At 34.1% G+C, this 272,715-nt stretch overlaps 31 protein-coding genes, 1 long non-coding RNA gene, 1 other non-coding gene and 3 pseudogenes across 45 annotated transcripts; 22 read left to right on the forward strand and 14 right to left on the reverse strand.

Moving 5' to 3' along the window:
• The first annotated feature begins 206 nt into the window (after nt 1–206).
• Nucleotides 207–3,372, forward strand: LOC106419146 (protein DETOXIFICATION 37). The gene is made up of 7 exons (XM_013859927.3): nt 207–629; nt 924–1,555; nt 2,147–2,203; nt 2,299–2,537; nt 2,651–2,769; nt 2,876–2,962; nt 3,078–3,372. The coding sequence occupies exons 1-7, from the start codon at nt 324–326 to the stop codon at nt 3,141–3,143; spliced, it is 1,506 nt and encodes a 501-aa protein (XP_013715381.1). The 5' UTR covers nt 207–323; the 3' UTR covers nt 3,144–3,372.
• A 2,309-nt stretch (nt 3,373–5,681) lies between these two features.
• TRNAW-CCA lies at nt 5,682–5,753 on the forward strand. The gene has a single exon. It is a non-coding gene; the product is annotated as a tRNA-Trp (tRNA).
• A 1,344-nt stretch (nt 5,754–7,097) lies between these two features.
• Nucleotides 7,098–13,773, reverse strand: LOC106419305 (phospholipase A I). Of its 2 annotated transcripts, none has more exons than XM_048739800.1 (18): nt 13,011–13,773; nt 12,787–12,934; nt 12,620–12,698; nt 12,377–12,530; nt 12,074–12,283; nt 11,741–11,986; nt 11,503–11,665; nt 11,157–11,417; nt 10,956–11,077; nt 10,564–10,725; nt 10,235–10,430; nt 9,992–10,128; nt 9,623–9,761; nt 9,265–9,471; nt 8,707–9,178; nt 8,393–8,609; nt 8,198–8,287; nt 7,098–7,742 (listed from the first exon to the last, which is right to left on the reverse strand). In XM_048739800.1, the coding sequence occupies exons 1-18, from the start codon at nt 13,557–13,559 to the stop codon at nt 7,263–7,265; spliced, it is 4,032 nt and encodes a 1,343-aa protein (XP_048595757.1). In that variant the 5' UTR covers nt 13,560–13,773; the 3' UTR covers nt 7,098–7,262. The 2 variants fall into 2 exon arrangements, with proteins under 2 accessions (XP_048595757.1, XP_048595756.1); XM_048739799.1 differs by having other exon boundaries at nt 8,707–9,181.
• A 1,701-nt stretch (nt 13,774–15,474) lies between these two features.
• Nucleotides 15,475–16,642, reverse strand: LOC106373061 (CRIB domain-containing protein RIC9). Its single transcript, XM_013813295.3, has 4 exons — nt 16,388–16,642; nt 16,022–16,119; nt 15,883–15,943; nt 15,475–15,798 (listed from the first exon to the last, which is right to left on the reverse strand). The coding sequence occupies exons 1-4, from the start codon at nt 16,446–16,448 to the stop codon at nt 15,635–15,637; spliced, it is 384 nt and encodes a 127-aa protein (XP_013668749.1). The 5' UTR covers nt 16,449–16,642; the 3' UTR covers nt 15,475–15,634.
• Nucleotides 16,643–21,836: 5,194 nt separating this feature from the next.
• On the forward strand, nt 21,837–22,199 carry LOC125578035. Its single transcript, XM_048740307.1, has one exon. It carries the CDS (start codon nt 21,837–21,839, stop codon nt 22,197–22,199), a length of 363 nt encoding a protein of 120 aa, XP_048596264.1.
• A 596-nt stretch (nt 22,200–22,795) lies between these two features.
• Nucleotides 22,796–24,184, forward strand: LOC106419961 (cysteine-rich PDZ-binding protein-like). The gene is made up of 4 exons (XM_013860831.3): nt 22,796–23,021; nt 23,219–23,336; nt 23,776–23,873; nt 23,988–24,184. The coding sequence occupies exons 1-4, from the start codon at nt 23,006–23,008 to the stop codon at nt 24,050–24,052; spliced, it is 297 nt and encodes a 98-aa protein (XP_013716285.1). The 5' UTR covers nt 22,796–23,005; the 3' UTR covers nt 24,053–24,184.
• A 1,577-nt stretch (nt 24,185–25,761) lies between these two features.
• Nucleotides 25,762–26,397, forward strand: LOC106357189 (annotated as a pseudogene).
• Nucleotides 26,398–29,886: 3,489 nt separating this feature from the next.
• On the forward strand, nt 29,887–31,320 carry LOC106357199. The gene has a single exon (XM_013796881.1). It carries the CDS (start codon nt 29,887–29,889, stop codon nt 31,318–31,320), a length of 1,434 nt encoding a protein of 477 aa, XP_013652335.1.
• A 3,141-nt stretch (nt 31,321–34,461) lies between these two features.
• On the forward strand, nt 34,462–38,259 carry LOC106420159 (sulfite exporter TauE/SafE family protein 2). Of its 2 annotated transcripts, none has more exons than XM_048739802.1 (4): nt 34,462–35,373; nt 37,228–37,374; nt 37,463–37,618; nt 37,704–38,259. In XM_048739802.1, the coding sequence occupies exons 1-4, from the start codon at nt 34,522–34,524 to the stop codon at nt 38,010–38,012; spliced, it is 1,464 nt and encodes a 487-aa protein (XP_048595759.1). In that variant the 5' UTR covers nt 34,462–34,521; the 3' UTR covers nt 38,013–38,259. The 2 variants fall into 2 exon arrangements, with proteins under 2 accessions (XP_048595759.1, XP_022548214.1); XM_022692493.2 differs by having other exon boundaries at nt 34,513–35,373; nt 37,681–37,990.
• Nucleotides 38,260–44,095: 5,836 nt separating this feature from the next.
• On the forward strand, nt 44,096–45,379 carry LOC111208974. Its single transcript, XM_048740309.1, has 2 exons — nt 44,096–44,672; nt 44,886–45,379. Exons 1-2 carry the CDS (start codon nt 44,096–44,098, stop codon nt 45,377–45,379), a joined length of 1,071 nt encoding a protein of 356 aa, XP_048596266.1.
• Nucleotides 45,380–45,781: 402 nt separating this feature from the next.
• Nucleotides 45,782–47,197, forward strand: LOC106420244 (probable transcription factor At1g61730). The gene has a single exon (XM_013861138.3). It carries the CDS (start codon nt 45,865–45,867, stop codon nt 47,005–47,007), a length of 1,143 nt encoding a protein of 380 aa, XP_013716592.1. The 5' UTR covers nt 45,782–45,864; the 3' UTR covers nt 47,008–47,197.
• Nucleotides 47,198–70,934: 23,737 nt separating this feature from the next.
• Nucleotides 70,935–73,616, forward strand: LOC125577849 (uncharacterized protein At1g43920, Chloroplastic-like). The gene is made up of 2 exons (XM_048739805.1): nt 70,935–73,195; nt 73,305–73,616. Exons 1-2 carry the CDS (start codon nt 72,941–72,943, stop codon nt 73,590–73,592), a joined length of 543 nt encoding a protein of 180 aa, XP_048595762.1. The 5' UTR covers nt 70,935–72,940; the 3' UTR covers nt 73,593–73,616.
• Nucleotides 73,617–73,763: 147 nt separating this feature from the next.
• LOC106361887 lies at nt 73,764–75,627 on the reverse strand. Of its 2 annotated transcripts, XM_048739804.1 has the most exons (3): nt 75,236–75,626; nt 74,188–75,156; nt 73,764–74,113 (listed from the first exon to the last, which is right to left on the reverse strand). In XM_048739804.1, exons 1-3 carry the CDS (start codon nt 75,560–75,562, stop codon nt 73,907–73,909), a joined length of 1,503 nt encoding a protein of 500 aa, XP_048595761.1. In that variant the 5' UTR covers nt 75,563–75,626; the 3' UTR covers nt 73,764–73,906. The 2 variants fall into 2 exon arrangements, with proteins under 2 accessions (XP_048595761.1, XP_048595760.1); XM_048739803.1 differs by having other exon boundaries at nt 73,820–75,156; nt 75,236–75,627.
• Nucleotides 75,628–90,512: 14,885 nt separating this feature from the next.
• LOC106420440 (transcription factor bHLH112) lies at nt 90,513–100,498 on the forward strand (the record flags this gene model as incomplete). Its single annotated transcript, XM_048740310.1, has 9 exons — nt 90,513–90,573; nt 90,650–90,878; nt 90,999–91,410; nt 91,512–91,619; nt 91,703–91,768; nt 91,896–91,961; nt 92,088–92,141; nt 92,241–92,386; nt 92,736–100,498. Coding segments are annotated over 9 exons (1,146 nt in total), but the record flags the coding sequence as incomplete, so codon positions are not given.
• Nucleotides 100,499–114,401: 13,903 nt separating this feature from the next.
• On the forward strand, nt 114,402–117,708 carry LOC106373071 (protein RALF-like 9). The gene has a single exon (XM_048739806.1). It carries the CDS (start codon nt 114,548–114,550, stop codon nt 114,785–114,787), a length of 240 nt encoding a protein of 79 aa, XP_048595763.1. The 5' UTR covers nt 114,402–114,547; the 3' UTR covers nt 114,788–117,708.
• LOC106373086 (protein RALF-like 9) lies at nt 117,309–117,708 on the forward strand. Its single transcript, XM_013813316.3, has one exon. The coding sequence runs from the start codon at nt 117,309–117,311 to the stop codon at nt 117,546–117,548; it is 240 nt and encodes a 79-aa protein (XP_013668770.2). The 3' UTR covers nt 117,549–117,708.
• An 893-nt stretch (nt 117,709–118,601) lies between these two features.
• Nucleotides 118,602–125,831, forward strand: LOC106420915 (MLO-like protein 6). Its single transcript, XM_013861851.3, has 14 exons — nt 118,602–120,623; nt 121,017–121,074; nt 121,446–121,702; nt 121,788–121,904; nt 122,005–122,065; nt 122,145–122,308; nt 122,396–122,490; nt 122,581–122,630; nt 122,720–122,760; nt 122,848–123,021; nt 123,094–123,129; nt 123,212–123,279; nt 123,377–123,437; nt 125,245–125,831. Exons 1-14 carry the CDS (start codon nt 120,501–120,503, stop codon nt 125,686–125,688), a joined length of 1,749 nt encoding a protein of 582 aa, XP_013717305.2. The 5' UTR covers nt 118,602–120,500; the 3' UTR covers nt 125,689–125,831.
• A 696-nt stretch (nt 125,832–126,527) lies between these two features.
• On the reverse strand, nt 126,528–127,884 carry LOC106421061 (photosystem I chlorophyll a/b-binding protein 3-1, chloroplastic). Its single transcript, XM_013861930.3, has 3 exons — nt 127,555–127,884; nt 127,401–127,462; nt 126,528–127,294 (listed from the first exon to the last, which is right to left on the reverse strand). The coding sequence occupies exons 1-3, from the start codon at nt 127,690–127,692 to the stop codon at nt 126,679–126,681; spliced, it is 816 nt and encodes a 271-aa protein (XP_013717384.1). The 5' UTR covers nt 127,693–127,884; the 3' UTR covers nt 126,528–126,678.
• Nucleotides 127,885–129,011: 1,127 nt separating this feature from the next.
• Nucleotides 129,012–134,260, forward strand: LOC106420617 (G-type lectin S-receptor-like serine/threonine-protein kinase At1g61490). 2 transcript variants are annotated; one of them, XM_048739812.1, is made up of 7 exons: nt 129,012–130,985; nt 131,095–131,249; nt 131,403–131,594; nt 131,663–131,873; nt 131,965–132,202; nt 132,293–132,443; nt 132,527–134,260. In XM_048739812.1, exons 1-7 carry the CDS (start codon nt 129,728–129,730, stop codon nt 132,818–132,820), a joined length of 2,499 nt encoding a protein of 832 aa, XP_048595769.1. In that variant the 5' UTR covers nt 129,012–129,727; the 3' UTR covers nt 132,821–134,260. The 2 variants fall into 2 exon arrangements, with proteins under 2 accessions (XP_048595769.1, XP_048595768.1); XM_048739811.1 differs by having other exon boundaries at nt 131,095–131,205; nt 131,443–131,594.
• On the forward strand, nt 134,252–138,270 carry LOC106420713 (G-type lectin S-receptor-like serine/threonine-protein kinase At1g61480). Of its 2 annotated transcripts, none has more exons than XM_013861582.3 (7): nt 134,252–136,050; nt 136,133–136,243; nt 136,314–136,477; nt 136,554–136,764; nt 136,843–137,080; nt 137,165–137,315; nt 137,400–138,270. In XM_013861582.3, exons 1-7 carry the CDS (start codon nt 134,808–134,810, stop codon nt 137,691–137,693), a joined length of 2,412 nt encoding a protein of 803 aa, XP_013717036.3. In that variant the 5' UTR covers nt 134,252–134,807; the 3' UTR covers nt 137,694–138,270. The 2 variants fall into 2 exon arrangements, with proteins under 2 accessions (XP_013717036.3, XP_048595770.1); XM_048739813.1 differs by having other exon boundaries at nt 136,341–136,477.
• A 4,214-nt stretch (nt 138,271–142,484) lies between these two features.
• LOC106420534 lies at nt 142,485–150,581 on the forward strand (annotated as a pseudogene).
• Nucleotides 150,582–151,401: 820 nt separating this feature from the next.
• Nucleotides 151,402–154,507, forward strand: LOC106421246 (G-type lectin S-receptor-like serine/threonine-protein kinase SD1-29). Its single transcript, XM_013862117.3, has 7 exons — nt 151,402–152,748; nt 152,836–152,946; nt 153,033–153,202; nt 153,295–153,505; nt 153,583–153,820; nt 153,889–154,039; nt 154,118–154,507. The coding sequence occupies exons 1-7, from the start codon at nt 151,482–151,484 to the stop codon at nt 154,421–154,423; spliced, it is 2,454 nt and encodes an 817-aa protein (XP_013717571.2). The 5' UTR covers nt 151,402–151,481; the 3' UTR covers nt 154,424–154,507.
• Nucleotides 154,508–155,603: 1,096 nt separating this feature from the next.
• On the forward strand, nt 155,604–160,081 carry LOC106421151 (G-type lectin S-receptor-like serine/threonine-protein kinase At1g61370). Of its 4 annotated transcripts, none has more exons than XM_048739808.1 (8): nt 155,604–155,720; nt 155,873–157,104; nt 157,187–157,303; nt 157,379–157,539; nt 157,631–157,841; nt 157,923–158,160; nt 158,231–158,381; nt 158,482–158,856. In XM_048739808.1, exons 2-8 carry the CDS (start codon nt 156,276–156,278, stop codon nt 158,773–158,775), a joined length of 2,001 nt encoding a protein of 666 aa, XP_048595765.1. In that variant the 5' UTR covers nt 155,604–155,720; nt 155,873–156,275; the 3' UTR covers nt 158,776–158,856. The 4 variants fall into 4 exon arrangements, with proteins under 4 accessions (XP_048595765.1, XP_013717485.2, XP_048595767.1 ...); XM_048739810.1 differs by lacking the exon at nt 155,604–155,720 and adding an exon at nt 159,482–160,081 and having other exon boundaries at nt 155,724–157,104; nt 158,482–158,719; XM_013862031.3 differs by having other exon boundaries at nt 155,710–157,104.
• Nucleotides 160,082–160,856: 775 nt separating this feature from the next.
• Nucleotides 160,857–162,982, reverse strand: LOC106421451 (vacuolar protein 8). The gene has a single exon (XM_013862327.3). It carries the CDS (start codon nt 162,708–162,710, stop codon nt 160,995–160,997), a length of 1,716 nt encoding a protein of 571 aa, XP_013717781.1. The 5' UTR covers nt 162,711–162,982; the 3' UTR covers nt 160,857–160,994.
• A 22,067-nt stretch (nt 162,983–185,049) lies between these two features.
• LOC106421532 lies at nt 185,050–186,959 on the forward strand. Its single transcript, XM_013862387.3, has 2 exons — nt 185,050–185,804; nt 186,112–186,959. Exons 1-2 carry the CDS (start codon nt 185,120–185,122, stop codon nt 186,492–186,494), a joined length of 1,068 nt encoding a protein of 355 aa, XP_013717841.1. The 5' UTR covers nt 185,050–185,119; the 3' UTR covers nt 186,495–186,959.
• Nucleotides 186,960–189,612: 2,653 nt separating this feature from the next.
• On the forward strand, nt 189,613–190,445 carry LOC106373095 (keratin, type I cytoskeletal 9-like). The gene has a single exon (XM_013813321.3). The coding sequence runs from the start codon at nt 189,804–189,806 to the stop codon at nt 190,269–190,271; it is 468 nt and encodes a 155-aa protein (XP_013668775.2). The 5' UTR covers nt 189,613–189,803; the 3' UTR covers nt 190,272–190,445.
• A 287-nt stretch (nt 190,446–190,732) lies between these two features.
• LOC106421626 (secretory carrier-associated membrane protein 3-like) lies at nt 190,733–193,390 on the reverse strand. The gene is made up of 11 exons (XM_013862488.3): nt 193,071–193,390; nt 192,658–192,780; nt 192,481–192,543; nt 192,199–192,232; nt 191,982–192,104; nt 191,830–191,892; nt 191,623–191,762; nt 191,469–191,536; nt 191,262–191,310; nt 191,106–191,171; nt 190,733–190,994 (listed from the first exon to the last, which is right to left on the reverse strand). The coding sequence occupies exons 1-11, from the start codon at nt 193,128–193,130 to the stop codon at nt 190,908–190,910; spliced, it is 876 nt and encodes a 291-aa protein (XP_013717942.1). The 5' UTR covers nt 193,131–193,390; the 3' UTR covers nt 190,733–190,907.
• A 2,031-nt stretch (nt 193,391–195,421) lies between these two features.
• On the reverse strand, nt 195,422–198,845 carry BNAA09G13830D. 5 transcript variants are annotated; one of them, XM_048739815.1, is made up of 16 exons: nt 198,750–198,845; nt 198,111–198,224; nt 197,935–198,022; nt 197,753–197,854; nt 197,625–197,660; nt 197,433–197,543; nt 197,259–197,342; nt 197,057–197,175; nt 196,885–196,986; nt 196,692–196,808; nt 196,542–196,607; nt 196,396–196,462; nt 196,261–196,314; nt 196,096–196,191; nt 195,858–196,007; nt 195,422–195,779 (listed from the first exon to the last, which is right to left on the reverse strand). In XM_048739815.1, the coding sequence occupies exons 3-16, from the start codon at nt 198,004–198,006 to the stop codon at nt 195,591–195,593; spliced, it is 1,365 nt and encodes a 454-aa protein (XP_048595772.1). In that variant the 5' UTR covers nt 198,007–198,022; nt 198,111–198,224; nt 198,750–198,845; the 3' UTR covers nt 195,422–195,590. The 5 variants fall into 5 exon arrangements, 4 of the variants coding, with proteins under 4 accessions (XP_048595772.1, XP_048595775.1, XP_048595774.1 ...); XM_048739818.1 differs by lacking the exon at nt 198,750–198,845 and having other exon boundaries at nt 195,858–195,893; nt 195,981–196,007; nt 198,111–198,356; XM_048739817.1 differs by lacking the exon at nt 198,750–198,845 and having other exon boundaries at nt 195,858–195,893; nt 195,981–196,007; nt 198,115–198,332.
• Nucleotides 198,846–201,319: 2,474 nt separating this feature from the next.
• LOC106357259 (jacalin-related lectin 14-like) lies at nt 201,320–205,736 on the reverse strand. Its single transcript, XM_013796938.2, has 5 exons — nt 203,887–205,736; nt 203,325–203,759; nt 202,809–203,240; nt 201,905–202,354; nt 201,320–201,830 (listed from the first exon to the last, which is right to left on the reverse strand). The coding sequence occupies exons 1-5, from the start codon at nt 204,082–204,084 to the stop codon at nt 201,579–201,581; spliced, it is 1,767 nt and encodes a 588-aa protein (XP_013652392.1). The 5' UTR covers nt 204,085–205,736; the 3' UTR covers nt 201,320–201,578.
• An 8,251-nt stretch (nt 205,737–213,987) lies between these two features.
• LOC106421809 (probable lipid desaturase ADS3.2, chloroplastic) lies at nt 213,988–217,335 on the reverse strand. Its single transcript, XM_013862665.3, has 5 exons — nt 216,732–217,335; nt 216,507–216,647; nt 215,562–215,702; nt 214,647–214,753; nt 213,988–214,330 (listed from the first exon to the last, which is right to left on the reverse strand). Exons 1-5 carry the CDS (start codon nt 217,209–217,211, stop codon nt 214,135–214,137), a joined length of 1,065 nt encoding a protein of 354 aa, XP_013718119.2. The 5' UTR covers nt 217,212–217,335; the 3' UTR covers nt 213,988–214,134.
• Nucleotides 217,336–221,601: 4,266 nt separating this feature from the next.
• On the reverse strand, nt 221,602–224,552 carry LOC106421886 (annotated as a pseudogene).
• A 144-nt stretch (nt 224,553–224,696) lies between these two features.
• Nucleotides 224,697–225,164, reverse strand: LOC106357268. The gene has a single exon (XM_013796952.1). The coding sequence runs from the start codon at nt 225,162–225,164 to the stop codon at nt 224,697–224,699; it is 468 nt and encodes a 155-aa protein (XP_013652406.1).
• Nucleotides 225,165–226,505: 1,341 nt separating this feature from the next.
• On the reverse strand, nt 226,506–235,341 carry LOC106421978 ((E,E)-geranyllinalool synthase-like). Its single transcript, XM_013862832.3, has 12 exons — nt 234,751–235,341; nt 233,304–233,505; nt 232,990–233,219; nt 232,768–232,891; nt 232,556–232,671; nt 232,251–232,444; nt 232,055–232,170; nt 231,865–231,963; nt 231,505–231,720; nt 231,270–231,399; nt 230,551–230,796; nt 226,506–227,131 (listed from the first exon to the last, which is right to left on the reverse strand). The coding sequence occupies exons 1-12, from the start codon at nt 235,136–235,138 to the stop codon at nt 226,574–226,576; spliced, it is 2,619 nt and encodes an 872-aa protein (XP_013718286.1). The 5' UTR covers nt 235,139–235,341; the 3' UTR covers nt 226,506–226,573.
• Nucleotides 235,342–243,834: 8,493 nt separating this feature from the next.
• Nucleotides 243,835–245,349, reverse strand: LOC125577850. The gene is made up of 2 exons (XR_007316250.1): nt 244,650–245,349; nt 243,835–244,534 (listed from the first exon to the last, which is right to left on the reverse strand). It is a non-coding gene; the product is annotated as an uncharacterized LOC125577850 (long non-coding RNA).
• Nucleotides 245,350–258,166: 12,817 nt separating this feature from the next.
• LOC106376715 (NAC transcription factor 25) lies at nt 258,167–259,887 on the reverse strand. Its single transcript, XM_013816836.3, has 3 exons — nt 259,587–259,887; nt 259,129–259,436; nt 258,167–258,826 (listed from the first exon to the last, which is right to left on the reverse strand). The coding sequence occupies exons 1-3, from the start codon at nt 259,771–259,773 to the stop codon at nt 258,356–258,358; spliced, it is 966 nt and encodes a 321-aa protein (XP_013672290.1). The 5' UTR covers nt 259,774–259,887; the 3' UTR covers nt 258,167–258,355.
• A 6,314-nt stretch (nt 259,888–266,201) lies between these two features.
• Nucleotides 266,202–268,574, forward strand: LOC106361616 (TIR-only protein). Its single transcript, XM_013801395.2, has 2 exons — nt 266,202–267,883; nt 268,460–268,574. The coding sequence occupies exons 1-2, from the start codon at nt 267,402–267,404 to the stop codon at nt 268,572–268,574; spliced, it is 597 nt and encodes a 198-aa protein (XP_013656849.1). The 5' UTR covers nt 266,202–267,401.
• Nucleotides 268,575–272,715: the final 4,141 nt, after the last annotated feature.

The raw sequence follows: 272,715 nt of genomic DNA on the forward strand, positions 1-272,715 counted from the left end.
TACCTTTTTATTTTAAAAACATAAAATAAAATGATAATATTTTGTTTCTTTTTTTAAAAGATATTAAATTTGAAATAGCACAATCCTATTGGTTGGTGAACCTAGAGGTTCACCATAGGGGGTCATAGTCAAATAAAAAGTTAAATATTATTATTTCCGTCAGCATACACGGCAAAACTCGCATTATATAAGGCCTACCGAAGTTGCAGAGAGACACAGACACACACACACACAAGAGATAGAGAGAGAGAGAGAGACTATCATCTTTCCCAAATTTCGATTTATTATTTTCTCGAATATTCCAGCAAAAAAATAAAGAAATAATGAATTCAGAATCGTTAGAAAATCTCCACCGACCACTGATTGAATCATCGAAATCGTTCATCGACTACCGGCTCGAGACTGTCTTAACCGACCGAGAACTGCCGTACCTCCGCCGGATCTACCTGGCGATGATGATAGAGATGAAGTTCCTCTTCCACCTTGCCGCTCCGGCGATCTTCGTCTACGTCATCAACAACGGAATGTCCATTCTCACTCGTATCTTCGCCGGCCACGTAGGCAGCTCCCAACTAGCAGCCGCTTCACTCGGAAACAGTGGTTTCAACATGTTCACTTATGGACTTCTGGTAATAACAGTCTCCTCTGAATCTTAACCGGTTTCTAAACCGATCTGTTGTAACTTAAACTTAATCTAAACCGGTTACTCAACTGATCTACTGCAATTTGCAACGTAAACCGAATCTAACCGGTTCTATTGAAACTTAAACTGAATCTAACCGGTTCTATTGCAACTTAAACGGAATCTAACCGGTTTTGTTGATTTCTGTTAATAACGATTTCATCTCTAAACCGGTTTCTTAACCGATCTATTGCAACTTAATCTGAATCTAACCGGTTTTGTTAATTTTCCGGTTATGTAGCTCGGTATGGGAAGTGCGGTGGAGACGTTATGTGGACAAGCGCATGGAGCTCATCGTTACGAGATGCTCGGCGTTTACCTCCAAAGATCAACGGTGGTTCTCATCATCACCTGTCTCCCGATGTCGCTCCTCTTCATCTTCTCGAAGCCTCTCCTCAACACACTCGGCGAGCCAGAACAAGTCGCGTCAATGGCTTCCGTCTTCGTCTACGGCATGATCCCAGTGATATTCGCCTACGCGGTTAACTTCCCCATCCAGAAGTTCCTCCAAGCGCAGAGCATCGTCACGCCGAGCGCTTACATCTCCGCCGCGACTCTGGTCATTCACCTTGTCCTCTCGTGGATCGCTGTGTATCGACTAGGGTTCGGTCTCTTGGCTTTGTCTTTGATCCATAGCTTGTCGTGGTGGATCATCGTTGCCGCTCAGATTGTGTACATCAAGATGAGTCCGAGATGTCGCCGGACGTGGGAAGGTTTTAGCTGGAAAGCTTTTGAAGGTCTTTGGGACTTTTTCCGGTTATCGGCGGCTTCAGCGGTGATGCTCTGCCTAGAGTCGTGGTACTCTCAGATTCTTGTTTTACTCGCCGGACTTCTCAAGAACCCTGAGCTTGCTTTGGATTCTTTGGCTATATGGTAACTTTTAAAACTCTAAAATCTCATTAGATAATAACATTAATTAAATTGCAAAAAATAACATTAAATTGCAAAACAAGATATTAAATTGAATATCTACGTAATTAGCTGTTTTTTTACATATCTGTTTTCATATATGATATACATTATAAATTAAGTATACAGTATTTAGCAATGAATTTGAACATGGGATTTTGTCGTATTAAGATAGACAAAAGTAATTATTGCAAAAGGTGTGAATTTAAAACAAAATTATTTCCAAGTTCAGAAATTATCAATGAATGTGAAGATAGTTATAAATAATCGCATTAAAGCGAGACAGATGTGGTTATTAACAATTAAATAATTGTAAGTGTTATGATTTCATTTTCAATGAGGAGTCGAAAAAGACAACACGGCTCCTCCTCGTCACGTCATTTTCTTAGTCAGTAGAGACCATAGAAAGCTCCTTGAGCTTCTGTCTTCACTTTTGTCGCTTTCTAAAGAGTTTCAAACTGCATGGCGTTTCCAATGAGTAAAACAGCATGCACTTATGGGCCTCCTTAACACATATTATCAAATTCCTCATCAAATTTTGTTTTTCTTTTCCAGCATGTCAATTTCTGCAATCTCGTTCATGGTCTCCGTTGGATTCAACGCAGCTGCAAGGTTGGTTTATTTTCCCCTCAAAAATATAAATAAATCTTATTCCTTGCTGTTATTAATAATAACGTTTCTTGGTTGGTTTTCAAATTTATGAATAGTGTGAGAGTAAGCAATGAGTTAGGAGCTGGAAACCCAAGAGCGGCTGCGTTTTCAACGTTTGTAACGACAGGAGTATCATTACTGCTAGCGGTTTTTGAAGCCGTTGTGATCATGTCGTGGCGAAATGTCATCAGCTATGCGTTTACTGATAGTCCTGAGGTGGCCGAGGCCGTTGCGGATTTATCTCCCTTTTTAGCCATCACCATTGTCCTCAATGGAGTTCAGCCTGTTTTGTCAGGTAAAAAAGAAACCCACAATTAAATTAAATCAAATCAAATTTTAGTTGATTATACCTTTAATTATTAATTAGTTTTAAGATTTTAAACTAATTTTGTTGATAAAAACTTTTAGGTGTGGCTGTTGGGTGTGGATGGCAAGCATTTGTGGCGTACGTTAACATTGGTTGTTACTACGTTGTGGGAATTCCGATTGGGTTCGTACTTGGTTTCACCTATGACATGGGAGCAAAGGTAAATATACTAATCAGTATTTAATTTTGTTTACGTGAATGTACCTATGAAATAATGATGATAAATGAAAATAGCTAAATGTGTTTGTAATGATTGATTGGTACAGGGAATATGGACAGGGATGATTGGTGGCACATTAATGCAAACCATAATCCTAGTGATTGTTACCTTTAGAACTGATTGGGATAAAGAGGTATATAAAAAAAAAACATTTTCTATGCTTTTATGTGAAGTGTTAGGCATCGATCTTGGTATGCTTTAGTATAGAGATGGACCATATGGTAAAGCTTTTTTTTCAAATCATTTAGGTGGAGAAAGCTTCGAGCCGACTGGACCAATGGGAAGAGAGCCGTGAGCCGCTTCTGAAACAGTAAACAATGGACAATATTTTTGAGAGAGAATCACATGAAAGATGGCAATTTAATTGATAGAAAACATATTTTTTCAATCGAAAAATGTATGTTGTTTTGTTGATTAATGACTCGGAAATTTATTTATTTATTCCTGGAAAAGGTGGGAGAGGACAGAAAATTGTAACCAGTATTTCGGTGTGAGAGTGAATATATGTATTTTTTTCTTAAAGAGAATGACTTTTTTCACCAATTTACGTTAGTTTTGTTATTTTATAATTACGTCAAAAATGTCCTTTTATTGCATTGCATACATCTATTTTCGATGAGTAATCGGAAAAAGTGGGGATCTTCTTCGTCTTTAAGTGGAAGGAAGGAGAATTTACTAATGTGTTTCGAATGGTAAAAACAGTTCAATCGGGACAGATCATGCAGATCAATCGGGACAGATCATGCAGATCAAACAGGACAAATGCAGATCAAACGGGACAAGTGCAGATCAAGCGGATCATGCAAGAAAAAAAGCAAATCAAACCGATTAAATAATTTATTATAACTTATGAATAACAAAATCAATTCAAAATTATAAATCATATATTAAAAAAAATAAAAATAACACCTAGATATCTAAACAAATATCTTAAATGTTATAAGATCGGCCGAAATACCTGTAAATGGTTTATAAAATACTTATACTTTTTTTATTTTCTTTTTAGGTGATCAAGATTTTCTTGAGAGAACCGGTAGGTTACACTAATATTGAACTTTTGATTAAATTTACCACCAAAAAACTCTTTACCAGTGGGTGTAAGATATTTGAAACGGTAATTAGTCATAAAAATTATTTGATCGTACAACTCAATAAATACACGTTCTCGGTTAAGATTTCATTTAAAATTGTCTTCTCTCAATAGATTTACAAAATTTCAATCATTTATCTATATATTAACTATTTTAAAAAATAATAAAAAAAATATTAACTACTTACCCTTGTTGATATTTATGTAGGAAGATTTATATCTTCTTCCTTTGAAAATATTGTGTTTTGTCGGCGATTGAACGTCATGCTTATAATTTTAAAACAAAACAAACATTATTAGTGTAAACTATATAGCTTGAACTAATCATTGTATATTATTTATAAAATCAGATAAATATATTTTAAAGTCAAGTGCTTGTAACAAAATTATTTATTATCAAAAAGAAAAGAAAAAAAAGCAGATCAACCTTTTAGTTTTTTTTTTAACTCATCAACTACTTTCCGGTACACTGTTTTATCAGACACAACCTGATGTTTCAGTCGTAATGGCACTACAAATAGAACCTATGAACATTAGACACAAAATCGAAAGTTTCCTTTGCTATTCTGTCAGCCGTTTTATTTCCTCCTTTTGGATAATAACTGACCTAGAGGCTCTGAATCTGTGACAAAGATTGGCGGATCACCTCTATTGTAGGCTGCAACATTGGCCAAACTTCTTCTACTCAATTTATCATCTTGACTAGGGTCAGAGAGTCAGACTCAAATATAATATTCTTGTAACCAAAGCCTGCTAAAGTTTCTGCAGACCATTCTAGCACTTCTGTTTCTGTAATAATGGTTGAAACCAATCTTGTCACAGTTCTTGCGCCTGTCCATAATACATGACATTTCTCGTCTCTGCAAATCCACCCTAGCCCGCTATTCTCTTTGTTCTTATTCCAGGTTCCACTGCTGTTGCATTTCAACCAATTCTTGGAAGGTGGATTCCAAGAGCAACTCCGGTTTGTAAGAATGGGACTTACTTTTTAGTTTTTTTTTGTTTTTTCTACGATTTGATTTTTTCACGGTTTGATTTTTTACTTAACTGAAAGATAAGTTAAAAGAACATAAAAAATGGAACATTTACGTTAAAAGGTACGTCCAGTCATGTACTAGTAGTATGTTATTATTAGTAGGCTGAACCAATTGAAAATGCTCCAACCTTTCCTGACAAAAGAAATAAAATGGTCCAGTTAATAATTAGCTAAATTTAACGAATCCAACCATCATCATCATCACAATGATTCATGTGCTTTGGTTTTCAATTTTTTTCTTTTCAATTGTTTGTAGTGTAGTCATCGTATTGAACAATAATACCTTTTTACCAACCAGCCATTATTAGTTTTTCGTGATTGGTTGTCTAATTTGGAAAATTAAGTTTATTAACAAGCAATCAAAAAGACAAGATCTAGAAGTAACAACAAAAACAGTCAGTTTGAAGAACGTTGAGAGATATATCATGTAAAATTATTTTCCATCACGTATAACTAATGAAAAATATAAAGCAAATGATGTTAACTAACCATTTTTTGTAGTGAATAACGAAGAAGTTAGAAAAGCTAACGAAGAAAGGTCACTCGCTAGAAAACTGTACCATTGAAACCAGGTCTGCATACCTGATCATGTATTATGTGTTGACACTGATGTTATTATTGCTTAGATTTTTAACGATGCTAATAGTGATTTGGAAAGAAACTAGAGTTTGCTTGAAAACATTACAAACTATTGTTAGATTAATTGCAAGTGGATATTTTATCACCGGATCCGTGGCGCAATGGTAGCGCGTCTGACTCCAGATCAGAAGGTTGCGTGTTCGATTCACGTCGGGTTCAAAACCCCGGTTCTATAGGATCTTTACTTTTTCATATCCATCTCCATTTCGCTGTGCTTTAACTTATGTCATCAAGAATTCGTCCAAACGACCTCAAAACGGATCGTTTCACTGTTCATGCTATTGTTCACTACGCTCATGCGAACATGCTTGACCATGTCAAAAAGTATAATTGAAGTGTTCTGCGAGTAAGGAGGGTTTCTGCTAGTTTGTCTTACTCCATTATTGCAGAGAGGGAGGGGATAAAGCCGACAAGGTTAAGCTTTGGTCTGATGATTGTTGGTAAGCATCAGTGTTTGGAATCATAACATTAGGATTCAGAGTTAGTCTAAGAGGAAGAGATCCGTGAAGCAAAGGCTTTGCTTGATGGGATGCTGTTTAGGATGTCAAATGGGCATGGACGGATCGTACATGGACGGATCGTGTCCAATTAATAATGGACAGTTATGAACATGCTCATTTGATCATGGGTAAATCCAATTTTGTCCGCGAAAAAAATGGTTTTGCTTGATGGGATGTTGTGACAACATTGTTGTCTGCAGGGATGAAACCAAAACTCTGTTAGGTATATTTGATTCATGGGTCTTGTAATGAAGGTGAATTTGATGAGGGGAAGAAATTGTTTAAGCTGATGGTGAAGAGAGGATGTGAGTCTGATAGTGGATGGAGACTTTGAGGTTTTTAAAGAGGTTTTTGGAATCATGCAGTTGCTTGTTAATGGAATAGCTAAGGATTCAAAGGTTGAAGAGGCAAAAGAGCTCATTGCTCAAGTGAAAGAGTTCACCAGAAATGTCGACTTGTGGAATGAAGTCGAAGCAGCATTGCCTCACTGAATGAAAGATATATAATGGCTCTGACCATTACGAGATTGGTATTTTCAGATTACGTTTTTTTTTCTTTTGTCTATCTTCAGGCTTGACAGCAATGAAATGATAACTCATTTGGATTTTTTTTCAGATATAATTGAAGTTCATAAGTATCTTTGGTAGTTTTGTTTTTCTTGTGAGCATTGAAACTGTTTTAGCATGTCTTAATGGTTAACACTCAACCTATAGGCAACATGTGTTTCTATCTATTATGCTGATCATATGTATAAATAAGTTTAATCTTACATGCTTACCACAAGGTATGCTGGTCTCTACCAAATAAATGAACAGAGAAGACAAACCCTAAAAATACAAAAGTCAAATCCTATGGAGGTTGTTGATGACACATGTGATTCTCTTCTTTTGATAAGCTTTGGTAGTATATTCATCCCAAGCAAAAAGTATAATACAATTCTATCAATTATTCAAATCTATAAACAAAAAATGAGTGAGAAGTCAAGGCATAAAGAGATTTTCTCTACCAAAATTTGTAAAAATCTTTATTTCTTGTACCTCTTTAAAGATTTATAAGCAAGAAACTTACTGTTATATGCAGAAACGAACAAATTATTGTATTTTCAGTTTTCTTCTCCCTCCGGTCAAAAAAGTATAAAATTAATAAAAAAGAGATTGTTGTCTCCTCTCTATACATTGGGGAGATGACAAGTGTACCTTAGCTTACGATGAGAGGCAAGAGCTTTCTGAAGAGCAGCATCCACACTTGCATTCTCTCTGAACAACATATCATATAACTGGCAAACAAACTCAGACACTTGCTCTTCTTCGTCTTCCCAAAGACCAGAGCACTTATTGTCGTCTCTGTTCATCTTCTCATGGTCACTATCTTCCCAGTCACTTGTCGCTGTCGGGGTCGGTGGTTCCATCTGTTCCCTTTCGGCTTCCTCTTCTTCTTCGTCTTCTTCTTCTCCAATCTCAAACTTACCGTTTTCTCCAATGTTGTATTCAAATGGGGAACCTTGAGATGTGATTAGAGGTGTCTCTTGCGGTTCGGTTGAAGGACCAATCACAGCTTTGGCACCAGAGTCTAAGAAGGCTTTAACTACAGCTTGTGTTGGTCCAAATGTTCCTGAGTAGAGTATAATCCTGTCTCTCCATGCTCCTACCTGTTTCACAGAATAGGCTTAAAAGCATAAGCGTATGTACGATCTTTTCTTTCATGCTACCTGATAACATCTACGGAGAAATCAACAATAACATAACGGCCTTTGTCTCTTCTCTCCAATCAAGAAACTGTGAATCAAAAACCGAACCAAGAACCAACTACAATTAGGGTTTTGTTAATAGAGTCCTCAAACACTCCCAAAGCCTAAGAGACTCCTAAGTATCCAGTACCGAAGACAACTAAAATGTAACCGAAACTACTTAGTTAACATAATATATTTTAACATGCGACATTCTTCTTATCAAGATTTGTAACCATCAACCAAACATGAGTATGAGTGTACAGACACTTCTTTTGTACAAGTTAGCCTTTTCAGGAATGCAAGAATGAGAATATGCCAGCAGGAAACTAGCAGACAGTTTTTCTTTGGTTGTACAAAGGTCAGAGTGGCATTACCATCCAGCGAATGTCATCTGGAGTTAGGTGGGTCGAAGGGACCGTTCTGCGGAACATAAATGCTGCGATTTCTTGATCATCTTCCATCACCTTCAAATTAAATTAACAAGTAACGTCACAAACAAACAAAAATACTCTGCAAAGCTATCTTACTAACATCACAAAGAAATTGGAAATGAGAGAGCATATTCTTACTTGGGTTTGGCGTCCGATATAACGGTGGATGATATTCCCAACCTGGAAGCATTTCTTGATACGCACCAGATCCGAGATTGAGCAGATGTTGGAAAGAATTGATGCAGCCTTTCGGCGATTGCTTTGCATGACTGATAATATACTGAATTTGACGCTTTGGAGAAACTTATCCGCTAGATCTCCAGGTTCAGCAACCACAAATACATCATTTTGCCAACTAAATTAAACCAGAAAGCAAATGTATCTATTAACTCCAAATCAACACTTTAGACCTGAGGGGCTCTGTGGTGAAAATGGAGAAGTTTGAATGTTACCTTAGAATCGAACCATTAGAATCATTCTGAAGCGCGAGATGTATAATCCCCACTTGGGGTAAATTCTGTAGCTTTTCATGCATTTGACGTAATGGAAGATAGAGTTGTCTTTTTGGTGGAGGAGATGATGGAGGCGACAAAATGGTCTTTCCAGCATGACCTCCGTCCAAGCTAAGTGGTGGAACCATGTCAATCCTGTTAAACTTTTGTGGGCCATGATCAGGAGTGAAGAGAAGGGGGCTCGTAGGCAAGCTTCCGCTTATTAGAGGAGAGTTAAATGGTGTGGGGAATGCAGTTCCTGGAGATGGTTTCGGGCCTCCAGGAGTAGCATGTAGTGAAGATAACTTTATTCCATTACTCGAACAAAATGACTCAAGTGCACGAGCGTGATGCTTAACTCTCCCTGAGTCAGGACTATGCTGAGCCTCCACAAGCAAAACATTGCGTCTCCATCCTAGAGAAGGACTGCTCTCTACTGTCATAAAAATGTTAAGTTACTAACTAAACTAGTAGTTTGAGACGGTTTTTATCAAGCGCATATAATTTGGAAATATATACCTCTTCTGTTTGGTTGCTTTCCATTCATAAACCGTGGTTTCAAATTCTCACACCACTTCTCATCGTTTAGGAAGGGGAGTGTTAATCTCTCACAGACGTTTTTAAGTACTTGGGAATTGCTTTGTATGTATTCATCAATTGCAGCTTCTAATTTTAGCCAAATCGCTGGATCAGTCTCATCCAACTCCATTCCACAACGATCATCAACTGCATAGATAAAACATATGTATTATGTACATGCTTAACTAGATTCAAAAACACTTCCACATTATAATAATTGGCAAGGATTAAAATTTAAATTTTCCTAGGTGTTCAAGAGGATATAATGTTATTGCACGTTGTAAGTGCTGCGCATTACCTGGGTTGAATCGAAAATATTGTATCTCTGGCAACATAGGAAGCAATGTGCTTAGAGCTTCTTCAACCCGTTCCACTGAGCAAGCACTCTCAATCAGTACTTGTCCAGTATCTAAGTAACGCCATCCACCTTTACGTACCTACAAGATAGTTAGATAAACATTGACAAAATTACTTAACATTATAAATATGATCAGCTTTTATTCGCCTTATGTATAAAGACGGCCAGCTTTTACTCGCCCTATGTATTTCAGTGGGTTTTATCTTATAAACAAAGACTTTTAACAATTTGACCATTTGTAATTGTCACTTGCAGCCACAAATCAATCAACTAAATTTCACAATTAAGAGAGAAAAAAACACGACTTACCCTTGTTGGTACAGAGCCAGAGCCAATCGAAACCAAGCAGTCAATCTTTGTGTCAGGCCATAGAAGTTGTGCTTCTCTAATGGCAAATATAGTAGGATTGTTTGCCACTATTGCACCATCTTGCCAGCGGTATGAATCTTAAGCGATTTGAAAAGCAAACAAAGATTATTAAAAATATCAGCGTAAAGTATATTACTTTAATTCTCAAGGATAAAACTAGAAAAGAAAAAGGTAGACTTGTACCGACTGAAAAATCATCAAGATAATATGGAGCAGCTGATGATGCGCGTATTGCTTGCCAAACCTGATGCTTACAACTTCCCATAAACGCACTTTGCTTGTAGTAGCCAGCTTGATCACTGGCAGTTGATGAAGTTAATGTACTGCCGCCTGAATGATCTGAAAATGCATATGACATTTCCGGAGTTCCAACAGAATACTGCAAACAGAAAACAGAGAGCATATGATACACAAGAGAAGTATAGAAAGGAGAATGTAAAGTGGTATACCCTTCCTAGCAAAATAACAGAAAATACGGAAATAACCAAAAATGAAAAAAGTAAGTGTTGTACCTGGTAGTTCCGGAATATAAATGGTTGCGCAGGCATCACACTAACAAGAGTAGATACGACAAAAACTTTCGGAACATTCTTCACAGCTGATTCTATTAGTAAGTCCCCATCCTCATCAGCACACATTTCCTTTAACAGTCTCTCGAACTCGTCTGCGCTATGCTGCAAGACAGTATATTATAGAACCTGATTCCAAGTCATGTAGGAACCAACAAGAGCTATTCGATTTTCTACAAGCATATCTTTTTACAATTTGAAGGAACTCCTACACTAGTCCAAGACGCTAAACAACATAAAAGATGATAAATCCTTATAAACAAAACAATAAAGGACTGCTCTTTAATTTTATGTCGAAGAAGCAATTATGAATAGACCAAAGGATCTGTATATACCTTGGATCCATGGATGACAACTCTGAAACTTTGCGATGAACTTTTATATAGTTGATCCAACTTTTCCCGCCAACTTGCAGCTTCATTGTCCTTTGGGACAGGTTCAGCAAAAACAAGCTTTCCTAAAGAAAAATAACTCAAAGTAAAGTCCAGAACCAGTAAGTCAACGAAGCTGCAAATCTCAAAGGGAATTCTACACACCTAGATTCTTGTAAATTTCTTCGCATTGCTCCAGTGTCATAAGCTTGACACCAAGAGCAATAGCTAGCATTCCTCCTGTTGATGTGCCACATATAAGGTCAAATAGTTCATGTATACGCTTGCCACTTCCCTTCTCAATCTCTTTGAGAATCTGCACCGTTGCAAGACCTTTCATTCCACCTCCATCCATGGTGAGTATACGCAGTCCTTGTTTTGGTACTTGCCTACCTTTTATGGAACGTCGCAGAATATCATTTTCTCCTGTCATCAGAGGAACAATATTTTATGTAATGCCCAGCTCAGAGTGTTAAACAGTTATGGCAATATAGCACATCAAGAAACACACCAAGAATTGCCAAAGCTCGAGCTGCAGCTTTATTGACTCGTGGTTCAGGTGTGACAGTCAACCGCATCAATAACTCCCTCAAACTCTCGGAAGTAATCAGAATACGACGATTTTCCAAACAGAAGGCCAAGTTCCCAACTGCTAATAAGGCTTGTCTTTGAACCTAAGGAAAATGAAAACTCGGTTAAAAAAGCTGCAGGTTTTACTTATAAGGAGAGCCGAAATGCAGCTGTCTTACTTCAGGATTCTTATGAGCACAAAGGGATTTTAAGGATTTCAGCATATCCTTGGTGAGCATCTTCTGAGAAACGGAATCAGATACGAAAGCTAGGGTGACCACGACTTGTAGCACAGATATCACTTCGTCTGGGGCCGCAGATTTCAGAACAGTTTCAGTTGGCTTCATTATATCACACTTCATCAGCTGCATTGCTACGCTAACATCTCGAGCAAGAGACGATAAAGCAACACATGCTTGCTCAACCTATCAAACCTGTAGTTATGGTGATTGTTCCCAAAAGAAAGTATAAATTTATTTTCTAGTAATAGCAGAGAACAAAAACCAACATACCACATGGCGATTGTCACTAGTTATCATACTTATAAGCTGCCTCACTGCATTTTCATCTTTACCAATAACAGAACGGTTTCCTTCATCTTGCATTATCTTCACCAATGTAGATGCTAGAAGAGGATGGTGACAGGACGAAGAACGGAATATAAGGGGAGAGAAGGCACTTAGCTTGTGCCTAGATGCCCCAAAATAGGAAGTGTTTTCTGTCTAGCATCATGCAAACGCACTCTTAGCCTACAAACTTAATCATGTAGAGAGTAAAAAGTGGCAAAGAGATTGTGTGATGGGTTTTCTTCTTACCTCTATCTGTACATTTACTGATCTAAGATTCTCATCAGACACAATTCTGACATTTACAAGAGACAACTGGCGAAGCTGATGCAAAGGTAATATCTCTGGAAGGAACTCAAGGGGATTACCAAAAAGCCGTAGTATTCGTAGCCCAGCCATCGCCCTGCATTTCAATCAAATAAAAAATCAGCCTCCTACCTACTGAATTCAAGAAATGGCAAAATAGAGATATCAGCTATCTGCCAAAATGACCTGAAATCAAGCAGAGGCCGGATGAGTTTATTGTGTTCCAAGGATAATTCGACAAGACCTACGCATTGTCTTAGTTCCGCTGCACAAGAGTTCAAACTAACATCATACATACCAATTCTCTTTTAGTATCAAGATGTGAATAACAAGTATAAGCAAGTAAAGCTCACCTGGAACAGAGATAAGCAAGTTGTTGTCAACTCTAAGAACTTTAAGGTTCTTCAGCTTCCCTAGCTCAGGTGGCAAAACTGACAATTTATTGTTCTCAAGGCAAAGCTTCTCAAGAAGAGGCAACTCAGTCACTTCAACAGGCATTACCTGCCCAATTCAATAAAGCTTAATGCTTTATCACAACACTCTTCATTACAATCAAGAAACGTTAAAAAGACCATACCAACAAACCAACACCAGACAGACTCAACGAGGTCACAGTCTTCCAATGCTCCCCACATGACGAAGCAACATCAATAGCCGGCGCAGGAATCGCCGCAGGCATCATATCAGACCTCATCAGCCTCGTTAACACCCCTACACCATCGTACTGCTGACCAGAGCCAGCAGCTTTCATCAACGTAACTGCACGCAACGGCTCTCTCCGTTTCTCAACTCTCATCACCACCCCAACTTCCTCTCCTTCCCCGTTGAATTCAACCACCACCGTATCGTTCGGCGCAGGCAAAGCCACCATCAGCTGCGACTCGAGCCGCAACGCGACCTGATCCTCGGAATCCCCCGCCGTCCAGTCCAAATCGATCCGGAAACCTAGCTCCGGATCCTCCACCGCGGAGGGAGACGAGCAGGCGGATGACGTGATCGACGTCGGAGATCCGAACGGAGAAGCGGACGGTGATCGGATTGGATCCTCGTTTAGATCGTCCGCGCCGTAAGAGAGACTCAGACGGAAACTCTCCGACGATCTCTTCCACCCTAACCCCCACGACATCTCGATGATCGCCGATCACCACCGCGGGTGGGTGTAACCGCAACCGGAGAGCGTCAGATCAAATCGGCGAGTCGTGGATCGGATTGGATGATTGAGAATTCGAAATTGCAGAAGAGAGATCGATAATGCGGATTCGATCAGAGGGGAGACTACGACGAGTCTTTCATCTGCATTCAACGGAACTCAAATGTTCTTCGTCTCTGATCTTCACCGGAGGAGGTTAGTGATTTTATAAAATGGTACCAAAACGTCGTCGTTGGGTTGAAGATTGTAAGGCCGAGGGAAAAGATGTTATAAAAGCCCATAGTAGTTTTTGAGCCCACCAACTAGGTATCAAATACACTGATGAATGATTCCGAGGATATAGAGAAGAAAACATCACTGAAGAGCACAAGGCAGCATGGACCAGTTGATGATACGGTTATCGAGCCATTACGGGAGGTGCTAGAGAACAATGAGGTGACTCGGTAGAGATAGATTGTGTATTCTTCGAACTACCTGAATGATGTTTTTGGAAGACCCCATGATGGAAAGAAGACTGTTGGATCGATCAAGTTATACGAGATACATAGATTTTACATAAGATCTATAGCTAAAAATCTATCATACTAAAATATATATTATCTTTCAACTTTATGTAAAATATGATATATTAAGCAATTATTTAAGTTTTTTTGACTAAAGCAATTATTTAAGTTTGATCCTCTTTTTTTTTTTGATAAAGTTTGATCCTAGAATTCAAGCATTATAGTGCAGCTTTTCAAAAACTAAACTCATATTATATCTTTTTATACAAAAATATAGTAAAGAAATATGTGATCTTAACAAATTTTCCATGAAGAGCTTATGAATTGAATCCAATTGCAATCCCTATAAATCACAAAGTCAGTGTAAATATTATAAAGCCTTTTATAGAAATAAAAGTGTAGATATTATAACTTCCATTGTTTTATAATAATAATATTAATAACAATAATACAGGTCACAAGATGCAATCCAAATATCAAACCGAGAATTACAAAGATGAAGAAAACATGGGCATATAAAAAGTAGAGAATATAATTTAAAATTGGAAGCTAACACGAAAAGGATTTTCAAACCCAAACTAGGAGAAGGAGATATGGAACTAGTCTTGATTTCCATGTCTTATGATATCAACCATGTTAAATAGATTTGTACTTTCTCTCTCTTTTTTTCTTAACAGAGACTTCGAAATAATAAACAAAATAATCAGATTTTCTTAAAATAAAGCAAACTAAAGTTTTTTTCGAGAAGGTGATTAACACTAAGTGATGAATATACGTAAACGAAAGTCTAGAGATGAATATTATACGAAATATCAATATAAGACCATTTATCTAGGAAGTTTAAAGTGTTCACTCCTACGAAATCTTGTGTAAAGCTACTTTGTACTCACTAACAGAGCTGAGCAAACTTATATTCAGGCTGTAACATTTTATAAAATTAAAAAGACATTCAGAAATAAATTTGATATTAATTAGTACCCTGATTTGCAAAAAGAAATAAAGCAAAGCTAAAGCTCTGAAAATTAAAATCCTAATACAGACCAATAGGTCGTCCAAGAAATTATGCATGCAAGCTCAAGTTTTAAAAAATTAAAGAGAGATATATTTTCAAACTAAAAATTGAGAAAATTGTTATTGAAAATATTCATTTTTAATAATTTTCAAACTTAATTAGTTTACCACCAAAATATTAATGTAATAATTTTTTTTATCCTGTAGAAACAGCTAAAATGATACTTTTTTTTTGGGCAAACAGCTAACACAATTCGAATAGCAAACAGCAAACAGCTAAAATGATACTAAGTTTAGGAAAATGTAAAACTTTGTGTGGTTTTGAAAGCATCATAAAACCTTACTAAAACATCATACCTCAACTTACCAAAAAGAACTTGGTAACACAATTCGAATATCATTGCAAAGACACTCTCAATATTAATATGTACACACTTCTGAAGATAGATATCTCGAATGAAACAACAACATTGATATCTCACTATATTCTCTACATTATTAATTAAACAACGGCAATGAACTATAAAGTTAAAATAATCAAGCAATGACCTTGCTTGATCTTAAGAATCTTGGTGACCATGGATCACACAATTTAGAGGCTTTTGAAGAGAGCTTCTTCTTCAGGTATTGTTTCTTTGATTCTTTCCCCAATTCTTTGCTGCTTTCAACTTCTCCAAATGCTTCCATGGCTGATTTCAAATCTATATAATTTAAAAACAACATAATTATATTATTTTTTCTGAAAAAATAATTATAGTTTATGGTAAAGGAAAAATAAAACTTGCCTGTAAACGGCCACGATGAATTTGGCTCTAAAACGTTGTTGCTCGTCTTGAATTCACGTAGCTGTAAGAAAAATAATAAACCGGTTCAGTCTAAACCAACATCGATTAACGTTGTAATTGCTAAAATAAAATGTTTTACCCAACTCGGTGCACTACTCGATGAACTATCCCAACCGATATGTGACACGTGTCGAACATCTGTAGGATAACCTATATCCATCTCTTCATCCTTCTCATCTACAAAAAAGAATTTCTCATTAATTCATTTTGTTAATCATTAAAATGATCATTTATATGGCCGTTTAGTAAAGCTAAACTAGAAGAAACCACTGATGTCAGAGAACAGAAACACTTGAAGTTCTTCTGATAAACACAAGTAATCATTTATAATCGATTATTATAGTAAAATTAACCGATTATAAACACATGTATTGAGTTCATAATCATTTACATGAATTGGCCAAAGGAAAATTATAAACACATGTAATTATTTATAATCGATTACCCGAAATGTCGGAGAAACACTTGAAGCTCTTCTGATAAATTCCCTTGAATCTTGTTGACATGCTCGAATCCCAGACACTTGGACGATAATGTCAAAATGAACAAAAAAGGTTTGGTTTACGAGAGCAATGAAGGAAAAAGACCAGAAATGATTGGAGATGAAGAAAAAAAGGAACAAAAAGCTCTTTTGTCAAGAATGGAATGATATGTAAGAGTAAGACAAATAAAATATAGGGGAGACATGAAAGAGTAGTGGTGCATTAGATAACTACAAACTATATTCTTTTCAATTATTAGAAAATATAAAATTGTTTATTTTTCAAAGGGAAACAATGTTTTATTTCGAGAATGTTGTCTAAAGTAAACTAGTTAAAGGTTTAGGTGATCAAATTACCCATTCCACGAGTTTTAGTTCAACTACTAGACCCATAGACTCGAATCTTAGCCGTTCGAGGAAATCAGCAAAGTTGCTAAAAAGTAAAAACTAATGTATATGTTAAAAAAAAAAACTGGTTCAACTACATAATTTGCTGCTTTGGTAGGAAATAGTTTTTTAATTTATTTATCAACTAAGACCCGGTTCGTACCCGGGCGAAGCCATTCTCTTTGTCTTTTTCAAAAAAAAAAAAAAACTAAGACAATATAAATGTTCAAAAAATCAACTAAATCAATATATACACAAATGAAAAAACAATTATCTCAAATAGTCTTTTTTAAGTTTTTTTTCACAAAAATAGCCATAAAAAAATGACCAAAATAGTCTTTTTATTTTGAAATTTTTCATAATTATTTTTTATTTTTTAAAATTTGAAACCCTATCACCAAAACCTCATCCCTTAACGCTAAACTCTAAATCTAGATTAATTAACCCTAGGATAAAAATATACTTTTACCCTTTAATAAAACTTCATTTAGTTATTTTTAAAAATGGCTATCATAAAAAAATTCTCCAAATGAAATCAAAGATTTGTTCTAACAACTTCAAAAGTATGTGATGAATGATATACTCACTCAAGTCTCAAGTTTGAACTCCACAAAATTTTCATTGCATATGTTCTTTTTGCTATTTTTACTGAATAACAAATTATTTCCCTTTTGAATCAATACTAGATTCGGATCTCTGCAACCGTGCGGGTTTTGTTTCGATCCTTTTATTTGCAAAAGTTACTATCTTGATTATAAAATGGCTAATAATTTAACATAATTGTAAATAGTTTTTACATTTTATATTACAAATTCATGTTCATACATATGTGTAAGGTTAATTTCAAACAATTATGTCAGGATTTTAATCACACCTAACTGCTTAGATAGATGAAACAATGGTATAAGGTTAATTCTACAAATTATCATGTTTTAAGGAGATAGATGAAAAGCTGTCATTTATCATTATATTAAGTTTAAAGTGTATAACTAATCAACAACGATTAATATATTATACAAAGAGTAAACACAAAAAATATTGTTGTCGAATCAAATGATTAGCCTTAAGCATTTTTTATAGATTTGGAAATCTACACATTTTGAGATATTTGAGTTGTGGCCTTCACGTTTTTAAGTTCCTATATTTATGTATACAAATGTAATGCAATCGTCATTGTCTTTAATTGTAGATTGTGATAACAGACAATGTGACTAGGTGAGACAGCTGTGTTGGTTTTGTTTATATATGTTGAAAATTGTGCTTAGTCACTTTCAAGACACCTCTTGCCTTTGGGTTAAATCTTCTATCCCGTCAGAAAAATGTAACTGATTATAGTATTTATGTGTGGCTTTATTTCGGAAAGAGTAAAAGTCAATTTCTTTAGGAATTATCATAATCCATTTTAGTAAATGTTATATTGCCACTGTATTTCATTTTTGGTTTGCAGTTTAAGTTCGTTTTAATTAAGTAGATAAAAATATTTTATTGCTTTGATTTGGCAATCAATTAGGGCCTAATTTCTTTATAAAAATATAATCCAACCCTGCCAGTCTTAACTAATTTCTGAACCAAACTAATCAAACTAACTAAAACTTTGAAAAGACAGTTGAGCTAACCATAAAATGAATTTAACCGCAACAGAAAACCCTAAGTTTTAACCATAATTAAACTGAAACCAAAAACTTTGGTTAATGTCAGTAAAATTTTCATTAATTGAAATACTCGAATGCCAATGCTGAACCAATTTTTTTTTGTTTAATTCAGCACATTTTTTTTCTAACCGAACAATAAACTGAATAATCCGAATAAGGTGAACCCGTAAGCCTACATCATGCATTGCAAGCATGATGACATAGAAGAGCTAATCGCTTTGTGGAGCCAGAAATTTTATAACTAAAACTAAAAGGCCAATATAACGAAAAGCCCAAAAGGGAGTTGGACAGAGTTGGTAGTTATAAGAAAATATCATCTTACATGAGAATATGAAGCTTTCTTAAGCCGTCCACGTCAGCAAAATTTTTTGTAACCAATCATTTATCCATGTCATCATGGATGTTAAGTTGTTGGGCCACGAATCTGTGCTGCGTAATATACTCTTTAACTTTAATGACTCATTTGTTTTGTCATTTTCTTACTCCAACATAATTTTGTTACGACGTCTATAGAAGACCTTCCAGAACTCACTGTCTTCCTATCTCCTCTGTATAACGCATGCGACAGCTATAATGACGAATTAAAGCTACCTAGCTCCTCCAAATAAATCGGCGTTTAACTCTCCACATCCCTCATCTTACTCAATCATAATGATGCCTTCTTAAGCCAAAAATCCATTGCTCAGATCCTCAAATCCGTTCCTAACTTTATGGCAAATCAAACAGCAGTCACCACCACTCAAGCTCCTTCTCCACTTTTCTTCAGTAAGGTTTCACCAGGACCTCGAGATTCCCAGTTGCTTTTTAAGCAAATCCATTTATGTGAAGCTCGCAATAATTTCAAAGAAGGCATCTTTCTCGGCCTTGAGATGCTGATGATTGATGAAGAGGTACGTGTCCATATTTCAATATTATGCTTCCGATTTCATACACGTCTCTGGTTTTTTCTAATTAACAAGATTTTATCCTGAAACTCAACACCTAAGAATTTTTAATGTTAAGAGATAATTTTTAAGATTAGTTAAATAAGTGACCATCTGTGAATATGTTAATGGTTCTCAATATATTTTTATGTAGTAACTAAATAAAAAATTGTTCATATTGAAATTTACTACATATTTCATATTTTTATAACAAATAATTATTTACAAAATAATAAATACCAAAAAGTTTTATATTGAAAATAAATTATGGCTTCAAAACTTAAAGAATTGCTGAATCATTTTATTGGTTATCAAAATTTACAGATTTAAGTATTCAAAATTATTACACATTTATAAAATTATATATTTATATGAAATAAATGTTATTTACCTATACTTCAAAAAAGAATTCAAAATCAAGCAGACAATATATAAGAAAATATATAATATACATAAGATGATAGAATTTTTATTTTATTTTATTAAATATAGAGTATTTTAAATTTTAAGAAAGATTTAAACATAGTTGCGAAAAGATTAATAGAGACATTTAATATGTTAATATAAATTAATGATATTTCAAACAAAAAATATATCAAAACAAATAAATGATATAATATAAAAAAACAAACTTAATTTTTTTTAAAAAAATCTAAGGTTTAATGTTTATAGAACCGCGCGTAGCGCGGTAAAATCTCTAGTATGGATAAAGTCATAAAACTACTATTGGCTGTAGATTCGTTTGAAAAAATAGCATCACAACAAACACAACAAACAATCAGAGGTATAACCACTTCACTTGTGTTGTTCCAAAAAAAAACACTTCATTTGTGTAATGCATCATGCCATCTCCAACCCAACCGTAAATACCATTATAGTGTAATTTCTATACCAAAATTTATTCAACCCAACTGCAAAAATCTCATCATTTTAGTGCAAAACTACACTTATTTTTATTAATAAAATATTAATTAGATAAATATCAGTGGCAAGATAAAAACATATAAAATGGATAAATAATTATATATAATCAATATATTACAAATATTAGAATAGTTTATTTAGTTTGTTATTTTAATATTATTATATTTTATAATAATAATAATAATTTATTTTAAAACAATTATTTTAGTGTTATACATTTTTGTTCAATATAATTACATAATAATTTTTAATAATAAAATTTATAACTAAATAATATAAAAATCAAAAATACAATTTTGATGTAAACTTTGTGTTGTAGTCGAAAAAGAAAATAAAGTTTGATACTAAAATGATATAGTTCTCACATTAAAATAGTGTTATGGATTGGAAATACTTCATGAGAGGCGTGATTAGCATTTTTCCAGGAATATCATGGTGCCCACGCGCACTAGCCGGTCATGTTGATAGGCTAAAGCTAGCAAAGTTATAAAACGAAACTCAATCTCTATCACAAAAGATTGGATGAAAGAACTCATATATTAAACCGATCTTGACTCAGGTTGATTCTCAAACAGATAACAGGCGATGGTTGTAAATTTTTCCTAGAGATCAAACTGAAAACTCAAAAGAAAAGAGCAAGATCAACAACAAAACAAAAGATCAAACGACACTTTCAAAATAAAGTAGCATTCGATGTAACACAATCTTTTTATGAATATAATTTACATTCATTAAAAAAACTTTGTATCTTAGAGTGATCTCAAGACTCAATATTTCTGTGATCTTAATAATTTGACAATGTGGACAAACGCCAAGAGCAATCCAACCGTGAATCCCTCAGCTCCGAGCTGCACTCCAGATCCTTGGTAGAAGAAAACAAGCTTGTTCGGATCATTATGATCCTGAAGAAACATAGGCATTTCCTAACGATGTTGTGCATTGTTACTGCCACGATGAAGAAATAAATGAAGCTAGCACCTGCCAAAGCCTAAGATCATAGAGAATAGACGACATTTTTACCTATAATTTTAGAATCTTTTTTTCTACAACATATAGTAAACAAATAAAACAGGATGTAGAAAAAAAATAGGTAAGAACAACCAGTGGCGAATCACGACGAATGGGATCACTTGTCACGAGTCACGACTAGTTTAAAAAAAAAAAATTTAGTTCAAAATTATGGTTTTTGAAATAATTAGCTTAAATGTCATAAAACTGTTCCCGGTTCACTCAAAATTCATGTAATGACTCTGGTATCAATTATAACAATCGACAATGTGGTTTCAATATTTTTAAAGGACTTTTAAGAAGTCCCACACATAATGATGACCAAATAAATAAAAAACAAACCTCAAAAACCAATATTAAAATGATGAGAATTTCTTGGTGTACAAGTATAGTTGACCATTCGATTTTCTTGAGTCCCAAACATATTTGATACGCAGTGCTCCCCAAGTACATGTCTCTATATATGTACACATTATTAAACTCAACAATGCATCAACTCTCAAATCAAAATAAGCAAAAATGAAGAGAGAAGGTCGCCAACACGGTGTTGTTCGGACATTGATGATTCTTCCTTCCGAATTAAACCCGCGACCCGCAAAACTGTTTGTGAACCGGTTTGATTCACCACCAGCTTTTGGAGTATTTGCCAAAGTGTCATCAAAACCGACTAACCACTCGAAATTCACAGGAAGATGTGAAAGGTCCAAGTGCAGTGATTGCCATGCCTCACCGGCTAAGAAGTCAGCCAACAAATCTAAAGGTCGCCGTAAGGAACAAGCAATGGCTTCGTGGACTGAGGATAAGCTACATTGTCTCGTCAGATCGGACTTAAGCGGAGAAGATTATGAAGCTCTTGTGTATGATAATGACAATTATTATTAATAATCATCAGTTTGAGATATATATATATATATATATCTGTTTATGTGAAGGTTGTTTTTATACATATGAACATTGAAAAAACAAATATTGTAAGACCTCAATCTCAGCCTTTTCTATTTTCTGTTTTTTTTTTTTTTACTTTCTCGCATACAAAAATATATGAATACGTAACACAATACTACTTCCGTTCCCGAAAGTAAGATGTTTTAAATATTTTTCTTATTCCACAAAAAGAGATTTTTTATATTGTTAAAGTACTTTTTTATACTTTTGAGGAATTAATTGAGAATATTTGAATTGATTAAATTCCATTGGTAGAAAATTATTGTAAAGTGTATAATAAAGTAAAAATAAATTAAATTATAAATATTTATTAAGTTTTTAATAAATGTGTATACTTTAGAAAATCTTACTTTCGGGAACAGAGGGAGTATAAAGTTTTTAGTTTAGATTTTACAATGTTTTCATAATTACTCATAGGTTAAAAATACTCAATATTTAATTTCTTAAAATACTCAAATATTTAATGAATATTTATATTTTTAGTAATTTTTAAGATTTTTCGTGAGATGATCTAAGTAATGATGCCTATGGTTGCTATTTTGCAATTGGTGGGTGACGCTAAAACGAAACGCGATTCCGCCTCTAGTCACGCGTTTTAACCGACAACGGTAACTATACTTTCCAGAAAAGGAAAAATAAAATAATAAAAGTTAATAAATAAAAAAAGGAGTTAGCTTTCTCTCTCGTGTCGAATCGAATTGGGCGATAGGGTTTCTTCATCAATCTCTGGGGAGACGACGAAGATGGTGTGCGATAAGTGTAAGCCCTCCTCTTATTTCATCTCAGATCTTCAATTCCGTATTCGAATCGAATCGAATCGAATCTATCATCAAACCCTAATGATCTCTAGATCTATTTTATTTACCATATGGTTTCTGATTCGGTTTGGTTTCTCAGATCTGTTAAATTAGTGGAAAGCATGAACCTTTTTGTATGAATCTTTGCTGCTTGTGTAGGTGAGAAGAAGTTATCAAAGGTGATAGTTCCAGATAAGTGGAAGGATGGTGCTCGTAATGTTACCGAAGGTGGTGGCCGCAAGATCAACGAGAACAAACTTCTCTCCAAGAAGAACAGGTTCCCTTCCTTCATCTTCCTTAAACTGTGTAGAAACATCTAAATAGCCTTAAAGGTGTAATCTTTGTATTGTCTTTGTTTTAGGCTGAGTATTGGTTTGCTTCTCGTTAGCTCTTTCTAAGATTCATTAGTAGATGTTGAAGTTATAGTGGAAAAGGTGATACATTTGTAGTTTTTAAGGCGAGTTCTGTTCTAGTTTGAGTTGAGTGTTGTTTTGTTTCTTCTAAGAATCATCAGTGCATTAGTTAGTGTAGAAGTTCTCATTGGATGTTTGTATTGTCTTTCTTGAGTTGAGTATTGGTTTTCGTAGAATCAACATTGGTATATGTTTAGGAAGATCAAATGTTTGCAAAAACTACGTGTTCTAGTAGTATAGTGCTCTCGATAAGTGTTGTTGTTGTTTTTTCTTGGCTGATTCTGATGTTTATTTACTTTGTAGATGGACACCTTACGGTACTGCTACCACGAAGTGCACGATCTGCAAGCAGCAAGTGCATCAAGATGGTAAATATTGTCACACATGTGCCTATAGCAAAGGTAAAATTAGTACATAGCCTCTACCTATCTGTTATACTACCTCTAATTAGATAGTCATGTAAGGGTGTAACTCAATAAACTGATGGATTTGGTTCTTCATTCATGGTTGTGCAGGAGTGTGTGCCATGTGCGGGAAGCAAGTGTTGGACACGAAGATGTATAAGCAAAGCAATGTTTAACCAAATCCCTCTAAGCTTCTTCACCCTTTGATGTCTATTTGCATAACCAGGGGACTATCTTTGTTATATCATGTGTTAATTCTCTGTACCTCACTCTTTTGTTTCTAGTAAAAACAAACAAAAGCTTCCCTCTTTTAAGGTGTGATCATGATAGTTCTTAATCTTTCGTATTAATCATGTCGTTTCTCTGTGTTCATTGGGTGAACATGAAATTATGAGCGAGTAAAAACCGGACCATCCCATAATCAGACGTGATCCAACTTGTACATGCACAGTAGTTCTCAAGGTTCTGCTTCTCCCATAGCCTTTCTCTGCACCAGATCTTCTTTCTTGTATTCATCTGACAAGTGACAACCATCACATTATATAAGAGTCAGATCTTTCATGCACGTCTTGGGCTGGTTCGGGTATGAAAAATAGAATAGGTTACCTAGATTTGTCCATAAGTCAAGAGACACTCCAAAGTGATCTTCGGGTTAGGTAGGATGGGTCTTCCCATGTATCCAACTGCTGTACCATACTAGCAGCTGAAAGGCTACAGAGAGTTGAATCAGTACTCTTGATAAATAGAAATTGGAGTCAGAGACCTTTCAAAAAAGGAAACCTTGATGATGATGTCGGGTAGGCGAATGAATCGAACACCAAGGAGTTCCAAGACTGACGGATTTACCTTTCAATCTGCTTTGGACCCTTCTTCTTGCTACACACCACAGGACCGGCCATGGGCCAAAATCCATGAAGCAAGTAAGGGAAAATTAAACCAACATGTCTCTTGTTCTACAACGTCCTCTTTTTTAACATCATTCATACGCTGAAAACAAAAACCAAATATCATCATTTATATACTAAGGGTCTTACTGCTTCAACTGCAGCGGTTGCGGTTGCGGTTGCAGGAGTTTGCGGATGTGGGTGGTTGCGGTTTCTAGCGGTTTTAAGAGATTTGTACGATTGGTTCTGCGGTTAGAAATTGGTGCGTTTGCGGGATACTTATAACTGGTTAACTACCAAATGCAACAGCGGTTAAATAATAAATTAACAATATTTACATTTTATAAAATTATAAAAATATCAAAAATAATAAATATAGAAGTTATATTTAGAAAGTTATACTTTAATTTTTTTTTTAAATTATAGAAAATATTTTTATTTTAAAGTTTTATAATATTAATTAAAATATAATAGATATATTTTAGCATTTTTATAATTCTAATTTAATTTTTTTTATTGAATATTTTTATTTTGTATTTATATTGTTTTGAAAAAAAAGAATTTTTTTTATCCTTCCGCAACCGCCCGCAACCGCAAACGCTAGCTGGAACCAGCTTTTGAATTTATGAGGTTCAGAGCGATTTAGAATGGTTTGGAGCGGTTTGAGCGATTGTTACAAAATGCCAACAACCGCTATTAACCGCAAAAGCTGCGTTTGCGGGTGGAGCGGGAAAACCAGTCATACCCTGTTTTTGACCCAAAAAAAAAATACTTAGTTGTCAATTATGTTCTTCCCAATGTGATATGGGTTGTCAATTATTTTCTTACCAATGTGATATACCCATTATATTATCCAAGGTATCTTTGGCTTTATTCTAGATTAGCACCGAGTATGTAGTTTTAGCTTGACTACATAAACCTCACAAGCCACCACTCGGTTCACATTATTTATTATTACTTCCCATTACCAATTTACCCACCACCATTAACACAAATAAAAAATGCATAACAAAATCGACTCTTTACCGGTAAGATCCGACCGATCAGCTGACCCACATCGTGTCCCCACTCCGAGAGCGAAACTGTTCACAAGGTCAAAGAAAGCCTCACAACAAGAGTCTCTAAACTCATACGTGCCATTTTCTTATAACTTTTGTATGTTTAGGCAATGTTTTTTTTCATCTTATGGATCAGTCTGCGTCCTCACCAACCTCGTTTCCACATCCACGAGTTCTCATATAAGCAAGCTTCAAGATAACGGCTCATAACTCGAACCAAAACGTTGGCGTGTATGACACCATGGAAGTATCCGTTTATTACAGAGAGAAACGGGTCGGGTCAACTAAACTCATTCACTCTTTTACCAGGACCCGAACCCGAAGACACACGAGCTGGATCGAATGAGCCTTACGTGGGCCATCAATGGCAGTGAATAAGGACCGTTGGATGGAGATGGGACGAGACAGGAATCAAGGATAGGTAGTGTTCTGTTTGGAGGTGTTGTCCGTGATACGGTTTAAGGTGTACATGTGGCACAATAAGAGTCATAGGAATATAGGATGCACGCAAACTGTTATATTGAGGTCGGCTGGGACGGCTTGTTGCTGAGTGGGAGCAAAGACAAGATGTCCAATTGATTTTACTTGACTAGATGTGTCACATTTGCATTCGTTCAATATGCCGGCTGTATCTTAATTGATAGATTGTAAAGTAAAAAGGTTTTCAAAATGTTGCCAATTCAACAACATAAATATATATTGATCTAATTTTGAATACTTATTTCCAATAATGAGAATTTATAACCGGTTGGATATTTATGGTTGGATCAGAGTATAAGCACGACCCAGGTGACTTCCCAAGAGCCAAACAGTTGGAGATTACGAAAATGTTATTACGAATAAACGATTACGACGTTTTACCGGAAAGTGCACAACACTTTAAATATCTCATAAAATAAAGTGCATGAAAAGCATTCAATATTTGGTCTAGATAATGTAAAGAACCTGTTTGGTCTAGTTTAATAAGAAAATAGACGTAGAGCTTAAGAGATGTTTTCTCCAGACAATAAGACTTGAGTAATATTTTTTCAATTCGCCACATGGCTTGATATATAAATTTATACAAAGACAAATTGTATATCTGTCCAAACAATAATTGTAACTTGTAAGATTAACTTTCCCAGATTCAGGTTCAGAGGCCTAAACAATCTATATAATATTCAAGCAGTTCGCGTTAATATTTTAATACATTTTGTTAATTGTAGAAGTGTTTTAAATCTTTGTGTATCAGTATAAGACAATATTCATTGGATGCAACGTGATCACGATGGACATTTAGAAAATGTGGGGACCCAAAGTCTTTGTGCTACAGTATTCATTTTAAGATTTTAGAAGTGATTTTAAGAGATAAAAGTGTTTTTCCAAAAGAAAAAGAAACATCAAATTTTGAGACTAGTATAGATATGAGGCTAAATATAAAGCTAAATACTGTAAATTTATTCATTCACATAATTAATATACAAACTTTAAGCGGATATTTACTTCAACCGAAATTTTTTAAATCTTTTTGTTTTCTTCAAAATTAATTTGTGTTTGTTCACAGCGCGTTGTATCTCAACGTCCGTTCAATATGCTAATCAAATGTTACTAAAGATCATTACATATATATATATATATATTGTTCATGATGAAATAGTTTAAATAGTTCCTTCTGATGGTTTTTCTATTACTTGATATCTAGAATTAATTGAGTAACGATTGGGTATTGAGTATGTGTTCGTTTTCTTAGGGGTGAAGTGCGATCTACTATACAGATTAGGGAGATGTTTCTAGGATAGATTATTCTACACAATCGTAAGGACCAGTGAGAGAGAATATATAAGAGATTTACATTTCTAAGATTTTTTATGTCTAAATCATGCATTTTTTTAATGAAGAATTAAAGGACATTTACACCAAAAAGATCATTCAAAGGACTATTTAGATTCTCTCTTTTTGTTAGGCAGCCGTTTAAGAACAAAATAATGTTCGGAAGCGAAAACCAATTCTTTGAACCGAATTTTCACATTATTTTTTTCAATATTTTGTTTGAAGCCCGTATAGACTAATTTATCTAAGTTCTTATGTGGATATATTCTAATAAACAAAACGATTGGTATTGTAAGATGTATAATACCTACATAATTATAAATTGAGTTTTCTTTTCTTTTTGAGAAACTTCTAAATAACTCTAATAATTACAAATAAGTAGATTGGTTCAAAACGAGAAACGATCATAAAATAACAATTCATTGTGTTAAAGGAAAGAAAAGATAAGTAATACGAAATTTTAAGAATACAAAAAGTTCACCGTTAATATAAAGGTTTAAAATTTAGTACCAACTATATAATCGGTTATCCAAAAACCGGAAAACAATTTAACCAGTTACTAGATCAAGTTAGTTCGTGTACACGTGAAGGATTCATTAATATCTGGTTTATGGAGTCGACATGTATATGCAAACAACGAGTTGATCTACATAAAACGAAACATTACACAAAGTATATTTTCTGCCAACTCATGAGTTTAAAGATAAGTATTTACATTAATAAATAAAATTAAGATATATCATATATATAATACTACTATGATTTGACAATTACCTGCTTATATATTTTATATTAGAAAACATTGGACAAATCATGAGAATGTCACATGAGCTTATAAATCACCGTTTGATTAAACAAATAAACATTTTGCTTATAACCAACACAACAAAATAAATTATTTGCATGTGGGGTTTATGGTATAATTTCTTGCATGTGGGGTTGACGTAAGAAAATATAAAAATTTGCATGTGGTCGGAACATGTGAATTTTCAAAAGAAAAATTTACACATATATTTTTTTTGTTAAGTATGTGAATTTCATTAACTTAATAATGAGGCAATAAGATACAATAGGCTTCAAAGAATCTAGTCATAATGAATCTAAATCGCTAAGTTGACAAGACAAATCAGTGGATCATTAGCAAGCCACAAAGAAAAAGGTATAAAAAACTCACCAAAACTAATAAGGTTCAAACACAACCATAAGGATGTGAGTAAAGCTTAACTAACTAAACAGATCCAAAGACAACTTTTTAGCTAACAGTAGACCAAAGCGGAGATTTTGAAGCCGGAACCTGCATTAAAGTCGCTCGGGTCGATAGAGAATCACAACCGGAGAACAGTCCAAAGAAGCACAGACCGTCCCGAAGGCGACTTCAACAGAAGGATAATATAACAAATTTTATATTCTCTTAAGAGTATTTATATATATATATATATATGGAATGCAGCAATTCATGGTTCACTTGGTTAACAATAAGAAAGCAAATCATTGTTAACTAGATGAGTCATTTTTTGTATCTTCTGATATTTTAGGTTCAGACCATTATATATAAATCAAAGCTCTCTTATTTTTTTCTTTGGTTTATTATATTATTTTATATTTGATGAGAAACAAATTAATTCCTTGGTAAATGCATTCCCTTTTGGGTATGAATGGTGACCAAAGAACGACGAGGAACAAATGCATTCTCTAACATTCCTTAAAAAAATCACCATTCATAAGGAATAATTTTTCCTTCTCATTCCCTACCATTCCTTTTTTGTAGAGAAATAAAGAACAAATTAATTTCTTGGTAAATATGGGATGGAACAACCATTCCCTTTTATTCATGTAATTATATTCTTCTACATTCCTTTCCTATTCGTTCCTCTTGTTTCCAGAATGGTCACCAGTCACCCAAAAAATGTAAAAGCAACTTTATTTATATCTCAATAAAATGATACCTAAATAGTATTCTCTAAGAACAATATATATATATATATATATTATTTTCAAAATTTATTATATTTTTTAATTTATTATATTCATGGAAAAAGATTTCATATGAAGTATATTGTATGCAGATGCGTATAATCGCTTCTCTCTCTAGAGTAAATCCTCTCTAGAGCTTTAGACTCTTTTTCTTGGTTCTTCCAACAAGAAAAAGCTTTAATCTCACGCTATCTCTTTTCCTCAATCTTTATCCTCTCTAGATCACTTCTAGTCCTTCATCCATTCCCAATCCTGTTCTTCAACTTGCTTTAAATGTCTTCAGACATGGATAAAGCCCTCTTAGCACTTTCTCTTAAAGATGATGATGATGTGCCCTTCACTCTACCTGATCTTCCTCAGTATTATTTTTCAGAAAGAAACGCATGCAGTCTCATCGGCCGACTACTCAACCCAGAATTTCAGAATATGGCTAATCTGATCCTGGACATGCCTCGGAAATGGCAAAAAGTGAATCGTGTTAGAGGCATCGCTCTTACTAGGGAAATATTTCAGTTCATATTCACACATGCACATGATCTTCAAGATGTTCTAGACAAAGGCATGCAGACCTACAATGACTGGGGACTGGCTTTAGAAAGATGGGTTGAAAGACCGCCGTTTGGTTATCTACAGTTTGTCTCAATCTGGGTAAGAATCAGCAATATCCTAGTCAACCACTACACGGCGCCAGCAATAACGGAACTTGGTGAGTTGATTAGCCATGTAGAACTCGTAGCCTTTGACCCTGAAAAATCGCAGAGACAAGATTATGTTCGTGTGAAGATCCGTATTGATGTCTCCAAACCTCTTAAGAAATCAAGGACTCTGAACCTCCCTGGTGGAGATCAAACAACTATCTTCTATTTTTATGAAAAAGTTCAAAAGAGGTGTACTCACTGTCAAAGGCTTACACATGCAAAGCCTAGATGTCCTTTTCTGGTTAATAATCCAAGCATGCAAGAAGCTTCTGCGAGTAATCATCATCATCCTCAGTCTTCAAAGATTCAGCCGTTCTTATCAGAAGATGATCCTCTCTTTGGAGATTTAAAAGAGGACCAAGTTGGCATCAATCCTTTCTCAGGTCGTCCTCGTATTGATCCTGCAGTTCTTCAAGAAATGCGTAACTATCTACTCGCCTCTAGCAAGGAAGATAGACACGTCAGAGAACAGAGAGTTATTTTCTCTGTTAAAGAAGCAGAACAAAATCCTATCTCTCAGAAGATGACGCTTCAGCTTCTATCTCCTCTAATCTTTACAACAGACATCGACAAAGGAAAAGGAATTGTTTTTGATTTTGGCAAAAATCATTACAATCCCAAAGACTCAGTGTTCAGCCCTCAGACGCCTAAACTAATGGAGTCAGCAATAGCAGCGGGTCACTCTTTGGTTAACTCTACAACCAATGTTTTCTGTAGACTCGAATTGCCATCCAACCAAGCTTCATCAAGTCAGATTCAACTATCTAGTGTTCCTTTTGCTGGTTTCTCGAGCCCGACATTAAAGAAGGAAAAACCTAAGAGAAAACCAGGAAGGTACAAAAAAATTCCCATCTCTCAGAGGAAAACATCGAAGTCAGAGACAAAGAAGCAAGACTCTGTAGCTGTTGATCATGGTCTCAACAAGAAACGCAAAGCGGAAGATGATTTGGCCGGTGCATCCAAGGCTGCTAAGCGCATTGCATCAGAGATGGTCCCAAAGGAGGGACCGTCCAAAGCTTAATGAGCTTCATCAGTTGGAACTGTTGGGGACTGGGACGGTCTCATGAACTGACAGTACATAGACTCACGGAATTACGACGTACGTTCTTCCCTGAGATCCTTTTTCTGATGGAAACTATGAATCCTAAGAATAACTTAGTTGATCTTCAAACCTGGTTAGGTTATGATCGTTTGTACACTGTAGACCCTGTATATATTGGTGGTCGTCTGACCCTTTTTTGGAAAAACAGTGTTGATGTAACCATCTTGTATGCTGACAAGAACCTTTTGGATGTAAATGTTATATATGAAGATAAGGAATTTCACTTGTCGTGTGTGTATGGTAATCCGGATGTCAGTCTTCGACATTTAGTTTGGGAACGTCTCTCCAGATTTGGTGCTAATAGAAAGTCTAGTTGGTGCATATTTGGGGATTTCAATGAAATTTTAAATCATTCAGAGAAGATAGGTGGGCCTAGAAGAAGTGATAATTTTTTCACACTTTTTTCAGATATGCTAGATGGTTGTGGAATGTCTGAACTTCCTAGTTCTGGAGATAGTTTTACATGGGAGGGTCGTAGAAACAATTTATGGATTCAATGTAAATTAGATAGAGCGTTTGGCAACAAGGCCTGGTTCTCGCAATTTTCTGCTGCTAATCAAACCTTCCTAGCTAAGAGAGGCTCTGATCACCGTCCGGTTTTAATAAAGCTTTTATCATCTCAAGACAAGTATAGAGGATCTTTTCGTTTTGACAAGAGGATGCTTCACAAACCTCTGGTTAAAGAAGCCGTTCTTCATGCTTGGAATCAGCCGAACCCATTTGTTCCTTCCACGGTTTATTCTCGTATAAGATATTGCAGGAAAGCTCTTAGTAGATGGAAAAAAGAAAACAAGTCGAACTCAAAAGAAAGAATTTTGTTTTTTCAAGAAAAATTGGAACTTGAAGAATCCTCTCAGAATCCCTCAACTTCTGAGATTTGTTCTCTAAAAAAATCTCTTATATCAGCTTATAGAGATGAAGATAATTTCTGGAAACAAAAAAGTAAAGATGACTGGATTTTACATGGCGATGGCAACACAAAAGTTTTTCATGCGGCAGTAAAACTTTCCAGATCAAGAAACGACATTGTTAAACTTATTGACAATGCTGGAATCACTCATAGATCGGAAGCTTCAAAAGCTCAGGTAGCTATCAAGTATTTTAAAGAGGTTTTTACATCTTCAAACTCTGAAGATTATCAGCTTCTTCTCCGCGATCTACCTGCTAAAGTCTCAGATAGCATGAACCGTCTACTAATCAGAGAAGTTACTCCTGAAGAGATTAAAGATGCGGTCTTCTCTATCAAACCAAACAGCGCTCCTGGAGCAGATGGTATGTCGGGTTTCTTCTTTCAATCTTATTGGGACGTTGTTGGTGAACAACTAACTAAAGAAATCCTAGGTTTCTTTGAGTCGGGTATAATGCCTTCTGAATGGAATTACACTCAACTTTGTCTTATTCCTAAGAAGGTAAATGCTACTTTGATGTCCGATCTCCGACCTATTAGCTTATGCTCGGTAATGTATAAAGCTATTTCTAAGATACTGGCATCAAGACTTAAAGCCATTTTACCAGATGTAGTATCTCCTTCTCAGTCTGCATTTGTCTCAGATAGACTTATATCAGACAATATTATTCTGGCTCATGAATCAATTCATAGCCTCAGAACTCATGATTTTGTCTCAAGAAATTTTATGGCGGCTAAAACTGATATGTCTAAGGCTTTTGACAGAGTCGAATGGAATTATTTAAAGGCGATACTCTCATCTCTTGGCTTTCATAGTAGATGGATAGCTTGGATCATGGAATGTGTGTCCACAGTGAAATACTATGTTCTTCTCAACGGTCATAAGTGGAGCCATTCCAATTGCTGACAACCTTATTGAAAGAGGTATGAAAGTTGATTCACGTTGTCAGATTTGTGGCCTTGAGGGAGAATCTTTAAATCATGTTCTCTTTACCTGCACTGTTGCAAAACAAACTTGGGCTGAAAGTAACTTCACTCACCCGGAATCTGGCTTTGATCCTTCCTCTGTCTATTCCAACATTTTTTATGTTTTAAAGACAAGAAGTAATACCTTAATACCGGAGCAAATAAGAAGATGTGGCCCTTGGATTTTATGGTCGATTTGGAGAAACATGAACTCCTTCTTATTTGAAGGAAAAATAGCCCTGGGTCCATCTTTTATAAAATTTTTTTTGAAGAAGCTGATCATTGGTTTATGATTAAATCTTTGGATGCTCAAGAAAAATCCATTGATCTTGCTAGGAAAAAGAAGATTCTTTTTGGATGGAAGCCTCCTCCCATATCTTGGTTGAAATGTGATATTGCTTCTTCTTGGGATAAAGCCAGACATCAAAGTGGAGCAGCATGGATTCTTCGTAACCGACAAGGCAAAGTTCTTCTTCATGGGAGAAACTCCTTTACGAATATCTATAGTAAGCATGATGCTTCTTTGGAAAATTGGAAATGGGCTATAGATTGTTTGAAAACGCTTCACTTCAATGCCATTGTTTTTGCAAGTGAAGACAATGATTTGATTGGAGCAATTTCGAAACCTTCAGCTTGGCCCTCACTCAGATTCTACTCTTCCAATTTGCTTCCGTTGCTTCAGTGCTTCTTGGATTGGAATGTTAAATTCCATACTCCTAATGATATTAAAGGTGCTAAGCTAATGGCTGATAGTGTGATAAAAGAGAATCGATACCAATCTTACATAGCAGTTGGTATCCCCCATTGGTTTAGCCATTTGTTTTAGTTTTAAGGCTCTGTTTCTTATAATTTGTATGTATGTAATCATCACATTTGACCATTTTTTGGTATTATAATGAAATTCAGTGTGAAAAAAAGAAGAAGTATATTATATGCAAATCTTAAAATTAAAATATCTACATATTATTCTATTATCTTTGTATTTATAGATATTATATTATTTTCTTTATTTACTAATACTTTATACTTTAGGGATAAAGATGCTGACAAGAATGAATAAGATAATGTCCAAAACATCTATGTGGCATGTCTCAGCACTTTCTCACCACTTGCCAAAAGTTGAGTGGTCTCTTTTACGTTCTTCATCTATTTGTAATTTTTTTTTCTTTTTCTTTTCTACTTGACAATGCCATGCATAAACTCTCTCTCTCTTGAATTGCTTCTCCTATATAAACTTCTAAACATAAATGTCACACACACAGAAAAATCTCGACATCTCCAGAAATAGTCCCAAAACTTGTCAAAAATTAAAAACAACCCCAAACATAAAAATGAGAAACAATCTCGTCCCTCTAACTCTCTCCTTCCTCGCCATCACCAGCCTCCTAACTCCATCAATGGCAGAACCAGAACCTTCCTTTATCTTCCCTGTCCATCAACTCCTCAACAAAACCAGCTCATGGCTCGACTTTCCCAACAAATTCAACCAACCAAAGATCGAACTAACCGCATCAACACTCATCGCCGTTGTACTCTCCTTCCTCGCCGCAACTATCTCAAGCGCAGGCGGTATAGGCGGCGGAGGTTTATACGTTCCTATAATGACCATCGTGGCGGGACTCGACCTGAAAACAGCTTCAAGCTTCTCTGCTTTCATGGTAACAGGAGGATCCATAGCAAACGTGGGGTGCAATCTTTTCGTCAGAAACCCTAAAGCTGGAGGCAAGACGATGATCGACTTCGACTTGGCTCTGCTTCTTGAACCGTGTATGCTTCTTGGAGTTAGTGTCGGAGTGATATGCAACCTTGTGTTTCCGAACTGGCTTATAACGAGTCTCTTCGCCGTGTTTCTTGCGTGGTCGACGGTGAAGACGTTTGGAAACGGGCTTTATTACTGGAGGTTGGAGTCAGAGATGGTGAAGGTCAGAGAGGCGAGTATGGTCGGAGAAGAAGATGAGAAGATGGAGAGTGTGAAGTTGCCTCTTTTGGTAGATTATGAGAGACCAAAGAGGTTTCCATGGATGAAGCTTGGAGTTTTGGTGATTATTTGGCTCTCTTACTTTGCAGTTTACCTTCTTCGCGGAAACAAATACGGCGAGGTAATGATAACATTTAGTTTATCAGTATTATAGTATTAATTAATTTTACATTTATTGAACCATCTTTAGTTAATTATGTCTTTTAAGGTAATAAAAAGCAAGAAAAAAAAGCTTTGCAATATTGTAGAAATATCCATATATCAAATTATTTGGTAATCATGATATTGTATTATTTCGCTAATTTGACTGAAGCTTCCTTTTTGGCATCGAGTGAAACTTCATTTGTCACGTCTCACGAGTTATTGTTAGTAATCTTATACTGAATTCATGTTACATTACTACAAGTAAACTAATAATTCAGTCAAGATGGATTATCATTAATAATGATTTGTTACAAATATTCTGTAAGATATGATTCAAATTTTGTTTTAAGTAGGTTTTGACACTAATTTATTATTTTTATTATATATTATGAAAATTATTATACTACGATTTATTTATTGAGAATTTTACGAAAATCTTCTACAAATTAAAAATTCTGATAAACTCCTATAAACTTGTTTCAATGATACCAAATCGCATTTAATATGTTAGATTAATGAATACTAATTAACCACGAGAATTTCTACGGTTTAAGTTAGTAATACTCTCTCTATTTCAAAAAGTTTTAAAATTTTTTTAATAAAGGTTTCAAAAATATACATATATGTTTTAGTTGATTTTTATTAGCTAATAATGATAAATTACAAACTTAAAAAATCGATTGGATTTATTAAAATGCTATTGGTATAAAATTATAGAAAATTTGTATTCACAAAATAATATATTTATTATTAAAATATAATATATTTTTAATGTAAAACACACATTTTCTTATAAACAGAGGGAAGTACTATTTTAATATTATATAGAGAAAGTAATATTTCAAAATACAAATTTCATGTCCTAAATATGGTTATTGTGTCTATAAACTAATGAGGGACATTTTAGCAAAAAAAAAGAAGAAAAAAACTAATGAGGAACGTGTTAATCATAAAGTTGGTATTTAGATTAATAATTATGAATAATTAGGTGAAATTTAAGAGGTTAAATGAGAAATAAATTAATCACGTTTGAATTGTTCTCATCTACCTGCATGCCATTTATTTTTATTGCTGGGGGTGTGGGATCACGCGGTGATGATGCGTTTGAAAAACGTAGGGAACTTTTTTGGTTAATAGCGATGGCGAACTTGTTCACGTGAAGACAGATTATCATCAATGATGTGGCTTCTAGAGTTTGGTCCTTTTTTTTGGTGCAACTCTAGAGTTTGGTCCTATGTGGAAAAATTCGTGTCTTTTTCTTCTTACTATCTTTAATAAGTTTTGAACTTTTTAAGATTCCGTAACCTTTCAGAGATGCTTGGGCTACTATTTTGTTTTATTTTCAGAATTTTTCTTCTTAAGAAAAAGTATATATGTAAGAAAGGTGAATTCTTGGTAAAAAGAATATCTAATTTTTTTTCGGAATTTTGAAAGATTTTTGTTGCTTTTTACTACTATGATTTGGTTATTTTTATTATAACTATGGGTATGGTGGATTCTCTTTTGAAAATCTAGATATTATACAAAATCCACTTGAACTTTTTCCTATCATTTTCGTTTTAGGAATGATTTCATTAATCTATATAAGATTTCTTGTTTTCTCAGTTTTGTTGAACAATCTTTGATGATATGACGAATTTATACTCTAATCAATTTTAAAGACATTATAAAAGATACTTGAACGTACCAACTAATGGACACTCACTGTCCTCTTCAGTAGAATTATGGTGCCATTTGCTGTCTTTTTAACTTTTTACATGTAAATATGACAATGCGTACCAAGTAATTTACATTCAATTAACTTATGAACTTCAATACTTTGCATTTGCAGGGAATCATATCAATCGAGCCATGTGGAATGACTTACTGGCTGCTCTCGTCAACTCAAATACCACTCACTTTGTTCTTCACTCTTTGGATCTGCTTCAGTGACAATGTTCAAGGCAACCAGTGTTCTGAAAACCATGTCTCAGTAAAGGTCCGATTTCACAAAACCAACAAACACTTATTAGTTGCCAAAAAAGAAGATAAAATTGACAAATATCTGAAAACATTTTTTTGTGTAGGATGTAGAAGATTTGACGTCAAATAATGGAGGAAGATCAAACAAGTGCATGTTTCCTATGATGGCTCTATTAGCTGGAGTTTTGGGTGGTGTTTTTGGTATTGGAGGCGGAATGCTCATAAGCCCTCTCCTCCTACAAGTTGGTATCGCTCCTGAGGTAATATATAGGTTCTTGGCTCGATCAAGAAAAGAGTTTATTTCGCTATATCAAGTAAATAGACTCTGTTTTTGTTTTGATGTAGGTAACTGCAGCGACATGTTCTTTCATGGTTTTGTTTTCATCGACAATGTCTGCGATTCAATACTTGTTACTAGGCATGGAACATACTGGAACTGCAAGTCTATTTGCGATTGTATGTTTTGTGGCATCACTCGTTGGACTAATGGTGGTCCAAAAGGTTATAACCCAGTATGGAAGGGCTTCGATAATTGTATTCTCGGTTGGTATCGTCATGGCACTGAGCATTGTGTTGATGACCAGCTATGGAGCTCTTGATATTTGGAATGATTTTATCTCTGGCAGTTACATGGGTTTCAAATTACCTTGTTGAGACCAAACAAAAAGGTTTTGCTTTCTTTGGTTAATAGTTAATAATAGATGTGTATACCCATCATGTTCAGTTCTTGCATGTTTTTGCTCGTTGTTCCATTGTTCATTAGAATTTTTACTTTTTTTGTACGATTTTTAAATCGATATTCAGAATGCACATCTCGTGAATTCTGAATACATGGTCAAAATAAAATACATTGTAAGACCAGAACTCATATTAACATCACACTTGTGCATTTCTTGGATAATTTTATTGCCACGATTATATATAGCTTAAGAATTTACGTAAATACAAAACTATCACATTCCAGCATAACAACACTACCTGAAAGATTCATGTATACATAAGTCACCGGTGTACTAAATCTTACACCTTATACCGAACCGCCTTTTCTTTTAATACGCAGTAGAAGTTAGAAATTTAAGGCTAACAAAAATTTAAGATTCATATTGAACTGGTCATTTTCTTAATTATATTCATTCCCAAAAACCTTTGCTAGGGAATACACAGCAGATTACAGACACTGGAATTAAGCAAAATAGGTACAAACAACAAACCATTCTACTCGGAATCCATAAGACGATATAGCAAGTGGCTAGCCGGATCAAATTTTATCCTCATTTCTTGGCCTGAGTTTAATCTGGGAAAGGACGACAAGCGTCCCACTCTCCTCCAGCGTAAAATCTATGACGAAGTACTAAGTGGGGATGAGTGAATTGAAAGACAAAAAAGCCAAACCTGATGACTCCAGGACCCAGTCTACGCATAAGAGAAAGGACGAGGTGAAATGGTAGCTGCTTTGCCAAGGGAGAAACGGAAACCTGCATTGAGTATCTTCAACCCATAACACTATTTTTATGTCAAAACCATGCTATTTTGGTGTAGTTTCAACACTAAAAAAATATTTTTCTCCAACCACAACATTAAACTTTACACTAAAAATTATTTTATAATATTATATGTATTTAACTTTTTATTTGTCATTTATTTAATTGTAAATTTTATTAATAAAATAAGTGAAAAGTTTTTTAGTGGAGAAAATAGTGTTATAGTGTGGTGAATAGTGTCACACCAAATTTGGTGTGAAATTATAGTGTGACATTAAAATAGTGTGATTTTGCCGTTGGGTTGAAGAACTTTTAGTGCAAAAATTACATTAAAATAGTTTTTACAGTTTGGTTGGAGATGATCTAATAAGAAAAAAAAAAACACATTTTGTCGAGGGAAACAAAGAATCTACATCAACATTGCGATGCCAAAGGAATTCAAAACGCGCTACCACAAAAGTCACCCAAAAACTCCGATGACCAAAAGAGATCTAAAGGACCTGCACATTTCTGCTCCAAAAGACAGATTCCAACGCTGCAAAAGAAGGCAGCAATGACAAACGATGCCAATGCACAAATGACTAGAATCTAAAAATCTATTATTAGAGAGCGTAAATCCAAATCAAAAGACTCTAAGGACGAAACAGTGAGCAGAGGAGGACAAAGGACCGAGAAGCTCACAAGACTTCTCTCGACGTTAAAGCAAAGACCATTCCATGTGCCAGAACAAAAATAAGAAACCGTCCAAAAATCTAACGAACTAGTCATTTTTATTACTCTAATTTTCTTTTAGGTTAATACTTTAATTATAGTGTTAAATTCTACTAATATCATATAATGAGATATCTTGGTAAGTGTTGCTAAAAAAAGAGATATCTTGGTAAGAAATTAGATTAATTCTTATGCGCTAAAAGCTTTATTTTCAATGATTTTCAGTGTACATATCTATTGAACTATTTAAAATATTGAAATGATAAATAAATAATTTCTTAAAAAATTATTTTTAAAAAATATTCTTATCATATGCTTTTATTATTTAAAATTAATTTTATTAATTTATAATAAATGCTATTATTATATTTATCAGATATTGAAGAAGGATCTTACCGTTAATGTTTGAAGAACTTTCCTCTTTGTTTTCCAACACATTCTTCTTTTTCATTCTGACACATTCTTATCGTTTTCAAGTAAATAATCTAATTTTATGGGCTTAGCTTTTATTTCAGTTTCCGATCTCATTCTATTTGGGCTTTGGTCATTTGGGTTATCATAAACCCGGTTATATTTTTTTTCTTGAAATTTTAGAATAAATATAAAAGTTTCCAGAACTATATTCTTAACAATAAAATTGTTAACTTTTTTTTTCCAAAATAAAGTTTCCAGAATAATATCAATTTCTCTTTCCTTTTTTTATCCTCTAAAATAAATAGCTTTATTAATTAATTAAAAATGTATATAAATTAGTAATAGTCACATTTACGCAGCCAAGCACTTAATCCTACTATATAAAAGGGACTAAATTCAAGGCTTTTGAGACTATCCACCTCAGCCAAAATATTCTCATCCAAAAAAAATTAAAAATAAATATCATTTAGAAGATAATTAACTAACATAAAACTTTTGATATTTCTAGAAATTTCAAATTTGTAACTGCTAATTTATTAATAGAATCATATATCTATATTGAATTATGTTCTATTTGTAATCGTTAGACTTTAAGAGTAAATAAATTATTAATTTATAATATATTTAGTTTATAACTTTATATTGTAGTTATAAATAAAGAGAATAACCGGGAAAGGTGAAGAAACTCATATAAAATTATGTAATTAAAATGGTAAAATGGTGAGTATGATGAGGTGAATCTAAGAAAATTTGTTGTACAAATTATGGTGCTTTCTTCGTCCACTATAATGATTTAAAATAATATATATTCATATAAATAAGTCAATATTTGTTGTTTTTTTTTTGGTAAGATGTTAAGATTATCATTTTCTGAAAGGTTACACTGATCCAAAGAGATTAGTTTGTGGAGCTAACCAAACGAGGATTATAGTGTTTACTTTGGAAAAAGTAATAGGTTGAACGATAGATGGCGTACGTGTTTTTTTACATGGAAATCTGCACATATATTAAAATTGTAAGATTTGAATCATAGAGAAAATATAGTGTATATGACTGAAGTTGATCCATTATGAAACTAAAGATGGCTAAAATTCTTCTTTGTCAAAATGCATAGATGTGAATCTTATATGAATAGAGTTCTCAATTGCTTATAGCAGTGTAATAAATTCCGTGTGTAAATGGAAAAAATATTATATAAGTGAAAACAAAAATTATGTTTTTTTTCTTGTGCCTATAGGCTCTTCGCAATTTGAAGAAGAAAGAACATATTGTGTGAAAATCTTTGGCTCGGTCAAATTTTATCGAATTGTTTATAAAACTGTTGTTATCTGATTCATGTAAATTTTCAGTGTTGACTTTTTTCTGTGATTTAAATTTAAAAAAAAAGATAAAACTTTCGATAAGTTTTGTAAACTCAGAACAAGTATTTAACTTTAGAAAGCATTTACATGTTTCAAACTTATAATATATACATATATAATGTTTAAAATTATGTATATAAAACCTGTGTAAAATGTGCCTAAATATGTTTCTCTTCTTTAATGTGTTAATCCTACTATATATAACATTATTTTAAAATTTCAAAAATTTTATGTCACATACAAAAACCATCAATAAAAAATATAATTCTCCATCTACAACCAGAAAAATGAAAAATTATAAACATATAAATTTAAATTAAGAAAAACTAACATTGGAAAAAAAAAATTAATGTAAAAGAAATAAACCGACAAATAATATTATAAAATAAATTTATAAGACACAATCCGCGCGAAGCGCGGAAAAAATCTCTAGTTAAACTAAGAGCAACATTATCAAGACATTTGAACACTTCTTATGGGCGATTCTTACCCAATATTGGCCCAAAAATAAATATAAAGTCCGTTTAAATGAAGGAGACGATTTTTAGGTAAGAAGTTTTTTGACTTCGTTCTTCTGTCACGTGTCATTCTATGATACGTGACGTGAAGCGGTAGAGGGTCGCGTCGTTTTGGTCTGGATCTATTCTCTCCGTCTCCCTCTTCTCTCTCTCTCTCTCTCTCAATCCGTAGACGGCGATTCACATCGATCGATCGTGGAATCTCGCCATCGAATCTGCAGGTTCGTATTACTCTCTCTCTCAGTCTCCCTCTTCTCTGTCTCTCTCTCTCGTATCGATTATGTGTTTCTAATATTTTGCATGCTTTGGGTTTGATCAAGGTCCGCGGAGTTTGGGTTTAGGGTTTCATCGTCTCTTCCTTCGGTCGCTTTGGACGGGTACTTCCGCCGTCGTCGACTCTCTTCTTTCTCCGGTTAGAAACCATCTCCGCCGCCGTCACCAACAGGTTTGTCTTCTTTCTCCGTCCTCCGTTAGCTATATAGAGGAATCATTTAAACAAATAGATTGGTGATTCGCCTTTTGGTTGTATATGATTGTATAGTGATCTGTTGGTTCGTGTTTCTGATGGACTTTTGTTTACCGATGAATATGATTGTATAGTGATCTGTGTTTTTGATTGTAAAGCAGAGGTTTTTGAGTGAATTTTTCGTATACTTGATTGATTAGGGAACTTTAGTTAAAAAAAAATGCTTGATTGATTAGTGAACTTTAGTTAATAAAAAATGCTTCATTGATTAGTGAACTGAATTTTGAGTTATATACTTGATTGATTAGTGAACTGAATTTTGATTGTATAGTTGATGGAGAGCCACGTTATATGTTGTGATCTATACTGAATTTTGATTCTATACTAGTTGTTTTAGATACATTGAAGAGATTGTATCAAGAACAAGCTGCTCGCTCAGTATTTCTGACTATCTGTTGCTGAACTAGTTACTATGTTTGTATTTCATGAAATGTGTTGCTGAATTCGTTGTTTCATAATTGGTACCTTAATGTATTTCTGTTTGGTAGCATTTTCCCTAATGTATGTGTTTGTGACTTCCCATGTGTAGTAAATGTATTTACCTAAATGTTTTTCTGCTTGGTAGTTCTTAAAAAAAATTATTTTCGACATTTGATATACTTGTCTATCATCTTAAGGCTACTATTGACTGACTTTCAATTTTTTTTTTGCAGGTTTAATTCGTAAAAATGGGCCGATATAGTTACAGCCAGCCTTCAGATTCATCACACTATGGTGGGGATCAAGCTGATAGTGGGTACAGCGAGACAGAAGAGCTTATTGGTCGTGACCAAGCTGAGTTGGAGTTGAAGTACCCTGAGCCGTCTCAGTACCCTATGCAGTATCCTCCACAACCTGAGGTGGAGTTTGGATTCCCCCAGGTTTGCTATTGTGGTGATGCACCAATTCTAGTTACATCAAAAAACGATCCGGGGAGGAGGGTATACACCTGCAAGAATGTGGATGATGGCGATTGCCATGTCTGGAAGTTTTGGGACGTCGCGGTGATGGAGGAGATGAGGGTGAGGGATAAACACATTCTGCAGTTGGAGGAAAAGGTAGATAACCTTACCTTAATGAGTAACTTTGAGTCTGAGGAAAAGGTGGTTAGGCTAGAGAACTTAGTTTCTGACTTGGCAAAGAAGTCGTTTACTTTAAAAATTGAGTTTGAAGTTTGTGTTGGTGTCATGCTCTTTGTATTAGTGGTACTTGGTCTGGTGATCGGAGGGAAGTGATGTTGGTGTTAACAGCATTACTAGGTCTGGTTTAGGAAGTTTGTGTTGGTGTCATGCTCTTTGTCTTACTCGTACTAATGCTGTTAACCCTTATGAGACTATGTACTAATGTGTTGTATTGTTATGAACTTTATGAATTACATGTATATTGTTCGATTCAATCACTTGCATAATTAACTTATTGATATCGAATTTGTCACCCAACTGTGCAATGTGACTTTAAAATGTGACTTCGAAACAACAACTACTTGTCTCGTGAACCACTTTAAACAACATAATAATTCAAAGGTACAACATAATAATTCAAAAGTGTAAGAGTCACATGAGTTGTTTTTTACTTCCACAACAAAACAATATACATTCACAAGTTGTATCACGAGAACACAATATACATTCACAAGTTGTATCACGAGAAGAGCTTATTTGCCCCTATAAATATGAAAGATCATTGGCAATTTAAAGACATCTCTCCCCTTTCATCAACTCTTCATTTTAAATGTAAAAAAACTCTAATGGCATCTTCTTCTCATTATCACTACCATAACGATGACGATGATGAAGATTATGTTAATGATTACGTTGAAGATTATGTTAATGATTACGTTCAAAACTTTGATGAAGAACCAAAAAAGCGGAAGCAACGTATTTATATGGAGAGGTTCCGAGAAGACGGCCACCAGAAGCTTTGGAATGATTACTTTAGCGAGACTCCAACTTACAATCCCGAGTTATTCCGCCGACGGTTCCGAATGAACAAATCTTTGTTCCTGCGTATTGTACAACGTCTCGAAACCAACATACCGTATTTTCAACAAGGAACCGATTGTACCGGACGGTCTAGTCTAACACCCCTACAAAAATGTACTGCAGCAATCCGACAGTTGGCTTATGGCGGTGCAGCTGATTCACTTGATGAGTATGTCCGGCTTGCTGAAACGACAGCTCGGAAATCTTTGCACAAATTTACCGCCGGAATAATCAGCTTGTTTGGTGATGAATACCTACGCCAACCGACACAAGAGGATCTGCAAAGACTTCTCTATATTGGAGACCAACGTGGGTTTCCGGGGATGATTGGCAGCATCGACTGTATGCATTGGGAGTGGAAGAATTGCCCCACTGCTTGGAAAGGAATGTATTCCCGAGGAACAGATAAACCAACAATTGTTTTGGAGGCGGTAGCTTCAAGTGACCTCTGGATATGGCACGCGTTTTTTGGAGCTCCAGGTACTATGAACGATCTTAATATTCTTGATCGATCCCCCGTTTTTGATGACATTATTAACGGAATTGCGCCAGAAGTGAACTTCTATGTTAATGGTAATCAATATCATTTGGCATATTATCTCACTGATGGTATTTATCCTAAATGGGCGACTTTTATTCAATCTATCCGACTTCCTCAAAGTGAGAAACATTCGTTATTTGCTAAAACCCAAGAAGCTGTTCGAAAAGATGTCGAGCGTGCCTTCGGAGTTCTGCAAGCTAGATTTGCCGTAGTGAAAAATCCATCCAAGCTATGGGATAAAGACAAAATAGCAAATATTATGAAGGCATGCATCATACTCCATAATATGATTGTCGAGGATGAACGATCATCATACACTCAGTATAACGTGAGAGAATTTCAAGAAAGCGAGGAAGATGATACATTCACCGTTACTCCGAATTCAAATCTCGGCACTGCAATGGATCGTCGAGCGAGCGTCCGTAACAGACAAGCCCATGAACAATTAAAATTCGATTTAATCGAAAATATTTGGGCTAAATTTCGACATTTTCCAAATAACCAATGATTTTAAAGTTTCTATGAATTGAATAAATGTGTGATTTATGAAATTTTTTTTTTATGTATGGAATGTAATAAAATGTTTGTAATTTTAATTAAATTAAATTTTTTCCTCTTTTTAATGTATTGAATATAAATGGATATATCTTAATTACTACTTATTAATAAAAAAATGATTCTATACCTAAGAACCTTCTAAAAGTTCCATTGATAATGTTGTATTTTACTTAAGTATCTTAGAAAACTTCTTAGACTAAAAATACTAATTAAATATTCTAAGAAGTTTGATAAGAGTTGGCATTGATAATGTTGCTCTAATAAACCTTAAATCCAAAATTCCTTAACCCAAATCTAAAAAAAAAAGGAAAAAAGAAAGAAAAAGGAAAACCCCTAAAGTATCTATTGGAAGACAGCGAACACTTCTCTTTATATTCCTTCTCTCTAACTGTACTTGCCGTCTCACAGACAAAAGCCCTAACCACTTCTCTTCCAATGTCGAAGAAACGCAACCCTTTGGAAGATCCACCCGCCGCTTCTTCAAGCGACGAAGAAGAAGTCGAGTCTTCCGCCGAGGAAGAAGAAGAAGAAGACGATAACTCCTCATCCGAAGAAGAAGACGACGATCCCAAACCTCCTCCTCCCTCCTCCTCCGCCGTCACCATCGCCGTCCCAGGCAAACCCACCGCCTCCCTCCCCGCCGCCGATTCAGAATCCGGATCCGAGACCGAGACCGACTCCGAATCTGAACCGGAGCAGCCAACAAACAAGGGATCTGGCAAAGCCATCCTCACCGCCAAGAAGTCCAACGACGCTCCTCCTCCGCCGCCTGTTGCTCTCGCTTTACCGGCGAAATCGGGATCCAAGCGGCCTAGCACTGAAGGTTCGTCCAAGGAGACGAACTCCAAGCGGGTTAAGAAGGATGAAGAGAAGAGAGAAGACTCCAAGAAGCCTGCTGCCTTTCAGAGACTATGGACCGAAGAAGATGAGATCGCTGTCTTGCAAGGTATGATCGATTTCAAGAATGATACAGGGAAGTCTCCTTACGACGACACTAATGTTTACTACGATTACATCAAGAAGTCTATTAGCTTTGAGGTTAGCAAGAACCAGTTTATGGATAAGATTAGGAGTTTAAGGAAGAAGTACATCGGTAAGGAGAAACCGTCTTTCACGAAGCCGCATGATCAGAAGTCTTATCGGCTGTGTCAGTACATCTGGGGACCTGATGGGATGGGTCTTGAATCCGCTGTTAAGTCCAACGGTGCGTCGAAAAAGAGTCAGAAGAAGACTAAGAAGCTTGACTCCGTGAAGCAGGAGCTTTCCTTTGGTGCCTCCCCCAATGGTAAGACGGTTGATGATGATGAGAATGATGTGGAGGTGGCGGTTGCTGCTAAGAAGCATGATTGGTTTGAGAACTCGTTTCTTGTTAAGGGGATTGCGGGGTTCGGTGTTGATGAGCATTATGTGAAACAGAGATGGAGTTTGGTTCCGGTGGAGACCAAGAAGAAGGTTGAAGAGAAGCTCAAGCTGTTGCAGGCCAAGGAAATTGAGTTTGTGTTGCAGAAGACTGAGGTTTTGCATGAAGTGACCACTATGATCGCTGAAGCATCTAAGAATAAGCCATTAGATATATAGATTGAATGCCAATGTCTCTCTTTTGCTTTTTTTTTCTTTTTTTTGAACTTAGGGTTTACCCTTTTGATTCCATGTTATGATCTATCTATGATTATGTAATTTTCTGGTTTATTTTGATGGTTTTCTCTCATACGAAACTCTCTGTTTTGGTTTTGTTGCTTATATATAAAAGTAGGCCTGGGATTTTAAACCGGATTGTCTGAATCGAGTGAGAATTAATCAAAGAAGAGGAAGGTAAACAAGTAAGTTGTTACCAGTGGCTGACCCAGGAATGAAATTAACCTGGGTCATAACTTATCTAGTTAATTGAAAAAAATTCTACAAGGTATTATAATAGCAATTGAACCCGGGTCATGAGGGTTTAAAAGCATCACTCTACCAACTATGCTGCTGATTTTAATATGTTTCTTTAAACAAATCAAATTTTTTGGATATTTAAGGGGTATCACATGACACCCCATTCTCCTGCATAGGCCAGTCTATGGTTGTGACAAAGATCATGTGCTTACTTTCTAAAAAGCCTTTTGATCAACGGTTGCGATGGACCATAAGATCCATTAAAAAAATTAGGGATAAAATTTAATTTAACGTAACAAGCAAATAATGAATATAATTACTGTCTGCGAATAATTTGAAAATGAAAAAATGTTTCTTATTTATCTCTGAAGATGATATAATAATGATGAATAAAAGGTATGCGAATACAAGTGAATTCGAGAGTAAAATGGATATAATTTAGATGTAAGAAGCTTGAATCTCCTTCTCTATTCTCCTTTGTCATCTTTTTATATTCGTCTGGTGGAGGAACGTGACGGCGATGTGATCTATGACATGTATCTGTTTTAAATACCGCCTTTAAGGCTCTGATATCCCTTACGTTTTATGTTAAATCGGCCAGGTCGTCATTGACTATATTCTGAGCTCGGCATTCTTGGGTCGTTAGCCATGCCGGGCATTGATTCTGAATTGGGTGATGAATTGGTGACGGGTGGTTTATGAATTTCAAAATACGGTTCGAGATCCTGGTTCGCCGTATTTGTGGTGATTTAATCTGATGTCTGATTGCTGTGACCAAGATATTATTGTTGGAAAATGAATTGTTTTGGCGTTAATGATTGTTTGAGCTAAAACTCGCATTTTCAAATTTTATATTGGAAGAAAGTATAACCTTCTTTGAGGGTCCAGATTCTTTGCATAACCTCACAAACACGAAAGATGAAATAGCATAGTAGTGTTTTTTATTGATTGCAACACGAACAATTCGACACAGAGTTACACCAAAAAGACAGTCGAACAAAGCCAAAAACATCCAAGTCTAGAATTGGTAGTCTAACCACTTATGTCGTATGTTCTCTAAAACTAACATGAATTTCTCAGCAATTTTGTTTCTGGATCCCTTCCTTGAGTTTTCAAAGTCTTGTTTATATACTCCTCCAAGATCGACTGCATTATCTTCTATTTTCTCCGATCTTCCCTTATTTGTCGAGATCTCTTTTGGAAATTTTCATATATTGAAACTGAGCTATTTTACGTGTTCAGACCATTTTACGAGTTATGCATTTTTATATTTTATAGGAACAATTTTCTTTTTGCTCCGAGTTGCAGGTTTTTGTAGCGTTAGTTTACAAAATAATAAAACATTTTGTTTCGTTGAAATCATATCTGTGTTTAAGTTGTTTCCGACTTGACATTTTTTATATGATCAAATTACATCAAGCAACTCTTTTATTTGATGATCATATCCACAAAGAGTGAGGATCATGCAATAGAGTCATTGGTTTCTAGTTAAGCTAAATCAGAAATATCAAAGCAATAAAAAATAAATAATATAATTATAAATCAGTTTGTAAAATATCAAGGAAAATCGTTAGACTTAAGAGTTTATCAATTAAGAAATTCAAAACACAAATCAATAGATGTCAAGGTGAGAATTAACATATGACAGATATAAAAATATAATAATTTATAATTATTATATGGTGATATATCATATTATTACTTTAGATTGTGGCATATAAAAATATAATAATTTAAAATTAATTTATTTCTCAAAGAAGACAAAGTAGCAGAAATTCCATAAAAATACCCTAGTTAATTTTTAAGTTTTTTTAACATCCAAACTTTTTTGCTACCCAGTTTAATACCCAAACTAATTAATTTTCTCATTTTAATACATTAAGTTTTAAAACTGTGCTCATTTTAATACCAAAAGTATGCTCATTTTAATAGTAAGTTTCAGACAAAACTTAGAAAATCTCTAAAATTTAAAAAAAATCTTTAAATTTTCAAACTTTATTTGAATTTTTAAGAATAAAAGTAAAAAAATTTTTGGATAATCTTTATTTTTTTAATATTAGTTTTTGTTTTAGTTTGAAAATTTATTGTTCTCTGAACTTTCTTTTAAAAAAATATTTATTTTGTTCAGAATTAAGTTTTCTAGAATTTAAATTATTATCCAATTAAAGTTTAAAATAAAATTCCAAAATTTAAAGATTTTTTTGAATTTTAGATATTTTTTAAGTTTTGTTTGAAATTTATTAATATTTTTTTATTAAAATTAGCATAGTCTAAGTATTAAAATGGGTATAATTTTAAAGTATGTGTATTAAAATTAGAAAATAATTAGTTTCTGTATTAAACCGGGTATCAAAAAATTTGGGCATTAGAAAACTTAACAAAATTTTGTTGAGATATTTTTATGGAATTTTATCTTTTTAAAATGGAACTATAAAATAAAATATGTAGATTAAAAGAAGAAATATAAATGATAGAATTGAATAAATAAAATCTATAAATCAACATGAGCATTACACATAAGAAAATTATGAATCACCATATCATAACATGTGTGATTACTACTTTAATTTATGATATGTCTTATTGCACTAAATATAACAAAGTAAATAAATAGAGATCTTTCTATTATTAGTTATTGAGTTCCTAACAATAAAAAAAAAGTTATAAAAAAAAAACAATAATAAAAAATTGTCAATTACAAAGCCAGTTTGAGAAACGGATCAAAGCAGAGAAGGTAAAAGTCTATGAAAAGAAACTAAAGGCTCTTTATTGATTCAACTCTCCTCTTGTTAGATATTTCATATTTTTAACATAGCATAATGTTTCTTTCGTTGATCCAAGTGTCATGCGGAGAGAGCTACATCGCGGGGTCGCCATTCGTAAAGCTGTTCACCGTGCATATGCAATAGCTAGTTGATCATCATATTATCATATGTAAATATATATTATACGATGATATAATAGACTTGACCACTGTTAAAAAAAGGAAACCTTAATATTTCTCGAGTGTTTATTAAATTGGTGAAGTCGTCACAATTAGAGTTTTTCTTGATAACCCATACTTTGGGTATGTTTATTTCACCATCCAGATGAATCATTTAGTTTAGATTTTAAATTGCAACCCATCTAAATGGCTTATCTGGATGAGTTTTAGAAATCTAGATTTAATTTTTAGAATCATCAAATTGAACCAAATTGAACCATCTGGATGGAAATAGTTTTATCAAAGAGACAATGTGTGGAATATCCCCAATTAAGGTCTAAATTTGCTGAATGCCCATAATTATGGATAACCAAAAAATGAGTAATTTTTTGACACCGTGCGGACGAAAATGCCCTTATGCTTTGTCGAAAACAAGTAACTCTAGATCTATCAGCTAAATATTTACATAGCAGGTAACAATCTACATACCAACAACTAACATATCCGCTAATAATTTTAGTATCATCTAACAATCTATGTATCAAACAAATGTATCGACTAACAAATCATATATCAGTTAATGAAACTATTAGCAATTAATTAGTTATCTATTAAATAGCTTCAAATCTATTTGTAACAGCTAACACTTCATGTATCGATTAAGAATCCATTAAAATCTAAATAATAGCAGGTAAGTAATAAAATACCTACTAACATATATATTATCTAAAAGTTGATTGTGATTCGAAATTGGAAACATTGGAATTGGGGTGAGATAATAAGATTAGCATTATGGGTGTCAAAAGAATCAGAATAAAAAAATAAAGATTTGTGTTGAATTAGAAGATGATTTGAAGAATTTGTACGAGAGATAAAGATATTAGAATACATAAAAGGGAGAAGAGAGAGAGATAGATTGAGATAAGGGTATTATAATCACTAAAAATATTAAAAAGAAACAAGGTTATATGGCAAATTACATAGGTTTCTGAGTGCATCTACGCCAATTACTCTTTATCAAAATGGTATAGTGTCTATTATATTCGTGATATAATTAACAAATTACAAACCTAAACCTACTATATTTTGCCAATCAATAAAAATGACAAAACCACAAAAATCATTTCCCACTAAAACCACAAAACATATTTTCTCGTAAAAAATGGAAAAACGTATTTTCTCACTAAAACTACATAATGCATTTTTCCGCCAAAATCGAAAAAACGTATTTTCTGCCAAAATCACAAAAACGCATCTCCTCCCAAAACGCAAAACACACAATTTCCCGTCAAAACAATAAAAGTGCATTTTCTCGCCAGAAACGCAAAAATTCATTTTCCCAACAAAATCACAAAACACATTTTCCGACAAAACCACAAAACACATTTTCCCGCCAAAACACACATTTTCTCGCTAAACACACACAAAAATGCATTTTCTCGCCAAAACGCAAAAACACATTATTCTGCTATAAATGTAAAAATGCATTTTCCTCCCAAAAACGTAAAACGCATTTTTTCGTTAAAAAACACATTTTCTCGCCAAAAACGCAAAAGCACATTTTCTTGCCAAAACCACAAAAGCACATTTTTTCCATAAAAAAACACGAAGTTGGATCTTACCAAAACCGCAAAATTGCACTTTCCCGCCAAAATCACTAAAACACATTTTTATGCCAAAACCGCAAAACATGATTTCACGCTAAAACCACAAAAATATATTTTCTCACCAAAATTGTAAAATTTATTTTCCCAACAAAATCTCAAAAACGCAAAATCACATTTTCCCGCAAAAAAACACATTTTCCGCCAAAATCGCTAAATTTCACTTTCCTGCCAAAATCACAAAAACACATTTTTCCGCCAAAACCGCAAAACATGGTGTGACGTTAAAACTACAAACTGCATTTTCCCGTCAAAACCGTAAAATTCATTTGCCCAACAAACTACAAAATTATTTTTTCTCGTTAAAATCACAAAATCAATTTCTCGCTAAAATTGTGAATATGTACTTTTTTCGCTATGACCGCAAATTATAATTTTTGCTAAAACCATATTTTAAAATAATTATATATTAGATAATAAATAAAAATGAATATAGTGAAACAAAAATAATATATGATTAAATCAAAATAATAATATTTTAGTAATTTGTTTACTAAACTCATCTGGATGGAAATGAAAGTAAGAAAAACAAACATATGTCCATTTAGATGATTTATCTAGATGAACCATCTGGATGGGCAAACAAAAAGTCACATAAAAGCTGAATTGATCATCCGAATGGATCAGTTGGATAGAAATGACAGGTAGTGAAACAAACCGCTCCTTTGTTGATGGAACTACAATGAAGACATACACTTAAGGGTTAATTTGATGAATGAATGTATTGGGAGGAAATATTGAATTTTTAGTAAGATGAGAGAGAGAGATAGGAAGAGAAAAAAAGGAGAGAGAGAGTGATAAGGTTAGCGGTGAAATATAGTTTTTTTTTGTTATTGGATCAAATTTCCCTACACTTAAATATCTTTTAAAAAGATAAATAAGTATCAAAGGTTCTCTTTTGTTTTGCTTGCATCATTCCTCAGAAGCCCATCTTCCTCCGGTAAAATCCCATCATTTGAAAACTTTTTTAAGCCTTTTGTCTTCAATTCAAAACAAAAGCTCCAGGAAAATTGAATTCTTGTTGCGCATTTTGATACCTACAAAGTAAGGGAAACTGAGAAACAAACTAATTAATTGTTTTGAGAACAACAGACGTATATTCGATCGTTCCAAAATATCTAGACCAAGACGATTATTGGTCATTACCCCCGTTTCCATTGGTTTAAGGTGATGTTTTTGCTTTGGTGGTCCTGTGATAAGGCCGAATGTGTTTATAGTGACCAAGAAACGCACATATTGTTCCTTCATATAAAGAAACATTTAATACTATTTGTAGCTTTTATATGCATGGCTGTTAGATTCCCCTCCGGTCATTTTCAGTGTGCATGTGCTCCTCTCATGTATCTCCCGATATAATTGGTAGCCTATGGAAAAAAGTATTTTGTATTATTACAAGGAAACTAGCATTTAAAGGATAAAGAAAAACAAAAGAATTTAACTACTTTGAAGTACATAGTGCAGAGAGAGAGTTAAGAGAGAGAAAAGAGAGAAAAGAGAGATCTTGTTTGGGGTTCGGCGCGCGGCCGGCGCGTGAGCGTCCGTGCCGGCGCCGGAGCCTCTGTTTGTCCTTCGTAGTGTTCCCCCTTCGCTCTTCTTCGCCAACCTGTCAACGACTGCCTTGTCCGAGCTCTGGATTCGACCTCACCGCTTACGGTGGTTTCGGTCTTGGAGTAACGACGCTCTCGTCGGGAGGGTCCTGGTGGAGGAAGTGGCATGCATGTTCAGTGGTGGTGTTTTCCGGGAGGTGGAGGCTTTCGTAGATCCACCGCCGCCGGCTCTAGTTCCCGGGAAGGGAGTCTTCTTTAGATTTGCCTTCGCCGGCTTTAGTTTTGGAGAGCGGAGGCTAGCACAGCTCCGCGCTTCCACTTAGGATCCCGCGGTTCTTTGGGAAAAGTTTTCTAGTTTAGTTTTGTTTCATGGTCGGCGCAGTTGTCGGTAAGTCTTGGGTGGGGTCACTGCGGATGAGATCTTGGTTGAAGACAAGGTTCTCCGGCGAGGTGATGATTCTCAAGGAAAGGAAGAGATGGCTTCTTGAGTCGCGTGTCTTGGGTTTGAAGTATGCTAAAGGCGGAGGAGATCTCGAGGTTCGATTGATCTCTCCGGCGGGATGACACGGCGGTGAAGAATGGCTTTGCGTTTGTTTGGAGGCTTGTCTGGTTTCGAGCTCCGACGAACAAGGTGCTCGAGGGTGTTTGTTCCGGTGGCGTAAAGGCGGAGGTGATCAAGTCGAGGCGGTGACGACGTGTGTCGCGTCAATGGAGCAGATCACTCCACTTGTCGAGCCGCCTCCTTGATGCGCTAGCCAGCTGGCCGGGCGGTTTCTAAAGTTGGGCCGAGGGCCTGTTTAAGTTTTTATTTTGCCCCTGGGGTTGGGCTTGCGTTTGTTTTCTTTGTAATCGGGCTTCGGCCTTGTATGGGCTTGGCCCAATCATCTTATAATATCAAATCTTTGGCGGAAAAAAAAAAAAAGTACATATGTAAGACATGATACATCGATAGCATGTCTTTTGGTTATGGACCAATCCCCTAAGTCCTCCTTCCACCACCCCTTTATGATTTATAGATCTTATATACAGAGAATTGCGTTTTAAACTTCATATCGATTTCATAAAAATCTCAATAATATTCATCATGGCTTTGATAAATTCTAAAATATGTCCACTTTCTTGTTTTGCTTCTACAAATCCAAACAGCCTTCCAAAGTTTCTGGTTTCAAAATTTCACGGCACGGTAGATTCATCTTCGCCTGCAAATACAACTAAAAGATCGAGTCCGAGCAACTTCAACCTTCCGGTTTCAAACTATTTGAGGCGGTTTGATCATAAGATATCCATAGTATGTACCTCTATGTTCTGTTTAATTTTTTACTGGTTTGTAAAAACGTGTCTTTTTATTGTAGGAATATTTACAAGAACTCATTATTAAGAAGGTCTAGAATATACCAATTGCAAACCTAGGTGACATTACAGAGCTTAGATATGATCGATAACATTCAAGGTTTAGGCATCGATTTCCATTTTTTACACGAGATCGATCAAATCCTTCACATCGTTTACAAAGGATTCAACCAAAACAATGGATGCTATGACCGTGATCTCCGTGAGGTTGCACTTTGCTTTCGATTGCTGAGGCAAGAAGGCCATAATGTCCAAGAAAGTACATATAATGCATAAAAATTCTATATTTACTTGCTACGTTTTGCTAGTATGATATATGCGTATTTATGGTTACAATGTTTATAAAACATTTAGGTATTTTCAGAAACATCCTAGACAAGAAGAGTGGATTCAAAACGACCTACAAAATGATGTGAAGGGTCTAATAGAATTGTATGAAGCTTCTGAGCTCGGTGTAGAAGGCGAAGAAATACTCGATAGCTTGAGAGAGTGCACGTTTACGCGTCTTAATGAACTTTGTTCGGGTCGAGATAGTCATGAAGAGCGGGAGATAATGAATTCTTTGGCACAACCTCGCCACAAAACCTTAAGAAGATTAACCTCCAATAAATTCATAAGCATAATCAAAATCGGGGGTGAAGAAGATAATGAATGGTTACAATCTCTACTGCGAGTGGCTGAGTGTGATTCCATCATGCTGAAGTCGTTGATTCGAGAAGAAATACCTCAGGCATTCAAGTAAAATAAGAATGATGCATCCTAAAGATTGATGGTAACTTCATGTAAATAAATGTGAAATTTTCATAAGATTTTTTGGGTTTCTGATTTCTCAGATGGTGGAGAGAGCTTGGTTTAGATAAAGAGCTGAGGAAGGAAAGAAACTAGCCACTGAAATGGCATACATGGTCCCTGGAATTCTTCAAGAACCATGCTTTTCCGAGCAAAGGCTTGACCTTACCAAACCCATATCACTCGTTTACATTATCGACGACATATTCGATGTCTATGGAGAGCTAGATGAACTCACCATCTTCACACAAGTTGTGGAAAGGTCATATATACTCTCACATTCATTGTTTTTGAACTATGTCAATGATAAGTGAAAATATTTTCTAGATAGGACCATGAGGGGCTTGAAAAGCTACCGAGATATATGAAGGTTTGCTTTGAAGCTCTAGATACAATTACAATGGAGATTAGCATGAAGATATGCAATTAATTAAATGAAAATAATTTAACTAAATCTGTTGTTCAAAAGGATAAAAATAAATTAATATGTTAAGTACATTGAAAATGTAGAATAACACTATTTTTGAAAAAAAAAATATAAAACGACATTCTTTTTGTGATCATTAAAAATCATCTTTATATACTTTCTGAATCATGTTTGTTCATTTAATGAATACCCTACTAACCTTGCAATGTCTTTGTTTCTCAGTGGGCTAATTTGTTCAGAGCGTTCTTGGTCGAAGCAAAATGGTTTAATTCGGGTTACTTACCAAATACTGAGGAGTAATGGGTTTGTGAGTTCAGGTGTTCACTTAGTGATGCTCCATTTGCTGGGTGAAGAAATCACAACAGGGAAAGTCGAACTAATAGAGAGCATCCCGAAGATTGTATCCTCTGCAGCTACAATTCTCAGGCTCTGGGATGATCTCGGAAGTGCCAAGGTTATATTGAACTAATGACTAGAGAGACCTGGAACTTTATATCGGATATTAGAGATAGTTTTGAGTGTTATAACAGGATGAGAACCAAGATGGGATTGATGAATCATACATAGAGTGCTACCTGAACGAGCACAAGGGATCAACTGTTTTTTTTTTTTTTTGAATGAATGTTAAATTTTATTCATCAAAAAAGCCTTTTTACATCAAAGTGTAGACCTTGGTAAAGAAAATCCTATATTTAAACTTTGTAACTACTAACCCACCCATGTCTCCAAAATGTTCCCAAACCTCCAGACTTTCGAAACTCAAGTCCTAGTGCTAAACCAATATTGAAGGCCAGTCTCCATGCCCTTAGCTCCTCCTGTTCTCAGTAGACTTAACTTGTTTCTAATACCCTTATCAATAAGCTTCTTCACTGCAGTCACAGGCATTGGGCTTTCTCCATGCTTAATCTTATTCCTTTCACGCCATATCACATAGATGGCGATTTGAAACCCATATCTCAAACAAAAGGATCTCTTCTTATCTCTATCAGACTGTATAAGCAAATCCACAGTTGCATTCCAGTCAGTAGTATATGAACCCCTAAGGATGCCAAGCATAAGATACTCCCATATTTGAGAAGAGTAGGAGCACTCAAAATACAGGTGACTTCGGGACTCTGCAGCATTCTTACAAAGGGCGCAAGTAACATCAACTCCACTATTCCATCTCGCAACCCTGTCCATAGTAGTTAGCCTATCCAGCATGGCTAACCAAGTAATAAAAGCATATTTAGGTGTAATCTGCGAGAACCAGACAGCATGTACCCAATCAATATGATCATAAGAGGTACGAGTTAAAAACCAAGTCTCCTGGGTAGAGAACTTGTCTTTAAAACCCGATCTTCTCCTCCAGAGACTGACATCTTCCACATTAACCCGCAACCTTTCTTTAACAGCAACCATCTCAGATACAATGGCATTTAACAACTCAGTACGATGCCTTCTTCTACGTCTAACACAGAGAACAGCTTCAGCTACTGTAGCTTCATTGCTAATCCCCAAATCAATGACGCCTCTTGGCCCCAAAATCTCAACCAGGACACCCTTAGTAGACCAATTGTCATACCAAAAAGAAGTATTACAGCCATTCCCAACTTCATTTTTATAAAAACCCTTTGCAGTATCTCGAAGTTTAATCATTTTTCTCCACATCCAAGAACCAGCCTGAGTGTCTTCTTTCACTTCCCAAAAACACTTCTTCTTCAGTAGGTTACTTTGTAACCATTGCCCCCATAGTGAAACCCCAGACAGCAACCTCCAAATTATTTTCAACCCATAGACTCTATTCACTTCTTTTAATGGTCTGATCCCCAAACCACCCTCAGACTTTAGCTTGCAGACATCCTTCCAAGCAACCTTAGCTCCTGAGGATTTAAGTGCCGGTCCCGACCAAAGAAACGAGGCACATAGCTGCTCAACCTCCTTAATACACTTACTTGGTAATCTGAAAACAGTAGCCCAAAAGTTAGCTATACTCACCAACACTGCCTTGATCAATTGTAGACGGCCAGCGTAGGAAAGGAATCTACAGGTCCACATATTGATCTTGCAACGAATTTTTTCCACCAGAGGTAAGTAGTCCTGCCTTCTCATAGACTTAGTCATAAGCGGTAAGCCCAAATACCTAACAGGAAGACTTCCTACAGCAAAGGGAAAATCCAACAAAATTCTACTACGCTCATCTGCTGAAACACCTGCCATGTAGAGAGTCGACTTCTCAATGCTGATCTTTAGCCCCGACCACTTGGAAAATTCATCAAAGACTGATAAAGCCCCCTCAATAGAATGCTTAGACCCCTCCACAAAGACCATAAGGTCATCGGCAAAGCAGAGATGAGTTAATGAGATAGACTTACAATGCGGATGAAAATTAAACTTCTTCTCCCGAACTGCTTTGTCTATCTGGAGAGAAAGAACATTCATGCAGAGTACAAACAGATATGGGGATAGGGAGCATCCCTGACGAAGACCTCTTGAACTCTGAAAATAGCCCGCAAGCTCACCATTCACTTGGACTGAGAAAGGAGTAGATATACAGAGCTTAATCCAGTGAACAAACCTCCCAGGAACTCCTATAGCCTCCAAACTTCTCAGCACAAACTCCCATTGAACTGAGTCAAATGCCTTGGATATATCAATTTTCATAACACACCGGGCTGTAATGTCTTCCTTATGATATCCCTTAACCAGCTCCGAGGCCAATAGAACATTTTCCATCAAGAGTCTTCCCTGGATAAAAGCAGATTGATTTGCTGAAACAATCCGAGGCAGAAGAACTTTCAGCCTATTAGCTAGAATCTTCGATACCACCTTGTACAGAACATTACAGCAGGCAATAGGTCTATAGTCACTCATCACCATTGAGTCTAACTTCTTAGGAACCAGAGCGAGAACAGTTGAATTTACCCCTTTAGGCAAGAACCCGAATCTGAAAACCGACTGAACAGCAACCGTAAAGTCATGAGCAAGTACCGGCCAAGTCTTTTTGAAGAATTCACAAGGGAAACCATCCGGGCCAGGAGATTTATTTGAAGGCATCGCAAATAGAACTTTACGTATCTCTTCCTCCGTGACTTCCTCCTCCAGCTTCCTACAATCCTCCATATTACATCGAAAATCAATTAACTGCTCAAGCTCTTCAGTAGTAGCCCAATGGAAATCATCAGGAGACTAGTTAAGAAAATCTGAGAAGAACCTTTCTGCCTCAGCTTTTATCTCCAAATGAGTAGAAGCTATACTTCCATCCTCCCGTCTGATTTCCCTAATAGAGTTCTGAGCTTTCCGAGTTCGTATGGCATTGTGAAACGTTTTGTTATTTTGATCCCCAATCTCCAACCAATGAAGTTTTGCACACTGTTTTAGATGATCTTCCTCTAGCCCTGCAACATGAACCCATCGCTCATAAGCCTCAGATTCCTCTTTAACCAGATCATCACTTGGATTCAACAAAGTTTGCTTCTGCTTTTCACACAAAGTATCGTAAGCCTCCTTAGCCCTTTTAGTCAAATTTTCAAGCTTCTCTCTCCCAAGATCTCTGATTAAAGGCTTCAGATTCTTTAGTTTTTTGGAAAGTCTGAACATCGCCGAGGTTGAATGAAATAACCTTGGAGTAGCGTCCCAGTACTCCTTAACCATTGGTAGAAAATTATCCAGACTCCCAATGGCATTGACGTACTTAAACGGTCTTCTAAGCTTTACATCTGGTGGATAAAACTGAATTTTGCAACGCAAATGATCAGAACAACCACCGGACTCAAAAACTGAATAAGCGCTTGGAAATCGCAGCATGGCCTCATCATTCATTAGAACTCTATCCAGCTTCTTGCAAATCACGCCTTCATCTCGCTTGTTGCACCAAGTAAACAATGGACCCTGATAACCCATATCAGCAAACCTACAATGCAGAGCCATACTCTGAAAATCCCTCATCCCTCCTGAAACTCTCATCTGACTAGATAACCCCGAACTTTCCTCCACATCCAAAATTTCGTTGAAATCACCCATTATCACCCAAGCTTTATTTTTAAACAAAGCACAGTTCTGATGATGACAAAGATCATCCCACAGCTCTTTCCTTCCTTCAACCAAGTTGCTGGCATAGATAAATAAACCATAGAACACCTCTTGATCTCGCAACCCAACTGAACACGTTATTAACTGATCTGATTTGAACACCGGAGTCATACAAACAAAATCCTTCCAAACCACCCAAACTCTCCCACCCAAGCTATATTCATAATTGGTCATATATGACCAATCACCAAACACCTTCTCAATAATTCCTCTCGCCTTATTTTCTTTAACTCTTGTCTCTATAATGCAACCAAACTCCAAACTATTACTTCGAACCCAATTTCTTACAACGGAATGCTTTAAATCTTTATTGAAACCACGGACATTCCAGAAGAAACTCCCCATTGGCTAGTGTTTACGTCGAGAAGACCTTGAGCCCTTACCAGGAGTAGAATCCTGAGCTTTAGTCTTCTGACCACGTTTCCTCCCTTTCTGCATCCCTAACTTACTCCACTCTTTAACCCGTTGATCAATAATAACATCTTCCAGTTGATCACTCTCTGACATCTCTGATCCCCCATTATCCTCTCCCTTGTCATCTTCAATATCCTTCTCCAACTCAACTAAAAATTCACCTTCCTCCTTTTCATCCATTAGAACAGAGTACTTTGATGCAGAAATCACAATCTCCGAACTGTGGTTCTGCAAAACATGCATCTGCGCTTTCCCTCCCTTTACAGGCGATACCTCATTCCACTCATTCTCTTTTTCCTCCATTCTCTCCTTGTCATCAATACCTTGCTCCATAACTACATTCTCCACTCCCTTCATTTCGCTACTGTCTCCTCTTACTTTCCTTACCCCACCTGAACCAGCAACTATCATCTTTCCTACGCTCCCCACTGGGCTTGCCACTCCTGCCTCAGAACTTACTGTATGCTTTTTCCCCTTCCCTTTTAAAGCACAGACCATTTCACCATGGCCCCATTTGTCACAGAAATTACATTGTGCAGGAAGCCAAGGATAATAGTATTTCACAGTAAATTGCTTCCCCCCTTTAGTGAAAGTGATCTCCTTAGGCAAGACTTTTGATGTATCAACCTTTACGAAGACTTTAGCCTCCTTTAGATTGTTACACGCAATCGTTTCCGAATGAAGTTTCACTGGGTATCCAACAGTACTGGTGATGAAACTTAATCCTTCCCACGAGTACATATGGAGAGGAACATTCTCCAAATGAACCCACATTGGTATAGCTTCATCTTCTTGCTTTTCATCCTCCGTTGTTGGTGTCCATCTCGTTGCAATCATTAAAACTCCCGCGATGTTCCACATACCCCGTCTAATAATTTTTTCCCTTGCTTTTGGACTCGAAACCTTGAATCTCATTGTAGTAGCATTAACATCATAAACATCAACCTTCACAGTGTGAGTTTTAATGATTTATGAGATGGTTATGTGTATAGATTAAGGAGATTAAGTTAGAACCATAAGAATAAGAAAGAGAGAGATTGTTGCAAAGTGAGAGAGTAAGAAGGAGGAATCTCTTATTCCCTTACTTGATTAATTTCTCAGACATGTTACATAAATAGATACAACAGTTTCTAATGAGACAATAGGAATTAATAAACAAATGGAGACAGCATGGGATCAAGTCACTCTCAACTGAGCCATGAAAGTGACATCTCCTCTTTCTCTTACATCCTTAGCTTAACATGTGACTTTGGCTTGTCTTTGAGCTCCAACAGATCCATCCACTTGCTCCCACTTGTTTAAACTATTCCAGACCTTATGGAGACTGATGGTGAGACATTTAAAAACGCCCACACCCTTGCTTGCCTTCCAAGACACACTTGTTTCGGATTAGGGCAAACTGTATGGCTTGATTCAAATTGCTGTTTCCCTCTTGTTTCCATAGTTCTGATTCATGCCTTTACTCTTGATCTTTATTGCTTCATCTCAACACTCCCCCTCAAGCTTGACAATAGGAATTGGCCAAGCTTGGAAACCATGAAGCATTCCCTCATTAAAACCTTTAGCTTGGAAAAACCTCATGGGATAAAAACCAAGCCAAGGAAAAAGAGTAGAACACTTCATGGCTAAGAGGATCAGTGTGATGAAAGATCTACGAGTCCTAACTTGGAATGTATGAACTCGCAAACCTTGGTGCTTGCAGCCTTGGTGAAGATGTCAGCTAGTTGATCCTCACTTCTTGTGTAACAAGGTAAGATGATCCTTTGTTCCACTGCTTGCCTAACTTTATGACAGTCCACCTCAATGTGTTTAGTCCTCTCATGGAACACACTGTTGGAAGCTATGTGTATTGCAGCTTGATTATCACAATGCATGGTGATTGGAGTTGATGTCTCTATACCCAAGTCTTGAAGTAGGTTTCTGATCCAGATCAACTCACTAGTGAGCTTCCTCATTGCCCTATATTCAGCTTCAGCAGTTGAGCATGACACTATCTTCTGTTTCTTGCTCTTCCAAGTGACAAGATTGCCTCCAATAAATGTACAATAGCCTGTGGTGGATGTCCTATCCACTCTGTCTCCTGCCCAATCAGCATCACAATACCCAACTATCTCTGTACTTTTGTTGCATCCCATCCACACTCCTTGCCCTGGCGCCTCTCTTAGGTATCTTAGGATCCTTTCAACCATGTTCCAATGGTGTATCTTGGGAGCTTGCATATGCTGGCTTACTTGGTTAACTGCAAAGCATACATCAGGCCTGGTGATGGTGAGGTATATCAGCTTTCCCACCATTCTCCTATAGTGTTTAACATCAGCATAGGGCTTGTCTTCAATCTCCCCCTCACGCAGCACCTTATACCCATCTTCTAGTGGAGTCTTGGCTGCTCTTCCTCCTAGATCACCTGCCTCATTCAGAAGATCAAGTGTGTACTTCCTTTGGGATAAGAATAGCCCATCCTTGGATCGGCACATCTCAATCCCTAGAAAGTACTTTAACTCTCCCAAGTCTTTGATATCAAAAGATGATTTAAGGAAAGCTTTAGTTAGGAGTATACCTTCTTTGTCACTCCCGGTGATGATGATATCATCAACATATACTAAGATCACAACAATCCCTTGCTTGCTGGTGAGTGTAAAGAGAGTATGATCTGCCTCAGATTTCACAAAGCCCCTTCCATTGAGTGTGGTGCTGAGCTTGTGGTACCATGCCCTAGGTGATTGTTTTAGTCCGTAGATAGCCTTCTTGAGTCTAAGAACATTTCCAGGCTTTACTAGGTGTTCTAGGCCAGGAGGTGGCCTCATATAGACTTCATCTTCTAGTTCTCCTTGTAGGAAAGCATTCTTCACATCCATTTGCTATAGATCCCACTCTAAGTTGACAGCCAAAGATAGGATTATCCTTATGGTGTGAAGTTTAGCAACTGGTGCAAAGGTATCTAGGTAATCCTCTCCATATGTTTGAGTGAAGCCCCTTGCTACTAGTCTTGTCTTGCGCCTTTCTACTGTCCCATCAGCATTGTACTTGATGGTGAAGATCCAGCGGCTTGTTACAGCTCTCTTGCCTTTAGGTAGTTCAGCTTCATACCATGTATCATTGATGATCATGGCATTAGTCTCACTGCCCACTGATTCTTTCCATTCGTCATGCTCCATAGCTTCCTCATAAGACCTTGGAATGTATTCCTGATCCAACTCTCCAATAAACACCACATGTTCTTGGGGATAATGAGCTAGAGAGCACACTCCTTGTATAGGATGGGCCACAGCTTGAGCATTGAAGTAGACCCTGTTGTTCTTCCAGTTTAGATCAACCGGCTTTCTGATCCTAGAACTTCTTCTTAGAACCGGCTGCTGTGAACTACTTTCCTCAGTTCCTATTTGATCACTATTAGGCTGAGGCTGGCTTGCAATCACTACTGGCTCTTCTTGAGTAGTGTGATGATCCTGCTCCTCTTCTGTATGATGCTCAGCTTGATCATGACTTGCTGAATCCTCCTGATTATGTTCAGCTTGATTGTCCCCCTCAGGATCAAGGTGAGGAATCTCAATCACATCAGTATCAACTTCAGTAGATGGAGTGGACTGGTGGGGACTCGCCTCAGGTGTACTGGCGCCTTTCTCTTGGTGTATACTGATCCCAAGTCTTTCCATTACTCTCCTTAGATTGTTGGCTCTATCCGAGGCTGATTGGGACAGATTCTCTAACTCTTCCCAACTCTTTCCATCATAGTAGCCTCTGGATTCCACAAATTTCACATCTCTTGAGACTAAGACCCTCCTGGTCTCTGGTACATAACACTTATAGCCTTTCTGGTGAGGAGAGTACCCAATAAATATTGCCTTTGTGCTCTTGGCTGACAGCTTATCTCTTTGTTCTCCTGGTATCAAAACAAAGCAAAGACACCCAAACACACGCATATGTTCTATAGATGATTTGTTTTTGTTAAGTACCTCATAAGGGGATTGATCTTGAAGGACTTTTGTGGGGATCCTATTGATTAGATAGCAAGCTGTTAAAACTGCATCTCCCCAAAATCGCTTGGGCACACTTGTGTGAAACATCATGCTCCTTGCCACCTCCATGAGATGTCTATTCTTTCTCTCAGCTACACCATTTTGTTGTGGAGTATATGGACAGCTAGTTTGGTGGATCATCCCATGTTTGGCTAAGTGTTGTTTGAAAGCATTGCTTGTGTATTCTCCTCCATTATCTGATCTCAAAATCTTAATCTTGGCATTAAAGTGGTTAGATACATGGGTTTGAAAATTTATGAAAGCTTCTAAGACCCTATCTTTAGATTGTAATAATGTGATCCATGTATACTTTGATTTCTCATCTATAAAGGTCACAAAATACTTATGATGTTCTCTAGATATGCATGGAGCAGTCCATACATCAGAGTGGATTAAGTCAAAGCAATGTTCATAAATAGTACTTGATCTAGAGAACACACTCTTGCAATGTTTGCCTAGAATACAAGCCTCACAATCACTTTTAAAGGAAATACTTGGAATCATGATGTTCAAAGCACGAGAATGGGGATGTCCTAATCTAGCATGCCATAATACATCTTTAGGTAAAGTAGAAATAGAATTTAGAGCATAAGATAAATCAGCTGATAGCTTAGTGTCTTCAAGTAAGTACAAGTCTCCCTTGGTTACACCTTTGCCAAGCAACCTACTAGTTTCAATATCCTGAAAGTAGACATCATTAGGAGTGAAAGTAACACTACAATTCAAGTCATTAGTAGCTCTTTTAATTGATAACAAGTTTGAGGTAAAACTAGGCATATAGAAAGCTTTAGAATCTTTATCAAATAGCCTAAGATCACCTACACCTTTGATTGGTACTTTCTCTCCATTAGCTATCATAACATTTCCTAGGGCAGGAACAATGTTTTTAATTAAGCTAAGATCACTAATCATGTGGTGACTTGCCCCTGAATCTATAACTAAAGATTTTGTAATTTTAGGTTCAGTTAAAGCATTCAGCAAGATACCACAAGTGGAGGCATGTAAAGAGGTACCAAGTGTGTTACCAGAGTTATCCTTGAGGAGTTTGATGAGAGCCTCAATGTCAGAACGTCTGATGACTTCATCTTGATTGTTCCTCAAGGTAAGGTTGCCACTGGAAGCTAGAGCCTTGCCTTCACCACCTGCTGGAGCAGAGCGCATGGTAGCTGGAGTAGATGGCTCTCCCATGTCACCAGAGAAGTTGGCTCTTGCATCATTGTAGTTGGTTCTGAACTTTTGTGGCTTGAGGTGAGGATGGAGGATCCAGCACTTGTCCTTTCCATGGCCTTTCTTCTTGCAATGATCACAGATCCACACCTTCTTGTCTTCAGTCTTGTAGGTGCCTTTATTTGCAAGTCCTTCAGCTTGGTTTGCTAGTACCAAGTCTTGCTTGCCTCCAAAGAGCCCCACTGATCCTTGTTCTTTCTGAATCCTAGCACAAACTTCTTCAAGGGATGGGAGTTCCTTGTCTCTTAAGATATGCTTGATTAGATCATTGTATCCAGGGTTGAGATCCTCTTGATTCTTTTTCTTGTCGCCAGCCTCACTAACCACCACTTCTCTACCATCCTCTCCTAGGATTGTTTTCTTTGGGTTCTTGCCTTCTTCAACTATATCCCAGAAGCCTCTGCCTCCAAGAGCTGTCTTAGCAAGCCTTGCCCACAATAGATAGTTAGCTCCCTTAAGAGTAACCGGAATCACAACCATTTTTGAATTTTCTCCAGAATCCATCAAGAACAACTCAAGAACAGTTCAAGAATGATGAGAGAAAATAAAAGGATTTGTGAAAAAGAAATAATCAGAGTGAAACATTTGCGGAAGTAATAGGTTTCAAGAGCTTAAATGCTCTGATACCATGTGAGTTTTAATGATTTATGAGATGGTTATGTGTATAGATTAAGGAGATTAAGTTAGAACCATAAGAATAAGAAAGAGAGAGATTGTTGCAAAGTGAGAGAGTAAGAAGGAGGAATCTCTTATTCCCTTACTTGATTAATTTCTCAGACATGTTACATAAATAGATACAACAGTTTCTAATGAGACAATAGGAATTAATAAACAAATGGAGACAGCATGGGATCAAGTCACTCTCAACTGAGCCATGAAAGTGACATCTCCTCTTTCTCTTACATCCTTAGCTTAACATGTGACTTTGGCTTGTCTTTGAGCTCCAACAGATCCATCCACTTGCTCCCACTTGTTTAAACTATTCCAGACCTTATGGAGACTGATGGTGAGACATTTAAAAACGCCCACACCCTTGCTTGCCTTCCAAGACACACTTGTTTCGGATTAGGGCAAACTGTATGGCTTGATTCAAATTGCTGTTTCCCTCTTGTTTCCATAGTTCTGATTCATGCCTTTACTCTTGATCTTTATTGCTTCATCTCAACACACAGAAGAATCACCATACCTCCAAATCTTGTTGAGAACCATATGGACCTTCGCAATGTGAGGCGCGAGATCCAGAAACTTCCCTACAATAAAATCTTCCCACAGCGGAGTAGAGTTCTCAATGATCTCATCCGGAACCTCCACTGTATTCAATTCATCCTTTTCCAACACCTCAACCTCATGTTTCTTCAACGACTTCTTATCATGAGCAATCTGAACCCAACTCTCCAATTTCTTTTTCTCTCCCTCACGATCAGGAACCCTCAGAACACCATCACCCTCCTGAGACACCGAAACCACCTTCTCACTCCCAGGTGAAGCCGACAAATCCGGCGGAATTGCCAGATCCATCAATCGAAACCGTATCGCTCGTCGCTCTCAGAATCGCCAGAAAAATCGCCTTTCCCAAAACGCAGCGTTTTTTATTTGGTGTTAACAAGGGATCAACTGTTGATGAAGCAAGAACACATGTTTTCCAGAAGATATCTAAAGTATGGAAACTCTTGAACAGGGATTGTCTGAATCCATGTTCATTTTCAAGAGCCTTCACAAAAGCTTGTCTAAACATTGCAAGAACAGTTCCTTTGATGTACAGCTACGATGATGATCAACAACTTCCCCGCCTCAACGAATATCTCAAGCGTCTAACACAAAAATGTTCCTTTTGACGCTTTGTCGTTAAGCAATACACGGACGGATCTAGAAAATAATACAACATGGAGCACAATAAATATAAAAAATATCAACTTTAATTTTGGAATTTGTTAAATATGATTCAAAATTTGATTTTAACTGCAAAAGTATCCTAAACTTGAATCAAATGTAAAATTAATCCAAAATACTAGTGAAATTACAATCAATCCTTTATGATCAAAAAAAAAAAAACAATAGTTCATTTTTACGAATATAACCCGTAAAGTCTTCTGAAATTTTGCAAGTTCTCTAGGTTCTGCAAGTCTTCTAGAAGACTAGTAGATCTTAAAAATAATTTATAAATTTTGTAATAAAATATTTTGATAGAAAAAATTAAAATTATGTAATTATAAACAGTTGTAATTGATATAAATTAAAATATAATAAAATTGAATTTTTTTCAACATAGATGAGTGAAAATAGTGAGTCGTGATATTCTTTGGTTTAGGGTTTGACTACATACGTTGTAGTATTGTATGTATTCTTAGGGTTAGATTTTGAAAGCATACCATTTTTTTGAAAAATTAAATTTTGACATATATATGTTTAGTTTTGTGTATATTAAACACTTTTTAAGTTTAATAAAGTGCTTGTTTCTACTTAATTAGTTATTTGAGTTTATGATTTATATTTAGGGTCTAGACGACTTCCGGGAAGTCTTCTGGTGATTAGTATTTTATCAGTTAGAAGACTTCCTTGAAAGTCTTCTAACTCCCGCTAAAAATATTTTAGTTTCTTGTAAATCTTCTACGAAGTATTTTATTAGAAGACTTACTTGAAAATCTTTTGAATAGAAAAATTTAACTTTATTGGAATTTTTTTCTCTCTTTATAAATAAAATTTACACATATTCTCTCTTCCTCTCAAATGGCTGCAACAAAAATGTAATGTTTCTCATTCTAAAACTCTTCAACCTCTTTTTAATCTCTTTGAATTTAAAAACACCAAATTTTATATCAATTAATAGTTATTTCATGTCTTCTAACTGATTTATTTTGTTTTTGCAGGTTATTTATTACATGGTTCTCATCTTCCACTCCTTAAAGGTAGATCTACAAATCATATTTTCTTATTTGGTAACCTATTGTTGCTTGAAGCTCTTACTTTTTGAAAACTCTTTGGTTGTTTTAAGCTTTTATCTTTTTTTTTTCTGAAGTTTTTCTATGTTTTGAAGCCATTTGAATGTTTTTGGATATGAAGATTTTTCAAATCTGAGACAGACGTGGAAGACTTCCAGAGAATTCTTCTCGGAAGTCTTCTAACATTTAACGTAATAGAATCTGGAAAACTTCTAGCGGAGTTTTCTCCCATGTCTCCTCTTTCATTTCAGATCTGAGTGTTTTGGTAAGTTTATATGTATGATTGTTCTTCACTTGGTAACATGTGGTTGCTTAAAGCTCTTATCTTTTTTACAATTTATCATTTTTTGTAAATACCGAACTTTATATCAATTTTTCATTTTTTTGTCTCATGTCATTCTCACTAATTCATTTTGTTTTGTAGGTTTTTCATTACATGACTCTCATCTTCTATTCCTTTAAAGGTTGATTTATAAATCATATTTTCTTATTTGGTAACTTCTTGTTGCTTAAAATTCTTACTTTTTGAAAAAAAAAATGGTTGTTTTAAGCTCTTACCTTATTTTTGAAGTTTTTCTATGTTTTGAAGTCATTTAAATGCTTTTGGATATGCAAGTTTTTTCAGATCTGAGACAGACTTGGAATCTAAAATTTTAAGTGGAGGCTAAGTTTATCTTTGTGAAGGAATGAGCTATAATTGTTTTGTTTATGGTTTGTTTTGTAATTTGTATGTGTACTCTTTTAGTATTGAATTCTTTTGTAAATCTGAAAAGATATTAATAAAAAAACTTGGTAAATATGTTCATGTCTACAATATTATCTTGCCAAAAGTACTTGACACTATTGAAGTTATTGATACAATTTCAATAGCAAAACACAATAATACAAAAAAGTCATATTTACTACAACTTATGGAGAAAATTTCTCAAGAAAACTTAGTCAAATTCACAAACGATAAAAAATTACATTAGTTCAAAACTATAACAGTTTCACTAGAAGTCTTCTGGAAAGTTTTCCGGAAGACTTCTTCTCAGAAGAATTTTTGGAAGACTTAAACTTTAAGCGGAGAATTTAAATATAAAGGGGATATTTAAGCGGGAAACTCAAACTTTAAGTGAAAATTAAAATTTTAAATTTCATGAAAGTTCAAAAATATCTTATGATCTAAGTTACTGAAAGTTAAAAAATATATTTTTATGTTGAAATTACAAGTTTTACAAAAACTAACGTAGAAACATAAGTCTTCTCTCATTAGCTAGAAATATTAAAAAGCATGAATGATGTTAACCTCATAATTATCACCAATTAAGTCATGAATTTCATCTAAAAGCCACATATTGACTAATATACATGAATTAATAAGAAAATATTAAAAAGTCCTTATAGTTTTTGAGAAAATAAAATTTTATTAAATGTTGACATAGACGACTTACACGGAAGTCTTCTGGTTAATGCATAGGTTAGTTTTGTAGTTGACTTTATGTGCCAGATTTATGACACAATCCAGTCAAATGCAAAACTAACATGTTTATCCTAGACGACTTATCGGGAAGTCTTCTCTAATTTTTTGAAAATAGAAAAAAACAGAAGACTTCCAGAGAAGTTGTCTCTAAAAGAAACACATAAAGTCAATTGCGAAACTAACATATACATTGACTAGAAGACTTACACGAAAGTCTTCTAAGAGAGAGATCTTAAAAAAAATGATTTCATAGCTTTAACTAGTGAGATAACTTGTTTAATTTTCTAACCACACAATACTTCACCACCAAAGCAACCTACTTGTTAATGACCACGAATCAGGAGCTTGAATGGTTCTATGAACCTTAAAATTTTCAAAATCAAAATCTTGGGTTTTTGGATGAATATAGAGAAAAAGTCAAAAGAATGTTTTTTGTTCATAAAAAATAAGATAGAAAGAGTTAAAATCTATTTTTAGATGCATTAAGAATTTCAAATTGGTTGTTCATGGTGGTTGATGTATTAATGTAAATGACATTATTGTAAATACTTGAAGAAGATGATGATGCAGAATAAAAAACTTATTTTCAAAAAAAGAAAGTATTTTTCGTAAATAATCCGAATTTTTGGGGGTGATTAGGACAAATAAAAATTCCAAAAAAAATCATTGGTTAGTTTTGGGTTTGACTTTGAGTTTTGAGTCATATTTGCAAAAAACCCAATTTAATTTAGTATATTAAATCAAATTATATTCTTTTAAAAGACATTCATCATTAAATTTTCAATCTTATTTTAAATGAATTAGAAACCAATTTTCATAATTTTAAAATTTTGAATTTTAAATTATATATTGGACATAATAATTTTACTATGAAAAATAATTCATATTGTTTTTATTTTAATCGGACTACTAAAAATAAACTTAGTAAAATAATTGTTACAGAAAAATTTGACTAAATTATATTCTTTTACAATAACTTTTAAAATCACAACTATTCACATCCGTAAACTCCTGCGTTTACACACATCAAACCCTAAAATTGCAGAAAGACCTGTGTCTTACAAATGGAAGGAAAATATGTTAATTTGTGATTATATTATAATTATTATCATATTTTGGGGGGTGTACTAAATGATTTCTTAGGTTTGTATTTACTCATGCACAAATTTAGTAGAAAAACTTTTACCAAAAAAAATTTAGTAGAAAAACTATTTAAAGTGATTGGCTCCTGCTGTGATTTATGAAAGTTTTCTAAATAAATGGTAGTGATTTACTCCATTTTTCGTTTTCGTTCTTTTTACAAGTTGATCAAATTAACTACAACGCGAAGTAAACATTTTGATCGTTCGAATATTTTTCCATCTTGTGAATTTTCTTAATACCTTTGAATTTCATTGCTACAATCAATACAATAACTTTCATCAAACAAAATACATAGGTAATTTGTTTTCTAAAAGAAAAGAAAACAAACGGACAAAACTACAGTGGAATTGAAGCGTGGGGTGGCGCTTGTCGTCTCCTTGGCACGATATCTAGAGAAGTCATATTGATCTTGAGTTCTACGTTGACCTTGTATATATGTAAGAAAAAAATAATACAAAGAGGATAAATTGCAGTCAACTTTACCTAAAAAAATAAAAGTTATCAGAAGACCCATACTTTTCACTGGTCAACCACGGATCAGTAGCCACATAACCAAAGAAAGATGTTTTGATTGTGCTTTTGTGCATGTAGCGTGTCAATTGATTATATTTTTGGAATTTGTCCATCATTTACCTTTTCTCAAACTAAAGATAATACAAATTTATAAACCCCTTTCTTAACAATCACAATTTTAACATTTTTTAGCCAAATAAAAAACATTGTTAAGAAGCTTATAAGTTTGTGAACCAAAATATACTATTCCATGTTTTGTTTTAGGATTTGCAGTATACTTAACCAAAACAAATGGTTGATAAAGAAGACTATACTATTAAGCACAAAAATTACAACCGTGCAAGCATCATAAATAACAACTATATATAACATGTTTATATCATAACACTACACAAAGGCTATCACACTGCACTTGCGACATCTATCGTAATATTGTGAGAATGGAACTGAACAATAGTAATTGGAATTGATAAAATTGTTCAATATTAAGACATTGGAAACATTGTGTTGAGTTGATCCTTTTTGTTTTGAGAAATCGGCCAAAAAAACACTGAACTTTGCGGGAATTGCCAAAAGAAACCTGGACATATGGGCTAGCCAATAAAATCATGAACTTTTGTTGACTTTTCGGGTTTATTAAGAAACTTACGATTGACTGACCAGATTAACACACCGTTAACCGAGTTAACTGTTAATTAAGCGGACGTTTATTTTGGGTGTTAAAGTATACGACGTCGTTTCATCACTTTGTCTGATTAAAGACAAACGACGTCGTTTATATAGCTGTGTTATTAAAAATATGGGTTTCCTACGGCTCGAACTCGTGTACTCGGGTTTAATGGTAGGGGTTTTTGCCACTGAGCTAGTGGACTTTGCGATAGATTTACGAACACAATTTCTTTTATTCTTCGAATCCGAGTTAAAGACAAATTAATGAAACGACGCGTTTTATATTAACTTTTTATTAAAAAGATGGGGTTCCATCGACTCGAACTCGTGCACTCGGGTTTAATGGTAGGGGTTTTTGCCACTGAGCTAGTGGACTTTGCAATGGATATACGAACACAGTTTCTTTTATTCTCTTTGAATCCGAGTTAAATGAATCAAAAAGAAACGACGGCGTTTTCTCCTCCGATTGGTATAAACCCTAAATGGGCGAAATCATAAATCCAGTTCGCGATTCAAGCTCGATTCTCTTCGATCTCGTCCTTAAGAATCTCGATTCTCATCTCTCCTTCTTCGAGTATCGCATGATGAGTTCGGGTTGTGAGGATTCGTCTGTGAATACGATGGGAATTCGTGGTATCCCGGAGCAATGCGGCTGTGGTCGAAGAACTGGGATATACACATCAAAAACGAAGGTCAATCCAGGAAGAACTTTCTTTAGATGCCCAACGTTTCAAAATGTAAGTGTTTAATTTGATTGTGTTTAAGAAAAGAACATAAGATTCAATGGCTAGGTAGTCAGTGAGAAATTGTTTGAACATAAAGATTGTGTTCATGATTTGTGTCTAGGATCACTTGTATAAATGGGTAGATGAAGCTGTCTACGAAGAGGTTCAAGATGCATTGCCAAAAGTTGAGTGCTTTGCATCAGATGTTATGAAACTTAAAATGGAGATCGAAAGCATGAAAACCGTGGAGGAAGAGTTGAAAGAAGATGTCAGGAAGGCGAGCAATGAACTTAAGAAGCTGAATGTGATCATAAAAGTGGGTTTTTTGGTGGTTTGTTTAGGCGGTGTGATATGTCTTGTGTTGATCATGTTTGACAAAGCATATGGGTTGTCTATGAATAGCTACTAGGAGACTCTGTTTATGTAAGGCTATGTTTATGTAAGACTCATGGTTCATGTAAGGCTATGTTTTAAGACAATGTTTCAGTAATGTTTATGTTTTACTTCTTGATTGTTTATAGAAGGACAAATGAACACACCAATGAACAGACCATCATGATGAAAACACAAAGATAATAACCGACAGTTTCAAATTAAAACAGCAGGAAGAAAAGAAAGAAAAAGGTAGTTCTTGTTCCAAAAGCATTCAGACAGAGACACTATCATAAACAACACACAACGAAAGCATTCAGACAGAGACCATCATAAACAACACACAAGCATCTAAAAAAACCATCTTCCCCACGCTGCTGTCTGTGATGCTTCAGCTTGTGAGGATTGAGGAACTTCCCATCGTGATGATTGAGCTTGTGAGGATTGACCTTCTGAAGATTGAGGAACTTCCCATGCTGATGCTTGAGCTTGTGAGGATTGATTTTGTGAGGTTTGAGCTTCTGAGGATTGAGCTTGTGACTCGCCAAAGTGTAGTCCCTGCAACATATAAATGAATTGTTAGACACATTACCGAGAGCTAAAAACAATGAGATAGAAACTAAGACCCTAACCTGATATTTCCTTGGTCTGCCTCTTGGTTTCTTAGGTGGACTCTCAACAAAAGCCTTCCGACATGTATTCTTGTAGTGCCCTTCTTCTTTGCAATTAGAGCATGTCATTACCCTGTTCGCACGACTCAGCTTGGTAGTAGACACTGTCTCATTGGTTCCCTTCTTTCGATCATGGTTTTTAGGCCTACCAGGCTTGCCATTTCGATTAGGTGGTGGAATCACACCTAATCTATTGGTCCGAGGCCACTCTATCATCCCATTTACAGGTCTGATCCCAAAACTGTAGGTTTCACGCCACTTAGAGGTTGTGTAGAAAGGAGCAACAAATTCAGAGAGTTTTCTTCCCACGCCAAGGATGACCTTAGCAGCATGGATGCATGGAATACCATTCATTTGCCAGCTTCGACATGCACAAGTCTCATTCTCCAAATTCACCACATAAGACTGGTCTCTATCTTCCACCTCAGTCTCTGGCCCAATTGCCCAACGCAGACTACATTCTTTTGACTTCTTCTCAACCCTGTCTAACTCTTTATGTGTCTTTGGGGTGAACCTAGTCTTCCTGTCCTTAGCCATCTTAGACCTATTGTAGTTCCTAGTCATACATTGGCGCCTAATCTCCTCTAACATGTCTAGCAGAGGTTTCTTCCTAGGCTCCCTGATGGTCTTGTTGAAGGACTCACACAAGTTGTTCAGATTATCATTGCAGTAGGAGCCTATCTTGAAGAAAGCTCTAGACCAAGTCTCTGGCTTTGTCTTTATCAGAGATGCATGTGCGCCAGGATCATAGTTCTTAAGCTCGTCCATGTTGTAGTTGAACATACCAGGAGTGTAGCTCCTTGCAATGAACCAGAAGAACCTCTGTAACCTTAGATCTTTTCCACCTTTCCTCCAGTTCTCGTAGATATGGCGACAACACTGTCTATGCTCAGCTTCTGGAAGGAGGGTATGAACTGCCTTCACTAATCCCTACAAGATCAGAAAAAAAAAAAGAAATCAGAAACAAGAATCAAACATTCATTGAGTATCATGAAAGCAAAGTGTTTACCTTTTGTTTGTCAGACATTATAACAAAGCCGTTCCCATTTTCCAATCCCAAATCCAAGGCCAAACGCTTCACAAACCAATCCCAGTTTGTATCATTCTCTATCTCCACTACAGCCCAAGCAATAGGGACAATCCTATTGTCTCCATCTCTTCCAACCGCAGCCAACAACTGTCCCTTGATGTCCCATTTCAAAAAGGCTCCATCTAAGCCAATAACAGGCCTACAAGTCTTCTTCCATGCTTCCTTTTGTGCTTGGAAACACATGTAGAGTCTATAGAACCGCTGCTTGCTTCCAACCGTGGCTCCTGGTATGGTCTCAATTTCCATGGTTGATCCAGGATTGCTCCTCAATATCTCTGCTTGGTAATCCCAGATTTTATCAAAATGCTCTTCATGGGTCTCCTCCTTTCTTTCATCACCTTCGTCTTGGCCTTAATGCATGAGTTTTCTAAAACTTCCATCTTATACTCCCTCAATATCTCAGCCTGTATCTCCTTTGCCGTGAGCTTAGGATTCAGCCTTAACCTCTCAGCAAATAGACTTGCAATTGCTGACCTCTTAAGTATCTTGGAATACCCTGTCCTCTCACACTTATGGTCATTGACGTATGTTTTACCATCAACTTCTGTTTCCTCCTATCATACGAACAGTAGACCATCCAGGGACAAGGAGCCTCATCATCTCTCATCTCAGCGGCACATTTTGCACCCATCTTCAAGCTACTGGATCTGTAGTACTTGATGTTGTATCTGGTTTTCAGGGTATACCTCAGACAAGCATGTTTGAAGTCCTCAGCATCTGAAAATGTCTTGCCTAGCTGAAGGAGCTCCTCTGGATCAGTGTCTTCTCTGTAAGCTTGCGCAGGTCTCATCTCCTCTTCATTCTCATCATCTGATGACACAGGATCAGGGATTTTATCATCATCCCATGCATCATCATCGCCTTCGTCTTCATCAACCTCACAGTCATCATTTTTTGCTTTATCACCAAAATAAAGACTCAAATCTGTACAACCAACTTCCTCAATGCCAGCAATACCGTTCTCATCTTCCCTACCATCATCACCTATATCCCCAAATTCCTCAATCTGGAGAAATTCTTCTCTGTCATCACCATCATCACCTAGACTCCTCTCCGAGTTTACCTTCTGCTTCTTCGATTGTCTAGGAGACACAGGCGACCCGCCATATGAAGTTCCCCGCCTTGTCTTCTTCGCAACTGTTGATGCCAACATCTCAGTCTCTGGCCATTCCTCTCTGTCATCACCAGAAGGAGCCACATTTACCTTCTGCTTCTTCGAAACTCTAGGAGACAGAGTTGAACCACGCCTCGTGGCCTTCACCGGAGATGGCGACCCATATGAAGTTCCCCTCCTCGTGGTCTTCTCCGGAGATGACGCAGGCGACCCATATGAAGTTCCCCGCCTTGTCTTCGACGCCTTCGACACCTCTGTAGATGCCAACATCGATATCCCTTCAACGCTTTTACGAATCCTCGATCTCTCCGGCGATGACAAACTCACAGAAGCATCGCGTTCTCCACCCTTCTTCGACTCTTGAACCGCTTCGTCACTCCCGTAATCGAAATTCCTCATCGCTCCGAAAATCATTACCTCCCTTCCATTCCTTGTGAACTTCGTCTTTACCATCTCCTCACCATTACAAGAGAAATCCCCAAATCGATTTGAGAAATTAGGGTTACGTTCAAACACGGGTTTCATTTTGTTTGATTGAAATCAAACACATCTTTTGATCAATAAAAATAAACATGTGTGATAATCTTCCGAAAAGTCCACTAGCTCAGTGGCAAAACCCCCGTAGGACCACGAGTGCACGGGTTCGAGTCCAGCTAACAACAATTTTAATTAAGCAAAACGACGTCGTCTTGAGATTTTGTGTTTAACAAAACAACTGAATGAAACGACGTAGTTTCACTAAACGGAAGTAATTAACGGTGAGTTAACACTGTCTTAACTGTCGGTTAACGGTGTGTTAATCTGGTTAGTCAACCGTAAGTTTGTGAATTAACTAAAAAAGTCAACAAAAGATCTGGGTTTTATTGGTCAGGCTCGAGTACAGGTTTCTTTTGGCAATTCCCGCAAAGTTCAGTGTTTTTTTGGCCGATTTCTCTTTTTGTTTTAGTCAATTCTTTTGTATTTTTTTTTCAAAGAAGACTGATATTAAGCACAAAAACACTAATAATATAAGAACGGAATAATCAAAGCGCCTTTCTTTTGACCGCCATTGCCCTACTAACTAGCATATTTTTTATGTAAGAAGCCTGTTTCTTTTCTCTGCTAATAATATTCATGGAGGTCACTACCCCACGTGTCTATCACGCCATAATGATTTTTCGATTGTATCATCGTTTTGTAATGGTGCGAAATACATATATAGGTTTTGTAATCTTATGTATTTCATCATTGTGTCAGCATGACATCCTTCATATAACATATCTCACCATTAATAAGAATATTATTAGTACTAGTGATATATATATGTAATATCGAACAAACCAACTTTTCGAACGCAGAACTGACATTTCATGAGAGAACCACACATTGAACTTGTTTAATTTAAATGTTAACCTTTAGTGAGTTCATTCGTTAGCTCTCGTACGTCTGAGAAACAGTTTTATGTATATACGTTAAATTTGATTTGATTCATTATTTGTTTCGATTCGATTCAAAAATTATGGATATCCATAAACTTTCAAAATAAAGCAAATAATCAAAATCAATATCTGCTAAAATCAAAACAAATCACAAATATTAAAATTTTAAAAAGCGGATATCCGCTCTGATCCGACAATATATATATATATATAAGTATATCTTGATTATATTTAAAGTTTTAAATTTATAAATTTATAGAATTATTATTCTAACATATGATTTAACAAATTCTGTTCACACTATTACTTATATAAAAGTATCACATAAAAAGAAGAGAAAAAATTATGACAATTATAACTTCTTTCTTAAATTTTGTGTTATTATAATTGTTAAATAAGTTTGAATTTTTTACAAAATATGTAGTTTCATTACTTCTTTTAATTTTTATTTTATATGTCATGCAAAAAAATATTTTAAAAAACAAATTTGTATAGAATTTTAAGATTATTTATATTAATTAAAATGGATGAGATATCTGGTAGTATTCATAAATTTCAACAAATATCTATTTATTTTTTGAATTTCTGTTTTTCCGGATATCCGTATTTTTTGGAAGAAAAAAATTTGAAAATTAAATATCGGATCCCTGCCCAAACCTATACTTAAGTGTTAAAAGTTGTTTATCATAAACAAAAAAAACTTTTGCTTTTGCAAAGAGAGAAAATAAATAATTGTTGGAAGATTTCTTTACAAATTTGTTAGGGGACTCGAGATGATGATTTGAGGTTTGAAGAAAAGAATGAGTCGCTGACACTCATCCGACTATCTGGGCCAAACAAAGTATCCACTCATATTTGCCGTGTGGGTCCTTCTTTTTGACTATTTGTCGTTTTCCCTCACCTACTTTTAAAATTTCATTCATGTTCATATTGCATCAGCCATATCGGTACGTTTTCCTCATCTATATTGTGTTTTATTTATTTTTGTTGTCGGTATATATATTGTATATGATTGTATTTGTGTATATATCAAAATTACATACGTATTCTCGAGCAATGGTCTATTCATAATCGACTAAGTTTGTTTTATAAAACAAGTGCATAAATCTCAATTTTCATTATCAATCTCTACTCGTATTTCCGAAGAATGTACACTTGCGTTGCATTTGTTGGAGATAAACTTGAAACTAATTGTGTTAATCCTATTTAATATGTGTTTTAGATAAGGATGAATCCTAATGAGATTAGGATAATAAACTCTATATAAGAAGATGGTGAGATGTGCCATGAACTTGTGAGATTTAGAGATTGTTGTGAGAGCTTGAGTTTTGAGGTATTTTCTTAAGCTAATAAAGGAAGTTTGATAATCTTTGAGTCTCATATTGTGAACGATAAACTGATATTTGGTATCAGAGCTTGAAACATCGCATAAGAGATGGGAGATATTGTTCCTGTGACCGTGAAACCTAAAGTAGGAAACTCTACGATAAGTTGCCCTATGCTAGACTCGGCAAACTACACTGTGTGGGCAATCCGTATGAAGCTTCTACTAAAGGTTTACAAAGTATGGGAGATCGTGGAAACAGAATCAGTGGAGAGCGACAAGAACGACATGGCTATCGCTCTTATTTTTCAATCTATTCCTGAATCACTCATCTTACAGGTTGGAGAGTTGACTACGGCAAATAAAGTATGGGTTGCTATCAAATCTCGTCACCTAGGAGCAGACAGGGTGAGAGAAGCTCGTTTGCAAACCCTAACGGCAGAGTTTGATCGCTTAAAGATGAAAGAAACATAAACCATTGATGACTTTGTCGGCAAGCTATCAGAAATAAGTTCAAAATCTGCATCGCTGGGTGAAAACATAGATCAAACAAAGATGGTGAAGAAGTTTCTGTCAAGCCTGCCAAGGAAGAAATTCATACATATGGTGGCGTCGCTAGAACAAGTTCTTAATCTCAATGACACCACGTTTGAGGATTAGTGGGACGACTAAAGGCTTATGAAGAAAGGATAAGTGAAGATGATGGAAGTGGTCAAGAAGAACAGAGCAAGTTGATGTACGCAAGCTCCGAAAACCAGAGCTACCAGTCGAACCGAGAATATAATGGACGAGGTCGTGGAGGAAGATACTATAACAGAGGCCGTGGAAGAGGAAGACAGTATCGCGAAACAGACCTGTCTAAAATTACCTGTTTCAGGTGTGATAAAACCGGACATTTTGCATCGGGATGTCCAGATAGATTGCTGAAACTTCAGGAGGCTTATGAAATCAAGTCTGAGAAAGGTGATGATACTCAAGAGGCAGATAGATTACTAGTTCATGAGGTTGTATTTTTAAATGAAAGGAATGTGAAACCAAAGGAACTTGAAGTGAGCTCAGAGAATGAAAGAGTGTGGTACTTGGATAATGGGGCAAGCAACCACATGACAGGAAGAAAGAAGTATTTTAAAGCCATTGATGAGTCGATAACAGGGAAGGTGCGTTTCGGGGATGACTCGAGGATTGACATCAAAGGCAAAGGCTCTGTACTTTTCATCACTCAGGACGGGTCAAAGAAATTACTAGCTGACGTCTATTACATTCCAGAACTTAAGAGCAACATTTTGAGTCTTGGCCAAGCAACAGAGGCTGGATGTGAAGTTAAAATGAAAGAGGGAGATCTTACCTTAGTTGACAAAGAAGGAAATCTTGTAGTAAAGGCCAAAAGATCTGCTAATCGCCTCTACAAAGTACTTATGGATGTAGTGGATGATAAGTGTTTGCAAGCTGCAACAATGTCTAATTCAGCGATGTGGCATGCGCGTCTGGGGCATATAGGAGCAAGTTCGTTGAAGTCAATGATACGAGATCAACTGGTGCTAGGCTTACCAAAACTGAACGTTGAGACAGACCCATGTTCGTCATGCTTACTTGGCAAGCAAGCCAGACGTCCGTTCCCATCTTTCTCGAGTTATCGTGCTGAGACCGTACTGGAGCTGATACATGGGGACCTCTGCGATCCCATCAACCCGCCCACAGCAGGAAACAACAGATATATTTTTGTTCTCATCGACGACTGCTCTAGGTATATGTGGTCGATACTCTTAAAACAGAAACATGAGGCATTCGAGAAATTCAAGATCTTTAAGTTGATGGTAGAAGCTGAGACAAAGGCGAAAATCAAGACTTTGAGAACTGACAGAGGAGGAGAATTTACCTCCAATGAGTTCAAATCCTTCTGTGAACTTTCAGGGATCAACAGACAGCTCACGGCGCCGTACTCACCCCAACAGAATGGCATAGTAGAGCGCAGAAACCGAACGTTAATGGAAATGACAAGAAGCATTCTCAAACACATGCAAGTGCCAAATTTTCTTTGGGGTGAAGGGGTTAGACACTCAACATACCTTATCAACCGTGTTGGAACCAAAGCCTTGGAGTTATCAACACCGTACGAAGTACTGAAGGGACGGAAGCCAAACATTGAACACCTCAAGGTGTTTGGGTGTGTCGGGTATGCTAAAGTAGATGCACCTCACTTAAAGAAGCTAGATGACAGAAGCAGAGCACTTGTGCACTTGGGCACAGAACCTGGATCAAAAGCATACCGACTATATGATCCAACAAGCCGAAGAATTGTGGTGAGCAGAGATGTGATCTTCGAGGAAAACAAGAGGTGGAGCTGGAGTAGTCAATCACGGGAAGTTGCTGATGAATCTAGTAGCTTCAAGGTGGTATTTGGAGAGTATGGGAATCACGGTTTGAATGAGGAAGATAATATAGATGGTGATAAAGCTGTGGACTCAAACCATGACGAAGAGCATGAATCGTCTCAGAGATCAGAACCGTTGGCCTTACCTGACGCAGAAACAGAGGAGCCACAGGTGGAACTTAGAAGATCAACCCGAATCACTAAGAAACCAAGCTACCTTGAGGATTACGTCTACCTAGCAGAGATTGAAGGTGAAAAACTTTTGCTTATGGTGAATGATGAACCGTATTACTTTGTTGATGCAGCAAAAGAAAAGGTGTGGAAGGATGCATGTGATGACGAGATCGCATCCATAGTTAAAAATAACACTTGGGAGCTTGTTGATCTTCCACCAGGAGCTAAGGCAATTGGATTAAAGTGGATTTTTAAGGTCAAACGTAACTCTGACGGCACCATCAACAAGCATAAGTCTCGCCTGGTAGCAAAGGGATACATCCAACGCCATGGCATAGACTATGAGGAAGTCTTTGCACCCGTAGCACGCATAGAAACAATACGACTTATCATCGCATTGGCTGCGTCAAACGGATGGCAAGTTCATCACCTTGATGTGAAGACAGCATTCCTGTACGGAGAGCTGAAAGAGAATGTCTACGTGAGTCAACCAGAGGGATATGAAGTCGAAGGAAGCAAAGAGAAGGTATACAAACTCAAGAAAGCACTCTATGGCTTAAAGCAGGCTCCAAGAGCATGGAACGAGAAGTTAAACTGTACTCTTGGAGAGTTGAAGTTTGTTAAATGCTCCAAGGAACCATCTCTGTATCGCCTACGAACGGGGAAAGATCTTCTACTTGTAGCCTTGTATGTGGACGATCTATTGATTACTGGGTCTAAAGCAGAGATGATACATGAGTTCAAGCGAAACATGTCGTCTACCTTTGAGATGACTGATCTGGGGTTACTGACATACTACTTAGGCATTGAGGTACTGCAACATGGTGGAGGAATTAGTCTAAAGCAGGAGAGTTACGCAAGAAAGATACTGGAAGAGACGAGCATGAGTGAATGCAATGCTACATTAATCCCGATGGATGCAGGTTTGGTATTGTCAAAAGCTAAAGAAGAGCGAAGCGTAGAAGAAAAGGATTTTCGACGTGTTATAGGGTGTTTACGATACCTACTACACACTCGTCCTGATCTTGCCTATTCAGTTGGAGTGTTGAGCCGGTATATGCATGAACCAAAGGAGACACACTTCGCAGCTTTGAAGCAGGTGTTACGATATGTAAAGGGAACTTCGAGCTACGGATTGGAGTACAAAAGAACTGGAGAGTCGACATTGGTTGGATACAGTGACAGCAGTCACAATGTATGTGTTGATGATGGAAGGAGCACTACTGGTCATATGTTCTATCTCAACAACTGTCTGATAACTTGGTGTTCCAGCAAGCAGGAAACCGTTGCGTTGTCGTCTTGTGAAGCTGAATTTATGGCAGCTACTGAGGCGGCTAAACAAGGAATATGGCTGCAGGAACTACTAGCTGAGGTTGTGGAGAAGCCTTGCGAAAGGGTCATGATCAAAATAGACAACAAATCAGCCATTGCATTGACGAAGAATCCTGTCTTTCATGGACGCAGTAAGCACATCCATAAGAGGTACCATTTCATCAGAGAATGCATCGACAATGATCAGGTTGGGGTGGAGCATATTGCAGGAAGTCTTCAGAAAGCTGATGTGCTGACCAAAGCACTTGGTAAAACAAAGTTTGGTGAAATGAGAGAGCTGATTGGAGTGAGAGATCTGGTGAGTGAAGTCTTCAAGTTTAGGAGGGTGAATGTTGGAGATAAACTTGAAACTACTTGTGTTAATCCTATTTAATATGTGTTTTAGATAAGGATGAATCCTAATGAGATTAGGATAATAAACTCTATATAAGAAGATGGTGAGATGTGCCATGAACTTGTGAGATTTAGAGATTGTTGTTAGAGCTTGAGTTTTGAGGTATTTTCTTAAGCTAATAAAGGAAGTTTGATAATCTTTGAGTCTCATATTGTGAACGATAAACTGATAGCATTCCAATAAACAAGAAAATGTAGTTCAGAAAATATTAATTTCAACATCTCAACTATATATCACCTTCACGTGATTTTCTTAATGTATCAATTTCAACTTTAGCATTGTTTATATTTGACATACGGAATTTATCCCATTTTGATTAAGAGGATTCTTTGGCTCGCAATGCTAAGTCTAGGGATGTTAGTTTTTTGAGAGACTTACATAAAAAGACACTTTCTGAGTTTACTTTACTCTATAAGACACAATGTAACTTTGACACACTTTAGTTTGACAGCTGTCTTTTTCATGACAGAAATAACCTTGCTTTTGGTAAAGAAAATATTGTTTGTTTTAAAAATGCAAATGTAAGGAAACTCAGTTTCTTTGTAGTTACAATTAATGATAAAGTCATAAAGCAAAAAGTTAGATATGTGGATTTACGTGAATTGATCGTGTACGTCGGATCATTTTGATGAAAGTAGATCAACAGCTGGAAGAAAACATGCTTTATGGAGTGTAATTAATGGGTTGCAAAGGTTGAGAAAGTTGGTGAAGAATTTAAAGTTTTCGTCAGAGCTTGTTATCTTGGAAGCTATAGTGAAAGAGATGGTGAACAGTGGAAAGCGATGGAGATTGAGCATATGTTTATACTCTCCACACAAAAGCTCTGTTTTCTAATAATTCCATGTTTTTTTAATATTTTTTATTGTGAGTAACTTGTTTTTCCTCAACTTATGTTTATACTCTTCACGATATATTCATCCATGAACTACCCAGCATACTATCCACGAAAAATCCATCCACGATACACTATTCACGAGACCCCATCCACGACACACTATCCATGAGAAACCCATCCACGATACATTCATCTATAACCACCATCCACATATCACCCGTTCATGAGCCTTATAGATGATAGGAAAGTTTCCAGATATCCTTGAATCAGTACACATGCTCTCATGCATGGTTCGTAAGATCACAAAGTCTAAGACATTGCGTACTTGAGCTTCCACTAGATTGTACAAAAATTTGAAATAAAAACAGCCAATTGCATAGCTTTTCTATAAAAATTGTTAACACAAAGTATCTTGTCCATAACTATCTTGTCCACAAATCTTTCTTCCACAACTTTGACGTCCACAATTCTCTCATCCACAATTCTCTTTATTATACGACTTGTGTTTATGTTTTTCAGATGTGGTTTTGTTCTGGTTTGAATACATCAGAGATGGTAGAGCGTTCTGTAGCGTGGAGTATAGATCGAAGCAGATGGTCATGGATGAAGAAAAAAGCTTTTGACGAGACAAATGTTCTTTCATGGCTGTTAAAGCAACGAAGCCTGACTCACCGGCCCCGATGTCTTGTGGTGGTCATCACCGTCACTGTCGTTTAACTTGTTTGATTCTCATATATATAAGTTTTAAATTTCAAATCATGATACAAGAAAAAAAGAATACGAAAACAAAATAAAAATTATAAAGGTGAAGATTTAGCACATTCCATTTTTACAATTTCTAGATCTAGAGCAAAATAATTGAATTTAAAAAAAGAAAGGAGTTGGTCTCGTTGGTTTCGAGAAGAAGACTTGAATTTTTTTTTAAAAAGAAAGAAAAATGAATTATTGGATGGTTCAGTTTCTAATCAGTTATTTCTGGTTAGGAAATGTAACCAAGTTCACTTACATACTGGTTAAAGGGTTTATTGGTCAATTTAACATGAGAAAATGCCTTCAATATCCAATGTGTCTTTTAGCGTAATTGGAAACTTTAATTGTGTCTCTTAGAGTAAATTTTTCTAGTTTTTTCTTCTTGCAGAACACAAACCGCAAAATTGGCTATGTTCCGGAACCTAATGAAAAAGTTGAAAAAAGAAACTGAGTTTTGACATAAAAGACTATTTAGCACATGTGTCCAGAAGTAGAGCTGGGTTGCGGGTCAAACCCGCCCCGCTGACCCACCAACCCGCGGGTAAACTGATTTTTTTTACTCAAAAAATTTGATCCGCTTGACCCGCAAGAAAAAAATATAAAATCCGCACCCGCCCCGCTAAAACCCGCGGGTGATCCGCTAGACCCGCGGATAATATTAATAATATTAAAAATTATTAATTTAAATATTTTTTATTAAAATAACAATAAAATTTAATATTTTAAATATTTTTTTATTAAAAATAACAATAAAATTTAATATTTTAAATATTTTTTATTAAAAATAATAAATATTAATCTATTTATAATTAAAATTAAATTATTTTTTAAAAATTTTCTATTTAAAAATAATATTTAAAAAAAAAATCTTTTCTTTTTTAGTTTTTGCGGGTTGGCGGGTACCCGCACTGAATTTTGGCTGACCCGCACCCGTCCCGCATAAAAATCACTCAATCCGCACCCGCACCCGCGAACCAAATTTTTCAAATCACTCGATCCGCACCCGCCCCGCAGCGGATCAAATGGGGCGGGGCCCGCGGATAATGATTCATATTCCCAGCACTATCCAGAAGTGACGGTTTATAGATGGGATCGACCAGACCGTTCGTTAGAAAGAAATCTGATGGACTGACAAAGATTCTTCAGATCTAGTTTAGGGTGTCATACGATGGTTCATGGCTGTGTAATATTATAGTGCTTAAAAATTAAAATCTAATTTAGGTATTGAATCGAATTGCATGCCAAATACAGAATAAATGCAGTCTGTTTGTAAAATAAAAAATATTGCATTTACTTGTCATTCAACATTTTAACTACATAATAAAAAACATTGTAAAACAACAAAAATTTGCATGCAGATTAAAGATAATGTTAAGTTATTGATCTGCACAGACAAAAAGAAAATGAGTTAGACTGTTTGGAGAGGACCAATGCATATTGTTTTTATATATCAATTTTCTTATAAAAAATCACACTTTTTAACTCATTCAATCACTTCCACACCAAATACAATTTTTTTCAAATATAAATTTAGTAATTTTTAACTTTTGTGTAGTATTTTACTTTTAGAAAAAAAATATTTTTTTAAAATTAAAAAGAAAACATATACTTTATCTTATATAAATATATGTATAACAAACTATATATATTATTTTTTTATTATCATATTTTATATTATTTATTTGAAATAAGGAGTACATGTTGTTTTTGTTCTAAGTGTTTGAATGGCAAGCAAACAAAAATGGTTCCTCCGTCTAACGTGGTACGACTGTCTTTATATTCCCATTCAACTCAAAGAACATGATCCACTTGTGTTTCTAACAAAATAATAAGACAGTTCAAATAGTACAAAATGTGGTTCATTTTGTGACAAAAACTTAAAAAAATTATTTGAGAGAATTTCACTTAAAATATTTTTATATTCATCATTACTTTTAATATAGTTGAACTAAAATACATGTAACATTTTAAATATATTATGAATATTATATTTAATGAATCCAAAATATTTGAATTTAATTATTAAAATATATAACAACTTATAAGCTATAATATGTGCTGTACATTAGTTGACAAAAAAACTACCTTTCATTATAAAAAAAAAAGTAATATAAAATTATATATTATTTTAAATTTATACACTATTTTGAACCACTTTTTATTTACTTTCACCATTCAAACATATGTTTTGAACCGCTTGATCCGCTTTTTGTTCCGCTCGATCCGCTTGATCCGTTAGATCCGTACGTTGATCCGCTTTTCCCATTCGGAACCTAAATGTATTGTTCTAATATATGTCATTAATAGGCATGCAAATATAATTTATAAAACTATTTTTTAATTAATTAGGTTCAGTTAATTATTAAAATATTAATATTTCCACTGTTCCAAAATATAAGATATGTTAGGTAAATGTACAAATATTTACAAAATTGTTTTTACTTCAAAAGTATCACTAAAAATAGAAATTAAAATCAGTTCAATCAGTTATAAAATATTATTTTTTCACAATTATTAATAAAGTGAAAAGTTACATACAAAATTGAAAATATATTATATTTGAAAACATCATTTTAAAACATCTTATATGTTAAACAAAGTGAATATAGTAAAAATAATAACTGAGGTTTATATTCAATATTATTCAACAAATTTTTTTTTGTCTACAAATATATTATGAGATATACATATATATATATATATATATGTATATTAACTAGTATTTGTATTTTGTTTTAGATATTTAATCTACACCATTCCAATTTTTTCAATACTTAAATAAAGACAATGATGTGACAAATTAGTTTGATCAATTGTATCTGCATTTGTTTTGTATAATATTATTTTTAATTTGTATTTGTTTTTTTAATCCATGATCTGTTTTATCTGTATTTTCTTATCTGTGTCACTATTCGAAGCTTCAATAGTTCTATTTTTATCCAAAGTCAACATTAACAAGTGGGTTTATAGAATAATAAAGAAGCTAAGTTTAGTCGACTCTCTGGATTAACTTTTAACCTATCGGTTAATGACGTTCTTTTTTGGCGGGTGGACTCGGATGTGCTTAAGCAACTTGATCAAATTGGTTTCGACACTTTCTTGCTTACAGTTACATTTAAAGAATAATAATTGGATTTGCTTGATATAATTTTTTTTTTTTTTAGTAGAGTCTTACTAGTCACACGGATCTGACCTAACTGTCTCTGAATTAATTTCAACCTCTGAAGTCGCACTTACTAGAAAATCAATAAATTCTGTCACAGAGGGAAACCATGAAATAATCATTATTAATTAATTAATTTTATTTTTCAATATGATCATTGATTTAATTGCGACATCTTAATTCTTACTCCCTCCGTTTTTTATTATAAGTCGCTTTGAAGGTATGCACATAGATTAAGAAAATCATTAATTTCTTATATTTTCGAAACAAAGACATCATTAATTATTTACCTAACCATAATTTAACCAATAGAAAAATAGAAAATATATTATCATTGGTCAGACAACATTAATTACTAATAAATGTTACATAAAAAACCGAAAACGACATATAATTTGGAACAAAAAAGTTTCTCTAAAATGACTTATATTAAAAAACGGAGCGAGTAGTTTTTTCTTTCCAGCAACCATTATCCAATAAGTAATTACATCAGTTCCATTTGATTTTTTTTTCCTGGATACTAATAAAAATGATTAATTCTATTCTAGCTATATAGATTTAAATGATTTTTGTGTTTGACGTCAAACATGGACTGATAAAGCGAGTGTTCTTCTGTGAAAACTTTTACATCACATATTTTATGGTTTAACACGGTTCAAACATTATTATTATATTTTTTTGACTGATCAAACATTAATTTACCAACAATTACATTTGAATATTTGAGCGAATAAGATTAGGTATTTAAAATAGATCGGATACGTATATTGTGCGGATGACGAAAAAAACGAATATTGTGCACCTGGTTTGTTTGGATGCAAATGGAATATCTATGTGCCACGCCCGGTTCAATTCATCGGTAGGATAACGATGAGCATGTAAAGTTATACCATTCCATTTTCAAATTTAACAACAAACCAACTTTAAGTTTATGTGGCTCTCGCATCATACAATATTAAAATTTAAGAAAATTGCTTTAACGAAAAACAATTAAGATTTACCAATGGTAAAATAGTATCTAAGAGACACTATTTATAATGCTCAGACAAATTTTTTGTTGAAAATAATTATTTACAATGTTTGGGTTTTGGGTAAAAAGGTAAAACTATTAAGATAGGGGTAATACAAATCTATGAATTGTAATCAATAAAGTGCAACAATTGATTGACTTATCATAATTGTAAGAAGAATAAAATATTTATGAAATTTAGAAAAAGCTACTTCAAAAGAATATGGACCGTTTGGTAAAAAAGTCACAAACACAATAGGTCCAGGAACTGTGACGTGACACAGATCAAAACTTGGCATCGAACGACGATCGTCATCATATTCCATTTATCCATAGTCTCAATCTCAAACCACAAGAACAAATCTTATTTTATAATTACGCCCGAAAAAATCTAACTGGCAACTTTCTTTTTTTTTTTTTAATCTAAAAAAGACTTTTATTATGTAAGTATCATTATTTAGTGCAAAATAAAAACACAATTGTTTGTTATTTTCTGGTGTTTAGAATTTTGATAACATTTGTATGAATTCTAAAATAATTATATTATATTTGGACTTTTATTGTTTCAGTTATGGAATTCTACTAAAAATCATTTGTCATAATTTCATATTCAATTTTTCTATTTTTAAATAGCACCAGATTTAGATTTTACTGGTGTGTTTCAAATCACAACAGAATTTTTTTTTTAATTTTCTAAACATGATTACTAGTATTAAACTCAATTACAACATATTATAATGCGTTATTTAGAATTGATGATCGAATAAAGACGATTTAATAACAAAATTGTGTTTGGAAGTTAATTTATAGTGAAGTAATTGATCAAAACCTTGAGAAGTTTTCTATTTCCGACCAGTTAGCAACTTATCGGTTATAGAATTTGATGTCAACCAATCTTAGGTTCCCGTTAGATATAATGTCTGAATATCATCCCTCTTTTGGCATCTTGCATAATACCAAACACCTATCTAATCTCAAATTAAATATTTAATTAATTAAATTAAGAGGATAATCATCGCTTCTTATAAAAACCAAGCAGCAATGAAACAAATCTCATCCAGACAGTTGTTTTTAGAATAATACAAAAATCAGGGATTAGGAACCGTTATTATTACAACATTTTTCTTTCAAAAAGTATACAAAAAGGAATTAATAAAAAAAAAATCAAGATTACTTCTTAACAAAAGAAAATTCATTTAGGAGTGTTATGTTGATATATAATTTTTTAGTCTAAACTGTGCCAATTGTCAACTAAATTCCGGTAATTTCCACACACTTGTCCGTACTTCCCTATATAAACATACACACCCTCATAGAACATATATCAAAAATTCACATTAATACTCTTCATATCACACATAGCACACACACATGTAAAACTCTTGACCTTTGTCTAATAACAACTTTGGAGTAAGCATAAATTAAAATTTCCTGATTCTGTTTTTATAGCTGAGGAGTTTCAAGCGACGGCAGCAATTTGCGGCAGCGGAGGCGGCGCGTGGTGGAACTCGCCAAGGAGCGTTATGTCCCCTTCGGATCATTTCTTGTCGCCATGTTTCGGACAGCGAGAGGCTGATTCTGACAGTGGAGGAAGCACCGTGAGTATTGACTCGACGTTGCAAATGATGGGTCTAGGGTTTTCCTCAAACTCTTCTTCAGACTGGAACCAAACCGTTTTGTAAATTTCTTAAGGACAAACATTAACTTTAATTTCTTTCAGTTCTTCTAGTTTTCGAGGAAATTGATAACATTCAATAATAATCACAAGACCACTTTTGTTTATTGCTTTATGTTTCAGACAAGAAGACTTAAACTCAAGCTTCATAAGCTCACAAGATCACTATCATGGCCAAGGATTCTTATCTACAACTAGTTCACCTTATCTTCTTAATCCAGCTTGTTCTTCATCTTCGTCACCTTCTCCTCCTTCCTCAAGCTTGTTACAAACCTTTTACGATCCGGAACCGAGTCAGTACAGGTTCCTTTCTACCACTAGCTGTTCAATCAACGATTCTCAGCTCTCTTGGGCTAGTAGTAAGACAAGTCCTCATCATCAAGCTGCTTATGGAATAATTAACAACTTCTCTAACAGCACAAACTCTCGACCCTTTTGGAGTTCTTCATCAACCACTAACTTAAACAACACGCCGCATAACAGTTTTGTAACCTATTCGCAGATAATACCTACTCGTCTTGAGGACAAAACTAAGGTAATTAATCACATTTATGTCAAAATTTGCTAATATATAAGTTTTGTTTTGGTGATATATAAGTTTGTTGCTAATTTATTAATTTTTCTTTTGTGTTGAAGAATCAGAAGACTAAAGGCCAGAGCGAGTCTTTAAAGAGAGCAAAGGATAATGATTCCGCGTCGAAGAAACAGAGAATTAGCACGCCTTCACCATTGCCAACTTTTAAGGTACATAATCATAAATCAAGATTTGTTTATTTAACATTTTATTTTCATTTCTTGGTGAATAAAATGGATTGTAAATGTAACAGGTGAGAAAAGAGAATCTAAGGGACCAGATTACTTCATTACAACAGTTAGTTTCACCTTTCGGAAAGGTGAATGATTTATGTGTTTATTTATTTATTTGGATTAGTAAGATATATGAACAAAAGTTTTCTCTTGGTTAGGTTTATGTATTGAGCCTCTTTATTAAATTTTTCTGTTCTTTGGGCTAATTTATAGACAGATACTGCATCTGTTCTCCAAGAATCCATAGAGTACATCAAGTTTCTTCATGATCAAGTCACTGTACGTTTCTAGTGATTTCTCTCATGAAATCTTTTTCTAAGTCAAGAAACCCTAGAAATGATCAAATAATTTGTTAAAAAGATATATGATCAAATATTGATCATAATAATATTTTTTTAAATACAGGTTCTAAGCACTCCATACATGAAACAAGGTGCTTCCGTCCAACAACAACATCAGGTTTAATTACTACTCGATCTAGTGTGTGATTTGTGTCTAACTTTGGAGTTTCACGCCATCATGGGTAATTAAGTATTAATTTAGTATGGATTCATGCAGAAATCTGGTAAGAGTCAAGATGGAAACGAGAATCAAGAACTAAGAGCACACGGTCTGTGTCTCGTTCCCATATCGAGCACTTTTCCGGTGGCTAATGAAACAACCGCCGACTTCTGGACACCAACGTTTGGGGGCAACAGTTTCAGGTATAGTAGATGAACGTATATTAAAAGGTTCTTTATTAGCATCAAGATACTCATTAATATTGGTTAAAATAATAATTATAAAGAAGAAATATAAAATTCGTACGTCATGATCAAAGATTGAATTATTACTTGGAAAAAAGTAGAGATAGTAGAAAAATGATGACTCTTCAAAGGTAGGCAGAGGCAACAATGGTGTTGGAGGGGACCAACTACAAAAGAAAGAATGATTAGGACTTAGAAAAATAGGATTACCCAATATACATTTTTTTCCTATCATATATTAATAGGCTCTATGTTAGAAAAAAAGATATATAACTAACTAAGCTGAATTTGTTTTTTACTCTTTTAGGTGATTAAAGAGTGTGTGAGAGAGAGAGAGAGAGAGTTGTAGTTGTCAAGACGGACGGGAACATATGCTAAATTCAGCTTGAAGACTTCAAAGCATGGACAATAATCTTAATGTATTTTCTCTTTCTTCTTTAGTATTTTAATTTAATATTTGGGGGGGGGGGGGGGGGGGGGGGGGTTTATTGCTGAATTTAGCAGATATGGGTTGTTTTTATGTTGAATAACCTTTTGTTCCTGTCCTTGTTCTTGAATATATAAAATATACATATTTTTGCAGTTGGTTCCATTTTTGTTAGTCACTTATTAAAGATGAAACTTTTAGTTTGTTTCAAATTTGTATGTGTATAACTTCGCTCCAAACCCAAATTTCTATGCTGATGAAATAACAATAATATAATACAATATATATATGTATATATCTTTATGTGTATATATATATATATATGTATTTGCTTACTAATTTTTATATATAGACAATATGTGTAAACTATATATTTAATCACCTATAATTTAATCAATATTTATATAAACAATTGGAAAATTTCAAAATAAAAATAATTTGATAAAATAATAAATAATAAAATATATAGTTCTATTAATATAATAAAATATTTATTATCCTTCACTACTTCAAAATAAGTGTTTTTAGGAATAAATATTATTATTAATATTATATTATATTTTTAAAATTTCAATAAATATGGATTCAATTAGATCACTGAATGGTGTTTTCATAATACTTTATAATACTTTTATTAGAGGTTTGGTTATATCGATGACAAAATAAGAAAACTTAAAGATTAACTATATATAAATTTATTTTATTTCTAATCGTATTTTATTATTTATTATGTTAATTGTTATTGCTTTTTTGGAAAATAAAAGAAATTAAATTATAAATTAATTAATGTAAAATATGAACCCAAAATAACATTTCTAGTTTTAGATACTTTTTTAGAAACATGGATTTCAAAAATTCTTCAGATCTACATATGCATTTGTCGATTAAAGTTTTGTTTCCATATTAATTTGAAATATTCCTTATAAATCTGTAGGTTTTCAAATTGAAAAAATTGAATTTGTACTGTATGTATGTTGTTACTTGTTAGCAACAAAATACATGCTGATTGCCATGATAGTAAATTATACAAAGAGTAATATTTATTTTGTTAAACGCTATACGTGTTATCCTGTCACCAAAACATACGTATCAAAAATGTATTGTTATTTTATAATATCTAATTTGAAAATATATTCATAAGTAATTAAAATTAATAACAAAGTAAAATGTATTAAGCAAATCACTATATATTAATAATGCCGAATAAGAAATATAAACAATAATATTAAAGAGTTAAACAATATATAACATCAATGTAGAAAATATATATTTAAATAATTTATAATAACATCAAATACATTTATAAAATGAAAAATATCCGCACGGACATACGAATCAAAATCTCTAGTTTACTTTGTTTAAACGCTATATATGTTACCCTGTCACCAAAACATACATATCAAAAACTTATAATAACATTTTGTAATAAAGATATTTCAAAACAAAATTATACTATAAAGAAAATTAACCGGTTCGCAAAAAAACACTAATATAAACGATAGACAGAAAATATTTCTCGATCAACGAATTTTACAAATTAGATTACTGGAAATGATTCTATATTTCTTTCTCTACCGCCTATCCGAAGAACTATTAATCAATTTTATGTCGTTGTTTAGAGGCTGCAAAATATAACTTTTAGGGGTTTTGTGCCATTACTCCATGTTTGTCTATGTTCCAGTCCAGTCCTTTTATTTACATGTTTATACTTTATACCAGTCATATTTTTACTGGACTGGGTTAGTTAATATATCACTCTTAGTTGCTCTTTATTTATTTTTTTATGATTCCACGTTGATGCTTTCTATTCATTCTTGTAGAGTAGATTACAATTTACCTAAAGTTCTATTTTTTTTTTTGAGAAAGGGCTACCTAGAGTTCTACTTGCAACTATAATGCAGAAATACGGAAGACAAATTCACTAGAATATTTTGCATCATTTATTTTAGATATTTGTAATTTGTAATTTATAGTTTAGAAAGCGGTAATGCAAATATTTTACATCAATTTAAGAAAATACTGCAATTATTTATATAAATTATTATAACTGGTTTAAATCGAAACATGTTTAATTCTTTATAAATCCTAATTTTAATTATGATATAATGTGTATATGTTCATACATATCAATGTATAAATGTGTGTTCATAGATTGAACTTTTTAATCGTTCGATTAGAAGTTAGAACTATACATTACGAAAATTTGATACTGGAAGCCAGTAGATAACAGGCCCACTGGTTCCTACTTTATGATTTGAATATACATATATGGTTTAGTATATATACTGATGATAAAAATATACCAATTTGACATTCAATATCATTCATGCTTAAAGAAAAAAAGAAAGATTATTCCATTCTTTTAATAAAGACATTTGCGTGTCTAATCTATCAGATGCCACAACAATCATACGCAATAATTGAATTTTAGTACTCCCTCTGAATTTAAATATAAGATATTTAAAGTTTTACACACATATTAAAAAGCAATAAATAGACTATTTTAATTGTTATTTTTTTATTATATCAATAAAGTTTTACCACTCATAATTTTACGTTTTAATTTATGTTTAAATTTTCAAAATAAATACATTAATTATATCTCAAAACATCATACATTTGTATACAAAATAAAAATATAGAACATTTTACATTCGTATCCAGAAAGAGTATCTTTTTGTATCGTATGTTACAAACTCGAAAATTAGTAATGCAATTTTAATGCGTTTACCAAAAAAACAAGAATTGAATTCTAACAAATATCTAAATCTATATACTCTATAGTAGGGTCCCATGCATGATTACCTGTTATTTGAATCAATTAATTTAATAAAATTATCCGTGTATAAATTTTAATACGTAATAAATTTATTGTATGTAGTACGTAGTTTCAATGTTTTTCTTTTTTGAATTGTGCACTATTGAAAATGTTGGTTTTCTCCGAAGTCCAAACAAACATATATAGCATGCGGGGAAAACCAGTATTCAAGTATTCCAGGCGTGAATCGGTTTCAGGAGAAGCAGGTGAGACAAACTTAGGGTTTGAATGATAACATGCAAAGCATAACCGGTGCTAGCAACAAAAATATATAGATATATATATAAAAAATTGTTATTTTTAACTGCAGTGTTTGGTGTGTAAGCCTTAATACCATAGCTAGGTAGTTTGGATCACAACACGTAACTACAAGTGCATGTCTCTTCCAACTCCCAGCTGCAAATGATTCTTTCTCACGGCCTTTGTCTTTGAAAGTATTTCTCGATTTGTTTTCTGATCTTTTAATTTTCCGGTGGCTTTTACTTGTAGAAACAATCCAAATAGGTTAAGGTTTCGGCGCGGTCAATCATGTAACACCGAATAAATCAAAACCGAACTGAACTGAAATAACTTATTTGGTTTTAGTGATACCGTTAATGATATTTTTAGAAAGCATATATATATATATATATATATATATATATATATATATATATATATATATATGGTTCGATTACTGATTAATTAAACTATAATGATATAATTATAAATAATTTACATAATATGTTAATAATATCTATAAATATTCCCGTTGAAGGCGCGGTTGAGTAGGGAATTTTATTCTGGGATGTTTAATTCATTTGTTTTGCCTTCGTGTCTCAAAGTTATTCTGCTAATCTGGCATAGTTCTGGCTTTGTCTGACAAAAGGTTCAAATGAATTTCAGTACTTATTGTCAAGATGTCCACTGCATTGCTTGCTCTCTTGCCTGATTTTGGTTCAGTGCGAGAATTCCATCAGTTTATAGGGGAATGAGATTAGTTAGCTTTCGTTTAGTGTTTTCTTACAAGTTGTTCTCGTTAAGGTAGATGGGTTTCCAATCTAAAACCAAATGGTGATAACTGGAGTGATCCATCTATCTTATGTACTACTAAGGATCTTTTCTAACATTCGATATGAGACCTTTGTCCCTAATACGCCCCCTCGAGATGATGACTCTTTGAGCATCAATTATGGAATGTTTGGGCAAGGATCGATGTGCCGACTTTGGGCTAGATCGATAATGGATTGGGTTAGACTGCGTGGATTGGGCTCTGATACCATGTTAAGACAGATGAACTTCCGACCTAAAACTAATTGGTGATAAGTAGAATGGTCCATCTGTCTTATCTACTACTAAGAATCCTTTCCAACATTCGATGTGAGACCTTTGTCCCTGATAGTTCTTTGTTTGTATGTGTATTCTCTTGTGTGTGAGCTTGCCACTATGTCTTAGCGAATTTTGATTCTTCAACCCGGCTAATGTACATTTCATCTTGTATTTCATTCAGTTTTATTAATATAAAATTGTATGACAAAAAAACTAGTGAGCTTGCTTGGGATATCGTATAATAATATTATAGGTGATAAAGATACAGAATAAACTGGGAATACATTTCAAATCAAATTAGTTACATCTGAAAATTTGAATTACTCATTTCAACTATCAATCGATTAGAAATAGAATCAATTTTGTAAGAGATTTTGACAGGTTATGCCATGCGCCAAAAGAAACAAGGATCATATATGATGTAAAGTTAATATAATTGGCAAAAGAAAACATTATGGGCATAATTTCAGTCTTTTACATGTACAATAAAGGACGAACAAGTTTTGTCTTGGCATTATGTGAAAACAAGTTCTTAGTGTCTTCAGCTATAAGCTTTGTTTGATTGAACCGTAAAAGCGTTATTCCTTTTATCCGTAGGAAAATAATAAATCACTTTGATTCTAATTTTGTTAAGCTTTTGAGAATCACAAAGACACACAGCTTATTTTCATCCAGAGGGACATATCCATTTACTTTCTGAATCAAAATCTATGCGGTTTTACCAGACTTATCATATTAGTTTGTATGACTGTCGCTGACAGATCGTAATCAGGGTTCGAAGTTATTAGAGTTTGCTACCATGTAAATTGTAGTCAGAAACATCATGTTTAGAAAATAAATGGAAGACCTCCGTTCACCGCGGGTGGCCGACGCGGACCACCAGACCGGAGGCTGCAGAATTGCACCAGGGAGCTTGGCTCGAGACCACTGCGAGTCGCTGACGTGGGTAGAGGCAGTCAGCGGTTGATCGATAGGAGACAACGCGCTACGCGGGTGACCACCGCGGAAACCAAGCAGGGCGACTGATACAATCTCATATTGGATTCCGAGATGGGCCTGTAAACTGAAGAAGAAGATCAAGCCCAAAGCATTTCTCTTTCGTTTAATTACCATTTATGCCATTACCTCATACAGTTATGTATTTATATTGCTTTGTTCTTTGTATAGGATTATGAAATTATCAAACAAAATTAGAAGTCATTTTCTTCCTTCTGGAGATTTGTCACAGTCTTATCTTCCCTCCTATTTCTTCTCACTGATTGGTCAAAGGCAAGGGGCAGGCCGCGGTCCAATAATAGGGAGTGGAAGTGAGATAGGAAACCTGGATAGATAGATCCCAAAGTAGAAATCCTACTGTGGATTCGAAGAACGGGTAAACACAGACGTAGGAGATGATCAGGACGTTTAGAAGGATCAACTCGAAAGACTGAATTCGAATGCAACGCTCTTTATAAGAACTTAGTTGCTTGAGAGATAAGTAATAGCTAGAAAGTAGTTTATTGATTGTGTATCAAAACATTTCCCTAAGGCTACATATATATAGCAAACCCAGAGGAGATTTAACTATGTGACTTATCCTGTCACAATACTTCCTCCTTCAGAACATTCTTGGCCTCAAGGATGGAAGTTTGGATACTTGGCAATGAAATCTTGATAGAACTCCCAAGTAGCTTGTGCTGGAGTGAACCCTTCTCATTGGACTAAGACCTTTGTAACAGCCCTGTTGTGGCGATTAACCATCTTTGTCTCCAAGATAGACTCAGGTACCTTGCACGTACCAACATCATTGAGATATTGCGGAAGTGTAGGGAGTGTAGTTGGCGGATTAGGACAGATCTTGAGCTGACTGACATGAAAGACGTCGTGCATAGCAGCATTTGGAGGTAACTCCAATTTGTAAGCATGAGATCCCACTCGATCGAAGACTGGGAAAGGACCGTAAAACATGGTGATAGTTTATGTGGGATGTTGGGACCTTTGAGAGAATGTTGGCGGTAAGCTTGCAGTTTTAAATAAACATAATCTCCTATCTTGAATTCTCGGTCAGAACGGTGTGCGTCGGCATATTGTTTCATACGATTCTGAGCACGGAGTAGATGAAACTTCATGAGGTCGATGACTGCTTCACGTTTTTGGAGAGTTCGGTCGACTGAGGTAGATGAGCTTTTGCCAGGTAGGTATGGAATGTGCACCGGAGGAGGCTGACCGTATATTATTTCGTACGGTGTGCTATGTATTGCAGAGTGGTAAGTGGTATTATACCACCATTCAGCTAAAGGAAGCCATGTACTCCAAGTGTGTGGCGAATCAGATATCATGCATCGGAGATAGGTTTCAATAGTTTTATTTGTGACCTCTGTTTGTCCGTCAGTTTGTGGATGGTAGGCGGTAGAGAAGTTGAGGTCGACGCCATAAACATGGAACAGATCGCGCCAGACGTCACTTAAAACACTGGATCCCTATCACTTGTGATGTCTTTGGGCATACCGTGAAGACGAAGAACCTGATCCAAGTAAAGCGTGGCTACGTCGATGGCAGTGTAAGGATGTGGTAACGCCAGGAAGTGAGTGTTCTTGCTGAGGCGATCAATGACCACCAAGATGCAATGCTTTCCAGAAGATGGAGGTAATCCTTCTATAAAGTCAAGACTAACCGATTCCCAAACACCTGCAGGTACCGGAAGAGGTTGTAGCAAGCCTGGTTTTGCGGCTAAATCATATTTGTTGTGCTGACATGTTGAGCAGTTGTGGACGTGGTTCTGAGTTTCTAAGCTCATCTTTGGCCAGAAAAAAACAGTGATTTGATTCATTGTAGCGTCGAATCCCTGCCTGAGGGACTGCCTATTGCAGAATCGTGAAGCCATTTAAAGATGTGGAGTTTTACGTCTGGATCATCAAAACGCCCGTTATTAACCTATTGCTTTAATTTATTAATAGAAAATAAAAATTATGTAATATATTTATAAGATATATAGTAGAAATTTTAGTATGCTTTTTGATATTTTTTAAAAACTTCAATGAACTTGGGGTTTAAATCTATCAAAAATTTCAAAATAATTAATTATATAACAAATCATGCCATCCTCAATAGTCAACTACTATGTAATTACTAAAAAACGGTAAAGTAAGGATTTTCTTAACAAGACAAGTATTTAATAGTTGAGATATTTCTGTTATACATATTTATTTTGTAAATACGTTACAAATGAAATTAATTATCCACGATCCTACAATGGTATACCAAAATAATCCTTAATGTCATTTCTCTCATAATAAAACGCCTAAACGCCTTATAATAAAGAGACAATGTGTGAAATATCCTCAATTAAGGTTTAAATTAGCTGAATACCCATAATTATGGATAACCTAAATAGGAGTAATTTTTTGACACTGTACGGACAAAAATGCCCTCATAATTTGTCGAAAACAAGTAACTCTAGATCTATCAGCTAAATATTTACATAGCAGGTAACAATCTACATACCAACTAACATATCAGTTAATAATTTCAGTATCATCTAACAATCTATGTATCAAACAAATGTATCGACTAACAAATCATATATCAGTTAATGAAACTATTAACAATTAATTAGTTATTTATTAAATAGCGCAAAATCTATTTGTAACAGCTAACATTTCATGTATCGATTAAGCATTCATTAAAATCTTAATAATAGCAGGTAAGTAATAAAATACCTACTAACGTATATATTATCTAAAAGATGATTGTGATTCGAAATTGGAAACATTGGAATTGGGGTGAGATAATAAGATTAGCATTATGAGTATCAAAAGAATCAGAATAAAAAAATAAAGATTTGTGTTGATTTAGAAGATGATTTGAAGAATTTGTACGAGAGATAAAGAGATTAGAACACATAAAAGGAAGAAGAGAGAGAGATAGAGATAAGGGTATTATAGTCATAAAAATATTTAAAAGAAACAAGGGTATATAGTAAATTACATGAGTTTCTGGTTGTATCCACGCAAATTTCTCTATAATAAAATCGTGTCATGTACTTTACTCCCCATCACATATCACAAGAAAGAAAAAAGACCATGGCTTTCTCAAAGAATCACAGTTTTCTTTTCATGCTATTCCCAATTCTATTCATTCTTGTGACGATGCAATTTGCTTTTGCCTTTCTCTTCAAAACATGTTGTGATTATAAATAAACTTGTAACACGTGCAACATTGATTGTGCATTGTACAAACAAAGAGGAAGATAAGGGAGTGATTTCACTCGGACCCGGAGATAGTTTTGATTTTAGATTTCGTGTAAATCTTCGCAAAACAACAGTATACACTTGTAATTTTGCTTGGCTTGGTAACACAGCAACATTTGATATTTTTAGAGCTGATAGAGATGATAATCCGAGAAGCAAAGTTGGAGTTTGCAGCGAATGTATCTTGAGCATCTATGAACCAGCACCATATAGAGATAGACGTGATGGAGGTCAACCTAATTGTTTCCAGTGGGCTTCTTGAATATTTTATCGTATCTTCTTATTTTGTGTTTCGTTGTATGACAATATTAATAGAATAAATAAAGAAGTCTCGTGTTTTTGAAATCATTTTCCCATATTTATCACGTTGTATTTTTGCGATCAAATACACATATGATATATCTTTTTTTTTTAACTATTCTTGCATTAAATAAAATATGAAAGGGTAGCAAAAGTGGCAATATAGCAACCGTCGGGCATCTGTTAAGAAGCATTAACGAGGCAAGGGTTTTATGTTTAGGAATACCTTTCTTAATCTAGATGAGAGAGTACCATGGCACTAAACAAGCTGGTTTCTATTAGAGTCCCACATCATCGTGTGGGATGATGGTTCTTGGGCAATATATATGTGTATGGGCAAACTTCCATTCTTGAGCTAGTTTTTGAGTGTGAGTTAGGTCCATTACTAACATGGTATCAGAGCCCATGGTGAAAATCCAGTGTTGGACCCAATTTTGACCAATACCATAATGAGCCGCGATCAAAGGCATGGGCCTTAAAGGGCCGAAGCCCGTAGCAAAGATATGAGCTCGAGAAGGAGTCGTCGAGGTCGCAGAGATCGTGCAACAAGAAGCTGAGATCGCGGAGCTACCACAGAGGTCTCGAAGTCAGCTTACTATAAAGGAAGAGGAGTGGAAACAGAAGAGGACACATTGAAAACCCTAGAGAGAGCTATACACTTACACCGATCTTGTTATCTTCCCACTTTTAGATTCTTTCTTTACCGATCTCGTTTGTATCACTCGATCTAGTTCAATCCATTGTATTTGATATTATTCATCAATAAAGTCCATTTTCACCTACTGGAAACTATTTAACATCGTTGTGTTCTAAAGATATCGTTGCCTACATCATTTGTCTTCACTAGATCAAACCCCGATCACTATCAAATACTTTGTGTAGATTTTAGGTTCTACACCCAACATATGATTTCCCACATAAATAGTTTCCTACCTATGTAGCCTGTATACAAGTGACTGATATTGCTGTGGTATGTCCGAGATGTTGGGCTTGGGCTGTTTCCGTTAGACCGTTTCCCACCCACATCTCGAGAAGGGCTATTAGAGTCCTACATCGTGTGGGATGATGGTCTTTGGGCAATATATATGTGTATGGACAATCTTCCATTCTTGAACTAGCTTTTGGATGTAAGTTAGGCCCGTCACTAATAGTTTCATACGAGAGTGGTAAATGATAGAGCTAACAAAGGATCTATGGGCACGGCCATTCACAATCCAGTGCGGTGTGCTAGGAGAATCGTTTAGGGTGATTGTGGCTAGGTAAATGAGAAGTTCCTCCATCTCAGGAGATCTTGCTGATTGCATTATCCACACTCCATCTCTCCAAACGTCCGCAACTGACGAAGACAGTGGGATGCCAGTTTGGCGAGGCCCATTTTGTCCTATGAAGGATAAGGATGTCAGTTTTCCAAACCTGGTCCAAGTCCAAGGATCATTCCAGAAGCTGACATTGTATCCATTTCCCGGATCAATTTGAAGCCATTGTATGGCAGTTTGTCTCTCTGCAAGGATTTGTTTAAAGATCCAGGTATGGTTTTGACGGGGTTTAAGAGACAAAATATTTCATCTTTGATAACATTGTCTTGAATCCAAGAAACCGAAACTGACTCATATGTAAACATGAGGAGCCAAAGTGGCTTATTCATACAAGTCATGTTCCATAGCACAAGGTTTCTGAGGCCTAGACCATGCACCATTCTACTTCGGTTTCGTGACCTTTTCCCATGCTACTCTCTCGCTACATATTTCCCTTCTAACGTCCCTTTATAAAGAAAAGCATTGTACATCTTTTCAATTGGATGAATGCGTTCTTTCAGTAAGACAAAATCCGCATACCAAAAGTTTGTTATTCCTGCTATGAGAGATGAGGACATGTGTTCTTAAGTGATTTTAGAATCAGATATATCCTGATCAAAACCCAATATGATACTGAAAATCAAAAATCCGATATCCCAAGCCAAATTCTAATAGGTACATGAATGTCACGCCTACTTTAGTTCTTTGTTTTTTTTTTTCAAAATTCAGTTCTATATTCTGGTATGTAAAAGATTGAGAAAAGTCTTGTAAGCCATGTTAACACACAATAAACTTGAAAAGGATATTAACTATTAAATACTTTTTCAACCCAAATATTGCTTGAAATTCTTTTGGATAACCTTCTGATTTCAATCAATTTTGTTTTAATATATACATTTAAAATATCCTTCAATATCATATAATAGGTATATTTTGTTAAGGCCTATTCCCAAATTTCATAAAATGGAACAAAATTATTCGTTTTGAATCACCAAATTTTTTTTTTTTTTCTTCTTGAAATTATCGATCAAGTTTTATAAAAATAAAAGTTCAAAATCTAGAGTTCTCTTGTTATGATATTGTGCATGATTGATTGGACTTGTAACGGTAAAAAAGTTCATGTCGAATTTAATCTATAAGATTTTTTGAGGTAGTTTTATCTAATCTAGTTATAATATTTAAAAGAAAGAAAAAACTAACAACCTTTTTTTCTTCTATATCTTACTAAATAATGCTTTAGAAATAAGATTTATACAATTATTATTTTTTATTTTTTAATTGTACATTTTCTCCGTTCACTGCTAGAAAAAATGGCTGTTAGCTTGTCTCTTTTCTCTAGTAGACTTTGCAACGTAAGAAATGATGATGAAAATCTCGGAACTCCCGGTCTGACGATGTTTCTCCTTTTTGTGAATGATCTCATCAATGCTAAGGTTTTATGATGAGCATATATGAAGATCCTCAACTTTTTGGCCATTTGAATTGTGCTTTTGAACTTTGGAAGTCTTGAAAGGCTTTCAAGCATCAAATTGATAGAGTGAGTAGCACATGACGTCTAAAAAATAGTAGGCTTGATTTCTTTCAACATCTTTGGCTCTTTGCTGCAGCCATATTGTTAGTGGCATTATCTGTCACCACTTGAACAACATTCTCCTCCCCAACCTCCTCAATGCATCTATTGACGTACGCAAAAATGTAGGCACCTGTATGAGCTTCATCTGAGCAGTCTTTAGAAGACCGGAACATTGTTCCTCCTTTTAAATTGATGCACAGGTTCATGATACTTCTTCTCTTCTGATATGTCCAAGCATCCGTCATAATGGTGCACCCATTCTTCTTCAATTCTTCTTCTTGCGGTTTCAGCAGACCATTAATCCTCTCAACTTCTTCCTTAAGTAAAGGCTCTCGAAGTTGGTATTGGCTTGGTGGGGTAACTCCTGGACCATACTTCCCTATAGCTTCAACCATCAAGGTAAACTCCTCGTTTGCTATAGCATTGAAAGGAACACCAGAAGCATACACCCATCTAGAAACCCACCGATTTGGACACCACAACCAAGACGGAGCACCGAGTGACCCAACTCTATTAGAGTGATGGTTTACGTTTACAATGGTTTAGACTTAGCTGATTCCCGTTAAGTATTACTCTCTCTATATAAAGAGAAAGACGTTGTAACAGATTCTTTTAACTTGAATAAGAAGAAAAGTTCATCATCATGTAACAAACTTTCTCTCTCGTTAATTCAGGTAACATGGTGTCAGAGCGTTGAAATTTACGTTCAACAATCACGATCCTGAGCTTCGATCTTCCGCAAGATCTCGAAACCAAAACTCCTCCTCCACACCTTCCCCACCATCCTCGAACGGGCACTACAAGAAAACACGCGAAATCCGACGGCCATTTTCGTCCAACTTTCGTCAGAATATGGCAATTCCGACCAAATTCCAACAAAAAATGTCGTCGGAAAAAAGTCGTCGGAAAAAAAAAGTCGTCGGAAATTCGTCACAACTTTCGACAAAATTTCGCCCCCTCCCGACGGTCAATATTCCAATGGATATCCGACAACATTTTTCATCGGAATGGTTTCGTCGGTAATTGGTCGGTATGTTTCTCCGACAGAAGCAGTCATCGGAAATATGTCCGACAAAATTCTGACGACGGTTTTACTCCGATATTTCGACGACACCCTAATCCGTCGGAATTCCCGAGAGCTGAATTCCGTCGGAGTCCGCAGGAAAACTCCGACGAGCTGTTTCGTCGGAAATTTCTGACAAAGCTCTTTCGTCGGAATTTCCGACGGTGGATGTTCGTCGAAAATTTCTAAGGAAACATTTTTCGTCGGACTTTTCCGACGACCCCACCCGTCGGAATTTTCCGAAGGAATGCGTTTCATTGGAATTTTATTGTTTTACAATTTTGAATAATTTATTTATTTTTTTTTAAATAAATGTGCAATTTATAATTTTTTTAAAAAAAATCAATAAAAGCTGAAATTAAAGATAAATTTTATTATACAAAAACGTTTTACATAAATTAAAAAAACATTTTCAAGTTTTTTTTTAAAAAAACTAAAATTCATCTGGGAACAAACGCTTCATCTTATCAATGATCTCGTTGTTGGTCTTCTTCTGATCCGCCAACTCCGCAAGTATTGTAGCGTTCTGCATCTCCAACGCTTCAATCCGCTCATCCTTGTTCTGCAGCTGCTCCATGATGATGAGATCTGTGTATGAAGTTTGTGAAGAAGAAGGACACGAAGACGCACGACGAGCCAAACCGACCAAACGTCCTTTCTTCTTTGTAACCGTCTATATAGAAAAAAATTTAAATATTAGTAATCAAATTAAAATAATAGCGAAAAGGAAAATTAAAAAGTTACCTGTTCCACCATTTCGTTGATTTGAAGTCTGCAAAAGTTGCTGGAAGCTGCCGTAGAATTGTCATCAGAGTTCGTTGGCTGAGAAGCTATGATTTCTGCTTTTCTGGTTTGCACCAACTCTACGACATCTCTGATGAGGGAATCCTGAAGGAGAAATGCGGTCTCCCGCTTCTGTGTGATGACCGTCGCTCGTCGCTCCCCTGTAGCTCGCCGGATCCTCCCCTCCTCATCACGGCCTTAAAGAGACCTGCACCTCACTAACACGTGACGTTGCCAAGAAAACAGGAAAATCGAAGAACCCTCTCTCACAAGTCACAATTCAAAATCCAGTTCTAATATGAACGGATTAGGAGCATCTCCTATAGGTCTGGAACTTCCTCTCAACTGATTCTACACATAATCACTCTTAATTTCAGTTCAGAAAATATTGATGTATATGTTTTAGTTTGTCCTAAATTTCTTTTGTCTATGGAGTAAATTACTTTGGATATATATATATATATATATATATATATATATATTATATATTTCCCAACATTTGTTGATAATTGACCTATTTATATGTGTTGCAGAGAATTTCATGGTAACATGAATTTGTTGCACAAGATATCTAGGAGACGTTCAGCTAACACGAAGATAAGCTCTTTATAAGTTCTCTTCTACTTGACATGTTGCGTGAATTAGTCTCTTCAATTAGTTCAAAGTGATTCTCTTCAGACTAATCATAAGTACATCCCTCATTCGACAAGTGATATTACTTTTGGTTGGCCTTGCAATTTTCAGTATCTCTTTTTCCTCTCAGTTTTCTTGAATGCTTAAACCGCAAAGAAAAGGTTGATATATACACCATAACCAAGAGAAGGTGCAAATCAAAGCATGGAGTGACTGGACTCTAGGGGATCGGACACTAATGTGCTATGTAGAGCTGTTCTATCGACAAGAGACAGTGAACATCAGTGAAATCAAATTAAGTAATCAGTTTTGGATTATTGGAAGGGTAAGTGGTCTTTTATGTTTAGTAAAGTGACCACCTGAATCTAGAGATAGAGATGATTGAACATTGATGAATATGATTCGTGCAACTCTCTATTCTGTTATAGTTTCTCTTATTTACTGCTCCAAGTCCTACACTATACATGAGTTTAATAGCAAAGCTCTGCATTCATGGAGAATGTTATAGTATGAAACAATATATTTTGCTGATTATCCAAATTTCTTAAAATTGATTTAACAAAGGAATGGAGAGACTGGGATGAAGAGGTGATACTGCAGATTCAACAGCGTGCAACATTTTGCAATAACAGGTTAGATTACATCGTAGCTCTACTATGTTCTCAATACTAAATGAAAGTTTTTCAACAGTGCAGTAGTTAATGCGTGGAAAACTGGTTTGGCTACAACGGTTTTAAGCAGTTGATTTTCGTTTTTTTTTTGTGTTCTTCGGTTAGAGAAAATTATCAGCTTGGAGATCTCCTAACGAATTACAATTTAGACAGCCATTGCAAATTAGTAGACATTAATTAATTGACTACCAAAAATCAGATGTATTTGAGAATAGGCACTACTGACGGAGGCTCTAAGTAAACATTTAATTGAGTTTCTGCAAGATGCTTTATGAGAGGAACTCATGTTTGAAAGAGATGAAGGGAGAGCAACGTTTGTGACTTGATGGAAAATGTGTGCTTGATGGCAAGGCATTGTTTTTAGTTAAATTATTAATTATTTGTTCATTTTCAGTGTCTGCGGATTAGGCCCCGTTTGTTTCTCCATCTAGATGAGTCATTTGGATGAAGATGAGAGTTTTGTTTGTTTAGGCACTAAAAGTGAAATTCATTCAGATAGATCATCCGGATGACTTTTAGAAATTTAGGCTTAATTTTAAAGTCCATTCAGCTGAACCAATTTGGATCATTTGAATGGAGATGGTTCATTCAAAATGGTATAATATCTACTATGCCCCTAATGTAATTCACAAATTACAAACTTAAAAATAATATCATTTTTGTCATATACGAAAACTGACAAAACTACAAAAACACGTTTTTCCGCGAAAACCTAAAAACTATTTTTTCAGCCAAAACCCCAAAACGCAATTTCCCGCCAAAATTGCAAAAACGTGTTTTCCCGCCAAAAATGCGTTTTTCCGCCAAAACCGCAAAACGCGTTTTCCCGACAATAATGAAAAATCTCATTTTCTCGCCAAAACCAAAATTTTTATTTTCCCGCAAAAATCGCAAAAACGTGTTTCCCTCTGAAACTGCAAAAAACGTGTTTTCCCACCAAAAATGTCTTTTTCAGCCAAAACTGCAAAAACGTGTTTTCTCGCCAAAACCAAAAATTTGTATTTTTCCCGCCAAAACCGAAAAATCTTGTTTTCCCGCCAGAACCGAAAAATCTTGTTTTTCCACCAAAACCGAAAAATGTGTTTTCTCGCTAAAACCGAAAAATCTTTTTTTCCCGCCCAAACCGGAATAAAAAAATCGTTAATTTTGAAATAATTCTAATGTAAATATATTAAACTAAATAATTAAATGTAATATAGTTAAAATTAATATCAAACATATGATTAAACCAACACAAGGGTATTTTGGTAATTTGTATACTAAACTCATTTGAATGGAAATGAAAATAAAGAAACAAACATAAGATCCATTTAGATGATTCCTCTAGATGAGCCATGTGGATGGACAAACAAACAATCACAAAAATGTGAATGGATCATCTGAATAGATCATACAAATGAATCATTTGGATGGAAATGACAAATGGTGAAACAAACAACCCCTTACTAATAATGTTTATAATGAACACTGAAGGTTAGGAGGAGCACAACACAAACCATAACATTCTAGGAAACTACGACGATAGTTTAAATGAGTTTCACTTATGTTAATGTACAAAACGCTCAAAATATTTTCATTTTATAAAAAGAGAGACTTATAATTCATACAAGCACCAAACAAAAAATCTAAAGGTTAAGAGCATAACACAACAAAAACATTCATCAGGCTTCGAAAACCTACTATGACAACCTACTGCTAATGTGTTTGAGCTAAGTTGACCGACTGGAAAATCCAAGATAGATAATATGATAATGCTCAAATTAAACCTAGAGCTACTTTTACTCTCTCAAATAAGAAGTTCTGTTATATTGCTTAGGGGTCGAATCCACAGAGACTCTAATATTACACAAAAGATATATTATTTTCGAAGTAAAGCTAGACAGAAATTAAATGATGTTAAACAGTAATGAATGAAGGTTGTTTGTAGGTTATCCAGTTGAGAGAAATAACTAGATTCAGGTAAATTCTCAGGTATGATAGGTATGTAAACTTATTGAGTTATTAGGGATTTATTAAAAGACTTGTTCTTGAACTCAAATTTAGGTTATAATCTATCAATTTTCGTATGTAGAGATTATCTGATGTCTAGACTTAGGACTTCAACTGTCGTAATTTAATCCTAAGGGAGTATTGATCGATGACTCTACTGGAACGTCGATCGATACTACTTCTAGCAAGCTTAAGCGAAACGGGTTTGATGTGTTCTCTAATCACCTAGACCAATTTTCGTATGCACCTAGCTTGTTAGATCATCTATTTTTATTCAGGCAAAAGACCAAGATTTTGCTTATGCCAATCAATCCTAAGATCTAAGTTTAGGGTGATCAATCATATACTTAGTAGTAAGAACAACTAGATGAAGAATTAGTTAAATCACTCTAACAACAATTCTTATTAGCAAACAATAAAGCAACATTTGAAGAACTCTGAATCTAACAATAAGACTACTCAGACATATTCATAAGAAACATTATGATGGTCTGGATAATACTGCAATAGAATAAATGAAAAACAAAGCAAAGTAGAGAAACAGAGGGAGTTCAAGATCTTCTCTCAGATGATGTTAAGATCTCTCTCTCCAATCCTAAGATCTCTCTCTCTCTCTAGATATGAGGTGTGCCTCCCCAAACAAAGCGTAAAATAAGTCTCTGATATCACTCAAATTGCCCTAAGGAGTGATTTATACTCTCTCAAATAAGAAGTCGAGTTGTAGTACTTAGGGATCGAATTCACATGGAGCTAAGGAACCAAATAAATCTAATCAGTTTGATTAAGCTAGGCTAATAGGTTTAAAGCAGTAAATGAAGATATGCAAAGCAGTAAACAGTAAACAAGTTGAACAAGACAATTGTTCAGCTTGGCAAAGAGTTGTTTGATGGAAGGATGGTTATTAAACTTAGGGTTTCATTCAGGTTATTAGAACTCTAAACTATAGATGCTAAGGACTGATTCTAGAACTCGATATCTAATGCAAAAGACAACCAGCTCTTGTTGTGAGTCTAATCTATTGACTAAGTTCAGTGTTTCAGCTCTCGCATGTTAACACAGATCGAGCGTCGAACGATGCTATGGTATGAGCGTCGATCGATGCTACGAATTGAGTGTCGATCGATGCTATGGTATAAGCGTCGATCGATACTGCCTTAGGCAAGCGTTATCGATCTGATCGATTATGTTCAACTAGATTCCTAGACCAACTCTCATATGCGCCTAGGTATCTAATCCAACAGGATTCATCTCGTGCCTCTCAATTGTCATATGATTCTAGGTTTAAGCAATTAGTCACACTCTCGTGGTTTTCCAACTACTCTAGATCCTAGTATTACAAGCTATCCTGATGTAGATATCTTTTGATATCCTAACAATCATATAATTCATAAATTCATTCAAAACCCTAAAAATTCTTAAACCTAGCTGGTGGATCTACTCATGCATGATGTTTGTCACATAATTCATCGATGAATAACATAAAATATAAATAAAACCAAAACAATGGAGTTACAAGAGGACTCTGAAGGAGTTCCTCTCTTCTCTCCTAATCTAGAACTATGAATAATATAAAGCTTAGATAGCGTAGCCGTCAACAATGGCTTATAAATATCATAAATAAGGTTTTTGGTCGTCCAAGGGTATTCTTGTAATTTGTGGTTGCTTCTGGGCTTCAATCGGTCATAAAATATGCTCAGCCCATATTCTGACATCACTGTCGACCGACACCAATGTTGTTACATCGATCGACAGTCTTTCATCTCCTCGACAGCTTCCTCTCGCGAGGCAGACTGACTACTCTTCAGTAAAACAGGCATAACTTCTGCTAGAGAATGCTGATTGACCTCAAACCGATGGAATAGGAAAACTAACTCAAAGATCTATCTTGTGCCAAAAGATGAGCTCAATCTAACGGTCGGAAGATCTCCATCCATAGCTAGATATCTGACGCGTCTGTTCAGCTCTGCACTCAAAAAGCTCCAAAATCACTATATTTCTCCAGAACGTACATGAACCTGTAAATAATCTAAATAGACTCTATATAGTATTAAATTTTTATTAAAACAATTATAGACCATGGCTGAAAGTGGGTAAAATCTATGGTCTATCAGTCTCTCTCTAAAAACAATAGAAAACCCTAATAAATAGTCTAACATGCAGTCATGGACTTATGGTGTCATTCTTGAAACATCTGGGCAAAACTTGTAATTTGCTTAAATCATCATTAAACTCGTGGATTGTTGTAGTGTCGATCGACACTTCTAGTGCTTCGTAGATTGATGCTTCTTTTGATAATCGACTCCGACTTCAAGTTTTCAGTAGAGCTTTCCTCAAAGCTCCAAAATGATCCAAAAGCTCCAATTGTTTCCAACAAGTACATGACCCTGTAAAAGACTCTAAAAATACTCTGAATGCATATAAAACTCTCAAAACATACTTACATCATGTGTGAAAACAGGTAAATTCCATGACATATCATAATACATACAAGAAGCCAATAAAAAAAAGAGATTATGACACCGTTAAGAATGATCACTGTGGGTTAAAATCAGACACAAAACAGAAACATTCAAGATTCAAAGAAAGTCACAACCTGTAGGAAAGTCTCGCCAAAGTAGATCTACAAGAGACTCAACATACATCAATTTCATAAAATAAAAGACTGTATAATATGTACAAGCACCAAACTGAAGATATTAGAATTGTCAAACACTATAAACACAAAATGTAATGTTACAATATTAAACAATTAATCTACCCGTTCATCAATTAATATGTTAGCAATCAGTTCCTAGAATCTCACCAGATTTGAAGCCAATAACAGAAATGTTGTTTTAATTATAAAATGGAGCTAAAATCCTTATTTCCAATTTATTGACCTATACATATATATCACTTAACTTAGTTTGTAAGTTTTCATTTGTAACCAAGTCAATTTATGGGGAAAAGGTCAAGAGAAGCATATCCTTACAAATGATGGGAGTTTAGGGCAACATTACATATCACTGCTACAAATATAGAAACAACGGTGTGACACATGCTACTACTACAATCAAACGATGAAACTTTTTTACATAATTGCAATTTTACTGTCTCCGTTAACTATTTAAAATTTCATAATGAAGCAAACAAGTGAATTTTAACTTTAGTGTCTATTTTAAGTAAGCATGCGGATTACAAGTTTGAAATTACAGGTTAATAGTGAGGAACCTTGGACAAATGCAAAAACTCACAACACCATTATACATATAAACAATGTATTTAAATATGCTGACAACCTTCACAATACATTTTAAAACTAAACCAAAGCAACATCATCATGTCTAAAACAGATGAGTTTAATATTACTTCACTTCGTAAGTTTAACCACACTATTTTCATGTCTATACTTTTAATGTTTTTTCACTTGTTTAGCCACACTATTTTAGAAAAAACATACACCAAACATATTTTTACAAAATTTATGATTCCAAATATGTTTATCCATAGTATAGACACGTAAATAAGTGGTACAACTGATACAATTACATTTTGCGTATGGTACAATTACGTTTTTCAATTTCACAGTCAAAATAAACTACGTTTAACTTGGTACAACTCAAAAATGATACAACTACGTATTATTAAATGAACTTAGTTGTACCAGTTATACCTATTTTTTTCTTCGTTGTACTAGTTGTACCAATTAGACCGGTCATTATAATCCATTTTCTTCTAATTTTGGACCTTATAGGCTTTCATTCTCTTGATGAAAGTATATTTAATGATAACCTTATTGAAAATCTTGATACCATATGATCCTCAACTTGTATTTTGTACTGGTAGAAACACAAGCATCAACAAAACAATAAACAAGGTCTACCCATTAGTATACTGGCACAACTTTTTCATTATATAAATTTTAAAAATCTATTTGTTTTTAACATAAAAAAAAATCAACTGGCCAAATTGGTAGGTGTTTAAAATGATCTCTCCTAACTATTTTATTTTTTTATAAATGTTTGGAAATTATTACACCATCACATAAGTCTTTATATTTTACCTTATATTTTAAAGGTTTCTTTACTTGTTTGTCCATTATCTTTTTGAAAAACATACACTTGATGTATTTTAACAAAATGAATGATTTCATAATTTGTGATACTAATTAAGTAAACATATATCAGCAGTATAACTCATGTATATTTATTTATTATGTGGTACAACTAAATCTTTCAATTTCAATGTCAGGATACTATTATATACAAACTTATACAACCCAAAAACTGGTACAACTTTGTACACAAATTGTACAACTCAAAAATTGGTACATCTATGAGTTATCACGCTTGATTTGTTTATCATGTTTTAAACATGATAGTAAAAATGTAGAATTAGTATAACCAATAAAAATGTACAACTAATATAACTAATAATATTGTACAACATGTTCAACTATAAAATTAGTACAACTGTACAATTAGTGTAATCGTACAACTAGTATAACTCATAAAATTAATTTTAAATATTTTAAAAGTAAAAATGGGTCTCGACCAAGTTTTTGGGTATGTGAATCGGAATCCAAAATTTGTCTGATTGGTTGGTCAAGTTGTACTTTATAGGTTTTATAGACTTTTTGTCCATTTTTTTAAAATTTAATTTAATATATATATATATAATCCTTTATTTTTAGACCTTTAATCTTGAACGGGGAAAGCTAATTATACATGTATTTTCCATATATAGAATGTTCAAATTCCTTAGTTTTAAGAAAACATCAACCCGTTGATCTAAATACTAAAAGTATCCGTTTACTAAAAATTACGTGGTTACTAATCATTCACCATCCCAAAAGTAACGATTTGAAACACATCTATTATCTACTATATAAGCACCAATAACCTCTTCTTCATAACCGAACAGAGCCGATACCAAATACAATTAAATATATAAATACAAAATAATTGAGCTCCTAATCGGGGTTACTTTTATAAAATATTTATTTATTTAATTTGTTTGGAAAATAGAAATAAATAATAATTAATAATAATATGGGGATGTCTGAAAGTATCAAGGTTATTGTCTCTCTCTTTCTTGTGGTGTTATTGGCTCTTGCAGCAACCCAGACAGAGTCAAGATACATAAATTATCATGCCCTTCATGGAGATCACAGTTTAATTTGTGATAAAGCGCACCCAAACACCTGCAAGAAGGAAGAAGCCAATCCTTATACTAGAGGATGCGAGACAATCGATCGTTGTCGTGGTCAATCTCTAGGCCCAAAAATGTGAATCGACCAAGTAGAGTACACCACCCTTGGTTAATTTTACAAATGATATCTCCATATTAATATCAGATGATTAATTTCATTCATTATTTATTTATAATCTGTATTGGTTTGTAACTGATTGTTACCCTATCATTTATGATATAAAACAAATATATTTATGTTATCTTTTTATTTTTGAATATATGTTTAATTTATTCAAAAGAAAACAAACTTTTTTACCCAAGTGCCACTAAGTTTTGTAAACAATTATTCACAAGCTTAAACCAGCTGCGTTCTTGAACTCTCTCGTTTGATAAAAGGAGAGACACTGATTGCCGAACAAGTTTCTCCAAAGATTTGGCAAGAGATGTCACTGTCGTAAGAGCTGCTCCTTGTCTTCTATCGTTACGTTCTTTCCATAGTACATGAACTGAAGCTTGTAATACATACCGTGTGAGAAAACGTTGGAGAAAACTGTGTCTTTTATCTAAGGAACATAATCCTCCTGTTTTCTGATATTCTCCCATGTTCTTTTAGTACTGAAAACTGGTTTGTATATTTCCTCCTTGTATTTCCAGTGAGATTGATCCTCCACAACTGAAATTTATCCCTTTAAGCATCTATAAGTGTTTCCACCTCATTAAAAGGATCAACTCGATGCCTTCGTCTTCTTCGATTAGCAACAGCCTTTGCGACAGTGAATTTTAAAAGAATTCCTATGTAAAGCTATTCCCGCGCCATTGGAATTTAAAGAATTTGGATATAGTTTAATTGTTGATTTTAAATGATATCTCAATTATTTGGGCGATTGTAACTATTTATTGTTGTTTTGAATATTTTTATATATATATATATTAAAATATTATTTATTTATTTTAAAATTAGTTAAATAAAAACTTATACCCCCAGTTAAATAAAAAACTAGCTCTACCACTGATTGAACCTTGCAAGCCAGATATGTGTTGGATCTTTTTCCGGATATAGCTTCTATCTGAACATCAGTCATGTCATCTTTCTCATCGTTAGGGGTATATTTAGAAAGAGAAAAATGAAATATAGGGCTTGGACCCCCATTTTTAAAGGCCCACTTTTAAAAGGTTATGTAGTTAATTTTTTTAAAAACATTTTACCATTTCATGTAAAGGAAAGAAGTGCAAACCAAAAATGAAAAAATGATAATAATAATAAAACATAACTAAAGTAGGAGCTACAATTAACATAAAAAAGAAAAAATATTATATTTACATAGACTTTTTAACTTTGTCTTTTCCTCTTTCTCCATGACTCTTAAGCTTTTTCTCGTCTGTAATATTTGGGTTAGGCATGGGCATTCGAGGTCCCAATCGGGTTTCGGTTTTGTCCAATCAGGTCTCGGGTTTTCGGGTTTATCAAAATCAGTCTCATTTGGGTTATACAAAAATTCGGTTCGGGACCGGTTCGGGTTCTTTGGGGTTCGGGTCGGGGTTAGTAAATCTTCAAAGAACCGGTACAACCCGTTGTACTTTCGGGTTCGAGTCCCAATCGGTTCTTTGGTTTAAAAGTACATAATTTGTATTTACTTTGTAATCAAAACATAAGTAAAATCAGTTCTTCGGTTTTAAAATACATGATTTATATCTATTTTGTAACCAAAACATAAGTTAAATCGATTCAAAAATAAGAAAAGAACATCAAACGCGATCATTCAAAATTAAACGAAAGGTAATGATAGAAAGAAAACCAAATAAAATAAAGCATAAAACAAAAACTAAGTTCTCATGAAATGAAAAATATTATTCAATGAAAACAAAACCAAAATCTAAAAACTTCAAGCTTCAACCACCAACTTCAACCATCAACATTAATGTAATAGATAATTACTTTAGATGTTCAATAATTTCTTAGTGTGTTCTGAATACATATTAGGAATTAAGATCATGTTTGATACAAGCTATTTTGGGAGATTTTGAATTTTTTGGGTTCTATCGAGTATCCATATAGGTTCAGGTTCGGTTCGGATAACACTCATAACCCAAAATACCACAAAACAAGATCCAATCGGTATTTACGTCGTGTCGGATCGGTTCGGATTCATTTTTATCGAATCGGGTTCGATTTATTTGCCCAGCTCTAATTTGGGTAGGCCCCCATTTTTTCTTGCTTATGGCCTCATTTATTGCCGAGATCCCCCTACTCACCGCCTTCCGGAACGCCTTTAAAAGTTGTTTTGCGACCTTTAATCTTGAACAAGGAAAGCAAATTATATCTGTCATTGCTAAAGATCCCTTAATTTTAAGAAAACGTCAACCAGCTGATCTATATACTAAAAGTATCTGTTTACTAAAAATTACATGTTTACTAATTAATCACCATCCCAAAAATAACTATTTGAAGTACATCCATTATCTTCTATATAAGTACCAATAACCTCTTCTTCAAAACCAAACAGAGCCGATACCAAATACAATTAAATATATAAACACAAAATAATTGAGCTCCTAGTCGGGGTTTCTCTTATAAACTATTTATTTATTTAATTTGTTTGGAAAATAAAAATAAATAGTATGGGGATGTCTGAAAGTATCAAGGTTATTGTCTCTCTCTTTCTTGTGGTGTTATTGGCTCTTGCAGCAACCCAGACAGAGTCAAGATACATAAATTATCATGCCCTTCATGGAGATCACAGTTTGATTTGTGATAAAGCGCACCCAAACACCTGCAAGAAGGAAGAAGCCAATCCTTATACCAGAGGATGCGAGACAATCGATCGTTGTCGTGGTCAATCTCTAGGCCCAAAAATGTGAATCGACCAAGTAGCGTACCACCCTTGGTTAATTTTACAAATGATATCTCCATATTAATATCAGATGATTAATTTCATTCATTATTTATTTATAATCTGTATTGGTTTGTAACTGATTGTTACCCTATCATTTATGATATAAAACAAATATATTTATGTTATCTTTTTATTTTTAAATATATGTTTAATTTATTCAAAAGAAAACAGACTTTTTAACCCAAGTGCCACTAAGTTTTGTAAAAAATTATCCACAAGCTTAAACCAGCTGCGTTCTTGAAATCTCTCGTTTGATAAAAGGAGAGACACCGATTGCGAACCAGTTTCTCCAAAGATTTGGCAAGAGATGTCACTGTCGTAAGAGCTGCTCCTTGTCTTCTATCGTTACGTTCTTTCCATAGTACATGAACTGAAGCTTATAATACATACCGTGTGAGAAAACGTTGGAGAAAACTGTGTCTTTTATCTAAGGAACATAATCGTCCTGTTTTCTGATATTCTCCCATGTTCTTTTAGTACTGAAAACTGGTTTGTATTTTTCCTCCTTGTAATTCCAGAGAGATTGATCCCCCACAACTGAAATTTATCCCTTTGGTCATCTATAAGTGTTTCCACCTCATTAAAACGATCCACTCGATGCCTTCGTCATCTTTGATTAGGAACAGCCATTGCGACAGTGGATTTTAAAGGAATTACCATGTCAATACATTCCCACGCCCCGAACAGATCATACAGCCTTCCCATTGTTGTCCATGAATCAAGCCAGATTGAGTCATTCCTTCCATCTCCAACTTTCATCCTGTGAAACTATTTTTTCATATCTCGGAACTTTAATAGCTTTTGCCACATCCAAGATCCACGTTTTAGCAGGTATACTTTAATCCATGGAAACCAAAGGGACGATGTAGGAGAAACAATACACCAAATCAACTATAAACAACAGACCTTGTTTATTTCTTTTAAAGAACGTAGACCTATGCCCCCCCCAACATTTTTCTCTACTGAGAAGAGCCCGAGATATCTTAGCTTTGCGTGGATTCAACTCAGATATCCAGACCATAAAAATGCAGAGCCCAACGATGGAGTTCACTGTATTCCACGCATCTAGATCTCTAGATTCTTTCGACGGCTTTGGTAAAGTTCCATCTATGAAACCCGACTTCCTCTTCGCACGCAAGGCATTCTCCAACCCTGAGGCCCATTCAGCATAATTCTCGCCGGTGATTTGTACCGGAGATATTGCTATACCCGGATTATCAGACGCTGATAACTCATATGGAGAGTACGATTTGGTATCCAACACGGTACCTGATGCCATCGTTAACTTGAAGGCTAAGAAATTGTTTTTAAATTTTAGAGGGTAGGCCCTGATATCATGTAAAGTAACAAAGGAGAAGACCTCCATATATACACACGTACAATGACTCTAGATATACCCAAATAATATGGACACTTATCTAAATATACATATCATTTATCTCCAACATATTAGGAGACTTATCTAGAACCTCCAGGATTTATCTCAACATGCACTCACCAGGCAGAATAAAACCAGCCATCCAAAAGTTCACAATTCTTAAGAGAGCCCGTTTTATCAGCTGAAGCCTACCATCCAGTGATAAAAATGTTTTTGTCCAGTGAGGGGTGCAGTTTCTTATTTTCTTGATCAAGGGACAGTAGTTTGACTTCCCGGACAGAGTGCAGTTTCCGATCTCTACTATTTGTGTCGTGCCTTTTCAGATCTAAACAAAACATAAGTGATAAATATGATCTAAACTAAAAACTAATTTCAATTGTAGACCTAAAAAAACATAAGTGCTAAATACAACGTCGTTTATCTAATTCATGTCTATAATTCAAATTAATTTAGTTTAGGTCGTATTTAGCACTTATGTTTTGCTTGGGTGTGCAACACAAATAGTAAAGGTTGAAAAATGCCATTTTCCCCTGACTTCCCCATATGCCTTGTAAGCAAAGGTAGACTAAGATAGCGTACCAGTGACACTCCAGAGGCAAAATGAAACCGATGTTCTGTCTGATGCAAAGTATTTTCAGACATGCCAGCACAATATATAGTTGTCTTATCCATGATTATGTGCAGACCATAGACTTTCCCGAAGTAATCAAATACCGCACAACAATGCATTATATTGACCTGATTATACCATCAGTGAACACCATAATGTCATCAGCAAAACTTAATAAATATGTTAAGTCAATATTCTTACACTTCAGATGGTAACCCATATTTCTTTCATTTGCTGACTTATCAAGAAGTTCTAACAAGACATTCATGCAAATTACAAATAGATAGGGAGATAGAGCAAATCCTGTCACAATTTTCTTGTGTTCTATTTTATTTAGAAAATATAGATTAGAAATGTAATTTTACAATCTTTATCTATCCCTCATTCTCTTCACGATGCATTAATGTTGCGATTGGTTATTCTATTTTTGTCTAATAAATATGATACAGTATAACTTAACATATGTACACTATACATACCACAAAATTCACGCGTAGAAGGAGAAATCAGTCAGTTTCCTTACCGAACTGTCACATCAAAAGTACTATTTTTTATATGGTTAGATTTTAAATTTTTTTCTCTAATATAGTCATCTAGCTAATTCATCCATAATACATAATGGTAGCATAAAATGTTATTCAAAAATGTATTATGGTTTCAAAGTCAAAAGCTTTGAACTTTTCAAGATATGCCTACTCGCGGGTCATCTTCTTTCACCTTCGTCTATCTGCGTATATACATAAATACGTATCTCATGACTGCAAATAAACCAAAAAAAAATGAGGAAGAGGTCAAACAAAATATACAATATAAAAAACAGATAAACCTGAGTTTGTTAATTTTTAATTTAGTCGACGTTATACTATATTAGATAGTGTTTACGGGGGAGAAAATTTTCAAAGGGAAAGCTTTTTGTCCTGTGAGCTCTAATGGCGGATAAGGTGGACGAAAAAACGCTACAGCAGACTTCCACCTGGGCGGTCGCTGTGGTTTGCTTCTTCTTGCTTCTATTTTCGATTGTCATTGAGAAACTGATTCACAAACTTGGAACCGTAAGTCCATTTTTTTACTTCTTCTTGTATCTGTTTAGTTTTCTTGATTCTCTGTTTCACAAACTCTGTTTCTCTGTCTGTGTTTAGTTTTCTTGATTCTCTGTTTCTGTGTCTGTTTAGTTCTTCTTGATTCTCTGTTTCTGTGTCTGCTTTGTTCTGCTTTGTTCTCTGTTTCTTCTTTTTGCTTTGTTTCTGAGTCTGTTTGTTTCTTCTTCATGATCCTAAAAGTCAAACTCCATCTGAAGATTAAAAACGTAATTCATGTTTGAAAGTGCCAAAACCAAAAGGGGGTTACAGTTTTTTGTGTGTGTTTGTGTTGGTTTCACAGTGTTCTCTGTTTCTATTATTCACAACTAAGAATACATGCTCTGTTTTTTTATCTTCTTATAACAGTGGTTTAAGATTAAGAACAAAAAAGCTCTGTACGAAGCTCTAGAAAAAGTGAAAGCAGGTACCCTCTCCATTTCATTTTCATTGTAGTTTTAAATCTGTACACACATATTAAAAACAAATTTAATTTTATATATTTTTAAATGAAAAAAATTATTGAATGTACACCTAATCATTTTCAACAAATAGAAAAATAAAACGGAAAATATAAAAAATCATATAGCACATAAATTTAATAAATTATGCATTAAAATTCTAAGACGATAATTATTTTGTAATAAAAATTTTTACTCTATAACGAAGCTTAATATGAAACAGAGGAAGTAATAAACTAGTTGTAATAATTCATCAAATGAACTAGTTGTAATTTAAAATATATAATTTCCCTCCCAAAGATACATTTAATAAACATTAATAAAATGTAATTTGCAGAGCTTATGCTGATGGGATTCATATCACTATTGCTAACAATTGGACAAAACTATATATCGCAAATTTGCGTCTCCGAGAGCATCGCAGCATCAATGCACCCTTGCAGTGAATCTGAAGAGGCGAAAAAGTATCCACCTAAGAAAAAAGATACCAAAAATGCTGAAGAAAACTCTGGTCGAAAGCTTCATGAGTTAGTCCAATCTTACATTCCTCGCCGGAGTTTGGCTACCAAAGGTTATGACAAGTGTGCAGAGAAGGTAAACATTCATTCTTTAAAAATATTTTCTTTATGTTAACTCTTTTTCAGTCTTGACGAATGATTCTTCTAATGTTTGTTTCCAGGGAAAAGTCGCTTTTGTATCGTCTTATGGGATGCATCAGCTGCATATATTTATCTTCGTTCTCGCGGTTTGTCATGTGATCTACTGCGTTGTTACTTATGCTCTAGGCAAGACCAAGGTAAATTATTATTATTACCTCCACATTGTGGTCAAAACTGGTTCAAAATTGCTTCTTTTCGTTAAAGATTGTATTATTCTTCTTATTTCTGCTACTTTAGATGAGAAGGTGGAAGAGATGGGAAGAGGAGACCAAGACAATTGAATATCAGTATTCTCACGGTATTCATATATAACCTATAAAACTTGAAATGGATGAAACTGTGTGTAAAGCTTTAAGAAGCATTTTTCGATAAAGCAGATCCTGAGAGGTTTAGGTTTGCGAGGGATACATCTTTCGGGCGTAGACATTTGAATTTCTGGAGCAAATCAACTATTACACTGTGGATTGTATGTTTCTTCCGACAGTTCTTTGGATCTGTTACTAGAGTTGATTACTTAACACTAAGACATGGTTTCATCATGGTAAGAAAAAACTCAAAATCTTATTGATCTTTTCATTTTTCTATTGTTTGAAAAGAACTTCTCTCAAGACGAATCCTTCTTCTCCAGGCCCATTTGGCTCCAGGGAGTGATGGGAGGTTCGATTTCCGGAAGTACATTCAGAGATCATTAGAAGAAGACTTCAAAACCATCGTCGAAATCAGGTTTTGGGACTAATTAGTAGTGTTTTTAACAAACTATATCACTTCACTAGTTACCTGTTTGTCTGATGTTTCAATTGCTTATATCTCCAGTCCTGTGATTTGGTTTGTCGCCGTGCTATTTCTCCTGACCAACACAAACGGTACACTAATGCTCAGAATGTTTCTGCATCCGATATCTCTTGTAACAGTCCCAGAACTAATATATTTGCTCTGATATTCTTATGAACAGGATTGCATTCTTTCCTCTGGCAACCATTCATTCCATTAGTTGTAAGCAACAAAACCCTTAAAAGTAAGCATTCTTAGTTGTTTGGTTTCGTCTCTTTAACAAGAGTGAATGTATTAAACAAACTGTAGGTGATTCTTATAGTTGGGACAAAACTTCAAGTGATAATAACAAAACTTGGACTTTTAATCCAAGAGAAAGGAGACATAGTGAAGGGCATGCCGCTTGTTCAGCCCGGTGATCACCTCTTCTGGTTCGGTCGCCCACGTTTTATTCTCTTCCTCATTCACTTAGTCCTTTTCACGGTATAGTACATACTTTCACAGTCAACAACTGTGAGAAAATGCCTCAAAACTAAACCTTTGTGCCATTTGCAGAATGCGTTTCAACTAGCTTTTTTTGCCTGGACAACGGTAAGAAAGCAGAGCAATTATACATTCTCCAGTACCAACTCTCAAGCATCATCCATTGAAATCAGATTTTTTATTTCTGCAGTATGAGTTCCAGCTCGAGAACTGTTACCACAAAACCATTGTAGATGTGGTCATCAGAATTTCAGTTGGGTAAGTAAAAGTTAAGCTTTATCCAATCATACACACTGATAAGTCAAAACATCCCTTAAAAACTAACAACCTCACAACCTTGTTTCACTTCTTGCAGAGTTATTGTACAAATTCTTTGCAGCTACGTTACTCTTCCTCTTTATGCTCTAGTGACTCAGGTAAGTTACGCACACATATACACACATACATAGGCATGGGCAAAAAACCCAATATCCAAGATCCGAACAGAACCCAACCGAAAACCTGACTTTGTACCCAATCCGAGATGCAAGAAATATCTGAATGGATCCTATATGGTATATCGGGTAATGGAAGTATTATTAATCAAATCGAACGTATACCCAAAAATCCCGAGAACAGACAAAAATCCAAAAAACAGATTTAACGATTCAACTTAGTATCTAAATAAATATTTAAAAGCTAAATAAGGACTTTAAATAGTTAATATTATTTGTTTTGATATGGTATATAAGAATTTCTTAGGTGAGTCAATGATTCTAATAGATAATTTTAATCATAGTTATATTAGATAATAAAAAGTTTTAAGAAAAATATGATAATTATCATATACACAAATATTTGATATATTATCTTATTAATATTATGGGGGTGATTGGTTGGGCTGTAGAAAGTGACTTTAGCTTTAATTTTTATCTAGAACCTTAAATACTACCAATCATGCTTTATCTTGGTTTTTAAAGCTACAACCAAAAAATTAAAAGTACAGCAAAAACACACAAAAAATGGCTGTAAACATCTTATTTTCTAAAGCCCCATTTTTTTAGCTGTATGAAATTTTAAAGCTACATCATTTAAAGCTAAATCAAAAATCCTACAGACAAAATATTAAAGTAAATTTTCTACAATTACAACCCAACCAATCACCCCCTATATAAGAAGATTTTTCTTACATGTCATGAAAGGATTATATCTGTATTGTTGGTATCAAAAAGGTTATATATTTTTGGATTTTGTTAATATAAGCTCATCAGTAGCATTATTATCTTAATTTATTTGTGTTTAGTTTTAAAAAAATACATTCTCTAACAATTGTAAATTTTGGTAATATTTGTTACCACCAGCTGGTTACTACAAAAGCTCATGTTTATGTTCTACCGATATAAAAGTAGTACGCGATTACATGTCCTATGAAAAACATACAAAAAACATATTTGCAAATAAAAAAAGATGAATATTTAAAACGTAAGAGATCTCGCCTATAGTTCCCTTAACTACATTTTCCAAGATTTTCAAAACATTGGTAGACTTATTTATTTATTAAAATCATATTTTAAAAATAAGATAGTTCTTATATATTATGTTGTTATTTTGAAATAATATTTTCCTATTATAAATTGTAAAAATTAAGATGACTTTTTACAGATACAAGAGCAGTACTCAATTACATGTCCTACGAGAAACATACAAAAATCAAACTTGCAAAAAAATAAATGAATATTTTAAAACATAAGAGATCTCATAAATATTTTCAACATATTGGTAGATTTAATTATTTATTGTAAATTATATTCTAAAAAAATAAGATAATTCTTATATATATTATGTTGTTATTTGAAAATAATATTTTCTATTAAAAAGTTAAAAATGAAGATAATTGTTTTTATAATTATATTAATTAAACAAAAATATTTGTATAAAGGTATTTTATAAAATAGTTTTAATATGTGAGTTAAAAATTTCGACTCAATAATAAGCATATATTTATTTATTCTTTTTTGGAAAAGCAAAGCATATATATTTTGATAAAAAAATTTGTTATATATAAATATTTTGATGTTTGATTTAAATTTTTTAGGATATTTTAATTAATAAAATAGAAACGAATAAATATTTGTAAGACGATTATGCCCGTGTGCTAACACTCAAGCTTACACGTAAACACAACACATTGCTAGACGAAGAAACAGATTCTGAAATTTTTTATTTTGGTGAATTTTCTTGAAGATGGGTTCGAAGATGAAACCTACAGTGTTCAACGAGAGAGTAGCAACAGCTTTAAAGAGTTGGCATCACACAGCTAAGAAACAGATCAAACATGGAAGAACCTCAGGATCAACGACGCCTTTCTCTAGCCGTCCATCTACACCTACTCACGGTTCTTCTCCGATCCATCTCCTCCGCAACGTCCACAAACGAAGCAGAAGTGCGGATGAAAGCTTTGCGAACACGCTGTCTCCAAGAAACTCTGACTTCGATTCATGGCGTCCTGAGCCTCAGCAAGAACCGTCTTCTTCTTCTGCAAATCATCATTCTAGGTTCAGAGAAGAAGATTCAGAAAAGATGAAGCACTCTTCTTCATCTTTGGAGCTTCCTCCTGGACCTGGACAAATACGAACTCACCAGCATGAGATTAGTATAAGCTTAAGGGATTTTTCCTTTAAGGGATGATTTATTTTCTCAATGATTATTAGTGATTTGTTAATATGTTTATAAGTTTATATGCAAACAGTGTTATTGTATTTGTACATTTCAGCTTATTTATGCATAATTACTGTTGTAATGTTGTTATATATTTGTCACTTTTCAGTTTTCTTGAGACTCAAACCTCTGAAACCCTAATTTCTAGATCCGTTGTGAAGAATGGTTGTCTATTCTATTTGGATTTGTTATCCGTGACATGATTTGTAGTTTGCGTCGAGTTGAATCTGTTTTCAAATCATTGTTTCTCTTTTATCCTTTGTCTTTGGCTTGGGATCTTTGAGTATAATCTGTTTTATCCTCTGACTGCAGAAACCAAATTTTGGCATAATGAAGTAAAGTGGCTGTGGATGGAAGATCTGATGTTATGGTGAGCATAGACAACTCAAGTGTGTTGGGTCTCTTTATAGGTTGGTGTTGAACACATAGCAAACCAATATGAACACATCTCCCAGCTTCTAATGGGTGACTTGAAACCAAAATATGGTGGTCCAAAAGATTAATTTATCCGTCTACACACCAAGATTCCCACGCTTGTTGCGATTTAAGCATATAAAAAAGAGCAAGAAAAGTTATAAATATGTTCACTTGGCTAAATTACTGGAGACGTTAAGCACTGACACAGAAATTCTAATTAAAATTTCTAGCTCTTATATCAAAAGGATGCATGGACTAATGATCTGAAACCACAACATATCTCAGATTTATATTTATTTGAGATGAGTACTTTTCAAGCACCACAGGCAAATATTCGACAATAATCTTTTAAATATGTAACTGACTTCCTTGGTGATTGGAAAACCCAACTATTAATCCTAGAAGTTGTTCTTTTTGGCCATTGACATTTTCATATCTTACAAAGATATAATATGTTTACAAAGGGTGGTACAATACGAAGACTGTAGGATACAAGAGAATGAGAGTCCAACATAAAACACATGGGATGATATGAAGATCATCTCAGTGGAACTTGAGGCTGGTCAGGACATTGTTGTTGACTGGATCCGCCAAATGATCAAGAAGGTTCTGGTATGGCCCCACACCGGTTACTAGTCCTTGCACAAAATAGCCTAGGATTGCGAGCATAGCCAGTCTACCGTTCTTGACCTCCTTGAGTTTCAACTCCTTCATTGACTTCTCGTCTTTCCCAAACCCAAGAGGGTTAAAGAAAGGTCCCCCGGGGTAAGACGGGTCACCCGAACCGGCAAAACCTTTCTCTAAGCCCAAGAAGTACTGTTTGCCCATTGATCCTGGGTTGTACCAGTCCTGCAACCTCCGGTGCTCAGCAAATCCCATCAAAGCCATCTCGAGAACAAAGAGTGTGTAAGGGTCTGCCCAGTAGCTGTACGTCCCTGCAGGTGGAATCACACCGGTTTGGAACCAAGGAAGGGCAGTGTCTGCTGGAATCAAACCAGCTTTGCCAAGAATCTCAGGGGCAATAGCTCCAGCTGCACCCAACATAGCGAACCGTCCGTTGATGATCTCTCCGTAGGCTAACCATCTCGGTTCGATGAATCCTCCAGTACCCTCTGGGTCTGAAAGACCAAGAGGGTCGAATCCATAGTCGCCAGGTAAGCTGCAGATTAATCACAACATCTCCCCAGTTACGAATCACTTTCGTCTATATAGCGTACACATTTTGAAGATCATGAAGCTTACAAAAATCAAATATTTGGAATTACCTGCCATCCAAGTAAGACAGAGATTGTGAAGATGCAAACCACAATGGTCTGTTTGCTCCTTGCTGAAACCAAAACACACAAAATCAAGGATCAGATTATCCAGTTCACACAGATTTTTAGAAAAATTTGTGAAAGACCAGATAGTATAATGTACCTTGACAGGTGGAGTTGAGGCAGCCTTAACAACAAAGGAAGTCTTCCTCACGGACACAGCTGGTTTTGTGCCGAATATTTGTCTAGCGGTCTGAACAGAGGAGGTAAGTGAAGAAGACACAAGGGCTTGTGCAGCCATTTTAACTCTAGTCCTTGAACTCTTCGCTTGTGTCACCAAGAGATGATGATGATGGTTCAGTTATGGTCTGCAAGACAGTGCTGGGTAGAAAGAACAAGGTTCAGTACTTGTGGCTTTTAAATAGCCAATCTGGTTTTGCTCAGATTAGATTAGTATCTGCTTCACCAACTATATCTGTCCACGTGGCAGCACGCCTTGGATAAGAGATTTTTCTAGGTGTTGTTCCTCATCTGCCACACAATTGGCACAAGAGCCAAAAAAATCTTTACATTGAAGCTAATTGGATATACAAGATTTCATGTACATACTGTCGTAGATGTCCAAAAAAAAGATTGGCTTTTATTTTAAGCAAATGATACCTCAGCATGAATCAGTTCTCTAGTGATTGTTTTACAAAAATAAATTCAAATTCAAGTGTAACGTTTTAGAAGATTAAAAGGGGAAATTGACAAAATAATCTCTAACTTTCAAATATCAGCCTCAAAAATCTCCAACTTACAAACACAACATTTTATTCCTTAATTTTCAGCCAAACAAAAATAAATCTCAAAATTTAGTTGATCAATTTATTTTAGTCGTATTAAAAGTCAGTCATTTAATACCCGTTAGTTATATGTAAGGTTGATTTTTTAGAGGACCGAAATGGCTTGGTTGCTTTTTAATCTCGATTTAAATGTTTTACTTAAACATATATACTTTAAATAAGTTTAAGAAATATGATTTTAAAAATGAATAAAAAACTAAAGAATGTTCTACAGAAAATTTAATTTAAAACAAAAATCAGATATAACATTACATTTAATTAAGTTTTTTTAACTCGAAACAAATTAAACAAAAAGTGATAGTTGTTATAAATACGAAGTTTTCTTGTGATTGTTCTTGAGACGATCCTTGTTATAATTTTTTCTATAAAAAATTTATCTAGTGATTAAAATAAGATATATAATTCAAATAAAACTGAACACACATACAATATGTTTTCTATATATATTTACTTGATGTTAAATTTGCATGGTGAAGAGAATATTTGTGAAAACAGAAGTTCCAACAACATAATCTTGGAATTTTGAGTGGATCCGAGATCCATCAACATCTCTCGAAATTACAAGCTTCCATCTAATGGCGGTGAAACTTCTTCACACTTCCCTTTATACCTGTTTTATTTTTTAATTGAATTGTAACAGATGTTGTAAGGAGCCCCTTTAACCAACGGAGCCCAACTTTTAAATTGGTTCGTACCTAACTAGAAACTTTTAAATTTGGCTAAAACAGAGAAGTTTCTTCAGCATGAATGCCAACCTGTACTAAATAAAATAACTAGCCATGTATTCTTGGGCGTTAAGAAACGATTATTCTCTTAAAGAGATCAATTTTTACAACTTCAAACATATATTCATTCTTCATTTCTTAATAAGATGAGGAAAAGAAAAATAATGTTATTTTCTTTTTATTAGTTCACGGTTATAGAAATTAGCAACTTAAAATTGAGATGTAAGCCGTCAGACCTCTACGCTCTCTTTAGCAGAAGAGAAAGTAGCCTGGAAGAATAAAATAAACGGTGCTGCCGCTTGAACATATATAAGGTAATTGTTCTTTGGTCCCTTTGTTTAGGTTAAATCTCTCGCTGATTCTGGTCAACTGTGCGTGGTTGATTGGGTGGATTTTTTTTTTTTTGGGTTCACACAGTGAAAGGTAAAGAGAGTGTTGATAACTATTTGCTATTGGTTCTGAACTCAGCGAGTTTAAAAGGGCATGAAAATGACACAATGTTTAATATGAGGTCAAGTGGGTAAAAGACTCGAATTGTTTGGAGCCAACAAGTATATATAAAGCATTTCATTTTTTACTAATTGTACAAGAAAACAAGGATTTAGTTGATCTTGAATAAACTAATGCAGAATCTTGGAAGATGGGTCAACAACGGCGAGAGTTTCTTGAGAATAATGATAATTAAGTCCTTGACTTTGTTTTCTTGCCTTACTTTCTCTTGTGTACTAATGAAAAGGAGATCGTTCTTGGAGACACAACAACGCAAATGGGGATGACACCGTCTTTCTTTGCTTGTTTCCTTCTGTTAACAATGTTCTTGAGTTTGAGCTACGAAGCAATAACGCCAACAAGTCCTTTGTCAATAGGCCAAACTCTCAGCTCGTCCAATGGTGTTTATGAGTTGGGGTTCTTCAGTCCTAATAATTCCCAAAATCAATATGTTGGAATCTGGTTGAAGGATCCTGTTCCCCGGGTCGTTGTATGGGTGGCCAATAGAGAAAGTCCTGTTACAGACTCCACGGCAAATCTAACTATCAGCACCAACGGAAGCCTTCTCTTGTATAATGGCAAACATGGTGTTGTCTGGTCCACTGGAGAAAATTTTGCATCTAACGAGTATAGCGCAACTTTGTCAGATGATGGAAACCTTATGGTAATATTAGACAATGTTTCGAGAAGAATTATATGGCAAAGCATTGATCATCTTGGTGATACTATGCTCCCTTTCTCAACCCTGACGTATAATCTCACCACCGGTGAGAAGCGGGTGTTGACTTCTTGGAAAAGTTACACTGATCCCTCTCCTGGCGACTTTGTGGGTGAGGTTACACCTCAAGTGCCACCACAGGTACTTACTATGAGAGGCTCGACGACGTATTGGAGAAGCGGTCCATGGGCTAAAACAAGGTTCACCGGGATACCAGTGATGGATGCATCATTGACAAGTCCATTTAGTCTTCAGCAAGACGCAAACGGGTCAGTATCTTTCTCTTATTTAGACAGAAACTCCAAACCTCCACGTATAACAATAACATCAGAAGGCTCACTGAAGATTTTTCATCATAATGGGACTGACTGGGCAGTAGACTATGAGGCTCCATTAGCCAATTCATGCGATTTTTATGATGTATGTGGACCCTTTGGGTTGTGTGTTATGTCACCATCTCCAAAGTGTAAATGCTTCAAAGGGTTTATACCAAAATCCACTGAGGAGTGGAAAAGAGGAAACTGGACTGGTGGTTGTGTGAGGCGCACCGAACTAGATTGTCTGGGAAATTCTACCGGAAAAGCTGCAGACGTTTTTCATTCTCTTGCCAACATAAAGCCTCCAGAATTTTACAAATTTTCAGCTACTTTGGATGCTGAAGACTGCTACCAAAGTTGCCTCCAAAATTGTTCTTGCTTGGCCTTTGCTTACATTAATGGAATAGGGTGCTTAGCATGGAACCAAGACCTAATGGACGCTGTACAATTTTCTGTGGGAGGAGAGACTCTTTCCATTCGTCTTGCACATTCTGAGTTTGGTATGGCTTACATGACAATTCAAAGACCTTTTTTGTCTTTTGTAATTTTATTTTCTACTCTATGATAATAGCAAGACTTATCACTTATATATTGTCCAACATTTCTCAGGTGGAAATAAGCGCAAGAAGACCATCGTTGCCACTTCGGTGAGCCTTACCGTTTTTGTGATCTTGGGATTTGCTGCGTTTGGTTTCTGGAGATGCAGAGTGAAACATATTGGTAACACATTCATGACTTTACTAATCAAACAGAACGATCGTAGGGTCTGCTACATCAACCATACACTAAATCAAAACGCTGAGATTTGTTCTTTAAACGATACACTAAATCGAAACACTATAATTTGATCGTTTTGGTGCCTTCGTTTCACCTTGTGGTAAATAAATCTTAATATGCTTAGTTGGCTAGATTACTAGATGTTACGCGCTAACACACCACCTCTAACTAAAATTTCAGCTCATATATCAAAGGATGCATGGAATAATGATTTGAAACAACAAGATGTCCCAGGTTTAGATTTCTTTCAGATGAATACCATACTAACTGCTACCAACAATTTCAGTCCATCAAACAAACTTGGACAAGGTGGATTTGGTTCCGTTTACAAGGTCAGAAACTTTTTGTCCTCTTTGCTTTTTTTCTATTTTCTTGTGATGACATTTGCAACTTGTTTCAGGGAAAACTGCAAGATGGAAAAGAAATCGCTGTAAAACGGCTTTCTAGCAGCTCTGGGCAGGGCAAAGAGGAGTTCATGAATGAGATAGTACTCATCTCCAAACTCCAACACAGAAACTTAGTACGAGTTCTGGGATGCTGCATTGAAGGAGAAGAGAAGCTATTGATTTATGAGTTTATGGTGAACAAAAGCCTAAATACTTTTATCTTTGGTGGGTCTCTTTTTCCCTCATTCCTTCCCTCTTAGCTGTTTTCTCTTTGTGTACAACACTTTGTCTTATTTAATGCTATGTTACTGCAAAGATTCAAGAAAAAGGCTGGAGATTGATTGGCCAAAGAGATTTGATATCATTCAAGGTATTGCGCGTGGACTTGTATATCTCCACCGTGACTCACGCCTTAGGGTAATTCACCGAGACCTGAAGGTCAGTAACATTCTTCTAGACGAGAAAATGAACCCAAAAATATCAGATTTTGGTTTGGCTCGGTTGTATCAGGGAACCGAATATCAAGATAACACTCTCCGCGTTGTAGGAACGTTGTAAGAATATATTTCAGAGACATATTTAACTATGATTTAAAGTTAAAATTGATATTAACTTTGGTTAAAAAATATTTAACTTATGTGCAGAGGATATATGTCTCCTGAGTATGCATGGACTGGAATGTTCTCTGAGAAATCAGACATATACAGCTTCGGAGTAATGCTGTTAGAAATCATCAGTGGAGAGAGAATCTCAAGGTTCAGCTATGGAGAAGAAGGGAAAACCCTTTTTGCATACGTAAGTAAGAATTTAAGTTCTCATGCACTTGCAAATGTTTCAAAACGGTTTGAAAGATCTAAAGGTCTAAACCTAAACAACAGGCGTGGGACTCTTGGTGTGAAACTGGAGGAATTGACCTTTTGGATAAATATGTTGCTGATTCATGTCAGCCATTAGAAGTTGGGAGATGTGTTCAGATTGGTTTGCTCTGTGTTCAACACCAACCTGGGGACAGACCCAACACACTTGAGTTGCTATCCATGCTCACCACAACATCGGATCTTCCATCACCAAAACAACCCACATTTGTTGTGCACACGAGCGACGATGAATCCCGTTTTAGGGAGTTGATAACTGTCAGCGAGACGACAGAATCTGTGAAAACCGGTGGTTGATGGAAATTGTAGAATTGAGGTGTTTGGATTGCTCATGTTTTAGTTGACTTTTCAGTGTTCCCATGACTTCTCTGTAATTAGTGGTCCTTAAACTTGTTTCTGGTAAAGTTAAAAAGACAAAGAATTTGTGTTATTCAAGTCCCAAACTTAACTTGTTGCCTGCAAGAGCATCAAAAGGGTGTTTATATCATCAATTTCCCTCACGGTGTGAATCACTATCACAATTCCTTTTAACTTATATTTCCAACTAAGCTTTCCTCAAAGTCATTCTTATTAAAATAGCATAATAAAGTCATAGCCATCGAGCAAGGAGTGAACTTGGAGACTCCACATCATGTAGTTTGTGGATGTCAGTTTTGTAACATTAGACATGTTAACATTCAAGAGAGTTGCGGGTGTTAGATCAACGATTTCGGCTGTTGCTGATGAGGTCGACATGTTTGAGCAAGAGAGATGAGAAGAAGAGAAACGAAAAGGGGAGGGATGAAAGAGCCGAAAAAGAGAGACAGGATTAGATTTCCTGCTCTGATACCATAAAAGAGTTGTAGAAGATGATGTTTATTACAGGCACTGGAGCCGTCAATATATACAGAAAGACAAGAGCCTTCTAGGTCTAGAAGTAAATACACATTCCTTATTCTATACGTAAGATATTATCTACATTGATGACTAGAATATTCTGAGGAGAAGGCAATGATCTTGTGTATCCTTAACACACAAAACATCGTAAGAAAATAACTCAAAATCAACTAATTAGAGGGATCTAATTGATTAATACTCTTATCAACTGATTTATTCATATAATCATCTGACTTATTAGTATGGGTAGAAAACAACATCAATATATTCACTGTCTTTCTCTCATTGTATCTCTCTATCTCTCTCTTTTCCTCCCACTATACTCTTTTTATCACTCCACTGATCGTCTCATTCTCTTAAACATTCCACACGCCTCCGTCTTCATCTTCTCTAGCTACTGCCTCCATGACTCCATCATCATACCTCCGGCGTCCCTGTCCCTACTGCCAACAACGTTGTGTTGTTTTTTTGCTTTTCTTCACTTGTGGAGCTGAGATGCGTCATCGATGGAGCTAAGATGCTTGACTTAAGTAACTTTGCAACATTAAGATCCTCTACATGGTCTACAAAGGTGTAAACACAACGATACATACACGATTTAGAGAATTTAAGGTGTTTTCCAAAACCTAGGAATTCAACTTTCTGGAGAGTTTTTCTATCGGGATTGAGTCCTATATATAGCTGCCAGTCAGAACAGTTTCGGGTTCCACAAAAGTTGTGGATCCCACAAATACTTATATTTATATAATACATACAAACATAGATATATACATAGTACATATTTTAAGAGCTCCAATGAGAAAACCCCCTATTGGAGGTGCTCTCTTATCTTTGATCCATTTTGAAATAAATAAAAAGTTTCAACATCGTTTCTGTTAAAGCCTAAGTGCAAGAGATATTTTTCCGACCTGAATGCTTTGATCATTATCACTTGTTGAATCGTTCTTGAGGTAATATCTTGTAATCAAGATCCTTGAGACAGACTTTTAGAGTTCGCATGGAATCATCTCTCAAAGGTTCACAAGCTTCGCTCTAATGGTGGTCTCTCTCGTGTACATTTCGTAGCAAGAGTGCACGCCATAGCAGTAAAAGACCTTTAACACTTGGAAGAATAAAAGACACATAACTTGTCCGTTATAATATGGGTCAAACGTTGCGTAATTGATTGGGTATAAGGTTAGACTTCTTCGTGCAATGACTTTGCGTATTATTATTTAATAAGGTTTAAGTTGATCCTAAATAAACTAATGCACTGTCTTGGAAAACAAGTGCGGTTCAGTAAATTGTTAAATAGATGATTGAGAATAGTCTCACGATTTCTCTAAAGAATAGCTTACTTGGTCTTATTGACATGGTTGCTTCTTGAACTAATCTGAAGGAGATCGTTCTTGGAGACGCAAGAACGCACATGGAGATGACGTGGCTTGCTTTCTTTCTCTTGTTCACCATGATATTAAGTTTTAGTCATGGAGAAATAACTACAGAGAGTCCTTTGTCAATAGTAAAAACTCTCAGTTCCTCTAATGGAGTTTATGAACTAGGGTTCTTTAGTCCCAACAACTCCCAGAATCAGTATGTCGGAATCTGGTTCAAAGGTATCACTCCTCGGGTGGTTGTGTGGGTGGCCAATAGAGAAAAGCCTGTTACAGACTCCAAGGCAAATCTAAGTATCAGCAGCAATGGAACTCTTCTCTTATTGGATAGAAACCATGGCGCTGTCTGGTCTAGTGGAGGAACTTTCGCATCTAATAGTTCTCGTGCAGAGCTTTCAGACAGTGGAAATCTTATTGTCATAGATAATGTTTCCGGACGAACACTATGGGAAAGCTTTGCGCATCTTAGTGATACTATGCTCCCTTTCTCACCCTTGACGTGTGATCTCACGACCGGTGAGAAGCGGGTGTTGACTTCTTGGAAAAGTTACACTGATCCATCGCCTGGTGATTTTGTGACTCAGATTACACCGCAAGTGCCATCACAGGTGCTTACCACGAGAGGCTCAAAGCCTTATTATAGAAGCGGTCCATGGGCTAAAACAAGGTTCACCGGGATACCGCTAATGAATGAAACGTTAGCAAGTGAATTCAGCTATCCGCAGGATGCAAACGGGTCAGTGTCTTTCTCTTTTGTAGGAAGAGACTCCAAACTTTCGCGTCTAGTTTTGACACCAGAGGGCCATCTTAAAAGGTTTCAACATCGTGGGACCGAGTGGGATTTAACCTACGAGGGTCCAGCCAATTCATGCGATGTTTACGGTTTATGTGGACCTTTTGGGTTGTGCGTTAGGTCAGTACCTCCAAAGTGTAAATGCTTCAAAGGGTTTGTTCCAAAATATAAAGAGGAGTGGGAAAGAGGAAACTGGACTGAAGGTTGTGTAAGGCGAACCGAACTACTTTGTTATGGAAACTCTACTGGCAAATCTCAAAATGTCTTCCATCATGTTGCCAACATAAAGCCTCCAGACTTTTACAAATTTGCAAATTTGGATGCTGAAGAATGCTACCAAAGTTGCCTCCAAAACTGTTCTTGCTTGGCCTTTGCTTTTATTCGGGAAATTGGGTGCTTAATGTGGAATCATGAGTTAATGGACACAGTGCAGTTTTCTTCAGGAGGAGAGCTTCTTTCCATTCGTCTTGCACGTTCTGAGTTGGGTATGCCTTGGGAAAGATTACATCATTGAACTTCTTTTTGGTTCCATCATGGCTTATTGTTTTATTTGTTTTTGTATCTCAGATGGAAATAAGCGCAAGAAGACCATTACTGCTAGTCTTGTCAGCCTTTTTCTTTTTGTGATATTGGGTTCTTCTGTGTTTTGTGTTTGGAGATACAGAGTGAAACATAATGGTAACACACTGGTGACCTTGCTATATTTATAGATATGGCTTGTTGTTCATTTATTCTTGGAACGTTTCAGAAATAATATCAAACAATGCGTCACAAGATGCATGGAGCAATGATCTGACACCACAAGATTTCTCAAGTTTATGTTTCTTTGAAATGAATACTATTCAAACTGCCACCAATAATTTTAGTCTCTCAAATAAACTTGGGCATGGCGGATTTGGTTCAGTTTATAAGGTCAGAGAATTGTATTCCACTTTGCTCTTTTGTATTCTCTGTTTATGCTCTCAAAATATATTTAAATCTGTTTCAGGGGAAGCTTCAAGATGGCAAAGAAATTGCTGTAAAACGGCTTTCTAGCAGCTGTAGACAGGGAAAAGAGGAATTCATGAATGAGATAGTACTCATCTCAAAACTACAACACAGAAACTTAGTACGAATTTTGGGATGTTGCATTGAAGGAGAAGAGAGACTGTTGATTTATGAGTTCATGGTGAACAAAAGTCTTGATACTTTTCTCTTTGGTTTGTCTCCTCTTACCTCTTTCATTCTATATCAGAAACTATTTAACTGATAGTGTTTTAAACTGTCTTATTGCTCAGATTCAAGTAAAAAGCATAAGATTGATTGGCAAAAGAGATTTGATATCATTCAAGGTATTGCGCGTGGACTTCTCTATCTCCACCATGACTCACGCCTCAGGGTCATTCACCGAGATCTCAAGGTCAGCAATATTCTTCTGGATGAGAACATGAACCCGAAAATATCAGATTTTGGTTTGGCTCGGATGTTTGAGGGAACCCAATGTGAGGAAAATACTCGCAGGGTTGTTGGAACTCTGTAAGGGTCTGACTTCAACAACATGCTTACCTAAAGATTCATAGTATGTTACAAATTTGGTGAAACTATTTGATATATGTGCAGAGGATATATGTCTCCTGAGTATGCATGGACAGGGATATTCTCTGAGAAATCAGACATTTATGCTTTTGGAGTTCTTTTGTTAGAAATCATCAGTGGAGAAAAGATCTCAAGATTCAACTATGCAAAAGAAGGAAAAGACCTACTTGAATATGTAAGACTTTAACTGCTTTTTTCATACATTTTCAGAGAGGTTTTAAAAACGTGTCTTGCGCTAATATTTTTTAGAACTCAACAGGTATGGGGGTCTTGGTGTGAAAATGGAGGAATTTTTCTCTTGGACAAAGATGTTGATGATTCATCCCACCCACTAGAAGTAGCTAGATGTGCTCAGATTGGTCTGCTCTGTGTTCAACACCAACCAGTGGACAGACCCAACACACTTGAGTTGATGTCTATGCTCACCACAAAATCAGACCTTCCATCACCAGAGAAACCTATATTTGTAGTGCATAAGAGAGATTATGAATCCTTGTCTAATCCTTTGATTACCTTCAATGAGATGACACAGTCTGTGATCATCGGGCGTTAAGAAACAATGTGTAATGGAAGTTGTAAAACTAGAGTGTTATAGATTGTTCTCCTTGACATTTACTCATTCTTAGTTTCACTAATTAATACATTTAAAATAAAAAGTTTTCTTGTAATGGTCTTGACCTACTATCTTGTAATCAAGATCCTTGACATAGAGGCTTTTCATGAATATGATTATCCAGTATATATAAATGTGTTATGATTAGTTGTTGTATCACTGCTATGAATGGGTTTATATTTTTAATTGAAATTAAGGGTGCAACTGGATTACAATATTTTGGAATGGAATAATATGGAATGGTGGATTCCATTAATTCCAAAAACAATTTTACCATTTGATATGAATAGAATGGAATGGTCATTCCACCAATTCCAAAAATATTTTAATAAAATACAAAGAAAAGTATTCCATAACAAAATTCTTCATGAATGAATGAAATGTATTTCATTCCATTTTTTTGCTATATTTCATTCCTATCATTCTATTTATTTTTGTTCCATTAATTCCAAATCAATTTACCAGTTACAGCTAAGAATTTGCAAACAAAAATTTATTATGGTTATGTTATTGAAAATAACCCATTGCCGAAATGTTGTTATACCGTGAATCAGTGAAAAATATACCGTGGACGAGTGAAAACTATACTATTTATAAGAGGTCTATATTACTTATATCTATAGATTCGTTATCATTTCCATGTATAATATTTTTATATGATATTCATGTTTACTAATTCACGCATATAAATATAATAGATAGAGATCTTTTGGAACTAGTTAGACACGCAGAGAGTGAATGTCGAGCCTGGTATGATGCTAATGAAGTGGTACAAACAGTGGTACAAGATAATACAAATGAGGATCCCTAAGTCGTAAGCTTGAGAAATATTTTTGCTTGATAGATGGATCTTGGATATCTTCGGCTAACTTTAGTGGAAGCGGATGGACATGGATGGATAGTTTTGGGAACACTCAACTTATGGGGACAAGAAATTTCCCCTGACGCGAATTATCCTTGCACTCGGAAGTAGAAGCGCTGCAGTGGGCGATGGAGAATATGCTGCAACATTCGACCTGCCAGAACTTTGGGACAGACTGTAAGGAACTAATTGCAATGGTAAAGGACCCTCAGGCGTGGCCAAGCTTTTTGACGGAATTGGAGAAGATAGAGACGCTACAGATATGTTTCCCGGCTTTCAACATCACTCACGTTCCACGGGTACACAATCAGATTGTTGATTTTTTAGCTAAGACTGCTAGATCGTTCCATAGGAAACTACATTTTGTTGGTCGTTCTATTCCGGTTTGGTTACTTAAACCACCTCAAGTTTGAGTAACAGAATGGTCTTTTGATGTCAAAAAAAATTATATATATATATATATATAATAGATTATTAATGTATTATTTTGTAGAGGGTCCATACTATGTTTTGCTCATAAAAAAACAAGGTAATCGATGATGACTCGATGGTTGTTTCTCCTCTTACATTGTTGTTCATCTGTCTCCTATTTAAGAGGGTGTTATTGGTTTGTGCATTTTAATAGATTTGTAAATCCAAACTAAATGTAGTGTTATTGGTTCTATTATTTTAAAATTCACATTCAAATCCATAGTTATTGGTTTTATGATTTTAAAATAAATTTTAGAATCATGCGTTATTCAATAATGAAGATTTGTGTATGGATTTAATTTGAAACTGGATTTGATTGGATTTGTAACTATTTTTAAGAGTAAAATACAAAGGAACAAATATTGGGTTTAACCTTGTTATTTTGGTTTGATTTGTTTTATATTGTTTTCTTTTTTCATTCTTTATATTTTCGTGTCCCAACAAACATCGGTTGATGCATTACTTCAAATTTTATACATTGTTTTTTGCTCATGTTAAAAACATGCACTAAGCACATGTCCATACAAACATATTGTATAATGCATTCGATAATGAAAAAGAGCTGCAACGAGAGATGTATTCCATATGAACGTATCCCCACCAAATGTGTGCGACCAGCCTTTGATGCTTAGCAAAATGAAAAAGAGGCAAGAAAGATAATGAATGGTGGAGAAGATGAAGTTGTCGATAAGTTCCGAGAATACTCCGATGAGATTTCTGAAAAGATGACAAGTAAATCTGTTTTGTCAGAAATTTTTACTTTTTGATCCGATCAAACTTCCAATAACATGGTGAAAAAATAGTTTGATCCGAAATTTCTGAGAAGATTCCGTGAAAAGTTTGTTTTGACAATTCATGTCTTTGGAAGTTGCAGTCGGAGAACATAATGTTCTCTTGTAGTGCTTTATTTAGGTCTAGTTATAAATCCATTGATTTATAACACTTCATTTATTTGATTTTAAAATACTCATATCAATAATTCTCACTCGATTTGAAAATCACTGGATTTATGGAAGATTTCTAAATATAAGGATAATTTATAAATCTACTAAACTACCAAAACCAATAACCCCCACTAAGAAATAGAGTACCCTTTTTTATTCACAATCACTTTTATTTTAAACCACCCCGATTACTGATTCAGCGGCTTATGTGTGCGGGTAATTAATTGAGTAATGTCGTTGTGTTTGCGGATATTTTATCATGTGCTCACTTAGCGACCTCACACTTCCCCTCTTTGTCACAGGCAACTTGGAAAAAATGGCATTACCGGACAAAACTTAAAAAATTGTTATAGGTTTAATTACGTCAAAATTACTGTTAATTCTCCCGAATAACCCATGTTGTACATATTTTTCAGCGTATATTATTTTACAATTTATCACAAAATAAATAAAAAAATAATAAGAAGAAATATAAACCATTACATTTTTATGAATTTGTTTTTCATGGTAAAATAATTTTGTAACCTCTAAGAATAGTAAAACATTAGTGTTACTTTCAACCTCAGACCAATTCAAAACATTTTAAATAGTTATTTAAGTTTAAAATGTAATTTCAGAATAAAGAAAAGAAGAATTCTCTCAAATAATACGATAATTTTTTTTGAGTCTTTTGTATAATGCATAATCGATAACCTACGTTCTTTAATTTCAAGAAAAAAAACAAATTTGACAATTATCAATTTTTTCTTGGTCGGACGAATCCTCTGAATATTTTTGTCTTGGATTGGTGATCTTTTCCGATAGAAATACATATTGAATACAACAAAATGAGAGAGCATAGGCTCACTGCATGAAAATATGGGAATGAAAGTCTCATAAATAATTGATAAAGATTGGAATACATGAGCATGAAATTTTTTTTTTATAATTTTTCAAATTATAAGGTTTTGAATTCGAACTTTTATTAAAACAATAGATTTTTTTTTTCATCAATTTTTAAAGATTCATACTGACTCTGTAAACCAAACTGGGTGATCTGCATCCATGTGAACGACAAAAAACGGCGGCTGTCTAACTGCGTGCTAGTCTATCCGCCATTGTATTTTGCGTCATTGGTATATAGATGATCTCTGATCGGGTGAACATCTCTTTCAGGGTCTTGACATCTTCCAAATAATTTGCAAATGTTGGTCACTCCTCTGATTCCGAAACCATTTTCACCAATTTGCAAATAATGATCGGGTGAACAATAGATTTTTTTTTTAATTTCAAAAATTATGTTTCGAATTTTTTTTAAAAAATATTTTTTAAATTTTAAGTATTTATTTACTTATTTTAAAAATCCAAAATCTCACCCCTAAAACTCTGCTCCTCAAATATAAACTCTAATAAGTCTAGATTAGCTCTTTAAATCTAAACTCTAATAAATCTAGATTAATTAACACTAAAATTATAAATGTCTATTTACCTTTTTAATATGAAATATTTTGGTCATTTTATCTCTTAAAAAATATATTTGTGATAAAAAAAAAAGTTTTAGGATCATCCTATAAAATTTCTCAAAAAGAAACTATTGTTTGTAATATTAGCCTGCTCTATAACATTATTTTCAATCTAGAATAAATTTCCTTTTCAAATGCTTAATAAATTATATATATTTTATATAAAAACATTTTTTCTTTCTTAAGGCTAAACCGTAATCATTAATAAAAAAAAACATATATTTATCAATAAACCGTTTTGCCAGCTGTTCAACATATAGGTGGAAGTAGCTAGTTGTCTAACTTCGAAATTATTTTGAGCCGTCATTAAACTTTTACCTAAAAAAAGATTATGGGGCCCCTAGTACAACACCGAATATTCCCTAATCCCTGAGCCGCCTCTGCCGGTTCTAATATGAAATACTTGAAGCACCAGCTTTCAGCTCACAAAAATATATAACTAAACCATTTTAAAGAAAATTACTATATATCTCTTATTTTATCTAAAACAACAACTATTATAATAAGAATTCTGTGAAAATGGCTACTTTTATAGTTGCTTGAAGTCTCAAAATTTGAAGACGGCATTGCTAGTAACATAATGGTTTTGTAGTTACAAATAGGCAGGGCGGCTCAACATTTATTTGAGCTTCTAGGCAAAAAAAAAAATCAACTTTTAATGTTCATGTTTATTTAAAATTTAAATATATTTTAGAATTTTTTATCATCAATATCTTTATTAAAGTTTTGTTAAATACAAATTTTATGCATGTAAAATATTTTAGGCCCCCTTTTAAATCAAATTTAATGAATATTTAAAATTTTCTATATAAAAATGTGTATATATAAAAAAATATTGGGCACTTAACTATCAAGTTACGGGGGACACAGGTGTTTGGGTTCGGGACGGTCGCACGTTTTTCTTTCCATATGAGCCGGCCATGCAAATAGGATTCTTAACAAAAAAAAAACATTTTGACCCAAAAAAAAGAATAATAGAAAAGCCTTCAGTTAAGGAGCCCGATTCCTGTAAACTCGTATCCCTCATTTACAAGTTGAACACTTGAACTACATTACCAAATCCTTTCCTCCTCTTCATGCTGACCCATTCATGCAGACAGGCCCGGCTCAAAGTTTGCAAAGACCCTGTGCTGCAAATTTTTTTTATAAAAATAATGATAAAACCAATTAAATCTGGCAGAGTAATGCCCTGTAAAAATGAACGGGTTTTACAAAGTCACTATAATAACACATGCTGATTTATCTTTCTATCCTAGCTCTGTGTATATGTGTTGGATAATAACATTTTTTTAAAGAAATTTAGGGCCCTAAAGCTTAAAGAAATTTAAAAAGAAAATCTAAGACCCTGTGCTGTTGCACCTCTGGCACACGTATAGAGCCGGGTCTGCATGCAGATAGCGACCTTGTTAAATGCATACATGAAAATAAAAAAAAAATAAAAAAAAATCAAGCAATCAATAATACATGATATTGAAACAAAGATAAAATGTTTAATTATGAATTATCATATAGTATTATATTAGCAAAAAAATATTTTTCAGAAATAAAAATATTATACAACACATGAAAACTGATGTTTATATTTTCCAATAATATGCCACTGCTATGTTAATCTCCTTGAAAGAGTTAATTAAAGTACTTAAATTATGCAAAAGAGAAAGAAAAAAATCATATACCATAAACAGTGCTATCTCTGACAGCAACCTTACCAGGGAGAACTCTAAATTCTAAACAAACAATTTCGAGTGAGTATCTCTTTTTTCTAGTGAGTATCTCTAAACTTCTCATTTGAGTACTTTAGGCCATCAGCAATTGCAGTTTCTCAATAAAATATCAAAAACAAATAAAAAGGTAGAGAAAGACATGAGAAATGTTTTTTTCCTAAAAAAACAAACACATCTTAAGAGGGCGTGTTAGTGATACAACGTAGCATGCCAATGATACATGTTATCATCTTCTAAACTACCTCAATATTCTTCAATTCTGTTTAAAGAAACAACTATAAATGTCTCTAACCTAGATGTCTACTCTTTGCAGAGCCGTGCCAAACCTTTTGGATGCCCTAAGCAAAAATAAATAATATATTTTTATCAATAATATTGTATTATGACAAACTAGTATATAAATAATCATTTAAAAAATAAAGTTTTGATAGAAAATACAAAATGTTTTATTATCATTTTATGTTTAGTTATAGATATAAAACTGAAACATACAAATTGGTCTTTTATTTACATAGTTTCTTGTAAATTTGTAAACTAAGCATATAAAGCTGAAGAAGAAAAAAAATAAAATGTTTAAAAATTGATTAGAAACATCTAAGCTGTAGTTATAGAAAATAAGTGGAAAAAACAGTGCTAGTTATCAATTGATATCTGTAATCCAGTTAAGAAGCAATAAAAAAATTTTGTTTATGTATGTATAAAATAAAAAATATAACTATATGCTCTATAGTTTTTTGTAAAAATTATTTAACAGGAGCGGATGCTTCAAATATTCTTCAGTAGGCACGGCTCTGACTCTCAGTATATATAGTTCTTTGTATTGTGACCTTGAATAATAAGAGAGATCTTACATTTACATATTGATGGTCAAGACACATCAGTGACTAATGATAATTTTAAGCATTTACATGTTCACCAAGTGGTCTTGGCCTAGTAATAAAGGGGTTTCCGCTGAAACTTCCGTCATGAGTTCGATTTTCTTTGGTCATCCATAAACATCTTAAGTGGCAAGAAAACCTAGATTTCTATGAGCTTTTTAGTGTTTAGTCTTTGGGCCTAAAAAGCCTTTGGAATCATACCAAAGTTATAAAAAAAAAAAAAAAGTGTTCACCACTTTGGCCACTATGGAGCAGCAATGATTTATTATAGTCTATGGGATGAGCACTGTGTTGTCCCGAAAACTGTTTATTTCCTGTCAACAAAGCATTAGAAAGAATGTTTTGTTGGGTTTTGTTTTTGTTCTTCTTTGAGACATGGGCATGTGTGTGCACTCTTGTGAGTGTGTTTCGTGTGAATTTTCATCAGCCGCCTGTCGTATATTAGTGTTTTTCTTCCGGGTAAAGTCATAAGGCTAATACAAAATAGAATCTTTATAGCTTATTAGTTGTCTTGTCTTCTCTTTATTGACAGTGACACCATTGATTTTGACTCAGATGGTGGGTATTTAATTATGAGTCATTTACAAGCACTTTACAAGTTTTATTAACACTTTAAGGCAGTTTGTTCTACTAGAGTAGTTTGTTAGTGGTCAAAGGCACCAATACCCCCAGAATGAAAACCAAACCTTTCGTTACCTCTCTCTTCCTTTTTTTTGGTCATCTGGGTTTAGTGTGTCATTTATTTGAAAAGTGAAAATGCATTTTTTTATTTAATTGTTTTTAATCTGAACCACAAACAAAAAGTAACTTTGTCTCTATTTATTCTCTGAATTGAACCAACAAACATAAGGGTGCGGTCGTAAAAGAAATTGATATACCTTCGACGGCGGCAAAGAATCCATATAAGTTGCAGAGATGACTTGACGAGATTTGAGTACTCATCAGTCTCATATAAATAAAAGGTATTATAGATCTATATCATCTTCTCTGTTGCGTTTCTACTGCTTCAACCGAGCTATGCCATGAATCTCAAAATATTTTCTCGTCAAACTTAGACACAAATTTCACGGCGTCGTGACCTCGCCACTCGCCATTGCGGCTCCATCAGGAGTAGATCGAGAGCATCCATTGCGACCTTCTGCATTTTTGCATATATTTTGGATTTATCTTTGATGTACATGTGTACACGTAACATTATGTACACAAGAAAGTGTGCACAAATATTTTTTGGATTTATCTTTGATATACATGCGTACGCGTAATATTATGTACACAATAAAGTGTCCACAAATTACAATGCTTTCTACAAGAAAATTTACCAATGTGCATTAGCCCAAAACCATGTGTACACTTACTAACATATACACCATTTTCTGTTGGACTTGATCTATTATGTTATATGTTTTGGACTCAAATACTTGATGAATGTACATTATTCGCATATATACACATGTACATTAGTTTAGACATTGTCCATATGTACATGTGTGCACATGTACACCTCACTAGTAGGCAGTTGTATGTTTCATTATGTACATCAAAACGTGTACACATGTACATATGTAAGCATGAACTCAAAATTGGTCTTAGCCGGCTCGTTAATATCATTAGGAAGCAGCCACAAGTACAAACCGAGTTAATCCAAGTTACCCATCACCGGAATGACAATTAAATCCACTGTGACAGATGAGATGAGGATTCCAAAGTTGAAGCTTAGGCTTCCAAACAAACTGATTATCTCAAAATCATATTTTATCCTCATTATCTTCATTTTTGTTGTCGTCATATATGTCTTAATCGCCATCTTCGTCACTTTCGCCGTTGTTGTCTCTGTCCTCATCTCCTTCTTCATTTTCGTCTTCAACTGGTTGTACCGGAGGCTGATTAAGGACTACAAAAACCGATCTCATCGTCATCAACTTCTTCTAAAATGATTTTTTTTTACAGGAAAAAAAGAAAAATTTAGGAGGAGAAAGATGACGGAAAATAAAAGAAAAGAAATGATTGTGTTTTAACTTTTAAGAGATATAAAGAAAAAGAAAGAAAAAAAATGATTTGTGGTCACATGATTTAATGTTACAGTAGTTAGTTAGATTTCAATTAGAAATAATAGAACAAGGGTAATAATGGTTTTTAATACACTGAGAAAAAAGTGAATACAGTGTTAAAGAAGAGAAAATGAGAGAGAAAAGTGTCAGAGTAGTAGAAACTGTCTTATTATGTTATTATAAACATAGAAACTGACCTATAGTGTAATATTCTCTTTAATTAATTAATCCGCCCACAGTTTTGCTTGTACTTTCGGTATCTATCTAGATTTCATCAGAGCGCCATAAACAAGGTTTTGAACGGCATGTCCTCTGACGTCTGGCTTGTTAATTAAGTTTTATTTCTTCAATCTAAAAACTAATTTATGATATTTTTTATGTTTTCATTGAACTTTTGATGTATGAGCATGTATTCTTATCTTATACACTCCCTTTATTGATTTAAGTTAATATCTACATAATCCCAATCTTACCACTGAAAATATTCGGTGAAACACTAGGTCTTAGACATTCATTTTGCATTTTTAACTTTGTCTACCAATATGGAACATAAACTAAAATGACGTTTAAAAGCAGTTTCTACATCTATATCTTATAGGAAATGTTTAAACTTGCAGAGTTATTAGTTGTGTATGTAGACTTTGAGAAGACCAAAATGAGAAAATTATGGTCGTTTGTTAGATTCTATCTTCAGTGAAGAAACATAAAAATATCTACGTCAACTATGTCCACATGGGTTATTTTGATGTTTATGTTTAAATTACACTCATAATTATTCTCACTTACAATAAAAGAACATAATCTATTAATGTCAATGCGTACAATGCCCGGATAACACGGAAAGTGTTTGTTCCATCAAGGCTTATTAATCTCTGTTCATCAACGTAAGCTTGTGCTCATATGTTCAAAATCTCCACAAGATATAAGAGTACACTAGAGAAACAAGATGCTTTTCTTTCTTTGTTTTCTCTTGATATCTATATTCTCAACTTGTGGAAATGCTGATATAAACACATCAAGTCCTTTATCAATAGGACAAACTCTGAGCTCTCCCAACGGAGTTTATGAATTAGGCTTCTTCAGTCCTAACAACACCCTGAATAAGTATGTTGGGGTATGGTTCAAGAACATCACTCCTCAGGTCGTTGTGTGGGTGGCTAACAGAGACAAACCAGTCACAAAAACCGCGGCAAATCTCACCATCAGCAGCAACGGGAGCCTGATCTTGCTTGACGGAAAGCAAGATGTTATATGGTCAACAGGAGAAGCATTCACATCCAAGAAGTGCCATGCAGAGCTTCTAGACACCGGAAACCTTGTTGTAACCGATGATGTTTCAGGAAAAACATTATGGCAGAGCTTCGGGAATCTTGGTAATACTATGTTACCTCAGTCATCGGTGTCTTATGATATCCCCCGAGGAAAGAAGCATGTGTTGACTTCCTGGAAAAGCAACAACGATCCATCCCCTGGGGAATACTCACTGGAGTTCACACCACAAGTACCCCCACAAGGCCTTATAAGGAGAGGCTCAAAGCCTTACTGGAGAAGTGGTCCATGGGCAAAAACAAAATTCTCTGGGATACCTGGGATCGATGCATCATATGTAAGTCCATTCACTGTTGTCCAGGATGTAGAGAAAGGCACAGCATCTTTCTCTTATTCCCAGTTGAGAAACTATAAACTATCATATGTTACGTTAACATCAGAAGGGAAAATGAAGATCCTCTAGAGTGATGGCAAAAACTGGACGCTTCACTTTGCAGCTCCAGTAAGCTCATGTGATCTATATGGTGCTTGTGGGCCTTTTGGTTTGTGTTTGAGAACCAGTACTCCAAAGTGTGTATGCATGAAAGGGTTTGTACCAAAGTCAGATGAGGAGTGGAGACAAAGGAACTGGACAAGTGGGTGTGTGAGACATACACAGCTCTCTTGCCAGGCGAACTCTTCTACAAAGACTCAAGGCAAAGAAGCAGACATCTTCTATCATATGAAACATGTAAAGACTCCGGATATGTACCAGTTTGCAAGCTTTCTCAACGCAGAACAGTGTCACCAGGGTTGTCTAGGAAACTGTTCTTGCACAGCCTTTGCCTATATAAGTGGAATTGGATGCTTGGTATGGAACCGGGAGCTTGTAGACACGGTTCAGTTTTCATCTGATGGAGAGTCTCTTTCCCTTCGTCTTGCAAGTTCAGAATTGGGTAGGTATATAATGTGTTATATTATAAATAATGAGTATTGCTTACTTGTTACATTTGAAGTGTTTCTATTTTATGATATTGTTTCTCTGTAGCCGCATGGTATGAATTTTTTTGTTTTTGTTTTATGGTGAATGTTTCAGTTGGAAGCAGCCGAACAATGATTATTGCTGGTGCTACTGCCAGCCTTTCCTTACTCACGATCTTGGTCTTTTCCGCGTATACGTTCTGGAGATACCGAGCCAAACAAAATGGTGAGACACTAGAATTTTGGTCTCTCCCACTCTCTTTCTTTGTCTTTTTGTTTTCGTGTGACCAAAACCAAAGCAAATTGCTAGATTCTACGTCCCATGGGAGTCGGGACAGTCTCAAGTAGGCAGTATTTATTAGGGAGTTTATCTTAAAGATTGATGTCCTCCTAATTAAGGGTTAATTTGTTTACTTGTGCTGAAAGTTCAGCGTTGGATGAAACAATGATACAAACTAATAAATGACGCTATTGACCAGTTGCACCAAATTTTATGTTCATCAACACTTCACAAGATGCGCGGAGGAATGATTTGGAACCACAAGATGTCTCCGGCATAAATTTCTTTGAGATGCATACAATACGAACTGCCACTAATAACTTTAGTTTCTCAAACAAACTCGGTCAAGGTGGATTTGGTCCAGTTTATAAGGTATGGGATACTCTTTTTTTAGTTGCTCACTATTTGCTTGTATTATGTGTTTCTATAGATGACTGACTATCTGCAACTTTGCTTTCAGGGAAAGCTGGTAGATGGAAAGGAAATAGCTGTTAAACGCCTGTCTAGCAGCTCCGGACAGGGAACAGAGGAGTTCATGAATGAGATAACACTAATCTCGAAACTACAGCATAGAAACTTGGTTAGGCTTTTGGGATGCTGCATCAAAGGAGAAGAGAAGCTACTGATTTATGAGTTTTTAGAGAACAAAAGCCTTGACGTCTTTCTATTTGGTGAGTCTTTTACTTCGTATACCTCGTTGTTACCCTTTTTGTTCCAAAATTTAAAGAGATAATATACATAATTTGAAAAAGAATATTATTACAAAAAAAATTGAAGATTATTAAAATTTTCTTTAAAATGTTTATGGTCTCATAAAATTTAGGACCGGTCATGGTCTCACTGTCACTAATATGTTCTATAATATTGTCTAGATTCAACTCTAAAGTTTGAGATTGATTGGGCAAAGAGATTTGATATCATTCAAGGTATTGCACGTGGGCTTCTCTATCTCCACCGTGACTCACGCCTCAGGGTCATTCACCGAGACCTGAAGGTCAGCAACATTCTTCTGGACGAGAGAATGATCCCAAAAATATCAGATTTTGGACTGGCTCGCATGTTTCAAGGAACCCATTTCCAGGACAACACTCGCAGGGTTGTAGGAACTCTGTAAGAACCATTCTTTGTGGACATGCTTAACAAGATTCATAATCCAAATCATTTACTAAACTATTAGATGTTTTCACAGAGGATATATGTCTCCTGAGTATGCATGGACAGGTGTTTTCTCTGAAAAATCAGACATCTATGCATTTGGAGTTCTCTTGTTAGAAATCATCAGTGGAGAAAAGATCTCAAGGTTCAACAATGGAGAAGAAGGAAATAACCTCATTGCATATGTAAGTTTTGAGACTTTTTAGGTTTTCCATTAACTTGCGGATGAAGTTTTCTTGCTCTTATATTCTTAAGATCTGAAACTAAACCACAGGCATGGGAATGTTGGTGTGAAACCAAAGGAGTTGATTTTCTGGACCAAGATATTGCTGATTCTTGTTGCCCATTACAAGTTTCGAGATGTGTCCAGATTGGTCTGATTTGTGTTCAACACCAACCTGTGGAGAGACCCAACACAGTTGAGTTACTGTCTATGCTCACCACAACATTAGTTCTTCCCTCACCAAAACAACCCATATTTGCACTGCACAGTAGAGGTGAAGAATCCACGTCTAACGATGTGATCACCGTCAATGGGTTGACACAATCTGGGATCCAGGGGCGTTAAGTAATGAATGCGTCATTTTGAAACTTGTGGAACCGAAAGTGTGTGTGTGTGTGGATTTCTGTTCTTCTGTAAATTAAAATGCTCAGCTTGTTTTTGAAACTATGAGAACTTTCTCATTGTTTCTTATTTTCAGCACTTCTCAAATAAATATATAAAGTTTTTCTTTCCTTTTGTATTGTATTGGTGTTTTAATAAAGAGTTTGTACTTGTCATCTTATCGTCTTCTCTTGGATTACGGACAGTAGGTATTCGGTGATCAACAATACAAGATAAACACACTTTTTTTTTTACTTTTTCTTTGTGTGTTTTTCAGTAGATTGTAAACAGATTATATTCCTACAACAGAAATAAACTAACGAATTTTCTTACCTACTCTTGAGTTGACTTGGTCAAAATATTCCCAAACTATACTGTCCTTAATAGTTAATGTGAAAATGAATTTTGAAAAAACGATTTTTTCAAGCATCTTGACTCAGTGGTGTCGTTTCCTCTTACGTTCATGGGAATTTATGCTGCGGCTGGTCAAAGTCTACCACTGATAGTCGATGTCTCTGTCTGTACTTAGGTCCCGCCACATCGCAGTTACTTTGAATGCTATATCGTCATTTTAGTCGCCGATGTCGGCTAGAAACACATATGCACACATGGTTTCAACTGCTCAGATCTTCCAATATTTGATTAAATGGTTGAACTAGATGCACGGTTTAATAGGCCGGTCACCACGAGTGGATGTGATTTTTAAAGCCCATACAGATATTAACTCGCACGTTCTTCTTGGAGATTTTCAAAAACTCCAAACTTGTTTGCTGTGTAAAAGGTTGACTTATGTGTACACGTTTACTTCTTTGTGGACAGTAAGATGGGTGCAATTTCCAGCTCTGTATTTGTCTTTTCTTTTTTTATTTGACTTTCTTTTTATTGGTTGAATATGAATTTTCATTGACTTACACGTCATTACGTTATATTTTAGTGCTTATTATATTCAAAGCAACAGTCTGAACAAAGAAGATGCACATGAAGGTTTGCTTATCTTTCCACAGAAAAAAATAGTAAAACACTAGAGAAAGATGGGTATGGTTTTATTTGCTTGCTCTTTCTTACTAACCATATTCACAACCTGTGTTTATGCAGCTATAAACTCATCAAGCCCTTTGTCAATAGGACAGACTCTGAGTTCCCCTGGTGGGTTCTATGAGCTAGGCTTCTTCAGTCCTAACAATACTGGGAATCAGTATATTGGGATCTGGTTCAAGAAAATAGTTCCTCGGGTAATTGTGTGGGTGGCTAACAGAGATAAACCAGTTACAAGCTCTGCAGCAAATCTCACCATCAGCAGAAACGGGAGCCTGACCTTAGTTGATGAGAAACAAGCTGTGATTTGGTCAACAGGAGAGGCTTCTTTCCCATCAAGCAGATCTCATGCCGAGCTTCTAGACACTGGAAATCTCGTTCTGATCGATGATGTCTCAAGAACAACTATATGGGAAAGCTTTGAGAATCTTGGTAATACTATGCTTCCTCAGTCAACGCTGATGTATGATCTTTCCCATGGCAAGAAGCGGGAACTGACTTCATGGAAAAGCTACAGTGATCCTTCACTTGGGAACTTTTCTCTGGAGATTACACCACAAGTCCCTTTACAAGGCCTCATAAGAAGAGGCTCAGTGCCTTACTGGAGAACTGGTCCATGGGCGAAAACAAGGTTCACTGGCTTCCCACAGTTTGATGAATCATATGTAAGTCCATTCAGCGTTGTCCAGGATCTAGCAACCGGTACAGGATCTTTCTCTTACTCCACTTTGAGAAACTTTAATCTGTCCTATCTTACCCTAACACCAGAGGGGAACATGGAGATTTACTGGGATCAAGGCCAAAAATGGATGCATCACCTTACAGAACCAGAACACTCATGTGATATATACGGTACTTGTGGTCCTTTTGGTTTGTGTGTGAGATCTAGTACCCCGAGGTGCATATGCTTGAAAGGGTTTGTTCCAAAGAAAGATGTGGAATGGAGGAAAGGGAACTGGACTAGTGGGTGTGTGAGACGTGCACAGCTATCTTGTCAGGCTAAATCTTCTACTAAAACACAAGGCAGAGACACAGACATCTTCTATCGTATGACTAATGTAAAGACTCCAGATCTGCACCAGTTTGCAAGCTTTCTTGATGCAGACATGTGTTACCAGGGCTGTCTAGGAAACTGTTCTTGTACAGCCTTTGCCTATATAAGTGGGATTGGATGCTTAGTATGGAATGGGAAGCTAGTAGACACAGTTCAGTTTATGTCCAATGGAGAAACTATCTCCATTCGTCTTGCCAGTTCGGAATTGGGTAAGACTGAAACACATTTCTTCTAGAGTTTAAATGTTTTGTAACAGCATAGTTTAGATTTTTGTTTTGTTTGGTTAAATATTTCAGCTGGAAGCCATAGAACCAAGATTATAGTAGCTACTACTGCTTGCCTTTCGATTTTCGCTATCTTGGTCTTTACCGCATTTATGTTCTGGAGATACAGAGCCAAACAAAAAGGTTAGACACTGCAAAACTTAGCACAAAGACTTTGGATGCTAAACTGCTAGATATCAAGCACTAGCTAATACATTTGTTTCTTGTAGAACCAACCCATGTTGGCATCAACACTTTACAAAATGCATGGAAGAATGATTTCGAACCACAAGATATCTCAGGTGTAAATTTCTTTGAGATGCATACCATAAGAACTGCCACTGATAATTTCAGTTCCTCAAATAAACTTGGTCAAGGTGGATTTGGTCCAGTGTACAAGGTATGTGACATTCTATTTTATTTGCTTCTTCTTTTTGTTCTGCTGTATATATGTATCTTGTTCTATATATCTATCTGAAACTATTCTTCCAGGGAAAGCTGCTAGATGGGAAGGAAATAGCTGCTAAGCGCCTTTCAAGTAGCTCTGATCAGGGTACAGGGGAGTTCTTGAATGAAATAAGACTAATATCAAAACTACAACATAGGAACTTGGTTCGGTTATTGGGGTACTGTATCGAAGGAGAAGAGAAGCTACTTATTTATGAGTTTATGGTGAACAAAAGCCTTGATATATTCCTCTTTGGTATGTTCTTTTATTCCATAACTCCTTCCATCTTATGCTAATATAGTCACTAACCTATTCTATACCATTGCCTATAGATTCAACTCTAAAGCTGGAGATTGATTGGGCAAAGAGATTTGAAATCATTCAAGGTATTGCACGTGGACTTCTCTATCTCCACCGTGACTCGCGCCTTAGGGTCATTCACCGAGATCTCAAGGTTAGCAATATTCTTCTGGATGAAAAGATGAATCCAAAAATATCGGATTTCGGATTGGCTAGGATGTTTCAGGGAACACAATATCAGGACAACACTCGAAGAGTTGTAGGAACACTGTAAGAACCTCTCTTCAACAAGGATACATACTCATAATCATATACTAAACTATTTGATGTTATCACAGAGGATATATGTCTCCTGAGTATGCATGGGCAGGGTTGTTCTCCGAGAAGTCAGACATCTACAGCCTAGGAGTTCTCATGCTAGAAATCATCAGCGGCAAGAAGATTTCAAGGTTCAGCTTTGGAGATGGGAGCAAAGGCCTTCTTGCATACGTAAGTGACATGTTTACTGTGATTGATTTGATTATCATTTAAGTATATAGACATGAAATGTATTCTTCTTGTACTCAGGCCTGGGAGTCTTGGTTCGAGACCGGAGGAGCGGATCTTCTTGATCAAGATCTTACTGACTCATGCAACATATACGAAGTTGCGAGATGTGTTCAGATTGGTCTTCTATGTGTCCAACATGAAGCCTCGGACAGACCCAACACTCTTCAAGTACTGTCCATGATTACTTCAACGACAGAACTTCCAACACCAAAGCAGCCTATATTTGCGGCGCAAACTCTAAACGATGTGTTCACGTCAGAGTCTGAGTCTAAACATATCTTCTCTGTCAATGATTTAACACAATCTGTAATCCAAGGACGATAAGTATATATATATACTAGTTCACTATGTATAGAACCAAAGATTTTTGAGATATTGCAAAAGTGAATTAAACTCAGTGTTACAAAACTTAGCTTACAACTCCGTGAAATAAAAGAGCATGATCTCTGATACGTACCACTTGTTAAAGGATTTGTTCTTCAATCATGTCGGGCTAAAAACAGAGTCGATCTAACAAACCCTAACGTCCACATGTGCTGAAAACGTGTAACAACAAAACCCTCTGATGCACATAGAGTCTTCTACTCCTTTTAAACCTAGTCTAACCTTCTGCCTCTTCCAGTGTGTTTATTCTTCTTTCTCATTCTTTCGTTTCTTAGCTAATCTCCAAGTTGGATCATATTCTCTTTGTGTCTCAGCTCGCTTTAAAGTCGTCGACTTTGACTTTGATGTAGTTAAACCCATATGGTGGGACACTACTATATAGGTTTCAGGTCCGCCCACATCAGCAAAGCTTGGAATTTGTATGTCTTCAGACGTCTAGATTACGCTCTGTAAGTGTTCGGTGAAATGCCTCAACGAGATGCAATGTTTCAAGGGTGACGCTTTAGATACGTACGATGTGTCGATGTCTAAAGATGTTATCTTTGTCAATGAGTCAACACAATCTGTGATCCAAGGACTATAAGCTCTTAGTATATAGTATATTCTAAGATTTTGAGATCTCACTTTTTTATTGCTGTTAAATACAAATGTTTCGTTGGCTCAAAAACAGGTGTATATTGTTTTCTGGAGCTCTGTGGAAGTTTATAATCACAATATATTTTGTAAAAAATGCAATGAATGAGATGTCAACTTTCAAAGTCTAGGCAATGGGGACCAATAGTGGAAGCCGCCCATCAAAAGTCGTACCTCTCCATTATTGTGAATCTTCAGGTAATACTCATCATCCGAGTTCGATTGCGTACGCTTTCAGGTTTTTTAAACAACTTGGTATTGGTCTTTTATTTTAAAACCGATGAATCTACTAAGCTGCAACAAGTAGAAGATATGGAATGTGAATACTTTGTTTATCATGGGATTGGTTAGATGGAAAGTAGTTGTTGATTATTCAAAGTTATCTCTGTACAAGCAACATGGAATATAAAATCTCTAATAAAGTAATAAAAAAATAGACACACTTTTGTTTTATTTAATGTGAATGGAGAGATAGTGATTCTACAGGTCAATGTGGTCTATGATTTGTCTTTTTTAAACTGCGGTCTAGAGGGCTTATTATAATAATTTAAAATATATAAAATAAGTTAGCCTCCACGGATGCATCCGAGAGGCTTCGTATCTGGTAAGATGTACACGAAGGAAGTTTGTTCTGTTATTGACTTTATGCAGACAAGCTTTTTGTCATAAATTGAAATCTTTAGAAGAGCTCTTGTATATCATTATGAGAAAGATTGATATTTTATTCTTTTCTTTCTTCCTCTTCTTGTTGATCAGATTCTCAAGTTATGGCTATGCAGCTATAACCAGAGCAAGCCCTTTGTCAATAGGACAAACTCTAAGCTCTCCTGACGGATCTTACGAGTTTGGGTTCTTCAGTCCTAACAATACTCGGAATCAGTATGTTGGAGTCTGGTTCAAGAACATCACTCCTCAGGTCGTTGTCTGGGTGGGTAACAGAGACAAGCCAGTCACAAAAACACCGGCGAATCTCACTCTCAGCACCAATGGGAGCCTTGTCTTGCTCCAGGGAGAAGAACAAGATCTTGTCTGGTCCATAGGAGAAACTTTCTCATCTAACGAACTCCGCGGCGAGCTTTTAGACAATGGCAATTTCGTCCTGGTCGATGCAGTTTCCGGAAGAATCTTATGGCAAAGCTTTGAGCATCTCGGTGATACTATGCTACCTCAATCATCTGTGATGTATAATGTTCCTAATAACAACAAACGTGTGTTGTCTTCCTGGAAAAGCCCCACAGATCCTTCATCTGGAGAGTTCATAGCTGAGCTTACCACACAGCTACCTCCACAAGGCTTTATAATGAGAGGAACAATACCCTACTGGAGAGGCGGTCCATGGGCGAGGGAAAGGTTCACCGGCACACCGGAGATGGATGACTCACATGTAAGCCAGTTCAGCGTTTCTCAAGACGCGTCAGCCGGGACAGGCTTTTTGACTTATTCATTACAAAGAAACTCTAACTTGTCGTACACTACGCTGACACCAGAGGGATCGTTGAAGATTCGTTGGCACGATGGCTCTGGTTGGGTTACTGACTTTGAGGCACCAGTAAGCTCGTGTGATGTTTACAATACATGTGGGCCTTATGGGCTTTGTGTGAGATCTAATCCTCCAAAGTGTGAATGCTTGAAAGGGTTTATACCAAGATCAGACGAGGAGTGGAATAGAAGGAACTGGACTGGTGGTTGTGTGAGAAGAACAGACTTGTCTTGTCGTGTGAACTCTTCTGTAACAACAACAACACAAGGCAATGGTGCAGACGTCTTCGACGTTGTTGCAAATGTAAAGCCTCCGGATTTTTATGAGTATCTAAGCTTGATCAATGCTGAGGAGTGTAGCCAGCGTTGTCGTGGAAACTGTTCTTGCATGGCGTTTTCCTTCGTTGATCAGATTGGTTGCTTGGTGTGGTACCGTGAGCTTGTCGATGTGATGCAGTTTTCTGCTGGAGGAGAAGTTCTTTCAATCCGTCTTGCAAGTTCTGAGTTGGGTAGGAAATGAAACAGAGCATAAGTATTTGCTTCTTTGTACTTCATGTTCTTGCTTCTTTACTCTTCGGGTGAATCTTTCAGGTGGAAGCAATCGAACCAAGATTATTGTGGCTAGCGCTGTCAGCGTTTGTGTTTTCATGATCATGGTTTTAGCCTCTTACTGGTTCTGGCGGAGGAGACACAAAGCAAAACAAAATGGTGAGACTCTGTGATGCTTAGTTGCCTTCTTTCTCTGTTTTTTTTTTAGTACTGACACTTGGATGTTTCACATAGACTCAACTACTACAACCATGGAGACTTCAGAAGATGCATGGAAGGAAGAATTGAAACAACAAGATGTATACTTCTTTGACATGCAAACAATACTAGCAATCACTGATAACTTCAGCATCGAAAAGAAGCTTGGTCAAGGTGGGTTTGGTCCAGTTTATAAGGTAAGATTTAACTTTCTTTCCTCTGCTAATATCCAAATTGCACATGATCATCCTTTTTCACTTGACTGATTATCTCTGACTTTGCTTAAAGGGAAAGCTGCAAGATGGGAAGGAAATAGCTATAAAACGGCTTTCTAGCAGTTCCGGACAGGGCAAACAGGAGTTCATGAATGAGATAGTACTCATCTCTAAGCTCCAACATAGAAACTTGGTTCGGCTTATGGGATGCTGCATCGAAGGAGAGGAAAAGCTTTTGATTTATGAGTTCTTGGTGAACAAAAGCCTCAACACCTTTATCTTTGGTCTGTCCCTTTGCATCTTTCCTATTCTTTTCATCATATTATGCTCTTTTGCTCACTCACATTTTCATTTAATTTGGCTAGATTCGACGAAAAAGCTTGAGCTTGATTGGCCCAAGCGGTTCGAAATCATTCAAGGTATTGCTTGTGGACTTCTCTATCTTCACCGTGACTCATGTCTCAGGGTTGTGCACCGTGATTTGAAGGTCAGCAACATCCTTTTGGATGAGGAAATGAACCCAAAAATATCAGATTTTGGATTAGCTCGGATGTTTCAAGGAACACAACACCAAGCCAACACTCGCAGGGTTGTTGGAACTCTGTACGTATCTGCCTCCCCTACACATCTATAACAAAGCCTTTACTTATATAATTGTTTGGTACATGAACAGGGGATACATGTCTCCAGAGTATGCATGGACAGGAATGTTCTCTGAGAAATCAGACATCTATGCGTTTGGAGTTCTTCTACTGGAAATCATAACGGGAAAGAGGATCTCGAGCTTCACCATTGGAGAGGAAGGCAAGAGTCTACTCGAATATGTAAGTCAAACTACGTTCTCTATGCTTCTTGATATTACATTATTGGCTTTAAATGTTTCAAGAGTCTTATATGCTTCTGTGTGTTCATCAAATTGTTAAGACATGGGATTGTTGGAGAGAGAGTGGTGGAGCGGATCTACTGGATCAAGATATATCCAGTTCAGGTTCTGATAGTGAAGTAGCGAGATGTGTTCAGATTGGTTTGCTATGTATTCAACAGCAAGCGTTGGATAGACCCAACATTGCACAAGTCATGTCAATGCTTACTACAGAAATGGATCTTCCGGAACCAAAACAACCGGTTTTCGCATTACAGATTCAAGAGAGTGATTCAGATTCCAAGACTATGTATTCTGTGAATGAGATAACACAAACAGCTATATTTGGTCGATAAAAATGCATAGTATTTTGCAAATGAAAATTGTTGTAAAGGTATTTGATGTTAATATAAACTGAGAATGTGTTGAATCTGAGAGTTTTGACTCTTGTGTTTTGACACAAAATTGACTTATGGTTAGACTTGGCGGAAATGGGTTGTCTCAACGCCTCATTAAAGGATTGATGATTGATGCTGAAACTTTAATGCACCTGAGAGTACGAAAATACTTTGACAAAGTCAAGTATTGCGAACTATGATGTGGTCAACTTTGGGTGTCCTAAGTAGGACAAGACTCATTAGTTTATATGTTTATAGATGAAACTAAAGTAGAATTGTTCTCTCACTTCTTTGATGAGCTCACCAAAACAATCTTTTTGTTCATTCATTGAAATCTCAAGATGAGTATTGTTGTAAGGTTTCTCTTGACAACAACCTTGTTCTTGAACTGTGGCTATGCAGCTATAACCACATCAAGTCCTTTGTCAGTATGGCAAACTCTGAGCTCTCCTATGGATCATGTGATACTATGATGCCACCCACATCTCTCATGTATGCTTACTCCTCACAACGAGAACCGTGTGTTAACTTCCTGAAAAAGTGAGACGGATCCATCACCTGAAGATTTTGTATCTGAGATTACTACCCTCTTAAGGCCTTTTATGAAAAGGCTCGTCACCGTATATGGTACATCTGGACCTTTTGGTTTGTGTGTGAGGTCCCATACTCCAACGTACTAATGTTCTCTTCTCTGTTGAAGAAAACAAATATTCTAAGGAGCCAAGTGTTTTCTCATGAGTTTTGTTACCTAATTTGATTCTTCAACGTGGGTTGCCACCTGGTATTCAGAATTGTGAGGTGAGTACTTATGTAAAATTGGATTTTGACCAGACCACACAAAGAAGAAACTAGTCAACGGATTTGTCTTCTTCTTCTAACGGATTTCATGTTCATCAGTGGCAGAAGATAGATAAGCAATCAGGATGATTGGCTGCACAAAATGCAGAGGAAATCTTTGTCCAATTCGTACACCAAATGAGTAGGTCCATTGTCGTATATGTAAGAGATGAGGATAAAAAATGTTGTGGCACTAGTTAACTGATCAGTTTATGTTAATTTGCAAAAACTTGTCATTTTATGTAAGAGTAAAATTGATACTTAGGAGGTTGTGGACCCAAGTCTGTAATTTCACAAACCCAAAATCACAACATATATTATTAGTTTTGTCACAAACGTGATTCGATCATGTTATCTTTAGGCTTTGTCTTTGATATTTTTCAGTTGAGTTAAAAGACATTTGGTTTTAAGAAATTTTTTTTTGTTATAGCCAACTTTAATCCTCACAACTTCTACTATACCAAGTTACCAACTTATAACCAAAACTTGTAATAGCCGTCTTTTTTAGGACCATCGTCTCCCGGAGTTACAGGCCGCCATTAGCCGAACAAGTGTTACCATAAGCATATTTGTGTGCCACCAACCGCACATGGCCTCCAAATCTTACTCATAACACTACAAGTTTTGAGTAACAAAAATACACATTTTTTTAATTCTCATATGATGATCCATCACTCTCACTTCTCTCTCTCCGTATAATTGAAGTGTGGTAGATGGGAGATAGCACTCTATCTCTACACAAACCTCACATGCTTCTTTATCACTTGATACCATGTGCTTCCCCTTTTCCATATATACTTCCAAGATTACATGCATTCATAGAAAAACAATTCCTTAAATTCAGTTTCATTTTTCTAACCAAATCTCTTAGCTTGGATCTTAACGTATGTCTTATTTAGGAGCATTGCCATTTCTGCAATAAAGTTGCAAGGGTGTAAGATCAAGGTAAGAAAATGCTTTGTTTGATCATTTAATTCCTTAAATAATTTGAGGTTAGTACCATTTGATTGAGAGAACTATTATACCAAAAGTGCAGAACATTGCAGCTTCTAAGAAGAATCTTTAATCTAAATATTAAAGAGTTAAAAAGATAACTTTTTAAGATACCCACTAAATAAAAAAAAAAACTCTTTTTGTTTTCATTTCACCAAATTAAAAAGAAAGAATAACAAAAGAAGAAAATAAAGGAAGAAAAAAAGAAATATTCTAAAGCTATATTAATATTCTTGTAGTTGAATTTGGAGGTCACATGGGATTGGGATTAGTGGGAAGAGAACTAACAAAAACACCTTTGTAAAACAATATACACTCGAGAAAGAAAGAAAAAATTCACAAAACTATTAAAATATACCACTTAGCATGCTGCGGAATCTGTTCATAGATAACTTCTTCACAAGCTTCTTAGCATCTGAACCTTCAGTTTCTGCTAGCTTCTCTATGCTTTTCAAGTACCCTGAACTCGCAATCTTTCTCCTCGCGCTGTTACAGCTCGTTAAAGACATCAATATAGATATCAAGAACTTCGTGCTACCCGAATCGCTGCTGGCATTTCTCCCATCGTCATGGTCTAGCAGCTTGAGAATGTAGCCAATGTTAAAGTCGTCTTGCGCAAACTTCTTCCTGTTCTTCGGAACCGAGATCAAACAGTATAACGCCACGCTCGCCATCTCTCTTACATCAAATGATTTAGCGTCAAGAAACTTAACTAACTCGGGCATAAAGCCAGCGTCTCCCATTATCCTCTTAACCTCTTCTGGTAAGCTACAGAGCCTAGACGTAACCTTCAAGGCTGATTCTTGAACAGAGATCTCCCCATTGCTTAAAAGATACAACAAATGATCCAAGAACTTGCAGCTCATCAACGCATTCAAACAACCGGGTGACCCGAAACATAAGTTATCAATTGCCCTTAACGCTATCTCCTTAGATTTAGAAGAAGACAACGGATTGGGATCTGATAACACACTCACTAGCTCCTGGATTCCTCCTTGTCTAACCAAGACTTCACGCGTCTGCTCATCTTTAGCACACATACTTAGCAAAAGATCAATAGAATTTACCTGAACAATCTCTTCCTTTGACCCAATAAGCTTAACGAAAGTGGTCATCGTATCGTCTTCTTCAATCATATACCTCTTGATCTCTTCAACACCGACGAGATTCCTCAACACTCCACACGAGCTAGCGATCAGCTCGCCGCTAAACTCGCCGCAAGAACAGATCTTTAGCAGTGCAGAGACGCCTCCATGAGCAGAGACGGACCAAGCGTTCTCTGAATTCTCAGTTAATTTCATCAAACACTTGGCGGACGCTTCTCTACCAACAGAGCTCCCGTTCTCAAGAACCCTAACCAAAGGCCCAATCACACCCGACCGAACCAACACACCCTTGTAAGAACCAAACCCACAAATAAAAAACAAAGCTTTAACAGATTCCTCCTGAACCCCAATCTCAGAATCAAGAAACCCGACAAGGAGATTAACCAAATCGTTTCCTTCAATCACAATCTTGACGTATCTATCATCCTCCTCCATGGCTTCGTTAAGCTTCACCAAAGCTTGCCTCTTCATCTCCAGATCTCCGACCTTCATCCTCGTCATCAAATCCCTAACGTAGAACCTCACGTCCTCCTTACACGCGCCGCCACCGGGCTTGGACACCACGATCGCGAAGCCGCGGCTGAGGATCCCGGCGGAGTAGATCCGGGAGAGGCTCCTCGCGTGGCGGTCGAAGCTCGCGGCCATCACGTCCAAATCGCTCTGCATCAGGAGCTTCCCGCTGTACGTGACGTTCACGCAGCGCGTGGCGAGGTCGTAGCAGTCGGTTAGAGAGGTTAGGACGGCGGAGATTAGGGAGGAGAGAGACGGGTCGTGTCCGGAGGAGTCGAGGTTGGAGAGGGCGGCGAGGCCGGAGTAGAGGTCGTCGAGTTTGGCTCTGATGAGCTGCCATTTGACGGTGAAGGATTTGATTGAGTGAGAGAGTGAGATCAGTGAGGATATCGCTTCGATTGCTTTGTCGATGCTGGTTCTTGATTCGTCACTTGTTTCTTCACCCATCTTCAGATTCTTCTTCTTGTTGTTGTTGTTCGAATTAGTCTTAAGTGGTTTTAAAGCAAAAACCCATATCGAAAGGAGATCTCTATTGAGAAGATGACGAATTTGATTCCTACCACAAGGACAACGATGGAAAAGACGGAGACTTTCGCAGGTAATCTCGTTGGGTTATCGGCTATGGTTAGTGGGTTTGACGAGAGAGAGAGAGAGAAATAGTTTGGCTATTTGACGGGCTGGCCTTCTCTTTGGTGGGGTTGGAGGCAGTAGTGACATGTCGAAGAAGAAGATGAAGGGGAGGGTAAAATGGTCATTTTGTTTTCCTTTGGAAGGAGGTGGACGAAAAAGGTTTTATTATTCTTTAGCTTTGTTTAATTACATTTTTTCCATTTATGAAAAAAATATATATATTAGACAAAAATTCCGCTAAACTATCTGTAATTATTATGAATTTCCTTTTCCTCTTTGTTTTGTTTTCGGAAGAAGAGAAACTTGAGAATCACTCATCGCTCATATGAAATGAACATCTGTAATCTATTATATAGTTTTTTTTATTTTTTGTAATATGAGTTTGAAGCTTGACCCTAAAGGACCATTCAATATTTGCACGAGCACACGAGAAACCCGGAAGTGGAAATGGTTATGGGCGGTGAAGCTGGTAGACTATCTGTACAACTTATTACTAATTTTTTGTCATTATCTAAATTTCACTTTTTTGCAGCAGGCATTATCTTAGTTAACTGGTTTGGTTTAGGCATGGTGTTCGGTTATAACGGGTAATCTGGTTAGGTTTATTTTGTTTTACGTCAATTTATTTTTGGTTCAAAATCTGGAATACAATGATAAAAATAATTATTTTATAAAAAATATGTAAATCATTATAAATTGGTGTGGTTCGATTCCATCTTTATTTTATAACTAGTTTACTATTTCTGTTCGATTTTTAAACTAATTATTCACTGAGCTATTAACCATTATGGATAGTGCAAAATTCATAACAAACCAAAATCGACAGCTGACAATTTTGGTTCAGCTTACAAAAATAAGATTGGTTTGGAATTGTTGGCCAGTTTGAGAGCAGAGTTTATGAAAACAACAGTAAGAAGAATAAAAGTATACAAGTATGTGTCAGATAATCTATTTTGCATTCAACTTTCTTAAGTAAATTTAAGATTTAAACTTTCTTACATTCCTCGAAAATAGAATTTAAAACTATTTAGATAGAACTGCAAAAGAAAATTCGAACAGAATTTTTATATTGGTTATTATATATCGATCTGGTTTACAAAATTATATATTATTTGAATAATAAAATTATCTTTTGAAGTAAAAAAATAAAGAGTAAATTTGAGATTTGTTATGAGGACAACGATCACCAATCCTTTGGATATCATCTTTAACAATTCCATGTATATTCTCCATTGCATAAATCAAAGGTTTTTCCTCCGTATTTGTATAACTTTAATCCAAACCATACAAAAAGTATTACCTTTCTATTAACTATCGATCTAACATTAAAAAAAAAACTATCGACTAACAGAAGTTTCCTTATATGTATAAGAAACAAATGCAGATAAAGTCATTCAAGTCCACTTGCTACGAAGCGGATGTAGTAAACTAATGATATATAGGGCATATATGAATGTTGACTAAGGAATAAAGATAAACAATGCATTTTTAATATTTTAAAGAAATTTTATCATTTATAAGAAATTATTTTTCCTTTCAATTCCTTCTTATTTAATTTATTAATTTAGAGTCATATTTTTATTTACTATTAAATGTTACTCAGTTTGAGAGCAGAGTTTATGAAAACAACAGTAAGAAGAATAAAAGTATATAAGTATGTGTCAGATCATATATTTTGCATTCAACTTTCTTAAGTAAATTTAAGATTTAAACTTTCCTACATTCCTTGAAAATAGAATGTAAAATTATTTAGATAGAATCAAAAAATTCTTTTCAAACAAAATTTTTTATATCTATATTATTAAAACTAAAGTACATTTTGGTACTGTTTGAAAACATGGATAACATTATAAATGTGAATTGTTTGAAAACTTAGATAGCAGTATAAAAAAGAAGTAGAATGCACTCTTTCATAATTTCATTAATATAATTACATTAATTATCTTTCTTTATTTCATTCAGTTTAATAATTTTATTAATTATATTATATTAACAGTACATCACATCATTAATTATATTACCAAAATAATAATAGTGTAAATTTTTATTTATTAGTTAATCAGCATTAACTTTGTGCCAGTTATAAAATAAAAAAATGTTGCCAAAAATTTTCGGTTTAGTTTGTTACTAAACCTTTTTATCTTAGTTTCAATTGGTGAAAACTTACGTAGACAAAAACATAATTCAAAAACATATTTTGTGAATAAAATAATAACTTAAATCAAATAATAAAAAATGTATTACATTTATTGTCACTTAATTTTTCACTCCATATAATTATTTTACTAAATAAAAAATTCTTTATTTAACTTAATTTAGCCAAACACATAAAAATAGTCATTTATTAGTTTATAAAACCAGTTAGGCATAAACATTGACTACTCCATTTAGGTACATTTGTCTTTTCGGGTATCGTTTTTTTTAAATTAGATCCTTCTTAAATATTATAAATTTACGTATGGGTTTTGAGTTGGGTTTTTTTGGGTCTGGATAAGTTTTTTGATGTATATGAACCTAAAATATCTAAGTAAGAAATGTATCTGAAACGAGTTCAGATATTTTATACCAAAAATAACCATATTACTCGATTTGGTCTATGTTTTTGAATACAGTTAGTTATATTAGAGACATATATAAAATATATGACACTAATTATGAAAAACGAATATCAATGTATAAAAATGTAAAAACCAATATCCGCGAATATGTTGGTCAATCTCTAGTTGGTTATTATATTTCGATAAGATTATCTATTATTTGAGTAATAAAATTACCTTTTGAAAAAAAAGAGAGAGTAGATTTGAGATTTGTTAATGAGGAGAATGATCACCAATCCTTTGGATATAATCGTCATCTTTAACAATTCCATGTGTATTCTCCATTGCATAAATCAAAGGTTTTACTTCCATATTTGTATAACTTTAATCCAAACCATACAAAAACTATAACCTTTCTATACTATCGATCTAACATTAAAAAAAAAACTATCGAACTAACAGGAGTTTCCTTATATGTATAAGAAGGAAATGCAGATAAAGTCATTCAACACCACTTGCTACGAAGCGGATGTAGTAAACTAATGATACATAGCATATGAATGTTAGACTAAAAAACGAAGAAAATAATGCATTTCTAATATTTCTAAAAAAAGTTACCATTTATAATGAATATTCTTTTTATCATTTTTTAAAACTAATCTATTAATTTAGTGTCTTATTATCTGCTATATAATGTTATCATTAATTTTTAGATTTATTCATTTTACTAGAATATTAGCAGACAAGTAGGACTTACATAAACAAAACACGCGTTACTTAATATTTATGTTTTATGGTCGGCAAATTCTTAAAACTAAACCGAAATTAATTTAATCAAACCAAACAGAATCTGTTATCTAATACAATAGATCACAATAACATAATTTAACAAAAGACATATTCATATTGTATAAATACGAGAAAATTTAAATCATAGTGATATAAAGGACATGTTATCGAATCCCTTACATTGTTATTTAAGCCAAACCAAAACTAAAATAATTAACCCTAAACCAAATCTAATATCATAGATAACCGAACGGTTTTAACATATTTTTAAACCCAAAACTAAAATCCAGAACCAAACTGAAATCCAAAAATACAATCTAGAAACCAACTAAAACATCTAAACATATTAGTGAACAAACAAAAATAATTTCGCGTTTTCAAAACCCAGACACTATCCTAGTTTTTTTTATTGTGGAGAAATATAGAACAAATTTATTACCAGTTAGATCCATAATGTTTTCATAAATTATTATAGATTTTCATAATGTCAATGATAATGTTGACCACCGTTATATTTCTTAAAATTATGTGTACATGTAATTCATATGCCATTAAATAACTCACAAAAATATTTTTGTATATTTTTCTAGGAAAATGTTGAAATGATAAATTTCTGATTGTTTTATTAATTGGTATACCGTAAATACATTTTTTTGTTCATGAGATCAATGATCGTTTAGCTAAGATTTCATTTTGCTGTGTCCTGTGTGTGGGTGGGGGCTACGTTGATCATCCGAAAGCAGTTTATTCATTATACCCAAGATAATATAACTTACAAATATGTATATATATAGTATAACTTACCAAAATAAATATAATATATATAGTATACGAAATGTTTCGATTTTTGTTATAATAAATAGAGATCCGATTATATGGATTTTACATCTATATTATTAAAACTATATCTATATTATTAAAACTGTAAACATTTTGGTACGGTTTAGAAACATAAATATCAATATAAATGAGAATTATCTGGAAACATATATACTGTTTTTTTAGTAATTTTATTAATATAATTATATTAATTATATTTCTATATTTTACTCAGTTTAACAATTTTATTAATTATATTACTTTAACAATTTTTCAAATCATTAATTATATTACAATAATAATAACAATATAGATTTTTATTTATTAATTAATATATTAACTTTATGCCAATTATAAAATCAAAAATGTAAAAAAAAATTGAGTTTTGTATACGGTTAAACATTCGATTTAGTTTATTTTACTAAAACTTTTTTTAATTTTAATTATAATCGGTGGAAAATTGCGTAGACAAAAATATAATTCAAAGACATGTATTCATGAATAAAATAATAACTTAAATCAAAATAATAAAATATATTACATTTATTGTCACTTAATTTTTCACTCCATATAATTATTTTACTAAATAAAAAATTCTTTATGTTTTACTGATTTTATTAAAACATATAGAAATAGTCATTTTTATTTGTTTATACAACTAGTTAGGTCCGAACATTGGCTATTTATCTATGTACAAGTTATTTTTTCGGGTATTATTTTTTTTAAAATTGGATCCTCCTTGAATATTATAAATTTATGTGTGAATTTTGAATTGAATCATTCTGAGTCCGAATGAGTTCAGGAACCTAAAAATATCTAAATAACAAATGTATATTAAACGAGTTTGGATATTTGTACTAAAAATAGTCATATTACTGGATTTGGTCTATATCTTTTGAATAAAATTAATTATATTATGACACATCTAAAATATATAATACTAATACTCGCGCGGAAACGCAGATCAGTTTTTAGTATCCTTTTTATAACACGGATTTCACATATTGTTTAAGTGTGAGACGCCTTAAACACTCTTTTTGGGAGAAACTAATAAGAAAAGGAAATCAAATTAAGAATAAGGCAATTTGTAATTTTGTATGTACTTATCTCAAATGCGTGACGAAGATGTCTTTTAATATAATTAGAAACTTTAGACCTTTTACCTATAATCTCTTTAAATACGGATTAGATTATTAATTATATATTAACTTGTTCAAAAGGTAGAGGGTATTTTCACAGAATACACTACCAAATATATATAATTGGATAAGATGTACAAGCTTTTTCATTCATCTACTTTGGTATTAAAATATGGGATGTACGTGATTTAGGGGTATCTCCTATAATTCCCAAACAATGGCCTTATGAAATAGGTATATGCATAACAGTTGACTCAATACGTATGAATATTAAAGGAAGCAAGTGATGGTCCGTGATGAAACATGAAGAGCCAAAAACTGTCAAATTAAATGCAAAGCAAATGGCCTGGCTACCTCTCACATGATGACATGAATCAAAAGTTACATCGTATCTGATATAGGAGTATTAATTTCTCCTTGTAGTTAAGACTTTCAAATTTGATTTTATTGTTCAACCGCACTTTTTTCTTTGGAAAAACTTAAAGTTTAACCGTATAATGTGTTTATGTATTATTTTATTTGTATTTTGTACTGATCAACCCCGATCATAAATATCCACCCATAGAAGGTATGAGGCCTCCATATTTTAGATATCAGTTCAGTTTAGTTCGGGTATTTTGGGGTTTCAGTAGTTTAGGCAGGGGTTAGAGGATCCATTTATTATCTAATTTTTTTTTTTGGGTTCGGTTTAGTTCAAATAGTAAAATTAGAAATTGGAAATTATCCAAAAAATTTTGGTTTTTATTTGGTATTGGTTCCGGTTTGATTATTTTGAATAATTCAGGTAATCCGGATAAATTGTCGGCTATTCTGGATAAATTATCGAATAATTAGAATGATTTGGATAAAATATCGGATAATTCAAATTATTTTGAATATTTTAAATAAAAATATCAGGATAACTCGAATTATTTTGAATAATTTATATATATATGTACATATATATATTTGATTATTTTATAAGTATATATAATTAATATTTTTATATATTCACGTATTTGTTTGGTTCATGGTTTGGATCCAGTTATTTTAGATATATAAATATGGATACTATTTAGATATATATGAAAATTTTGATCTAGTTCTAGTTTTGGGTATTTTGGTTTGGTCTCGATTCCAGTCTTTTGTTTTGTTTTATTTTTTTCCTCTTGAAGGAATACTTTGGCTACAATTACTACTATTGATGTTCATCACATAAATTTTTGGTTGACTTTTTGAAGTTTCCTATCAGTTTAGCCATTCGACGGAAATTTAATGCGACTAATAGATTAAACCACACCTAGTATAGAAGCATTGAAATTTTGAACATATCCCTTTCCAAAAAAAAAAAAATAAAATAAATTGAACATTTCCGATTTGTTTTAAAAAAATTGAACATTTCCGATTTAGGTGTCTTTTTGTAGTTATTTTTTAAGCCACGTCAAATATTTATCAAGACATGCGAAGTTACATGAATCAAAAAGATAAAAGCTAATTTTTAGATTTTTGGAGAACTATCTAATTTTTATCTTACTATATTAATTATTAAGATATATTTAACTGCATGATGTAAGTTTCTTTTTGAAATTAAATTATGATGTAGGTTGTGTTATATCTATATTTCCCTTTGTTCTTTGATAACTTCGTTTTTAGCTGAAACTTAAGTTAACCAAATTTTCTTAGAGTTAGAAACACACGTATATACTTTATCAAAAAGAGCACACCCGTATATAAGGTGAATATGTATTACAAAATAAGAGCATTAAAGATTACCAAAATAAAAATAAAAATAGAAGCACTGAAGTGCCTATGCAGGGTTATGGATTAATGTAAGTTTAGATGTTTTCTCGTTTCAATACACATGCATGTTGTAAAATTTATAATATATTTGATGAAGACATTTATAATATATTTGAGGAAGACATTTATAATATATTATTGTACACCCAAATTTGATGAAGAAAAGATACTAAGGCTTCGAATATTTGTAAACTGCACGACACTCGTAATTAATAGTAACAAATTTTTTTTTACATATGCATATATGTTTATATGTTTTTTGTTATTATTAAGATCATATTGTAAGTATTCCTCCGTTGTTTCATATATCATCATTTGGATCTAGTTGAACTTTTTACATGATAGATTGTGCAATTCTATCCGTGAATAAAAAAAGTATTTAGTATAGAAACCAAAAGTTAGGTGTGGAAATACAAAAAAAAAAAAAAACAAGCAAAGAAAGTGACTATGACATCGACGTTTGAGTAGTTGAGAAGGGAGATTTCATATGTGCAAACGCATTATAACATATTCCTTAGTTTTCACGAAAAATATAATAATCAAAATGCCAATTTATTATTTATTAATAAAAATATTATAGTTTAGAAAAGAAACAAAAATGGTTACATAAATCAAAGTTTATTGGTCATCTATTTATAGTAGATCGAAACCAATATTATATTAAACTTATACTGTGTTTGTCCCATATAGACTGTTTTGAATTATAATCTATCTTTTGATAAAAAATATATGAAAATGTTAAATTTAAATGCCTCATAATGAAACAAAAACTATAGAGTTTTTTGGCATTTTTCATTGTTGCTCTTGTATATATTCCAGTTTAAGATTGTCTTTCAGAATAAAACAAAGAAAAAATAATGATAATGATAATGATAATGAAAACCATTGGTAGGAAAACAAGTACAGGACGAAATATCCATTTTGTGAAAGTAGAATTTGATTGTTTTTTTTTCTTCAAAATATCTCTATATATGCTATAATCTTTTTCGAAATCTATATGCTATAATTGCGATTATATATGTTCCCAAGCTTTTTTGATATTATACCTTAAGGGAATCACTGATCCCAATACTCCCGAAACTAGACCAATACATGATTGTGAGTCAGAATAAAAAAAAAAAGAACAAGCAATTATTAATAAACTCGTGAAAGAAAAGTGATATTAACTTGAGATCGCTTGACGAAGACATGTTGTAATTTAGTGTCACGACATCACATGTGAGTCATCTTGGCTCCAAACTAAGCTGATAGGGTTGATAATAACAAAAGGGGAGAAGTCTTGTCTTAAGCTTCAACTAACCATTTTTGAATAAATATGCACTCGTAGTCACTTCTCATATATCCAAGCAAATATAATGTGTTCATATCAAAAATAAAAAGTTATAATCTGCATTATTTTGTGTCAGTGTGAACTGAGTTTTCATTAATAATGAATGAATGATCTCATCTTGTTATTCGTTGTCAACAAAAATACATTATGAAAAGGGTTCGCAGATTCAAAGATAAGTCAGATCAGAACCTACATATATATAACCACAGGAATGTAATATATGGTATCAAGACTCAACAACCAGCTCGAGTAGAGGCGGGCACTTTACCCGATATCCGAAGTCGCACCCGAACCCGATCCGAAAAATCCGAACCTAAATCTGAATCGAAATAGCAAAATATCCGAATGGGTATTAAATTAGGAGAGATTGGATATCCGAACGGGTAATATCCGAACCCGAATGGATATACGAAGATAACCGAACATATGTACAATTAATCTTATATTTCTAGTTTACATCTCTCATTTTATATAAAATATTTATATTGATACTACACATACTTTAAGTTTATATGATATACATACAATTACGGAGAAAATGATTTGCTATTAACTTAAAATGCATGTCAAACTTTTTATTTCAAGAATTAACAAAAAGCTACATCCAAAATTTAAAAACAATAACCAAATTAGTATCTTTTTAGTTTGAAAATGTTGTACAAATCTATTAACCATTCAATCTATTAAAAATAAAAAAATTAGTTAAGTGAAAGTTATATATTTAAATAAAAGAAATTTGAGAAATGATTTTTTTTTTTAAATCTAAATATCTGAATCCGATCCAAAATAACCGAATCCGAACTAAAAAAACCCAAACCCGACCCGAAGTATAGAAATACTCGAACGGGTTCTACACCTCTATACCAAAATACCCGAAAATTCAAAATATCTGATTCGAACCCGAACGGGTATACGAATGCCTATCCCTATGAGAAATTAAAGAGCGTGAACAAAACAAAGAAATAAATAACCTCTGAAATTTTGTGATTTCATCCAAATGCAAACATGCCTGTATGACGGTCTCATCTTTTGTAGATGTGAAATTCATAAGACTTTCAACAAATAAGCTATTATAAGCTAATTACTATGATAGTGAAAATAATAATAACAAACATCCAACCAATATAACATATTTATGTTGTTTTAACAATCTGAATTCAAAAGCCCAAAACTGTACCAACTATACAGTCTCCGTTAAGTGAACCTGCAATCTGATTGGATTCTCATGGTCTAGCCTATTATGTTTTCTTGGCCTATATAGAAAATGACCTTTGGATATTGAGACTTTTGATAGGGTTTGTTGTATAATCCATACGAAACTGCGTCTTCAAATTTTTGCTTCCACCATAGAACTTCACGTTTCCAATTATACGAATTCAAAATGTAGTTAGTTGAATATATATTTATTGTAGTAATTATTGATACAAATATATTTAAGTTTAGCCATAATTATTCCTATGTATATTCTAAATCTATATAATATAATTTACAAAATATTTTACGTATAATTAAATTTAAAAATTGTTTGAAAGTTTTAATTTTTGGCTTATCTATGATTAATTTTTATTTTAATAGTTTAGTTAAATAAAAATACAAATATTGTCTACCTGTCAAATCAAAAGAATTAGTTTTAAATTTCACATATGAGCAATACGTAATAGATAACCATTTCACTAAGTTCTCTTTTAACATGTAGTAGATGCGTAATACAATTTTATATGATTTTTAAATATTTATACAAATAAAGAATTTCCAAATCCTTTACAAATAATTTTATACTTCTTATAATATTTTATAAGTTATATATTAATTTATAATTATTTATAAATGATTTATAAACTCTTGTAAATAGTTTAAAGTTTTATAAAATTATTTGGTAAGCCATGTTAAATATTTATAAAAAATTTTATTTTTTATAAATGATATATAAAGCATTTATGGACTCTTAAAAGCATTACTGGATTGTTTAAATATGAAATCATGATATAGGTTTCTATAAATTGTTTTTCGTTCATTATTTACATAGTTTATAAATATTAGAAGAATTGATCGAATATTATTACTCTTTCTATATTTAAAAATTAATTATCATAAATCATTATTCGGAGTATCATTCAAATTATTTGGCAAGTGATATTAAGATCATCTTCAATGAAAAACTTCATATTTTTCTCCAAACTTACTCCATTTGTACTCCATTATAGAGTGAAAAATAGAATGTGTATGAGCATTTATTACTTCAAATTCCATTTTTAATCAGAAAAGTTAGATTAAGGTTGGAAATGTTCTAATTGATTCTAGACATACGTTTTACTTTTAAATCTAATTAAAGTAAATAAAATTTAAAAATTATCGACTAATTTATTATAACTAGGTGGTTGCTCGCGATTTTGCAGGGTATAAATATTTTATGAAAATTATATATTATGTTTATAATTTTATAACTTTGAATAATAATCATAACTATTAAAAATAACCTTTTTATTTTAAATAGTTTGAAAATCAAAGTCTTGATATTGTATAATCTTAGAAGATAATTGAGATATAGTGTTAATTCTATAAATTTTATTATAAGTTTCCAAAACTTTTTTTTATGGCATAATTTTTGATTAATAAAAAACAAAGATTAATGAACAAGAAGTTCTTTTATAACACATTCTATTTTGCATTATTTTTTCTACCACTTTATTTTATTTATAAGTAAAATAATTACAAATAATTCATTAACAGTTACAGTACTACATAAAACACATGTATTTCGGCAAGCATATAAAACATTAAGTAAGTAAATGTATAAATTAACAGAGAATATAACCAATAATACAACAAACAAATTTTACTATTCTTCACTGATGTTATATATATATATATATATATATATATATATATATAACTTATATTTTTCCTATTACAAAATAAGCATGTCAATTTTATCATAATCAAAACAATATCTATAGAGTCTTAACTCCAGGCATGTATTAAAATATTGTTTCTGCTTTTCAATTTATATTTTAATAAACTTTTTCATTGACTAATATTATTTAAACGAATTTACCATAGAATTTTATATAATCAAAGCTATAAGAATTATATTAATAGAGTATATCAACTTTAGTCTTTTATTAGTTTAATGTCACAATATTTCAGTTTTATATTATCATAAATATTTTTATTTATTAATATTATTTTAAAATACTTACTATATATTTTTTTGTTTTTAAATATATAACTACATTAATCATTTCTGAAAGTAATAACTCAACTATACAATCAATATTTGTCACTGAAAAATGACTGAATGTTTTAAAAATTGTATATTTGACCGTTTTGCAATCATTGGTCACATTTTAGAGAAAACAAAATATAGTGAGTATAAAAATATTATTAGGTTTAGGTTAAATAGTTTTCTGTAATCTATAATTTATTGTATCCACTATTAATATAAATATGTTAAAATCATATATATAATTATTTCTATCATACCATTGTATTTATATGTATATTTTAAATTTTTAGAATGTAATCTATGATATTTAATTGTTTCTATAAACAAATTATGTTAATTCTTCTAACTTTAAAATGTTTAATTGTTTGTATGGTAATATAGATTATATTTAGTAGTTCTAGGATTAGTTTCATTTTTAAAACTTTAATTAAATAAATAAAAATTCAAATACCAACAACCAATCAAATTAAGAAAATTAATTATAAACTTTACCTATGAATGACACCTAAGAAAAATTTATTTAAATGACTTCTCAATTAATATATAGTAGGATTATGTTATAATTAATATTTTTATTTATTAATATTATTTTAAAATAATTACCATATATTTTCTGTTTTTAAATATACAAATACTTTAATCATTTCTGAAAGTAATAACTGAACTATACAATCAACATTTGTGACTGAAAAATGACTGAAGTTTTTTTTAAAATTGTATGTTTGACTGTTCTGCATTCATTGGACACTTTTATAATATATATATATAGTGAGTATAAAAAATATTATTAGGTTTAGGTTAATTAGTTTTTTGTAATCTATAATTAATTGTATCCCCTTACTTTTAAAAAAATTGTATGTTTGACTGTTCTGCATTCATTACACACACGATCTACAAGCATCATATATATCATTCATACTAGGTGTTTTGTCCGCGATGCGGGCTTAAACATTTTCATAAATTTTTGAAAAGTTATTTGTACACTATATTCATTACTAAAATAAATTTTAAAATAACTCAATATTATAATTTTAATTATATAATTAAGATCATTTATTTGATTAACATTTAATTATATAATTTATGTTTTTAACGTTTTACTAAAATACTTTTTCAGATAATAATACAATATATGTATATATAGAAATTATCTTTTTAATTATATTTTTAGATTTTGGATAATTCAATATTCTATTTTTAATTATATAATTAAGAATTTTATTTAATTAATATTTAGTTATATAATTTATGTTTTTAACTTTTTACTTAAAGAATTTTTCAGATAACAATACAATATATATATATATATAAGTTATCTATTTTCTAAATTATATTTTCAGATTTTGGATAATTCTTATTATTCTTAATATTAATCAATTATCTAATCAAAATCAATTAAAATTTCGTTTTTATTTTTTTAATTTATTTATACTTTTTATTCATTAAGGTATAAACGATATTAACCACAAATAATAGTATAGATGAAGCCGAGAGGAGACGGAGACGACAACAGAAGCTAATTGAGAAGCAGGATCGTCGCTAGCAGGTGTAGTTGCTACGGTGGTGGGTTGCTCGGCGCGGCTCAACGGCGAGCCCACGCTGCCGCTAGAGGACACCGATTGAGCTGAAACCGTCGTACTAGGGTTCTTTACGAGAGAATCTTCATGAGGGTTTTGAATAGAATTGGAGGCTGTAGTTGTCATTCGACTTGATTTTTGAGGAAAGCCCAGATGATTACTCACCTTTCAATTCGAATTCCGCTGATTGCAACCGGAGAAATGTGATGATTTTTATGGATTTGGGCGGAAGGAATCAACATCTGAGAAGAGTGGTTGTGCGATTCATTGATCACAGAAGACAAGATGATATCGATTAACTTGCAACTAGAGGAGGCGGAGACGAGAGGAGATGGAGACGACGACAGAGAGAAGAAAAAAAAAATTGAAATTTCAAGTTTTCGGACACGTGTTCTAAAAACTCCACTCTAAATAGGTTCCCAAAATCTTCTATTAAGGATCGATTACTTCCATTTAAATTACTTTTGATTTAATTAAATCACTGGTTTTTTAAAAAACTCCACTTAAGGACCTGGGATAATGATGGTCTAAAGAGGTGTCGTAGAGAAAGTTCTTAACAATGGATTACCCCAAACGTAATATTTGGATTACTGCAAGTCGTTTTTTGGTCAACGAGGAGAACAAAGTAGCCCTATGTTGTGGGAAATGTATATTTAACCGCAATACCACGACGCAGAAGTTAGTATACATTGCTGGGGAGGATAATAATAAACTCAAGCTAGTGGATCTTGGTGCATTTACCCTCGGAACATTTTGGCCAATTATTCTTGATTTTGTTCCAAGTTTGGTTCAAATCCTCCCAATTGGAGGCAAAAGAAAAAATAGAGGTGACTAGGTAATTAAGCTACATGCAATCTTTTTTCTTCCTTATATGGTTTATCTTGGTCATGTCGTTGGAATTTATTTGAGATAATTTATCATCAACAAGTGGCCATGTTCTTCGAAAAATTAATGAGTTTTATATTTCACTAAAGATGTGGTATTTATCACATGTTTTAACTGCCATTTATATGATCTCGTACAGAGAGGGGAAGCTAATAACTGATGTTGTCTCCTTCAGAACGGTATAGGAGATGTATGTCACTCTCAAGACTCTTGCCTTAGCCCAAACAACATAAACATTTTTTTTTGTCGGCTACCCGTGTATGCTAGATCAAGTGGTGGCAGACGTACCGATTCTCCAAGGAGCATTACTGTAGTAAAAATACGTCTGAATCCCTGTTTAGAAGCGCCACAGTCTAAACCAGATTGTAACGTAATGGGAGGAAAGAAAAACAACGCTTGAGGAAAATCATGAAGAACCCAAGAGTATACGTAGGCCACATATAGTTTGTTAGACCTTTTTCATGAAACAGAAAGAGCATGAGACAACCATACTGAATCCTCACACACTCAATAACAATGGCAACCGGAAACTATGTGATCTTATTGGAACCCTCACTAATGATACCTCAAAAAACAAGAGCACCATCCAAGTGAAACCAACGTTGTACTTCAACGCCTCATGAAAATAAGGACGCAAGTAATGAATAGTAGTGCGAAATCTAGGCTTCCAACCTGACTTCAGAAATGGGAAAGTCGTAAAAAAAAACCATGAAAGCAGTTTTGTGGACTCTTACAAGCTTCACTTCGCAAAGTGATATTGACCGATCAACATAGAGACATGAACATATTCCACTTGAATGTGAACATGGACTTCCCTTTATCTTGTCACACTCGCGAATCAAAACCACTCCAAAGCCAGCCCATGTTGTGCGTAAAGACAGACGTCAATGTTGTCTGCCATTATGAAGACAAGAAGAAAGAGCCAGTAACGTGAAAGATGGTCGCTGAAAAACTGAGTCGTCAAAAGTGATGTAGAAAACATAGGGAGAATAAACAAAGGCCAATTGCGAGAACCCATGGTTTTGATTGCTTGACACTGAACAAGAACGCTCAACTAAAGTGTGAAACAACATTGCCCTAGAATCCTTCCATGACGCAAAGATACAGTCTCAGAATGTAAACATGGAGATTGGCGCAAGCAAGACGTCAGTTCCAAAGTTCCATAACTTACATATGAAACACATCAACGGATGTCCGAGATGGGTTGAAGTTCTGGCACTTGTTTCTATAAGAATTATGTAACCAAAAATAAAATCCAAAATATGGACATCTTTTTCAAGCCTTGAAACAACCACTAAATTCTTTTGAGTACTTGATTTTGGCCATACTTGCATCGTGTCTATGCAAAATCTGCATAGCTTTTACCCAAAAATATGATAATGTAAATAGCACCAATTGGTTTACTATCATGTTCATATTTGTCAAAAACTTTCTCAACACGGATCTCTTTGTTGTGACCTTCCTCACTTCGTTGAACACGATCTGGCGGTTCTTTATTGATATATCTAGGATGACTAGCAAGATCAATAAAATTGCCTTGGTTTTTCTTAGCTATGTGAACTAACATGTCCTGATAAGATAAAACTCCTATTCAATCCTCTTTCCAAGTAGCACAAATATTCATATTTTGCTTCTAGTGACCCATATACGCATCATTATCATCTTTGTTGAAGTTGTGGACACGTTCTATTGGAGTAAGGTTATATTCCGTTTTTGAGCACCAAATTCTGCGTTCATGTCTTGAATTTGATTATCATCTTTGTAAACATCAAAAACTGGTTCTCCAATAATTTATTTATATTCTTGGCAGAGACCATCATCTTTAATATTTCTCTCCTTAGAAATCACCAGGTAAGACTGCTCACCATGCTGCCACTCATGTTGACGTTGTAATATTGTATTAAATGCGATTTTGACAGCTTTGAGTAAAGCTCGTGCAGTCCACTTGTGAATAACTCCAACGTCTGTAGGAGATTTTTCCTTTTGTAGTGTAGGTTGAGGTAACATATTGTAAGTGATGACTGTGGACCTAGCCTTAATTAAGAAACTATAGTTTCTGGAATCTAATACTAATTGATTAAAACTTCTGGAATCTAATACTAAAGTAGAGAAAAATACTATAACATTGATCTTATTTAAGGTGTGAATACCGAAGATCAATGTCTTTATAAAATAAATAATAGAGCAAATTAAAAAGCCTTGTTTTGATTAATAAGTTTTATAAGTCGTACCCTTACAAGCCAAGATCAACTATATATAAGTGTACTGAAAACTCTAACGGGCTACTATTCTATTCTAATGAGATGAGGACAACTTAAAACCTTGTTTATCAAGTAAAAGGAAAATAAACACCAAATACAGAAAAGATAATAAAATGCATGATGGAACATGTGGACAGTGCCGGTTTTGAACACATCCCCATGAAACAATTGAATGGGGCCTCTGATTTATTAAAAAAATTTAGGTCTAATTTTTTTTACATTATTGTTATTTGTCTTAAAATTTAAGAACTCATAAAGTTTACTAGTTTCACTGATATTGTAATTTTTGTTTTTACCTTAAGGTTTTTATGGATTAAATTTTTAAGTATTATTTAAGGGTCTCAATTTTTAATTTCGTATTGGACCATGGAAATCTCAGAACCGGCACTGCATGTGGATGTACGCTGCATCACCGAGGCCTTTGTAGGGGAAGATAAGTTAAATCGTATAGCATTATGTTACAACTGAATACACTGCTGAAACAGCGACCAATGAAATTGTAGGGGAAGATAAGTTAAATCTCTAAACGGCGCCAAAGTGTCCCAACCATTGGTTATTCTACTAATTTGGTAATATTATCGGCTTCTCTGTCAAGTCCATCGACCAATGAAATTGAAGGAAATATATTCAGTAGCTCTTATGCGGTTTTAGACTTGGGTTCAAAATATGAGATGGACGATAAATTCTCACATAACCTGAATATGAACGTCAATAAAACCTACTCAAAAAGTTTAAGCCGTAGTGGGAGGATGACGGACAAAAGAGGATGTGGAGGCCCAAAACCACCATTTTAGGAGTTTTTCGAAGATCATCTCAAATCTTTTATTTTTATAAATATTCTTATATGTTGTTTGTTTTAAAATGTTTGATTTCTCAACTATAAGATATTTTCTTATGATTATATCTTTCTTACTTTTAAAATTAATGCACCAAATTTTGGTTTAAAAAAACATTAAAATCAAAGAAGAAAAAAAGTTCACGGACTACAAAAAGTAGTCCCTAACCGATGAATGGTTCAAACTATTAGAAGATTCAAGCCCAACACTATAATCAAGCCCATTACCTCAATGTATCTAGTGTTTTAACATTGATAGATTCCATATAAATATGTTTGTAATGGCATTGTGCTAGAGTAACCAAAGTTGCCATAGTTGCAGCCAAACCTTCATCTTTATAATTATCAATCATCAATATATTTTTGCTTGGTGAGTGGTGACAATAAGTATTCTTCTCTTTAGTTTCTTACCATTTCAATAAAGCTCCATGAGCTATTAGTCTTTCAATAAAGCTTAGAGCCATAATCTTTCTAGTTTCATAAATCTCTACACAAACTACAAAAACGAAACAAGGATAAAATCACTGAGTCCAGCCTCACGAGACCACGTAGACTTGATCAAGCCACTATTCTTGTGGTTTAGTTAAACAATGTGACAAGACCTAAACGATCGTTACTTGATATTGAAAATAGACCGAGATATATTACCTAATAAAAAAAGATACTTTATGGCAAAGGTGATAAAAACCCCATACGCGTATTGACTTACCAAACACACGTTTGTTTATCTACCGAAAATTGATTCTATCTACCGAATATTGTCGTATGTTTCGGTTAAGTGATCAGTTATTATTTTATTTTATTTTTGACAACAAGTGATCAGTTATATTATAGAAAGAAAAATATATTTTGTTTTATTAGAACCAGTAAACGATTAGTATGTACCACCGTTTATTATACTTGTCTCATTACATACCGACTTATCCATTCCGTAATTTATTCACATAATTATCTCTGTAGAAAATAACTGAAAGAAGAACTGAGAAGATCTCCAACTAACTTTCACTTTTTTTAGCGGAACATGTCATTGTCCCGTTAGCTCTGGCCGGTGCACAAGTAACGCATCTTCAGATAGATTCTCCTTAAACTGCTTTGACCTACAACGAGAAATTTCCGGTTAAACATGGCATTACCCACACTTGCGAACGCCAGCGCGTGAGTTCCAGTCCTAGCTTTGTTAAATGACACGTGTGATTTTACTCTTCTGACCATTGAACCGCCCGGTGGACTAAACTGACGGTTACCTATCAGTCGAAACATTTGTCAACTGAACATTGTTGTTTAGCTCTTTCGCTATTATTTCTGCGAAACTTCAAGCCAAAGCCTGTGGTTGAAAGTAAAAACATATAAAACAAACTTTTACAAATTATACCTTTTACAATTAATATAATTTCTGTGATTTTATAAATTGTTATCTACTAATGTCTTGCAATTTTGCAGTGGACGGAACGTATAAATGGTTGTTTGCGAACTAAACTGTTTTTTTTTTAGAAACTTGTACATGCATCTTTTCCGAAACATAACAAAAACTTGTAATTGCATGCATTGGATAAAAAACTCTAAAGCTGTCTATAAACTATTTTTGTTGTAATGATTCACCAAACTGAATGGAACGAAAACGAAACTTTATTATGGTTCCTGAGCTTGTGCTGGCAACTATTTGCGACTCCTCACACTGAAATCAACCGTCCTGGTTCGTGTTATGCTTTATTATGTGTACGTAAATGCATTTCAAGCTCGTTCTGCATACTAATTTTTCGCAACTTTTTTTTATTATATTTCGGAGTTCTTATCATCGATCGACAAAAATATGCATATACATATGTTTTTTTTTATATATACATATGTTGGCATTAAAAAATACACACATATATGATATATACAAGATCCCTATACGTCAAAGTTATATAGCAGACCGATCAAGAGGTCTATCCTTATAAATACAGAAAATTGAGATACTTTACCTTCTCCAGTTTATAGTCAAGTCAAAGCAACAAAATCTACAAAATAAAAATTGTGTTGGAATTACTATTGGTATAAGGCTGATTTTAACTTCTTCTCTTTTTTTTTGAAGAAGGCTGACTTTAATTATATCATTTCCTGTTTGAACAAAAAAAAATTATATCATTTCCTTTTTCTCAAAACCACTGGATAATTGGATAATGATTTTTAGGATCAGGGACACGTATGATATACAACTGTTGATTTTTTTGACATCTTTTTCTTATACAAAACATGTCACTTTAAAATGTTAATACAAAATTTATTTATATATATATATATATATATTAAACTTATTATTGATTATAAAATGTATTACTTTTTAAAAATATTATCTCAAACACTATTAGTTAAATAATTGTAAATATTAAAATATGAATATATTTCGATCATTGTTTTAATTTGTGTGATAAACGTTAAAATGACACTATTTATAAAACGAAACGAGCAGTAGGCTTCGTTTAAAAACATAAGCTTATACATTATTTATAAATCAGTATTTGTCTCGTTTTTCAACTTGTTCCTAATATGAAACACAAAAAAGATGTATTTCTATAATGGGTTGATTTAGATAGCCACTTTCAAGAACGCTCGACTGATTAAACACTATTTTCCCAATTAAAAACTGCGGAAATGATGTATTTTTATATAGAAAACTGATGATAATAATAATAAAGGTCGAAAGTTATGGCGCCACTTGCGAAGTAGTAAAACTTTGTAGTTGGATCGCAGAGCATACAGCTGGCCACGAGCAGTGTGGGGGCTTCACTGCCGACCCAAATAAAACTTGCCTCATATAACGGTCCAATATATGATATGACCGTTGTAACTTTCAAGCTCCATCTCTCTTTTCCTCTCTAAAAAATATTTAATAATTATCTTCATTTATCTAATATACTTTTTCATTACCAAAAAGTAAAGCTCATTTAGTTACCTAAAGTTTGAAGTGTTTTTTAGTTTGTTGCATTAAAATCGATTTTTAAAACTTCGAAAATGCTTGATATAAAAAGTGTACAAACTGCACCTCCTTTTTTGCAAGCAAAGATGTTAGTATCATGATCTAGATTGATCTTCAAAATAAGTGAACGAATCGAATATTTTTACTATTAGCTGCGTCAAAAGAAATCAATTAAAATAAAACTTTGTAATGAAAACACTCGAACTCTGTGGTCAATTGACTCAACTCAATTTTACACCCGAAAAACATGAACGTTCCATGAGTTTTTTCTTTCTCCTAATTTTTAATATTGTTTCTTTTATTTGTAAGAAAAATTATTCTGAATCGTTTTACAAATCGTAGATTAAATATGTTTTGTTTTTATGATGTAATCACCAATTTCCCTAACAGGGACATTACCAAAAATACATAACAGTTTCCTTTTTACACTTTTTCCTCGACAAGACTCTTATCCCTTCACCATTACAATCAAAATGCGTTGTTTAATTCAGTACTGTATTTAGTTTAGTAGTAATAGTATACGCTTTGTCCCCACACTCATGTCATTAATATACACCACTTTATTATTGGTCTCCAGGTCTCTAGACTAATCTGGTTATATGCGCGCACACTAACTCAACTACATACTTAAGAATACAAGCCTATTCATACCAACAGTTAATACTTGGAAATTGACAGTTTAATCGTTGATTTAATATAGAGAAAAAGACTAAAATAGCATCAAACCAAATTTTTGTTCCCAAAGTAGCACAGGCTCAAAGTCACAAAAATATGTTTCATTAAAGAGGTAAATATACATTTATATCCAAACCTTAGAGTTTAGAGTTAAGGGGTGGGGTTTTGGAATTAGGGTTTCAAATTTTATAAAAAATAAATACTAAAATAAAAAATAAAAATTTTAAAAACAGTTTCAAAAAGTATTTTTAAATTATAAAAAGAAAATTTGAAAAAAAAAATCGAAAAGAAAATTTCAAAAAAAAATTAAAAAAATTTCGAATCTGAAAACATATAATCTGAAACTATAAAAAAAAATTTATTTTTTCATCTTTTTTTATTTTTATTAATTTATTTTTATATATTTTTAGGGCTTATTTGCCAAATAACCAAAAAAATATGAAAATTAGATTTTGGGAGAGAGAGTAGAGAGAGATAGGAAGAGAAAGTAGGAGAGAGGGGGAAATTTTGGTTAGTTAGTGTATTTAATTTTTTTTCATGTATATAAGGTGCAATTTCCCTTATTTTTATTTATTTTTGTTTGTTTATTTAATTTTAAACCAAGGGTATTAAAGATATTTTACCCTTTAATGAATGTTATTTTTATGACTTTCTCTTTTTAGTGTCATTTTTGAGACATAAACTTCAAAAAGTGCTATTATTGACAATTGCTCTTTAATATATTACAAATGCAAAACCAATGTCAAAAAGCGTATTGCTCTTATATTGATATTTATATATCAAGTAGTCGTTGCTTGAATAAGAAGTAATCAAATATCTTTTAATAAAAAAAGAATGCGATTGATAATGTACATGATGCATACGATTATAGAGGGAATAATGTTGGAAAGTACTGTAATCTAGAATTCTTGATTGACTTCTGTAGCTAGTTCTTAGTATAGACACACCATCATTCCTCTGCGGTAAATATTTTTATGTTTAAAGTAGTAACATATTATCATCTATCTACAAATATCATCATAACGAAACACTATAACATTAGAATATACTTGTAAATTCCACCAGTAACTTTCAATAGAGTGATCATACATCAACATTTGTTACACATATATTTTACACGTAAGAGATAGTTAACCGTTGAGCAAAAAAAAAAAAAGAGATAGTTAACCTTATGGTCATCGTTAACTATCAAGATAATGTAATATTAAAATCCGGAAGTTTAACCCGGACCCATATTGCCATCTTTGTCCATTAATCGTAACCGTTCATCTAATCAAAGCGTAGATCCAACGGCGGATATCAAACCAGAGGCTACTCTTCCCTCCCTATATAAATGCGAAAATAATCCTTAACGTGTACCGTACACAGATTCCCATACGAACACTCAAAAATCTTGAAAGAGAAAGAGAGAGAGAATGGTATCGCGGCTGATGACTATCAAGGCGGTGCTAATATCTACCGGCGTCGCCTCCGTCGGACTTTTACTCAAGGTCTCTGTCCCGGTGGCTGTGGATTTCTCCGTTTCGCAAGCTCCGATCCTGTGGAGTTCTTTGCTGTCGTGGCTGAAACCGCCGTATCTCTACATACTAACCAACGGAATCATCATCACCATCGTGGCTTCTTCCAAGTATTACCGGAGCACTAGCCACCATGACGAGGAAGACGACGGAATCGTTTACGGTGGCGGCGGCGATTATAAGCTCCAGACGGAGCTGATTGTTCATGACCAAGCTTCTCCGCGGATGCTGGAGGTGAAAGATTTGGATCTGGATAGGCAATTCGATTTCGTGGATTCCAATCCACCGGAGACGGTTACGGCGGTTATGTATAAGGAGGCGGAGGAAGAGAAGATAAAAGATGTGGTGGAGACGGTGGAAGATGAAGATGGAACTGAATCGGAGCTCAAGAGCGTGACTACGATGGAAAGTTCCGATTTGATTGGATCCGGTGGAGGTGAAGATGTCATGTTACCAACGGAGATTTCAAAGGGGAATCATATGCCACCGAGGATGACTGAATCGGAGAATATCCCTCCGGCTGAGAAACCTTTAGTTTCTTCAAGGTTCGGCCACCGTAAATCAGTTAAAGCTAGCCAAGAAGGTACAACTCTTTAACTTTTCTTTAAATTCACTCAGTTTTGAATTTGATATTCACAGATGTTTTTTTTTTTTAATTTAAATTTTATTTATATTATTTTTAAAAATATTCATTAAAAAAAAATAAGCGTGGGATTTTAAGAAATGTTTTTTTTTTTTAAAGACAGAGATGATGTCATTGGAACTAACGGTTAGGTAGGTTTTAAATGATTTTGAGAAGTCAAACTTGCCGTCGATAACACTCGTCGGTTGTTTTGAAAGTCACCAGAAGGGCAAATTTGTAATTTCCATATGATTTCTATTATGGGCAGGTGGAAGATCGATGTTGAGAGTGACGAAGCCGAAGCGGAACGAAACACTGGAGAATACTTGGAAGATGATAACTGAAGGGAAGTCAACAACGTTAACCAAACAGTTATACCGGAGATCCGACACGTTTAGCCGTGGCGATTCCGGCCATAGCGGCGAGGCGAGACCAGTTTACAAGAAATCGGAGACGTTCAGGGACAGGACTAACTTTTACCAGTCTCAGGAGACGGCGGCGAAAGGGAAGGTGAGGAAAGAGCCGTCTCTGAGTCAGGACGAGTTGAATCGGCGAGTTGAGGCGTTTATCAAGAAGTTTAACGAGGATATGAAGTTACAAAGAATGGAGTCACTGAGACAGTACCAAGAGATAACTGGTCGTGGGGTTTAGCTCTTTTTTTTTTCTTTGAAAAAGGTTTTTAGCTCCTTTTTATAAATCTTTATTGGTTTTTTAAAACACAAGGAAAAACAAGACTAAAGTGGTGATATAAAGTCATCATGGTTTTAACCAAAAAAAGAAAAAAAAAGTCATAGTGAAAAAAATATGTTCATTAATTTGTGAATCTTAAAGTTTGGTTTACACATGGTGTTTTTTATTAAAGGGTTTACACAGCTTTTTCGTTGTTATTGTGTGTATAATTTTAGTCAGCTATACATTTGGGTTGCGAATATTAAGCTATACATATATCAAATAGCTTTGGATATATTGTGGTGTAGAAAGAGAGTAGACACACAGGAGCGTTGTGTCGAACAAATGTTCTTTTAAGACCAATGTAAATCTTTCTTTATTTGATAGTTCTGAATTGATTAATCAATAAATGGTCGGAACTCGGAATATTTCCCCCTCCTGATTAAATATCTGTGTAACTTACATGAGTAATGTTGCTTGATTTGATTACTGGCCAAATTAACATGGTGTAATGTTAATCATGCAGTCATGTTGACGGGTCTCTCCAAACTTGAGCGAGAGCATCATGAAGGGTTAACTAATAAGAGAATATAACCAAATACAAAACTAATATTTTACAAAAATTAATTAATTAAACTAATTTTTTTTAAAAATAAACCAATTATCAATTGCTAAATGTAGATCACAAATGTCTTTGAGTATTTCAAATGAAATTTATTTTCAACTATTTTCATTCTTTTTTTTCTTTCAATTTTCTGTATTTTTATATTAAATATAAATCCCAAAAGGATTAATGCCTTGGAAAAGCAATAAATACAGTACTGGATGGTTTCTCTCCAAATTCCTGAGGCTCGGTTGAGAGAGTTTCTCTTCTTCATTTTGGAGACACAACAAACAACAACAATCTCCTTCATTATTTTCTTTGGTTCTCACGACTGAGGGAGTGAGGGTACAATATAAAATTAAGCTTCACATATTATTTCACATGTAAGGCAATGATATTCAGTCCTTACAATACTTTAGAAGACATAAAGATAAGTCTGCATAGACCCGTCCATGAACCTATACACATTGACATTTTTTGGGTAGATCCCTTGTACCCATATATTCAGTGATGTCAATTTTTTTACATATTTTAATAGCATGGTTATCACTAACATTTATGTATTTTCTTTATGAATCCTATCTACCATTATAAGAAAATCTCCTTCTACCAACTATGGTGATATAATATTATTTTGTAGTTACAACATTTCAGCATTCTTAATAACAATTATACAATAGAGATTCCAAAATGTTTATGATTGATTTTTTTTTAAAAGAAGTTGAATTATAAAGCATTTTATCAACCAAATTAATAAGGGGGCGTGAGAGAAGTCCATTTGAAATATCATTTTCATGTACAGTGGTGGAACCAAATACACTCGGAAAAGTAGACAGATGGGGTTTTCCTGTGGATGAATTTTCATTATGAATTAGAATCTCTTAGAAATAAAAACCGAAAAGGTCCCAACCAGTTTATAAATCGTTGAAAATTAAATTCAACTCTCACAAAAATAAGATTTTAAGACAATCGTAGACTCATCATAGTGCACCCTTTACAGAAAAACCCAACCACCGCCACTGGATTATATAGAAGAAAATACAGAACTGCTCAATTCATATGGAAAATTAGTTGGAGATCTAATAAATAAATTAAATAAGATTGTTTGTTAAGATTTATATAAATTAAAGGGGAATTCTATAAAATAAACATTTTTTAGTTCCAAATCTAGCAATAATAAAATAATACATTATCTTAAACTTCCAATAATGGCACACATTTTTATATGAAAATGAGTAAACACATCTTTCTAACAATCAATGTTTTGAAAACCGGATTGATTATTGAATACCAACTCGATTGACTGGTTAAACCAGTTTAACCGGTCAAATTATTCTTTTAAATTAAATATATATAATCATATATATATTTATACTATATCAATCTCAAAAATAGTTATGCATATGATATGTTTTCTGTTCTCTTTAATTAAATAAAAAATAAATAATAAAAATAAATCTAGCTATAAATACAAAATAAACTAATACTATATAAATTTAAATTGATAAAAATAAAATGATTGACCTTTCAAATTACAATATTTATTTATTCTTATAACTAATTCCCAAATTTTATGAATATGAAAAAATGAGAATATTATATGATTTTCAAAAATAGAATTTTTACATTCTCTCTTGAGAAATAGAATTAAATAGAAAAGCAATTAGATAGTGATAGTCAAACATTTAAAAATAAATTTTAATAACAATTAAAAATACATTAATTATGTATTATTTTTTGAATAGAGTTTTGAAGTTAACTGTGTCACCGTTTTACCATCTTCTAGCCGGTTTTACCGATTTTTTTAAATTCGGATTTTAGACTGAACCGGAGTCGGCGTCTTCAACGAATCACGGTTGGATGGTTCAATCGGCCGGTCCGGTTTTAAAACACTGCTAATAATTTTTTTGGATAAATTTAATAATTGAAGAAATCTAAATTTTAAACCGAAAATAGTGAACCCACACGGAATATTTTAATTCTGTGATAAGTATTTTATGGTGTTCATAAGAAATAAAAGTGATAAGTATTTTATGTAACAGTTTGAGTTATTTCGGAAGTTTATATTTAATATGGTAAACTTGAATATTGACTTTCAAATGTGCCAATTTAAGATTTTTCTCTTAGATAAAAAGTAGATGATAGTTGAGGAACTTAATGGCACTTTCTCTTTAGCTACGAGTGGAAATATTATCTGTCAATACATTTTATCTGTCTGCAATAAAGTCATTTTTGGGTTTGCATTGCTAATTTGCAATAGACCATCATGAGAAAGGACCGACCATATATAGATAACTAGAGAACTTTGAGATAGAGACATGAGTATTTTTTTTCTTTCTATATTTTAATTTAAAAAGTATTTCATATTATTGACCTTATTAATCTCTTTTAAGTTACAGAATGATATCATAATGTATCTCCAAATTGAATTGAAATCAAACACTATTTAAAATGCATGTGGCTTTGTTTTCAACTATCACCAACTTCTACTCCAAATCAATTAAATGCATTTTGTAAACGGTTTAAAAATACTTTTTCCTTTTATACTCTCATACATAAGCATATCTATAACCATTCTCTTTTTTTTTTGTGCAACCATCTATAACCATTCTCTATAAATAAAGAATTCTCTTTTCTTCATGAACCATTGAATCAAAAATATCAAATCCAACGCCCACTCAAAAACAATGACAACAAAACTCATTGTCCTCTTCACGCTCTTGCTTCTCACACTAACACTTTCCCACTCACGCCCGACCGGACCCGAATCTGTCTCGGATCAGCTCAAGAAAAGCTCCAAAGGTAATAATAACAAGAATGACAAGGGCTATGGATCAGGGGGATACTTTGGGCCCGGAACCGGATCTGTACCAGGAACTGGCTTTGGATTACCCGGTTTCACAGGTAAGGATTGGGGAAACATTGGTGGTGGATATGGTGGTGGTTACGGCGGACCTACCGGTGGATACAACAAAGGAGGTGTGGTGAGACCAACGGTGGTGTGTAAAGAGAAAGGTCATTGTTACATGAAGAAGCTGAGGTGTCCGGCCAAGTGCTTCAAGTCTTTCAGCCGCTCCGGGAAAGGATACGGTGGTGGTGGTGGAGGCGGTGGCTGTACCATCGACTGTAAGAAGAAATGTATGGCTTATTGTTGAAATGTAATGCCTACGGAAAATGTTTTTTTTTTTGGTTAATGAGAGGGAAACTTTCTACTATATATTGTCTTTTTATTTTTGTTTTCATTATTTGGCATGTTTTAATTTTATCTTACAATAAACGATATATCTATCATGTCATATGGTTAATTTATCCATAATATTTATCATCCTCTCAACGGTATTGCAAGCTTCCTTTCAACCAATACTTCCACCACTCCTGATCTTTGTAACTTTGTTAGGAAAAATTAGAACAAGATTATGTGATTTATTGTAACTTCTTTCTCTGCATAGAATGCGATCATTCAAATTTAGGAGAATTATGTGAAATTATATCTGAAAACTCAAACATTGACTGATTCAAGATGTAAGATGGGTTCTTAGAAAGACTAAATAATTTTTTGTTCAAAAAAAAACGAAAGACTAAATAATTCATGGATGGTTTCTAAAATGGCAAAAAATGTTATGAATCTGAATTCTAAACTTTTGAACAAACAAATTTACATTACATAAAGGTATCAAGAAAAATCAAATCATTTTTTTTTTGCTTACAAAGCAGAGAGACGTGAAGACAGAATCTAAAAACGAAAGAAACAGTGAAAATTACATACAAACCAAGTGTTACAGTAAAAGCTCTCACACGGCAGCTCTCAGGGCTCCTCTCGCCGCTTCTCGTCTCAACTCATCTTGTTTCCCGCTGCCACGGAAGTACATATACACTTGCTGCTCAAACAAAACAAATCCATCCCAAAAATAATAAGTTGAAAAACCGATTTGAGATTATTATAAACAATATGTTCAACAAACTGATAAGAGTGTTGAAGAGAGAGATACCTGAATAACCCAGATGCTGACCACTGATTCAAGGCAGAAAAACCCAAAACCAATGAAGTAGAATATCTGTAAACAAAGAACAAAGATTCAGTTTTTTTTAACCTTAGACTGGTTCTTTAAGACCCTCAAAGATAATAAGAAGGTGAGAGAGCTTACCCCAACCAATGTGTTACCACTTATGACATCTATTGCAGGTAAGATACCACTGTTACACGAAGACAATAATATTTGATTTTTGTCAAGAACAATGGCTATGCAATGCAACTACCATTTAATGAAGTTGATGAATTTTAAAATGGTTTCTCCACACTCAACATACCACAAGATCAACTTCTAATGGTAAGGAGAAAAGAAAAAACTTACGCAAGAGATTTTCCTTTGAAGACAACAGGTGGAGCAACCGCAGCAAAGACAGTGAAAAGAATGTGAAGCTGTGCAGCAAGAATCAAGGTTTCAGAATTGGTTTTCACACCGGGCAAAAAAAAATGTTAAAAAAAGCTAATAGTGGCTCACTCACCATATAGAACAGGAAAAACCATCCAAAGCTCAAAGCACTATCAGTTCTGAAGGCACGGTATAGGGGACGATACCATAACACATAGCCTCCTGGGACACCCGCTATGAAGTAAATAACGGCAAGAAGCCATATCGTCACTCCTGAACAAAAAAATTGAGTCGGTTAGCTATGCTGCAGTAGAGAAGAATGAGAAAACTTGAGACAAACCTTCTCCTTTGATCCAAGCTGTAGTAACGGCAATAATATTCCAGAACAGACAAAGAACCAACCCTGCCGAACAAAGAGCAAAGAAGGTTTAAAAATCTAAAGACTGTACAAAAAGGTATAACAACATACTGTAAGGACAAGAAAACACATACCCAAATAAGTAGCAAAGGTAACATACTGTAGCCTTTGGAGATGAACGGGGATCTCGTTGGCAATGTCATGGTGGATAAGTGGGAAGAAAGGTGGCCAGTTTTTAACTTCAATATTAACTCCAGCTGCATAGAGAGAACCACCACCACACACAATTAATGATTATGAAAATAAAAGAAAAGAGTAAATTTTTCGACTAAAGTTTCATAAGCAAAGTACCTCGTGCAGCAGCATCTTCTCTCCTTTTGACGTCCTACATTGAACCAAAACAAAAACATTCAGAGAAACAACAACACTGCGGCTAGTAAATGGAAAAAAAAAGTTGAGAGTTGATCATGGAACCTAGAAAATAAAAAAAAAACTAATCATGCCTACACATACTTAAACATTGCAAAAGACTCAAAAGAAGAGTTAAAGACTCCAATTCCTTTATCTAGTAAAGCTTAAAAATAATCGAACACAACCCGAAGAAAAGTAAACAAGTTTATAGCAGGGCAGTACCTGCTCTCGTCGTTTTAGCTCAGCTTCTTTGGCTTGAAGTTCTTTTTCTTTCTTCTTCAAATTCTAACATTCCCAACAAATATACAAGACAAAATCTTTTTTATCATAATTAACTCCAAGATCAACCTAACCCAATATACAAATATATAAAACCAGCTCCATCATCTCTAAACCAACCTGTGTAGCGGATCTGTCATTGTCAAGAGGAATGTCTACGGTCCGACCATAACCGAAACCAACAGGCTCTGGAGGCAAAGGCGAGAGTCTTGAGTTCGATGCCGGTGGGATACTCCCTGGATTCTATATTTTAATGTAAAATTGGATAACGAATCAGTTGACAAAACACACAAAACTTTATTGCTTGAGAAACATCAACTGGTTTAAAGAAAAATCATCACAACCTTTGATTAAACCAATGAAAGCTACAAACTTTAACTATAATCTCTCCTAAAATTTTCAATTCAATTAACCCATTTTTCAAGTTCTAAGCAACAATACAGTAAAACCCATTTCTCAGATTCAAAAACCCATTTGCAAGAAGCAAGATTGGAGAGTGATTAATCCCACAAAAAAAGTTAAAGAAAGCTTACAGCGAAGGGATTGACTTCTTCTTCCTCAGCGAAAGGATTCGGATCATAGCGATTAGCCATGGCTTAAAGAAGATTAGAGCTTCAGAAGATTCAGAGGAAGAAAAAGAAGACTTGAAGTCGATGTAAGATCTTAGCACGGACCGAGAATTAGGCAAACGTTGAAGACAATCATTTTTATATTACGAGATAAAGCGTGTATTGAAATAAAATATTTGTTTCCTGAATTAATTCGTTTTTAAGTCTTAAGTTTCTAGTTGCTTAAAAAAAAAAGAGTCTTAAGTTTCTTTTGTTAAATACCATTTGATCTCTTTAGTACTTCACACTTATTTGTTTAGTTGTAAAACCAATCGTTTTGCTAAATATAATGTCATCAGAAACGTAAGCCTAACTTAATAAATACTAGACTTTGACCCGCGCGCCTGCGCGGGTGTATATTTTGAAAAATATGTTGATATTTGTTTTTCATGTAATTATTAGGATTTGAAAAAATGAATCTGAGGAACATAACCGATACCGATCCAAAAATATAGTACCAAACCCAAACATAAATTGATTAAATATTCTAATTATTCAAAAAAAATTATTTAGAGAACCGAATCTGATCCGAACCGAAGTATTCGGGTACCCTAATTTATATTAAATAGATTTATATACTTATATATATTAATTATTTTTAGATTTAACGTATATAAAACATCAAGAATGATACTTTTAAATTGGTTTAAATACTTGAAAATATATATAGATAGTCAAAAGTAAATATCTGAAATAGTTAAAGTATACTCAAATCACCAAAAATACTTAAAATAATTATTGATTCCATATCCAAAATTTTAAATCAAGCCAATTGATATGTTAAGCTTAGGTATTCTGACATATGTTATTCAAATTTATACGTAATATATTATTTTATTTATACATTTTGAGAAATTTAAAATATATAATGATTTAAAACTTTAAAAATAATTTAAATTAGTTATCCAAACTCGAACCAAACCCGCAAAGATTTGAATCGAACTCAAACCAAAATTTAGAAACATTCTAATAAGGGTGAAATCTTTGACCCCGAAAACCCGAAATACAAACCGATCAGAACCAAACCCGTATGGGTACCCAAAAGCCCATCCCTAGTCATTATTATATATCGTATTTTGTCATCATATAATTAATCATATTTTATATGTCCCATCATATAAGTAATCATATAATTAATAGTATTTTATACATACCATCATATAAATAATTACATATATTATATTTTTAAAACTTAGTATGAAATATAAAAACCATAATTTGAGTTGGTATTCAAATTGGGCTTTGTATTGTATTTTTCTTATATATATTGACAATATTTTTTTATAATGGTTATTGAAAAATAGTTTAGTTAAAATCCATTTTTGAATATATGTATATTTTTGAATCAATTTTTGATATAAATCAACTTTGAATTATTATTTTGATTTGAGATATGTATATAAAGTTTAAATTTTGTTAATGGTTAGTTTAGAAAAAAAAAAATTTAGGCAATTAGATTGACCCATTTTGGTATATTTTAAAACTGGCCTAGATAGATAGTTTTTTATAATATGATGAACTTTCAATTTTTTTAAAAAACATAAGCCCATTACTTTTTTTTCTTAATACTACTATCCTTGTTTTCAAACAAATTTTTTTTTTTAAAAGACTACAATCCATGTTTCCTAACACTCCAAATTATTTAATAATCCTATTCAAGTCTCCAAACACTCTAATTTTGTACTTGAGTTTTAATAAGATAGATTAGCCATTATTGAGAATTATTTATTATTCAACGACTTTAGTTTTCAAATAATTTGAATTTTCTAGAGAGAGAGAGGACATAGAAACACATTGAAATGGTCCTTTGGTCAATGATCTTGTCTGCTTCCAAGAACGTTTGAAAAGAAAAGTACCCCATTACCTACGGCACAATTTCAAAATTGTCTTATAATTTCAAGGAAAAAAAAAGAAAAAAAAATAAACATACACAATTCAAATTTGATTAGCAATTCACCATTATTACAAAACCCCATTAATTTTGTTTTCTATGTCTTTCTATCAGATTCATTTGGAAACATTTACGTTACAATGAGCAAAACAAAAACGAATTTTATGAAACATAAAACGACTCTTTAAAAATCTAAAATAAGATAATTTTTTAAAATATTTTTGGTAAACTTTTTTCTTGGTAAAATGATGTAAGGTCTAATGTGATATATTACCTTAATATTTACAAACAAATAAAATGTGTTTGTAGAGAAAAAAAACTTTAAACTTTAATCTACATTTTAATTAAAACAATTTAATATGAGCTTTTTTTTTCAAATGAAACATGCTGAAACAATGGGAATTAATCAAAGACGAAGAGAGAATGTGTCACATCTAACTATCTAAAGAAGATAATGAAAACTACACTAATCAAAACTGAGTGTATAATTAAATATTAACATATATTTAAATTTTTCTATAACTAGTCCGATCTGATTACAAAACTGTATGTGTTTATTTCGTAGTCTCTTCAGCATGCCTCTGCAATAAACTTGAAATCACACTACTCCGTTTAAACCTCCGGTTATTGCCAATACGGTTCCTTGTCGATGAAGACCGGTCGACCCAGTTCTTGTCTTCCTCAACTGCTCTATTCCATCGTTCTTTAAAAGTTTGAAGCTCCCAAGTTGACTGCCTCCGTATCTACTCACAAAAAAACATACAAGTTACACTCCTGCTCAAGAGACTAAAGCAGACACAAAGCGTAAAAGAGCAACTTACCTCTGTTCTTGAATCAAAAGCGGGAGAGCCGCGTCTCTGTATACAAAGAAAAGTGACCAAAGTTGTGAAACTACTGATGTTTACAGTCAAGAAATGAGAGTTTGGATGGTAAGAATAACTTACTCTATTGACAACACTGCGAGCTGAGTTCTGTAGAAATAAAGAAAGATCATCTGTTAATCAGGTTCTGGTATATATACATGGAAGAATATGTGGGAACTAGTAGACAGGTTCTTACCTTCTTGTCGGGATAACCACTTCCACCTAGAGTTTGAATGCCTTGATGGAAGATATATTCACTGTCCACTATCCCAACTTTCTTGCTACGGTCACCCTATAAACGACATTTTTTCAAACCCCGTTCATATAGATAATGCAATGGCTAGTGATGTTGCAAGTTTACCTGAGCACAGTAGCCAAGTTTCATATCCATTCCCCATCCATGAACCAGATCATTCTGCAAAACAGCAAGAAATCAACCAGAAGTTGGATGAAATTTCATTAAAAAGTAGGTTTAAAGGTGTGACAAAGAGTGTACTTGTATAAGATTCCAAGTGCAAAACCAAGCAGACCTTGAAAACACTGGAGCCATTCCTTCAACAAATCTGTAAACAATAACATTAAATTAAAACTCAAAAGTCTTTTCGTGTATAGAGAGAAGTGTCAAATCTTATAATGTATTACCCGGTGCACGGAGGCCCTTCACTAGCATTTGAGCACTTCATATTGCCTCTACTATCATACACTCGTCTGCGTTTTTTTGTACCCAATGTAAGTGATACAAAAGACACAAACATACAAAGAGAACTTGTTAACTGGAACTCACTCACTCACCTATGGAATACTTTAGTTCTAGACCGGACTGTAATCCTATGGTGAACTTCGGTTGAGTTTGGATGTAAAGCCGGTTGAGATATCTCAAGTCCTGCTGCTTTAACTATCCTCAAGTATCTGGAGAGAGACTCCTATAAGAACCAAGATTCCACCTTTATGGGTTGTAAACTTTACAAGTGAATAAAGTTTTTACTTTTGCGGGTTGAAGTTCTCCACTCCAAGATCTTCATCCCAAAGGAAAACATAATCGTAAATAGAGACTATATCAGGATGCAGAAACCGTTTCGCAAACCACCTGAGTCAAAAACCAAACATCGTTACAACATGAAAACTAAATAGACACACATCATTGTATAGTATTATACCATTTGGTTTGGTTATGTGCAACAATGTGTATGGCTTTAGAGCTCCACTCTAGATCCCACCACTGATCCATGTTTCCATCGTAATGAAATAGTATCACAGTGAAATTCGCCGGAAGAAACTGAATACAATAAAACAAACTAACATTAATAGAGACAGAAACCTCATCACTAATGCACTGAGAGAGAGACAAAGCATGCTTACCTTCTGTACAAGAGCGTCGACATTGTCCTTTTGCTTAAGTCCTACGGGAATTGCCAACAAGTTACGGTTCGTCAACTTGCCTCCCTGTGATTAAAAACATCAGAAGATCCTATTATAGCAACTAATAATATTTGATTTCTCTGTAGCTAACTGAAACTTAAAGAAAAGTCCAACCTTTGACCTCAGAGTATTACTTGACCAAAGTGGTTTTAATTCCAAATCTGATCTAGGCTGTATGATACCATAAGGTAAGCCTTTCAACTTCTCACTCACCGGTTCAGATTCCTGAACAAGATCTCATCCTAATTAGACATCAACAATATAAAACAAAGAGGAGGGGATCAAATAAAACAAAACAAATGTTACCTTTGCCATCTCAAAGGGATAATCTGATTCTTCAAACTGAGCAATGCATGCATATACCAAAAGAAGAGAGAGTTACTATCATATCAAAAGTATTATCAATGAAACCAAAATGATATCTTTGACCATACCTGTGTCTGTTCATACTGTATATTTGTGGTCTTATACCAAAAGATCAAAAGAACTGTACACATGAGAGCCATAAACGGTTTCATCTTCCACGATAATTTACCCTGAAATGTTTCCAGCTTTCCCACATCAAATAAAAAACAGCATGTAGATTTCATTGAGCATCACAAAACCAAGATCTTACCCCTTCTTGAGCGTTGTTTCTTCTCTTGACAAGTGATTTCCATGATTTAACAGACGGTAAATCATGTTCCATAATCTATTTACTGAGCCTATACAACAAGCATCAAACACAACGGCACAAAATTAATTAATTTTCCATACGAGAAAAAAAAAAAAAGACAGCTATTAGAAACTCACCAACCGTTCTTGTGTTCCTTTTGACAAGAAACAGAGATGAGCAAAGAAACCAACTCGGACACCAAATCTCAGTTTCTGTATAGGCACATGCAATAAGGTAATCCGTCTGAAAATCTACATGAGAACAAAGTGAACGAAACAAATAAAAAAAAAAACAGAGTTAGAGATTTCTCAAGAAAGAAATAAAAAATCTAAACTTTCCTCAGGAAAAAAGCATCAATGAGATATACTTTCCGACATTATGATGAGAAGATAACCACCACAGCGCAAGAAACAAACAGAGTTTACTCACTCTCACAGAAACTGACGAACAATAACTGGGCCACTGCGAAAGCGAAACGCCTAATGAATGGAAAAGAAAACAAAAGAGTTTTTCTTTTTTTCCTTTCTAATAGATTTTAATAATTTTCTCCAGATCTAAGGGGAAGGCAGTAAATAAACCAATATTAAACTGATGTATGGGCAGCATAGAGAAATTAAAAGAAGAAATTTTGCTTTGGTAACATAATTAACCATCAATTTTTTTTTTTTTTTTAAAGAACACAAAATTAAAGGAGGTGCATTTAATTTCAAAGATGGGATCTTTAATTACAGGAGACAAAAACATTAGACAAAAAAAAAAGAAATAAGCATAAAAACCTTGAAGATCACTGTTATGGAGCTAACCTAGCTCGTTGATGGCTCCGAGAAGATAACTTTAGAGAGAGTGAGAGAGTCTTTACTTTAAAACTAGGAACTTTTAACCGGAACAAGTTTCAAGAATCGATCGAAACCAAACCCAACATCACCAAACTGGTGGAGTCATTGAGTGACTCGTGTCATCTACTAGCTCTCTCTCTCTCTCTCATTATTTATAAGAAATGTAAAATAAACCAATTGATTTATTAATCATATTTTAAGAGTTAGATTCTGGGGAGAAATATTTGATAAGATTGATAAAAATGCGTTTTCCATGTTTTGCGTTTCCTCAATTATTTTACTACAGCTTCAATAAAGAGACAGAACATAAGTGTCTGTAGTTTGCTCCTAAAGCAACTCCAATTCAAAGCACCAAAAAAGATTCCTTGTACTGAATCGAGTTGTTCAACTGGAACATGCCTTCTTGGTCTAACTCGGTTTATATTGTGGCTTTTGTTTTTCAGTTTTGTCAAAGTTTGTTTCAACCTTAAGCCGGAGTAAACCATCTTTAGCTTATTGTATTGGATTTAAGCTACCTGAGTATCCGAATTACATGTTTGGATAGTTAAAATTTCGAACATTATCTAAGAATCTACGATCATCTAAAACAAGGAGATCGTGGATTGCTCATCTTTCTGTTGTCAACTCTTCACATAATCGACTTTAATGCTTTGACATCACCTCGTACATAAATCTTTACACCATTATTGTCGATTCCATCCTCCCACTCCTTGCCTCCTTTGCTACGTAGCATACAATCTAGTAAGGAACCTATGTGAAATATATTGCTCCAACTAAGACTGCCAGAATATCCAGAGATCTGAAGGACTGAACTGAAACCAATCTGAATTTAAAGATACCAAATCGAATCGGATCAGGTGTAAATATTTGAACGGGTTTAAATTTTTTGAAAATCCAATAAATACCAAATCCAACACGAACGGAAAACTGAATAAGTATTTAAAATGATCTGAAATACAGGTCTAACCAAAATATTAGTTAATAATACTTGTAATAATCTAGATACTCAAAATTACAATTATAAATCTAAATTTGTTTAGTTATTTTCTGTAGTTCTGATATTTTAGTTTGGATATAAAATACTAAAATCATACCATATGCATCATTACCTTTTTTTTTGTAACTGATATGCATCATTACTTTCATATAGAAAAACCGACCCATACTGTATCCAATGAGTATTTTGTTTAGTTTGATTACAAGATATCCAAAGTGAAACATATTTAGGGTTGATTTAAGCATATCTGGTGGATATCCATGAGCAGACCTCTGAATTTTAATCAAATTACCCAAACCGATCAAAATTCGGGCGGAACCAACCATATCCAGCCCAAACAAATAAATACCAAATGAGATTTTTTTAAACGCAGCCACTGCAGGTGCGAGATTATTATTAAGCAATTGTTGACTAGCATATCATTTTAAAATAAGTGTGTTGGTAGAAAACTTATGATTAGTTGATTAGCAGATGCATCAACACTTTAATCATAAATTAAAAATATTACCATATTATACACATAGAAAATAATTTAAATCATATTATCATAAATTAAATATAAATTTATTATAATTAAAATAATATTATGTTTAGTTTTTTTTTCAAAAAAAAGTTTAGATGAATGTTATATATTCTAATGAAGAAATTATTTATTATATAAAAATTAATATTAGATTTTTATAAATTTTGGGTTGATTAACATATATATATATATATATATATGTTCGTGGTTAACCAAAATTTATAGAGAATAATTTATTTTAAAGTTCTTATAAATATAAAGTTATGATATTGGTTAGTGAATTTAAATCTATAAAGTATATTTATGTATTTTTTATTTATAGTTTCTATATTTATAATTTTATTTTTTTAATTATTTTAAATGAAGTTTTTTTTTTAGATTTTTATTTACTCATATACAACTGCAAGCGTTAAAGAGAACTAGTTGATTTTGAAAAATGTTTGGAGCGGTATTAGATGATTAAATTGTTGTAAAACACCAACATTTATTAATATGTAACTACATTTATTTAAAATAATGGTGAATTTAATTATAAAAGCATATCTTTTGTGTAAAATTCACATAATATTTGATAAATTGTCAAAACTACCACATTCCTAATACATTTTTATGTTAACTTAACCACATTTATCCTCATTTTTATAGAGATAAATAGTCAGTTATAAATTTATAATCATAAAGTTAACTAACCTAGATTTGGGGTATAGAGTTGAGGAATGGGAGTTTGGAATGTGAAGTAGGGTTTTAATAAATATATAAATAAATACCTAATTTCTTTAAAAAAAAAAAGAAAATAGATTCAAAAAGAACTTCGGAAAAATTGCAAAAGAAAATAATTTTTTTTTATAAAAAAATAGAATTTAAAAAAGTATAATTCCAAAACTATAAATTATTATTATTTAAATAATTATTTATATTTATATATCTATAAAGCAATGATATAAAAAGTTTTTGCCTCTGAAGAAAATATTTTTAAATATATCTCTTTAATGAGGTAGACATAAATAATGATACCAACAACGTGGTAAAAGTGAAATTTTTCCAAAATATTTTGTACCAAAATAAAACGGATTCAATTTATATAGTTAAACTTTTACAGTAGTTATTTACCAAATTAAACTATCACACATGATTTTAAATAATCATGAGTATGTACAACACAGGTCGAAACATGTTTCTTTATTGAAATAGTTTCACGTGAGATGTTGCATAAATAAGACAATAATCAACATGTGAGATCAGAAGGTGATTAATAAGTGAAGGGCAGAACATGGACCCCAAGTTGATTAATCATGTTACTTGACTTTCCATGGAATCCAACAATTTTAAAGCCATCTTTGTACAGTAAAAAGCTCGAGGTAGATAGGAATCCTACGGGAATAGATGTTTGTTTGTTCGTTGTAAACCTAAGCATAGTTATAACTTCAACTTCACTTCCAATTACTTTGTCATAACAACCATCCACGGCTGTAATGTATTCACTTGGATATTCGAGCTCAAACTGCCAAAAAAGAAAAGATGTCAATGTAAACGTTATAAACCCCCAACCTTAAAAAAAGAAGAAAAAAACCTGACCTCTTTGACTTCAAGTGGTGTTGTGTTTCCATGATCTTCACCAATAACAATACGAGTGTCCCTCCCGTACACAACCTTAAGGAATGCAACACCATTATCACCTTGTCCAACGTATAACTTTCTAACACTATCGAAAACACCATCGTCCCATGATTCTCCTCGAAGACCACCTTGTGCTCGTAATTTCTCTGCAGTAGGAGGAGGCATTGGAGAAAAATAGGCTCCAATAGAAACAAGATCTCGATCATCATGCCGTCCATGAAACCCAACCACAGCACAACCTTTTTTCTCTAGCACAAATTTGGTACCATACACTACTCCAAATGACGGAGAGGTTCTCCCTTCAGATGATTTGAAAATCAATGACGTTACCCTCGTCTTGCCAGGCCCAAATCTTTTGAAAGTCCCCTCAACATATGTAATCACTTCATTTGGATAGTCGAGCTCAAACTGCATGCATTAACAAACATACATCAGCATCTCATAAAAGAATAATCACGAAATATATATATATATATATAATGATGTTGGTATGGGATATGAATTGGCAAAAATACACATAGTGCAGTTTCAAAAAAAAAAAATACACATAGTGACATTTTGCAATAAACGGTGCACTTATAAGAAAATGGTGTTCTTTGTCACCGGATAAAAGAACATGATATAATTTCCTGCAGATACAAATTTTGTCGACCAAAAACATGCTCGCACTTTCAAAACACTATTGATAGTCTGATATCTTTTAAAGTAAAGTAAAATGCACCATTTTTTTGTTTTTTTGAAAAATTCTCCCCATAATTTTGCTAATATAAAACAAAAGTATGATCCCATTTTTCGATGGTATTACTCATATATATAAATAACTTATATATAGTCATGAATGTATCCTAGTTTTGAACATAACCTCTTCTTCTTCTAAATCATCTTGTATAGTCTGCCACCCATGTTGACGCTCTATAACTGTGCGGTTGTGATAGTGAAACGTGATACTCTTTACGTTATTGGTATCATAACTAACATACACCGTTCTTATGCTTTCGAAAACACCATCATCCCAGTATACGCCTTCAGAACCACCATGGCGTTCGGATTTGGTAAGAGAAACCGTTGTGAAGTATGCTCCAAGAGAATTGAGATTCTTGTCAGCGTATCCATGAAAGCCAATGATTTTCTTACCTTTGTCTGCTAGTAAAAACTTCTTACCCTTTTCATATCCTAAAACATCTGAAGTCTTGAGGTTAGTTTTGAATTGAAGTGCTTGAATTACACCAGATTCATCGTCGTAGTAACCCTCAACATAAACCAAATGTTCATCGTTGAAATGGTTTATCTCAAACTGCCAAACAAAGAATTGGGCACCACAAAAATATTACAAATTAAAAATTAAGTAAATAGTGGAAAGGGTGATTTTAATGTATACCGTCTGTGTGAAACCGCTACCGGAGATACCATGGATTGGTCCATCTTGGGTTTCTCCATTCTTGACATAATTAAATTTGATATATTGAATGCCGTCAAAACCACCTCGTACATGAATTTTTGTTACACCGTCATGGTTAGCTCCATCATCCCACTGATGGCCTCCCTTGCCGCCTTTCACGTCCAGTCTACTAGGAAGAATCATAGTGAAGTATGCTCCAAGGGCGATGATGTTTCTCTTCCTCATATATCCATGAAAGCTACTGATCTTTTTTCCCTTGACTTCAAGTGTAAACTTATTACCCTTTTCATATCCAATCAGTTCTGAAACTCTGAAATTAGTTTTGAACTGAAGTCCTTGAATGTAACCGGATTCATGATCGTAGTAACCTTCTACAGATTCGAGATGTTCATTTTTGACATGGTTAATCTCAAACTGAAAAGATGTGAAAACAAATATCATAAGTACACCAATAAAAACAGTTTTCTATTCAAAATTAATTGCCATGATTATTATTATTCCAAGTCTCATCTCCGTTTTTATACGTGAGACTCCTACATACCGTCTCTATGAAACCTCTATGACGGCGACCAACGAGTGATCCAAATTTAAGCTGTCCACTCCTTACATATTCAAATTCCATGTAAAGAATTCCCTGAAGACCACCTCCAACAAAAATCTTGGAAACACTGTCATGGTCAGATCCATCATCGAATGTAAAGCCATTTGTGCTACCTATGGCTTCCAGTTTTTGTGCCATCACCAACTGATTTTTAATCTTGATACATGTAGAAAGAGTATTGAATCAGTTCTTAGCTCGTTACTGCACTCTTTCGCACATGCATGTGTTTCTTTATTATGTTGGGAATTTGATAGAGAAAAATACTCTTTCACGATGAAAAGCTTAAAACGGAGGAAACTTTAATCAGCAACATTTCATGTTGTACATGGACAAGTTATTACAAAATGCCTATTACATTTACATTTAACATTTTGGACTATATTTCAGATTTAGTAAATGCAGGGATAAAACCATATAGAGTTCTGCAATATTGGAAAGGAGAGAGAGAGAGAGAAAGGGAAGTAACCTTGGTGGCTGAGGAGAGAAGAAGACGTGATGATCAGAGATTATTGTGGTAAAGAATAGAACATGGTTAATCTATAGAGGGAGGCATGATCATGTCTTTATAAATGATATACAAGTATTGATAAGGTCAGACGTCAATATTTCTGCGAAAGACCCAGTGTATAATTTTATATATCTATAACTAATTCTAGTTGACAAAACAATATGACTAGTTCATACGGGAAATATTATACAGCATATTCAGACCATTATTATTGACAGTATGTCAATAGGTTTATCAGCATCTAAGTATTGAAAAAAATTAATTAGGAAAGAGAGAGAATGAAAATGTTTCTCGTCGAGAGAGTCTTAAAACATACTCCTCACGTTCCTAAAAGATCTACTCCCTCCGTTTTTTTATATAAGTCGTTTTACAGCTATGCACGTAGATTAAGAAAACCATTAATTTCTTATATTTTCTAAACAAAAACATCATTAATTATTTACCTAACTACAATTGAACCAATGGAAAAATAAAAGATATATTACTATTGGTCATACAATATTAATTACTAATAAATTTTACATAGAAAACCGAAAACGACATATAATTTGAAACAAAAAAATTTCTCTACAACGACTTATATTAAAAAACGGAGGGAGTATATTATAGAGAAAATTTATGTCTCAAAAAGATACATATTTTATATTTCCAATGTAATTTTTGTCAACTAATAATGAAAAATTGTGAAGTTCAAAAACATTAATTGCATTTTTTAAAATTTTTTATTGGTTTAAAAATATAGGACATATAAAATTACAAAAAACTATGCACTTATAACTAAGTTATAAATTTAGAATTGATAGTATGTTTTATTAAAAAATGTGAAAATTCTAAAACATGGATTTTTTAGAATTGAAGAGAGTATGTAGAAACTATATCTCCATTTGTCTTTTTTTTAATTGACTGAACTTCTTCTTATTGGAAACCTTAACACTTTCTGGACCCTACAACCAAGCACCAGAAATTCATGGTTAATCAACAAACTGCTCAAAATAAGACCTATATATGATATATGATTGTATCAAGCTAAGAGTGGGGGAATTGTATCACCTGTCGGTTCTGGACTGAGAATTGGTCCACCTTTAGCTCTCTCAAGCACTACCTGCATAACGACTCCAACTTCTCTCTTGGAATTCAAGAAGATGCAACACTATCAATTCTCTACAGCTGCAACCAGATTCTTCCTCATGCTCGCTTGGATGAACATATGCAACTTCATGCCTACTTGACAACAATCCAACTGTCAAGTGTCAACAGTGGATGATCATTACGAATGGGAATTAGAAGGTAAGACTAATACAAGGTACTCTACGGGTCAGGTCTACGGTATCTTATCTACAAAAGGATTGGAGGTACCTTGGAATTATATTGTCTGGATCACAGGTGGGATCCCTAAGCCTAAACATTTTATTTTGGCTTCAGAGAATTCTTGTAATTCTGCTGGCTTTTGGCTCTAGGGAACCTATGTTACTGTTGGCTCTGTGTAGCAAAAATGTATCCCATCCCTGAATCTCTTTAGTGATGAATGAACTTTCAGTGTTGAATCTTTTTTTAAACACACTTCAATATATTGACATTTTTCCTCAAATATCGCAATTGACAGTAATGCTTGCCAATATTTTTTTTTTTACCTGGTGCTTCCTGATATATTGTTGGTAATCATTATGAAGCTTCCTTATCCAATAGAATGCAAAGACAAGAAGGTCCAGTGGCATGTGATCCCGAGTAACACTACTAGCAATGTACAACACAACTTGGTTCTTTAGCGGGCATGTATGTTACAAAGACGAGAGATTGATCTTGTTAAGGAAACTTTTAATGCCCTGAACTCGCTCTTGAAGATGGTGGGTAGAAGGAAGAGTTCAGTATAGCTTCTCTAGACTTCTCGAAGGAAGCTTCAAAAATGATCCGATCTTGTTTCATGTTAGCCATTGCTTCCACCGCCCATAGAAGACCCAACAGCTCAGCTTCCGCTAGAGAGAAAATAGAGTGGAAAGCTCGTCGCCCCGTGAAACAGAGTTTTACCTGAGTGAGCCCAAACTAAAGACCTTCAGCCGACGACCAGAGTTTTTGCCATTTCCCTGTATCATAGCTTCCAGGATTAGTCTCCGGCCTTATGCTTATTTAGCGTGGGCCAAGTTTCTGCTTTTTGCTGACTTTCTCTATAATCACCAAACCTTGATGGAGTACGATTTATTAGATATCCAGCAGCCAGAGTACATTCTCCCCAAACCTCTATCGTAGAGACAACTGAAATCGCAAGGCGCGAGCCACATTCAATATATGTTGGTGCTTCCTCTCAACCCGGCTGTTCTGCTGAGAAGTCCCAACACATGAAGTATCATGTATCACTCCCTTCTATTGAAAGAAATCAGTAAGGCAAATAAACTCACTGCCATTAATGACTTAATACTCGTGTAAAACTGTCTTTTAACGAGTGAGAAAAACTGTAGAATTTTAATAGGTGCTTGTTGCGGTAACAAATACATCCATTAGAAATGAGAATAGTCATCAAGTATAGTTAAAAAGTATTGTGCAACACACATAACGGGTGTTCTATAGGGTCCCCATAAGTCACAACGTATCAATTCAAAATCAGCTGTAGTCTTACTCAAACTGATCAGAAAAACATCTCGAGAATGCTTAGCGTGGATACAAACTTCACATTTAAAATGGCAGAACTAGAAGAACAAGAAACATGCAGCTTGTCTACAATTTTAAGAGATGGGTATCCTTGTCGTAGATACCATACGGCCCGTGACAAACGATCTGTGCACCCAGCCATCAACATCACAGCCACATTCATGCTCCTAAAGAAGTACAGTCCTCTAAGCTGACCACCCGCACCAATCAGGGTCTTCGTGATGCGATCCTGGATAGTACAAAGCTTGTTTGACATCTGAATAATGCAGTAACTATCTTGAGTCAATTGTGAAACCCAAATCAATTGGCAATCTAAACCCTCAACCAATAAAAAATCTTGCAACTCAATCTGGTGTTCCCATCGAAACAATACCTTTTGGATTTGCCACTCTAAATCGACCATCATGTAGCCTAATTCTCATAGGTTCCATATACTGAATGTCTATAATATATTCATTATATCCAGTCATATGGTTCGCAGCTCCGCTGTCAAGTATCCAAGTTTCAAAGAACGACTTACCCGAGAGAAGATTTGGCGGTGGCTGTTTCCTCTCTTCCAACATCAAGACCAACGTCTTCCATTGAGTTCAACCCGCTAAACCCACTCAGTCTGCATCTGTAATTGCAGAAGAGCTCGTTCCTTGAACTCCTATCTCATATACATGAGCCATCTCCTTCCCTTTGTTATTCATTGGTGGTAAATCACTTCCTTTATTCCTTTTATTACGAGGACGATCTCCCCACCATGGAGTGTATCCTATCTGTCGGAAACAATTGTCTGAACCATGACCCAGCTGACAAAATGTGCCACAAACCATAATCTTATCACGTTCATATGGAGCTACTTTGGTTCTGGACAGTGATTGCACTGCATAACTAAACCCTCTAGTTGGTTCCAAATATGCGCGTGATGCCATCCTTGAATCCTCTTCTTGTGTTAAAGCATTGTAAACATCATCAACAGTCGGGAATGGAGCACGTGAAAGCAGAGTTGATCTCATAGGTATCTAGACTTCATCAGTCCCACAGACAAACTCATGAACCCTATCCTCATCATGTTCTTGCTCAAATGCCAGATTGAGCACACATGTGCAGGATCCACACTTGCATCTCTTTAAGGTCAGTCAAAGTCGTCCACAGCTTTTTCAAGAAGTACCCGAAGTGAGCTTCAATAGACTGTCATCTTTGTTGAGCAGTAGCAATCTCTGTTTTGGTACCCTAGATTTTGATCCATTCTTCACAGATAATCGCTTTTGGATATGCTCCCACAGGCTTCGAGCAACGTCATGGTGTAAAAGATTCATACGAACATTTGCATCAATCGTCAACTTCATCCATGAACCACCAGGCGTCGTTGGTCCACCAATCTTCCAAATCTGGCCATCTACGAAACCAAACTTCTTTCTAGCCATAAGAGCCAGTCAGAGATTCATTTCCCACTCGTCATTGTTCGAAACTCTGAGCAAAGACTGGGATATGACACTTCCCAGATTGTCTTTAAACTCAGATCACAAGGAGATATGGTTCTCCTTTGAACCCCACTTGTCTCCTTCGTCATCCCTGCTGGAATGATTCCTCCATCTTCATTAGTTACTTCCGCCATTTATGAGTTAAATCAAAATTTAACGTAGATCAAAGAAGAGCGATGATTGAACGTCAAACCAAAGAATACAACGAACAAAAGGAATGATGATCGGCACCGTCAAGAAGAGAAACCCTAGTATGGCTCTGATAGCATGTCGGAAAACAAAGATATTGTATAAAAGTTTTCTGTATTTCATTCTTAGGTCGTAGACCATCTATTTATACAAGGGGTCCTCTCTTAAAGTAGAACTAGAGATTGATCTGCGCACGGCGTAAGTATTGATCCTTACATTTTTATACATTGATATTTGTTTTTCATAATTAGTGTTATATATTTTTGATTGGTCATAATATAACTAATTGTATTCAAAAAACCTAGATCAAATCGGGTAATATGGTTATTTTTGGTACAAATATCCGAACCCGTTTCAGATACATTTGTTATTTAGATATTTTTAAGTTCCTACACATGAAAACCAAAATTATTCAGACCGAGAAGAACCCAATTCAAAATTCACACATAAATTTTTAATATTCAAACGAAGCATAATTTCAAAAACAAAATGATACCCGAAAATAGGAGTGTCAATTCAGGATGGCTCGGCCCGGCCCAACCTAGCTAAGCCCGTAAATATTTGAGCCCAGCCCAGCCCGGAAATATTTTGGGCCTAGAATTTAGAGCTCCGCCCTTATAGGGGGCTATAGGGCTTTAGGGTTTTTTAGGCTTTTCGAAAAATAATTTATCTTTGCCACTTCCATCGTTTTAATACATTTGAATTTTCATAAAATATAGTTTCATTTAAAAAAAAAATTTAAAGTGAGTTTAAAATTTAATTATTTATCTATAATTTTTTACATTTTCTTATGCTTTAAAATTTTTTTATAAACAAACCAAATTTAATAAGATTTAAATAATTAAATATAAATAAAAAGTAAGTATATAAGACAAAAAAATTTATGATTAACATGGTCAAACATTTCATACTTTGTATTTTGAAATAAAAAAGCATGTTGTACATAAAAGAAGAAGGTACATTTGCAAGAACAATAATATTTAAGCTAAAACATAAAATTTCAAGTTTTCGGGTCGGCCCTAGCGCAAACGGGCTTAAGCCTAAAATATCCAAAGCCCAAAAGGCCCAATTTTTTTTGGGCTTGTAAACTAAGCCCAAGCTCGGTAATTTTTACGGCTGGGGGGCTCGAGTTGCAGGCTTCGGCCCTAATTGACATGTCTACCCGAAAAGAATAATATGTACCTTAATGGATAACCAATTTTATAAACTAATAAAAAGATTTTTTTATGTGTTTGGCTAATTAAATGAAATATAAATAATTTTTATTTACTAAAATAATTATATGGAGTGAGAAACTAATTGACAATAAATGTAATACATTTTTATTATTTTGATTTAAGTTATTATTTTATTGACAAAACATTTCTTTGAATTATGTTTTTGGCTATGTAATTTTTCACTGGCCGAAATTTAAATATTTGTTTTAGTAAAACAAACTAAACCGAACGTTTAACCATATGAAAAACCCAGTATTTAACATTTTTTATTTTATAATTGGCACAAATTTAATGTTGATTAACTAATAAATAAAAATCTGCAATATTATTATTATGGTAATATAGTTAGTGATGTGATGTATTGTTAAGAAAATATAATTGATGAAATTGTTAAACTGAGTGAAATATATAAAGATAATTACTATAATTATATTAATGAAATATTAAAAAGATCCTATACTTTTTTATATATTGCTATCCATATTTCCAAATAATTTTCATTTTGTTGTTATTGATGTTTTCAAACAGTACCACAATGTACTTTAGTTTTAATAATATAGTATTCATGTTTCCAAACGGTATCAAGAAAATACTTCAGTTTTAATAATATATATATATACAAGATATAGTTGCACAAAAAAATATATATACTAGATACTAGGTGTTTTCGTTCACCATGTGTAGAAATAATTTTAAAAAAAAATTTAAACTATATTTAAAAATAAAATTTTGTTAATTTGTAAATTTTATTATTTGCTTACACTATTTAATTTTAAATTTTAATCAAATTATATGTAAAAATTTAAGAGAAAATAATATTTTATTTAGATTTATATTTATATTTCGTAATATATATGTATATATTTAAAAATTATAATATTGGAATTTTTTTAATCTATTTCTTTTGATTAAAATATATTAAGTCAAATTCTATGAAATTAAGATAAAATTTTGTCAGGTATATAACTATCAAAATGTAAAACGAATAACATTTTTTAAAATTTTAGATATTAAAAAGAAACAAATGGTATTGGGATTATAAATTATATATTTATTTAAAAAACTGCATATAATTTGGAAGAATTGTTTTAGTAATAAAAATTAGATAATTATAAATAATATGATTAAATAATATTTAATTTCGAAATATTATTATATATCTGTTTCTAGTATTATATTATTTATTGTTTTATTAATGATTACCATATTTTAGAAGACTAACCGAAAATATAAATCAACAGTAAATGTAAATATCTATATAGAAAAAGACTAAAATAGTACCAAAACAAGTTTTTGTTCTTAAATTAGCACTCAAGGCTCAAATCACATAAATAGGTTTCATTAAAGAGGTAAATATATACTTATACCCCTTGGGTTAATTAATCTAAACCTTAAGGTTTAGAGTTAAGGGGTGGGGTTTTGGAATTAGAGTTTAAAATTTTATAAAATAAAAAATAAATACTAAAGTTAAAAATAAAATTTAAAAAACAGTTTCAAAAAGTTTTTATGAATTATAAAAAGAAAATTTGAAAAAAAAAATAAAAAAAAATTTCGAAAAAATAAATTTCAAAAAAAAATTATAAAAATTTTTGAATCTTAAAACATATAATCTGAAACTATAAAAAAATTTCTTTTTTTTCATTTCATTTTATTTTTATTTTATTTATTTTTATTTGTTTATTTAATTTTAAACCAATGGTATTAAAGATATTTTACCCTTTAATAAATGTTATTTTGTGACTTTCTTCTTGTAATGCTATTTTTGAGACAAAACTCATAAAATGCTATTATTGACAATTGCGCATATCTATATCACAACTATCTTTAAGCCGTGTTTTTTTTTTCAAAATCATTGTGGTAGTTATACATGTCAAATTACTTCTCAAATAATATATAAGGGATATACTAAGCTAAAAACTGAAAGAGAATATCTTGTCTAAGATATGCGTATACGTTCAAACACGAGAACATTCCTTGCTTTCCAAACTTCCTGGAAATGTTGGACTTGTTATAGAAGCTGGTAAATCAGACTGACAAAAACGATAAAATAAAAGCGATGTTAAGGAAATTATACGAATGTAAAAACGAATACAAGAACGATAAGAAATCGGATTCGATAAGAGACTTGGAGTCGAGATATGATCTCTTTCTTTAACTCAAAATATTGGCTCCGTTAGTGAGACGGGACTGTACGAATATAGAGTCCCAGGATACAACCATGGCAGACGAATCGCGCCTCACTCGTGATCGCCCTATCGAACTATAAACTCTACGAAACACTCTCAAACTATAGACTTACGCTAAGAAATTTTTGCTGTTGGATTTTTATACGGAAAGAGTTCAGAAATGAAGGAAGAAGAGATGCGATATTTAAAGAGACAAACGAGAACCACTTCCCGCAACAGTTGCTGCACGTGTGCGGAGATCACGGAAGTTAAGTTTCGAAAACTTATTCCCCAAGACTTTTCTATCTCATTTAAAATTCGAGAGGATAAAATGCATGACGTTTTTATTTTCTAAACAAACTACTTATCGTTTTAAATAAAAATGCATGTCGTTTTTTCCCATAACTTGGTCTAAAGAAGTATTTTTATTGGGCCGGATCGCAAGACCCACGCCGAGCTGTACGGCGGTAGCCCGCGCGCTGGGAATCCTTTCTCTACCTGAGCTGTTTATTCGCATATCACAAGGCCATATTTATACTGTTCTATGACTCTTGTATTCCCCGATGTGGGACAATTGTTGGGTTTGTCATTTAGACAAAAGTTGCGGTGTTACATACACCAAGTTACCAACTTCTTAGCATCATTCCTCATTCAATATTAATCTGTTTTTGAAGTGTGAATATACGAGGTTGTAGTTCTCATTACAGGCTTTACACCGAGCTGATGATCGGACCGGAATAGCCATCGGTGTAGCCGGAAACGTCACCGGAATATCAGAAAACATCAGCTTCTATATTCTTTGTAAAACAGAGTTCCAACACTTGTTACTACAGTCATACAGGTAATGGAGGTACAAGATGGTACTGTTAGGAGAAAAGCGTGAAGGAGGCAAAGGGATCCGATACCTCTATGCTTTTGCAGCGCTCGGACAAGAGAAGAGTTCATGGCATATCGTCCCCACGGAAACACAAGCATAGTTAACGTTCAGACCTCTAGATATCAAACGTTCTTTGACAGCCAAGGCACCAAAAGTTGTTTCCATATACAGTGTTACAATGCTTGTTTAGAATCTTATGTTCAACTGAAATTAGTACAAAGGATTCTATAACATAGAAAGTTAGCACTATGGAACTAGGTTAATTTTATTATCGCGTTTAGAGTTTAAGACAGTTGCTTGATTAGAATACCTTATCTGTGTATCTGCTTGTCAGAAATGAAATGATTTCCTGGGAATACCATTCCTTAGCGCTTTCTCTATCGGTTTACAACCTCGTGTTCTCTGCTATCTTTCTTATTTACTTTAATTTGATGTCCTTAGTCAAAGAAAACCAAACGAAACCTCTTTTATAGCTTTATCTAGTAGCTTCTCTATTTCTCTACGTGTAAACATTGGTCATTGATTACATAACAATATTGCGTACTTTATTTTGCAGCTGCAGTTAGTTTATCGGGTTAAAACCTGAGTGATCAGTTTCTCACGTCTGTAGAATTGAACTCCTTTCTATATTCAAAAAAAAGAATTGAACTCCTTTCCAAAATGCCCTTCTTTCTCACCATCGCAACCGCTGACATGGGTATTCTTCAAGAACTCGAGACCTTTTCCTGTGCATCATGAATAGGCTAGCTATGGTTCCTCCTCGTTTGGCAAAAAGGAGTTTGTAGAGTTGGATGTGTGATCAGTGAACAAGGCACTAATATTGCCGGGGTTACCTTGTTTAACAAATAGTGAAAAGGGAGAAAACGGTTTGAGTGTTGTACATAGAGACACCATAATTCTCGAGTACAGATTTTACAAAGTTGTGCCTTTGCATGCATACCAAATCTGCCTATATAAAGTTATGGGTGACTTATTTACCATTAAAAGATATTTAATTAGTTTATTTCTGATACAAATGATGACATATTTGCTTTAATGTTTCTGGGGATCACACCAATGGTGACAAAGTTTGAGAGAATTATTAAAAGTTTATATGCTAATTTATGTAAGGACTTAAGGATCAGACCAAAGCTATTTTCTTCTTCTGAGCGTCACTAGGTAGCTTTACGTTAGTGACCAAACCAATAGCCTCGAGAAAACTAATGATATACCAAGTAACGTCGAGCTGCCACCACTCGAGTCCATGCCTGGCCGAGAACTCAAATGCATGATGGTTGTTATGCCATCCCTCACCAAACATTAGAATGGCTGGCAACCTGATTCATCACAAATTTATTTTTATTATCTCTGTTTCTTAATCGTTTTTTCTAAAGTGTTACACATATTAGAAGAAAATTAGAAATTTATTTATAAATATTTTATTTTATGATTAATTATTTTTGATAATTGAAACCAATAATAAATTCAGTTACTTTTTGAAGTATAAACTTTATCATCATTAACTAGTAAAAATGCATGATATTTAAAAAAAAAACTGAAACAATTTTTTCATAAGACATTTATCTTGAGAAAAGCAGAGTAATATTTAGTGAAATTACATAGACACATGTATATATATATAGATAGTAGTACCAATTGTTTCTTGAGAGGTCAGGTGTGTTCCAGGCTCGTGTTCCCCATGTATGACAAACTGAGTTCACCAGAAACGTCGAGTGGCTTCGAGCCACATTTGCCACACCCTGATATTGCCAATTCTCAAATAATTTTAATTTATGTATGTAATTTTTTTTTGTCAACAACATAAACAAACTCATCTAGATTCTGCAAAAAGGCATGTAATTTTAAATTATTGTCAATTCTCAAATAATTTCTAAAATGTTTTTATATGAAACATTGATTTGACACTCAAGGTCGCAAACTGACTTTTCCCTTTCTGTTGGGACAGTTTCCAAACCTCAGCTGTCTAAAATTAATTCCACTCTACTGCTCCCTCAGTTCGGTTTTACATGGCCGTTTGGAACTATTCTTTTGTTCTAATATATGTGATGTTTTCCAGAAATCTACGTAAAATATAGCAGTAATGACTTTATTTACCCTTTACATTATTCAATTCATCTACCTTCTACGTTAGTTAATGAAAAAAGATAGTAAATGAAATATACAATATATCTTGTTTTATGTGAAAACCTATAGAGCGTCATATATATAAAAACGGAGGGATTACTAATCACGTTATTATATCATTAAACATACTCCCTCCGTTTTTTTATATAAGTCGTTTTACAGCTATGCACGTAGATTAAGAAAACCATTAATTTCTTATATTTTCTAAACAAAAACATCATTAATTATTTACCTAACTACAATTGAACCAATGGAAAAATAAAAGATATATTACTATTGGTCATACAATATTAATTACTAATAAATTTTACATAGAAAACCGAAAACGACATATAATTTGAAACAAAAAAATTTCTCTACAACGACTTATATTAAAAAACGGAGGGAGTAATATATATGGAAAGGTGTGTTATGTGTGCTTACCATTCCCCAGACAAGGAAGGGCATGCCTCCCCAAATATAGAGTAGAAATCCAAAAGCTATCAGATGAAAATATAAGGTTCGCTGAAGAAACCGATAGAAGGGCTGCCTCACAAGGTCATTTACATTCTCCTCTCCGCCACACTGCGTGCGTACATGCACCCATTGATTTAGTCATGTCAGTCTCACCCACATGAACATTCCAAACCACACTTCATTTTTCACTCAAAAATGAAATTTAGAATAAATGATTTTCCACTTCCATTTCATTTTTACTCTATAATATAATCAAACGACAATAAAATAGGTTTTTCACCAAAAAACACAAAAAAAGAAACTGACCAAAATATATTTCATTAAAAAAGTAAAAGATCATTCTACCAGTACTTTATAGATATATAAATATAAATAACAAAAAAAATATTTTTTTATTATTTTTTGATTAATATGTTTTCAATTCGAACTTTTTAATTTTTTTTTTATTTTTCCCATTTTTCAAATTTTATTTTGAATCCAAAATTTTTCTTTTGATACTATTTTTAATATTTTATTTTAAAATTTTAAATATCAATTAATTTTTAAAAAAAAATTCAAAATATCACTCCTCAAAAAAAAAATTCAAAATTTTTTAATAAAACAGTTGGGTTATTTTTACTCTTGTGTGTTATATTTATGCTAAAATTTTTTTTTGCTGTAATAAATTTCTCTAATAAAAATAGAGTTATTCCAAAAATAGAAAAATTACTTTTTATTTTTTGGCTCCATTTATGTCAGTCTACTTGAGCCGGATTTCAGGACCAAATGAGTCCACTGCAATATTTTTAATCATGCATGTTGCATATCTTCCACAATATCAAGTTTGAATCTATGAGTTCGTACATTGTAGAATCAAGAGGCCATCAAAATATTAATTGGGCATTATTTAACGACTGATATATTCTACTGTACCTTTTTTTGGATAGAACCGAAATCAGATATCCAAGTGATGTGACTAAACCAAAAACCTTGTATAGGGCTGTGTGGGTCACGTTGTGTATCACAATGCTTATGATGGTACCGATGGTGGCTCACCCATTCTATTGGGTCTCCCTGCACAAACAATTTACAAGTTACGACTAAAGATATATTATAGTGCTCATGTCAAATCACCTTCGGAATATATGAAAGTAGAACCTGAAAAGCAAGAACGCCACCATAAGCAAATAGATACTCGAGCCATTTCGGTAGATCGAAACTTCGGTGAGAAAGATTCCGGTGATAAGACAAGGTGATGCAGATTGCGAAGATCGTATATAGCCAAATGGAAAGCCGAAAAGCTGCCCAACTGAAGTACAATGGAGCTAAGAGGCTCAGCAAATGGAACCCACCCATTATGACTACATTTCTCACGTCCGTAGAATTCCAACTCCTTTCCCAAAATGCACTCTTCTGTCTCCCCTTCACATCCTCCGACAAGGGTGTTTTCCAGGAACTCTCGACCGGATCCGGTGCATTATTATGGACAGCTAGAGCTCCTCCTCGTTTGGGCCGAAAAGAGTGTGTATAGTTGGATGTGTGATAAGTAAACAAGGCACTAGTATTCATGGAGTAACCTTGTTTAACAAATGATGAAAAAGGAGATAGCGGTTTGAGAGCTGTACACAGAGACGCCATGGTTCCTGAGAATAGGTTTTTCAAGTTGTTGCCTTTACATGCATACCCAATCTGCTTCTATATATACTACACACATGACCATAAAGTTGTGGGTGACTTGTTTTTTTACCATTCGAAGATATTTCATTTGTTAATTTCTGATACAATGATTGATATATATATTGTAGAACCACAAAAATTATGTTTCTAAATTCTAAAACAAAATCGATTGAAATTAATAGTATAAACAATCCATCATTTTTTTGGGACTTCATTTTCTATATTCACCCCAGAAATTTGGAATATTCACGAAAATACCATTACTTTTTATTTTTATTTTTTTCAAAAATATTTGTTTTACTCAATCATCATAATCTTCATCTTTTATTTACAACATTTCCATTATAATTAATACACCAACCACAATGAACAACCAAATTCAAGTTGTAAATTCAGCTGAAATCAACATCTACATTTTCATATTCTTCTTTTTTACACACACAAACTATTTCCATTTCACTTTTTCTCTTATTTTATTCCAAAATCCTAATTTTTTTTATTTCAAAATGAACTTCACTGGATCTAAAAATGATTTTTAAAATTTTTAAAATCTATTTCGTTATACGTAAACCTTGGATATGCTCTTATAGAATATAATATAGAAAAATGTTATATTTTTACTTTAAAAATGATAATATTCTTTTACATTCTACTGTATAATAGAGTAAATTATTATAGTAACATTCTTCTACATTCTACTGAAATTGATCATGCGCTCGTGGAATATGAGTAATTTTGAAATCCTGAAAACATATTTTTAGAGTCTCTATCCTCTCCAATTTGTTGCAAAGCTCTACCAAGGCTCTGATCATTGCAAACAATCATTTCATTGTAATGAATTGCTTCTCACCCTCATATGCTAGAGATAAGATTCGTGACAGAGACATAATTGTTTTTACGAAGATTTTTTTTTGTCGACAATTGTTTACAAAGAATAAACCTCTATTATTGATTTGTGAGTCACTGTCTTTCTTCATGTAAAGCATGTGACTAACACAAACGTCACTGTTAAAACACGTGACTAACACAATTGTAAAATATATATACTAATCGAACGAGCACCCAACTAACTATTTATCTACTCAACCATGCGAGAAAATGTAAATCTTTTTAAGAAATTACTAGAGATTGATCCGCGTATCCGCGTAAATATTGGCTCTTACATATTTATACATTGATATTTTTTCTCATAATTAGTGCTATATATTTTAGATGAGTCGTAATATAACTAATTGTATTCAAAAGATCTGAACCGAATTGAGTAATATGGTTTTTTTAATACAAATATCCGAATCCGTTTCAGATATATTTGTTATTTAGATATTTTTAGGTTCCTATACATCAGAACCGAACTCATCCAGACCCAGAAGAACCCAACTTAAAAACCCACACATAAATTTATAATATTCAAGCGGTGCCTAATTAAGAAAAAACGACACCCGAAAAGAACAACCATACCTAAATGGATAGTCAATGTTCATGCCTAACTGATTTTATAAAATAATAAAAATTACTCTTTCTGTGTATTTGGCTAAATTAAGTAAAATAGAAAGAGTTTTTGTTTTAGTAAAATAAGTATATGAAGTGAAAAATTAAGTGATAATAAATATAATACAATTTTATTATTTTGATTTAAGTTATTATTTTATTCACAAAAACATGTTTTTGAATTATGTTTTTGGTTACGTAATTTTTCACCGATTGAAACTAAAATAAATAATTTTTTAATAAAATAAACTAAACCGAACGTTTAATCATATGCAAAACTCAATTATATTACATTTTTATTTTATAATTGACACGAATTTAATGTTGATTAACTAATAAATTAAAACATGTACTATTATTATTATAGTAATATAATTAATGATGTAATGTATTGTTAAGGTAATATAGTTAATGATATTGTTAAACTGAGTGAAATAAAAAAAAACACTTAATGTAATTATATTAATGAAATTACTAAAAAGATACTATACTTTTTTTTTTGTACTCCTATCTATGTTTCCTACTCCAGTAATAGGTATACTATCTCCATTTGCAATTAGAACACTCCCTAGAGCCGGTTTGACATTGCTAATGAGGTTTACATCCCTAATCATATGATGTGAAGCTCCTGAGTCAATTATCAAGGGTCTAGTGGTTTCAGATGCATTAATAATAGAGTTTAAAGAACTACTAAGATTATCAGAGTTGGCATTGAGGGCCTTTATAAGAGCCTCAAGGTCAGACTTGCGGATGAAAGTATCCTCATTGGATGACTGAGAAATGGGTTGAGACCCTGATCCAACCACATGAGTAGTTGCTGTCATGGCTCTCCCATCTTCTCCCATGCGCATAGTAGGATAGTTTGGCTGAGAACCTTCTTGAGCTCTAGCTTCATGAGCTCGGCCTTGATTGTATTTGTTGGATGAAGCTGGCCTGAGGTGATGATGGAGAATCCACCAGTTGGTTTTGGAGCGACCAATCTTCTTACAATGTTCACAAGTTATTTGTTTATCTCCTCCACCACCTCTTGGCTTGAAGTGGGTTTTGTTGGCTGCAGCATTCTCCACCTTCTCCACCTTGTTGGCCATCGATAGCTCTCCTTTCCCACCAAGCAAACCATCTGAGCTGAGTTCCTTTTGGAGTTGAGCACACACATCATCATAGCTTGGGAGCTCCTTAGCTCTCAATATGTGCTTAAGGACATCATTGAATCTCGGGTTGAGTGTGAGAAGCAGTCCAAATACTTTGTCTTGCTCACACCTTTCTTCAATGATGTTGGGGTCGTTTGTGCTTGGCCGGAGCATGTCAAGCTCAGACCACAACTGGCTATACTTCCCAAGATGCTTGGTGAAGTCCATTTCCTCTTGTTGCAAGTTATTTATGGCTCTCTTCACCTTAAAGATCCTGGTCAAGTTTGAAGTGTTGCCATAAATCTTGTGAAGAGTTTCCCACAATTGCTTTGCGGTCTCACAATGAGTAAGCCTCCGTTATTGGAGTATCAAGCGAGCCTTGCAAGGAAGACAGCACCATGAAATCCTCCTGACCCCATTTGCCTTCATCCACCACTACAATCTTCTTGCCGTCAGCTCCTTGGGTGATCTTTCTTGGTGCCTCACTCGTGGTGATGTGCTCCCATAGACCTTGTCCTCCAAGAGCAGTTTTGGCCAATCTAGACCAGGTAACATAGTTACCTCCTTTTAGAGTTACCGGAATCATAACAGGCTTGTATTTCTCCATCACTTCTTTTTGAGTTTGGTTTGAATTAAGTAACTATGGAACCAGAACCAGAGAAATGAGCACTAGCAAAAGTAGATGTATTATCCAGTGGACAAAGACAGATTCTTGCAAAAACAGAGAAATTAGATGGTTGGAATGAAAGAGAAAGGTAAAATAAGAGTGTTTGCGGAAGCGAGTAAGAGGTATAGGAGCTTAATGCTTTGATACCATGAAAGAAAATGAAGAACAAGAGAGAGAGAGTAATTTTGAATCTGTGTGTGTGTGTGTGAGAGAGAGAGAGAGATAATGAGGAAAATATTTTCCTTAATTTAATTGTGGATATGGGTACAAGTATTTAAAGGCAAGTTGCCTCAGTACACAATATAATAAAATATTTATTGTTTTAAAATCTTTTCAACGGTCTTCTTCTCTCTTCTTCTTCTCTTCAATAAAATACTTGAGCTTATAAAACTTTATAAAGCCTTATAAAACCTTATAAGGCTCTAGCTTAATTCTTAAGTCTGGCAGCTTACTTCTGCTTCATGTCAACATCAACTTTCTCAGGGCATTGACTGTAGATGTTGAGTTCATACCTGAACTGCAATGATATCTACAAATGGAGTTAAAAAGAAAATGTGGAACTGGCAAAGGAGAAGAATAAGAGATTGCAAGCACAACTTACGATGGCTGCTGTCTGCTGATGGAATAGAGAAGGAAAGGGAAGGGTCTTGTAGACTGCAGTTACGCTCAGAAAGAGTACAAAAAAGGGACAGTATATGTACATAAAACAGTGCAGACAATGGAGGAGTCTGTCAAAGCTGTGGAAACAGCAACCATGAGGACAGGTTGTTTCAATATGGACAGATCTGGGTTTGGTTCTTCAATTGCTCATGCATGGAGCTTGGTGAATTAGGGAGTTGTGTTTACATATTGAAGCGTGTACTTTTAGTTTGATCGTAATCCAAAATAAAAATCCTCTGTAAAGGTTCTTTTTCCTAAAAGCATAAACCATTGTTTGAAAAAGATACAATCCATCTTAAGTAAAACAATAGGAAAATAGAAAACATAATCCAAGTCAACAACACAACACACTCCACAGAGATAAGTATGTAAAGAAAAAACAATGATACAAAGATAAGTATGAGAAGGAAAAGCATTGATACAACACATAAAAAATAGAAAGAGAAAACATCAGAAGAAGAAGCGTGAATTCTCAATCAGACAGTGAGGAATCCCAGTCCAGCGTAATGGAGGTTTAGGGCTAAAGAATAACAGAAACATAAGCAAAAATTAGTGACATTAAAATTGAAGGCATAACATATTCTGAAAGAAAATGGGTCATATTAGTCTAGTGATGATCCCCTACATCAAGCTAACTTAGAGCGGAAAGAGAATAAGAGAAATAGTTACCGAAAGGATTGAAGGCAAAAAATGGTTTAAGGTATCTTCGTCCTCCCATTCAAAATTACTCATTGGTGCTGATATTGAAAGCTTCTCAACTCGTGAGACACTTGTAGCATTTAAGGGAAGCTTTCTCAGCATTTGACAGTTTCTTATCTCTATGAGCCTTAAAAATGGAAAGGGAAGATGACTCCAGTAGATACTCTCCAGTCTAGGCAACTTGTCCAAGTATAACTCTTCTAGTTTCTCAAAGGGTGAAATACTTGTAAGCTTTGTTGCTTTCTATTTGTTTATAACTTCTTCTAGTTCATCTGAATATTGAATGCTTAGTCTGTAAAGATTTGGAGCAAACAAAAGCCAAGTCACATCCTTAATGCTTCTGCAGTCAAATATATTTACGTTGGAGAGGTTGGTAAAGCATGGACGTGTTGGATTGTGTAAATCAGACGAGTCTATCTCACTACCACTGCACTTCATATAAGAGACATGCATACTTGTTACCCTGAGCTCTCGAAGATTCTCCATGCTCACCAGCAACGACAGATCAAATGGCTTTTCTTGAAAATCATGAATATGCAGACGGTAGATGCAGTTCACCAACCTTTGATCTCCTAATATTTGCTTCAAACCCAACTCTGAAGATACATCTATGGTTAGAACTTGTAGATGCTCCAAAAGCTGCAGCTCCTTCACTAAGTCAACATCCCCTCGAACGTTAGAGCCAAATAGTTTTAAACTTCTTAAACTCGACAGGTTTGATATCCCACTGATACTACAAAGTCTGGTTGTACTAGCCAAATTCAGGTGAGTTAGATTTTTCAACTCTTGGAAACCAACAGGCAGTTGCTCTACACGTGTATCGGACAAGTCAAGATACTGCAGTGAATTCAGCTCCGATATCCGATCTGGAAGTCCACTGATGTTGAGATTACTTGATAAATCCAAAACAACTAGCTTTTGCATATGTTGGATAACTTCACCTGAGAGGTTCTTCAAATAATAATTATCCTGGAGTAGCAGAGTTGTAAGTTCAGAACACTTGGAACTGCAAGTCGTCTCTTCAATCTTATTACCCATTAATGATATCCTTCTCACAGCTCCCCAGTCTTTGACTTTTGGTACTTGGTGTAATCCGACTCCTGCTTGAACAACAAAATTCTCTTTGTTTTTCCCCAAATCGGAAGCAATCCATAGAGCCATCTCACGAACTACGTCATGCATCACAACAGTTTCTGTATCAAATTCTGTCAGTAAATTTGCACGGATAAGGGTACCGAGTACCCCATAACCCATATTAACTGCTCTTCTTAAATCTTGGTACTCCCCCATGAATCCTTCGCATATCCAATACTCTAGCAACCCTTCTTTCTCTATTCGACCATCTCCTGGAAACAGAGCACAATACACAAAACATGACTTGATCTGTTCCATCTTTCAAATTATCGTAGCTGAACTTCAGAACTGGAAGAATTTTATCTTCCATGTCAGAAAACTCGGAAGCGTTCCTAGTTAAAACGTCAATTGCGTCCTCCCATTCTTGTACCATAGTTTTAGATGCCATTGTCTCACCAATGATACTGAGCGCTAGTGGCAAACCATGACATTTTTCCGCAACCTTTCTAGTGAGGCCGTCAATGCGGGGCTCTCTCCTTAACTTTTCATATCCTATTTTGAGTTTAAATAATTCCCATGCTTGATCTTCTTTCAAACACTTGACTTGCATGGGTTGATGATCCCCCATCCTCTTACATACATCCTCAGAACGGGTGGTGAATACTACTTTGCATCCATTTTCTATGGTTGGTTCCGGAACTCTGATGGCTTCTAAATCCATTTTCTCCCATATGTCATCTAGCATCAGCACAAATCTCTGCCTTTTTAAAACTGTGTGAATCTCTGCGGCTTTATCACTTTCATTTTTGTTTGTCCATTCCTCGCCACAAAGGTGTAGCTTCCGTGCAATATCTTCTTGAAGCTTTGAAATATTTTCGCCTTGAGACACCACAATCCATATCAAAATGTCAAGCTTTTCAGCTGTTCCAGCAAACCTATTGTGGATTTTCTTGAAAAGGGTAGTTTTCCCTATACCACCCATACCGTGCAGACCCATGATTCCAGCTCCATCTTCCAAAAGTCGATTCCATGCCTTCTCGAGCATTTCTTCCTGACCAACCGTAGGCTGAGTAGGCCTCTCCACCACTACATATGTCGGAGTCAACTCGGTAACCTCTTGAAAATTATCCTCTGATCTGAGTTTCTTAACCTCTTCCAACAACAAGTATATGTTTCTCCCATATTTGTAGCTCGAACATATATTTTTTGAGCATAAACCACAGATACACAGCTTTTGAAGCTGAATAGAACTAGTACTAAGTATATCATCAACCCGTGTACCAATTCTCTCAACACGGGTAAGCCATACCTGGACAGTTTTAAGCTTTTGTCTTTGTTGTGCCTCCTCTCTAGCTACTTTGTTCTTCAACACATTTTGACTTGCTCTGAGATCTTCCATTTCCCTCTCCAGATCCCTGAGATTCTTCTTGAGGTTTCCAATATAACCCTTACGACATAAGCATCCAATGACACGATTCACCACTTCATCGCACGAAATTTGAAAAGACCCACAATTTCCCATGGTGATTGAAAGAGAGAGAGAGAAAATATCAGTAAAGCTAAGGCTGAGGAAGTGTTTTTTTTTTTTTTGGCTCAACTTCAACTTTCATTCACCCATGGAATTCATGTTTACAATCGGCATATCAGCCTCACACAAAGAAACTAACCAAATTGGCATGATAGAGTACAACCTAGGAACATGATTCCCTAAAGAAAAAGCCTCCTTTGCTACTCTGTCTGCTGCCTTATTTCCTTCCCTTGGATAAAACCTAGCTTGTAACCTGGATTTTCAGAGAGATAATGCTGAATTTCTTGCATGACCGGCTCGAGCTTTGGCCATATTACCTCTTGTCCTGTGATCATCCTTGCAAGGACCTGAGAGTCTGTTTCATAGGGCACCTGATTGTAGCCGAGACTGCGCTTTGACTGCGTTGCCCACTTGATACCTTCTGCTTCTGCCTCAATCGGTGAGCCTACTCTCTGAAAATCCTTTACCCCTGCCCAAAGCAATTTTCCTCTACTGTCTCGGCTTATCCAACCTACTCTACTTCGCTGATGCTCTTTACGCCACGCACCATCCGTATTACATTTAATCCATTGGGGTGGTGGAGCTTTCCACTTTGCTCGTGCATTGCTAAGGGGTGGTGTTTGAGCCACGATATGATCCTCTTCTTTTCTTCCTAGCCATGCCTCCATATCCTCCTTGGCCTTTGCTACCGTGCTTGGTGCGGAGTAGTCGATTCCTTTGAATAAGAACTCATTTCTGTTTTTCCAGATTCTCCATAACAACCAAGGAACTAGATCATCATGTATCTTGAGATCAGGTCAGTGATGCTTCAAGTTCATCACACGGTACAAATTAGCATATAGGGAGTCTGACATCACACCATTTGGGGGGGCCTGGACCGGAAGTGTTTTAGGTTAGCTTATTGGAAATTTAAAAAAAAAAAAAAAAAAAAAAGGCTAGCTTATTGGAGATAACATAGTGCCTAGTAAGACAAAAGACATTAGCTGTTCTATTTTCAGACCACTCACTTACAATATGAAAGACTTGGATCATTCTTATTTCAAAGTCCATACGACCATTACTGACAACAATTTCAGTTTGACTTTAATGTTCTTCAAATAAGAAAAATCAAAGCCGACTCCAATAATGAGAATAAACTATTCATTTTATTACATGTGGCTGCAAATGATAACTGAAATTGTAGATAAGGTTACACAAACTTTGCTGGATCAGCCAGTTAAGTTCATAAACCGAGTAACAATAAGTCTGAAACCATACGAACACCACAAGCTTCATGATACAACAATGCAGGTGAACCAAAACCCTCCACCTCAGATCACTAATACAGACGACTCCAAGAGATTCGATTGCGTTTTAATCATACGCACACTCACATAGAACAGAACGGGTCAACAAATTGAGAAAAATAATAGCAGAAGAAACAAGCAACCCAGATATCAAACAAATGTAGATATTCACAGTCAACATACACTACATATTTGTCTTGAAACCAAGCTTTAGGGTCGATATTGTAACAAATACAGTTACACTTCTCAACCATTATTTCTATATATGCCTCAATGATACAAAAGTTACAAAGGTAATCAAACCAATCATAGAGAAACAGAGGAAACCCAATACAAAGTTTCGATCTTTCAGCTCCATCACCACTAGCTAGAGAGGTACCCCCAGAAACAGAGCTCTCTTCTCAACCATTATTTCTCTTCACAACAGCGGTGGAAGCATGCACCATTGGAGTCGAGCTGATCAGCTGTCGGAGAAGCTTATGCTTTGATAGGTCCTCGAGTATGGGGAGAAACAGAGCTGCTTATGCTGACGTGGAAGAAGACACGTGAAAGAATCAATAATGGAACAGTTAAAGAGTGACATAGTGTGAGAATGTAAGTGTTTCTAGTCGTATAGCTAGCACAAATCAATCTGAAAACAGCATAGTTTCTAAATCTTTCACAATCATACACTTACAATTTCCTTAAAATTTAGACAAGAAGAGAACACTTTTACCTATTAGACACGTAAATACTATTTTCACTAATCAATATAATATAACATAACATACAGAGATAATTAGAGATATTAATCAGTAGAAGCAAGGTGCGAATTTTGTTGGCATCATTGGTACCACTATACTCTGCGAGGCAACGATCTTGAGAGGCTGTAAGGAAATAGCGCGTTTCTGAGCATGAAAACTTCTTCTCAAGCACATGGATGTTTTCACCGCCCCGTGTTCGTCCTTCCTCTTAAATTCAAGAATCTTTGGTGAAAGGTTAATCAGCAGAGGAAGCATCAGAAACTCATCACCATGAACCATCAGTGGCTTAGGCTCGATCTCTGAAAGTTCATTTACATTCACGGGATCGTAGAAAGCCTTCTTAATGTCTTGAAGCATCTCTGTGTCGGAATCATAACGATTCTTCTTGTTGAAAAACATCTCAAAGACTTTGCAACAAGACATGTGAATCTCTTTGCACGGTTTGGGTAAATCACTTAGTCCATCCATTAGTACATGCTTCAGAAACTCTTTCCTGTTTGAATCGATTATCTTTTCGATATGAGCGATTGAGTTTTCAATATCGAGACCTGAAGTATTCCTCATGTGGAGTAGCACGGAATTGATCTTCCCTTGTTCTTGTTCCCTCTGTGAATTTACGTTGCATGAACATGTTTGATCGTAAGTGCAAGGACATCATATGTAAGTTTTTAAGTTTTTAAATAAAAAATCGTTTAAACATTTATATATGGCGGATCCAGGAATTGTTTTATGGGATGTCAAAAATTTAATTACAAAAATCAGAGTGTCAAGATGGGTTCGAACCCAGATAAAAGGGGTGTCGATAGATACGTATTTCTAAAAAGTCAGATTACATTTTATCTCAAATCTTATGATTTAAATTTTGGGTCTACGAGAAATTTTTATTGGGCTATCAATAATTGGATTTAAACAATAGATGATCTATTGGATTTATCGATTGTATAAAATAAATATATATAATTTAATGTTATAATAATATACCTCTATATGTTAATTATTTAAATATTTATCGATGTTAACTTTTAAATTATAAAGATTTTTTAAATGACAAAAATCATATTATATAACAATGATTAATATTTACTACATTAAACCAATGAAAACAAATTTTAAACTATATAGTTTATTTTAAAAATTAAAAAAACTAAATGTTTAATTATTTACTCGATAATATAAATCTATGAAGTGAAAAGTTTATTTTTTAAAAAACTTTCTAAATTTGTGAAATATTATAATATCTTTAAATATGACAATAAAATAATATTTTACTAATCTTTATATCTATAGTTACAATTTTAATAATGAAATAATAATCCAAAAATATATATATAGAAGAAGATACAAATACATGTGAAAGTTTGAAACAATCTATTTAATGAAAAAAATTTACCATAAACTTATTGTGTTTTAAAAATTGATAGACACATATATATTATAATATATACCAATTTATAATTGAAAACAAAATATTTATATAAAAATAAATGAAAACAAAAATTTGCGCGGTGGTGCGGATCGAGATCTAGCCTTAAAAGCCAAAGTTCCCATGCAACTTTTACACAAAAAAACTAAATGTTTAATTATTTACTCGATAATATAAATCTATGAAGTGAAAAGTTTAATTTTTAAAAAACTTTCTAAATTTGTGAAATATTATAATATCTTTGAATATGACAATAAAATAATATTTTACTAATCTTTATATCTATAGTTACAATTTTAATAATGAAATAATAATCCAAAAATATATATATAGAAGAAGATACAAATACAAGTGAAAGTTTGAAACAATCTATTTAATGAAAAAAATTTACCATAAACTTATTGTGTTTTAAAAATTGATAGACACATATATATTATAATATATACCAATTTAGAATTGAAAACAAAATGTTTATATAAAAATAAATGAAAACAAAAATTTGCGCGGTGGTGCGGATCGAGATCTAGCCTTAAAAGCCAAAGTTCCCATGCAACTTTTACACAAAAAAAACTAAATGTTTAATTATTTACTCGATAATATAAATCTATGAAGTGAATAGTTTAATTTTTAAAAAACTTTCTAAATTTGTGAAATATTATAATATCTTTGAATATGACAATAAAATAATATTTTACTAATCTTTATATCTATAGTTACAATTTTAATAATGAAATAATAATCCAAAAATATATATATAGAAGAAGATACAAATACATGTGAAAGTTTGAAACAATGTATTTAATGAAAAAAATTTACCATAAACTTATTGTGTTTTAAAAATTGATAGACACATATATATTATAATATATACCAATTTAGAATTGAAAACAAAATGTTTATATAAAAATAAATGAAAACAAAAATTTGCGCGGTGGTGCGGATCGAGATCTAGCCTTAAAAGCCAAAGTTCCCATGCAACTTTTACACAAAAAAACTAAATGTTTAATTATTTACTCGATAATATAAATCTATGAAGTGAAAAGTTTAATTTTTAAAATTTTTTCTAAATTTGTGAAATATTATAATATCTTTGAATATGACAATAAAATAATATTTTACTAATCTTTATATCTATAGTTGCAATTTTAATAATGAAATAATAATCCAAAAATATATATATAGAAGAAGATACAAATACATGTGAAAGTTTGAAACAATCTATTTAATGAAAAAAATTTACCATAAACTTATTGTGTTTTAAAAATTGATAGACACATATATATTATAATATATACCAATTTAGAATTGAAAACAAAATGTTTATATAAAAATAAGTGAAAACAAAAATTTGCGCGGTGGTGCGGATCGAGATCTAGCCTTAAAAGCCAAAGATCCCATGCAACTTTTACACAGAAAATATTTAAGGGCTGTAAAGTGACCCCCCCCCCCCCCCCCCCCATCATTGTTAATGGATATATTTTTTAAATGCCAAAAAAATATATATGTGTGTGTCTATATATATATATATATATAATATATATCCTTAAACGTTGCACTTTGCCAAGTTACCAGATTCATACCCTTAGGGGTGGGCGTTCGGGTTCATATATAGTATTTTGGATTTTTGGGTATTTCGGTATAGAGGTGTAGAACCCGTTCGGATATTTCTGTACTTCGGGTCAAGTTCGGGTATTTTTAGTTCAGATTCGAATATTTCGGTTCGGGTTCGGATATTTAGATTTTGAAAGAACAAATATTAAAATTTTATTTTTCAAGTTTCTTGTATTTAAAAATATAACTTTCACTTGACTGATTTTTTTTACTAGATTGAATGATTAATAGATTTGGACATAATATTTTAAAACAAAAAAGACACTAATTTGGTTATTACCGAGAGGTCAAGTTCGGGTATTTTTAGTTCAGATTCGAATATTTCGGTTCGGGTTCGGATATTTAGATTTTGAAAGAACAAATATTAAAATTTTATTTTTCAAGTTTTTTGTATTTAAAAATATAACTTTCACTTGACTGATTTTTTTAATAGATTGAATGATTAATAGATTTGGACATAATATTTTAAAACAAAAAAGACACTAATTTGGTTATTGTTTTTAAATTTCCGATGTAATTTTTGTTCTTTTAAAATAAAAATTTGACATGCATTTTAAGTGAGTAGCAAATCATTTTCTCGGTAATTATATGTATATTAGATGAACTTAAAGTATGTGTAGTATCAATATTAATATTTTAAATAAAATGAGAGATATAAACTAGAAATATACGGTTAGTAATACATATTTTATTATCTTCGGATATCCATTCGGGTTCAGATATTATCCATTCGGGTTTGGATATCCAATCTCTCCTAATTTAGTATCCGTTTCGGGTATTTTGTTACTTCAGTTCGGATTTTATTTCGGGTTTTTCGGATCGGGTTTGGATACAGGTTCGGGTATCGGATAAAATGTCCACCCCTAAATTACTCCTTGTTTAATTAAATTTAAACTGGCATGTAAATCGATCCTTGATCAGTTGATCTTGACCAAACAAAAATTACTACTAGAAGGGCTCTAAAGCCAACAAAATATAATATTTGAATCACCTGATAACTTTGCAGATCATTTAAAAGTCGAGGTATGATCATGAGCGATATGGTTAACGTATCATATTTTCCAGGGTTGAGTTTTTGTTGGGGAAAACAAGGTTCCATGAGACACGAAACTGAAAGAGCCATGGTGTGTGCTGCAATTGAGATCATTCCACTGTGAAGATATTCTTCCATCGATGGAATATGTCCCTTCTTACTCCATACGGCTTCACGTAGCCATGCCTCAAAAGTTTCACCCCACTGCATATATTACAATACGAAAATGATGCAGAGTAATTTGTAAAATATTTCAGAAGTATTTTTTAAATGTTGTTTCTTTATGTAAACTAGACTTTATGTTTTAAGATTCTGATAATTAATGACTAAAACGATTGATTATTTTCTTATGTTTAGTAAGTCAACCATAAGAATAAATATATGCAAGTATAAGTTGACTGTATAAAGAAAAAAAAACTATAATGTTGATAAGTCATTTAATTTTGTGGTCAAGTTTATGAAGAAGTTGTTGTTACTTTAACGAAATTTCTAAAATATAACTTAGTGACCATTGAGTTATTAATTCATATAAATAATTATTGCAGAGTGAAGTAAGCATAATCACAGAAAATATAGGTCACCTCATAGTATATGATCAATCCTTCGTTCACTCTTTTGAATTGATAACGCAAAAGCAATATAAAGCGGTGAATAAAGCAAGTTGGAGAGAAACATACGATGTTGCGAAGCTGAACTGTAATGTCTGTTCCGTGTTGCTTACGGCAAGCCTCTGTAGTCTCTCTTACTATTTCATCAAGTGCCCTAAATATGATTTTGCCGTAACCTTCAAGCTCGTCTCCATCCCACCTATATGAAACAATAATTCAACTAAGATTCAACAGTAATGATAAGATTATAATATGAATGGATTCCTAATATGAATCTATATGACTATATATTTAACAAATTTACCTTATAACGGCTTTAGTAAGAGCTTCCAAATCATCCAAAGAACCTTCTTCATCAAACAAATCGTCGGCAACTGTGATGAGGATGGCAGTCTTCGCTGTAAGCTTTCCAACTTTAATGGCAGATTCAAAGGGCAATGAAGTCGCAGTTGCAAAATAACAATATGTTGTCTTCTCTCTACCAAAACCAATATCATTAAGTCCCCATTTCCTTACCCATCTGTCACAAATGGCTGAATTGTTAGACCAAAAACGCAATTTTGCTATAGTGAAATGTTTTGTTTTATTCTTCTTTTTCAGAAAAAAAAAGAAATGCTTTTGTTCTTGCAAATACCACATAGTTCTAAACTAGAATCTAACTTACATTGTTAATTCCTCTAGCTCGCTTCTATACATTGCTTGTCGAAATAAGAAGTTTCTTGTTGCAAGATAAGTCAGCTTGTTGATGTATCTATTATGTAGTCTGATTCATAGATCATAAAAATAAACTGGAATTAGCTTGTGAATGAAGTATTCAATATTAGATAGATGATTTGCATATATAGTTTTTATACCTTAAAAAGGAGGCTTTTCCAGCTGAGAGAACATTTGAGTTTTTGTCCTCAATCCACATCCTATGATCAAGATGTCTGAGTCGAGCTATCCATGGAGTACTTAATTCATGCTTAATCTAAAAACAGATTATCATTTATTTTAATCAGGCCTTTGTAGTCACTTAAAACATTTCCAACTTTTTGATTTTTTTTATACCATTCGTTCATCGATGGACCGACTTTGCTCAAGTAGATTCCGAGTATACTCTCTTGCTTCTTCAAGCTCTTGCTCTCCTGGAAACATGAGATCTGTGGCTCTGTTAACACTAAGGATGACGAGGAACAAAGAGTCTGTATTTCTTTCCAAATGATTTCGAGTTTCCTGATCATTCAAGAACCAGCAAAAGCTTCCTGGAGAGTATTATACAAACAATTTTAAACTCGGTAAAGAAAAGAACATATAATTCTCTTTAGTTTAATTCAAAAATACAATAACTAATCGAAGTAAGAATTAGTTCTTACTCGGTGAAACGGTGTGACCTCGCATTCTTAACATCCGAAATGCAAGAGAATCTTTGTGCAGTTTATCTGCTAGGTAACTGATAGGCATTCTCTCTATATTTTCTTCCTCGTAACTCCTTAATTACACACGAAATAAAAGAAACAGGTTTTTCGTACATAAACTATATATCGAAAAATAAATGTAAAAATGGCGATTATTAATATAGCCTCACCTGTAAACTTGTTGAAGAACATGTTCAATATCACTACCAAAGAACTCTCCCAAACCGATATTCTCGATTACATTAACCATGGAGAGTTTTATGAGTTCTTCATTGAGAGGGTACTTTTGTGGCACTGAGACAAGAAATCATACATATCTTGTTAACAAATATTATAATTAAATATACCATATTTAAACATAGCTTTGGGATAACTAGAAGTTTAAATTTTACCTCCATTTGGGCATCTTTGAATGGCATTTCGAAGATATGCAAGACACTTTGCATTGCGGGTGATCATAAATGCTGATGCAGTTGCTGAAGGCGACTGAAATAAAGAGCCATCGATATTGTCGAGGCTCTTAACTATCATGTCTTCATGGTTTTCGACATATAACATCGATGGCAAGACCTCTAGATATGCCAGTAGAGGTATATGGTTACAATCATCCAACAATTTTTCTCTGGAAAACAAAGAAACCGATTATGTTTTATATATCTATTTGAGGTAATTATTTTGATCACGATTTCTTCTCATGTAACGTTACCTTTTGAGAATCTCTTGGCGTTGATAAAACACCTCTTTGATCATTTGAATACAGCGACTAGAGAAAACAAAGTGTAAGTCAAGTTGTTGAGCGTGCTCAAGGATTCCTGTGAATTTGATAATGAACCAACGAGGATAAGATCCCTCTTCGTTGTTGTATTTCTCAATTATCATCTCCGTCCTTCTTTCGATGTATCTCTTCCCTAGTTAATATTAGTTTAAAAAAACATATCAAACGGTAGAATAGTTAGTTTTATTTGTGAACTTTTTTTTTCGATATAATAATTTTGTAATTAAATAATCTAATAATGGCAAAATACTTAATATAAAATAAAATAATATTAATATATGATTTAATATATAATTTTAATTTATTCATAATTGTATTAGAGATATAATTTTATTTTCTATTTTATATAACACTATTACAAATATACAAAATATTTAATTAATTTTTAAAATTTTGGTGTATTTGATTTAATAAAGAATATATGAACATCTTGTAAAAGACATGTTCTTCGGAAGTTCTTATGAGGTTATTAAAGTATTTTAATTTAAAATCTAAAGTGACATATTTAAAATAAATCAGTTTTATATTATTATATTATTCTGGTCACATGGTTTACATTTTTCACATAAGATCTATATCTTTATCTTTTCTACGATTTTTATTTATGAAAAACTAGCAGTAAGAAACTAAGAATATTATAAATAAAATAAAGAAATGTGCAGTGGCTGGGAAACTATATATACCTCTTCACAAAAAATGTATAAAAGGGGATCAGATTATTGACATTACAGGGCACTACTATCTAGAAAATAAAATAAACTAAACACATAAAAAATATTAAATAAAATTAGAATATAAAGCCTCAAAATTTGTGTAAGAAACTAGAACGCAAAATTAATATTTTTATGTTAGTAGATAAAAAAAAAAGAATTCCAGCTTTATGGCATTCAAGTAAACCCAAGATAGTAAAGAATAACCATAATCAATCTTTTTGTTATAGTCGTATGATTTTAAGAAATAAAGTATTGTTTTTTCAATTGCAGCTTACGGTACCAACTTTTATAATACAAATTAAGAAAAAAAATTAATGTCCATTTCCGGGTACAACGATTGTTTATGATAGAAAACTACTTTTAATACTTTTGCATGTTCATTAATTATGATCAAATTAATAAAGACACGCCAAAAATTCTATTTATTGTTTTTGGAAACAGAAACATGACAAAAATGCGACCAACAGTAAATATATAATTTTCTGTAGAACAAAACATATTTAATTGTATATGCACGTGAAGAACGAAGTAGGCCATGCATGATGAATGTGATATGTATGTAGTAAGTCAAGTTTTACATTTACAGATAGTTGTTCAAAGAAAAACATTTACAGATAATTTTCTTAAAGGGCAACAATAATGCTCAGTCAGCTCAGTCAACGCACCTTTGTGGAGATGAAAACACCCAATGTTCCATTTGTGAAGCACAAGAACACAAGCAAGAGTGGAAGTTAGAGTGTACATGTCGTCTCTGTCTTCTCCGGCTTCAGACACTGGAGTAGGACAGCCGGAGTTTCCCCAGTAACCCTCTCTGGCATTTTGATTACACAAAATCCAATCTAGACAATCTTGGAACATAGGTTTAAGCTCATCATCATCATCATCATCTACGTTGTGGTCTTCTTCCACCATAGCTAACCAAGCCATATCGTAAGCAGAAGGAGAGACAAATGAGTAAGGATCAAAATTAATGGTGGACAACTGAATGTCACTCTTGATCTGATTAACCAAAGCGTGGAGATCATCATTAGAAGAACCGTAAGGGAACTTCATTGTCTCTCTCTCTCTCTCGCTTTTTTTTTTTCTTCTCAAGATGGTCTTTAGATTATGTGTGTTAATAAATGGCTCACTAATTCGGATGTGTTTATATAGAGAAGAGAGTGTGAATATTGATATTAAATATAACAATGTGAAAAATGTGGTTCGAGATGAGTAGTTTGAATGACATCGTCTCTTTTACAAGAATAGTCTACTCATAGTCTCCCAATAATATTAAATGGAGATCCAACGAGTTCACTTATATTGTTAAATATGCCCATGTTATCATAGCGTCATAGTCATATCAGTATTCTTAAAGAAATAAAATTATGTTATAGTCCCCACGTCATTTTTTTTAAAACAATTGTCATAAGAATTTCCAAAAGAAATCATGAAAATAATATTTATATACGTGTATCTCCACATATCTCTGTAACTTGTGTCAATATATCTTTTCTCAATTTTAAACTTTATCGATATGTTAGCAAGAAATAAAAAAACCTTATCGATATGTCTTAGTTATAGAACACGACTGAATCAATATAGTCGTGTGGTTCTCCGTTGAGACAGACCTACCCCAAAGTGGGTATGGAAAGGATCACGAGTTTCCATGAAGAAAATAAGGTATAACTGTATAAGACACGAGTAAAAGTACGTTTGTACACTCGTTTATTTACTTTGAACCATACAAAAGTTATAGAATATGTTCTCTTACTCTTCTCATATTATTATGATACCTATTGGGTTTGATCTAATTATGTACCTGTGGTATATATATCTTTTACCGCTTCATAGTTACCGATCACAATAGTGAAGCTTTAGAGGAATGGACTTCTGCTTCATGTGATATGCTGAATCGGCTTGCTGTTGGTCGTGATTTCTTCGGGGTTCTTCCTACCGGCTAGATCTCTTACTTAAGTGTTTCAAGTTTGTATCGGTTACTTATTTCATGTTCGCTACATAGCTGAATGGACGAAAGTATCGGTTGTTTTATCACTTCTATGTTTTTAATTGTTTTTGCCATGGAATCAATTCTGTATGTTTTTAATTGTTTTTGCCCACTACAATCAGCATCCTTGTGACGCGGTCTTGGATCACACGCAATTTATCACTTATCTGGCAGACAACCTCCATCATGTTTTATTTGAGATACATAAATAAGATGAACTATGTTAGAGTTCGTGAATCGAGGAAGAAGATGAAATCATAACAAACTTTCTATTTTGGATAAAATGATAAAAGTTGTTATAAGGAGGCTTATATAGTGAGCTTATGTACTGGTTAACATCGAATACTAAACCAGACTAAACCAATCACTAAATCAACAATTTGATTAACGGTTCTATACTCTAATATTCCCCCTCAAGATGGTAAATATATGGACTTTAAAGCCATCTTGCCCACCAAGGAATAGAACTGAGGAGAAAACAGAGCTTTGGTGAAGATATCCGCAATTTGATTATTGGTTCTCACATGTAGAAGTTTGATGAAACCTTTAACCACACATTCTCTGACTTGATGACAATCTAGCTCGATGTGTTTGGTGCGTTCGTAAAAAATCGGGTTACTAGCAATATGGATAGCAGCCGCTGAATCACAATAGAACGCAACCGGACCACGCTGAGGAGAATCAAGTTCAGTCAAGACATTACGTACCCAGATAACTTCTCGCGAACCATACTCCATGGCTCTGTATTCTGATTCCGCAGACGAATGAAAAACAGTTTGCTGCTTCTTTGATTTCCAAGAGATCATAGCATTACCAAGAAACATACAATAGCCAGAAGTTGATCTTCGTGAATCAAGACAAGAAGCCCAATCAGCATCAGTGAATGCCTTGAGTACCAAGTCTGATTCCATGGAGTAGAAGAGTCCAAGACCAACGGTTCCCTTTAAGTAATGTAGAACTTTGAGAGCAGCTTGATAGTGTGACTGCTTAGGAGCTGATGTAAACTGACAAAGCTTGTTCACAGCGAAGGTAATATCCGGCCATGTGATAGTCAGATACATTAGTCGACCAACAAGTCTCATGTAAGCTGCTGGATCATCCATAAGAGGTTCCTTCGAATGCATACAGAGCTTAGCAGCAGGATCCATCGGTATAAGGGAAGGTTTACATGCCAAAAGACATGTATCTTCCAAGAGATTCATAGTATATTTTCTTTGACAAATGGAAATACCTCTACTAGATCGTGCAATCTCCAGACCAAGAAAATACTTGAGCTGACCAAGATCACGAAGTTTGAAAGCGTCACTGAGCGCTCCTTTCAGTTGAGTAACATCATTATCATCATTGCTTGCAATAATAATGTCATCAACGTAAACCAAGACAGCAGTGTAGACCCCTCCTTTGCGGCGAATGAAAAGAGTATGATCAGAGTTTGATTTCTGAAAACCAAGTTGAAGAAGTGTCTCACTAAACTTCAAGAACCATTGTCTAGATGTTTGCCTCAATCCATAGAGTGATTTCTGAAGTTTACAAACCGCATTTGGTGGTAAAATTTCCCCCTCCTTTGGTGTATATCCTGGAGGTAAGGTCATATAGATCTCCTCATCCAAATTACCGTTTAAGAAGGCTTTAGAGATGTCTAACTGAGTAAGACTCCACTGTTTTGCCGCAGCCACTGCTAGGAGAGTCTTAACAGTTGTCATCTTGGCCACTGGTGAGAAGGTTTCTTCAAAGTCAATACCTTCTTCTTGTGTATAACCTTTTGCCACCAAACGAGCTTTATATCTTTCAATGGTACCATCCGGATTGATCTTTATCTTATAGACCCATTTACATCCGATGGCATGTTTTCCTGATGGTAATGAACAGACAGTCCATGTACCAGTACTTTATAGAGCAATAAGTTCTTCATTTATTGCCTGTAGCCATTCATCAAATCTTTTGGTTTGGGTGAAACTAGTTGGCTCGGGAATCAAAGCTATAGCACAAATGTAAGCTTTGTAATCTTCTGATAGACTATCATAAGACATGTAAGCCGGGAGAGGATAAGGGATTTTAGTATCACTCTCTGCAACATTACAATAATAGTCCTGAAGATGAGCAGGAAGTTTAGAAACTCTTTTACCTTGAGCTCTGTCTTCACGAGTAAGGTGATCATCAGTTACAGATGGTACCTTCTCAGGTGAAGAAGTAGATGCTTCAGTCACAGGTAAACCATCATCATGAGTTGATGAATCAGCAGTACTCGAAGAAGCAGAATCATGTTTTTGTGTAAAAGAGAACATGTCTTCATAAGAAGCTGGAGTATCCTTGGCATGAGGAAATATATCTTCATGGAATGTCACATTTTGAGAAATATGAATTTGATGAGAATCCAAATCCAGAAGCTTATAACCCTTGTAGCCTGCAGGATAACCAAGAAAAAGACATGGCTTTGAACGAGGCTGAAACTTGTTCCGACTCTTTGAAGAAGTAGAACAATAAGCCAGACATCCAAATACCTTCAGTCCATCATAATCAACCTTCTTAGAAGTAAGAAGCTCATAAGGGCACTTGTCTTTAAGAAGTGGTGAAGGTAGCCTATTGATAATGAACACGGCAGTAAGCACACAGTCTTCCCAAAACTCCATTTCTACCTGAGACTGAAACATCAAAGCACGCGCAACATTCATAATGTGTTGATGTTTCCTCTCCACTACAGAGTTTTGCTCTGGTGTCTCAGGGCATGAATGATAAGAAACAATGCCTTTCTTCTTATAGAACTCCACAAATTTTAATTCTGGAGCGTTATCTGACCTTACTGCTTTCACCACTGCCTTGTACTGAGTCTCAACCATCTGAATAAATTCTGGAAACACTGTCAAAACCTCATCTTTTGTTCTGAGAAGATAAACCCATGTCACTCTCGTGTGATCATCAACAATTGTGAGGAAGTAACGATATCCTTCGACAGTTGAAACATAGAAAGGTCCCCAGGTATCAATGTGTAGTAGATCAAACACATTGTTACTGAGATGGTTTTTAGGTTGATAAGGAAGACGTTTCTGTTTAGCAAGTCGACAAATAGGACAGTGAAATGCTTCTTTATTTCTTTACTTCAGACCAAGAACATCAATGATAAAGTTTGTTTTTAACATAAATGGATGGCATAAACTATTGTGCCACAAATGAGCATCAATAACAACATTAGCACATAAAGCAAACAGTTGTTGTAGAGTAGCTGATCCCTCCATATCCACTGTGTCCATCACGTACAAGTTTGAAATCTGCTCACCCTTTCCAATCATCAATCCCTTGATAGGATCCTGTATCAGACAAGAATCAGGATCAAAGCTAACTCTGTATCTCAAATCTTTTGTGAGCTGGCTTACACTCAACAGATTAAGTCTAAAGTCGGGAAGATACATAACATTCTGTAATAGCATAGAGTCAGTAAGACGGATTGTCCCAATGCCTGCAATCTTAACTCCTAAACCGGTTGGTAAAGTCACAGATGTATCAATATTGTCAGTGAAACTAACAAAGAGCTCTTTGTCATGAGCAACATGATGTGTAGCCCCACTGTCGATAATCCATGATCCAGAGTTCAGAGCGTTTCTTCTTGCTCTCAACATACCCACAAAACACAATGTAGAGGAGGAAAAAGCCATACCAGGCAAAGCTGTGATCGTTCCTCCTGAAGTTGTAGCAATGCAGTTAACTTGAGCCGGCTGAGTCTTCAATTGAGAGTTGAAGTAGGCAATGACTCCTTCTATCTGGTCTTTGGTGAGATTATTAACAACATTAGACACAGAATCAACAAATCCCACTTGAGCAACCATTGGTTTTACATAACCATTTGGTTTGTTGTTGGAGATATTCTTGTCTGACTGTTGTTTCACTTTGTGTTTAAAACCAGTAGGATAACCATGGATCTTGTAGCAAGTATCCACATGACCATTGTAGCCACAGTGTGCACAAACTGGCCTGTTATGTTTCGCAGGGATTACAGACTGAGCAGCATTAATCATTGGTGGGGCAGGAGCTGATACCTGAAACGCAGTCGCATTCTGAAGAGGACTAATGTTCCGCTGATTAAAGTCTTGATCAAGGAGATTATAGATCTCTGAAAGCTCTGGAATGTTCTTCTTCATAATGATCTGACTGCAGATAACAGAATAAGACTCATTCAATCCAGCCAAGAACTTAATGATCTTAGCATGCTCTGCCTTAGCGTTCGTAGCTTTGCAACAATCACAGTTTCTACAAGTAGTTACACAATTAGCCCCATCAAGCTCATTCCAAAGAGTCTTCAGAGTCGTGTAATATGTAGCAAGATCTATTGAGCCTTGCTGTAAAGACCATATCTGGTGAGAGAGTTGATATGATCTCGGAAGGTTTGTGATATGGAAACGAGTTGTCAAATCTTTCCATATCTCCTCAGCATCGTTGAAACGAAGGATGCTCTTGTAGATCTGCTTAGAAACTGTATTAAGAATCCAAGACTTGACCATAGAATTACATCGTGACCAGATACGGTATTGAGGATGCGTTTCAGGTGGTCTCGCAATGGATCCATCAATGAATGACAGTTTATTCTTAGCATCTAAAGCAATTTTCATAGCAATACTCCAGTTATCAAAATTCGATCCATCTAACTCCTCAGAAATGATAGAAAGACCTGGATTATCGCTATTGGTAAGGTAATACGGTGAGTGAATGCAGTCTGGTGAAATCGCTGCGATGATCAGAGGTTCAGGGGACGACCAAGCTGATGATTCCGGAATAGGAGCTCGATGAGTCGCCGATGAAGCCTGTCTAGCCCCGCGACGAGTAGATCTTCGCGCGATCACCATTGTTGAAGCTTGACGTCATGATTTGACTCGAAACTTGGCGGAATAACCAGAGATTCGATCACGAGCTGAAGAAAGATCGATCGTGAGAATCAACGATCAATCGAGGTCAACAAAAGCAAGAAAGGAAACGGATCGGTTGAGGTTTGATCCTCAACGCTCTGATACCATGTTAGAGTTCATGAATCGAGGAAGAAGATGAAGTCATAACAAACTTTCTATTTTGGATAAAATGATAAAAGTTGTTACAAGGAGGCTTATATAGTGAGCTTATGTACTGGTTAACATTGAATACTAAACCAGACTAAACCAATCACTAAACCAATAATTTGGTTAACGGTTCTATACTCTAATAAACTATCTACAAAGAAAACCTTTTGAATCCTAAGATGATAACCCAAAAAATAGTTCATTGCTTCAAAGACTGAGTGAATCATCCATCAAGCAGTTAAATCAGAATCGAAATTATTGTTTTAACATCAGTGATCACAGTCTAGAAAATACACATGGTATTTCTCAAAAAAATAATAATAATACACATGTTAACAACATTTTTTGTAATTCCTCTAATAATTAAAATGATTTTGAAAGTAAATATTTGTATTACCTTTAAAATTTCAAACTGTTAATTTTTACCTTTAAAAGTTTTCAAACACAAGTTCCTGTATCTGACTAACCGTGAATATTGTCAGCTATACATCCGACCACCGAGTTATCGTTTTCATAATGTATGTGAACACAGAAACATCTCTAGAAAAAAAAATATTATGCCAAGTTAAAAAAAAAATTTCGGTACTGAAAAGTCAAAATGGCTGAAACATCAGCCACAAGCAACCGAAATATCATAGAAGACGGCAATTGTTGTATGCATGAGACACAGAATACAAGTTTAAAAGAATCTCCGTAACCTTGAATGAATACACGCAAATTTCTATTGACTTTTTCATAGCCTTAAAAGAAATAAATTTTAACAAAAGTTTGGGGACTATTCCCTCTTTGAATTTTCAATACCGCATCGTATATGAATTCACGTATTCAATAAAAACAGATTTTTTTTTTTGGTTAAAAAAAAACAGATTTTAACATAAGTTTGGCGATCATTTTTTTATTAAGGTTTGCTCAAAAATAAGTATACAGCCATATACAAGTACACAGTGAAAACATAATTAAGTAAAAGAGAAAATCACATTTTAACCTTCAAAATGATACATACAGGCAGTTTAAACTTAACTTTTGCTAAAACTTATAACACTCAAACAAATTTTCTTATCATATCAAACCTCACGTATTTACAAAACAGTAAATTTGTTAGATGACATGGCATTTAAAAATATTATTACAAAAATATTATCATTTTATTATTTAATATATAATTAAGAAAATATAATTTTGATTAAATTAAGAAAAAATAAACATTTAAAAAACCTAAATTTTCTTATTTATAAAATAAATTTAATACATTAAATTATAAAAACTAAAATTATGAAAAGTGTATAAAAAATTAAAATTTAAAATAAGTGTTAAAATTTTCTCTTCATAAACCATTTAATTTTAAAAAAGAGTTTTGAAAAGGTTAAACAGAAATAATTATTTTTCAAAAATTACACTTAAGACAAAATATTTTATTTTAAATACAGCATTGTGAGATACAAAAGATTTTTATTAAAATCTAATGTATTAAAAATATTTATAATTTTCAAAAGAAATATTTTTTAGTTTTTCTAAATTATTAATTTTTACTTTGTGTAAAATTATTTATTTTCTTAATTATATAATAAATAATAAATTAATAATTTAAATCATTTTAAGAATAATTTTTTTGAAAATGCCACGTCATCTAATAGAGTTACTGTTATGCCAATTTTTTTTTACAGGAAGCACGTTTGGTTTGATACAAAGTGGTTGAATTTTAAATTTCTTGTAGATAACACTTTCAAGATTAAAAATGCGATCACTTTCAATATTAAAAATGCGATTTTCCGTAATTGAAATGATATAACATTAAAACTAGGAAAATAATAGCTAGATATATAATAAAGAACTACAATCAGTTGCACAAAAGAAGAAGAAGAGAAATACTATCATATTATTCTATTGAAATATTATAGTTATAATTTTCTATCAATATATGATAGGTTCTTTAGTTTTTGTTTAGTATCTGTGACAAAGACTGATCGAGTACACGCTGAATCTCTCTGGTTTAAAAATTACGGAAATGAAGATGCAATATTCATTTTAGAAAATAGAAGTACGACTGAAAAATTATTTTTGTCTTTGCCTTTGATTTTTGTGGTGTGGAGTAGAACAAGGATGGCCATATACACGACATAGCCAAGTGATTCAAAGGCCACAAGCACTTCTAATTAATTGGGATAACTAAAATTTAGAAACGTATAATTATTATTTTGACAGCACCATCATCTCATTAATTTTGGTAAATTTGTATTCAAAGAAAACCATCGAAGTTTTTTTACTTTAAATAACGTACGTAAAAGATGAAATAATATGTAAAGCATGTAACTAGCATAGTTTTATCAAAATACATTCTAAACTTGGTAGAATTGTAGAAATTTCTTTGCCATAGTCAATTTAAAGGCTTTATATAAGATGTAGTTTTGATTCCCGCGAAATACAATTTTTATAGGCCAAATTGGCTAGAAATACACAAAACATAAGTTAATTAGTAGATCATGCAACGGAAAATATATTTAGATAGTTGGAGAGAGAAACAGAGGCGAAAAGACTCACCTGACCCTGGGAACTTAGCTTGCGCTGTATATAGATAGCATGCAGTGCTAGGGTAAGATAGATAGGTCTGCAATACGCTTTGTGTCAGTTAATACATGTGTGGTCGATCAAAAGGAAAAAAAAAAGGAGTACAATTGCCCACAAATTTACGAAGATGAAATCTTTAACTTACTCTTATGGCATTTGGAAAAAGGATAAATATTTTTTTTTAAACACTGTCTTTCTAACCAAAGCAAGATACAAAGGTAGGGATACATGGATCACAACATTAAGCCGGCTGATCATATATTAACGTCACCGGAAAGAAAACCGGCGAAATAAAAGTTTCCTAGAAACTACAGCCCTACCACAAGGAATCAAACTAACAAAGAACAAGATGAACAACAAGATAAATTCAGAATAAAATATGGAACACAAAATTAAAACCAACAGATACAGAGATACCAAGCACCCAAATCAACCAAAATCCTTGTGAACCTTCAACAAAATTACCAAATTCATTGATAACTGATTGATAACTGACCCCACCTAACCGCCACAGTTGTGATTGGAGCTCGTCTTCTTACACTGAGGATCTATGCGTCTCTCATCAATCCACCCGCATGAGCGTAGGTCGCACTGGAGGATGCAGGTCCCGGAGAACCTCCATCGACAAACAAAGATCTCACATCAATCGGGAAAAATCCTAACTTCAGCGACGACTTCGATGACGGCGCGTCAGAGATGAACTATGATTGGAAGCTCCGGCGTAGTGGCGCGTTACTCGTTTCCCCCGGGCAACAAAACTTCTTCCTCCTTGACCGATTCACTCTCCATCATCACGGCGTTGTTCTCTTCCTCCTCTTCTTCTTATCCGTTAAGCTTAGACTTCAGTTTACTAATCTGCATCAAAAAGTTTCAGTCTTCAATATAAAGTTTCAATCTTTAAGCATAAAGTTTCAATCATCAAACATAAAGTTTTAATCTTTAAGCAGGAAAAAGTTTGAATTTTTGTTACTTCTTGAAAAAGAGAATCATTGTTCCGTCTTTTGATCCATAAGAGAGAGGAAATAGAGGAAAATGAAATAATTTTTTTAAACAATAATATGATGTGCAAATACAACTGTCAGAAGTAGTGTGATAGGGATAAAGTTTGAGATTATAATTTTATTAACAGTGCATTGTTCAGTTAGCTAAATAATGTTTCAATCGTGTATATCCAGTGCAATTACCCATTTTTATATTAAATAACGCAAAACATTCTCCAAGGTTCAAGAGTATTTGGCTCAAATAGGCCTTTGGGGTATGATCTGGTAGAAATATAGGATTTGGTCTTCCTTCAGTTAGCCAGTATAGCGCGGGGATAATTGCTTCCTCAAGCTTATTTCTAATTCTGATGTTATCGGTTGTTTCTTGGGCTTGGATCATGCAGTATGAGCTCCGATTTAAAGATTTGGATTTGTAATTAGGGAATAGTAGTTTGGTAGTTCATGTTTATTTTATATTGGTTAAAATATGATTATGTACATAGTTAATAATTTTTTTTATTTAGAAAATATGCAAACTAAATATTTTATTAATATGTGCGCGTAAAACGACGGTTAAAATTATACGGATGGAATATATAACAGAAAATTACTTTCTACATAAAATCCAAAATATACAAAATAAATATTTTATTAAACTATGTATCCAACTTCAAAGCATCTATGGATAGTTCGAACTCAATGGAAGAGCCGTTCCATAACATTGTTTGCTAGGCTAATTCATTCATTTACACTTATAAGAAGTGTGCCCGAAGATATATGTTTTAATTAACAACATGCATATGAAGATTTGTGCTAATATTCTTAAAATAATGGTACTATCAAATTTATATAAATTAGTTGCCTTGTTTATCGTTCTTTAAATTTACAAAAACACATATTTGAGTCTTTCATTAAAAAAACTAACTAGATGATAAAAACTTTAAACATATTATTGATTGAGAGGAAACGATTGTTCTGACCGGTAACATTATCAAGTGGAATTACAAAAATATATTATGCCCTATGATTTTTTTTTGTAAAAGTTATTAAACATAAACAAGTGCTTCAAATATTCTCAAGTAGGCACGGCTCTGATCAACATAAAGGTATATAAATTACAATATGCATGAAATTCAATAAAAATCTGTGGTTAATTGATTCGGTGCTAAGTTTGGGTTTTGTGCATAGGGGTCATATTTAACTGGTTACAGTTCCGTATGTCGTTTTCGTTACAGCTGCATTCAACATGCATATGTACGTTTTGGTCGTTTTGTCTCGCAGAGTTAGAATCCGAAAATTGTGGTTTCATTAGAGTTCGTTAAAAGAAAAATATTGTACAATTGAAAGGAAAAGAACCGTTGAAAACAGGTGTGGAAGGGAGGGAAAGAGTGTGAGTGGTGGACTTTGTACTATTTTCGTATTTTATGAAAATATTGTTTAAGTAAGTGTGACAGAGTGAGGGGTGGATATATATATATATAATTCTTTTAAAAGAGTGGTGGATATATTAGTGATTGAAGTGATATTGACTGAAGTGATACTTATCAAATTTCCACCTTTCATAGGAATTCGAGTTTTATCTTTTTGTTGTAACATATTTCGATTTCTTTTTTGGTTTAATCAGATTTTGTATTTAGCAGTGGCTATTTTGTATTGTTTCGATCCGGAACTGATCAGTTTCTTCATGGTCTTATATCTTTATCAGGTCGATTGTAATAAAAGTTCGATCTTGGATCAGTTTCTCGAAGAGACTCTCGGTGAATCAAATCAATCCCAGCCAACCTTTAATCAAACGAAAGCACCAACCTTTGCAGGGCAATATTAACAAAGAGAGTAAAGTGAAAATATCTGCATTAACATTAATATGTGTATAATGTTCACTACAAGTGTTTAATTATCTACTCTAACTACTCATTTACAAGTATTATGAACACTAATAGTCCCCTTCAAGATGGCGTTGGAAGTTCATGAAAACCCATCTTGGACATGAGTTTATAAAACAGAGTAGAATTGAGTGGCTTAGTGAACGGATCCGCGAGCTAATTCTCTGATCTCACATGAAGTGTCTTGATCTGACCAGCTACAATCTTCTCTGAAATGGAGTGACAATCCCTATCTATATGCTTGGTTCTCTCGTGATATACATGGTTCTTAACTATATGAAGAGCTGCAGTACTATCACAATAAAGAACTGGTATTATTGGAGCAGAAACCTGCAATTCATTTACCTTTCGAGATAGCCATATAACTTTTTTAGTAGTGAAGGCCATAGAACAATATTCAGCCTCAGCGGATGAATGAGAAAAGACAAATTGATTCTTCGATTTCCAGGACACCAAAGAGTTGCCAATGAAGATGCAAAACCCGGAGATAGAACGTTGAGAAGCAGGACATTGTGACCAATCTGAATCACACAATGCTTTGACCTGAAAGTCATCATGAACGGGGTAAAATATAGCTTGGCCGATGGTTCATTTGAAATAATGAAGAACTTTTTGTGCAGCTTTGAGATGAGGAACTTGAGGAGTTGAAGAATATTGTCATAGCTTTTGAACAGCAAAGCATATGTCCGGACGTATAATGGTAAGATATAGTACTTTCCCAATCCTCGATAAGCTTCAGCATTAGGAATGAGTTCACCATCTTGAGACGAAAGCTTGATGCTAGGATCCATGGGAACAGGGGAAAGACGACAATCCAGTAATCCAGCATCAGTAAGAAGGTCAAGTATATACTTGTGTTGATATAAGGAAATCCCTAATGCAGAACAACCAATTTCAATGCCCAGGATGTATCTCGGTTAGCCAATATCCCGGAACTCAAAACAAGAAGACAGTTGAGTGATCAACATAGAGATAGAAGTCTCTGAATTGCTGGCAATGAGAATATCATCTATGTAGACCAGAACCATGAGAAACTTGTCAGCCGAATGAGACCAAAAGAGAGTGTGATCACCATTAATATTTTCATGACGAGATGCTTGTTTAAGCCCGTAGATAGACTTCTTGAGTATTAATATTGCATTATGTGGCAGATTGTCCCCCTTTCTTTCTGCATAACCTTGAGGAATATCCATATATATCTCTTCAGACAAATCACTATTGAAAAAAGCGTTAGAAATGTCTAACTGATGAAGAAACCATTTCTTCTTAGCAGCCAGGGCAAATATCATTTTGACAGTCACCATCTTGGCAACCGGAGAGAAGGTATCCACAAAGTATATTCGTTCTTGATGTGTATACCCTTTTGCCACTAAACGACCTTAGGACGCTCAACTGATCCGTTTGCATTCGGTTTGAGTTTAAATAGCCATATGCATCCAATGGTCTTCTTGCCTTCAGGGAGAAAACAAACTGACCAAGTATCAAACTTTTCTAAAGACTCAAACTCATCATCCACAGCTTTACACCAGATTTTGGAATTCTTCGCCTCATTAAAAGTGGAAGGAGCAATCATCATGCAGGTGGAAGAGTTGATAAAGTAAAAATAAGAAGAGGAAAGTTTGTCATAGGAAAGGAAGTCTGATAAAGGATAAAGAAAATGAACATAATTGCCCAAACAGTCTTTCAAATAAGATTGTCTTTTCTTTAAACGAGATGCAGTTTCAGAAAGCATGCCTACATCAGAAGGTGAATAGACATGAGCTGATGTTTCACCGGAAGATGGTGGTTAAGAAGGTACAATATCATCAGGAAGAGCAAGACGTGGAAAGAAAGCTTTTGCGGTGTCAGAAAGAGAGGAACCATAAAAATTAAATATTGTTTCATGAAATATGACAAGCCGAGAAGTGGAAATGCCATTAGTTTCACAATCAAGTAACATATAACGCTTATAACCTGTTGGATATCCTATAAATATGCAAGCTTTTGCCCTAGGATCAAACTTAGTTCTACCCTTAAGAGATGTACTCTTGTAACAAAGACAACCAAAACTTCTAAGAGAATGATTATCATGTATTTTGTTCATGAGAATTTGAATGGGAGATTTTTTTTAAGAACATGTCAAGGTAAGCGATTAATAAGAAACACAACAGTCATCATGCATTCCCCCCCCCCCCCCCCCCCCCCCCCCCCCCCGCTTCCGATATAGGATTGAAAGAGAAGTCCCTAGCAACATTTAAAATATGTTGGTGTTTCCTTTCTACTACTGAGTTTTGTTTTGGGGTTACAGGGCAAGAATACTTTTGTCTTTAAAAAGAGTTCCAAAAGTTACTCAAGAGCATTATCAATATTTCTAACAAACTTAATGGTTTTGCTAAATTGAGTTTCAATCATTTTGGTGAAAGTAGGAAAGACATACAAGATATCATATTTGGATTTTAACATATAAATCCAAGTAGCACGACTATTGTCATGAAATGTTTGTAACCATCATGAGTTTGAAAAGAGAATAGACCCCAGACGTCAATTGAATCAAATCAAAGCAATCGGTACTTATATGATTATCAGACGGGAATGATAAATGTTTTTGTTTTGCTTGAGGACAAACATTACAATGAAATGATTTTTTTTTCTTATATTTATTCAAGGACAAAAGATGAGATAAAGTATCAATCTTTTCCATAGATGGATGTCCTAAATGAGAATGCTAAATGCGATTATCTATGAAAGAAGCAAAAACTATTTTGTTCTGATTATTATTAAAAGAAGCAGGAAGCAGATAACCTGAATCAAGAACATAGAGGTTGTAAACTTTTCTACCCTTGCCAATCATCAACTCCCGTGTAAGATCATGTATAAAACAAGCACTAGAAGTGAAACCAACCATAGATTATGTATCCTTAGTAAGACAACTAACACTCAGCTAATTGAAATGAAATTGGGGAATGAACAATAAGTTTTTCAAAGTTATGTTATCACTGAGTGTAATTGGACCTATAACAATGATGCTCACTGAGTTTCAAGTTGGTAAAGTTACAAAGGTATTTAGTAAAGGTTTTAAAGTGGTGAAAAGAGATCTATTATGACAAACGTGATGTGTAGTACCCGAATCTATTACCCAAGACCAAACGTCACTTGATACTAATGCATTTTCAGAAGAGAGAGCTGAAAGCATGCCAATAAGAGAAAAAGTGTATAAAGGTAGGGACATACCAAACGCTTTGCAAGCCGATGGTACAACTAAAAGAGAAGGAAGAAGTCCATTACATATTGGTGTATCGCTCTGGTCTTGTAGTTAAGCACTGAAAGTAGACAATGAACTTTTGCAGTTGTTCTGGAGTAAGAGATGAAGACATGGAAGTATTCACAATATTTGAAGATGACTTATTTTTGTCACTTAACTCTGAAGTGATTGCATTTGTGGAAGCAGGTACATGTTGAGAGGAAGTTTTCTTCGGAGGATAAACTTTCCCTCTTGGTTTGAGACCCGATGGATAGCCATGGATCTTGTAGCATCAATTAATAATGTGACCAAAACCTCCATAATGAGTATACTGGACAAGACTTCCCATACGGAGCATTCACAGAGACTTGGAATGCACATGCATCAACACCAGACTGAGAAGAAGTTCTTGCAGAACGTTGACTATCTTCATGATTCAGAATATTGTATACCTCAGATAAAGATGGTGGAAAAATTTTCATGAGGATTTGACTATGCACATGATCATAACTGTCATTGAGACCCATGAGGAAGTCATTAACTCTGTTATTCTCATTTTAAGTCATGAGACCTTCAATCTTTTGAGCTAGAGCATGTAGACTGTTGAGTTTTTCCCATACGGATTGTGTCTTAGTATGATAAGAATACATATCCATGATTCCATGACGAAGAGAGTAGTTGATGACTAAGCTTGTATAGTCTTGAAAGATTTGAATTGTGGAATCGAGTGTATAAATCTTTCCACATTTCAGAGGCTGCTTTAAACTACAAAATACTTGTGTATATCTGTTTAGAGACACTGTTGAGCAACCATGATTTGACCATACTGTTGCAACGGTACGCAAACTTGTGGAAAGGATCATTCTCAGCCAGGACCGGTTTTAGGGGTGTGCGAGGAGTACTTAAGCACAGGGTCATAAATTTTGTTCTTAAATTTCCTTAAGATTTAGGGCCCAAAAATTTATAAAAATATCATTATCCAACAAATATGCACAAGGGAAGGGGCTGAAGAAAGTTCAGAGTTATAGGTATATCGCTGGGGAAGAAGAAGAAGCCAGAAACACGTGTCTTTACCTTGGTGAATTTGTAAATCAAAGATATCTTTAATCAACAAACTTTTAACATGTCATTGTTTTAATTATTTTAAATAATGTGTATATATTTATTTTAATATATAGCACAGGGCCTACGGAAGTCTTGAGCCGGGCCTGTTCTCAGCAAACATAACAATAAATCAATCAATAAATCCTAGTTTGTTCTTAACTTCTAAACTAATAGTCATAGCAATAGTCCAAATGCTATAGTTCGTTCCATCTAGAGCCTCAGATGCTAGTACTGAGCCTGAATGATTGGAGCGATGCAAGTGGTAAGGACTATGTATGTTATCAGGAGAGTTGGATACCTCAAACGGTTTAGAAGAGCGAATCACAGCTGGAACATCAAGATTAGGAAGATTAACAGCTCGATTTGAAGATCATAATGCTTCGCGACGAGGATCGGAAGCTGGAGAAGATTCACGATGAATTGGAGACTGAAGCTTTAGAGTTGAGCTTCTGTATTTCGAGTTACACTTTCAATTTTCCATTTTGTTAGACAAAACTGGAAGATATCAACGATGAATGATCGGGAAAGAAGAACTGATGATTGGATATTGCGAGATGCAGAGTGAAGATGGATCGAAGAAATCAAAAGTCGAAGAGTCGAGGAACAATGACGATCATAGATGAAGAAGATGATGAATGATCAGAGATAGTGAGTGAACGAAGACGATGATCGGAGGTGATCAGAGAAATGGTTGAGCTCAGCTCAGTCATTCTGATACCATATCAGCAAAGATCAGGGCCGTCCCTGCCATAAGGCAAGCGAGACAAGAGCTTTAGGCCACAAATTTTTTGAGGTCACATTTTTTGAAAAATGATTATGGTCAAGTGGTTAAAAATATTATTTTCACTTTTTGTTTGAATTGGAGTTTGCACCTTCAACATTATGGTTTATGTTGACTTGTAATGTTTTCTTCTTTTCTTTTACATGTGCGTTGTTCTCTTATTTTGAATTTTTATTTCTTTTGAAACAATCTCTTTTAGTTGAAATAATTTATTTGTTATCTATGCATGTGTTTCTATTTTTTTGTTACTTAGGATTACAAATAATAATAGTTTAAGCAAACTAGTGGTTTCTTATTTTACTAAAATATCTACTAATTATCTGATATTATATAATCTGACTGTACTAAACTAGTGGTTTTTATTTTACTAAGATATCTACTAATTATCTGATATTATAATTATCTAAAATATCTACTAAATTATATAGTACATGTATATTTATTTATAGTATAAATATATGATATTGTACATAAATATGCTTTAGGCCACCAAATTTACCGGGACGACACTGGCAAAGATAGTAAAATGAAAATATCTTCATTAATTAAGATTAATGTGTGTACAATGTTCACTATATATACAAGTGTTTAATTAATTACTCTAACTACTCATTTGCGTGTATTATGAACACTAATAGGCATTATCGTGTTTGTTGAGCCGTCAATCCTTAGCGGGCGGGAAGATCTCTGGGTCGGAGATATGCCGGAGACATGACCGCTCTCTAGTCAGACGGTTGAAGAAACTTATTTAGTTGAAATTGGATTCTTCAGTTGATATTGATTTCTTTGCAAACGAATGGATAAGGATGGAACGAAGACATGAAGATTTGTGGAAGCAGATTTTTAAAGTTCGAGGTGGTGAATTTTTCTGGCAGATGTGTCGCTGTTTTATGAAAACTCATCAAGCTGATGCGTGACCTATCAAACCATTTCAAAAATAATTAAATTAGTGTTCATTTTAGTTTGTTGGGTTTTGCCTTTTTAATCCGATATTAATGACATATTGTCACAAAAAAAAAAGGAAAAGAAAAGACTGAAGTGATAATTAGTGATATATCGGAAAAATGAAAACTTAATTGAAGGTTCAGTTTACTCGTGAAACAGTCTAATTAGTGTGCTTTTTTGAATTGGCTTACTAATTAATTATGCTTTTGCAAGGCGATAAACAAACAGTTTGGGTGTGACTGGTGACAAAGGGAATGAAGAGGAACATTATGTTCCTTAATATTCCTTAAAGATTTTACCGTTCATGAGGAATAAGTTTTCCTTTTTATTTCTCTTCATTCCTTTATTTGTAGAGAATTATAGAACAAATCAATTCCTCATCAATTTTGATAAGGAATGATATCATTCCTAAAAATTTATTCCTAAAAAATTATTCTTATTCATTCCCTTCCTATTCGTTCATATTGTTCCTATGATGATTATAGTCATACCCTTTGTCTGTCGTTCACAATTATTTTTTTGGTAGGCCCATTAGCGTTAAACACACCTTTGAAAACATACACGCTACTACAATTTTATGTCAAACCATTCAAAGCGGGATGGTTTTGATTCTTTGATCATTGTGACGAGTACTATGACCAGCATCAGCATGACGTTTTGATTTTATTTTTTGGTAAAATGTTATTTGCGTAGTATTTTTTTTAGCACGGCAATGGTTGATTATACAAATAACGCTGAAGATGACAAACTACACCATTGATAGGGCCATTATGTTTCCAGGATCCATCAAGGCATCAGCATAAAACAAGTACAGTAAACAGTATTTACATATGATGTAACAATTAAATAGTTTTGTTAATTAGCATTAATATATATTTAGCAGTGTTCTAAAATACGGCTGATACCCCCGTATATATATACGTTGTATATATGCTGTTTAGTAGTATATTGTACTGTTTTTAGAGTACGGCAGCATAATACAGTGATGGTTTGGATGAGTGCATATACGGTGTTTATACAGACATTTATAAGGTCACAGTATATATGCTACACTTTTAGTTAATGTAATTTTAGTAAACGGAAACTAAATAAAGAAAACCCTAACTTAACAATTCTCTCATATAAATAACACGTTTAGTTATGCTTGCTAGCTACGACGGACAATCAGTTCATATCATATAGGTACCAAGTCATCCCTGTCTTCCCCTATCGTTATTAGTTTTTTGTTCCTATGAAAGTATCCTTATATTTTTTTTATCCGGTTAATTATGCTAGTACAAATTATGAGAAACATTATATAGATGATATTACAGCCGACAATTCTACCTGTCTTATGAGGATTCACACCTGACTGCATCACCCTGAATAGTCCTATGATATCCATTTCTGACGGGTACTCTTTGCGCCATGCTGAAGATCTCTTGTAAGTGTTTTCTCTAATTTTTCTGTATAATTCGCCTTTTTCGGGAATTGAAACCCAGACCTCTTCTTATAGAAATTGTGTTGTCTGGGATTCGAATTCCAGAACTGGGTGTATAAGCCTTTAAATCTTGATCACTAGGCCACGATGTATCCTTATTTTAAGCCAGTAGGTTTTAAATACTTTATTCGGTAAGTTTATTTATTTTGATTCCGTGTGTGACTGTCTTAGTTTGTGATTAATTTTGATGAGCACATTTCTTAACCGATCACATATATAGAAAATTATTCTTGCGACAAAATGCAAAGTATCTTATATAATTCAGAGGAATTAGCAGTTGCGTTTGTATGGTTCTGACTTTCTAGGAAAAGATCATTAATATAGATTTGTTTACTAAATTATTCACGTGTCAGTAGTGTTGTTGGTCATCGTTATTTCTCTTGGTATTTTCAGGAATCTTTCAAACTCAATGAATACTAATTTGAATATGGATTCTGCTGGGACATTAGACAGAACAGTTTTGAAGAGAAATTCAAAAGATATATTGCTTGGGATTATGGAATTTTGGAATCCGAAGAACGTGGACAAAATTAAATGCAAATTGTGTGGGAAAGAATTTTCAGGAGGTGCTTATAGGATCAAAGAACACATTGCTAATATTCCTGGAAATGTTTCTGCTTGTCCAATGTCTTCAAAAGATGATAAAGAAAAATGCAAAAATGCTATTGAGGAAGCAAATAAAAAGAAAGAGAAGAAGGTGTTGTTAAATGATGAGTTAAAACTAACAGTTAATGTTCATGGTAGTGGAGCTTTGGAAGATGAGATTGCACTTCAAGAAATATGATCAAGAAAGAATGGAAAGAATTGAGTTTTTGAAACATTATAAATAGGAATCTTAAAATTTTCTAGTTTGTTAGGGAAATTTATCTCAGTTCATTTTCTCTCTAGGGTTTCAATTTTGTTTTGTTGTTTTCTCTATTTCACAACATCATTGCCGAGAGAGAAAATGAACTGAGATCAATTTCATCTACATATAACAGGCATACATTTACATATGGTTTTGAGGGACAGATATACTGTCGTAAAAAAAAGTCATCATAAAAATAATATCGATTGATATAGGTTATCCACAGTAACCATGGTTAACACGCAATATATGTACATGAACACCAAATGTTATCCCCAAAACACTAACAAGTCCATGGATACTAAGAAGTCATCCATATTTATGTATCCACCAAACTATGTACACAAATATCAAAATACATCGTACATAAATTTAAATTGTTTTTTTTAATTATGAAAAATACAAATGTACATATGGATATCAAAATATCAAGAAAAAGATGATATATTTTATATATTTATTTTATAAAGTAGAATAAATAGTAGTGACAAAAATATTATGTTAGGAAAATTTTAAAAAACAATTAGTGTAAAAAATATTATTTTGTGAGAAAGAGAGATAAAGTATATACTTCTATAGTATATTTTTCTTTCATACGATAATATTTTATTTGGTACATCTATTATTTAGCCAACAATTATTTTTATTAATTTAAATTTGTATCTTTTTAGTTACTTTCTATTTATTTTTTTACCTAATTGGTTAACTCATGATTATCCAACAAGGGTATTTCTGTCTCAAAAATTTTCAAAACACATACAAAATGCTCCTCCATCAGAATGTGTCTATTTAAATAAAGTAAAGAAACAATGTGTCTTAAAGTATAAAGACACAATGGTTTACTATGAGTGGACGGACCCGACATTTGAACCCAAATCTAATCCAAAAAATCTGAGATCAAATCCAATCCGATATAGAAAATTACTCAAACAACTATTGAGTTAGAAAAATTGGATATCCGAATCCAAAATCATTTGATAACCAAAGTCACTCTTTGATAAATGATCACTATGAGTCAGATTCAATAGAATTTGATCAATAATTTTTTTCTGTTCTTAAGATGGAGAACTGGGCCAAAGATTATCTTTCTTTATCATCAATCGAATCACTATCCGCGAGCCAGGATTCGATTTTATCATCAATCCAATCACCGCTTCCATTTTTTCTTTTTCTTAGCAATGAATAGACTTAGATGTCTCGTATTTCTCGAAAAAGTGATTCGATTGATGTGATTTGGTATGACACTTATGAGATGATGATATCGATGAAGTTTATTTTCAAATCTTTCTTCTTAGAACGTATTGATTTGACTCCATAAGCGGGATCACCACTCCGTAGCATGTCGACGCCAGAACCTTGTATTTCTTCTAGACAATCTCCTAACTGTTCCAGAGCAACTAGAAAAAGATTCTTTAACCAGAAAGAATTCTATTCATATGTAGGATACCTATCTATAAGTTTCGCAACTCAATCATGTATGATGGAATCATCAAAGATTTGATCTTTTCGAATTCTGTATGTAACTCACTATAGGCTCGGAAAACAAAGAGAAGATGTGTACGAACGATATATCAAGCAACAAAAGAATAAAAATGATTGAATATAGGACCTCACGACATTTGGCAATCTCAGATGTGTCGATATCAATGATGACTCATTATTTCGATGAATCATTTCTTCGGACAGAAAAAAATTATGTAAAGACTTACTCGAAATCTCACCTATCAGATTTCTTTGTGGAAGAGACAGTTTTTTTCTAAAGAATTTGCCATGATATATATAATCCATGCATAATATCATGAAAAATGGATACAAATTTTTTACTGTTACTTAGTATCCGCAATAGGTCTGAAAAATTATCTAAAAATATCAAATTTAGATATTTGTACCCTTTTGAAGTAAGGAACCATGAGAGTTGAAAAAGCACTATCTCGTTGAAAGGTTCTATCCATCTGTCCTTTGACAATGCATTTTTTTAGGCAAAGACTCCGTTTTTTCCTCTATAAATATTTCTCAGAACATGGAGTGTGAATCAAACCCACGTTTGAATTGAAATTGAGATACTGATGCAAGCTCTTCTCTTCTGAATCGGATAGATTCATATCTGAAAGAGTTTGACAATACGTTCTTTCAAAATTGACTCTTTGTCCCTCTATTGTGTTCCAGAAATGTCTGCAATCGAGTAAATAGCTCTACAAGCTAATGGATCGGAACGAATTGAAAAATGAAAAGATTTGTACAAATTATACTTTTCGTCACCACTTTGTAGAAAATCGTTAGATATAAATATGTTAGATACGTGTGACTCGATTGACGAAGGTGAATTGTATCTCTCTCCAAAAAAAACACGTTTTCTTACCACCACACAAAGAAAATATTAAAATACCCAAATTTATATAAAATGTTTCCTTAAAACATATATTTCCTTATACCTAGACATTTTGTATTTTTTGTTGATAACTTGGGTATTTTGGTTATTTAAACTTCAGTTTATTTTCAGATATTTATATTAGTTCAGGTATAAATATAAGATTTGATAAAAACCAAAATATTTCCATTATATATATGAATATTTAATAAAAGTTTTGGATACTTCAGTTATATCTGAAAATAATCGAACCTGAAACTTACCGAATTGAACCAAATCCAAATATAAAATTATCAGAGAAGGTAGTAAACATCTTAACCAAAATATTTAAACCAAATCCAAATAGGTACCCGAACATCCACCTCTATAGTTTACAACAAAACCGAAATAATTTTAAAACTTAAAATCCTTTGACTTTTTTAAAAATATTTAGAAAAAAAAATTTCCAAAAACTGAAAAGGGTCTAAAAAATTTTTTGCCCATAAATCTTACTTTTAAACTGACTAGGAAGACCCGAAGCCCCATACATCACCCTATAGGGTGTGATCCACTTTTGGTACTCATTTGTGAGAAGGAAGTACCACGGCATATGCAAGCACTTCTCCAAAAAAAGACTTACTTTTATTAGCCCCAAATAAATAATCAAACGAAACACGAATTTTGTTTTATATAAACTCACATGATATATTGTGTAAGACAATCAATTTCATTCAAATAGTAAATTACATTTAAAAGGATTTTACATTTTTATGGAATATATAACAATTAAACTAAAATTTGATATCATATGTGGCATATTTAATTTATCTAACTTATCTTTTTAAGCAAAAAAAAAAAAATTATCTAGCTGATTCTAGGAGGAAAATACACTTTCATAGCTGTAATTAATCTGCTTCTGTTATTAGTATACATCTTGCAACCATGGAGTAGAAAGAGACGTATAGACCTTTCTTGACGTAAACAGATACGCATACATATGTGAGATCACGTGTGTATATATAAATTTATCTATATACTGTATCAACTATATTGTGTCTGCATAAATACATACATACATAGCTATGTAGATTATGGGTGCCAGTTCATGTTAGGGAGCTGAAACGCCTGTCTTAAAACCCCATGATCAGCTAGAGTCGACGTCGTATCGATGACTCCATTTCCATGAAACCCTGAACTCTGAGGAATTTCACTAAGCATTGAGACAAATGAGACATTGTAGTTGTCATTATTGAGATCACTCGTATGATGGAACCTCTTGCTCGATAAGAAGGACCCGAAAGAAGATGATCCAGAGGCCTCATGACCTATACGATACTGACCACACAAGGAACGTTTGTCTGAAGAAACGGCCATACCATCGAAAAAGTGTTCTTCGTTATTATTATTGTTGTTGTTGTCTAAGACCGATGTGGAAGATGAATTAGCAGATGATTTTGAGAGCATTCCTTCCATGAGATCTTCTCTTAGTAATACTCTCTCCATTGTTGGTCTTTGTGAACTATTCTTCTTATAGATCCTACAAAGAACCCAATCGTCTAGCTGCGATTTTTGGATTCGTATTACATTAATAAATACACCAAACCATATTACATATATTTAGTATATAATAATTAATAGCGTACGCGTTAGTCGTATCAACTCATTTAATAGAGACTATCATGAATTATACCCAAAATAATATTTTTGCTCGAGTTTCCCACGTGAAACAATGTTGTAGACTAACAAGTAGATGTTAGATAATTTTCCACGTGGTGACGGTATGAGGACCTTATTTTATATCTTAGAATCTATATAAGCCGATGACCAAAAATTGTTAGTAGATGTTAGACCATTTCGCATACCCGTAGTGAGTTTTTCCTTGACGTGGTTGAGTCGGGTGGCTTGGCAGCTGTGTTAAGGTTACCATCAGTGAGGCGATATTCATGCATGATCCAATCAGTTTTAATCCCTTTAGGAGGTTTTCCACCATAGAACACAAGCGCTTTCTTGACCCCAACCTTGTGACTATTGCACGTAAATATTGGTTTATCGGTTCCCGTGGCTTTCCAGTAACCAGAAGTTGCTGCCCGATTCGGCCTAACCCCATTGGGATACTTCCGATCTCTAGGACTAAAGAAGTACCACTCTTGTTCTCCAAAACTCGCCTTGCCTAAACCATTCAAAATACCGTACGTTAACCAAGTGATCACCATCCATCAGTAAAAGAAAAGATGTCAATGGACTCATAATCTAACTAACTATGCATTTTAATCGAAACAGCAAAAAACAAATTAGGAAATATATAGGTAAGTGTATATACTTGGAAGCTCCCAAGGATCAAACTTGTAAAGATCAATCTCGGCGATGATTGAGACCGGTAGTGGAATAGAAGCAGCTTTCTTCTTGAGGTAATGAACTACAAGTTCTTCGTCGGTCGGATGAAACCGAAATCCGGGAGGGAGATGCGGATGACCCGGCCCTATGGTCGAATCCCCCATGTTTTCCATCAACTCGCTATTTTCAAATGAGTTATTCTACGAAGACCGTCTCATGATACTCAAGGGAGAATATGTAAGCAGAGGATTTTGATATTTTGGAGAGTGAAGGCGTATCATATAAGATGCAAGAAGAAATAGGTGTTAGGTTTGTGTGTGCATACGAGTACCGAACTGGGTCCCTTGATAAGAAAATGACACGTGGCTAATCGTGGGGCCCAGAATAAGCGGCCAATGTGCATTAAATGTTGGAGAAAAGGCAGGTTTTTTCGAACTGCCTTATGTCATGCCTTTCTTATGCTACACATCACGCACATACCTCATTTTGGGTTTTTTTGCAAAACTTTTATATATAAGAATATAAATGTGGGAATTCTGTCTTATATGCATTTTTTACTTGAATATTGCATGAGCATTGTGTTTTTTTTTTTTGCAATCAAACTTTAACTTATTACGATAATATAAAAAAAAATAAACTCGACCGTAACAAATACATTTAACAGATGGTTTTGATTAACTTTCTTTTCTGTGAATTTTAAAGCCTTTTGTGGTTTCAATTTAAATTATTTATTACCTTATCAATTTTAACATTAAAAAGATACTAACTAATCTAGGAAAATTGTAAAACTAGTTATCCTTTAATTTGAAAGCCTTCAGAAGAAATAATGTTTTTAAAAATTTGTGTGATTGAAAAATCTATTGAAAGGGCATGGACCTGAGATTTAGCCCAAATTAGTAACACTAGTGAAACTATATAAGTGTTTTTTTGCAAAATTGATCTAGAACTCAAAGTCAAACACAAAACTAACTCTTTTTTTTTTTGGAAATTCGTTTTGCCCTATTCACTCCATAAGTTCATATAATTCACGAAAATGCCATAAAAAAAAATTTCTTTTCAAAAATGACATTTTTACTCGATCTCACCATGGGTATAATCTTCAAGTAATTACAAAATTGTCATTGTCATCAATACCCTAACCACCATGAACAACCAATTTGAAGCTCTTAATGCTCCCAAAATCGATTTACCGTTCTTCTTTTTCCATTCTTATGAACTAAACACAACATATCTTTCACTTTCCCTCCACATTCAGCTAAAAAAACCCAAGATTTTGATTCTACATTTTTTATGGTTCATAGAGTCATAGAAGCTAATGATTTTGGGTGGGTCACTTTCGTTTGAGATTATGTGTGCTTGGAGAAGCCTTATGTGTGCTAAGGAAGTTATATCACCAATTTAAGGTATGAAATCGAGTTTTTTTCCAGATTTGTTCGTCCAGACGACTTATCTGTGAAGTCGTCTGGGTGTAGACGATTTACGTGGAAGTCGTCTGGTCAACGCAGAGGTTATTTTTGCAGTTGACTTTGAAATGTGTTTTCTGAGACGACTAAAAGTTAAGTCGTCTCATTTTGTTTGGTTACAAAAAATCTCCAAAGAAACTAGACGACTTACATTTTAGTCGTCATAGGTTAGTTTTGCATTTGACTGGATTATTTCAGAAGTTTGACTTTCCTGGACGACTTACATTTCAGTCGTCAAGTGAAAATTAAAATATCAATATTTTATTCAAACAAGACTACTTACAATTAAGTCACCATAGGTTAGTTTTGCAATTGAAAAAAAAATTTAATATTTAATTATACTCCGACAACTTACAATTCAGTCGTCCGTCCGACGACTTACATGTAAGTCGTCCAGAATTTTATTCCGAGATTCTGGTCAAACCTTGTAAATCTTGGACGACTTACATGTAAGTCGTCGAACGGATGACTGAATTGTAAGTCATCTATATATAATTAAATATTGAAGTTTTTTTTTCAATTGCAAAACTAACCTATGACGATTTAATTGTAAGTCGTCTAGTTTTAATAAAATATTGATATTTCAATTTTCACAAGATGACTGAAATGTAAGTCGTCCAGGAAAGTCAAACTTCTGAAATAATCCAGTCAAATGCAAAACTAACCTATGACGACTAAAATGTAAGTCGTCTAGCTTTTTTGGAGTTTTTTTAACCAAACAAAAGTGGACGATTTATTTTTCAGTCGTCTCAAATAAAAGATTTCAAAGTCAATTTCAAAAATAACCCCTGCGTTGACCAGACGACTTATATTTTAGTCGTCTGAAAGACTTAGATTGAAGTCGTCCGCGTCGACCTAAATGGACGACTTCTCTTGAAGTCTACTAAACAACCTCCGTGGATGTCGTCTGCGTCAATGTTTAATAAACTTGTGTTTTCTCTAAAATTATAAAGACTTTTTAACATTTTCTTGTTAATTCAAGTTTATTAATGAATATTTGGGCTACTGAATGAAATTTATAACTTAATTGGTGATATTTATGAGGTTACCAACATTCACGTTAATTAAAGTTTCTAACTGATCCGAGAAGATTTCTGTGGAAGACTTCTGTGGAAGTCTTCTACGCTAGTTTTTGAGTCTTCTACGCTAGTTTTCAAAATATATTTTCTCCCTTAGTTTTACTAAATTTGACTAAGTTTTTCAACACAAACTTATAAAAAATATGATATGATTTGACTAATTACTATTGTTTGTTTTCATCTCTTAAGTATTATTGGTATAGACACTAATGATGATTATTGTTATGAGTTGGAAGAAGAGTTAAAATGCTTCTTAAAATGTTGTATCAATATGAAGCTACCAACATTCTTGTTTATTAAGATGAGAAAAAAGTCATTGGAGTTTATTATTGCATATGAGAGATCCAAAGATAAGAAAAAAGCTATTGAAGTCTATTATTTCATTGATTTGTAAATGTGTAAACACATTGTTAGCACATGTATTACATTTTGGAAAAATTTATTACTGATTTTACAAAAAATTCACAACTCAAAGAGTAGACATGCAAATCACAAAACAGACCACAAACAAAACTATTATAGATCATTTCTCTACAAAGACAAGCTTGGACTCCACTTGATATGGAAGAAGATTTCGTGAGAAGACTTCCAAGAAATCCAGACGACTTCCAGGAAGTCCAAACGACTGAAATGGAAGTCGTCTGGAAGACTTCATGTAAGTCGTCTAGTGCATTATATTTTAGACGACTAACAGGTAAGTCGTCCCAGAAGTCTTCCAGATCTGAACATCATGGATATCAAATCCAGATCTGAAAAACATGCATATCCAAAAACATTCAAATGAGTGGAAGATTAGATAAAACTACCTTTATAGAATACACAAAAATAAATATCTAAAATTAATAGATTTACCTTTAAATGAGTGGAAGATGAGTACCATCTGATTAAAAACCTACAAAAAAGATAGATTAGTAAGAAAAACATGAGACAAAACTGAAAAAATCATAATAAAGTTTGGTGTTTTCAAGTCAAAGAGATTAGAGAGAGGTTGGATAGTTTTAGTTTGGGGAAAAAGTAAGAACTCTATACAACAAGAAGTTACCAAATGAAGAAAAATCAGACATAAAAACTTACCAAAACGCTCAGATCTATTATGAAAGGGAGACTTCGTCAGAAGACTTCCAGGAAGTCCAGACGACTGAAATGGAAGTCGTCTGGAAAACTTCCTGGAATTCGTCTAGTGCATTATATTTTAGACGACTAACAGGTAAGTCGTCCCATAAATTTTCCAGATTTGAAAACCTCCATATCAAATCTTGATCTGAAAAACCTGCATATCCAAAAACGTTCAAATGGCTTAAAAACAGAGAAAATGAGTGAAATATTATATAAATCTACCTTTATAGAACACACAAAAATACATATCTAAAATTAATAGATCTACCTTTAAATGAGTGGAAGATGAGTATCATCTGATAAAAAACCTGCAAAAAAAGATAGATTAATAAGAAAGACATGAGACAAACTGAAAATCATATAAAGTTAGGTGTTTTCAAGTCAAAGAGATTAGAGAGAGGTTGAAAAGTTTTAGAATGATGAACATTACATTTTTGTTGTAGCCATTTGAGAGGAGAAGAGAGAATGTGTAAATTTTTCTTTATATAGGGAGACAAAAAATCTAACTAGGTTAAATATTTTTGATTCAGACGACTTCCTAGACGACTTATCGTCCAGAAAACTTTAATATTTTTAGCGGAAAATTAAAATATTTTTAGCGGGAAACTAATTTAAAAGACAACCGAGACGACTTACAAGTAAGTTGTCTGGTTTAAATTATTTAAGCGGAAAAATAATTTTTAAAAAAATTTCGGTGGGAATATTTGGACGACTTACATGTAAGTTGCATGTTTTAATTTCTTCACGAGACGACTGAAATGTAAGTCGTCTAGACCCTAAACATAACTCCTAAATTTAATTAACTAACTAAACACTTCATAAAATCAAATTAAACTTCAAAAGTGTTTACTATACACAAAATAAACATGTATAGGTAAAAATTTAATTTTTCAAAAAAATGTTCAAGCTTTCCAAAATCTAACCCTATGAATACATACAATACTACAACATATGTTGCCAAATCCTAGACCAAAGAATACCATGATTCACTACCTACACTCATTTATGTTGAAAGCAATTCAATTTGTTATATTTTAATTTATATCACTTAAAATTGTTTATAATTACATGATTTTAGTTTTTCGCTTATCAAAATATTTTTTAAAATTTTATAAATTATTTTTAAGATCATCTACACTAGAAAACTTACTTTAAAGTCGTCCAGACGACTTCCAACATCTCAGACGACTTACTAGGGCTATATTCGTAAAAATAACTTTTGTTTTTTTGTTTGGTGACAAGAAACTAGACTGTAATTTCACAAGGTTTTTAGGTTAGTTTTGCATTTGATTCAAGTTTGTATATATGTTTGGCGTTAAAATCAAGTTGTGGATTAGTTTTGGCAAATTCCCCGATATATAATTAGGTGTTTCCTTTTCCACTCTATTGACACAACTAATCCATCTGGTTTACAAGTTTTGATGTAAAGGTTGGATGCTTGGTCCAAAATATTGTGGGCCGGATAAAAACAAATACTGCTAGATGTAATAGCCCAGCTTTGACTGTTTATTCTAGGGGTGGGCGTTCAGGTACCCGTTCGGGTTCGGATCGGGTATTTCGGATTTTCGGGTATTTCGGTATAGAGGTGTAAGACCCGTTCGGGTATTTCTATACTTCAGATCGGGTTCGGGTATTTTTAGTTCGGTTTCGGTTATTTTGGATCGGGTTCGGATATTTATATTTCAAAAAAAAATTAAATTTTTCATTTCTTAAATTTCTTGTCCGATGTTAAAAAGAATTATTCATAATCCGAACATAAAGGATACAAGTACATTAAATATTTTACATGATCTATTAGGATATTCTTACAACTTGGATCAAATACAAATCAGGGTTATGTGGCTCGGATATCTCTGTCCAATCCTAATCCGATTATAATCACGGATAGGAATGCTTCGAATAATTATAACATCTTCCAGGTTGATTAATGTATCGAGTAATGCAATATTTCAGGTCTGAGTCTTTAGGTCAATCAATTGAGTGACATAAAATTTTCGATATAGTTATGCCATTTGCATTTTTCTGATTTTACGTAAGAAACCAGTAAACAAAGATCATTTTATACTTATATAGATGCTCTCTTAAACCAACTTTTAATTATACATTTGTTAATTTGTCCAGCATAAGTAACATCCATTTGCATTTTGCTGATTTTAATTATATAGATGCTCTTTTAAACCAGCAGATGCTTGGTTCTTAGCCCAACAGGTTCAGATTGGAATGGAGTTAACAGAAGCGAATGTGAGTAGTGCTGAAGTACCAAGTTTCGAACAGAATGTCTCCGCTGGTTGGGTTCAATGCGAGTTTGATATGGACTGGTCAAGCCGAGATGACATCATGGGAGCTTCATGGATTGTAAAGGACGAGAAAGGTAAAGTCTTGGAGCATAGCAGCCAAGCCTTTTCGGAGGTGAAATCGGTGGGAGAGGCAAAACTGCAGTTGTGGTTGTGGGTTATGGAAAGTATGAAGAGTTTGAGGAAGAAGAAGGTTAGGTTTGTTTCAGCTTTTGGAGATTTGATTGAAGCAATTGAAAAGCCGACCTTGTGGCCTGCATTGCAATATGAAGCGGAAGAGATTAAGAGGGAATTGCAGGCTTTTGAAGCGTGGGAGTTAAGGATTGGTTCTTGGAACATAATCAGATGTGCTTCTTTCATAGCTCATAGTGTGAGGAACTTAGGACTTATCCAATCCTATGTTGCCGCTGGTCACCCGAGGTGGTTGGATCAGTTCTATGCGTCTGACAGAAGTGCATCTGGTGACTAACTGGTTTGCTGATTTTTTGGATCCGCCTTTGTGGAGGTGTTGATGTGTAGGTTGTTAGTTAATCTAACTCATTTTTTGGACTGCTTGTGGAGTAAGTTAGGTTTGTTGATGTAATGGTTTGTAGAAGCCTTTTGGAGCAATATGAAATTTCAATTTGGGAAAAAAAAAAAAGGGTAACATCCATCCTACATAGGATGGGAACAAAATTTGACTGGGTCCACGGGACAAGCCTTCCAAAATAACAATCCTTAAACACCTTTGCAAAGCATAATTAAAATTTTTACAGCAGGCAAGCCAATTTTTCCTTCTGATTTACCCCATCATAGTTTTAACGTCAAGTACTAATGTAAACATTTGTCCCCCAAAAAACAAAACTAATGTAAACATGTGTCCCCCAAAAAACAAAACTAATGTAAACATTTTTGTTAACAATTTGATATATATATATTACTAATAAGTTTTGCAGTCATATATTTTTGGATATTCTAAAACAGGATATAACAAAGTTGTTGTCAATGGTTTAATAAAAATTTCGTTTCACCAATAAAAGAAGTTAAGTCCAACCATAAATCCGATTATGCAGTTTTTCTCTCACAAAATAATGATTTTGCTGTTTATATATGATATTTTTGTCAACTATATATGATTTATTTCTCTCACAAAAATAAACATTTGTCCCCAGAACAACTAATGCATTATCAACCGTAAACGGTAAATCTGAGTTATAGACATGAGATATTTTATAAAGTTTTATTTGTTTAAGCAACCATATATATATTTATATCACGTTATTGATTTGTTAATATGAACTTATTATTTTATATGCTGATACAGCTTTTTAATTTAGTGCATTAACGTAGCATTCAGGGAGTACTATTTAAGTATTTTGCTTTTGGGATGGTGACCGTTTCAAAGAATGTTTTACTTCTTTTTCCTGATGCTTTACAACAACGGAAAAGTAACTAGAATACTTTTGATATAAAAGCATATACGTCTTTGAAGGTTTTTTTGTTTTCTCTTCAAACTACATGAAAGAAGACGCAAATACTTGCAAGTCAAAGAGAGAGAAAAAAAACGTTTCAAAAATATTTGTTTCCCAAGTTTGGAATTACACCAAGTGTTTTCTTGAAGTCTAAATGTTAGAAAATGAAAGGTTGAATTCTTCCTAGAATACCAGCGAGAGAAGAACCAATATTTACAAACCATAGCTAAAACCATTATAAATAAACACATATATCTATTTCTTGCCAGTCTAAAACCAATTCTTCTTACGATCCATTACTGTTTCTTTTTTAAACAAGGTTAAATAAAATAGTTCTCATAATCTCTGAATAATTCTTGTGATTTATTTCATTTTTCTCTTCAGTTCAAATTTGATCGATGCAACGTTTGTCAGTACCTTGTTCAAAAATCGCATGCACAAGATACTTAGCAAACCCAACCCTACGTAACCAAAACCCATGTGATATTTTCATCAATCATCGCGGGATCGATACCAAGAAGACTATTTCAGGCCTATTATATGATCGATTGACTAGACTAGGTTTGAATTCTTTTTTGGATAGTAAGAATTTAAAGCCTGGGGATAAACTTTTCGTGGAGATCAATGCAGCAATCAAAGAATGCAGTGCTGGTATTGCGGTTTTTTCACCCCGTTACTGTGACTCTTACTTCTGTCTCCATGAACTCACCATGCTCATGGAGAGCAAGAAAAGAGTTATCCCAATATTTTGCGATGTCAAGCCATCAGAACTATGCGTTAAGGACGACAGGACACGTCCAGCTGCCGAGATTCGGAGGTTCCGGTTGGCTCTCGAGGAAGCAAAATACACCGTAGGACTCACGTTTGATACATCTAATGGGTATGCTCTTGGGGTTCAATTTTTTTTATATGCAATACATAGTTTCATTGTTTTCTAACTTATGTTAAACTAATTATCGGTAACCTTAAGAGAATAAACATAAATATAACACTTTTTATAGAACATTTTCGTTCATGTATTTATATAAATACAAATGGAATATTGATTGTGTTGACGTTTCGTATTTGAAGGTTTACAAAGAAAGTTCATTAAAACACTAGAAATATATGCACTCATGTATTACTAAGTATAGTTTTTGCCTAGCAAACACAACGTTTGAAACAGTCAAACATAATGTTTATAATTCATTATTTATTTCATGACTAATAAACTAATACGTAGCGCTAGCTTATCTACTTATAGAAGCTTTAAACAGTAGGAGAACCCCGATGTCAGCTTAGAATGATCTTTGGTTATAAGAAAAACTTATGGTCTCTCATTGATTATTTCTTTTTTTGATCATTGGTTATTGATTTTTTATATAGTAGAAAATCGATGTATGAACTTTGATGCTTGTCGGAAACCATACAAAGATAAGCTTGATAAAACTAACTTATGCGTAAAACTGTTGTGTAGAGACTGGTCAGAGTTCTTGGCCAAGGCATCGGATGCAGTCACGAATAACTTGTTAGACGTTGAAGAGGCGAGACTCCGGAGCATCAACCCTACGTACAAGCACATACCTACATAGGTCAATCAATAATACAATAATAAATGAGACATAACAAAGCGTGTTTTCTTTTCTGTTTATTTAACTTAATTTGACAGTAGAAAATTCTTTTATTATTTTGTTTTCTGAATAATCATTTTTCAATTAGCTTCAATCATGTAAGAATTTGATTAGTTATATTGATTATTATTAATTTTGTAAACAGATTATCACACCAAATATGACAGATTGAATCAATTTTTTTTTTGAACACGATTGAATCAGTATTATTTTTTTTTAAATGTGACTTTTTACAATACATGTATGATATGTTTAGGGTATGACATGCTTGTGGTATGGCATATTGAACTAATAATACTCAAGTACCCTAAGCTTTTTTATGGTACGAGACGACATGTTTGTGTGGTATGACATATTGAATCAATATTAATCAAGTGTCTTAAGTTGTTCATGGTATGACATGTTTGTCTCAACACAAGCTTTTTATTTTCTAACTCTAGTGCTCAATGCTTATATTAATTGAATGTTATAGAAAAGAGTGCATATTTTATAGGGATTTGTAACATCCCAATTTACAGAAAACATTAAAAAAAAAATTTATTGGAACGAGGGTCGTATGTTATTGCAATTTTGGGGATATTATATATATATATGTGATGTTAGGCACTTGGGATTAAACAGCAGCATGGGTAAGTTAAAAAGAAAACAGAAAAAAATGCAAGAAGAATCGATGACGAAACCACAATCCAAAAATCAATTGTACATGCAGGTACATTTAAGAAAAAACATGCAAAGTCTGGAACGGATTAAATAGCAGGTACACAAGGAGACGAGAATGAAGAAATACATGTGCAGATAATGATGTCTTTTTGCCAAATACAGATAATGATGTTTCAGAATTAGATGATCATGTGGATGATTTTGTTAACAAAGAGCATTATGAAGTTGTCGATGAGAAGGTCCGAAGTGTACAGAATGAAAAACTTCCCACAAATGTTTCTGATCCAAGTAATTGGAAAATTTGATATGATATTAAAAGATTTATTGGTAGCCATTGGTCTATCAACAGGGCTATTTACTAATGCTTTTAGTGATGTTAGGCTATTTTTGGCTTTTTAATCTACTAAAAAAAATATGATGTATTATTAATTTATTCATTTAATCAAAAAGAATAATGCCTATTTTTATTTTTGAATAGAGATTCTAACAGATATGCACCCGTGCTGAAGGCTTAAGTCCAAAAATTGTCTTTCTATTATTTACAAAAACTATTATTGTATCAATAAAAAAATGTTTATTGAATCTATCAATCTAAAACATGCAGTATGTCCGATTTCACCAGTCGTACTTACTAGTTTTTTCACTAGGAAAAACGCCAATATGGCAAAGGTTTTTGAGATTCACTATTATGGACGACATTGTATAGACACGCTAAACAAAATCATATACAAGATTGAAAGAGTCAGAGGAGAAAATAAATTAGAAGATGAAGATGTTTTTCTCTGTTGATTTTCGGGTGACAAATTCATGGAGAAATTCGGTACAAATCAAACATATGGTCTCTCATTCGGATATCTCATGAAGTGTACAACTGGTGTATATTTAACACAATACCAAAATATTCAGTCCTCACATGGTTTGTGATGAAAACCATTTGGCATCATGAGACAAGCTAAAAATGGAGTTCAGAAAACATATGAACATGTATTATACGCAAAAAATAAATTGATAAACCATCTGTTTTCACATATGTCATTTAGAAGAAAAAAATAGAGAAAAACGTTAAAAAAAAAAACAAGAAAACAATAAAATATAGGGAAAATCTCCCTAAAAGTCTTTAAAAGGTTTTATGACCAAAATAATTCACAAAGAAGAAAACGACTAAAATAACAATTATTAAAAAAAATTAAAATATATCCTTAATAAATAAAACATAATATAAATAAATATTTATTTTCATATTTTTATTTTTATTTTATAACATAAATCTTATATTCTATATCCTGAACCCTAATTCAATCTCATCCCTCGAAACCATATCCTAGTTCTAGACCAATTAATTATAGGATATATATGTTTTAAATATTTTACTGAAGATTATTTTGATAATTTTTTAGAGACTATTTTTATGATAAAAACTTTTTACGGCTATTCTAAGATATTCTCTATAATTTATATCTACAAATATCGTATCTCTCACACACACGTAAGCAAATATTCTTGTGATTATAGAAAAATATATTGTCTAAGTAATATAGTCAAAAATAATTTCAGAAAAGAAATTGATCAACATAATATAATAACTTAGCGAATGTTAAAAGAAACATAATATAATAATATATATAACTTTTAGTAAAACATAATAACAATATCAACCAATAGTCTTTCTCAAGAAAAGAAAATAATCAACCAATAACTTGGTGATAAGATTTTTTTTTAAAAAACAAGTTGTTGTTCTATGTTCGAGTCCTAGCATAAACAAAATACTATTGTTGACCAAACGAATGTAGAGTCATAACTTACGTATAATTAGAAATATAGGATAGTCATCAGTATGGCCTCGTTGGAGATTAGTTGAATAGTGATCCATATACCACGGTCAATTCGGAAAAAAAAACATCAAAAAAATACTTCTTCATTTTCATAAAAATGTTATTTTAACATTTTTTCAATACAATGTTAAATTTGATTCAGAAGAAAATATATTTTTTTACTATTGCTACTTTGTTTATGACTGATTTTCTAAAAACAGTTGAGCAAATATGAAAAAGTGTGTTGTAAGAGTATGGAAAGTGTATAATCACTAACGTATCTCCTAGAATATTGCCTTGCCTTTCTTGTAATCATCTCTGTACATACAAGAACAGAGCTCCTTACTCAATAACATTCAATTCCAATACTCAATATGGTATCAGAGCCCTATAGGTGAAAACCTTTTTTTTTTTCTTTTCTCTTCCGCCTCTCTTCTCCCAAATCTCGTTTCTTCTTCTTGTCTCAGACCTAACTTTCTCTCCAAGTATCAATGACAATGAATGAACACACGGCTGAACGTACGGTTGTGTTCAATCCCGATGATCCACGCACCACCCTGCTCTCGGTCAACATGTCGAGCGTGACCAAACTCACCACGACGAACTATCTGATGTGGAGTCGCCAGATCCGTGCGCTTCTTGAGGGTCATGAACTTCATCACTTTATTGATGATAACAACACCGCACCTGCTCCGACTATTAATGTTCATGGCGAGGCTCAACCAAACCCGGCGTTTGCTCCTTGGAGGCGACAAGACCGGCTTCTCTACAGCGCTATCATAGGTGCGATCACCTTACCGGTTCAGACCGTCGTCTCCAGCGCAACAACAACAAAAGAGGTGTGGACTATTCTCCTGTCTACCTTTGGCATTCCGACTCGTGGTCATGTACGCCAGATCAAAAAGCAAATTGAATCTTCTGTCAAAGGTACCAAGACCATTAGTGAATATCTGCGCCTAGTTAAGTCCAAGGTTGATGAGCTAGCCTTGCTCGGCAAGCCAATGGATCCAGAAGATGTTACTGAGAGAATTCTTGATGGACTCCCTGAGGAGTACAAACCAGAGATTGATGCTATCAACGGCCGTGACACTACGATCCCGTTCACTGAGCTATACGAAAGACTCATTAATCGCGAGGCCATGCTCATGTGTAAAGACTCTTCTGCTGCGACTCCGATTGTGGCACACGCTACTGATGCTAGACCACGCTCTCACTGGAAGAACAACAACAACAATCACAACAACTATTCGCAGAACAGAGGGAATCAAGCCACATTTCAACCAAGGTTTAACAAACCTTATCTTGGCAGATGTCAAGCATGCGGCACACAAGGACATAGTGCCAAGTATTGTCCACAGTTCCGTCTTGTTCGAGGTGCAGCAACGCCACCACAAGCGGCTGCAATGTGACCTCAACAGTCTTGGAACTCTCAACAACTCAACCTGGCGTGGCATCCTCAAGCTAATCAAGCAATCATGCCTTCTCCAATGAATCAACCAATCATGTCTGATGCATCTACATGGCTCTTTGATAGTGGCGCTTCCCACCACATGACATCTGACTTGGCTAATCTGTCTCTCCACAATCCTTACAGTGGCGGTGATGGTGTCTTACTCGGTGATGGGTCAGGC

Source organism: Brassica napus, chromosome A9 (genome assembly GCF_020379485.1).
Source record: "Brassica napus cultivar Da-Ae chromosome A9, Da-Ae, whole genome shotgun sequence".
In the NCBI taxonomy this organism is placed as follows: Eukaryota; Viridiplantae; Streptophyta; class Magnoliopsida; order Brassicales; family Brassicaceae; genus Brassica; species Brassica napus.

Coding starts and splice junctions, on each gene's coding strand:
- LOC106420244 (XM_013861138.3), top strand. CDS start 45,865: ATGTCGAAGAAACGCAACCCTTTGGAAGATCCACCCGCCGCTTCTTCA.
- LOC106357199 (XM_013796881.1), top strand. CDS start 29,887: ATGGATAAAGCCCTCTTAGCACTTTCTCTTAAAGATGATGATGATGTG.
- LOC106421451 (XM_013862327.3), bottom strand. CDS start 162,710: ATGGGTGAAGAAACAAGTGACGAATCAAGAACCAGCATCGACAAAGCA.
- LOC106373086 (XM_013813316.3), top strand. CDS start 117,309: ATGGGGATGTCTGAAAGTATCAAGGTTATTGTCTCTCTCTTTCTTGTG.
- LOC106373095 (XM_013813321.3), top strand. CDS start 189,804: ATGACAACAAAACTCATTGTCCTCTTCACGCTCTTGCTTCTCACACTA.
- LOC106361887 (XM_048739803.1), bottom strand. CDS start 75,562: ATGGAAATTGAGACCATACCAGGAGCCACGGTTGGAAGCAAGCAGCGG. Junction 75,157..75,235: donor TAATGTCTGACAAACAAAAG/GTAAACACTTTG, acceptor CTGATCTTGTAG/GGATTAGTGAAGGCAGTTCA.
- LOC106421061 (XM_013861930.3), bottom strand. CDS start 127,692: ATGGCTGCACAAGCCCTTGTGTCTTCTTCACTTACCTCCTCTGTTCAG. Junction 127,463..127,554: donor CCTCAACTCCACCTGTCAAG/GTACATTATACT, acceptor TTTTGGTTTCAG/CAAGGAGCAAACAGACCATT. Junction 127,295..127,400: donor CTGTCTTACTTGGATGGCAG/GTAATTCCAAAT, acceptor ATTAATCTGCAG/CTTACCTGGCGACTATGGAT.
- LOC106420713 (XM_013861582.3), top strand. CDS start 134,808: ATGGAGATGACGTGGCTTGCTTTCTTTCTCTTGTTCACCATGATATTA. Junction 137,081..137,164: donor CGCAGGGTTGTTGGAACTCT/GTAAGGGTCTGA, acceptor ATATATGTGCAG/AGGATATATGTCTCCTGAGT. Junction 137,316..137,399: donor GAAAAGACCTACTTGAATAT/GTAAGACTTTAA, acceptor AGAACTCAACAG/GTATGGGGGTCTTGGTGTGA.
- LOC106373071 (XM_048739806.1), top strand. CDS start 114,548: ATGGGGATGTCTGAAAGTATCAAGGTTATTGTCTCTCTCTTTCTTGTG.
- LOC106419961 (XM_013860831.3), top strand. Junction 23,337..23,775: donor CTTCTCTCCAAGAAGAACAG/GTTCCCTTCCTT, acceptor TTTACTTTGTAG/ATGGACACCTTACGGTACTG. Junction 23,874..23,987: donor CACATGTGCCTATAGCAAAG/GTAAAATTAGTA, acceptor ATGGTTGTGCAG/GAGTGTGTGCCATGTGCGGG.
- LOC106421532 (XM_013862387.3), top strand. CDS start 185,120: ATGGTATCGCGGCTGATGACTATCAAGGCGGTGCTAATATCTACCGGC. Junction 185,805..186,111: donor AGTTAAAGCTAGCCAAGAAG/GTACAACTCTTT, acceptor TATTATGGGCAG/GTGGAAGATCGATGTTGAGA.
- LOC106421809 (XM_013862665.3), bottom strand. CDS start 217,211: ATGGCGTCTCTGTGTACAGCTCTCAAACCGCTATCTCCTTTTTCATCA. Junction 216,648..216,731: donor GTGGCGTTCTTGCTTTTCAG/GTTCTACTTTCA, acceptor TTGTTTGTGCAG/GGAGACCCAATAGAATGGGT. Junction 214,331..214,646: donor GACCTCTCAAGAAACAATTG/GTACTACTATCT, acceptor GTGATGAATCAG/GTTGCCAGCCATTCTAATGT.
- LOC111208974 (XM_048740309.1), top strand. CDS start 44,096: ATGGCATCTTCTTCTCATTATCACTACCATAACGATGACGATGATGAA. Junction 44,673..44,885: donor GATGATTGGCAGCATCGACT/GTATGCATTGGG, acceptor TTGCGCCAGAAG/TGAACTTCTATGTTAATGGT.
- LOC106376715 (XM_013816836.3), bottom strand. CDS start 259,773: ATGGAAAACATGGGGGATTCGACCATAGGGCCGGGTCATCCGCATCTC. Junction 259,437..259,586: donor TGATCCTTGGGAGCTTCCAA/GTATATACACTT, acceptor TGAATGGTTTAG/GCAAGGCGAGTTTTGGAGAA. Junction 258,827..259,128: donor CAAGGAAAAACTCACTACGG/GTATGCGAAATG, acceptor CAAAAATCGCAG/CTAGACGATTGGGTTCTTTG.
- LOC106421626 (XM_013862488.3), bottom strand. CDS start 193,130: ATGGCTAATCGCTATGATCCGAATCCTTTCGCTGAGGAAGAAGAAGTC. Junction 192,781..193,070: donor AAGAAGTCAATCCCTTCGCT/GTAAGCTTTCTT, acceptor ATTAAAATATAG/AATCCAGGGAGTATCCCACC. Junction 191,537..191,622: donor GGTTTTTCCTGTTCTATATG/GTGAGTGAGCCA, acceptor CTTGCTGCACAG/CTTCACATTCTTTTCACTGT.
- LOC106421978 (XM_013862832.3), bottom strand. CDS start 235,138: ATGAAGTTCCCTTACGGTTCTTCTAATGATGATCTCCACGCTTTGGTT. Junction 233,506..234,750: donor GTGTTTTCATCTCCACAAAG/GTGCGTTGACTG, acceptor AATATTAACTAG/GGAAGAGATACATCGAAAGA. Junction 231,721..231,864: donor GAGCTAGAGGAATTAACAAT/GTAAGTTAGATT, acceptor CATTTGTGACAG/ATGGGTAAGGAAATGGGGAC.
- LOC125578035 (XM_048740307.1), top strand. CDS start 21,837: ATGAAGAGAGAAGGTCGCCAACACGGTGTTGTTCGGACATTGATGATT.
- LOC106361616 (XM_013801395.2), top strand. CDS start 267,402: ATGCAACGTTTGTCAGTACCTTGTTCAAAAATCGCATGCACAAGATAC. Junction 267,884..268,459: donor ACGTTTGATACATCTAATGG/GTATGCTCTTGG, acceptor ACTGTTGTGTAG/AGACTGGTCAGAGTTCTTGG.
- LOC106420617 (XM_048739812.1), top strand. CDS start 129,728: ATGGGGATGACACCGTCTTTCTTTGCTTGTTTCCTTCTGTTAACAATG. Junction 131,250..131,402: donor TCAAACAGAACGATCGTAGG/GTCTGCTACATC, acceptor CTAGATTACTAG/ATGTTACGCGCTAACACACC. Junction 131,874..131,964: donor CCTAAATACTTTTATCTTTG/GTGGGTCTCTTT, acceptor GTTACTGCAAAG/ATTCAAGAAAAAGGCTGGAG.
- LOC106420915 (XM_013861851.3), top strand. CDS start 120,501: ATGGCGGATAAGGTGGACGAAAAAACGCTACAGCAGACTTCCACCTGG. Junction 121,703..121,787: donor ATGACAAGTGTGCAGAGAAG/GTAAACATTCAT, acceptor GTTTGTTTCCAG/GGAAAAGTCGCTTTTGTATC. Junction 123,130..123,211: donor CTTTTTTTGCCTGGACAACG/GTAAGAAAGCAG, acceptor TTATTTCTGCAG/TATGAGTTCCAGCTCGAGAA.
- LOC106420159 (XM_048739802.1), top strand. CDS start 34,522: ATGTCACACACACAGAAAAATCTCGACATCTCCAGAAATAGTCCCAAA. Junction 35,374..37,227: donor GCGGAAACAAATACGGCGAG/GTAATGATAACA, acceptor TTGCATTTGCAG/GGAATCATATCAATCGAGCC. Junction 37,619..37,703: donor AAGTTGGTATCGCTCCTGAG/GTAATATATAGG, acceptor GTTTTGATGTAG/GTAACTGCAGCGACATGTTC.
- LOC106357259 (XM_013796938.2), bottom strand. CDS start 204,084: ATGGCACAAAAACTGGAAGCCATAGGTAGCACAAATGGCTTTACATTC. Junction 203,241..203,324: donor GTAGCGGTTTCACACAGACG/GTATACATTAAA, acceptor TTTGTTTGGCAG/TTTGAGATAAACCATTTCAA. Junction 201,831..201,904: donor CACCACTTGAAGTCAAAGAG/GTCAGGTTTTTT, acceptor CTTTTTTGGCAG/TTTGAGCTCGAATATCCAAG.
- BNAA09G13830D (XM_048739815.1), bottom strand. CDS start 198,006: ATGGAACATGATTTACCGTCTGTTAAATCATGGAAATCACTTGTCAAG. Junction 197,661..197,752: donor TACAGTATGAACAGACACAG/GTATGGTCAAAG, acceptor TGCATTGCTCAG/TTTGAAGAATCAGATTATCC. Junction 197,544..197,624: donor ATCCCTTTGAGATGGCAAAG/GTAACATTTGTT, acceptor GATCTTGTTCAG/GAATCTGAACCGGTGAGTGA.
- LOC125577849 (XM_048739805.1), top strand. CDS start 72,941: ATGGGCGAAATCATAAATCCAGTTCGCGATTCAAGCTCGATTCTCTTC. Junction 73,196..73,304: donor GATGCCCAACGTTTCAAAAT/GTAAGTGTTTAA, acceptor ATTTGTGTCTAG/GATCACTTGTATAAATGGGT.
- LOC106421246 (XM_013862117.3), top strand. CDS start 151,482: ATGGGTATGGTTTTATTTGCTTGCTCTTTCTTACTAACCATATTCACA. Junction 153,203..153,294: donor GATTTGGTCCAGTGTACAAG/GTATGTGACATT, acceptor CTATTCTTCCAG/GGAAAGCTGCTAGATGGGAA. Junction 153,506..153,582: donor CCTTGATATATTCCTCTTTG/GTATGTTCTTTT, acceptor CATTGCCTATAG/ATTCAACTCTAAAGCTGGAG.
- LOC106419146 (XM_013859927.3), top strand. CDS start 324: ATGAATTCAGAATCGTTAGAAAATCTCCACCGACCACTGATTGAATCA. Junction 2,204..2,298: donor GGATTCAACGCAGCTGCAAG/GTTGGTTTATTT, acceptor ATTTATGAATAG/TGTGAGAGTAAGCAATGAGT. Junction 2,963..3,077: donor GAACTGATTGGGATAAAGAG/GTATATAAAAAA, acceptor CAAATCATTTAG/GTGGAGAAAGCTTCGAGCCG.
- LOC106373061 (XM_013813295.3), bottom strand. CDS start 16,448: ATGTCAACAAGATTCAAGGGAATTTATCAGAAGAGCTTCAAGTGTTTC. Junction 16,120..16,387: donor GTGTTTCTCCGACATTTCGG/GTAATCGATTAT, acceptor TCTTTTTTGTAG/ATGAGAAGGATGAAGAGATG. Junction 15,799..15,882: donor TTCATCGTGGCCGTTTACAG/GCAAGTTTTATT, acceptor TAAATTATATAG/ATTTGAAATCAGCCATGGAA.
- LOC106357268 (XM_013796952.1), bottom strand. CDS start 225,164: ATGGAGGCATGGCTAGGAAGAAAAGAAGAGGATCATATCGTGGCTCAA.
- LOC106421151 (XM_048739810.1), top strand. CDS start 155,820: ATGAGAAAGATTGATATTTTATTCTTTTCTTTCTTCCTCTTCTTGTTG. Junction 158,161..158,230: donor CGCAGGGTTGTTGGAACTCT/GTACGTATCTGC, acceptor GTACATGAACAG/GGGATACATGTCTCCAGAGT. Junction 158,382..158,481: donor GCAAGAGTCTACTCGAATAT/GTAAGTCAAACT, acceptor CAAATTGTTAAG/ACATGGGATTGTTGGAGAGA.
- LOC106419305 (XM_048739799.1), bottom strand. CDS start 13,559: ATGTCGTGGGGGTTAGGGTGGAAGAGATCGTCGGAGAGTTTCCGTCTG. Junction 10,726..10,955: donor TTGTCATCCATGGATCCAAG/GTATATACAGAT, acceptor ACTGTCTTGCAG/CATAGCGCAGACGAGTTCGA. Junction 9,182..9,264: donor AAAGCAACCAAACAGAAGAG/GTATATATTTCC, acceptor TTTTTATGACAG/TAGAGAGCAGTCCTTCTCTA.